Consider the following 273,193-nt stretch of genomic DNA (forward strand, 5'->3'; position numbering starts at 1 on the left):
TACAGTAATGTGCATCAATGAAGTTACGACCATGCTCTCTGTGAAGCGGCTAGGTTATGGCTCCATAGGTAAGTGCTGGCACAGCGTAATCGTTAGTAGCTGTGTGTATATCCACCAAGATTAACACATGGGCTACCAGGCTGGTTCAGAAGGCTGATGTGCACCTTCAGGGATCTGCCAGGTCTGTCTGAGTGCATAAAACACACCAATGGCACAAGTCAGAAGAGCTGACATCCCTCTGCTATGTGGCATCTCCTACTGGCACTGCCCGAGAGGGGCCTCGGAGCCGCGTGGACCATCGCTCTGACCCAGAAGGGCATTTCTCCTGCTCTGAGGAAGCTGCTTCCTAAAAGGTGTTTGATGCACTACTTGTTCATCCCTCCCCACCCCTTCCACTTTTTGCAACTCATCTTTGGTGAAAGCCCAAAATAAATTACTTGAGCTAGAATGAAGTTTAGAGCTGCAGGAGACGGACGTTTTTGCTTTGTGCTGCTTTTTGTCGGGGACGGAGCTAGAGGAAAGCGGCACGCGGTGGCTGCAGCTCTGCACCCAGGTGGTCCCAGGGGCGCCAGCGCCCACCTGCAGCCCCGGAAGCGGCCGGTTTGGCACCGCCAAGCCCGGCGCTTTGCAACCCGGAGCGGTGAGAGCGGTGCGTGTTCCGAGTCACTGACCAAACCGCCGGCTCCAATAAGGGTGGAAATTCGGTGGCGGGTGAGCGAGCAAGGACCGCTCGGAAGGAGGGATTGCTGGAGGAGGAAAGCGAGCAGCTGAAACCTCGCAGAGGGCTACTGAGAGAAAACCCTCTGGAGCAGGGGCTGGGAAAGGCTGCGCCGCTGCAATGGCGGGGGCGGCAGGGATCCTGCTCGCACTGGGGTGTCCGTTTCCATGGTCTGAGCGAACGCTGCGAGTGACGCCGGGGGCACAGATGGGTGAAACCCGCTCCCGAGTGGTTGTAGATACCACAAATGTCTCGGGTTAGTGAACCAGCAACGGCGATACTACCTCATGCGCGTCACCCAGCCCCCCCGCCCCAGCCCTCTCTGCCCACCCCCCCCGCAGACCTGGCCCCCACTCGCGGCGATGGGAGCGGGCGGGGGGGGGGGGGCTGGCGGCCGCCGGGGGCACGGCAGGGTCGGGGTCCCGCTGCCCTCGGGGGGAGCGCTGCCCCGCGGCGCGCCAGTGGGGGGAGGAGGAGGAGATGGAGGAGGAGATGGAGGAGGAGGAGGAGGAGGGACAGGGACAGGCTGTTCCAGCCGGGGCTGGCCGGGGCAGGGCTCCTCGGGGCGGACTGGGGCAGCGCTCCCGCCCGCCGGGACCGCGGCGGCCGCACCTTGACCGCCGCCGGCGCCACCAAGGTCACTGCAGCGGCGCCACCGGGGGGCTGGGGGGGCCTCTCCTCCCGGGGAGGGAGCGGGGGTGGCGGGGCAGCGGCAGGGGTTAGGGGCAGGGGTTAGGGGGGCAGGGGCCGGGCCGGGCGCTGGCTGGGGCTGGCGAGGCACAGGGCGCAGCCCGGCCAGGGGTGGCAGCGCCGCTCGGGGGGAGCCCGGCAGCCCCGGCGGGGGGGGCAGCGGCAGGGACGTGCCGTCGGGGAGGCTCGGACCCCCCGGCACCCTGGGGCGGGAGGGCTGAGGGGAGGGGGGGACCTGCAGCCCGGGGCGTCGGGGCTGAGAGCACGGGGGCAGGCTGGGCAGCGGGCACGGTACCCCGAGGTGCCGTCCTGCAGGGCTGCCCCTAACCCCGGGCTGGTGCTGTAGGGTGGATCTGTGAAGACGGGGAAGATGCCAGAAGGGGAGAAGACAGGGCAATGTAAGCAAGAAGAGGAGCAGGAGCAGAAAGAAGAGGAGCGGGAGGGTCTCATCGAGTTCTACGGGTCCTACCAGGAGCTCTTCCAGTTCTTCTGCAGCAACACAACCATCCACGGGGCTATCCGCCTGGTGTGCTCCAAAAAGAACAAGATGAAGACAGCCTTCTGGTCTGTTCTCTTCTTTCTCACCTTCGGCTTAATGTACTGGCAGTTTGGGATCCTCTACAGGGAGTACTTCAGCTACCCTGTCAACCTCAACCTCAACCTTAACTCCGACAGGCTGACCTTCCCAGCCGTGACGCTGTGCACACTCAATCCATACAGGTACGAAATAGACTCCTGGAGCTGTCAACTGCCTTTACTTTTGCTGTTGTAGGATAAAAGCATGTATTCCTGTTCTCCTCGTGGTCCTTGACCATCCCCTGGTAGCAGTGCGGGTGGGAAGGATGCTCTTTGACAGGCCTTTGCCACTGCGGGGCATGCACAATAAGGCAGGTTTGTTTAGGGAGCTCTGCTGGGTGCCATGTGTCAGCAGGCTGCACCATAAACCCCCGCTGGGCAAAAGCAGATGCCTTTACTTCTCTCCTACAAGGATGGTAGCCTCCAGCAAGGGGTTGGATTTGCAGTGGGGCAGCAGGAATGTCCTGAATCACCCCAGCAAACTTTGCTGAATGTCTAATTCAAGCTAAACCCTCGGGTTCCTCTCCCCCCGCCCCCCCCCCCCCTCCATCCCCGTACAGGTACAGTGCCATCCGGAAGAAGCTGGATGAGCTGGACCAAATCACCCATCAGACGCTGCTAGACCTTTATGACTACAACATGTCTCTGGCACGAAGCGACTGGTCCATGCAGTCCACACGGAAGCGTAGCTCAAGGAGCCTGCTCCACCACGTCCAGCGCCATCCACTGCGAAGGCAGAAGCGGGATAATTTAGTCAACCTGCCAGAGAACAGTCCCTCAGTGGACAAGAATGACTGGAAAATTGGTTTTGTTCTGGTGAGATCCCTAGGTATCCTGTGTCCTACCCACTCCAGTCTCTGCCTAGCCACTTCTGTCTTGTTAGACCCTTGGCCATGCCTTTGCCTACGTAGAAGTCTCATTAACCTGCGCCAGCTTTCACTGATGACAGATAAAAGTAGAGCTGAATCCTTTGCCCAGTGCAATCCTGCTCCACAGGTCCTGTCCCTGCCCACACGGGCCCCAGGAGCCTTGTCCACATCAGTGCCCATCTTTTCCTAAGAAGAGCAGGGAAACTTGTCCTTCCTGAAGGCTACATCAGCCTTGCCATTGCCTTTGGGGAGCCATTTATTAACATCAGGGACAATGTTGCCCGTAATAGCAAAGGGGAAAGTACTGGATGGCTGTGGGCCACCTGAAATGTGGCCATGGCCCCATTTGCTCCTAGGTAGCAGCTGCTTCGCCCCAGGCTATCTGTGCTTGCATTTAAAAAGGCACTGAAGGACTGAAGCTAATTGCTTGCCAGGTAACTGGAGTTCCCACAGGATCACAGGCCTTTTGCTGAACACACCCTGGAGGAAGGGCTCCCCATGCAAGAATTCAAAGCTTCTGGTTTTATACCAGGTAGAATTTCTGCTGCGGCAGATCGTCCTGCACACCTCGCTGTGACTTGTTGCCTCCTGGGTTTTGCTCAGCCTTGCTTGTTCTCCTGGTGTTCCACCAAGGAGCTGCCCTGGGTTCACTTTTTCGCATCCTGCTGGTCACCTGGCTGAGCACATGAAGCCTGTGGAGCATTTCGCCTCCCTCGGGTTCCCCTCCTGCCCGTGCTGAGGGAGCACAGCTAGCCCAGCGGCACAGCCTGGCCTCCTGGCTACTCTGACATGGCTGGTTTTCTCCTTCTCTTCTCAACAGTGCAGTGAAAACAACAAGGACTGCTTCCATCAGGCGTACTCCTCAGGGGTGGACGCTGTGCGGGAATGGTACAGCTTTCACTATATCAATATCCTGGCGCAGATGCCTGATGCAAAAGCCCTGGATGAGTCTGACTTTGAGAATTTCATCTACGCCTGCCGCTTCAACGAAGCAACATGTGACAAGGCGTAAGTGGTGGAAGCATCCCAAGTCCTGCAAACACCCCTGGGTTGTGCCTGGGTCCCAGGGGAGTCAAGAAACCCACATCAGAGAACCTCTTTCCTAAGGCAGGATTGTTCCTTGTCCAGTTCATGTTGTCTCAAGTGATGTTTCTTGAGTCTTTCCCATGGGTCATGCTCACCAGGGTGACCTGGAGCTGTGTACCTTGGAGGATGGTTTCGTCTTGTCCGGAGTTTCCCACAAATGAGAGTTATCCTGGTTACAAACCCCAGAGCAGGGGGAGATGCATAGTGCAGGTCTGTTCTGCTCCCTGCAGCAGGGCAAAGTGGCAATACCGGCCCACAGACTGGAGGAGGAGAAGAGAGTTATTACAAAAAGACAGGAAAAAAAGAATCTATCTTGCTTCTCTCCTGCCATTATTGGTCAAAAAGCCCCAAAGAGGTAGCAGAATGGGACCCCTTAGCAAGGGAGGAAAAGTGACAGGAAGAGTTCAGAGTTTTGACAATATTAGGAAGATCATACAGCAATTGCTGGTACTGCTAAACCCCATTTGGGCTCTCAAGAGTTAGCAGTATGAAAAACCTGGTGTAAAAACTCATCCAGCTCCAGGACATTTGTTACAGCACATTTTAATCGCTGTTCCCGGTTCAGGCAAGTTTACACAACAAATCCTGCCTGCCTGTGTAAGCCCCCTCCCTGCAGGTGACAGACAGAGTTGTTCCTTTGGGAAAGCCCTTCCCCTTGGTCTTGCCACCCTTCTCACCCCCCCTGAACGCTTCTGTTCTCCTCCCAGGAACTACACCCACTTCCACCATCCCTTGTACGGGAACTGCTACACCTTCAACGACAACAGCAGCAGCCTGTGGACATCCTCGCTGCCTGGGATCAGTAACGGTGGGTGAGAAGCACTCTGGTGAGTAAGAACAGCTCAGCTCAGTGCTCCCCAGGAGTTACGGGCATCCTGCTGTGCTTGGCACTGGTGGTGGCAGATCGCAGCCCTGCCCAAGCTCAGTTTTCGCCCCTGTGGAGGTGGCTGCCCCATGGACCTGGCCATCCCTCACTGCTGCCCCACTGAGCTCTCTCTTTCCCACCAGAGCCTGGTCCTTAGGTCGTTGCTCCCTCTAGACCCGTGCTGGCCCTTGCTGAAGTCCCCTGTTGAGCTGTAGTGCTGTGCCTCCGAGAGCCTGGTCTTCACCCCTTCCTTCCCCATTTTGCAGTTGTCAGCAACTGACCCGTTTGTGTTCCCAAACCCCCAAGCCCAACCTTCAGGCATTCCTTCCATCTGGCTCCGAGTCGCTCCATGAAATCTCTCTCAGTTCCCGGTTCTGCTTTTGCTAAGCCACAGTGAAGAACCCCCGTTTTCTCTGGCCTCTCCTGGAGCCTCCAGCCACCCTCCGTTGGTGCCCGGCTTTGGTGCAGCCCTGGGTTGATGTTGGTTGATGTTCCTCTTCCTTTCTCTCTTACGCTCACTTCTAACCATCCTGCTCTCTCCCACTCGATGGCCAGCCATGACCTCCCGTGCTCTCTGGCATTCCCTCAGGTCTCTCTCTGGTGGTGCGCACCGAACAGAATGATTTCATCCCTCTGTTGTCCACGGTGACAGGAGCCAGGGTCATGGTCCATGATCAGAACGAGCCAGCCTTCATGGATGATGGGGGCTTCAACGTGCGCCCAGGTATTGAGACCTCCATCAGCATGAGAAAGGTGAGGGAGCAGCAGGGGTGAAGAGCCACCGACGTGTGGCTGTGGGGGAGGTTGGACTCAGTGGCTGGGTAGAGGTGGGTTGTCATGGACCCAGTGTGCGTTTAAGGGAGGGGATTAATCATGTGAAGGAAGGGAAGAACAGCTTACTGGGCTGGACGAGAAGTGTTGGGCTGCAGTTCATCAGTGAGCAATGAAATGGAGGGAAGCAGGGGGAGCTGCCAGCCCGAGGAAAGCACAGAGATGCTGATAGACAAGCAGTGTGTGGCATGGAAGCATAGGAAGGGAACAGCACCGTGCCAGTCATTCCCTGTGACCACTGTTCGATATTCTAGGAGATGACTGTGCGTCTTGGGGGCAGCTACAGTGACTGCACAGAGGATGGCAGCGACGTGCCAGTGCAAAACCTGTACTCATCCCGCTACACTGAACAGGTAACCCCACCACTGGTCCTGCCCCAGCCTGTTTCTCTACTTGCCTGAAGCGCTGCAGTCCCCTGACAGCCGTGCTGGTCCATGGGCTCTGTTAACAGCACGATGTGATGCAGGCTGCGGTGGGTTTGGTCCCCTCGTTCAGCCTTTCCCACCTCCTGTGCCCCCCAGGTCTGCATTCGCTCCTGCTTTCAGCTCAACATGGTGGAGCGCTGTGGCTGTGCCTATTACTTCTACCCGTTACCTGCCGGAGCAGAGTACTGCGACTACACAAAGCATGTAGCCTGGGGTAAGTGAGCAGGAGGAATCGTAAAGCTCATGCCCACCTGAACCTGTTTGGTCCACCTCACGTCCCAGTACATCTCCACATTGCCTTCAGTGAGCTTCCTGGTGTGGGACAGCCAGAAGACACTCTTGTCTTGGATGAATTTGCAGAAGGAAACCTCCTCTGGATTCCCCTCGCTGTCGCACGTCTCCTTTTGCATGCAGGTAACCGCAAGCTCACTGGGATTTTTACTTTCTCTGCTGCTCAGGCTACTGCTATTACAAACTCCTGGCTGAATTCAAAGCTGACGTGCTGGGCTGCTTCCACAAATGCCGGAAACCTTGCAGGTAAGTTGGATTGTCAGGCAGACTGGAAACTGCTCCTAGAGGAGCTGGAAAGCATTCGCTGGCCATGGCAAAATCCTGAGTCAGTAGCTGAGCCGCAACCCAAAAATTCTGTTTCTCCCATCAGGAAGGCAGAATGGCTGAGGAGCATCGGTGGCAGCTTGGGGCTCAGCACAAGGACTGTGCAGAGGCTTGGTGGGGAGCGGGCAGGACTCAGCACGGGAGGCGGGCCTGGGGCTTGAGGGACCTGTCCCCGTGACTCTGGCAGCGCCAACAGCTAACGCAGCCTCTTGTCTTCCAGAATGACGGAATACCAGCTGTCAGCTGGATACTCCCGCTGGCCTTCTGCTGTCTCAGAGGTAAGAGGGGGTGTCCCAGCCCCCCAGCACAGCTCTAACCTCCCACTTGGTCCTTCCTCCACTGGCACTAAACCTATGGGAGGTGACGGTGGCCATGTAACACAATTGCTTGTGCTTGCATTTCAGGACTGGGTTTTTTACATGCTTTCCCAACAGAACAAATACAATATCACGTCCAAGAGGTGAGACCCCCTAAATGGAAGTTGCGTCCAAACCAGAAACCATCCCAGTGGAGTGGGTGTGTGTTGGGGGTCAGAGTTAAGATTAAATCACTGATGAGAAGTAATTGGTTATGGGACCCGGGGACAATGCCGGTGGATTTGGGTCAGAGTAGAGAGACACTGAGACTTCCGCAAGGATTTGGAACCCAAGTGAAGAATTTGAAAAGGGTCAGATGCTGGTATGAAAAGGGCAAGCCCCAGGTGGCTGCTGTGTTGTCTGGAGTCATGGTCAGGGCTTGTGGACGAGTGGGAAGGAGGACAGCCACACGGGAGTTTGGACTGAGCCAGCGCAGGATGCCCTGAGCATCAGGTTTGACAGTGCAGTCCCAGCAGTGCACTGTAGGTACCAAAGGCTGCGTCTAGCGCAGAATGAGGGAACAGAGATGGGGAATAAGACCTTTGGGTGGTCTGTGCGGAAGGGGGATGGAGGGCAGAAGGGGACAGAGAGGACAATTACTCTTGGTGAAGAAATGTAGGCATTGTGGATTCAGAGTTACTGAGCCCCATCTTTCATTTACAGGAACGGAGTTGCCAAAGTGAATATCTTCTTTGAGGAGTGGAACTACAAGACCAACGGGGAGTCTCCAGCCTTCACGGTACACACTTCTCCACCGTGTCTTCTCTAGCCACCCATTTGCCCAGTGTTCCCCCATATCAGCAGGCGTCTGTTCCAGCAGCATCGCCAGCCATTGAGTATTTTCCTGTGGCAGGGTGGGAGGAAGCCCCCAGCACCACGGGGACACTGCAAGTGGGAGCAAGCAGGGAGGCAAAAGGCTCGGATGCGGGCTGTCCTCACTCCCCCTGCTCCATCCCTTGCAGGTGGTGACTCTGCTGTCCCAGCTTGGGAACCAGTGGAGTCTCTGGTTTGGATCTTCTGTCCTGTCTGTGATGGAGCTTGCAGAGCTGATTCTGGATGTCATTATCATCACCTGTATCTTGGCCGTACGCTGGTTCCGTTCTCGGCAGCAACTTTCTCCACCGGGACCCCCTCCCAACAGCCAGGATAACACTGCTTTCCAAGACGAGGTGCCAGCTCTCGGTGCTCCTCACCGCTTCACTGTTGAGGCCGTAGTGACCAAGCTGCCATCCTACAACAGCCTGGAACCACGCGGGCCAAGCAGGGACGGCGAGCTGGGACATGAGTGAGGCAGTGGCTTGTTTTGCAGTTCAGAGCAGAGGCTGCACGCTTTTTGTCTGTAGGACCTGCAGTTCCTTCTGCTAGGGTGCCCTGTCTGGGCCAGAGCAGAAGACCACACTGTGGTTGCCCTGGGTTTGTTGCTTTCACTGCTGTAGGTGAATTCTTCAGTCTCATAAAAACACTATTGCTCTGGGGGTCACCAGGGGTGAGAGTTGATCTAGTGTCTGTATGGGGGAGATGTCCACTTGGTTTCCTTACACTCCTCATGCGTGCACACCTACACGTGCATGCGTGCTTTCTCTTCCAAGCAATGAGGATGCTGCCACGGTTCTGGTCTGTCGTTAATTAGAAGGATTGGCTGCTGTGACTGGCCACCTCTGTGGTATGGCGGGACAGGAGCATAGTCTCAGCTGGGGTACAAGCCTCTCAGCAGGCTGAGCTTTGTTAAGCTTTCCCTAAGGCTGGAAGCTGGTTGCTCTTCCCTAGTTGTTCACGTCCAGCTCTGACCCCAAGACCAAGCCACCCACCTTCTCCCTGCCAAGGAGAGGCTGCTTGCATTGCCCTGGGCGACGGCACCCACGGGCAGACTCTCAGTCCATGTTGCGCACAATACTCCGGGGATACAGTCGATACTTGTGCCACACTTGGGTTGGGACAAAACACCTGGCAGAACCGGGGCTGCCTTTTCAAGCTGCCTGTATGGTGCCAGTACACCTTGGGCGCACAGCAGCCTCCTCCGTGATACCCTCACAGGGCATGCCCAGCTATTTGGTCGTTTGTCAAAAGATCCGGGATAAACAACTTTCACTTGCTTGGCCCTCCCTGCTTTCAGGAGGGAATTTTGGCAGGACTATGCACACCCTCAAAAACATCCCAAACTAGCTCTGCTGCCATGAGATCCCGCAAAAAGAGGGTCATAATAGCACTGGTCATGCAGCACCTGCTCTGCAGCATTCACCCTGCTCTGGTCACCCACCAAGGCACTGCTGATGGCGAAGCGCAGGGGAAACGCTACAGGTTTAATCCAAAATCCTTCCGGGGAAAGCTTTAGCCGACTGGAATGGACCACATAGGCAATCAAGGCCAGGACCAGGACAGTCCCCTCAGGAGCTAATTTGGGGATCTTTGCATAGGAGCACACACTTCATTTCTTGCAGGAAGCTTGCCATGCTGTTTTATACAAATACTCGAGCCTCCCACTGCAGTGGTGTTTGTACAGCGCTTTATGGGGTATCAAAGAGCAAGGGTGATGTCCTGAACAAACAGGATTATCCACTTGACAGGACACAAACACGGATACCAGAATTGAAGCCTATAGTTTAGGCAAAGATCTGTGGTGCCATGCACCCAATCACATCGCAAAGGGCCTCTTTTGAATTTAAAAACTTTTGTAAATCAAACAAAAGAAAAGCCTCAGATATTTTAAAAATTCAGGTAGATGCACTGCCCTTGGGAAGATGGAGGATTTTACTGCAGGATATAAACTGTTGCCTAATTCTTCCCTCCGAGATGCTAAAACACATCTTGTTGCACTGTTCGTGCCTCGATTACCTACATGCATTTTCCGCTTCCCAGCGGAGAGTGATTTTCTTCCTCCTTGCAGACATGAACACTATATTCTTTATTACCCAAATATTTATGTTTTTTCAGATTTTATCCCAGTGCTCGGCTGATGCCCCTTGTTTGGAACTGAAGATGATGCCTCTCTGCTGGCAGTAGAAGGGAGCGATGGTGCGGGTTTGTGGGGGGTCCTGGGGCAGCCCAGCAGGAGGGAGAGCCCTGCAACCACCAGCACTGAGAGGTGTGGAGGCATGTGTTCCCCCTGGCAGGCCCCCACTGGAAAAAATAAATAATCAGGACTCCTACAAATATGAAAATAAAAAAAATCCACTTTCTGTGCTTATGGGTGATTTTAAATGAAGTAAAAGAGAGTGAGTAACCAAAGAATGAAATCTTAAAGTTGCCTTAATGAAGGGGCTTTGATATTCTGTAAAAATACTGCCCAAGAGGCAGAGTTAAAAGCTAGATTTAAAAAGTAGCCTTGGTCCAAATTAAGAAAAAGGAAGGCAAAGGGAAGAGTTGGGAAGCGGCAGCCCCAGCCCCGTTCTTGGTCCTGACTCCAGCGCTGCAGGTGCCACCTCAGTGGTTTCTAGCACATGAACGAGCAAAAAACTGACACTGGGCACACAAAAGCTGCTTCACAAAACCACCTCTGAGTCAGGAAAGAGCAGGTGCAATGCTTAAACCAGCCTCTGTAGATCATAAACATACGATGATTCATACCGTGAGCGTGATCTTTCCTGAATAACAAGACGCAATTCTTCACATCACGTGGGACCGTGTGATAACCATAAAATTGATGTGACCCACTGCATCACACATCGTTAAGTGGGTAATTAAAGGAAGATTAATCAGAGGCACAGCTACTTAAAACATTAAATTCTCTTCAACATCATAAAGAAATAGCTGTAGAAGGCGATGTATTCTCTTGGGGAAGCTTGCACCGTATCATCCCGCTCTTCTGTAAAAGCATTAAAATGCAAAAAGATGAGCTTTGACTGACAAACTCGGAAACAGCCCCACTCCGGGTAGCTGTAAATCCAGAGTTAACAGCCCCTACAAACACAAAGCTGTTACCCAAAGCTGGTAAATGGATTAGCCCTGCCTGTCCTAAGGATCTGTGCAAAAATTACCATCGTGGGAGAAATGAGGTGACCTCCCAGGAGCATCCTGACACCTCTCGTAGGCTGAGACCAGTTCTCAGGGGTGCACGGTGAGCTCAGTCTAGCTGGAAACAGGAGGCAAGTCCAGCGGTCTGCGGCGAACATCAGAACCTGAGCATCCCCATGCTTGCTGTGCATGTATATACATTGATGTACGTACAGTATTATATTGAACTCCATTTATTTTCATCTTTCTATACCTTAATTCTACATCTACCAAATAGAAGTAATAGTATCTTTTATAGAAATACTAGTATCTTTTAACCTCAAGTGCACCTCTAGTGCTGCAAAGATAAATTCATTATTGGCTATGAAGCCCCCAGATACTTAGATGATATGTATACTGAAAAACCCTATAAGGAAAATAACAACTCAGTATTCACCTCAGGATGTAAGTATTGTGATAAAAATGAAATGAACAGGATAATGAGGATTAAAAGAAATCGAGAATGGCTCCTATCTGGCCTATACACTTCACCAGAGCATTCACGTTCCTTGAAAATATTTTTCTGCTGTAACATGATATATAACTGTAACACTTTTGACTCCAGCATATGGATGCAAACTTTTCTGAGATTTTTTTGTTAAGATTTTTTTTCTTTTAAACGGAGTGTTTCACTGAGAATGTGAACCACTACAGAAAAGGGAAGAACGTGTGCGTTCAGAGGGCTCTGTAGGTCAGCAGAAGGCAAAGCGCAGGTCTGGGCAGGGGTGAGAGCCGAGGGGCGTACGTCCTCCAGAGTCACAGGCACACGAAGGGGCACAGCAAACCTGCAAGGAGCAACTGCAGGTTGCAGGACACCGGAGAAAAGCAGGTTGTGTCCTTTTCGACTGGGAGCATCTGCCGTGCAGGGGGAAGGTGGAGATGCAGGAATACAAGTGCTCTCAGGGAAAAGGGAAGTGCAGGAGGAAAATCATTTTGTGGTGAAGCTGGAGCATTAAAGGGGCTTGTTTTGGGGGACTAAGCAGCACAGAAGCGGGTAGGTTCTACATGCCTAAGGAACAGAAGGAAGATGAGAAAAGGGAAGGTTTCTATGGTGGGGAAATTACAGAGGAAGAAGAGGGATGAGTTTTTAGGAGCTTAAAGAGGATTTGTGGAAGCGTCTGGTACTGCTGAAATACAAGACGAGAGGCGAGCGCTTCTGGGATGGGGAACAACGTGCAGAGATGGGGTGTGAGGGGCCCCAGGGTCTGTGGGGCCACGGTGGTGGCACATGTCTCTGAGTAGGGATAAGAGCACTGGGAAGTCCTACGCCAGCAGAGAAAGGGGTACGGACAGTCCCGGAAACGCAGGGACACCGACATTTGAGGGGTCAGGTGAATTTGGAGGGTCTAAGAACCTCCAAGGAAACGTGGAGTGGGATTGGGGGAATGGAAAGAAGTACTGGAAGAAAAGAAAGAATGGCCAGCCCCTCCAGGGAGGAGGGAAGCTGAGCACAGGAGTGAGAAGGCAGGGACCACGAGGACAGGGAGCCATGGGCAGGCACACCCTGCCGGCTGCCGAAAGCTCGCTCCTTCAGAGCTTAACAGCCACCATTTGACAGATACTAAACCAATTTTTCCCTCCTAAGAATTAGGATAATGAGGAAATGCATGGAAGATGTAAGTGTCTAGAGAAGCTAGACAAATGATAAAACCATCACTTCAGAAAATAAGCAATACATTTAGAAGAAGAAACTGCTCGCTGGAGGGCTTGGAGAAGCCAGGCAGATGGGTGCAAGGTTTGTCTGCACGGACCAAGCCCAAGGAAAGGGTTACGAGGCTTTTGGGACAGGGTCAGGGAAATCTAAGGGGTGGAGATGTGCTGCATCAAGAAATGAGAAGGGCAGCAGTGCCCTTGGAAGGAGGGGAACCACAGAGATCAGGGTGGCCATTTCCCTCTGGCAGTTCTGTACACTTACCAGCGGGCAGTATTTGAAGGTGAGCACAAGAGGGGAAAGCACCTTCAGCTCCCAAGTACATGCTTAAAGGTGATGGACTAAAAAAAAAAGCTGGAGCTTATGGCAAATTTATTTTAAAAAAAAAATAAGAAAAAAAAGTACAAGTTCTCTTCCAAAAAGCAGCCTGGCAGAAGAGAACACGAAAAGAGTCATTTTGGCCTCTGCAAGGGTCATTTAGTGGGTCTGTGCAGCGAAGAAAGGGGTGTTAAGGGGCTGTTCATCCTGGAAACCCTGGGGAGCAGATAAGGGTGTTCTAAGTATCTCCAGCAAAAGCTAGGTCAGAGGTCACCTGAAGGCTGAAGCACACCTTTATTCTGGCCTGTAAGCAGGGCAAGTTTTGTGAAGGGATCCAGTTCTCCCAAGAGGAAGCACTGTAAGCAACGTGGAAGAAACTGGGCTGTACTCACGTATCCAACAAGCACAGCTCAGCTGCCTGTTTTGTAAAACCTGTATCTTTTTCTGTTGCATCTCTCAGAGAGTAATTATTTGCTTAGAGCTCAGAAGAAAGATAAATCCTCTGTACTTCCCCATCACTGCCTCTCTACACCAAGTTAAGGCTCCCAGCCCCAGCAGATCCATCCCAGCACGGAGCCATCACTTCAGAGGGAAGCTGGGTCCATTGAACTAGCACTGATGCCGTGTCCCTGTGCCGCAGGCAAACCTTTCCTCTTCACCCCCACCACTCAGCTACCCTTCTGCTGAAACAAGGCGACACCATGCCCCGCTGGTGAGAGCGGAGCTCACGGCATCCTCCGATCAGGTTTAAGACCTGTCCATTTAAGAACAGTATAGCTGAGGCTTTTCTCCCACCAAAACTGAAGGCATCAGGATGAAGCAGATCCTCTGGGCGCTGCACGTCTAAAGACAGAGCTTGAATTCCTAAGGAGAGGTATGAAGAACTGCTCTGCCACAGTCTTGGTCTTGCTCTTAGTGTGCACATTTAAATCCAGGTTTTGTCCAGGGTAGAAGACTCCGCAGGGGCAGCAGAGATGCCGGTGCTTTAAAGGATGGCACCTCAGAAGGCAAGACCCCAGCAGAGCACGGTAAACGCCTACTGGAGGATCTGTAGCTAGACAGGCAACTCTCCGCAAACAGACCCAGGAGCTGGTTGCAGCCCTGGGGCAACTGCCAGCAGCATGGCCGGCCCAGCCCAGCCCCCTGCCCAGCGCTGGAAAGCCAGCACCAAGCCCCTAGGTCTGGCTCGGGACAGCAGCGAGCTGGAGTCAGCAGGCTGGGAACGCGTCTGTGCAAGGAAGGGCTCTCCCTGCCCCTACACGGACAAGGCTGAGAGCCAACAGGACGTAACCTGGCAGGAACTGCAGCCCAGCAAGTTCATTCTGGTCACGCAGGCCTGAGCCGCGCTGCAGTTCAGGCTATACGTGCCCACTGATCTGCCAGCCACACGGCCACCCGCCGCCCCAGGGAGGCTTCCATCCTTCAGAGAACGAGCCTTGCCGCGCCGCTCGATCCTCCGCTGCCCGTGCTGCCCACTGCCCCGGTGCGGCTTACGGCCGGGCAAAAAGCAGAACCACAAGCCCCAGCGAGTACTTTTACAGCCTGAGGTTTGTAAGAGCAGGGGCAGATAAAGGCACAAGCACCTCGTTTTAAAAGAAGTGCACTGGACAAAGCTCTGTCATTTCTTTTTGATGAGCTCCAAGCGTACAGCGATGCAAAACGAGCGGGCGCTTACCTTCACTCCAGCCATGCGCCAGGACACGCTGCAAGCAGCGCCCTACCCTCGGAGGTCTCCACTTGGATCCTGAACGCTTACCCGACAGCAATGGAGAATTGTTTTCTGGGTTTAAGGCTAGGTTATCGAAAACCAAAGGCAGCACAGCCTGAGGAACCAGAGCTACCAGTAACACTCCCACTGGGGAGACCACCTCCCCGTTCAGCACACGGAGGGTCAACACCTGGTAGCTGGCAGCGGAGCTGCTCGGGCACCCAGTCCCCCAGAGCTGCTGTTCATACAACGCGCTACAGACTTACCAGAGTCAGCCCAGCACACTGTTCCAGTGCAACTGGAACCACCACTGGTACAATGGACACCCAGCCCCTGCTGAGGGCCAGAGCTTCAGGTGGGTGTAACAGTATGGAAGCGACAAAAGAGAATAACCATGTACCAAAGAGTTTGGCATCCCCCACCCCTCCCCACCCACTGACAGACCAGACAGACTCAGTAAGGTGGTGAATCGTGTTTCTTAGAGACCATTTCAAGTACATGAGCCGATTACTACAACATGCCAGAGGAGATTACAGTTTATAGAGGAAGGAAATAAACTGCATGTGCGTGAGTGGCTGTAATGCTGTGGGCAGCAGAGTCCCTTGCTTTTTTACTCGGAGGGCCTTGGTGATATTTCTTTTTTTTTTTTGCCCATGCACAGAGACATAAAGGGAAAGGGAGCAGAAGAGGCAACACACAACATCTAAGAAAAAGAAATGGAAAAGACAGCCTAGGGGGACCTCGGCCCCCAGAAGAACAGGAGGAACAGGGCATCAAAGCTCATTTAGAAGAGTTCAAGAGAACTGCTGGTCTGGGGGCCTCAAGCTCGTATGCCCACCCCCTACAACGATAGCAGCAAGTAGTACAAGCAGGCCCTGGCTCCTCTTCAGTAGATGCACTTCTGACCGTCCATCACATCTCAGTTCCACAGGGAATTAGGGAAGTGCTCAGGGGACGAGGGCTGCTTCACTCCAGATCTTCATCTCTGCCCTCACCCAAGGTGGAGGGGGATGGAATCGCAGGGAGATGAACTCAGCGTAAATGAAATGCTGGGGCATGGAAGTGTGCATGCAAAACCTAGCCCCTTCCCAGGTGCCCTGTGAGGAGGAAGGGGCCTCTACAGCACACCCAATGAAACTAAAAAGCATCCACTCCTCCCGCCTTTTGTACTTCACTCCCATCTGGGATCTCCAGTGATGTTCTCCCCTGCCTCCCCACGTCCCCTTAAGCCTAGACAGATCCCAGTGTATTCTAGAACTGAGGTAGAGCTTTTTAAATTAAAGGAATGCCCTCTTTCCAGTCTAGATTACAGACTACAGCTCAGCTTGTAAAAATAATTTTAAAAAAGGGAGAGACAGGAGGCACATTCCTCAGAAGACTCCACAGAAACCAAGGAACAGGGCAAGTCATTTAACCCCAAGTTTGACAACACATTCAAGAAATTCACAGCTCTTATTTTTGACAGAGGAGAACAAGAGGATTGTGGCTTTCTGTAAGCAGCTTTCCACACTGCAAGTTTACTTCCAGCAGAGGCCACCTTGGATCTAAATTCAAGAGTACCCACAGCGAGTAGGAGGATTTCAGTTGGACAGGCACGATCTCTAGAGATCCAAGCTGCCAAATGGGGACATTTGATGTCACTTTGCAATATCCATGCCCAGAGCAGCATTTCCCTTTCAATCCCTGGCTAACCGCTCCAAGTATTCTCTAACTCCTGCTGAAAGTTAGGGCTTTGTGGTAGCACAAACAGAACAGATATTCTTAACCAGAAAGCTGCATTGCTCCTTCGGTCTGATCAGGCATACCTCCAGCCTCCTCCACCTGCTGCGCAGTGGGCTTCCTTTGACATTCAACCAAGTGACACGAAAGCAACACACCTGTTCCCATTCTGCCACTACCCCAAACTCTTCCAGGAAGCTACAAGGTAGTAGAAAGCCACAGCGTCCCAGCTTGTGTCTGCATAGATGAAAAGAGTATTTGACACACCCCACCAGACTCCTTACTGTTGTTCTTTTGCTCCTTCTGGCAGGAGCCTTTACTCCCACGTGTACAGTTTAGATAGTAACAAACCTCCTTTCACTTAACTCTTTAGTCTGTTGCACTTGACTGAGGTAATCTTGTAGGCTCTCCTTTATAACAACTGAAATGGCTATGTTCAGACAGCAAGTCATCTGAAAATAACGACAGGCAGAATAAATCACTTCAAGTGCTCAGCTCTCCATGGCTAGAGAAGTCTAGATCACTACCTCTAGCTCAGTCAGATGTCTCACAATCACCAACCAACATAAACTAGCCTTTATTTCAGAAGCTCAATGAAAAGCTTAAGTCATGCTACCACTCTTTTTAGGCAGAACACTAAAGCCTCATGTGCTGAAGTCCTTCATCCCCAAAGGCACTGCGTTAAGGCATTCTTATTTTGCTAGAGTCCACACAGGCACTAATTGACAAGCTCACACCCGAAAATAAACCACAAGAATTCCCTGCAGAAGAGTAGGAGCAATAGCTATCCGCTCCTCCTCTACTCCCCCTCTTCCTCTAAATGCAAGATGACCCTCCCTAAAGCTGCAGCAGCTGTTGAAGAGTCTAACCATGTTCAGTAGAGCGCTTCAGAATCCTATACGGAAGACAAATTAAAACCAATAAAGAAATCAATGAAGAAGCTAGGTGGAAGGGAAGGGGAGGAAAGATTCAGGATAAGAAGAAACAGGCAAGGTGACAGGGGACAGTAAGTTGCAGACGGAAGGAGCTACCTTCAAGTAAAAAAGTAGACTGGAGACAAAGCAATAGGAAAAAGAAAAAGGAAAGAACAAAAGGGCAAGTTACACCAAAGGTCCCTCAGAGCCCTCCAAATCCCCCACCAGGGAAGGGACTGGCCAACCCACCCACTCCAGGGTAAATGCCCCTCATACTTACAGGTTTACCTGACCCGGCAGACAAAATTTTCCATTTCTAGAGTGACGACCACCCCCAATTCCTTCTGTTATTATGTAAGGTATACCATTTCCACAGCAAGCTGAGAGTTCCAGCACCACCATTACCTCCCTTCCCCAAGGACTGAAGGTAATGCTTATGCACCTAAGACCCTCCAGATCTCAAACCAAAAAAGGAAGAGTTTTAAGTACTCTAGAGCTGGTGCTTCTTCACCTTTGATCCTGGGCTTTTTGGTACTTACTTACAATCACCACCACCACAATGGCACAAATCACTCCCATCATGATCATCATCTGGAGAGAGAGATTGTCAAAGAGTAAAACTCAGAACAGATGGACAACTTCCCATTTTCCCTGATAGCCACCAAACATAAGCCAGACCCTGCAAGTAGGACAGCGCCATGGCCCCAAATTCTTTCCACAGCAAAAGAATCCTAAGCATTTGAAACCATTAAGTCCCAAGTATCCTCTCAAAGCCCTGCAGGAGACAGCTAGCCCAGTTTCCTTCTGACAAAGGACATGATGGTGCTAGGAAACTCACCTTGCAGTTCTTCCACCAGTACTTCCTTTTGAGTTTTGCTGCGCTACTTTCAAATTGTGAGGCACCAGCCTGAAGTGCATCTGCCCGGTCATCTAGCTCTGACAGCTTCTGGTCTCGTTCCAGCACCTTGTCTACATTTACACACATTATATCAACTACCTGCAGAGGGAAGAATAGAAGCAGCAGTTGTTTTGGTAAAGAGAGGTGAAAAAGAGTAACTTGGCCAGTAACTAACACTGAGATACTAACAAGTAGAAACCCTGAACAAGGTAAAAAGGTCAGGGGATGAAACAGCTTTCAAGTTATTGCCTACTTTGAAGTGGAGGAAAAAAAAAAAAATATCCTAGACCTCCTGTTGAAGTATTGGCTTAAGTACACTTTAAACCGGGTTTTCAGCCCCACATTCTCCTGGTTTTAGAAGCCCTGAAATACAGCAAGCCTAAGCCACAGCCCTCACGAGGGCAACCACCCGCTGCCTCCCCAAGAACTGCAAAAATAATGTGGAGCTACATGCTGGTGTCCCAGCAAGGCACACGGGCACCACTGCACAGCCCCGCTCCACCCAACCCTGGGCACACAGGCCAGCCCCCCCCCCCACAGCAGCCCTGCCAGTGGGCAGGCAGGGACCCGAGCAGCTCGGGGTGCCACACAGCTTTGCACCCACACTTGGCACGACAAAGACGCACCATACCAGCTACCAAAAATCTAACAGGGCTGCTCCTTAGAGGTTGTATCTGGATTTAAGCTGCTTTGGAACAGAAACTGATCTCTCTCACAGCCCTTTTAGAGCTCTGCCATCACACTAGGAGTATTGATGTGTCTGTGGCGTTGGTGTGAGAAGAGCGGCCACTCGCACAGCCACAGACACCTGTCAGGACCATCGCTGCTGCAGAGCGGGAGGTGAGGAGCCCAGGCTGCCTCCGGGCTGCCAGCGCGGCTGGCAGGGCTACCAACCTCCTTCACTTGGGCCTGCGTCTGCTGCAGCCGGCGGTTACTGCTCAGATTGGGGGGGGACTGCGCGGGGGGACCCCCACCAGGGGGACCCCCACCTGGGGCAGCCCCTTCGGGGGCCCCGGGAGCAGGCTGCTGAGCTGGATCAGACCTAGGGAGCCACACACAAAGAGAAAAAAAACAGTCAGGGGGACAGAGGGGACCCCCCAAACTCCCCCACTCCCGTGCCTTCCCCTGCTGGGGCAGTGCCAGCAGCAGCCCCGAGGGCCCGCACGCCCCGGGGCGAGCTCGGGGGGGCCGGCCGGCCGGCCCCGGGGCGGGCGGGGGGGCGCGGGTAGGGCCGTGCCCGCCGCTGCAGCCTCCCGGTGGCCGGAGGTGCCGCAAGGACCAGGGAGAACGGAACGGGACGGGCCGCACCGACGGGAAGACGCGGCAGCCCCCGGGCGCCTGGACACGGCGATGGCAGCCGGCCGGGTGGTGGAGCGACGGCCCCACGGACCACCCGTGGGGCAGAGCCCACGCACCCACAGCACCCCACGCACACGCGGGACCGCCCGGGGCGCGGGGGCGGTGCGAGCAACCTGCCTGCGGCTGCTGCAATGCGCCACTCGGCCCCGCCGGCTGCCAGGCCGCCGGCTCCGCGGGCCCGGTCCCACCACCACCCACCTCACCCACACCGCTCCAGCCGCGACCATGCCGCCCACTCACATCGCCGAGGCAGACCACGACCCCCGGGCACGCCGCAGCGGGCAGGTCCGACCCGCACCCTAACCGCACTCCAGCAACCACACGCCCACCGCCGGGGCCCCTATTTGTAGGAGGTGAGACCCCGCCCCCTAGAGCCAACAGCCAATCAGAAGTAGCCGCACGAAGGGAACGCGCCCGCAGCCCTATACTAGCACCGCCTTTCTGCTCCTCCGCAGCCAATCAGTGCCCCGCGGCCTTGCCGGGGGGAGGAGCCCTGTGAAGCCGAGTCCCACCCCTTCCCTGGCGCCAGACCTCCGAGAGGACAAGCCCTGCCCCGCTGTGACTCACCCTTGGGACCGCCCAATGGGAGCAGGGCCCGCCCAGCCCCGCGCGCAGCACGCTCCCTGCACGCGCCCCGCGCCCGCCCCTACGGAGGATCCCCGGGGCCGCGCCCGCCACCCCGGCGCCGCTCGCGGCTGAGCCCGGCCTTGGGAGCCCCCGGGTGACGACCCTGGACGGGGACGGGGCCGCTCCCCCCAGGGCCCGGCGGTGGTACCTCCGCAGAGACAACCGGGCCCAACGATGGGACACCACCCGCCCCCCGCCCCCCCGGGGGGGCAAAACCTCCCCCGGGGCCCCGCCACGGGACCCCCACGGTCCCCGGCAGCCCCGAGCGAGGCCCTGCCGCCGCACAGGGGCCCAACAACACTTCCCCGCCCCACAGTTTGCTGGTGCGGTTCCGGGGGGGGCTGCGGGAGCGCCTCCAGCCCCCCCCGCAGGGTGGATGTTGGCCCCGGTTAAGCCGCTGTCCCTGCAATTAAGATATGGCACGGCTGGCTCGCTTCCACTGCGGCACAGCGCGGAGGGGAGCCTGAACCAGCTGACTTCGCGATGCCGCTGCCTGCTGGGGGAAAACAGGCTCCAACAGCAGCCCCAGCAGCAGCTACCTGCTTCGGTCTCTCCCCCCGCTGAAGATTCTGAGGAGCCTGCTGGATCAGAAGGGAGGATTCTTCAATTCAGGATGAGAATGGAGGCAGGAGCATGCTGGAACAAGAAGTCTCTGCACAGCGGTCGGTGTGGTAAGTAGGGTGACGAGCAACTGGTTTTCACTTACACTGAACTACCTCTTCCTTTCGTAAGCAATACAGGCTGTTAGTAAAGGCTCTTCACTGTGAGATCCGAGCAATTAGTAGGCACACAAGACGTACATTGTAAGTTACAGCCTGGGAGCCCAAAGACCATACAAGGAAGGTGACGACTTAACACAGGGTTGTGACTGGAGCCAGATCATTTGCAGAGGACTACCGGGGGTTAAGGAGCAATCTAGCACTAGCCTCGGCAGAACCGAAGGTTTTTAAGCTGTGCCCTCTGACAAGCTCTGAAGGGGCAAGTCATGGAAGAAGCTTCCATAGCTTGGCAAGCTTCCCACTGCAGTTTGAGGGCTGTTCCAATAACCACTGCAAATAACAGAACATGGAGCTTATGGAATTACTGCCCGGAGCCCTTGCCAAGTTGGTCCTTAGGGACTAAGGTGACTAAAGGGTACAAGATACTTTTCTCTGATGCTTTTCAAGTTTCTGACATACTTTCAGCCAAGGATTTGCTGCCGCTGTGATTTATGTACGCAGTAACCCCCAGGTGCTCTCTTCCAGGTGCTTGCTCAGCCTCCACTTCGATCTGTGCACATTTCCTGGATCCACAACACCTTCTGACAAGAGTGCCACAGGTCTGCCACCCTGCTCCCAGGAACGTGAACTTCAGCTGCTTGAACAGAGACTTTGGCTTCACCTTCCTAAGGCCCAGACCTAAAGAAAGTTCTTTTCATTCCCTGCCACTTCCAACCAAGTGTTTTTGATGACAGAGTAGCACCGCTGTGTAACAAGATAGATCAGGTCAGCAGATAACTCCCCAATTACCTAGCAGCTGAATTAACAACTACTAAGACAGAGGCAAACACCTGCTCATCATACAGATTCTTCTGAAGTATAGAATGTTCTTTGTGGTGCTGGAGTACAGATGCCAGCTTTGATTCACGGTAACTTCTTTAAATGAACCAATAATGGGTTATGGAAAGCTAGAAGCTAGTTTCTGAAAACAGTTAAGTGCCTGAATTACTTTTTCAAAGCCTGACTAAATTATAAACAAAAGGCCATTTGGTCAGTAAGTGTTGTTAGTATGGTGTTAAGTCAGAGACTTAACAGAGACAAGTTCTCCCCTTAAGACAGGGTTTGGTGCATTTCAATTAACATCTGAATGATTCACGCTTAATCACAGATAAATGGAGGGCAAGGGGGCCAAGCAGCTAGCTGGAAGACATATTAGTAGGCACTCTTAGCACTAACTTGAAAATTCAGCTGAGAAATATCTTAAGTTGGAGCATAATGAAATTGGCAAGTAGAGAACCTAGGGCTCACAGAGACTGAAGGGATGCTAGAAGCCTGGCCAAAAAATAGAGGACTCTCAGGTCAAGTTCAGGGATCCAGACTGGAACAGATGTCTGCAAGAAGTACATCAGAAATGATTGAGGGGGCTAAACTTGCACAGAGGAGAAGCTCAGGCCTGGAGCAGCAGCAGGACCTTGAGACTGGGCCAGAAACACACAGTGAAAGTTGCTGAAAGCACTGGGAACGCCACCGTGTGAAAACTGGCTTTATTCTGACCGTGATGCCGCAAAACCACACTCCATATGCCAAGCCCACAGCTGCTCCTAGCGGTGCTTCCCGGTGCGATTGAAGCGCTTGTACAAGTAGCGGATCCTTTTGTTAAGATTGTGATAGTCGTCTATAAACATCCGATCTCCCACCACCTGCTTCTTGCGGATGCACCTCTGCAGCTCATTACCCCGCCAGCCTCGCAGCCATCTGGGCCCCTGGATGAGGTTCTTCGGGTGGATGTGGAAGCCGCCTGAGGACAGGAAAGTGGAAAGGATGAAGCCGGAGCCCCGGGGGGAGGCTGTTCCCAGAGCGGCCCGCCGCAGCCCCCCCCCTCGCCACTGGAAGAGCCACTCGCCTGCAGATGGGTCCAGCCGCCCTCCCCTCCTGCCCCGGGGCCGCAGCGGGGGGGAGGGCGCGCCTATGCCTTACCCAGTATCCCCACGTTGTCGTAGACCCCGAACAAAGCCCGTTTTTCCGTCCACCGATCCACCTGCTTGGGCTTCGGCGGCTCCTTGATGCGGATGGGCCGGGTGAACCCTGCCAGGGGCGAGGAGATGGGCACGGGGAGACCGGGCCGTACAGGGCCGCAGCGCGCCCCGCCGCTGCCGCTGATCCTGCGCTCGGCGCGGAGCAGGGAGGCGGCCCGGCCCAGCAGGTCTCGCCCGGCAGCCTGCAGCACCGCCGCCATCGCGGTGACCCCGGGGACCGCCTCTTCCGGCCGCTGTGGCTGTCGGGAAGCGGAAGGACGGAAACGAGGCGCTAACGGTCCGAGAGTGAAAAGGGAGCCGGTGATTGGGCAGCGCCCTGGCGCGCGGCAGCGCTGCTGGCCGCTGATAGGCCCAGGCAAGGGGGTGGGGCCAGTGCGGCCGCGCGCGCTATTCGGAGCGGCGGCAGGGCAATGGCGGCGGCAACAGCCCGTGGGGCCGTGCCGGAGGCCGCCTGGGAGTTCCGCCTGCCCCTTAACCTCGCCGACCTGCTGCGGGACAGCGGCCCCGGCTGCTATGTTGTGCAGAGGGTGCTGCCCGCTAGCGAGCTGCCGCCCGCCCTCACAGGTAAGCGCTGCCCCCGGCCCGGCCTGGGCCTACTGGCGGGTCACGGCCGTGACCGCTGCCCCCCACCCCTCTCCGTGTTTCCCCGCAGCTTTCCGGAGCGCCTTCAAGGCGCACGGCGCATTGGCGGTGCTGCAGCACTTCGATTCTCTCTACAGCTTGCTCCGGTGAGTACCGAGCGCGGGGCTGGGGCCGAGGGGAGCGGGTGCAGGGGGGTTGTGGCAAGGCTGGGGCGCCGAGGCACTCGCGCCTCTCCCCGGGGGCGTTTCTTCGCTCCCCTCAACGAACTGTGCTTGCCCTGCAGCTGCTTCCAAGCCGCAGAGACTGCTGTCAAGGAGGATGCCCTGGAGCTGATGATGTGCGGTGGGTATCCACTGTTCCTGGCTGAAGCAGAAGCACTAGAGAAGTCCCTCCCCTTTGGCAGCTCGGTGATGATATAAAGGCTAATGTGACTTGACCAGCTGGGTTGCACTTTCAGCCCATTCCAGTAATATGGGCCTGTAATCTTGGTGGACAATGCTGAGCTGTGCATGTTTGCTGTAAGGGCAGGCCGACAGAAAATCCCCTTCCCTGTGTCCCTGGAAAATACATCCTTGGGATGCATCAGCTCTGAGGGAGTATTTCTGTGAGCTGACATGGGGCTGTGGGGATAGGATGGGGCAGCGCATCCAAGGTTTGGGTTGCAGGGGGCAGCCCTTATTACAGCTGGTAAGATGTGAGCACGTCTTTGGTAATCTGATGGCTGCTTTAAGCCCTCGAAAGAGGGGATGGCTGAGGGGCCTTGAAAGGAGTTCTCATGACTTTTCACCTCTTTTCAGTGGTGTCCCATCATTCCAATGAACTTCCTGCCATCATGCATGATTCTGGGCTGAGCCGTGCGGACTGTGCTGCTCACCTCAATGCTCTAAAGATGAACTGCTATTTGCTGACTGGCCTGGTGGATGCCTTTGAAACGGAAACTTGCAGGAATGCTTTGTTGGAGGTGAATCCTAGTGGGAAGGTAGGTGAGGGGACTGTGAGAAACCACGTTGATAAAAGCAGAAAACATGAAAGCTTGCTATACTCTGTGGTATCTCTCATGTTATAGCTGGGTTTATTTAAACATGATGCCAGCAAGATCAGTGTGTTATGTGGAGTACTGGTTATTTCTGTGAAACTGTATATGGTAAATGGCCAAAGGGACAATATGTGTCTAAACATCAGCAGATACTTGGGTACCCAGGCCTCTCTGGTTCACTCTTCAGTGTCTGGTTAGTACTTTGTGTGCCAGTATTTTCTCACGAGTCCCTTTCTGTGGTCAGAGGTAACGGCAACCGTCATTTGATGCAGATGCGTGAACTTCTCATACATCTTGCAATGGGTCTCTTAGTGCTGTAGAACATGACAGTCATCTGCTTTTTTGAGGGAAACCGGGTGGTGATGGTGTTTTTTCTGCTGTCAAGCTGCTGGTGTATCGTGTTGTGTAATCTGCTTTCTAGAACAAGAAGAACCGTACCAAGACCTCTGGATCCTTCTGGGAAGAGGAGAGGGAGCCGGTTTTACATCTGCTCACACAGCTGCTGCAGCTGGATCTCCGTCAGCTTTGGGGTGGTTCAGCAGTGGATGAAGAATTTGTCAGGTATGGGGTGAAGTGGATGTAGAGGTGGGATGAGTGACTGGTTTTCTGGAGGGGAGGGTTAAATGTTAAATCTGCCAATGATGTGGTATTACAGCCCTCTGCAGAGTGCAGATTGCTGGGTAACTGAGGAAACCATCTTGAGGCAAAAGCGATGTGTTTAAGAACCACTTACTTTTCTCATGTAGGCCTCTCAAATTCAGGTGGTGTTTGCTCAGATTTTTTAAGGATACTGGAGAATCTCTCTGGTTTGAAAGAAATGTTTGCCTGCTGTAGTGTGCTAGAATGATGTTGGTGCAAGTTGTGATAGTGAGGTTCACTCTCTTCTGTGGCTTTAGCTTGATGACAGGAAGCTGTTACCACATCCTGGAGAATCCAAGCATCGGTCTTCAGAAGTACCGGGCCACACGGGAGGCTGTGACACATCTGCTTGCTGCAGTCCTGACTCACTATGATCACATGTTCAGTGAGTTCCTGCTCCTTTGCCTTCTTCCTGAAGCCATTCTCAGTTACTGTCCCTGATCTCTTTCTTCTCACATGTGAAAGGTGCTATTGTGAAGATCACGCAGATGCTGCAGCACTTTGAACATGTAGCCCCAGTGTTTGCACAGGCCGTGAGCCTCTGGGCCACAGAGTATGGTCTGAAAAGCCTGGTGGGTGAATTGCTAAGGTGAGAAAAATACCCTGAGGCTTGTCCTTCCCTCCCTGGCTACTTGGGGCACCCTATTCCTTGTTTCATCTTTCTATGCAGGGAAATCGGACAGAAATTTCCACAGGATCTGGCTCATGATACTTCAGGAGTCAAGGGTTATGCTACCTTTATAACTGAACTGGCTGAACAGATTCCAGCTCTGGTGCTGGCCAACATGAGTGTTCTCCTGCATCTCTTGAATGGAGAGGTACGTTACTGCAATATTGTCTGTCTGGAGAAGTCAGGGGGTGGAGGTGCTGTTAACCAGCTTTTTCTGCCTGAAAAACCCAACCCTCTTTCACAGACATCAAGTAGCCAAAACCTGCTGTTTGGAATAGGTTCTGCCCTTACCTAAAAGATGCAAAGGAAATGGAAACCATGACATCTACTGTCTGGTTGTCACTCTCAGATATCAGAGACTGCTTACTGGTCTAAGATCCCAGCTGTTGTCCGTTGTTCTTCAGTACTTAATGAGTTTGTCATTGTGTTACCTTTTTTTAAGCTGCCCTTTAAAGCTTTAAGTGTTTCTCGTATCAGTTCTTGGCTTCTGTGGACTTAGTTGGATAGCAGGGTTGAATTACTCTGTCTTCCAGGCACAATCATGTTCACCCAAGGTTAATACAAAGTCCATAATGGAGAAATTCACTTAAGGCTGAGAGCCTGGGACTTGGAAGGCCCAAACTTTGGGCTGTCCTTCCTCTGGGCATATCAAATTGTGTCTTTTTGTCTGTTCCTGGTTCAACAGCTTTTCTTTTTGCAGAGTTATATGATGCGAAATGCCATTCTGGCGGCTATGGCAGAAGTGCTGGTGCGGGTGCTGAATGGTGACCAGCTGGAGGAAGCTGCCCGTGGTACTCGGGACAAGTTTCTGAGTATGCTGCGGTCCCATATCTGTGACATCCATGGCTTTGTGCGCAGCCGCGTGCTGCAGCTTTTCACTCGAATCGTTCAGTGCAGGGTAAGTGTGCTAGGGAATTGGCTTCACATCACTCATCCCTTCCCCTGTTGTTTTCTAAAGGTATTTTTGTTATCCTGGTCTTTGTTTGCAGAGACTGAAGTTTAACAGAGAAAGGCATTGTCTCTGTGTGCTGGGGTGTCTGTAGTTCCTTTTTGCCAAGAGACCAAAGACCCTAGGGACAAGGGAACTGGGGAACAGAAATTAAATGCTGGTCTTTGTTACTGGAATAGAACAGAAGGAAGAACACAGTATGCAAGTTCTTTTTGGACATTGATATGGGAAAACATCACCCTTGGTAGATATACTAAGACTCAACAGGACCCTGGATAACCCAAGTCTTTGCTTACAACAGGGCTTGGATCAGAAGATAATCAGAGGTCCCTTCAGACCCAGACTACTTTTCTATAAGTCTAGAATCTCTGCCTTTTAGTACATTAATACATCTGCAGTAAAATAACTTTTTCTGGGCCTCTAGGCCTTCTCAATAACTTTGTCTATGCTCTCACTGTGTGATAGGTCCTGCCTTTGACTCAGTTTCAGTCTGTGGTATCAGTGGCTGTTGGGCGTCTCAAAGACAAATCTGTGATGGTAGTTAAAAATGCAATCCAGCTCCTGGCTGCATTTCTGTCCAACAATCCCTTCTCCTGCAAGGTAATTCCCACCAGTATGATGAGTATGCTAGATATCTGTTTGCAGGCTGAATATCTGCAGTGTGCTATAGCCTTCCTGTGTCTTGTGGGAGGGACAAAATAGCCTTTGACTCTGCACGTGGGAGCTTTCTGGTTTTCCCAGGTTCAGATCTTGCTTCCTCTGGCTCTTCCCTCACTTGGTGTAATGGTGAAGATGTGCTGAAGGCCAGGAGGGATGCCTTTGATTGTGGAAAAACCTGCAGTGGTTTGATTTGAATCCACTGTGGGGTTTCTTTCCTTTTGATCAGAATTAGTCTCTTAGAACATTCTGCACAGAGCTGTAGCTCTTTGTGTTTAGCTGCACCTGCTCCTGAGCCTCAGACTGATGATTTACAGGAGTTCCCATTCTAGGGTGATGTCCAGAGTCTGCTATTCCAGTTTCCAAAACCAGGGTTATCTGAGGGGATTGACAACTTCAAGCGGGCAGTGGATGAGAAAGAGTTCTAGCATTTCAGAAAAAGGAGGGTGAGTAACATACTTCTCTTTCTGGCATCTTCAGCTAAGCTGTACCGACTTGACTGAGGCACTGAAGAAAGAGGTGCAGAAGCTGCAAGAAATGAGGGACCGTGATAGATCCACAGCAGGTAGTTTCCCTTCTTCTTCTTTCCCCTTCCCAGGACATACCAGGGTTTATTTTTGCTCATCTTAAATTTGCTCCCAGGTTCTGGTGACTTTTGTCTCAGATCTTGACTCGCATGAGATGGTGAGGCCGGATAACTGGGATTAATCTCACAGCAGATTTTCAGATTTTCATACAGTAGTATTATAAAAGGACCATGTCAGTGTCCGTATCTAGATCAACAGTCCATTTAGCTAAATATCCTATTTTCAGCATAAGAACTGAACACCCTCTCAGGCTTCCATTTTCAGCTTTCAGTTTTCCATTCAAGTACTGCTTAAGCCATAATTTTGGTTGGGCAGATGTTAATTTTAAATTGATTAGCCTTGGACCTGGTGCTGTCTACAAAATAATAAATATCCAATGACGGTTCTCTCTTACCTTTCATTTTTTTACCCTCAGTGATTGGTTTATTGCTGGGGGGGGCGGTATGCCAAAGAGTTATGGTTTATTCTTACTTCAGTCTGGGTGGGATCAATGAGAATAGTGTCTTCCAGGGCTGGCGGGGGAGAAGAAAAGTGGAATTCCTAACTTTCAGATGAGTTTCTCTTCCCATTTAGGGTGTCATTTGAGTCTCTGGATTCTTCATTCCCTCTTTTGTGTTGGGTTTTTGGTTTTTTTATAACAGCTCCAGTGATCACCTCTGAGGAAGAGTGGGAAGCAATGCTGCCAGAAGTTAGGGCTGCCACACAGCAGCTCTTTCAACCACTGCAGGAAGGGGAAGAGGAGGTGCTGGAAGTTGGGGAAACAGTGGAGAGTACATCAGAGCAAATCACTGGGCTGCTGAGGAAGCTGAATTACAAGTAAGAAGGCTCTGTAGTTTGACAGTGTTCATCCCACAGGCTGTGTTTGTCCCTTGTTCTCTGTTAAAGAAAGGTTTGAGCTCCAGGGTAGAGGGATGATTTCCAGTAACATTACTCTGTAGGAAGAGATTGGCGTGGGCACTCGGCACAAGATGCTGACAGGAGCTGCTTCCCCAGTTGTTCAGGGCAAAGTTGGATGGTTTTCCTTGCGTTCTGCCCTGACGGGTTGCTGATGTTCTTCTCATGGGCGGTGTCGTTGTCCAGGAGTGCAGCCCGCCTTACGCGGAAGGCCCTGTGTCACTTCCAGGGGAAGGAGCCCTTCAGCGGCCCTGCAGAGGAAAGTGAGGAGGCAACAATCCTGAGTGTTCTGAAGAGACTTTACACAGGTAACTGCTTCGGATCAATCTGTCTCTTCCCTAAGTCCAAGCTGATGCCATAGTTAGGCCAAAAGGCTCTGGAATGCCCTGGCCCTCCTTCTGACCTGTGGGGCTCAGTCTGTGTGTACTTGACAGCTCATAGAGCTGTGCATCTCCGGATCATCTACTCATCCAGTGGCCTGGCATTTTTACTGGATTGGATTAGTCCTGTTATTTCATTTCTGGTCAAAAAAGTTCTGTGTTCCCAGTAGAAGTGCATTTCTGATGCTTTAATTCACATAGTATCTGCTGAGAGGAGTGTAGTGTTATCCACACACCCGCTTCTGTCCTGCCTGAATTTGTCAGGAGTTCTGCTTCCTGAACAGGTGGTGGCACATAATGCTTACCCTCTGCAGCTTTGACCAAGTATCAGGTTCAAGCAACCTCTTGCTTATCTCGAAGCCTCTAGGCATATTTTTAGGACTTCACATTCTTTGTCTTTGCTGTTCGTTTCAGGATAAGGTTTCCTAGCCAATCTCCTTGAGCTGATTTCTATCAAAACTGTACCATCTAAAAATATTTATAGCCTTGTCAATTCTCCACACTTCTGCAAACTTTGCTAGGGAGTAGCAGCGTTTGCCTTCTCCCTACTCTGCCCTGATTCCCTTTCAGGGCCTCATCCATCTTTGGGGGGATGCCAAGTTCAGATTAACCCCTTCAGCATTTTAGTGGAGTTTACCCCAGCTGGACCATGCCTTTCTCCACCCCTGTATTAAGTTGGCATTTCTATGGTGCATCACACTGTAGTACTGGAACTTGCTCTACAGCATGCTGAGATTTTGTCTTTGTAGCCAAGTCTGATGGCAGAATTTGGATTTTTGTCTCCTGGCTCTTGGAAGGGGTCACTATGGAGTGGAGGGAGAAGTGTTAAAATGCTCTGAACTGTGCCTGTTTCCCTTATACCTTACATATTGCTCACCAGCGGGTGTTTGTGCTGTGCAGGTTCTTGCCCAGGTGAGAACAGTGAGGATTCTCCACGTGGCAGCAGCTCTCCTCAGGCTGAAGAAGTTGTGCCGGACAAGCAGCCTCAAACAGAGCTGGCCAAACAGGAGATGTTGGTGCAATACCTGCAAGATGCTTACAACTTTTCAGTGAAAATCACAGAAGCCCTGAGCCTGATCAGCAAGATGATGCATGAAAACTGTATCTCAGGTGTGTCAAATAACCATGGGGTCCTTTCTCCCCTGTTCAGCATTTCGAGAGCTTTCCCCTTGCTAGAGGGGAGACACTGCAGTGGTGGAGCTCCAGGGGAAGGGGGCAAGTTTGGAGGAGCTGCTTTTCACTGAGCAGATGTTAGAGGCACTTCCAGGATATCGGAAAAGCAAGCACTGGGGTTGTGTTAGGGCATGGATGGGCTTTTTAGGAATCCATGTCTTAAATATCAAGGTTGAAAATAGTTTTACAAGCCAGGTGACCAAAACTACTTTATTTATGGAAGCTCCCCTGCCGCCCATGGGAGGGGGATGCGTGTTCATCGTCTCAGCTGAGGTTCTCCCAAAGTAAGCATGGCCAGTGAAGCTGTCCTGTTACCTGCTTCGTGTCCTGATGCAGCTTCAGCTGTTATGCTGGCCACAAGAAGGGAACTGAGCAGCCTGTCTTGTCCACCTCACCTTTCCTTAAACTTGATATGCTGTAGCTAAAAGCGATCCTGATCAACAGGTTCTATGGCCTGGTCCTCTTGCGTGCTGTCACGAAAAGTGGTTATGAGTAGGCCTTTGAGTTTAATTCAGCTATTCCTATTTAATATTAGAACTACTGTATTCAGTTAGACTTTTTTGAAGTGCTTATCATAAATCAGCACCTCTGAGGACACAGAGGGGCGCAGCTCTCTCCTCTCCCATTCTCCCTGGTCCATCTGCTTGCCAGACACTTGCATAGCTCTGGGGTACAGACAGGTCTGAGCACTACAGCACCCTAGCTTCATGCACACACTTTGGAGGTTTCACCTGTATTAAGGACTCGTGTGTTAGCTGTGATAAGCATCTGGGCTTTCCCAGCCAGGTTTGGATGTCATTAGCTGTTTGCACACGCAAAAATGAACTTTTGGGTTCAGTGTCTTTACAGGTCATTTGAATTTCAAGGCGGAGTGTGTGCCCCTCACCTGATGCTTAAACACCTGGGGTTTGGTTTATTTTTTTCATGGCTGTGCAGATTTTACTGGCTTTCCACCTCCCTGTTGTCCTGTGCTGTAGTGTAAGGAAGGCACATTGAGTGTCTGAACAGCTGGGACATTTTGAGACATTGTCTCCAGTTGGAGATGGTGTGCTGCTGGGTGAGGGGGTGGTAGTAAGGGATGTGCTCAGATTTAGATTTCTTTTTTAATTAAAGATTTAAGATTCGAAGATTTAATTTTATTTTTTATGTTGAAAATATGTATCTTCTGGTGTGACTAGAGACAGGAGAAGCATACCAGCTTCTCTGATAGGGGGTCTTTATTCAGATCTATAAGTTGAAGGCTTATTCTCGTGTAAGCTCCCACTAAACCAGGGGTCAGACTCTATGAACTGTTCATTGTACAGTCCCTCCGATCATTACAGTGGCTCTCTTGTGAATGCTCTCCAAATTAATGTTTTTTCTTGTCTTATGAGCAGAAGACAAGTATATTTCAGGAGTACTCAAGCTGGAATCAAAAGCATTGTTCATTACCCCATTTACGCATCAAGTAACTTGATTTCTCTGGTTACAGCATTGCACTGGGACTTAGGTTCAGCTGCTCATCTGCTGTGACTATGAGATTTTTTTCTTCCTGTCTCCCAGAAGAGAATTTTATTCTTTCTCAAACGTGGTGTCTGTGCTCTTCTAAATGTGTCAGATTAGATTTGGTTGTAATACTGTTAACCTGTACCTGTTTCCTCCGGGACATCTACATCTTTTTACTAGTAGCCCTGTTCTGACTTGAGCCCTCTGCAGACAGTAGCATTGATCTTAGATGCTTGTAGGGCTTGCTGTGAGAGCAGTATGCCTATGAATTTGTTTTAATGGCTTCTCTGGTAGGCTATAGGAACGAGCCACACTAATGCAACTGTTCTTTTCTCTGCAGTTGTGCAGGAATCCATTGAGTTCCTTGTGACAGCCTCACAGTTTGGTGTGCCCCAGGCAGTGCTTGGAGTCCGCAGGATGCTCCCCCTCATATGGTCAAAAGAGCCTGGTATTAAGGAGGCCGTGCTGGATGCCTACAGACGGCTCTATCTGAGCCCCAGCGGCAAGTCAGAGAGGTATGGCCCTTCCTAATCAGAAGAGGGTTTTTTCTCCACCCACCTCGATTCTTCTTTTGGGGAGCCGTTGGGAATGGGTTATGGGCAGGAAGAGAAATCAAAGTTGCCACCCTTCATGCTGAGCTGAAATGTAAGGTTATGTAGCTGAGTATCCCAGTCTTCCTGTGGCACCTACCACTGAGCTTCCACTCTTGGTTTGTTGTAGTGTCCATGTGTAGGAAATTCATGCAGCAAAACTCTATCTGAGGCCTTACAGAAGGAGAAGCTGAGAATTATTTTAAATTGAACTGTTATCAGGCACTGACACCTAACCATCTCATAAATTCACTCATACAAAGCACTGCACCAAGATATGTGTGCCCAAATGATCTGGGTAGGGTCTCTACAGAGAACAAGGGGTGTCTGTCTTCTCAGCAGGGTTCTTGGTTGGCAACAATTAAGTGAATAGTTTAGATGGCTATTTCAGCCCCTTTGGGAGTCAGCTGTTGTTATGGAGTCATCCCATGTCCAAGAGTCTTGCTCACTTCACCTTCTGTGGGCAAAGTTGTTGCTCAGTGTTCCCCTGGTTTGGGTTTCTTATGGCTGTCATCGCTCCTCCTGTTGGGATAATGAGAGGAATGGCATACAGTATGGGCTGAAGCTGGAGCTGTCTGGCTGACGCCAGGGCTCAGGTCTTTTGCTGACAGGGTATGCGTGCTGTGGCCTTATCTGAGTGTAGGCGTTCTGCTTCTGGTGTACACAACACATTCTTCAGTGTTTACTGGTTTTCTTTCTGTCAGTTTTGTCCTTGATTTTTTTTCAACATACACTGTTTCTTTATCCCTCACACTATACAACGTTAGTAGTTATTATTGTCATCTGGGTGCTTTCACACACATTTCAATTTGTATTTCATTAAGACTGATGTTAAACCTCTTTGTAACAAATCTCTACATGTGGCAGGTGAGAGGATGTTAATGGGGTCTTTGCTGATCCTTATTCAGGATTTGGGGTTGGGAGCTGAGTACTGCTTGAATGCTTTTTTTCTTCCACGCTAGAGAGGAGCTGTGTGTCCTCTTTGTTAGCTCTTCTTTCTTAGCGCCTGTTGGGTACACATGCACTAAGTAAGTGTGATCCCTGGTGAGATGCACCATACTTCACCCTCATATGTACCATCAGGGCAACACAAAGTATCCACTGCTGCTTATTTCTTCTTGATAGTATTGCCTGGAGATGACTCTCCTACAGTTTGAGATCTGGCCTTATTTGTTCACAGAGAGTTTCAGTTTCTTGTGTTCTAGGGAAAACAGTAATTTGACTTGTAGTTGAGAGCAAACTGGGAAGTGGCTGGTGGGTGCCTCTTGTTGAGTCTTTGAGCACAGCTAGGAGCAGCAGTGCACAAGGCAGTGGACTTCTGAGCCCGTGGCGTGCTCATTGGAACTTAAGCTGGGTGACCTGGAGGACTCTAGCTTGTGGAGGGGGAAGTCTCCAGGGATCAGCTCTATTATCTAACAGATGTCCTCGGCTTTCTGAATAGCAGAATAGAAACAGAATAAAAAACCTTTTTCTTTACCTTTACCTTTTTAAATTATTATTTCATTTCATTTTATTTTATTTTATTTTTCCCCCTTCAAAGGGCCAGAGCTCAGAGCCTGGTGCATTCTTTATCTCTCATCATGGTGGATGCATCACTAGGAACGATACAGTGCTTAGAAGAAATAGTGAGTACTTGCCTGGGTTTGGATTATGTTTGTGATCTTAATGTCTGTTACATTAAAATGGTAGGCATTGCAGTTGATGTCTTTGTTGGTTTGAAGTCCATCTTCCTCTGCCTCTCCCTACTTGTTTTATTGCGTTTCTTTTCCAGATTTCAGAGTTTGTGCAGAAAGATGAAATAAAGCCTGCTGTGATCCAGCTGCTTTGGGAACGATTCACAGAAAAATCTCAGTGCTCACCACTAGAACAACGTGCTGCTGTGATCCTGCTGGGGATGATGGCACGGTGAGCCGTGGGCCTGTGGTGTGGGAGGATTATGTGAGTGGGAGGATGTACAGGGAGTCAATTTTTATCGAAGAACTGCAGGTGCTGCATCAGGTGACCCTTTTGTTCTGCAGCTTCAAAAACAGTAGCCCTGTCATGGGGTAACGAGGCCTGGAATTAAACATAGTTGTGCTGGGTCCCACCAGCACAGTCTCTGAATGAGTATGACAACATCACTTTCTCTGTATTCTGAATGTCCACCCCTTCTCAGAGCTCGCCGTGCCACAGCTCTGCAGCTTTGTGTTTGGATAAGAGCAGCAATAAGCTGCTGAGTAGAGATGTCTGGAGCCTTTAGCATGAGGGAGGGAAATGAGTCCGCTTCCCTTTCTGGAGGCAAAAAGAGTGTAATTGCACTGTAAGGTTTTAATTTCTTCAGTAACCCTTTGGTATTTAGCTTACCTGCTGATTTCTTCTTGCTCTTCCTACTTCAGTTCTTAATCAGTCAAAACTAGGCCTGCATAATGATAATCCCAAAGTTCTTGGCTCTAGAGCTGGGAGCTGTTCCTGGGGCTCACAGCCAATTCTGCAATTTGACAATTAGATATTCCTTCCAAGGTATTTCTACCACCCCGTTCCATGTGCTTGTGGCAGAATTGTAGACATCTCAAAATTCAAGTCCTTCCCTAAAATCCTGGGATTGAATTCTTTAGGCTTCTGAGATATCCCGTGAGACCCTATGTTGAGTCCATGGCGGGGGGATGAAATAACAGTATTGCTGCCTTCACAAATCTGCTAAGGGAGGTGATTTTGCTTTTATCCTGAAGGTGCCCCGTTACAAACTTTTTAGATCCTCCTTTTAAATACATTCAATTCTGTTTTTCACTTCTTCACCCAGTTAATTTTATATTCCTCAGATCAAGCCTGGTCTGAGGAATATGCAATTCTACCTTTCATAGGTAGAAAGAAGAGCGGGGATGTGGGCATGGGCTTTGGAGTTGGGGTGTTTTTGTGTTGTTTTGTTTTGCACAGTAGGGGAGGAAGTGGCACATGTCACTGGTCCTGAGCTGCTGGACTCTTTTCTGTTTTGCAACATTTTTCTTTGTCTTGCCCTTTTAAGCTCTTCTTCTTTCTGATAAGAAAAAGGAATCAAGAATCTTATTTCTTTGTAAAGAGACAGTGTGTCCAGTGTTCACTTTGGAGAACTTAATCTCATAGTGGAGTGAGGATTTTACAGGCTTCTGTGGAATATTGCTTGATCTGGGTTTTTTTTTCCTTCCCTCCTCTTACTCAAACCACTGCCTTCTGTAAAGCACAAGGAGTATTTCTCTTGGTTATCCATACTTCTGTAAACTTTCAGCACCAACTCACGTAACACCCCCATTGCTTCCATTCCATAGAGGGAAGCCAGAGATCGTAGGTAGCAACCTGGACGTCTTGGTGACAGTAGGGCTGTCTGAGAAGGTATGTGAAGACTATCGCCTTGCTCAAGAAGTATGCAACGCCATCTCCAAACTTGCCAGTAACCGTAAGGTAAAACTCTTCAGTTTCTTCTTGAGCTCGTCCAGAAAGAGAGTTATCCAGAAACAAAGAAGGGGGGTAAATGGTTTGTATTGAGAAGAGAGAGAAGTGATTAAATTTTTACCAACTGTGAAATTAAGTAGGTTGAGACCATTCATCAGCACTGTCTGGAAAGCTTAGCACACATCAGTGAACATGTAATAAAAGAATTTTCATGAGGCAACAGGCTGAATTCAATTAGTAAAGAGTTCATTGCACAAAAAAATCTGTTTTCCTTTCAATTTTCTTCCTCAGACTCCCAGTTCTAAACTGATTTGTGTTTCCTCAACCATGAAGCCCTTTCCTCTACTGATGTTTTCTGGTGTTGTGATTCTTTTGCTCTTCCCTATTAACTGATATTTGGGAGTTGTCAGCTGTACAGCTGAATATAAAACATGAAGTGTTTTCAAACCTGTCCCTCTTGTACTTAAAACAACATGATGGTCCACAGCATCTTTGTCTGGGGAAAAACTTTATACTTTTTTTTTTTTTTTTGTCTTAAATGCACTTGGGGGTAAAAAAAACCCCACTATGTTTTTTGACTCAAGCATTTAGGGTTTTAGTTCAGGAGTTCCTGCATAAAAGCAGCCCTCTTTCACACAGCACCATCACTGTGTGTTTGCCCCTTCCACTGAGGATGTTACTGCAGGACCTTCATGAATTAATACACATCACAACATTCTTAATTGTTCTAAAGACAGTTGTAATTCAGTTTTAGCTTGGCTTAACTCTGCAGTAAAGTTTGTCTACACTTCAGACCCTTCTCACATACACTTGAATGACTGTGGTAGCTCTTCCTCCCTATCACCCCACACGCACAGAAATTCAGTACAGAGAGTAGGATTGTAGTGAACTGAGAGATTCTGTTTCCGGCTACTGAAAGCTGGTAAATCCTCAGGTAGCGGCTTGTTTTGGTCAAGTGTATCTTGATCAGGCAGATACAGATGTGCTGGGATATCTCAGGCATTGTCATACTTGGTTTAGTAGTTCTCTGGGTTATCTTACTCCCAACCTAAAATGTGGTGGGACTGATACAGAGTCAGCCTAAGTGTGAGGTGATGTTGGGTCCAGAGCTATCCTCTGTCATTTCTGATGATGGTTCGCTTTTAAACAAAACCTGGAGTACCCCTAGGCAAGGGCATCTGATTAATGTACCGTTGGTAACCCTGAAGACGCTCTAAACATTTCCTTCTTTGCTCATGTGGAGAATGAGTAAATAATATCAGCTTTTAAAAGAGTCATTTTGAGATTTCAAGAGTTATTTTGATTTAAGGTGAAATAGTGGAACTGCCTGGGTTGGCCTGGGATTATCATTTGGCCAAGCATTAAATCCACCCAGTGTTTGCCACCGTGCCTTCAAAAGTGACAGTAATGTCCCTTCTGTGTGTTCAGTTGCAGAGCATACGGGCTGTCCCTGCCGTGGGCCTTGCATGGCTTCGATTGGCATTGTGCATGTGGCAAAGTCGAGCACCAGGAAGGGCACGGGGGGATCTCTTATGTGGTAGGAGTAACTCATCTGCTCTCTCTGCAGCCAGCGCTGGAGCAGAGCAATGCACCATTTCGACTGCCACAGGACCACATGCTGTTTGCTTCCCTGAGTGAGACTCTGAGTAAAGGTGAGCCTGAGTCAGCAGTAGGTTTGGAGGGGATGAAGCTGGGCTGTGAGGCAGCCTGTGTTGTCACTGTTACATGTGGTACACTGCTCTCTCTTCTCATCAGGCTTCGCCCAGCCAAGTGGTCACTGGATCCCCTTCATGGAGACAGCAGTAACGCTCATATACAAGCTAGCAGAAGGGGCAGGGGATATATGTGCTCACATCTTGCAGATGTGTAGTCAGCAAGCTCTGGAGAAGCTGGAGGAGGCTGATGGGCAGAAAGCTGGTGAGGAAAAAATCTGGTGAAGGAAACCCGTACCCATGGTTTCTCATGCTGCGATTGGGTGGCCTAGAGTAACTGCAGGAGGAGCTGGGGGACTAGTTGGCGGTGTTGGTGTGGAAGGGTGCCAGTGCATGAAGGAGTCTGTGGAGCATGGAGGTGGGTTATACAGTGAAACTTGACAGTAACCAATGAGAGAAGAGGTCTAGATCACCACTGACCTGTAGTAATTTTTCTCCACTGGATCCAGGGGTTTCTCCCAACAGAGTCTCTGATGGTGCTGGCAGCCTCCCCACATTCATGCTGATGCACCTGCTGTCCCTTGTGGGACAGGTGGCACTGCAGCAGGTACAATATTTGGAAGTGTCAGTGAGCACAGAGCTACGCAGACGACGATGCCTCAGAGAGGAGGAGAAGTCCAAGAAGCATTCTGACAGCAGCATGAAGAAGCAGAGGCCCTTGGTGAGAACTGAGGCGTTTTTTTCCTATGGGCAGCTCTTCTAGTGTCCCAGCTACTGCTATGGCAAACTTCTGGAGAATGCACTCCTGAGGATGCAGGAGGCCTGGGGTAACGTGTGCTTTGGGAATAGAAATGGGCATGATTGACAGGGAGAGCTGAGGCCCTTGAACGATCCCATTCAATAGAACTCTCACATCAGTCTTGGGTTTTGAAGAGGCAAAATAGAGGGAATGAAGGGTGATGTCCTGGCCATGCTTATCTTCCTGCTTCAGGCAAATATTTCCGTCCCCCTCATCACTTCCTTTCTTACCAATGCAATCTTTTGCAATTGCTGCTGGTGGTGAAGAACACCCATTTGTGCCCTGAATTTTGGAAAAGGGCTTCTGGAACCTTGGTCCATAGGGTTTGAAGGTCCTATCCTTTCTCAGGTGGTAATGATGAAAGTTTAATAGTAACCTTCTTAATGGGATATGTATGATAGAAATACCATGTTTGGTTAGGGTTACCTTGCAACATTTTCCAGAGTGTAGTGAGGCTAACTTTCTAGGGTAAGAATAGAGAAAAATGTGCGTCCCTAGGTATCCAGCCTCTGTTAGATGCCTATACTGCTATGTCCAGAGAAATTTGTAGTTAGTTTCCTCATCCACCCTGCTTATCAGTGTCACAACCATTTACCAGACAGGAGGAGGTTACGATGAGATTTTCCAAGAAGCAGCAGTGGGACGCAGAGTTGGTCCTCACGCAACATCCACGTCTCTCTTCTTCCCTTGTGTTGCTTTTGCCTTGCTTTGAGGTTTCCCATAATCTTACTCACAAGACCAGCAATTCAAAGTCTGCTTTGAACTTCGTGCTTTTAGGGTTTGCGTCTCCTTGAAGTTGTGCCAGACTCTGGCATTGATGCCAGGTGTGTCCTAGGTCTGTCTCAACATACTAGCTTCAGGAGCTTCGGCTTTCTCTTTTTGTTGATGTTCTGTGACACATGGCCTGGCAAATCCTGGGGTACGCTGCACAGCTTCATTCAGTTCTCAGGGAAAAGTGGGTTATAGAATTCTCCATCAGTCTATTCTCAACTCTAGTCGTGCTGCTGGTAACCTGCATCCACCTCTCACCTGAGAGAAGAGTACTTTGTGAGGGGAGGGGTTATTGTTGCCTGTCGTCATCTTTACAGTCTTCCCTTCTGCACAGAGCACAGGAAATGAGACCACTATGGAGGAGGAGCTGGGCCTTGTGGGAGCCTCAGCGGATGACACTGAGGCCGAGCTCATCCGCAGTATTTGTGAGACAGAACTTCTAGATGGTGAGTGTGGCTGCCACCGAGGAGCACTGTCTCTGTCTGCCTGTGTGGAAGAACAGGTACAGTGGGTAACAGATCCAGAAAGAGGAAGGCTGTTTCCTTCAGAAGGAAACACTGTGATTTTTTTTGTCTGGTGTCAGTTTCTACACAGGCTGTTTCTTTGCCTTTCTGGAAGTGTTTTTTTCAATGGTGAAAGTGAGTCAACGAATTTCTGTAGTTTTGCAGGAGTTCTGGGATAAACAGAGTAATTGTTCTTAGAGGGATGCACAAACAGCACTCTCATACTTGCTGTCTTTATTCCCACTCTCTAGATAAGCACCTGCTCTCTGCCTTTGTTCCACTGGTGCTCAAAGTCTGCAAAAACCCTGGGCTCTACAGCGATCCGGCGCTCTCGGCTGCTGCAGCCCTGAGTCTTGGCAAAGTCTGCATGATCAGGTAATGGCTGGCTGTTCCGGTGCCTCTTCCCAGCCTTCCTGGTACTAAAGCACAAGCAAACGTTGCAACTCCTTTCCTGTGGAGAGAACAAACACAAAAGAGCGTTCATAGATTTTCTTTTTTTTTTTTGGTGTATGTGTCTCTGTTCTCTGAGAGATGGAATTCTGGTATGAATGCCTTCTTTTCTGTACCCTGTCTCATCAGCTCTGAGTTCTGCAGCTCCCACCTGCGCCTGCTGTTAACAATGATGGAGAAGTCCACTCTGCCTGGTGTGAGATCCAACCTCATTATTGCAGCAGGAGATCTGGCCATCCGTTTCCCCAACGTGGTGGAGCCTTGGACATCGCATCTCTGTGCCAGGTAATGCTACAGTCATTGCTGGAAGAACACAGGTGATGAGAGCTCTGGAAGGGTGACACTGGGCCTCCGGAAGGTGAGAATGACCCAGGAAACCAAATCTGAAGGTGTCAATGTAGAGAGACAAGAGACCTGGGCTGTAGAGTAGGCTGTCATGGGTACCAGTAGCTTAGAGATACTCGGCTGCTTTCTGCAGTAACTGTATGGTTCTGCCAGGTTGCGGGACCCCTGCCCAAGCGTGAGGCACACGGCTGGACTGGTGATGACTCACCTCATCCTCGAAGACATGATAAAGGTGAAGGGCCAAGTGAGCGAAATGGCAACTCTGCTTATAGACCCAGAGGAGGCAATCATGGGACTAGCTCACAACTTTTTCAGTGAACTCTCCAACAAGGCAAGTGGATGCTCACGGACCTTAGCTGACAAGAGTGGGGAGGGGCTGGTGGAAGCTGAGTCAATGATACAAGAGCTGAGTCCTGGAGAAGATGTGTTAGTGGTGCAGAGCAGCTGCCTGTCCCTCTGTGTTGCCTAGATGAGGACAGATAAAGGAAATTGTGCAACACAAGTTTTGTTTCAGCTGTGATGTTGCTGAATTTTACCTCATCCATTCGCATCAGAAGGCAGGTTCCAAACTGGTGCCTCATCCCTTTGCTTTCTTGTGTGTGCCTGGTACAGGGCTGGGAACAGTTCTCTGCAGCTTACCTTGAGGCTTTACAGCAGAGTTCCCTGACCTTAGGGCTCAGGCAGTGCACCATCTCTGAAACCTTTCAAAGTTGTTCTTGGCTGTGTGATGCTGAGACCCCTAAACTGAAGGAATTACAGCCCAGGCAGGTGAGAACAATAGCAGCGGTGCCCCCTGTACACCATCTGTTAAGCGTGAGTGCCGCCGCGGGCCCTTCAGAGTCTGAGATTTGCTGCCTGAGCAGCTGCAGTGGTACAGGGGCTTGCGCCACTAAAAGCAGAGCCAGCCGCCTGACTGCACTAATTCCTGTCTCTGCAGCGCCTGTGACAAACCCTGTCAAAGCAGTGGGAAGGGGGGTCTGGACGGGCCTCTTCAGGCCAGGCGGGAGGCAGTTCCTTGAGCTGAACTGCTGTGTGTTTCCTTTATCAGGAAGCTTTTTTGTTGGGTTGTGACGCGGCTGGAAAGCGAAGAAACTTCATCCAGGTCTGCCAAAGAGCAGAGCTGTCGCAAACCAAGGGTTGCAGTTGTTGTTAGCTTGGCAATTGGTTATTTTCCCCCTTAGCTTCAGCCAAATAGTTCTGGATGGGTTTGGCTGGCTGTGTACAGCTAATTTCAAAAAGCTGATGTTTTTGGTCAGTAGATTTGGGGCGGGGAGAAGGGAGGTAGCTTTAAGTGGGCAGGTTATCTGGCTTGACTTAAGCTGTCCTTTGTAATTCTGTATCTCATGTAGAACCCTGTATTCTGCACAGGATAACGCCATCTATAACCTGCTTCCAGACATCATCAGTCACCTCTCAGATCCTAACTGCGGCATAGAGGAGGAACCCTTCCACACCATTATGAGGTATTCTAGGGTTCGAGAAATCTCTTTTGACTAGGACTATGTTTATGCAAAGGGGGTGTGAGATCCAGGGAAGAGAAACCACAGTGACTTACACAACACACTTTTTCAGTTGTTCTTGATCTGATTTTTTCAGTCTGTATCTGAAATGGAGTCATCCTGAGAGGAATCTGTTCTAAAGCCACCTAGCTGGGGGTGAGGAGAAGCTCCACAGAGTTTCTACTAGCTCGTTCACTCTAGAAAAGGAAAACAGTTGGGTTTATGCGTGGAAACATGGATATGCCACATGGGAGAACACAACAGATTTTAAAGACTCTGCTGCCTTTGTCATTTTGGTGGCCTACTGGATTTTTTTGTAAGCAATTTTAGTAAAGTTGTAGTTAAAGTAACAGGTTTGGGTTTGCTGCTTTGGTTTGGATTTGGGTTTTTTGTTTTGGCCTTTTTTTCCCCATGAAACCTTACTCCATAGTATAGAGACATATTGAAATAGTTCAGTCTGAGGGTATTGGTTGCTCATAGACAGCACAAAAAATGTCTTTAGTGGTAAATTATAGAAATTTTCCTCTTATATCTGAAACTTAAACATATGAGGGTTTTTCTGAGTTGCCTGAATCCCTGTGGATTACAGACGGGACTGCTGGACAAAACAAGAGTATTTCTGTTGCTGAAGAGGAGACCAATAAAATCTCCAGTGACCTTTTTTTTTCCAACTACTCTTTCTGTCCACTGGCTATTTTAGCGGTCACGTTATTTCTGGTTTACGGATAGGGAAGCATTGGTAGTGCTGGTGAGACCTTACCTGGAATGCTGCCATAGTTCTGGTCATATAAGTTAAAGAAAGATGAATTGATGCTGGAACAAATGCAAAGAAAGGACTCCTGAGGATATGGTCTCTGTCCCATATCTTAAGAACGAAGCTTGGTGTAGTGGTTGTAGACATACCAAGGACTGAATGAGGATGCGCCTAGAGCAGCTGCATTGAGTCCAGTGCAGCCTGACTGAGCGTAAGTTAACAGAAGTGTTGGTACAAGAAAAAGGGCAGCCAGCAGGACCTTCTTAATACATAGAAGTTACTCAATGATTTCTGCGAGGACATCATGCAGAATGCAGAAGTACTTAACTGTGTTGAAGACTATGTCTCTATTCCTCAAGAAACTAAGAAAAACATGATCAGGTTAGTGGTTAAGTTTTTTTGTTCCCACTTCAGTGCAAAGTAACACTCACTTTTGCATTGATTCAAAATAGAGCAGCGTATCTTCAGCAAATTAGTAAGAGAAGTCACAAGAACGGTTTTGAAGGGGAAAAAAAGTAGTGCGTGCCACCCCACTCCTCTCAAGGCCTGCTTGTCAGACATGGTAGTCTGCCAGGGCAACGTGTGAAGTGAGGAGGTTGTCTGGAGGTGTTGCACGCTCTTAAAACTGGATGGAAGGAGCAGATCAGAAGTCATTGGTGCAGCCTTTTCAGCATCCCTCCGCCTCAGACCCTGCACAGCCATTAGCACTTCTTACTCCAGACCTTCAAGGGTCTTTGCGTGAGCTGGATTTCTTAGTTTCATCCTAGGCAGGTGCTATTACACAAACATGCAGTTTTAATTGTATGTTTTGTCCTAGCAGCTGTCCCCCAACAGGGTCTGTGATTAGTATTTTAAATATGTACATATGCCTGTAGCTTCTCCTGAACTAAGTCTGAGGCACGCAGAGCTCTCTCATCATCTTTGGATGGCCACCCAGCTGATCACTGGATAGGATAGCTGCAGACATCCCATAGTGTAGGCAGAAATGTGGTTTCCTCTCTGGGCTGTAAACTTTGCCTTTTTTTTTTTTTTTTTCCTTTGCAGACATCTCTTCTCATACATTTCAAAAGACAAACAGAGAGAGAGCTTGGTGGAGAAACTTTGTCAGCGATTCCGGACTGTCAGGTGGGTTGTAATCCTAATTTTCCTGACAAGCAAGTCTGCTTCTTAGGAACTGTTGGAAGAAACTACCTTGTATATGGTGGTTGTAACAGGTTCTCATCATATACTTCATGTGGCAAAGAGACAAATGCTGACATAACCTGGATTAGGTCCCTCTTTCTCCCCCTCCCCATCTTCCTCCTAAAAATACATGAATAAATATGTATAAGGATTCTTCTCTCATTACACCGTGACTGGCCCGTCTCCCTTCCCTCCTTTCTTAGGAAACAGTTTTGTGACAATGTAGATCTGCAGTACAGCTGAGCAAGGAGACATCCCACGTGTGGGTTTTAGGCACCTTTGTGGTCCTTCTCCACAGGCTCTTCCCTTGCATCTCAGCTAAGAAATCAGATCAGTGTGTCCGGCTGAGGCGTTGGGGTCCTCCAGCACCCCTGTCCAGGGTGATCTCAACCATCTAGCTGGTACCGGCCTCTCCTTGCTCTGTGTGCGTGGGCTGCTCAGTACTAATTCTATGCCTGGGACTCTGCTTTCTTATTCAAGGGCTTGTGCTGCCATAGGCTTAGGCCGTGCTTTGTCTGCGAGATGTGCGTGCCTTGCTCATGGTGCTGGTGACAGAGTATACAGTGCAGGACCCACCCCACCACCCTGGGGTATGGTTTTGCTTCCTAGGTTTCAGTGTGTGTGGGGGGGTTGCTGTTGCTTCTTTCCCCCTGCTCCCCAAGCTGTAACTTCTCTGACGTTTTCTTTTTTTAGTCTCCTTTTCTAGGAAGAAAGGCAGTAGAAATTTACCTGCCTCTCTGTCATGTACTTTCAGTGACACCTTCGTTTTACTTTCCACTGAATTTGGTGCACCCTGCCTTCCTCCGTTCCTGTGATTTTTCTTTCTCCATCGTTGTGTCTTTGCCCCTGAGGTTTAAGCTGTGCCTGCTTATCTTGGCCATTTGTACACAGTGCCTGGGCACGTGGCCTGTTCGGCTGCCTCAGGGAGTTGCATATTCCCCAGAAATATTTGGATTTTGCTTTCTGAGCTGGAGTGGAGAGTAGCCCCTCTCCAAAATTGCCTCCCAGGAACACCGGTGAGCTCTTCACATTTGTAAAAAAAAAATGTGCATGTGTAAGCCATGTCTAGCTTTGAATAAAAACGTCCTAATATTTCTCTGCCACAAAGATGGTCAGTTTAATGCATGCTAGTGGTAACGCTAGAGCAAGACTCTCACTCCAGGCTAAAACAGTAGCTTAAAAAAAGACTGTGCAGCCCCCGTCACCTTATTCAGCATTTCTGGAGTTCTAAGCATAGCAACATGGCAGGTGTCGTTCAGACTGTGGATGTGGAACCAGCTGGGTGCTGCAGCCTTGTTCTCCATCTCTCTGTGTTTGGACAGTGCATTTGGAGAGACTGTGCAGGACAGACTTCTGGCCCTCTGCTGTGTGTGTATTAATAAGAGGGGCTTCACCCTGGCTCTTTGTCCTCCCATTCCATCACAGTGGGGTACATTAAGGATGTTAGTCTACTCCCCACTCCCTTTTTTCCCCGCAGTGACTTTTGTTTTAAATTCAGTTGAAATGAGGCCCTTCAAGAGGAGTCCTCACCTCAGTGAGTGTATTTCTTCCTCATAGCCAGCAATAACTTCTGACACTTCTTAAGAGAGTGATTGTGTTCTTTAACAGTGAAGCCTTCTTGGTTTTCTGACGTGTCAGATCAGTGTCTTCGATGGCACACAGTGGTGGCTGTGTGCGGTGTGGCACTGCACTCTGACCTGTAACAGAGCAGCCTGGATCTGATACTCCGCAGGGCTGAAGCACCTGCAGGAAATGCTTTATCCTCGCATGCTGTAGTTCTAGGTAGGACGTGCTCATCCGTACATACCCCTTTCCATCAGAGCTAATGGCAACCTTTGTCTTTCCCAGGACTGACCGTCAGTATCGGGATCTATCCTACTGCCTGACTCTGCTTCCCCTCTCGGAACGGGGCCTTCAGAAGCTGCAGGACAACTTTGACTGCTTTGCAGACAAGCTCCAAGACCCAGCTGTCTACAGTTGTTTCCAAACTCTGCTGGCTCGATTCTCCAGAGCAGGCAGCAAACCTGAGATTAAAGTAAGGATGGGGAGGGGGCAAGTGTCCAGGCCAGGAAAACGATCGCTTTTGACATGCAGTGATTGGAAAGCCTTGCAGTTCTCCATTTTAAGCAGGCTACTCCTCACCCCCAACAATTTATCAGAGAACTTGATGGAAGTTCTGCTATGGATGTAATAATTCTCTGTCCCCACCTCTTTTTTTTTTTTTTTTTTTTTTTTTTTTTTTTTTTTTCTTTTCCCCACTGTGTTCCATCTCCGTCAGGCTCTGGCTGAAGACCTGGAGCAGAAGATGTCTGCCTCCCATAATCGAGGGCTGGATTCAGCAGTGACATGCCAGGAAGGTAGCGCAACTCCAGTGACAGAGGCGACCAAGCAGAAACACACAAGAAGTATGTTCCTTTTGTGAGACTGCAGCCTTCCCCCTCATCCTGCAGTCCAGCAGAGACACCTAGGGACTTTTCCTCACCCTTACAGACGGAGTGGTTGCTACCTTTCTCTCTTATTTTTTTGATTTTTTTGCTGGTTTGTTTTCTTGGCAGGCTCACGCCACCAGCCCCTGAGCACGGCCAACAGTGGTGAAGATTTTGTCACGCCTCACGCCTTCCAAAAACAGAAGTGTGCCCAAAAGCGCCGTCCGTGCAAAAAAGCTGTTATCACCTTCTCCAGTGATGAGGAGAACAACTCTGAGGACGGTAAGCCTTTGTACATTGTGCTCAAAGGCAGAAAGTGGAAAAAGGCTATGGGTTTGGCCCAGTAGGGATGTGCCTTTGGAAGTGGGCAGGTGTGGAACACCGCCTGGGTTGCCTGTAGACTTCTGTGTTCAAGGCAGGTAAGTGCTGGTTATTGACACATTTTATTCCCTTTAGACCTATTGGCAGAATTAAGAGAGGAAGAAACCCCCACCAAAACAACTCCCATCACCAGATCTTCAGCGCGCCAGGCACGCCGAGGCAACCATCTGCCACTGTCTTTTGACTAAAAATATAATTCACTTTATGCCACAGTCGTCTTCTCTTGTCTGAGCTACCCCATAATATGACAGTGCTTTAAATGAGGACAAAAGGGATGTTACACACCAGGCTAAAGCAGTTCCAATCCTGTCTTTTGATATCTCCACAAAGAAAGGCAGTGACGAGTATAGCTGCTGCTTTGGCTGGTTTTGCCCTGCAAGATGAAAGCAAGCTGCTCTGATTAAAAATAAAAATAAAAAGTCTGGGGAAGAAGGTCTTTCTAAGAAGAGTCAAACTAACCACTGAGTATAAAATGCTCATTCCCTTCCTGTTTTGTGTGTAGTTATAAGTACACCATTCAGCTTCTCTGGACACAGGACCCATACGCTTTTGCTGGGTATAGGCCCGTTCATGTTTGAGCTGTTCCGAAGCTCCTGCCCTGCCAGCCCCTGCGGGGCTTTGGGAAGTTACCGGCATCTTTTCCTTGACTTGGGCCTACATTGTTTTCTGGGGTTTTTTATGCCAATACCTGAATGGACATAAACATGATTGATGCTTATACAAACAAGTAGATGAGGGAATGATGGGGTGACAGGTATATTTACTGGGCTGGGACACGTGGACCAAACACCACGCTCGAGTCCTGTGGCTCAATGGAAAGATCTGCCGCTTTGCCACCACTGGTGTAACAGCCAGATACCAGCGTAGATACCGTCCCCAGCTCCAGAGCGCCCCAGTAAGAACGGGACAATCCTGTGAAATACAAAGATCAGAAAGCTACAGTAATATTGCCCCTCTCCTGTCCTCCCTAATAAAATATTCAGTGAAGGCTACAGGAGACCGAGGCAGTAGCTATGGCATTCACAGCAGATGTGACACGGGCATGCGTACTGCCTGGGACTACCGCATGTGCAGTGTTGCTCACAAATGGCAATGAAAGAAAAGGACAGCGGGTACGGATCACTACCCGGGCTCGAGGCTTTACAAGTCCGCGCGTATATATGAGACAGTGTGTTGATGATAGTGTGGTGAGGGAGATATGACCAGGTGGCTGGAAGAAGCAAGGTGGCCATAAAACTGCTGAGCGCTGGCCTCCCTTCAGGCCACTCTCCCACCTCCTCACTGGCCTCTCCCGGCACCGGAGGAACTGGCAATCCTGTGTCCTGGGTGAAGGAAGTCCTGCAGAAAGGTGAAACAAAAACTCGGAGGGTTTAAACAGCTACACAGAGGCTGCTGCCCTTCTCTCTCGCACAAGCAGCTATTTCACTGGCCGCCACAATGCCCGGGGGTAATCCCGCTCCCTTGCTTCCAGGAGTGGGGCTCCTCAGTGCCCAGATTAGTGATGTTTCCATTCCCTGAGGGACTCCTGCCCATGGTGGGCTCCAAACTCCTGCACTAGCAGAATGACATGAATGTCTAAGAGGCTGCAGCAACCATCGGCCCTTCCCAACGCCGTGGGCCAGGGGGTGTTCCCCCAGGGCACTTCACCCCGTTCCCAGTCCTCCCACACTCTCCAGTTGTCCTGCTCCTTATAAGCAACTGTCTGTAAAAGACTGATGGTGACTCAGCAGGAGACCACTTTTCTGGTGGTCTTGCAAGCTCTAGAACCGGTGCCCCAGCATCGCAGGAGGAAGGTTTTTTACAGAGGAAACTTATTAGTGCCAGAGAGGAAAGAAGGACAATAACCTATTTGAATCTGAGAAAACTGGGGCAATCGGGGACTCATCGTCTGCCAAAGCCTTTTCACTTAACACTCGTTGCCGGGACATGTCAGAGCAACTATTTGGTTCTACTGCAGACCCAGCAAGGATCTGGGACACAGAGCAGCTGCAGCTTCACAGCACCTGAGTCACTGAGCACCTGCAATTTACCCAGGCTTTGCTGGATTTGCAAATTTGCAAGGATTTGCAAGAAAATTTGCAAATTTTCTAGAGTCCTAAAAGTTTGTTGCTTGGTATGGGACAGTGATGCCTCCTTCCCTCTTGCCAACCCCAGCTTTTGCTGGACCCAAGGAGAGGACCCATCACTGGAGAGCTCAGAGCCTGTCTGTTCCTGCAGGGCTCAGGCTGTGTGCAATCAGGCTGGAATTCGGAGCAATTGCAAACACATTTCTGGCATTCTTCTTGTGGTATGGGGGCCACCATGTTCAAGGGATGCCGGGTGAAACCACTGCTAATTTCATATCAAAACTAAAGCATTGTTGCTTTTGTACTTACCTTTTGCTGAAGAAAGAGCTGACTCCTGGAACCTGTGCATTCAACCTGAAATACATCTGCCTGCGGCTGTCTTGCCGGGAGCAGGAATGCTCTAGCAGCCTGACTCAGCTGCTTCTGGATGATCAAATGGGACCAGGAAGTACAGAACATCCTCTTGAGACATCTTGCATGTGGGATGAACATGTGCACAATTTCCCATCCTCCTTCCCCTCTTTCCCACCCCTCCGAAATTTTCCCACCCCAGAGCTCCATAGCCCCCCACATCCAGCGTGGGCAGGGGCTGGCTGTGCACACGCACCCCTCCAAACGCCCACTGCAGAGCAGCTGCCCGTGCTTTGCAGTTTAAAAATGCTGGTGTGACAGTAACCTTGTTCCCCACAAGATGTGTCGGGGGGCTGTCAGCCAGGGCTGAGGGAGCCCCTCTGTTTGCTGGCATGCCCTGGATAGCTGGCCCAGGCAAGGGGGGGTGGGGGGTGGCCAGGCAGGTTCACCAGAGCGATGCTCCAGAGCCAGCAGCACCCACGATCACAGGTATCAGGTGGAGTTAACATACTTGGGTGCCCCCGACCTCTGCAAAGCCTCTCCTGCTTCCAGCATCAGCACTCCAGCCTGAAGCCCTAGGTCACTTTTCACAGGCTGGATGCAAAACGGTTCGTAAAACTTTCTGGTTCCTTGGGCAGGGAAGGAGGGCTCACAGAGCTGCATCTGCAAGTGCAAAATGCTGGGAAGGAAGGGAGAGGAGGAGGGAAAGAAAAATGTATGAACTGTGATTTTTCTTATCTCTGCAAAAGACTTTTATTTGAATTATCTTTTTTCCTTTAAAAAAAAAAAAAAAAAAGCAGGCAGGCAGCAGACAGCTACCTGTCAAGTTTTGACCCAACTGCTTTGTGCAACAGTGCTGACAAAAGGGGCTGAAGGTATCATCGAACTCCCCCGGCGCGCCCGCTACTGATCCCGTACCGGGGTACAGTCCCCCCACTCCTCTCCCCTGACAAACTTTCCTGATTAGTTTCTGCTTTCACACCCGGGCTGACTCCTGCACCCTGGTCTCCAAACAGTGACCTCATTGCCTTGTTCAGCTGGTGAGAAACTACAGTAAAATGGGAGAGGTAAACAAAGGCGGGGGGAGCTGATGGCCAGAAGATTTAGGAGGCAGGAATCTGCTCCTTGCCGTCCTGCTTCCATTGTGCGCCTGAGCTTGAGAAAGTGCAAGCTGAGCCTTGGCGAGCTCTTTTCTGTGCTGGTTCCTCTGGAAACTCAGCCCGGCCCTCCAGATGGTGGCTCAGGACAACCAGCCTGCAAGATGTACACCCGCTAGTACTAGACCTGCAGCCGTCACCGCTACCAATCCTGTAGAGTTAACGCTGGAATTCACACAAGCTCTTCATTACCAGACCAACCAGCTCGCCAAGATAAAAATATTAAAAATGGGAGGCTGGGGTGTCACAGAGCTGGTTTGTCTCGGAGCAGTGCAGCCCCAGCGTGCCTGCCCCAGCGAGCCGGGCTGCAGCCGGTGCTCACGCTGCAGAGAGTGCTCGGTACCATGCCACCAGGCAGCCTTCAACACCCTCCTCTGGGATGTGTTTCAAAGTGCCACCCCATTCCTGACCCTGATGGATACCCCCAGGTCCCGGCCAGCAGCAGCTCAACTCACATTTGTCTTCCCAGACACTCAGTAAACACCTTTGTGTCCTTTTTCTTTAGAGGAAGGGGTCTCGCTGAGCTCACCCTGAAATATATCACCCCGGACAAAAGGGCTGAAAGGTTAAGGGGCTCCGGGGGGGTAGCTCAGGAGCGAGCTGGGGGCCAGGCGCCTGCCAGAACCAAGGCTATAAAGGCAAAGAGGGGGCGAGGGGCTGCATCCGACACGGATGCTGCGGGTCCTGCCTCACCTCCTGCAAGCCCTGGGATAAGAAGAAGATGACGGGGTTCCAGTTATGGCCTTGCTCACTTTTCCTCCTCTTAGTTCTGCTCTCTGCCAGCACTCGGGCTGTGTCCTTACCAGGACAGAGGCTACAGGTAGGAGGGATGGGGAAACAGCTGAGGGAGGCTTCAGGAGCGCAGGGAAAAATCTGGGGAGGTTGTGTTTGAGCCTGGGATGAGCAGTGCTCCCAAATTCCTGCTACCAGAGGCTGCTGTCTCTTCCCAGCGCTTCCCCTGCTTCAGCCCAACAGCCTCAGCTCTAGGCTGACTGCATCTTCATAACCCAGCTCCTGGGAAGCCCCAGCGTTACCAGACGGCACAGGCAGACAAAAGCTTTCTAGTGCTCTGCAGGCGGGGGCAGGCTGGCCGTGGGACTCGCCATGATGCCTGCAGAGGCTCGTGATGGACGGAGACTGGTCCTGTCCAACTGCCCTGCACCAGCAGCCACCAGAAATCACAGCCACATCCCTCGTCCTGTTCAACGCCTGGTTCTGATGTTCCAGGGGGAAGGTGCAAACCGTTAGGCTGGGGGTTTCCCTCCTAAGCCCCGTATCACCCCTCGGTAGCCCCTCTTTAAGGCCAAGAGCCACTGTCTGGATGCTGGCTAAGGGCTTCTTCACTTGGGTAAAGTTTTTCTCCTCAGCCATTACAGCAACAATGCTTCTGGCTTTCAAACCTACCCAGCTCCCCTTACCCAAACCTAACCTGAGCCCCGACACCTTCACCTTCACGTCACGCTGGGAAAGCTACAGGGAAGTAGGACATGAACTAACATCACAAGACTCGATCCTGCTATGACTCACTGCTTTCACTCCTCGCTGAAGATGCTTGTGTCTGCTTCAATGAACTCACTACCAAAAAGAGCTGCACAAGGGCATCTTCGCCCTTGGCTCAGCACCCATGTGAGGGATGCATGCGGAACGGCCAGGCCATGCCTCTGCTGCACCTAACGCACCTCCCAGCTCTTGTCTCCCTACAGCCAAGGGCTGCCGGCGGTGCCGGGCGTGTACAGCCAGCACAGGCAACCTGCAGGATTCCTGGCAGATGGGGAGTCCCCCTTCCTCACACCCGCTCTGCTCCTGCCTCCCCCTCATCTTTAGCTGCAGGTATTAGGGGCAGGTCCATCCTCCCCACCAGCCCTCCAGAAAAGAAAAGAAAATAAGAAATGCCTCACAGAGGTGCTCAGCACCAGCAGAAGGAGCAAGAACTGAAGGCTGTTCCCTTCCCAGTGCCGGAGCACACAGCCTGACGAGAGCAGGGCAACCTGTGCGAGGGCAGAGGCTCGCAGCACCTGTGCCTTGGGGCAGGGAAATCATTCCAGACTGCAGGAGCTGCTGCTCTCACCCTTCCCAGTGTCCGGACACAATGGCGCAGGCACGCTGTGTGCTGGCACCATGCCTGAGCCCGAGGCAAGGTGTGGGTGGTGGGCTACAAGGGGGGAAAGGCTCATCCCCAGCTCCCTGCTCACCCACTCTCCTCTCCATTTATCCCAGATGCTCCTTTCCCAGTTGCTGCCCCTGGAGCCTGAGGCCACGCTGGCCGAAGAGGACACAAAGGAGGGGTCCAGTTTTGGCCCCCAGTTGATCTCCTCCACTGTCCCCTTCCTCCCGGCCGGGGCTAGAGCTGCCCGCCCCTCCGTCTGGCGCAAGACCCTTGCCACTCGCAAGCGGGCACTGCCTGGGGACTGGGCCTGGAAGGCCATGCCCAGGGGCTGCTTCGGGCTCAAACTGGACCGGATCGGCACCTTCAGTGGTTTGGGGTGTTAGCCTTGGAGGTGAGGGGGCCGGCGGCGAGGGCTGCAGCCAGCGGGCAGGGAAGATGGGGGGACTTGAGAGCATGGCCAGCCCGGAGGAGCAGGAGCGAGGGGATGGGGGCTGTGGGGCCACCACCTGCCCGCAGCCCGGGCAAAGGCTGGGATGCGGGACCACCTGTGCTACTGGGGCTGTGCTGGGAGTCCAGCTGGTGACACAGGGCTACTGTGCTACCAGGGTTGTGCCAGGGGTCCAGCTGGGGACACAGGACCACCCGAGGTACTGGGGCTGTGCTGGGGGTCCAGCTGGGGTGAAGGCTGGGACATGGGACCCCCCTGTGCCACTGGGGTTGTCCCAGGGGTCCAGCTGGGACAAAGGCTGGGATGCAGGACCACCTGTGCTACTGGGGCTGTGCAGGGGTCCAGCTGGGCACACAGGACCACCTGTGCTCCCACGGCTGCACCAGGGGTCCAGGCAGGGTCATGGGACCACTCATGCTGCCAGGGTTGTGCCGGCCCCACCTGGGACACGGGACCACCTGCGCCACTGTGGCTGTGCCAGGGGTCCAGCTGGGGACACGGGAGCACCCGTGGTGCGGCGGCGAGGGCAGGCAGGCCGCATGGCGCCGGGCGGCTCACCAGCGCTGCTGCTGCTTCTCCACAGCCGGCGGAGCCCCGGGACCAGCGTGGGGAGCAGCGCGGCGTGTCCGTGTCCCCTGCGGCCCCTGCCCGAGCAGAGCGGCGGCGGCGGGGAAGCGGCAGAGGAACGTGCAGCGCTACCGGGGGGGGGCTGCCCAGCTTCTCGGCTACCCCTCGCCCACCGGAGCCCCCTCCCTCCTCTCCACGGCTGAGGACTCGCTTGCTAATTAAAGAGCGCTGTATGAGGTTCTGTCTCCGAGCTCGGCGGATGGCTGCGCCCCGGCTGGAGCGGGGGCCGGGGGCTGGCGGCGCGGCGGGCGGGAGGTGGCGGTGGAGCCCGGGGCCGCCAGGCGCGGGGCCATGCGGGGGCACGCCGCCATGCCGGCTGGGGCGGGCGGCACGCACGGCTGCAGTGCGGTGCTGCCGGGGCCGCTGCGGAGGGCGGGGGGGCAGCGGGTGGGATATCGACCGCAGGCTGGGCAGCAGGGGCAGAAGGGCTCTGTCGGGTCATCCCAGCTGCACTCTGCCCCCCCCGCGCTGCCGTGTTTGCCCAGCAAACACAGGGGCCTCTTGTGTGTGCGGAAGCTGCCCCCCACCCCCCCGCCCCGAGCCCTCCGGCCCCCCAGCGGTCTGGGGCACCAGGAGCCCCTCCAGCCCGCTGTACCTCGCCAGCCATCATCCCCTGGCCTTTAAGAAAAGGTCGTAACCTTGTCCAGGTCTAAACTTAGCCGCCAGCCCCTCGGCGGCACCGGGAATAGCAGCGGTATAAGGAGAGTTGGGTTACGGTCGAGCTGCGTGACCCCATGCTGCCCCCCACCCTCAGTACCTGCGTGACTCCCCCGGCCCACGCCTCCCTCCTCATCCTCAAAGCCCCGCTCAGCCGAGCGGCCAGGGGGACAGACCTGCTCCCCGCCACCCCACCGGCCCGGATCCTCATCGCCAGCCAGTGCCCCGGGACCCCCACCCCACGGACAGAGGCCTTTGGGCACACCGCGGGCACAGCGCCCGCCGCGGGCCGGGCCGGTGGCACCCGGGCTGTGCGAGCCCCGTGCCCGGCCGGGGGTGCAGCGTGTGGGCTGCGAGCTGGGCCGTGCCGGCGGCCATGCAGGGCTGCCGGCCGTGCGCTTCCTCCCGGGCGCCGCCGGTGAAGGCGGGCCGCGGCGCGGGCCAGGATTTCCGCCGTCACGTCCCACGGGCAGCGGCCGTGCCGCAGTGCCTCATTAAGATGGTGCTCACGCTGCGGCGCGTGGGCTGCCGCGGAAGCGGCCGCCATCCGCCAGAGCACGGCTGGCTAAGCCCACCCTGGGGCAGAGGCAGGCGGGGGTCCCCAGCATGGGGCAGACGGGCTGGGGCTCCCCAGCGTGGGGGCAAGAGAGCTCCCGGGCAGCACCCGCTCACTGCCCCGCGGCGCTCCGGGGGGATGCTCGGGGAGCTGCTGCTCCCTCAGGGTGTCCCCAGCATCGCTGCGGCCCCTACCCCTGCCACCACGCCGGGGGCTCCTGCTGCACTCAGGGTGGGGGTGGGGGGTGTCTCTCCTTTGTTCCCCGGTGAAAGCAGCCCAAGCTATTCCCGCTTCCCCGGGGGGCCGGCGGCAGCGAGGCCCGGGTCTGCAGCCCATCACCGTGGCGGGGGGGTTTCTTCCCGCCTCCCCCCATCCGGATCCTCCCCTCCACCGCGGAGCGATGACCTTCCCGGGCTGGGGGTGTGCCTCAGGGGGACGGAGCAGGGCGACCCCCCCCCACCGCGGACCCCCCCCAGCCCCGGTGCGGGGCCTTTGTCGGGGGGAGCGGGGGGGGCCGCGGCCGCACCCGCACCGCGGCGCACGTAGCCCGGGCCGGCCCCCGCGCTGCCATTCGGCGCCGGCCCGGCGGGGCGGGCAGCGGCACGGCCCCCCCCGCGGCTATAAAGGGCGGCGGAGCGGCGCTGCGCCACCTTCTCACTGCGCGCCGGGGCTGCGGGCGGCAGGTAGCGGGCTGGGCTGGGCGGGGGGAGGGGGCGCAGGAGGGAGGTGGGTGGACGGACCCCCCGCCCCGTCATCCCCTACCCCATCCCCCATCTAGGGGGCCGGGCGGAGCGCGGCCGCGGGCACAAAGGCGGTGTGCTACAAGATGGAGGCGGGGGGGGCGGGCAGGCAGACACGTGGAGGGGGGGCAGACTGCCCGGGGGGGTATACACATCGCGCGGGGGGATCGGGGTGGAGGTGGGGGAGCGGGTTCGGAGCGTGTGTGTTCGTCCATCACCCCCCCCCCCCCCCACCCCCCCCGCGCTGATGAGTGCGATGTTGGAGGAGGCGGTGGCTGCTTCCCCCGCCCCCCCCCCATCCCCGCCCCGGCGCCTCACCGCCGCTTTGTGCCCCCCAGGAACATCTCCAAGAGGCGAAGATGGTGAAAGTCGGAGTCAATGGGTAAGAACGGGGGCGGGGGAGGGGGGGGACGACGGTCAGAGGCGCCCCAAGGGCGTTGGGGTGGGGGTGTGTGAGGTGGGGGCAGGTGCGCGCCCCGCCGCGGTCCCCACGCGTGGGGCAGGGCGCGGTGCTGAGTCACTTCCCCGCACGTCGGGGGTGACTCACGGCGGAAGCGCCGCCCGCCCCGCTGCCCCCCGGGGGTCCCCGCCGCCACCGGGGGGTGCAGCCCCTCGCTCAAAGGGCGCCCGGTGGATCGTGTGTCGGTGGCGACCCCGGGAACGTGACCCTTCCCCCGCCCCCCCCGGGTCGAGGAGTAACTGGATCCCCGGGGCCACCAGTAAATTTAGCGCTTGACCTTTGCGGGGGGTGGGGGGTGTCGGTCTTAATCGTTAACCGGCGCGTCTCGGCCTTTGGACGTGGCGGCCGGGCTCCCTCCTGCTGGAGCCGCCGCAGCTCCGGCGGAAGGCAGCGAGCCGTGCGCGGAATTCCCGCTTCCTCTTCCTCACCCATGCCTGTCTCTTCCCCAGATTTGGCCGCATCGGCCGCCTGGTCACCCGGGCTGCCATCCTCTCGGGCAAAGTCCAGGTGGTGGCCATCAATGATCCCTTCATTGATCTGAACTACATGGTGAGTGGCCTTGCAGTGCCCCCCCCGGCCTCTCCGGGTAGGGCTCCTCCCGCTCCTTCTAGTAGCTTCCCGGGAACACCGGGCGCGGGGCGAAGGCACAGCAGCAGTGGGATGGAGTCACAGGGGAGATGTGGGACCAGCGACTGTGCCCTAAGCCCAGCGAGGATGGGGGAGATGGCAGCCGGGGTGACTGACCGTGCCCCCCATCCCCTTGCTAGGTTTACATGTTCAAGTACGACTCGACTCATGGTCACTTCCGGGGCACCGTCAAGGCTGAGAACGGGAAACTCGTGATTAACGGCAATGCTATCACCATCTTCCAGGAGTAAGTGTTCTCCCCCCTTCACCCCTCCGGGGGATGGAAGCCAGAGCCGTGCAGAGCCGCTCTGATGCTTCTGTGTCCCCTCAGGCGTGACCCCAGCAACATCAAGTGGGCAGATGCTGGTGCTGAATACGTTGTGGAGTCCACCGGTGTCTTCACCACCATGGATAAGGCTGGGGTGAGTGCGCCGCCATGGCACAGGGGGGAGGGATGCTGCTGCTCCTGCCCCTGGGCACGTTGCTGTGTACAGACTTGCTCAGGATGGGGCTGGGAGGGAGAAGAGGTTTCTCTGAAGGCGTGAGCTGTTGGAGGGATTCGGGGTTATCTAATGTGGTGTGGTTTTTTTTTTTTTTTTTTTTCCCAGGCTCATCTGAAGGGTGGCGCTAAGCGTGTCATCATCTCCGCCCCCTCAGCTGATGCTCCCATGTTTGTGATGGGTGTCAACCATGAGAAATATGACAAGTCTCTGAAAATTGTCAGGTAAGGAGAGAGGAAGATGCTCTCTGGCCTGGAGCTCTCGCCAGACGTGGGGGGGGTCTCATCTCTGGATGTGTTGCCCCTGGCTGATGTGCCTTCCTCTCTCTCTCTCCCCCTCCCCCCAGCAATGCCTCTTGCACTACTAACTGCTTGGCGCCCTTGGCCAAGGTCATCCATGACAACTTCGGCATCGTGGAGGGTCTTATGGTACGTCTGGAGCTTGGTGCTGCGGGGGGTGCCTTACCCACAGGTCCCCTCACGTGGGAGGGAAAGTGTCTGCTGTGCCCCCTGGGATGCGTTTTCCAGGGAATATTGGCTGTGTTCTTACTTGTGTGCACCCATTTTTTTATATTTTTTTTTCCTCCAGACCACTGTCCATGCCATCACAGCCACACAGAAGACAGTGGATGGGCCCTCTGGGAAGCTGTGGAGGGATGGCAGAGGTGCTGCTCAGAACATTATCCCAGCATCTACTGGGGCTGCTAAGGCTGTGGGAAAAGTCATCCCTGAGCTCAATGGGTGAGGGGCCTTTACTGGCAGCCTGTGCTGGCGCTGACCCCACCCTGGCAGAATGGAGGGGCTGGCAGGGGGGTGCTGGGGGCTGCTCCCTGCTGACTTGCATCTCTCACAGGAAACTTACTGGAATGGCTTTCCGTGTGCCAACCCCCAATGTCTCTGTTGTGGACCTGACTTGCCGTCTGGAAAAACCAGTAAGTGTTGGTAACGAGACAGCATCCACACCTGCCCCTGCTTCCTCTCCGCTCTGCCCTGTGCCCGGGGTTGCCCTCTGCGTCATCCATTTTGTTCCCGAGATGGGATCTTTGAAAATGGCACCTGCCGTGGTGCTCCCCTGTCTCCTCCCCCCTGGCGGACATTTTGTGTGGGTCGGGATCTGACCGTCTGAAATTTGTCTCTTCTCAGGCCAAGTATGATGACATTAAGAGGGTAGTGAAGGCTGCTGCTGATGGGCCACTGAAGGGCATCCTGGCATACACAGAGGACCAGGTAAGGGGCTGTCTGCAGTTGCCTGTTTTGGTTTTTTTTTTTCTTTTTTTTTTTTCCTGATGTTAGCAGCCTTGCTGGGATCCCAGTTTGGGCACTTCTGGTTCCAGGCCATGGGTAAACTTGTATGTGTTCGAATTTCCAGGTTGTTTCCTGTGACTTCAATGGTGACAGCCATTCCTCCACCTTTGATGCGGGTGCTGGCATTGCCCTGAACGACCATTTTGTCAAGCTGGTTTCCTGGTAGGCATAGCCTGGGGGGTGGTGGGGTGGCACAGACAACCTAGACTTCTGTCCTGCTGGTGGTGCACAGACCCCTGCTGAGTAGGGTGGCTCCATGTGACAGTCACTGGAGCTGGCTGTAAGTCACTGTGGATAAGAAGTGTTCCTCCCCTGCTGGATGGAGGGTGGATGGGTTGCTTACGGCTTTCTTTACTGGAAGTGGGTGGGTTGGGCTGTGTGAGATGGGGCAGAGGAGCAGGAATGGCTGAGGAAGGGACCCAAGGAATGGGTCAGTCCTGACAGCACTTGTGTTTCTCTCCCCAGGTATGATAATGAGTACGGATACAGCAACCGTGTTGTGGACTTGATGGTCCACATGGCATCCAAGGAGTGAGCCGAGCACACAGCCCCCCTGCTGCCTAGGGAAGCAGGACTCTCCTTTGTCGGAGCCCCTGCCCTTCTTCACCACCGCTTAGCTCTGCATCCTGCAGTGAGAGGCCAGTTCTGTTCCCTTGTCTCCCCCACTCCTCCAACTTCTCCCCGAACCTGGGGGAGGTGGAGAGGCTGATAGAAACTGATCTGTTTGTGTACCACCTTACATCAATAAAAGTGATCACCATCTGAAACGCCTTGTCTTGTCTGTCAGTGGAAAATGGGGAGAAGGGCTGGGGCAGGAGGGTGAATCAGGTGGCGGCTTCAGGATGGGTCCCTGCCAGCCTGGCTGCGGGTGCTGAGGCAGCTTCCCCGAGAGCGCTGCCTGGGGTGCTGGGCTGTGAACCCAGGTGGCAGAGGTAACCCTGGGCATGAGCTGCAAGTACAGGGTGGTGCAGGGCTGTGCTGGTGGGGCAGGAGGTGGCTCTACAGCTCCAGCCGCCTCCTGGCGCTCTGGATTTGCTTGTCTGATGGGTGCGTGCAGAAAGTGCTGAGCAGGTGAGTTTTAGGGGGTTTTTTACATTTGGTTTGGCAAAGAGGTGCAAGAACCAGGAATTACTTCTTCCCCCTGCTTTAGCAGAAGTGTTACAAGGAGGATTTTTTCATTTGCATTTTACCTCTTCAAATGAAATCGGCTTGTCCTAGAGGAAATGGCTGCCTCCGGACGTGTCGGAGGCTGGTGTTACTATGGTGGTGGCTAGCCTTAATTCTGGCTTAATTCTATGCATGGGAACGGGCAGTTGCAGTTAAGCTCCTGAGCAGCAAATCTCTGCAAGGTGAGTGTCAGCCCTCTGCTAGAGGCTGTGTTCCCTCCGGGAAGCAGGAACGCTGCGGGGCCGGGGCCAAGCCTCCCGCGACCTATGAGCACCAGGGTAGATGAGCAATGCACTGCACAGAATCAGGTGGCTCTCCATTTTTAGCAGCTCAGTTTACTGTCTCAGGGGTGATGTGTTGTTCTCTCCTTTGCAGGCAGGGTTGGAGCTGTTGTCTGGGATCCCCAGCTGCTTTAGAGCCTGATCTGGAGCAAGGACTTAAGCTCCCAGGATCAAGGTATGTTGGACGGAGCTTCTTGGAGCCGCTTATCTCCAGCAGCCGGGCTGCATAGAAATTCAGTGTTTACTGGACTAGAGGGCAATGACTCAAAGTTGCTTTGCAAAGAGAAAAAGGTTGAATAACCAGCCTCTGGATGGGAGCTGGGGCTGCGAGCAGCTTGCCGTCCCTGGGATGGCAGCAGTACCTGGGGTTACCTCACCTGTGGCCCTGCAAACAGCTTCAGGGACCTGGCATTAAATGGGAGCTGCCCGATGCTGGGGCTAACTGGGCAGCCCTCCTGTGGGGCTGGGTGTCTGCTGGGGAGAGGTGTAGCCTGCAGGCTTGTCAGGCTTACAAATGAGCCTCGGGTTGGTCCCATCCTGCCCTTGGGTGCTTTGGATGGCTGTCGTGGGCGTGCTGTGTGCGTGCATGGGGCTTGGCAATCTAGAAGTGCAGCGAGGCTGCTGAAACACCTTGTTGGGGTGGGGGGGGATGTCCATTTCCCCATGTAAAACAAAGATATTTTGAACTGGGTTTAAAGTGGGAACATTTCAACAAGCCACCTTTTTCCTCTAAAAAGCCTCGTGTTTTGTGAGTGCAGTAAGGCTGCCTGAAAATGCACCTGGAGCAAGGAGCCCTTGTTCTTTAGGAGGAGTCCTGTCCAGCCCGAGATCAAACTGCTGTGGGAATGAGCAAATTCATACAACCTTGGGGGTGGGGGTGAGGAAGAGTATGTGCTTTCAGGCTAACCATTGCTGGCAATATCTCAAATAAAGATTGACTGTGTTTTAAAATAGTATTTCAACTGGTTTACAATCCTGCTTGAAATTCTTAGGAAAATTATCCAGCTATCTAGGCGAGGCAAGCCAGGAATCACAGTACTTAGAACACAGTTGCTCTGGTATGGAAACGGGGAGAGCGAGTGTGGCAAACAAGTTGTGCAGCCTTTGGACCGCCTGGAGAGCTTGGTTTCCTCCCTCACATATAATAAGCTCCCAAAAAAGCACAGCTCTTCCCCTAAATCCTCATTTTGTATCCAGACACTGTGCCTGCAGATGGCACCACAGCAAGTCCCCTCCGGACAGATGGAAAAGCTAGCTCAGTGGCCAGCCTGGCCAAGAGCTGCCACCCTGTCCTAAAAATATTTTTTGTTTGGTGGGGGTTGTTTTGCTTTATTTTGGGGTGGGTTTTTTTTTTTTTTTTTCGTTTTTAGGGGTTTTTCTTGTTTTGGTTTGTGTTTTTTTTTCCCAATTTGCAAAATTGACATGACTGTGAGTGGCATTGGGACAAAAATGGGAGATCTGCTGTGGCAGCTGCTTCCCTCCCTGGAGAAGAGTCTTCCCCTAAGTAGGGGAGCTCCGGGTTTGATCTGAAAGCATTTCTAGGGAAAATCAGTAGGAATCCTTGGGAGGGAAGCCAGGCACTTGGATACAGAGAGGCTCTTGTCCAGCAGAGCAGCTCGAAGTGATGGTGCTGCTGGGCCAGGACAGCAGCTCCAAGAGCAGCTGCAGTAAGCTGGAATCCGTCCCAGTGTATGGGTGCCTTGCAACGGGAAGGTGCAGAAAGAGAAAGACACGGCTCGGGCCCGAGGCAGGGCTCTGCCAGGCACCAGGGTTCCCTGCCTGGGCCACGGTGGGACAGGGATGCCCCAGCTACGTCCAGCCCCCTGCAAGGGCTGCGCCAGCGCGAGCTCCCCGGCCAGCCAGGGGACGATGCTGACGGGCGCCTGTCCCTTCCTATGGGTGGTGAGCTGCAACTTTTGCTTGCTTTTTTAAGATAATGTCAAGTGTTGCTGCAGTATGGTAACTAGCAGTGGTGTGGCAGGAAAATTCCCTTTTATGACAACTTTGAGTGTTTTAGAGAAATTATTTCATACTCCATTGGCATTTGCCTGCACTACCACACATGCATTACTCCCCCAGGAAATGGCTAGCTGTCCTCAGGCCACCCACTTCTCAAGACGTCAGCATGAAGCTTGAGCATGAAGGAAGATGCCATGCAGTTAAAATCATCTTGAGCAGATGAGGGAACTCATTAAGCTTGCTTGGGAAAAAAACAAGAAATCGCACCGAAGTGTAATGAAATGGTGACTGCATAATAAGCACAGTAAAAAAAAAAAAAAAGTCTTGGGACATTGAAACCATACTGTCTGCTTCTGAAGGCAATGAGTCTTTGAGCAAAGCAATCAACGGATCTGTGCAAGGCAGAGGAGATACAGCTCTGCTAGGAAAGGCGATGACACAAGGTGCACCGAAGTTGTATAAGACAAGCATTTTAACCCATAATGTTCTAAACTCCTTTGTAACAGATGTCAGTCACAAATCGCAGCCTCTGGGCTGACTGGAGCTCGGTAGGGCAGTACTCACAGAACGAGGGCACTTCATCAAAACCCAAGCTGCCTGCCCTCAGGCAATGGTGCACAGCACTGCTGAAACAAATCCTGTTACTCACTCTTCTGAGCTGAAGGTAATTGCCTACTACAGGGCGGCTAACTTACCTCCGTGTATTATCTTACTATAGGAATGTCATCTTCTGGTGGGAGTTCTTCTCAAACGTTCCTAGAAGGAACGGCAGTACTGGGTTATACTTCACTGCGTAAGATTTGAAAAGGCAGCCATCAAAACCCTGAAGCTGTAGTCAAATGAAAACAGAAGAAAAACTCATAACTAGTAGCAAATTAAATGGAAGAGCCTTAAAAAAAAAAGAAAGAAAAAGGCAGACTGAGACAAGAAGCTGCCCAACGGCAGTAAGACGGTGTGGGAGCCGGCAGGGAGGCTGGGGCTGGGGCAGGGAGGTCAAGCCGATGTTTTGCCATCAGAGGAGCTTTGGGGTATTCCCGGAGATTTTCCTCAGCGGTGACGGGACAGAGCCATGGTTGCGAACTGAAGTGCCGGGACCTGAGATGGCATCTGTGCCGTGAGGAGCAGTGACCCCTTGGTGCTGGGTTCGCTCGGTGCCGGGTTCGCTCGGGTGGGCTCAGCACCAAAAGGTTGAGCAGGTACCTGTGCTGGCAGTAAGGAACCATCACACCTCCCCCCCCCCCAATGAAAAGCAACCAGGTTTAGCCAAAAGCAGACTGGCAAAACTTTTCTAAGCCCCTGAACTGCCCCAGGACAGGGAAGACCACCCTCTCCGGGCTGAAAAACCAGTGGGGAGGCTGGTGGTGGCTGAGAGAGGGTGCAAGCGGCCAAGCGCCGGGGGACATCTGCCCTAGGGTCGTTCCCATCCAGCACCTTGGAGCATGGGGCACAAAGTTTGTTCGTTACGCAAAATGATGATGCGGGATGCTTGGCACTGCATTGGCCTGTGGAAAGGGGCGGGGGGACCTTGTGACCAAGTGGCTGGGTTATTGAAAAGGTGGGTGCAATTCAAGGGTGCTAAATGAGAATTAATGTGTGGGAGGGGACACGCACAACTCTGACATGGCAGAGCTCAAAGCCCCTGGTAATGTTGCCCAGCTCTTCACCAAACAAGTGAGCAACCTTAATTGGCCTTGCTCTGAGTCCTGGGACAATTTTAAAAAAAAAGGTGGCTTGTAATCTCCAGCTTTTTAGCTACCAGGTTAGGCACAGGTTTACGTGCTGGACCTCAAGCAGACACGCGGAACGCTCACTGAATGGCCTCCAGCTTCCCCATCTCCTCAGACCCCTAGTACGCCTCCTCTGACCCCTAGTACACCTTTCTCAGCCTAAAACTGCCATCCAGACCAGCAATACAAAGTGACATTAGGCAATGGCCAAAAATGCTTACTCGCTTTTTTTTTTTTTTTTTTTCCTTAAAAAGGAGTAAACCTACTACACTTTTCACATTCAAAACATTTTTCTCCAGCCTGGAACCACAGTCAGGAGTCTTTGCTCCATCTACTCCAACTTGTGATGCGAAGGAGGACAAAGCACAGCAATGTCACATGGGGATAAAAGACATTTAGGGCTGCCCTCGGTTTCAGCACCCGGCTGGGCACTCACCCAAGGCTGCCTGCGAGCCCTGCTCACCGAGTCTTCCCAGCCCTCCTGCCGTCCCAGAGATGGTTAGTCACTATTTCGTACTCTTAGATGCACCCATTGCTAGCTTAAATATGTATGGCAACAGAACTGACATTTTGACTCTATTTAAAAATATATCTTAATGCCTCCTTGGCATGTTTGGCTGAGGTATTTACTCCTTTTGGGAGCCTCTATCCTTTCTACATATAAAAAGGTTTCATCTGTCCATTTGTCTCGTCCCTCCATAAGTCTGTGCGGATTTTTTCCCGTTGCTCCGTGATTCCCATCCTCCTCCCCTCTCCATGGTTTCTCATTGGTGTCCCTACGTGGCCTGTCAGATTAGTCACTGACGTCACCCGCTCACCCCTCCACCCCATTTTTTTATGTGCCCTCCCCAGCGCATCTGAAAATTGACATCAGCAAACCCTGGATCCCAGCAGCCGACGCTTTTCCAGCACCGCTGAGGCCAGGGAGCTTGGCCGAGCACTGTCTGCGGGCGACTGCGCTGTGCTTTGCCCCCCCAGCATCACTTGCTCTGTCTCCCCAGGCAGCTTCAGGCTTCGTGCGCGCCCCAGCACCTCCCTGCCTCAGCGCGCCCTGGGTCCCCTCGCCTGGAAATGCCAAAGTGTTGATTCTGAAAAGATCCTGTCAAGGATCCTCCTTAATTGCTCGTGGCCTGGACAGTGCTTCGTCACCCCCCTCTGACCACATTCTGCTCTTTCCCGATACAGAACAAGCATATCTGGTGAGTACTTCTCTTTTTTTGCTGCATTTGGATCATTTTTTCCCCCCAATTCCAGTCAAGCAAAAAGGCTTATATTACTGCTAGAATTGATTTTTCTTTAAATAGAACAAGAACAACCTGTTAGTGTCCTCAGCCATCTAGCTATTATTTTTTTCTTGAGGTGGTGTGAGTAGCTGAAGACCATTTTTATACAGCTGAATTTTTCTGTTGTCCTTCTATTCCTTTTCCCTCACCCACAGCTGTTGGAGTTGTTGCAAGGGTTTTTATTAATTAGGGTCAGGCTTTATTATTATTTTTATTAGTTATTCTAAGTACTAGTGTCACATGGCCACTTATTCAAGGAAGCAGTTTACTGAAAGCTATCTTCTCATCCGTACTAAATCACAGCTTTTTGGATGACTGGAAAAACTCTCCTCTTTCCCAAGGTTTCCCACTTTGAATCGTACTTTTTTAACACTTCCCCTGAACAATTTCATGGTGAGAAAAGGCTACATAACACCAAGCTGTTATCTGTTATGGCATCTGTCCTGGGTGGTGTCCTGACGTGTATCTCAGCTGATCCCCCACCTTTAGGCACCCATCCATCCCATCCCAACCTTCGTCTGTTGCAAGGACACAGAAGGCCGTTGCCACCCGTGGACACACCGATGCCACCATTTCTACATGGATCAGAAACTCTCCCGGCACAGCAGATCCTTCGGCACCCTCAGCCAAAGTCTCCCACCACAACATAATTTTCCTTTTTGCACAAAGCACAGAGGTACTTAAAGCAAATCCCTGTGCTTTGTGATTTGGGGATACAAAAGACCCTTGGATGCCTTCATGAAATTGCGCATCAGAGCACGTCGCTTTGCTGTTAGCTCTAGAGGGAACGTGATCTTTAGCGCAGCTTGCAGCCCCCAGTCACAACTGCTCTCGCCTGTCCCACCGCTACCCGAGGGGTTGGACTGGTGAGCTAGTTCTGCGACAAGGCTGCGGGTGTTAAAAATATCCATTAACCACGTTTCTTCCTACCCTGAGGATTTGTACTGGCTCTTGCCCCCTGACCAGGCACAGTCTGCTGTCCAAGCTGATAACGCTGCCCCTTCCCATCCCTCGCCGTACTGCTTCAGCTTGATTGGGGTGCCTTTTGGTGGCCCCTTGAGCTCCTTTTCCTTAGTGTTCCCTTAGCACCTTCCCAGCTCTCACAGCTGCTCCCCAAGCTGTGAAATCCATACCCTTTTTGGGCAGAGGACCGACAGCATCCTCTCCTTGTTCCCATCCCAGCAGAAAGTGGTCCAAGCACGTAGAAGATTCCTAAAACACCTCTCACAGTCTCATACATCCACTGGAAGATTCCCAGTGCTGACTGGGCATCCCTAAAGCTGTCGGCAGCCCATCTAGTCTTGGTGCTGTCTCACAGTCACTCCAGCACTAATCGCCATGTGTAGGGGCTTGGCAGACGTTTCCAGGAGCCTGTCCATGCATCATCCAGGCGCACCTCCAGGGAGGCAGCACTCTGCCATGTCCTGCATTAATTGTGACCTCTCCTCTCAAAGGGTTTCTTACCTGTAACCATAACCAGAGTGTTTGACGCACTTGATCATCATGTGCAAGTTCTGAGACGCTGTGCCGCAGGTACCCGAGAAGCAACAGCCATAACGAGCAATGACCTTCTCAAGAACTAACGAAGCTTTTCTAGCAGAGGTACGAGGCTTAGGAAAGCAAATCCCTCAAATCCAGAAATGAGACCAGCTTCCTACGCAGCTTTGATCTCTCCTACCTCTTGGCTAAGAAACAAGATAAACGGAATAATAAACAGGTTATCAGGGAATCAAAAGTTGCTCCAGCAAAGGCTGTCAGAGTAATGTTTAGGTCCATCTAAGGCCTCCTGGAACGGGGAAGAGCTGACTCACGGAAAGCCATCTGGGACAGGTGCCCCAGCAGAACCTTCCTTCCAGCAGAAGGGTGCTGGGTGGGAATACAGCACCTCAGCTGAACGGGCCGACAAGTTGGGCTCTTTTGGCTCCGAGATACAATCTAAACTGGACAGGATCCAGGAACGAGAGAAGGGAGGGTGCAGGCTTGCTGAACACAGGGAAGATCTGGGCTACGTCGTGGTTACTTCTAGAGCCAGTAAGAGCATCCCACCCCATGCGGCAAGGTGCAAGGAGGGCGATGCTCCCCGGCCTCTCCGTGAGAAGGTCTGGGAGTTTCCATCAAGAACCACAGTGGGCTGGTCTGAGAGCTGCCTTGCCAGACGGGGTCTTGGAGGATGAGGTGACTCCTAGGGAACATCACTAGGGAAGGGGCAGGGGAGCCACTCTGCGTGCCACAGCAGCGTTCAGCAGGGAGCCAGGGCTCGCTCCTGCAAAGCCCCTGGCACTGTCTCTTGTCAGCCCTTGCCCAGAGGCTGATCTCAGCGCTGGGAGCATGGGGCACAGCGGCCACGGCAGGGAACCACATCTCGCAGCACAGCTCAGAGGCTGATCACATCCCTCAGTGCCTCATGGAGTGGGTCTGTCCCACTCAGGGACAGCTCTTGCCTCAAGGGATGGGTTTTGTGCCAGCCCCACTGCTGGTCTAAAAGCTGTGCCTGCCCTCACCTAGACACAACAGCCCAGATGCTGGGCAGGGAGAAGCCAGAGCGATGACCAGCACATTTCCAGACTGCCCAGGTCAGTCTCCAACAACACAGATTGCTGCAGGGTGGGGAGGCTGAACCAGCCCACCTACATATCCCATGGGAGGACCTCACTGCCAAGCCAGAGAGACATGATCCTAAAAGGATGGTCTTGGACAAACGTTTGTGGAGGTCAGCAGACAGCAGCCACAGTCCCGAGATGGATGAGGGACCACCCAGATGCATCCTGCCATGGGACTCCATGCAGTAAGACACATCCGTGCTTGGACCGTACTTGGGTAAGGAACTTTGACATTAATGCACAGACACCAAGTGAGACAGGACTCTCTCCCCTGCCTGCCATGGTTCGCTCTGGCGCACCAAGGACCATACCAGACTTGGCTGCGACACGCTCACGGGTGAGCACGGGCTGCTGGGAAGCACAACTGATCCACTCTGCCAAAGCTCGTTTCACCAACTCATCATCTTGGTCAAGAGTAGAAGGCCCACTCCATCCATGGCCAAGCTGCCCTGAAAGCAAGTCTTTCAGAATGCTTAGGCCAAACAAAGATTTTTTTAAATGGGCTGGGGTCTGAGGGTGATCAGGATACGATTGTTCCCAGTGAGATGAACACAGACCAGCAGATGTGCAGAAAGCTCAAGCAGCCAAGACCTGGGTCTTTGCTAGACAATTTCTTCTGACGTTGCTTCCTGAGCAGACACGGCCAGGAGGTATCCTGGACAGTGAATGGAGCCAGGGGCACGAGAAGCTGCACAGCACCGAGACACCACAGTTCCCAGCAGGGCTCATGGTGGAGAAAAGTGGGCTAGATGCTCCCCAAAGAACGGATGGAAGTGCACAGGGAAGGGTTAAGCAAAGGGAAGGTTCATGCCTCCTCCTATCCAGCATCAAAGACCTGGGGTCACCACTGATGGACAGGCAGGTGCAGGGCAGATGGGCTAACCCTGGGCTGTGCGTCCCACACTGAGGAATTGCTGAGGCAAAGGATCGGCATTGTGTGTCCTGCCAGTGAGACCCTGGGGGCCGTCCCACCGGTGGGGGAACAGAGCCTACTGCTGGTGATGAGGCTCACCAGAGAGCAGCACCTTGCACACGTGGGCAGGGAGACCTCAGTTTCACTGCAAACAACGTCAGCGTGGGACTGGGGTCCCCACGTGTCCTGGCATGTGGGTGTCTGGCAGCACCAGCTGCTGCCGGGGCAGAGCGGTTGGTCCTTCTGTGCTTCACGCTGGAAACCTCTCAGGGCAGATGCTCTGCAGTCCTGTGGGTTTCCAAAGCAGCTCCAAGAGGCCAAGGTACACGTCATGGATTATTCATGGGGGAAGCCGGACTTAGCCAGCCACTCAGAGATCTCTGCAGCAGAGAAAGAGCAGCAAATGCCACAAAGACACGCATGGAAAAGGGGGTTTGCACAAACCAGAGGAGCCTTCAGGCAGGGCAGAAAGTGATCCCTGATCTGCTGGAGTGTGAGGCAACATCACTTGAAAGAAAAAGCCCAGATTAAAATATTTCCTCAGGCTTTAGCTCTTTTAGGAAGAAAACCAAAAAGGCAGGAGGGAAAGAAACTGCAACAGGCACTCCAGGGGAGAGCCCTGTCTCATGGCAGGCACGGAGGCACGCACCGGCCAGGCCGGGAGCACACTCTGCTGTCCCCCTGCTCTGCCCCCCCGGGGGTGCCCCCTGGCTCCCCTCTGCCAAGCAAAGCCCGTGCTCGCCCATTGGAGCCCAGCCACCCAGAGCATCACCCGAGGAGCTGCCATGGCCCAGCAGCCCAGCCCTGGCTGTGCCCCGGCCCTGAGCTTTCCCGGCTGCTTTCTCCTACCGTGCGCACGGCCTCGCCTCCCCCTGCACCAACCGGCCAGCCTGGCCCCCGCCAACACGCCAGTGCACGCTTCTGCAGGCACGGGCGGCACACACCCCCCCCCAAATGCAGACCCTCTGCACCATGGGGCACGGGTGCGCTCGCAGCTCCGGTGCATGGCAGCATTAGCGACCCAAAACAAACCTACCAACACAGATAAGCTGTTGCATCCCCGGCCCCTGTTCTATCTACCTTACCTAATCTTAGAGATGATCCGAAAAACTCTACTGCAATCTACTTTCTCTTCCCTCCAGAATCTTTTGCGAGAAGCATTTTTCTCTGGAGCATCACCTGCTTGGCTGTGCTGCCAGGGTCTGCTGCTCAGCAGCTGCCTCTGCAAACACTGCCCCTGGGCAGGCTTCTCGCCCTGCCAGCCTCCCATCGCTGCAGCAGCACCGGTGACAGCCAGCAGGCAAACGCTGGGACAGGGGGATGGGGGAACCCCCGCTGTGGTTACGGCAAGGTTGGCTGTGGGGCTGAGAGCAGGCGAGAAGATGCTCTGGGATGTCCTGGTGCAGCAGAGGAGACCAGGCGCTGGGAGGGGATGGCCCACAAGTTGCGAGCCACGTCGCTTTGTTTCCGATTCCTCAGCACCAACGATGCTCCAGGTTAAGAACAAGCCAGCCCATGCAGCACCGACACCACACACAGCCTGTCGAGGGCCAGTGGATCCCAGAACAGGGATCTCCCACCATTGTCCCACCCATCACGTCCCCAGGGGACGGGAGTGTCCCATGGGAGGCCCCCATTGTGGGCTTGGGGGTCCGGTGGAGGGCACCCCCTGCCTCAAGCCGTGCGATGCCTGCGGCAGCACAGGGAGAGCCCACACCCAGCAAAGCTGTAGAAAAGGAACCTGTCCCGTTTAATGACCCCTTGGCCCCCACAGCACAGACGCGAGCGCAGTGCCAGCATGCAGCAGAGCAAGGGCACAGTGAGCGGGACTCAGCCCCTGCCCTGGGCAAGGCGGGGGGGGGGGGGGCGGGGGTCAGGCTGCCCCGGTGTGGCATGGGGACCAGCCAGGTGCCGGGCCAGCAGCAAGGACAGAGAGAGCCCAGGGCTCAGTCCAGTTGGCACCAGTGTCAGGTCCAGTTTGCAGGGAGGTACAGCTCTCGGTCGGCTCCGCGTGGCACGGGGAGGGCAGGGGGCAGGCCAAGAGTTCCAGGATGGAGGCTGGAGGAGGTGAGCCTGGGGGGGGCTGGGGGACAGTCCTGGAGAACGCTGCCGTGGCAGGTTTGGAGCCTCCCTGCCCGAACCGCAGTTTAACCAAAGCAGGGGAAGGGAACAGAGAAGGGGCTGGAGGCTGAGCGGCCCAGGCAGGGACCCTCAGCTCTATCTAGCTATTCCCACTTGCAAGGTATCTGGTGGTGTAGGGGGGTGGGATCTGCCAAGCACCCAAAAACGGGAGTGAGCCTGGGTGACAGATGTTTACCAGCAGCTCCACGTCCCCAAGTCTCTCTTAGGTGTGGCTCAGGCAGCCCCGTGCCAGGAAGGGGGTCCAGGGGAGCGGGGCTTCCCCTCATTATCTGATGGAAGCGTCGCTGGGAGGGTCACGGTCAGACTCCTCGCTCTCCTCGTTCAGGGCCGACTCGCTGTTGGAGGCTGGGGTGAAGGCAGGAGACTTTCTGCTGAGAAGAGCAAAGGGCAGCGGTCACAGCACTGCACAGGGTGAGTGGAAGGACCGGGTTCAGCGCGGCAAAGAGGAGAGAAGCTCAAGTGCCCCTCTCGCTGCCCTGGGATCCACGGAAATCCTTGGGGGCTGGGGAGGGTGTCCCAGAGAACACCAGCTGAGAGGTCCAGGGATGGAGCAGCACCAGGGGAGACGCCCAGAGCAGGACCCTGCCCAGGCATGCGGGGCTGAGGATGGGTGGAAGCCCAGCCCAGAGGTCCCCAGCCTGGAGTCCCTACGCAATGGCAGCTCCTCTCTCTGTCAGGGGTGTTGAGCTCCACCAATCAAACCCGCCTCCTCCTGTGTGCGGCGTGGAGGCTGGTCACCAGGAGAGCCCAGCTGCCTCTGGGAACTGCCCCCCCACCCCAGCCAGGCAGGGCAGGGCCATGATCCATCCCACCTTCAGCTCCCGCTCCCTGCGGCTCCGCTCCTTGCCCAGCGCACGCCACCCCGGGCCTCCTGCCGAAGCTCACCTGTCCCCAGACTGGGTGATGAGCCGCCGGCAAGTCTCCATCTGCACGTCCAAGCCTCGCTTCATGCTGCACATTTCCATGTACTCGTGCAAGTGCCGGTTCATGTCGTTCTTGGCTGTGGCCAGCTCCAGCTGCACGAGGGAAATGGTGCAGAGATGGGTACAGAGCACGGCCAGCCCCGAGGCGGCCACCCCCCTGTCACCACCCCCCTGCTCCAGCACGGTGCCTCCCTCCCGCAGGTTCCCCATTTCACCCCCTTCTGTGCCACGTCGGACCCGCTTCCCTCTCCTCCCACCTCTATTTGGTCGATGGTTTCCTGGTACTCCTTCTCACGGCTCTTGAACAGCGACTCCGTGTCCTTAATCACCTTCTCCAGGCTGTCGTCCTGCTGTTGAGAAGAGCAGATGGCATGTTTAGAGGCAGGGAGGCACCAAAGATGAGGAACCAAAGGCACACAATAAGAGAAATTAGAGAAAGAACTGGCAGCACTGGGTAAAAAGAGGAAGAAACAGAAGCTGTGTAGTATAAATAAGGCACAAGTCAGTCCTGCCAACAAGGGCGGAGAGACCCAGGACTGGGCACTGAGCACATCAGCCCAGGACAAGCTCAGCAACACACAGAAGCTTTGACAGGCACAGTCCATCCCCAAGCACGACACATCCCCAGGGAACTGCTGAGGGTCAAAGCTGCAGCTGGCGAGGGCTTTGGCCACAAAGGACACTGTTTGGGCAGTGCTGCTGTGCAGCAGGCAGGTGGGCTGCAGAGCCTGAGCAAGGGACCCCCAGAGACCAGCCCAGCCAGAGGAGGTCTTCTCCATCATCCCAGAGGAGATGTGATGCCCTCAGCACATCTTTCAGGCTACAGGTCCCCAGTCTGTCTAACAAGACCTTCACAAGGATGCAGTAACGTATTCCTGTGGAGAAGATGGAAGCATCTGCACAGGCCTGCAAGGGCTGGAGGTGCTGAAGTCTGGTCTTTGAGGGAGCATCTTCCCAGTGGCAGGCAGGACGGAGTGTCCCAACCCACGGCTGGATCCCAGAGCGGACCTGACACCACCGTTACCTCCCCCTGCACCTCTGCGGCTGCAATGGCGTATCCGGAGAAGTCCTCCCAGAGCAGCAGTGTTTCTTCTGTCTCCTCCCACGTAAGGCTGTCACAGTCATCCTCAAAGTCATATTCCCTCCTGGGGACAAGGGAACAGCGTGTCAGGACAACCCCAGTGGGCAGGGGGCCGCGGCAGCACCAGAAGTCTTGCCCCTGCTCACAGGCAGGGCTGCGGCTCTGGGGGATCTGGCCAGGGTGGGCTCACATGTGCTCAGACCCAGCAGCTGGTGGGGAAGGGGCTGCCTTCATGTTCAGGAGCCCTGGCAAACCCAGGCAGGGACCCCCCAAAAGCAGGAGCAGGGGGCAAGAGGAACGGGCGCTGGACCCACTCCCACCCACGGCACGGGTGGGCTCAGGTCTCCGGGGAGGTCAGTCCCCCCGTGCCGCAGAGCAGGGGGTGTACATACCCCGCAGCTGCACCCCCACCTCACCCTCCCCTGGGAAAGAGGAGCTGCAGCCCCCCCCCCCCACTCCCCATCCCAGGCGCCGGCGGGGAGCCGGGTGCCAGAGCCTGGCTCGACGCCGGCAGCGGCGGTGCGGAGCGGCCGCACTCACAGCTGGTTCAGCATCCTCTGCATTTCCTCATTGATACTCATGGCCGTGGTCTCGTCCTCCTCCTCCTCTTCAGGTTTTCGGGAGGCGTCGCTCTCCGACAGCGAGGTGTCTTCGTCGCTGACCTGCTTGCGCTCCCGCTTCCGCCCCACCGAGGCTGGGACCTTAACGGGAGACAAGTGCAGAGACTACAGAAACAAGGCCGGGTCCGAGGTCAGGAGCAGGTAGTTGGGAGGAGATGGAGGGGAAAGGGATGGCAGAGGGACAGAAAGGCAGGGGGGAGAGAGAGAGAGAGAGACAGAGAGAAAGGAAGGAAAGCGAGAGAGAGGGAGAGAGAGAGAGAGATGGGCTCATTATGGTCAGGTTAAAGATGGTGCAATGGATAAAAAACATGGGTTTAGCATTTTCTAAAATTAAAACTAAGCAACTGAAGATGGTGTCTATGAATCTGATGAGAAAAAACAACGTGGTTTTACTGCAGAAAAACTCAAATCGCCCACCACCCCAGTCCAGAGACAGGGAAACACAGCAGTGACAGAAACAGGAAAAAAGAGACAAGAGTCTGAAAAAAGTGAAATATGTCAATATTTACAGTTTGACCTGATTTACAGAAAGCTTAAAATTTGTACTCTTTCCCAACTGAATGGAACTAACCAATTGCTTCTGTAGGGACAAAGAGAGCGAGACAGAAAGGCAGCGACATCCAGAAAGAGAAAAAGAGACAGAGAAGAGAAGAGAGACAGAGAGAAGATGACGGAGAGGGGAAGGGGAAGGAGAGAGATGGAGTTAGAGACAGACACTCGAGTAACTCATCTCCCTCCTGCAGCTGCTCCCCTACCAACTGCGGGGTCCCAGGGCCCGACACAACAGGTCAGTGAGAGGTTGAGGGGACTCTTGATGCCCAAAGCAACATCTGGAGCTTTCCACCTCCTCTCCATGCCCTTTCACCTGGTCCTCCAGAGAGAGACAGAGAGCGAGGGACTGCACAGAGCAAGGGTGAGGGTGACTAAGCGTCTCCCCTAGCAGGGGGGATGGTGTTGTCTCTTCTACCTCCTTCAGGAACTCTCCTCCCCAGAGCCAGCGGCCAAGTGTGGAGCAGCAGCAGGTGCTCCTCACCTGAAACATCTTGATCATGTCCTCGCAGTTCCGCTGCTGCGCCACATCGCACAGCTTGGCAGTGATGTCGATGCGCCGGCAGATGTCCATGTCCACCTTCATGGCCTTCTCCTGGATCTTGGTGTCCAGCTCCGTGATGTTCTGAACCCACGACGCCACAGGAGGGGGATAAATCAGAGGGGCAATCAGAGCCCCCAGGTTCCCCACCACCCCATGCTGCAGGACTGCATCCACACCCCTGCTCTGCTCACTGCACCCTGGGCCAACCCTGCCCCAGACCGCCATGACATGTCCCACCAAGGAACTGGTTTTCTACGCAGCCCCACTGCTCGGGCAGGACACCGCTGCCAGGTCGGAGAGGGGTCAGGGACTCACATTGCTCATCAGTCCCTTGAAGACAACAAGCTCTGCCTTGAGCTGCTCCACCTTCATGGCCAGCTCCTCCTGGCAGGCTTCAGCCTCCTGGGCTTCCTGCCCCGGGCAGAGGGAGATGCGCAAATCAGCGTCAGCGCAGGGCAGCGGGGCTGCAGGGGAAGGGGGGGATGGTGATGCTCACCTCCTGCAGCTCAGTTACGCGGTCCTGAAGCTGGACACGAACCGTGTACTCCTCTTCCCATCTAGGGAGACAAACACGCCGCTCAGATCCCGCCGGCCTTGCCGGCTGCCAAAGGGAGAGGAGGGAGCAGCAGCTGCTCACCCCAAAGCTATCCAAGAGGGGGTGATGACGGCACCGGGGCGGGAAGGAGAACGTGCCCAGGAATGCATCACTGCTTGCTTCCAGACGCCCAGCAGCTGCCGAGCCTGGCAGCGCCCCCAGCCATGAGCCCTGCCCCACCAGGCTCTCCGCCATCCCTGCTCACCGAGGGGGGAGCTGGGGACACCAGCCACGGGCTCTGCATGGCAGTGGCACTGCATAGCCTGCCACGCTGGGGCTGGTGGCTACGCCCCGATGCAGCCCCCCAGCCCCTCCACCTGCCCCCGAGCCCCTTGCCCTCAGGCCACGCTAGGCTCAGCTCCAAGGCTCAGGACAGGGCTTGCAGATCTCGCAGAGCTGCCCCATCAGCATCGTATTTACGACCACATTTGTGCCTCTGCAGCGCTGCAGTCCGGGCTGTGCAGAAGCACAAAACCTGAAGCGACGCTGAGCCGTGGCGCGAGGGGCCGTGACGTGCGCGGACGCGAAGGGCTGCTCTTCAGCCCGCAGCGGTGCAGAGGCTGCCCTGCGCCCCAGCACGGCGCCCGGCCAGTGGCACGAGCCTCCTTGGCCATACTGCCGCGTAACACATTGGATTAAAGAAGGTTGCTTCACCCTACAAGGAAGCGGGACGGATTCTCCCAGTTACGCCAGGGTGGCTGGTGGGCGCTGTATTAGGCTCCGCAGCTTTGCCAGAGGCTGAGCCGCAAAGGTGCCCAGCCGCGCCACACAAAGGCGCATCGCCGAGCAATTATATTATATTTCACTGCATGAGATCATCATCTTGGGCCATGCTGCGGTGCTGGCCTGGCCCACAGTCTGTCGGGAGGCCAGCCGGCCGTGCTGCGCTTCACTACATGGCCGTCATGTCCAGCAGCCGGGCTGGCACACACCGCGGTGCGGCACGGGGCAGGGCTGCTGCTTCCTCACCCGGCTCTGCTGGGAGAGCCAGATTTCTCTGAGAAAGCGGGATTTCTCCAGGAAAGCAAGCGGAGTGGGCCCTGCCTGGTGCAGCCAGCTCCCGTTTCTGTTTAGCGCTTGCAAACGCAGAGACAGGCACTGCCACCCTGCAGGAGGACCTGAAGAAACATCTCCTCTCCCTTACTCCCACCAAGTTTGAAAAAGAAATCCTAAGGTCTAGGGGACCAGATAGCATGTGAAAAGCCCTCTCAGGGTTATCTCAGGGTATCAGGACAATCTCCCGGCGTGGGAGAGTCCTGGCTTAAGAATTTCTAAGCTCTTAAGGCTGGCAACGCTGCTCCTTACTCAAGCAAGGACAGAGCGTGCAGTGCTCGTGCTGGAGTGAGCTCCACACCGCAGCTACAGGGAGTCAAAGGGGGTTCCCGTCCCTTTGGGAGAAGAGGGAGACAAAGAGAGAGGGAATGAGAAAGTTAAAAGGTAGAATTGCCCTTATACGGGAACTGTTCAACCAAGGCCTCCCTCCCCAGGGAGAAAAACGCCTTCCAACATCAGAAAAATATTTCAGCATCTTCCTCAGCATGGTGCTGCCTCTTTTTTGGTCCCTGCCTCCCTCCGGGTGTCTCTCAAGCCCAGACTCACTGGGGACGTAAGGCACAGCTGCAGACCCCGGGCAGAACCCGCTTCACGCCAAGACTAAGGGAGAGAGCGCAGATCAGATAAAAACCGATTTAAAGGCAGGAGGAACAGCAATTGGCCCTGCGAGTGATGAATCCGCAGGAACCTCTCTCCCGCTCACCTCCTGCCTGGCTCCTTCCCTGCTCCCTCCTGCAATGCACCACTCCTAATAATAACCTGCCTGCGGCGCGGCACCCCCGGCCCTGCACGGCCGGCGGGCGCTGCCAGCTGGACCCATGGCTGCCCCACACCACCGGGGTCCCTCCCGCACCGCCACACGGCAGCAACCTGCCCAACGGCTGGAACAAAGGCAGAACGCCAGGGCAGGAGTGTCCCAGCAGCAGACAGACCCAGCCGCCTCCTTGCCAGCCCTCCCAAAGCTGGGAAGGCAGCAAGATGCAGCGCCATCCCCACCGCCTGCCCCCCCCAGAAGGTTGGTGAGCAAAACAACCAGCCATGCACATCTTTAAAAAACCCTGTTCGCTGCAAGAAGCACCGGGGCGCCGCAGCCAGTGCTGCACGGCCCGCAGATGCTGTGGGGCAGCCTTTGGGCTGCTTGGGGCACGAAGCTGCGCGCGTGCCTCTCTTGCCATCTTCCAACTGTTTTTACAAACATCTACAAACTGTTTTTACCTTAAATGCGAGGGCTCTGCAGCCAGCTGCACCCCCTCGCAGGGCAATCGCAATAACAGACCTTCTTGTGGCCTCTCGATACATAAAGGGGGCTTATAAGAAAGACGGAGAGGCAATTTACTGTGGCCTGTAGTGCCAGGGCAAGGGACAACGGTTTGAAACTGGAAGAGGGTAGGTACACGTAGATCAGAGATAAGGAAGAACTTTTTTATGATGACAGTGGCGAGACACTGGAGCAGGTTGCCCCGAGAAGTTGTGGATGCCCCATCCCTGGAAGTGTCCAAGGTCAGGGCTTTGAGCAACCTGATCTAGTGAAAGCACACAGCGGGGGTTGGACTAGACGGTCCTTAAAGGTCCCTTCCAACCCATTCTGCGATTCTAACGCACACTGTGCCGTAACACTACACATCCCACACCTCTAGCACGTCCTTGCAGCATCCAAGATAAAAACTACTTGGGAATACAGGTACAGCAGACAGCACTAACCTGGTGAGACTCAGTTCCCCCATGCTTGGTGGGTCTGTATGACACCTGCAGGCACCTTCTGCCCCTCTCCAGGCCACCTAGCCTCAGCCTGCTCCTTCAAACGCAGATCTTGCGAGCCCCTCTCCGGCTGCTGTGGCTCCTCTCATCCCTCCCTATTGCCCCCACACCCCTCCTAGATTCCAGACTTGAATTTCAGGCCCTGTATATCCAGAGAGAAGCTCCTGCTGCACCGCTCCGAGTGCCATGGGGTACACGGTGGCAACGCTGCCCTGAAGCAAGCACGAGCTCAAGCCACGGCCAAGGAACCGAGAAGTCCCATGTTAACACGGTCTCTTCCCTTGGCCTCCAGGCAGGTGGCAAATGGATGACACCGTCCCCACAGCAGATCAGAGCCCAGCGCGGCAGGGAGCTCTCTGCGCCCGGGGGATGTCAGCCCTTAGCATGGGGAAGGGTGTGGAAATGGGATCCTCCTGTCCCATTCCCCTGTTTGGGATCCGGCTGTACCCGTCAGAGTTCCCGGTGCTGGAAAGGGTCTGGGGGTGGGGTCTGCTTTCCCCCAGCTCCTGGTAACACAGTCCAAAAATAGATCCCACCACCAACATTGGCCCGCAGTGGCTTGTGGTGCCCCCCCCGCCTCCCCAGCGTCCCTGCTACCTCCATCGCCCCCCAGCCTGCCTCAAAGCCCACTTGCCAGAGCGAGACCACCCCGGAATGCCCTCCTTTCTCCCAAAGTTTCAGCAGCACCGACAAACCCGAGGTGAAAACATGAAGTAAGGAGAGCCGCCCGCCCGCAGAAGGAGCCGGAGCCCAATGCCTGGCTTAATGATAAAAGGCCTTAGGTACGGGCAGCGATAGGTGGGAAAGGAGAGGTGCCAGCTCTTCCTTTCCGCCTGCCTTGCTTGGTGCCTTCGGAGCATCCAACCGGCAAGCGTGCTCAGCCACAGCCTTATAAAGCCAAACCCGTAAGGGTCATCCTGGATCCCCAGCCTCGGATCTCGGCACCAGAGCCCGCAGCTGCAGAGTGCAGGTTAGCGGCACGGCTCCTGTGGGTAGAGCACACTTTTGCTCGTTTGGGCACATAATCACTGACTTTCTAATTCCTTCTAAAGCACCATAAAGTGACTTCTGGGGAAAAAAAAAACCAACAAAAAAAAAGATAAAAATCAGTTGCTTGAGTGGCATCAGTCCCCAGCACTGGCCACACACTGCCCGGCGCCATGACCCAGCGATGCCAGCCCCTGCCTGATCTCATCCTACGTGCGGAGCCGAGAGCGACCTCGGGAACTGGCCTGAACCAAAAGTGCCGCCGGTGCGATGCGGGAGCTGCGGCTGCCCCGCACGGCAAAGAACGGGCCGAGAGATCAGCCCTGTATGCTGCTTCGCCCTTCTCCCAGGCACATGCCAAGCCGCAGCTATTTTGGGTCGGCAGGAAAGCCCCCGAGGAGCAGGGTCCTCCCAAAGCCCCCGAGGAGCAGGGTGCTCCCAAAGCCCCCGAGGAGCAGGGTGCTCCCAAAGCCCCCGAGGAGCAGGGTGCTTCCACACCACTCGCTGCTGGGAAGGCAGTGGGGAGGGAAAGGGCCGGGGCAGCTGGCTGCTCTGCGGAGGGGCTTCTGGGCACCTTCCAACGGACCCAGGGAGCCCTCCTCCTCACCATCCTCCTCCTCCTCCTCCCAGCAGCCTTTCCCAACCCAAACACGCTTGCTGCACATTCACCTTCCTCACCTACTTTCCTGCTGCTCCTCCTTCGCCAAGTGTTTCCAGATCCCCTCCCGTTTAAAGCACCAGCTCCTGGAGTCATGTTATTTCCTTCCCTGCTTAGAAAGGCCTTCCCAGTCTGTCACGCCACGTCGGTAAGACGGAAAAACCCTCAGCGAGCATCCCGGGAGGGTTCAAACACCAGGAGGCCAGCAAGGAGACCCCGGCGCAGCCAAACGCGTTGAGGGGCCCGGGATTTTTGCCTTGTGGGACCCACCCCCCGCCAGCTGGAGCCCCCCCGCTCCCGGGCAGCCAGGCCAGGGCTGCCCCCCCTGCTCAGCGGGCCCCGCAGCCACCCTGGGGGGTCCCTGGGGGGCTGCAGCCCGGACCCCTGCTCCCCCCTGTCCCTCCTCACCTCCGCTTGTACTCGTCGCGCTCCCGCTTCACCTTGGCCAGCACGTTGTAGAGGGCCCGGATCTCGGGGGTGATGGTGTCGATCTGCACGCCCACCCCGTCCGGGTGGACCCAGGAGACCCCCGGGCCCTGCACCAGGGTGGTCTCCGGCCCCGGGCCCAGCCGTCGGGCTTGCGAGAAGGACCAGATGGTGCCGGGCATGAAGCGGGAGGCGGTGGGGAAGGTGGGGGGCGGCTGCCCGGGGGAGCCCAGCGCCCGGGCCGGCCCCAGCCCCAGCCCCAGCCCCAGGGTCCGGATGGGCCCCACGAAGCCGGTCTGCACTGCCTGGTCCCGGCGCGGGGGTCCGCGGCCCCGGCCGCCCCCCTCCTCCAGCGCCTGCTGCAGCTGCTTCTCCAGCTGCCGGTTGCGCCGCTCCAGCTCGTGCACCTTGGCCAGGAAGCAGCGGAACCGCAGGTTCAGCGTCTTGAGGACGCTGATGTTGGAGCCCAGGTCGTTGCGGAGCGCCATGGCGGCGGGCGGCGCGGGGAAGGGGCCGGCGGGCGGCGGCGCGGCCAGCTCGCCCCCGAGGGGCTCGGCGGGGCGGGCGGCGGGGGGCTCGGGGCCCGGCAGCCCCTGCTGCTCCTGCGGCAGCAGGAAGAGGTTGGGGCCGAAGAGCGGGTTCATGGCGGCGGCGGGGGAGATCCCAAGCAGGGCCCCGGCGGGGCGGGCTGAGCCCGGGGGCTGCGCCGGGCCGGCCCCGCGGTGCGGCTTCCGCTGCGGCGGGATGCGGCGGGGCCGGGAGCCGCTCCCCGCCGGGGCCCCGGGCGGAGCGAGCAGGGGAGGGGACGCGGCGGGGACGGGAGGGGACACGGCGGACGCCGCCCTCCTCTGCCCGCCCCCCCGCCGCGGAACGGGGGGGCTCGGGGCCCCGCGCCGGCGGGTTGGGCGCTCCGGAGGGGGTCGCGGCCGCCCCTGTCCTTGTTGCTGTTACCGTTAGCGCAGCCCCCAGCGTCGCCCCACTCAGACCCCCGGAACGCTCCCTCCGCACTCCCGATGCCCCCTCGTTACCCTCACTCGAGCCCCCCCATCACCAGCCCAGGGGGCCTGTGCTTATTATTGTTGTTATTGTTGCTGTTATTGTTATTATTATCGTTAGCACAGCCTTCAGTGCCTTCCCCAGCGCTGCCCCCCTTCGAACCCTCATAACTTTCCCTCTGCACCCCCAAAGCCCCTCGTTACCCTCACTCGAGCCCCCATCACCAGCCCAGGGGGCCTGTGTTTTCTATTATTATTGTTATTGTTGTTGTTTATTCTTATTATTGTTAGCACAGCCTTCAGTGCCTTTCCCAGCACTGCCACCCTTCAAACCCTCGCAACTTTCCCTCTGCACCCCTGAAGCCCCGTTACCCTCACTCGAGCCCCCCATCACCAGCCCAAGGTGCCTGTGCTTTCTATTATTATTGTTATTGTTGTTGTTACTACTGTTATTGTTAGCACAGCCTTCAGTGCCTTCCCCAGTGCTGCCCCCCTCTAGAGCCTCACAACGTTCCCACCGCACCCCCGAAGCCCCCCGTTACCCTCACTCGAGCCCCCCGAAGGCAGCCAGGCCCCTGGGAGCCGCCGGCAGCCAGCGCGAGCCGCAGGTGCAGGAGGTCGCGGGAGGCAGCCAGCCTCAGCCCGGCAACACCCTGCGCTCGGCTCGCTCCGCCGCTGTGTGCCGGGCAGCCTCGGGTCTGCCCTCCCGCTCCCTACCTGCTCCTTCTTCCTACAGTCTGTCCCCCTGGCCCTGCCCTCAGCCCCAGGCCACTGCTGCAAAATGCTCTCCACGCTCCCTTGCCCTGCTGTCCGGCGGGAGGGGACCGCATGGATGGATGCGGATGTGGACACACACCTGTGTCACATGCTGCCATCGTGGCCCATTCCCCAGGGTGTCCACGGCGCAGCTGAGTGCCCTCCGAGATCCCAGCTGAGCGGTCGGCAAAGGGGGAGCAAGCAATGGCTTTGAATTGAAGGAAATGCCCGGCATCCATGGCAGACAGGCGCTGGTGGGGTAGGGTGCTGCAGAGCCCTTCCCGTGGGATCTGACATACGGCTCAGTCCATGCATCCAGAAACTTCCCAGACCCACCGAAGATGGCCAGCTTTGCTAGTCTTGACCAAGAACCTGCCTACTGCATTTTCTCTGCTGCTTCTCCTGCAGGCCTACAGGGCTCCTCCGTCCCTCTCCTGCCTTCCTTGCCTGGGAGCAGACCAAATCAAATTTGTTCCCCTCTCCTGCCATGCTGTGTCCAGCATCACTTCTGCCCTGTGACCTGCCTGTCTCCCCTACCCTGCCCCCAGTGCTGGGCTCCTCGCAGCAGCCCCCATTCGCACTGATAATACCTCCTCTCCCACCAGAAACGGGGCAGCATCCTCCCCGGCACACCCGTGACTGCTGGAAGCTGTAACTGGATTTCAGTCCCTCCCATGTGGGCTTAGGGTAGGAAACGAAGCGAGCTTTCCTTCTTCTGTCACCTCTTAACACTCTTTCTCTGAAGCAGCGGTTCCCTTGCTCTGCTTCTGACCAGAGAGGCTGAGCCATGGCCAGCAGCGCTTTTGCCAAGGGAGAGGCAGGTGGGAAGGTGTTCCTCACTGGCGGGTGCAGGAACATCTCCCAAAAACCCTCGCTGCAACAGCAGCCGGCAGGGAGCCATGCACCCAGCAGCAATACCACCAAATAAACAGCCAGGGAAAAGGGAAGGACAGATGGACGAAAGGGATTCCCAGTCAAGAAGCTTGTTTTGAAGCAGCAGTGGCAGCTCCAGCACGGAGACCTCCCAACACGTGCCCTGGAAGTCATCACTGACTCCCTCCTGCCACGTCCCTTCACCCGCCCCGCATGCTGCTGCAGCCTGCCTGCACACGCGGCAGCCCCCCTTTTCCACCAGCACCCCGTCCCCTCGCACACCCTGGATTTTACCCCCCCGTCCCTGCCAGCCCATCCGCAGTCCCCTCCGGTCACGCGCAGGCGAGTGGTGTTGGGCAGCAGGGAGATCCGCTGCTCCTGCAGCCAGCGGGGAGCATGGCCAAGAGCAACGGCTACAAACGTGGAGCAAGCGCTTTCCCAGGCTCCACTTGGCCTGCTCCTGTCCTGCTGGGGAAACCCGGCACCAGGGCTGATTAATGAAACGCCAGCAGAGGAAGGTGTCGCCATCCATCAGGAAAACCTGTTTTACCGGGAGGCCAGTGCAGCGCTGGAGCAGGTGCAGGAGCTCCATCCTTGGTGGCTCTCAGGGCTCAGCCACAGCGACATGACCTAGTGCCGGGACAGTCCTGCTGACAGCGGGGGGCTGGCCCACAGACCCCCAGAGCCTCTTCCCACCAGCACTCCAGCTGTCTCCTGGAGAGGACAGGGCAGCGTGGAGCCTCCTTATTTTTTTTTCCTGGCTTCTCCTGCTCAAGCTACTTGCTGGGGTAAAGGATTCCTCCTGACACAGAAGATGGCTGGGGCAAAGGGCCAACTTCTAGCTGCTCCTGAGGAAGCCCAGAGACAACCCTGCTGCCCAGGGAAGCACAACGCTCCTCTACCCCAGCACAACAGCTCCTCCTCCTCATCTTCCCTTCTTGGTTCACCAAAACCCCCGGCACTTCTCCTGACCCTCCAACAGCTCCTGCCCTGAGTTTGCCAGCTCAGGCTCAGCAGTGGCGCTGCTGGACCCCACCAGATGACGTGCAGAGCTCCTCACTGCAGCGCTTAAAGTTTGTGCCCTTAGCCAACGTAAAAACAGACACTTATTCACAAACATGATGCTATTTATCTTGCACAGATTTTTAGGCTGAGAAAGCACTATTGCATTTTCTTACCCTGTGCAAAACACACGGTGCAAATTTCTGCAGCTCAAGTCAGATACTCACGTGGGACTGTGTCTCTGCTGACCGCACGGTGAAGGGACTGAGCCTCTGCCATTGCCCTTCATAGACAAATCGAGGCAGATTTGCCAGGTGGCTGATCACCTAATAAAATCCCAGACCTTGCCTTGCCTCCCGCGTGAGTTTGCCCAGCTTTAACATCCATTGCCAGTTTGAGGTGCTTCCCCCTCTCCCAGATCACAGAACCTCTTACTAGCTAATGCATCCTCCTTGCAGCGGTGCTTCGTAGGTGAAACCTGTTCAAATTAGCTCTACAGCTTTCCTCGAGGCTCTGGTTTTTAAGGCATAGGTCACGCTAGCGTGTATATACCCCATCTCCCTGCTCTCCATCCCTCTGAGTGCCCCCCATGCTACCTCCTCCCTTGCACCTCACTGCTGGAGCATTTCACTGTGAACCCTCCGAGTCTTCCAACTTCCAGGATGCTCCACTAAAACCCCAAAACTGGGGAGCAATTGGCACCGAGGAGCAGCTGCCAACAGAAGCTGAGCCATCACCACCCAAACCAATGCCCAGTAATGTCCCTGTCCAACAGCAAAGGAGGGAATGGCTTTGCTTTTTAAAGACCCTGAACACCAGTCCCCAGGAGGGAGTTTTGCAGCCAGGTGGTGCACGTGAAGGCAGTTCTGGGCACTGCAGCGAGCACCAGGGGCCTCACAGACCTTGCTCCACTCAGCATCCCCCACTGACTCCAGCAGCAGGGCAGGGAGCTGCAGACAGCCCCTCCTCAGGGCTCTCCAACCCTCCCTAGCAGGGATGGACAGCTCAGGGGAGCAAAACCTACCGACCTGGGCTCGGTCATTTATGGATTCAGCCCCTACAAAAGCATGTACATCTCTGTAGGGTTACATGCAACAGCGCATGTGCTCCAGGATCTACTTTTCATACCCCAGCCCCTGAAGCACGTGGCGCAGGATTCACTCCCTTCCCCCGGCTGCAGCCTGACACGAGGCCACGCGACCGCAGGCTGCCTACCCAGCACAGAACAGGCGTTCCAGCGCGTGACACCACTGGAATTAGTGACCGACCCACATTGCTGCCGGAGTCTCTTTCCATGATGCACCGTTGTCCCCGGAAGCCTCCGGTTTCCTCCCCCCACACGCCGAGGGCACCTCCCGGGTGGCAGGGGGGAGCTGGTGGCATTCCCGAGGCTGCAGCCAGCATCCTCAGCGTACCCCGGGAGGGCTTCTCCAACAGACTTGCCTCGCCGTGAAGAGGCGTTCGAAGAATCCCCACCAGAATCAAGAACTTACAACGCGCGTGGTGGTTTCTTCCACCGCACTGGCAGCCCTTAGCAGTGAACCTCCCCTCTCCCGCACACCGGCTGCGCCTCACATTGGCCTTCTTTAGCCTAAATAACTTCTACTTAAGTAAGTTGTCAAAATCAATAAGTTCTAATAACAGAACTGCTTACCCATTTTTTTTTTCTCCAAGTCACTAAATGCCACCCCAGTAACATCTGTGTACAGCGCAGCGGAGCAGATATCACGACCCATTACAGTGACTTCTCTCAACCAGCTTTTAATTTATAACAGCATTTTTACTCCTCGGACCTGCTTTCAACCCTTGCTTTGCCTCAGTTCTTCCTTCACTTCGCTCTGCTCAGCTCTCACAAACCACATTACCGGCAGCTCTCAGATAAACTACATTAAAGGTACTGAACAATGACCCAATTGTCACATTTTCCAAAAATCTCAGCTTTCAGGTAACAAAAGATGCCCAGTGCAAGGCGGCAGCTGCAGACACAAGCCCAGTGTGACCAGCAGCCTTGCACCAGAATGCAGAGGGAAGCCACCAACTCGATGGCAGCATTTCACCGCCCCCCTCAACATTCTCTGAGCAGTGCTATGCAGCGGCTGAAATAAAGAGCAGAAGGGGAGCAAGCCACCAAGGAGAGCTGAAAGCCGCCTCCGCCTCTCCCCAGCTGTAACAGCAGGTTTGCAGCAAGCAAAGCGTGCAGAATGACGTACAGCAACAGAGGGAAGTTCTGCTGAGGTGGTTAAAGCAGCATCTATTCCCACCTCTCAGAGGGGACCGACATAATTTGCAGATCCATTAGGAACCAGACAATTACACTGGGATCCCAACCAAGAACATCCTATCCCTGCCGCCGGGGTTATCAAGATAAATGGGTTATCCAGCGCGGTGGGACCCAGTTAGCGTCGCTAACAGGACAGGTTAGCCTCGCTTCCCAAAGGACGGGCTCACGGCTTGCCAGAAGCAAAAGCCCTGCCCGGTGCAAGCCACCCTACAGCTGGAAGATCGCCACACGGCTCCACTTTTGAATTGTACACTACAGTCCTGTATTTCATCCCTCCTAGGGGAACCTCCTAGAACTGGAAAAGAAATGAGGCTGGAGGAGCAGAGGCAGGGCTCAGCCTGCCCAGGAGCCACTGCTGCCACAAGCCATGCGAGCCTTGTGCAGCGAGGACCCAGCTGAGGGAAACGAGGTGCTGGGCAGAGCTCAGGACTAACCTCGCGAGCACCAAGGGGCAGGCGCAGTAGTGGGACCACCTCCCAGCAACACCGGAACCGCTCGGGTCTGCAGGTCACAGCAACGGTCTGTCTATGCCCAGGAACCAGTTTCCAGCACAGGATGAGGACAGAGGGTTCGTGACCCGGGCAAGCGGGCAGTGGTCGCCCCTGGCAGCACTCCCAGCCAGTTCACGCCTTGTGGATCTCCTCAGCCAGCTGTGTTTAGCAGCCCTTACAAGAAATATTTTCCCCTCATGAATACAGCTGGCTTCTCAACCTGCCTAAGCTTCTAGCACCCACTGCGCCCTGCAGAAAGGAGGGTCACAGCTACCCACACCCTTGGTGTGTTTGATGGGCCCCAGGGCTTTTGTTTACTGGAAAAGAGCAAGAAGTTGCTCCCTGTTCATCTTCTCCATGCCATTAACGATGTTACACACTGCTGTAACACTTCTTTCCCAGGCTCCAAGAGGCCTAGGCTCGAGCTGTTCCTCTCACAGAAGCCACCCCCTAACTTCGGGTGTGTTTGTCCTCCCCGATTGCTTCCCAGTGCTACAGCCCTTACTCGGAGAGAGGGCACCAGCAACACGGGGCTGAAGTGCGCATACGGGGAGGCAATTTTACACAGGGAGGGAACAGTTGTCTCCATTCTGTTATCTAGCAACTCCTTTCCGAATGGCACCCAATATTTAATTAATTTTTCTGAAAGACCCCAGAAAACTTCCCTTGGGTCCTGTATGTCAGGCAACCCAGAGACCTCACCACACAAGCGTGGGATGGGACGGTCGCATTCAGAGGCTCCTCCTTGCCCCGCTTCACTGGGAAGTGTGGGGGAAAAGTGATTTTCAACTATAAGGACATTTAATTAATAGCTGTTCAACACAAAAAGACAAAGTCAAAACCAGAGTTATAAAACACACAGATACATAAGCCCTAAAAAGCGGAAGATAAGACAAGCTGTAACAAAGACCAAGGGCTCCCAAGATGGTGACAGATCAGACGATTACAGGAACCACTCAAGTGCAACCTCAAAGAGCTTCAGCTGGAAACTTCACCACCAATATTCTTCAATGGGGAATTCTTCATGGGGAAGAGCAAATCTCTCATGGGATGTTTGAGGGGAATTGTGGCGTAAAGTTTATCATGCAGTGTTTAAGGAAGATTATGGGAGAAAAACTTACTGTGGGATGTTCAGGGGAAGGATCAAATGAGGGGAGAGGGAGGCATTGAGCTACGTCAGAGAGAAGTGAGCACAGGAAACGGAGAGGAGGGATAAACAGAAGGGGCCAGTCACACAGACACTGGCTGCTGGTCAGCGTGCCCGCCTGCCTGAGCCCCGCACCCGATTCCCACCATCTGTCCTGGCCTCGTTATTAAACTAATCCCTGCCGGCTCCTCTGCACGCACGCACGTGTGCGACCTGCCAGCAAGCTGCACGCTGGCCTAGCCCACAAGTAGGGCAAGAGATGCGAGAGCCGGGTACCGGGCAGGGCACAAGCCTGAGGAGCTGCTGCCAGCGAAACACACACACAACAACCCACCAGCATGCTCTCGGTGTGACGGGCCAGGCAGCAAGAGCAGGATTTGGCCTTTTTTGCCATTCCTGTTTGGCGAGTCCCATTTGTGGTTTCCTGGGCACCCGCCACAGCGCTTTTCTTCAGTTTCTGCTTATCGGTCCGTGTCTGGTTGCATCAGCAGCGCGTGTGCGTGTCTCAGGGAGTTCCTGGAGTTCACGCTCAGCCTCACCACTCGCTGAAGCTCATCACATGGGAAAGCAGCAGCCTCATGCGTAGCGGACCAGGACAAAGGATTCCTGAGATCCTACAGTCCACTGCGTTCAGCTGTTCTCAACAACAAACACGGGAATAGCGCATCAAGTTCTCCCACGAACCCAGAGCCTGGCAAGGAAAACAAATCAAGGCAAAGCCTCAGGTGAGCTGAGCTAGCAAGACAATTACAGAAACAAGATTTATGCCTCAGGTCCGTCACACACCCAACTTCACACACACTGTGGTGGAACAGAAGCTGGAGAGGGTGCTTGGTAGAAAGTTTATTAGCGAAGTGTCTCTAGAGATTTATTCACTAGATGGCAGAACCAAAGAAGAGAATAATCAACTCACACTGGCAAAGGAAAGGGACCTGGGCTGACATTTAAACAAAAGCAGCCCAGACCACTGCCCGTTACGTCTTAAGGAGGAGCAACCCCCTCTAGGTGAACAAAAAGGCCGAAGGAAATAGTGACCATAAGCTCCGGTGGCAATCGTCAGTCGTAAGACCAGTGGCAATCCCTGCTGCAGTCTGGGAGGTCAAGAACCAGGAGACTGCTGGGGACCAGCACAAGGCTCAGTCACAGCAGTGGACTGGATTAGCACAGTGACCGCAGGGAACTAGCGACCAGCACAGGCCCACGGGCCCAGGAGGGAGATCCAGCCCTGCCCCAACAAAGCCCTCTGCTCTCCGGCACCACAAACACAGCCCACACCCCCGCAGCCAGGATTTCAGCTCTCACTGCCTCTTCACAAAGAGAAGCACAGCAGGGCACAAGAACCAAAAACGCCAGAGCGTCAGACAGGAGTGGAAGGGGTTTCTGTTGCAGAGGAGTAAGGGGACGTGGCAGAACTCTGTATTCAGTGTTCCAAGGGAAAAGGCCAAGACTTGAGCAAGAGTATAAAACCTTTAATGTGTCAGTGCATCAGTCCTTGATGCAGAGGGAAAGGAGCAAACAGGCCTATAGCTGTCCCAGGCGTGCAGCGCTGCAGAGGTTCTCTGCACAGAGCAGCAAAGACGAGGTGGTACACGCAAAGCTGTGGCAGCCTTTGCACTCAAAGGAGGGGGCCAACACCCGGGAAAGCAGCTCCTCTCACGGTCTGTTCTGTTTCATCCTATGCTTCTTCTTGGCAGGGGCTTGAGGACGCATCATTTTGGGAGAAGGCCGGCCAGCCTTCAAGGGTCTCCTCTGTGCCTGCAATGAATGTCTCTTCTTCAAAGCAGGCTGTGGTGGCTTCTGCTCTTTGTCAGCTTTTGATCCCTCAAGTTTCTTCTTTTTTGGCTGAGGCTCCACAATGGTATCAGGGACAGTGGATGGAGGTGCTGCTTCCACAGCAGGCTCTTCATCTGAAACAACAGAGAAAGGAGCTGTAAGAAGAACCTGCCTGGCTTCCGCAGGGGAAGCAGCCTGCGAGAACAGGCCCAGCAGCTCAGCCGAGCTCCAGCACCGGGTTACCTGTCTGTGCCTGGGGGATGGCGTTAGAGAATTTCTTGAACTTGGCAACGAAGAACCCATCCATATTGTGCGTGTGGGGATAGAAACGCCTCGTAGACTTGAGGGAGGGGTGGAAGCGACGGTCTTTGAACCTGGAGGAGGAAGCAGGGTGAGAAATGATAGAACACCTCTGCTCAAACCTGGCCACCAAGAAGCCTGCGCAGCTTGTGACCTGGCACGCACCTAGTGAAGCCTTCCTTGCCAAAGTCCAGGCCTGTGGCCACCAAACGAACGTTGCGTTTCTTCAGTGCATAATCCACAACCCACTCATTCTCCTCCACCTGCCAGAAATTAAGCATTAGGATCCGAAGCTCAGCAGTCCTCTGAGTAGGAGATGACCACAGCAGAGCGTGGAAAGGACTTACCATGATAGAGCAAGTACAATAGACAATGTAGCCCCCTGTCTCTGAGGCAGCATTGACTGAATCTATAGCGCTAAGAATCAGCTCCTTCTGCAGATGAGCACAGCGCAGGATGTCTTTCTCATCCTGAAAGAGAAAGATAGGTTAGCGTGCCAGAGGGGCACAGGGAAGCACTCCAGGCCTCTGCTGTGGACGGGGGGATGACAGGAGAGGAAAGCACGCATGATATAAAGGTTCCAGAGTCTTCTGCAGAACTAATCTCAAAAAAAACTGGCTCTGGTACAACATGCAAAATAGGAAAGAGAAGGAAAAATATATCAGTGTCTCCACTGCAGGCATCTCTGAGAACAAAGCTGTCCCAAAGTCCTTCCTCTTGTGACTCATACTTAAGTCCCCATCTTGTGTCCCCACTGGCCACTCACCTTGTTGGTTTTGACAGCAGGATCCTTAGAAATGACACCTGTTCCACTACAAGGAGCATCAAGCAAGACACGGTCGAACCCTCCAAGCACCTACAGGAAGACATACGTTTGGAATTACACTCACAGGCAGGGACTCAGAATAAGACTAAGACTAGAAGGGGAACCAGAAGACTAGGAAGGCAGCAAAGATCCCTCGCTCCTCCCTGTCCACCTTCCTGTCTCCCTATCAAGTAACAAACAGACTCCTCAGCAGCTTTGCTCATCCTCTTGTGACAAGTGGCTTTGGAGAACACCCATTTAACTAACGGGACAGCACAGCAGCTCCAGGTAAGCAGGATAAGGACACCCCAGCACAGGCAGGAACGTACCTTGGGGAACTGGCGTCCATCACAGTTACTCACTACAGCATTGGTGACTCCCAGCCGATGCAAGTTCCCTACCACACTATGCAGCCGCTCGGCATTGCTGTCATTGGCCAAGATCATACCCGTGTTCTTCATTAGCTGAGCTGCCAGAGGGCAAAACACATCAGCAAGGGGCGGCAAACCCCCTGCACTTTTGTCCGCAGGGAGAGCCACCCCTCTCCTTTCCCCAAGTTCAGTCCCTGCCTCTGTCACCCCTTTCTGTATAGATGAGTGAACTCGTCGCTTCACAGGGCACCCCTCCCAACCTCCCCACCAGGGGCTGCAGGGCGGTACCTATGTAGCTGGTCTTGCCTCCTGGGGCACAGCACATATCCAGGATGCGTTCGTTCTCCTGTGGAGCCAGAGCCATGACGGGGAGGAGACTGGAGGCTCCTTGCAGCATGTAGTGCCCAGCCAGATACTCAGGGGTGGCACCTAGGCAGGGAAGGCAGAACAAAGTGCGATGACACGCAAAAAAATGGGAGTCAGGAGTGGGTCAATGGAGCCCTACAACACGAAGGGTGATCTCACCAATGGGCACAGAGGAGTCATAAATAACAAGCCCCGTTTTCGACCACTTCCCCAAGGGGTCGAGATTCACACCACGGTTGATTAGAGCCTGCAAGACAAGGAGATGGGACTGAGATGCTGTCCCGTATGACAGGCGGTGCAGGAGACAACCACAGGCTCCTGCTCACCTGTGCCAGGTCCCGTCGCCGCGTCTTGAGTGTGTTGGTGCGAATGGTCACAGGGCGGGGAACCTCATTAGCTTCCAGGAAGTTTACCAGCTGGGTGGAAGACAGGACAGAGAACAGAGATAAAAACGAAGGCCCAGGAAGGCAGCTAAATCCTCATCAGTCAGCAAAGATACAGGCAGGGCAGGATCCTACCTCAGGGAGTGGGAAGATGTCCATAAGCTTCACGAGCAAGAAGTCACTGTAGGAATAATAGGCAGCCATGTCCCGGCGCAGCAATGCAAGGTACTCTTGTCGCGTGTGTCCTTCCTCCCGCTTCGCCCCAAAGTCCTGCAGCACCTCCATGTTGCCCTTGATGCGCTGGTGAATGATGTGCAGGTCAGGCGGCTCAGCAGGTAGAAGGACCATTAAGGAACCATGAACAGCCAACAAACTTGCACACACACAAGCTCTTTGCAAGCACAATCAGTCATGCAGGACTCCTGCATCACAGCACCCGCACCAGAAAGGCTCTGTTGGAACAGACTGTCATCAGACCTCAGCAGAGTGGGGATTCAAAGGATGGGACCGGGCAAAAAAAGTTCACAAGGCAGGAACTACAAGGTATTTACAAGAATTTGTTTAGTTACTTTAGATAAACAGAAAAAACTAGGAAAAAGACAACAACAAAAAACATCTTCTAATGCTGAAAACAATACCTGTGGCAGAAAAGAGACTAGAAGTTCCCCAAGGGCAACTACGGGGTACAGAGGAGAAGGAGAAGAGGCAGGATTAGATGTACTGGGGGGAGGAAATCAAAATCACTAAAGCCCAAGAGCAAGTACTTTGGGTGCTGGAATTGCTGTCATCAGAGGCTCTAGGAACGGGTTAGACAAACACCTACCGGGAAAATCAGGGTACAGAGGAACAAACTACTGATAAGATACCCACATGCACTCAGGGCTAGAAAGGAAACCGGGGCAGGCTCCAAGCTCTGTACAGGGCCCAACAGATTTCCTAACTGTGCTGTACAGAAGCACAGCATTGTATACTATCTATTTGGGCAGCTCATCTAAAAATACCTCATCGCGCACAGAATGCTCTTGCTAAGCAATACTCATGATAAAGTCCAAAGGAAGCCCTTTAGTCGTATCCAGGCCCCGTGCTGCTGCAGGCACATGGCTTATGGATGTCACAAATAAAAAGGATATCCTCTCTCTCAATCTGTTCATTAGTTGGCAGTTTAAACTGCTCATCTATATCCAGGTTGAGCTGCAGATCTGGGCCCTCTTCCTCCTTCTGTCCTGTTTTCTGCCCCCTTGCCGCTTCTGCCATCTCCTCTTCCTCCCCCTCTTCGCTGTCATCTTCACCAAGGCTTCCCCTAAGGACAAAGAACAGGACAGATGTTTTACGGAAGAACAGTATCACACAGGTACTTCACAACTACCATTTCTTAGATGGCAAAAAGGACAGAAGAACAAACAACACATGCTCCTTGTCTAACCAGGAAAGACGCTGCAGGCTGGCAGTATTATCAAATCCTTACCTATCAGAATTCTGCTTCAGGGCAGCTTTTTCAATAGGCAGCAACTAAAGAGAGACAAAAGAATAATGAAGCAATATCCCCGGGTACCCCCTTATTTCCCAGCATCTGTGAAATTTACCTGTTCTGTTTGAAAAAGCAACAAACAAAAGCACCAAATATTATCCTGGGATCAGCTGCTAAACTGGAAATTGTTATTGTGAAGGGAAGAAGGGGAAAGCTCTCTGCCACCTCACTATCCATCCACCCCTTAGTAAAGTCACTCTTGTTTCCCCAGGCCTGACGGGTCTTTTCAGCCAGCAAAGCCAAGTATTTCTTGCATAATTAAGGGTAAAAAGCTCCTACCTCTTCCTCCTCTGATGATGAAGACACACCGTAATCATCCACCATCTCATCACTGCTCCCATCCTCCTCTTCCATCTCCCAGCTGCCTCCTTCCACCTCACCATCGCTGGATAACTCCACATTGCTTCCTTTAGATGGGATTTTCTTGGCTTTGGCTGGAGCCAGCCATTTTGAGTTGCCATCACTGAAGCCAAAGCGGCCACGAGTGGTTTGTCCCGCTGCCTTTACAGCACGTTTCTCCTTCTGCGGGGATATCTGCTCTTCAGCTACAGGCAGACGCAGCGGTTAAAAGTTAGGCGTTATTCTCAGAAGCAGCTGCCCCGTTTTTTCAGTTGTGATACAAGAGACCTTCACTCTAGGGCTGAGCTGCCTGGCCAAGAAAAGGGATTGCTTGCTCTCCGCATCGGTTTTCTCAATCGCAAACAAGGGCACATTACCACCTCTACTCCAACAAAGCTTTAAAGAGAACTAGAGTTACCAAAGAAAAACATGGCCACAAAGTTCTTATAGCGTTTGCCCTGACGTGTTACAGTACCCCCCTTCCCAAATCTATTGTCCATCCTTCCCTCCTCCTGCTGTGACACCTTCCTATGCGCCGTGGGACACAACGCGGCGGCCTGAAAGGCCTCAGCCGCCCAACCTGCCTGCGACAGCAGCGGCGACCCGGGAGCGGCACCATGGACCAGAGCATCCTGCCGGCCTGTCCCGCGGGCAGCACCGCCGCCTGGCACGGCGGGTCCGGCAAGCAGGAAAAATTCGTTTAAAATAATAAAACCCCCACCTGTCTCGTGCCATACAAAAAAAAGGGGGGGGGGGGGGGGTGGTCTGGGGGGCAGCAGGACAGGCTGTCTGCAGGAACGCCCCACCCCGGCCGGTACTCACCTGCTGGCTCCTGGCCCGCTGCTCCTCCTCCTGCTGCCCCCCGGCGCCCCCCGACCGGCGCGGCGCTGCCCGCTCCCAGCCGCCTCTTCGCAGCCCTGCGGCGAGAGGGGAAGCGGCAGTGAGCTCCGCCCCGGCCCCCCCGGCCCCCCCGGCCCCCCCCGGCCTCACCTCCTCCGCCCGTGGCTGGAGAGCTTCTTCCTGCCGGGCTCCGGCTCTGCGGAAAGACACGCGGCCGTCAGGCGGCCCGAACCGGCAGCGCGGCGCCGGGCCGGGCGGGGCCGGACTCACCTGGCGGCAGGAAGCGGGCCAGCTCCACCTCCGCCCCGCGCTGCTTGCGGGCCTTGCGCCCGGGGCCGCGCTTCTCCTTCCTGCTGGGGTCCAGCCTGCGGCCCATGGCGGCGCGGCCCCTCCGGCGGCCCCGGGCCCGCCGCCACACGTGCGGCCCGCCTCTGGCCCCGCGCATGCGCCCGCCGCCGGGCCCGCCTCCGCCGCGCTCCCATTGGCTACCACCGCCTCTTCTGCTCGCTGAGTGGATGCGCCCGGTGACGTCAGCCGCCCGGCGTGCGGAGGCCGCCCCCAGGGCCCGGGCCCGGCCGGCCTGAGCGGGGAGCGAGGGGGGCGCAGCCGGCAGCCCCAGGTGCCCCCCGGGCCGGGGCCTGGGCACCGCCCCCCCCCCCCCCTCCCGGGGCGTCTGACTCCCCGGGGAGGGGCGCAACACACCAAAGCAGGGAGCAGGGAAGGGGCTTAGGGCACGTGCCCGAGTTCAGGGGGGTGCAGGCAAAGGACACGACTGACCCCTCCCTGCTGCAGGGGAGGCACGTGCTCTCTTCTGCTAAACAGAGGTAACAAAATAAAATACAAGGAAACTTTATTTTTCAGTTTTACCAAGGTTTTGCTCTGTTTTTTAACTTTTTTTGTTTTGTTTTATGTCTTCAAGCTGTTTATTAGTGGACAAGTCCGGTCAGTTTTTGTATTAAAAAGGATATTGATGGAGGTAGCTTTGTCTCTGTCCTGGCTTTTGCTTGGTCTTGCCTGCACACTCATCTCAGTAAACAAACTCAAAATAAAATTAAAAACAAAAAACTGGAATTCCAGGTGGAGGCAGCAAGCAATGCAGCCAGGTTCTCCGTGTAACAGACATGGCGCTGTGGCCTCCAGTCACTATATACAGAGTCCATCATACATCCCCCTCTCTCCTAAGCACACTCCTTGCTCCAACGGGCTGGCTGCAGAGGAAGGAGTTTCTTTTCCTCCCAGAGACCTGCACAGCAGCTTCCACGGAGGGAAACAGCACCCAGTCAGGAATGTCAGGCAGAGGGGTAGAGTCTGAACAGGGGAGGGGGGTGGGTGGGGGGTCACTTCAGCTTGGCCAAAAGGTCAACAGCACTGGGCCAGGGACTCACTGCTGCTGGGCCACCTGCAGGGCGAGAGAAGATCATCTGAGACTCAATGGGCTGGTCAATGGTCCCTGGCTCCCCCCAGGGAGCCCCCCCCCGCCCCGAGGTACCAGAGGGGGTACCTACTTGTTGGGGAGGTGGTGGTGGAGGGGGCTCGCTGCTGCGGTTGGCCAGCCGGCTGAGGATGTTGCGTTCTGACATCTGGAGGCGCACTGCTACAGGTGGGATACGGGCAATGGTGGCAGGCAAACGAGTCACATCTGCCTTCATGTCACTCAAAAGCTCCTCCAGCTGCTTCAGAACTGGCAGAGAAAGGGACATCGGTTCTGAGGGGAAATGGATGCCCCGGAGGGCGGAGACCAGAGGGGACAGAGATGCTAAACACCTACCCCACCCCTGTTTAACACACGGCGTTACCTTTGTGCAGCACAGCATTGGCTGGTTTATTCCCAGCCATTGACTCCTTGGATAGGTGCTGGTGGCTCTCAGCCAGGCATTCCACCTCCGCAAAGCGCGTGTTCAGAGCCATAGATGGGTGAGATGGGTCTTCTGACATGTTCAGATAGGCAGCTCGCCGCAGCTGCTCCTCTATCACCAGTGCTTGCTCCAGGAGCTGCAAGATAGGGCAGTAATGAGAGCAAGTCTTTCATCAGTTGCCTGAAAACCAGCCTGTTTGCACCTCCAGTCTCCCCTTGATCCAGTTCTCCACTATCTCATGAGGTGAGATTCTGCAGCTGAACCTCCTTCCACCAGCTTCTGTTTATACTGAGTAAAGCCTAAAGAGCCCAAAACAATTAAGGGCTCAAATTAAGCTAGGCCAGGTACACAAGAAAACCAGGCTACATCTAGTTTAACAGACTACCACAAATCCTCTAGGATTCTCATTCCTCCTCAGGTTCTTTTTAAAGACCAAGCTGTCTGCTATTTTACTCTGCCTGTATGGAGCAAAGCAGGTGGAGTTTTTACTTTGAACCCGAGTGAGAAGTATCCCATGCTACTTATAAGGAAGTCTAAAAACTGTTACGCCTGTCAGGGAAATTTGGAGAAAACAGTCTGAGTGCTGTTAGTGCAGGACTGATCAGCTGAATTGCCCCACTACACTGAACTGCCCCAAGACTGAGAACAACGTGGCTTGTTTTAGGGTTGGTCTTAAATGGCTCCCAGAATTAAGCCCCCAAACAGGCCGAGGCAGAGACTGAAGGCAACGCATTCACCGCTCCTTACAGCATTTCTGACCACGCCAGTGGGGCTGGCGCACACCAAGCAGATATTGCAACAGAAACAGCCACTTGACCCTTAAGCCTCCTGCAAACCAGTTGTTCAATAAACACCTGGAGAAAGCACTGAACCAAGCTCCGCAGCACCATCTCCAGAGCAAAGGGAGCTCCTATCACACAGCTACTGCATGATCCCAGGAAATAAGTGCTCCCCCCACCAAAAAGCACTGCAGAAGCCTTTGCTTTTTTATCAGAAACTCAAGACAGCAAGCTCTTGTTCTCAGAGGTCCAGCTGGCTGAAAGGCACTTATCACACTGAAGAGAAATCCTTACCTTAAATCTCCTTGCCAAGAACTTATTCTTTATTTCCAGGAAGTTACCCCTGTTCATCTCGCCCTTGAAGGGTTCATTGAGGATGGCGTAACGTGGATCATTCTGAATATCCTGCCAACGGGCATAGCCATGACTGAGATGGGATGAGCTCAGGCAAACAAAGGCAGCGAGAACAAGGGAATACACAGCCCAGGCAGATACAGTTCTCAAGAGGGGGTGGGGAAAGGGGGTGCAGAGAGGGGAGGAACAGAAGCCAAGGAAGAGGAATGACAACTATGTCCTGCTAAGTCTTAACTATGCTGGCAGGAAACTCCTCCTCCCACCATCACTTTCACTCTTGTGAAAGGAGATAAAGCACTCTCTCAGTTAATGTACTCCAGTCAGACCCAGGACTGTCACCTTCACCATAAGTTCATGTACAAGGGGGGAGAACTGGTCCGTCAGGGTAAGGATACTTGATAATCCCAGCAAGAAGCCAGTAGTCGTGACGCCGATGCCAGATCTCATAGGTCTTCTTTGTGACAGTTGCAGCCCGCTCTTCATTCTGCCACAGGGAGTGGAGTTCTGGAAAGGCAAGAGACACCGTAACAGTTGAAAGTTATTTCACAAACACAAGCAGGGGCACATAAAGAAGCTCAAACATACAGATTTCTCATACCAGTGAAACCGCCATCTGCTATGTTGAACATGAAGCGCTGCTTTACTGCCTTCTTGTGCCTTTCATCTACTGACTCTTTCAGCATCTCTCCATTCTGCAGCATCACCACATCTCTCTTATCGTCATCCTTTTTCTCATCTGTACACACAGGAAATTTTTAGAAAGAACATGGCAGACACCACAGCAAGCTGACAGACAGCGGTTCCCCATCTCAGCCCAGAAAGCAGGTAGAACAACTTTTGTGGTGCCTTTCAGCTGGCTACCAGGGTACTGTAAAAACTACCAACAGAAATGGGATCCTTGCAGGAGAGGGGTTAAGGAAGAGAATGGAATTATTGTGACTCGCCTTTTTCATCCAGAGTGATTATAGGAGGTTCAGGGGCATTCTCAATAGGTGCTCTGTCTTCCACTTTCTCCAGGTCAGCTGCAGGAGAGAAGGGGAACATGAGACATAGGGGAACATGGCAAATCCAAGGTCTTGTTCTTCAGCCTGTGAAATTTAATACCATTCCCTAACTCCCTGTTCAAAGTCCTGGAAGAGCCCCACTGGTTATCTACATTTACATCTGTTTCTTCAGGATGAATTGCTGAAGCAAAGACAATGCAGCTTTAGGAAAGCTTGAGGGGGAGGGGCACATATCACCGTTTAAGGTGTTAAACAACCTCCCCCAGAGATACCTTTGCTTTCTACTTCCATTGGCTCATCTGGTCTTTCCTTCACTTCTGGCTCCTCTACTTTTTTTTCATCCGCTTCTGCAGGGTTCACCGGGGATTTTGCTTCCTGTGGCGGTGTCTCCACAGGCTGGGTGCACTGCTAAGGACAGAAATCAATGAGAAGCGAGGTAAAGCAGTGCCTGGAAAAAGATGATAGTCACAGCAGTTTGGAAAGCAAAAATGCACAAAACTGTCAGGCCAATTCTGAGAACCAGAGAGTTATCTTTAACTATCATTCCAAGAACTCACCTCTGCCTCAGCTGCTGAACAACACGAAGAGGGGGCAGAAACAGAGACATTTGCATGAGGCAAACAAGCATCCCAACACTCACCTCCATCGGGACCTCTGTTTCAGTAGCAGAGGCACCAAGCTCTTTCTCCGGTTCAGATGACTCTCCTTGCTCCTTAGCACTGGTGCCTTCTTCTACCTTTACTCCTTCTTCTGTGTATTCCCATCCCAGAGCAGCACAGAAGGAAAGAAGAGAAGCTATCAGTAAGGTCTTCCCACACTGTTGCCAAGCACACCTCTCCTCTGCTCCCAGAGATTAAGGCCATCAAAGTATGACCAACATCACTCTCTCAAGATGACCTCCCTTTCCCTGCCCACTACAAATGCTAGGTGCTTCTCAACGATGCCAGCTCATCCGAGGAAAGCTAGTGTCCTCTCTTGCCTTTAAGGGCTTGCACATGTCTTTGGCAGCCCTCCTAACACGAGAGTAAGTTGATCTGCGTCCACCCCCAGACCCCACCACCACAGATCCGGTGAGGGGAACAGCCAGGATGAGGTCAGGACGCAGAACTGTGCAAGAGGGGAGCTCTCACCAGCTGGAGGGACAGGGGCAGGCGTATTGGGCTGCGTGTCCCCTGGTGTTGAAGGAGTTGGAGTTTTCGGAGACGGCGAGCTTGGCTGTGAAAGTTTCTTGTTCTCTTCTATCTCTGCCAGCTCTGGCATACTCCAGCGGCCATTCACATGCTCAAATTCCTGCACCTACACGAGGAGGTGAGAAAGACTTTAACACTGCAGGAGTTGTACAACGCTTGTCCTCAAACCAGAAGAGACAGACCACTTGACATGCAACAAAGGCGTGAAAGGAGAGGTACCTCACTAGTTCAGGACCCTGGTTCAGCTCAGCACTACAAGTTGTACAGAGAGCAAAAGCCACATCGCTCTGCTAGGCACCTACCTTTTTGCGTATAAGTGACATGACCCCAATGCGAGTAAGGACATGCTGTCGAGAAAGACCTTCCCGTGGGACCCCATCTGCAAAGGTCTCTGCACCATCAGCTCCAGGTTCACATAAGTGGCGCATGAACAGCGAGACATAAGCCCTGGAGCAGTTAACAGACAAGCAATTAAACTATAAACTGGCTTAGCTGTAGACATGTTATCAGAGCCCTTCCAGTAACATAAGGGAAGTCACCCCAAGACTCCTAACCCATAGGAACACAAGCCCTGGGGTTCCAGGCTGCATCAAGGGAGTTTCCCAACAGAATTACTAGGTGTATAAAGGACACACAGCTGACTCAGGCTTGAGCCCAAAACAACCATAAGCCCAAGAAGGACTCTGGGAGAGTATTCATAACTTGCTTGCATGGCCATGCTACTCCTCTAACAGCATTTGCTTTTTATGACCAATGGGTCAAGTCCAAGGAAGAACAGCTAGGAACAACACCCTGGTCTCTCCCAGCTTATACATCAGCCCCTCACTAAAAAATTGAACTAATACATTAAGGAAACATAGTCTCTAAGGAAGTGCCAGAAAAAGCCCCATTCTTACTCTTCCCCAAAGAGTCTACATGTTGCCCATCTTCCATCCCTGCCTAACGCAGACTCACTTGAACTCTTTCTCTGACTTGCCACGGAGGTCCCGAACAAGCCACTGAGTGGTGAAGGCATCCTGAGGTGGCATTCCATAGCGCATGATAGCATTGAGGAAGGCTTTCCGCTGGCGGGCATTGAAACCCAAGACCTAGAATGGAGAAGACAGATACGGCAAGAGCCATACAGAAGCAGCTGGGATGCAAACACCTACACTGGTACTACCTACCTCAATGTTCCCTCCCACACGGGCAAGTAAGGGAGGCAGAGGCTTATCCTTATCATTTCTCAGGCCTTTGCGGCTAGGCCGACGAGCTGCTGAAGAGAGAAATGCAGCTAAGGAGGAGAGACAATGCACAGCATATTGTTGTGTGAATATTTCCCTTGCAGAACAGCACCACAAAGTGTATAAATCCCCAAATCAAGCCCCACCTGTTCCCACGCTCAGAGAAAGTGACCCAGGAACTCTGGCTTCACCAGAACTTACCTTCAGACCTCTCATCAAAGTCCTCGTCTCCTTCTTCAGAAGCAACTGAATAGTCTGACTGATTATCTGACTGGTCATCCTGCCAGTCTGAAAGAAAAACAGCACGTGAGCCTGAGACGCTACTCCGTCACTTCCCAGCAACACATACTTACACCTATTTCTCCCTCAGGTTCCTGTGGATTTGTACCTCTATCCTCCTGCGAGCCATCGTTGTAGTTAACTTGCTTGCGAATACGCTTGCCCTTGCCCAGATTCCTGGCCAGATCCTCCTGCTGCTGTTCATAATGGTGACGCAGCAGTTTCTCCCAGTAATCAGGATCCACCGATTCCTCCTGCTTAATGATCTCCCGTTCAACCTCCTCTTCCTCCTGTCAGACAGGTCACAAATTTCAGAGCCCTACGCTCCAAATCCCAACCTGTCTGAGCAGATATATGCCTGCTTGCCCTTAAAAACATCAGAGCTCAGTTTACTTAACTGATCCTACTTTGTTCAGCAGAAGATGCTAGCTGACATCTACCTCATACTCACCCCCATCTCCTCTTCACGAACCACATACTGGGCCACCTTGAAGGAGCTGAGATACTCATTCATGCCCTGAAGTTCTGTATCTTCTGTTTCATCCTGGTTCCGATCCAACAGACGCTCAATTGCTTTGTCATCGTAGTGGATGACACTGCTGTCCTCACCTTCTTTGTTATCCCCTGAGGGAAGAGCACAGGCACAGCTGCTGTGTGGATCTCGAGGGACTAGGGAAGGGAAAGCCACCCTAGACCTCTTCGTAGACCTATAGTTAGCACTGTGCCTACAGCCACTTGCTAAACATGGAGACAGACCTCCCCACCTCCTTCAGTTCTACTCCCAGGCACTCACCCCCCTCAGTAGCCTCATCCTTGAAGAGCTCTTCAGTGCCAAATTTGAGAATGTCATCAAGTTCCTGTTTGGACATGGAGCCTGTCTTGGAGCCCAACCCTGGTCTCACTACCAGATGAGTTAGCATCATTTTCTTCTTGGCCACCTGAGTGATACGCTCCTCCACTGAGGCCCTTGTCACAAAGCGGTATATCATCACTTTCTTGTTCTGTCCAATTCTGTGTGCACGACTGAAGGCCTAAAAGAGAGATGTGCTCTGAACAGTCTAGAGTTACACAAGTAGTAGTCTGATACACTCCACCTACCTCCACAAGCTTCCCAGACACCCTCATGTCGGCTCTTAACATTAGCAAAGGCTGGGCCCTGGAAGAACCCTCCACTACTTCACTTCCCATCTCTACCCATCCTCGCTGCTCTAGTTTTGCGTATTTCTAGAAGGGAAGTCTCACATTCCTTCACTCCTCATGATAGTTTCATTTCCTTTCTTCCTCAGGATTGCTCCATAGTGAGTGGTCTTGTTCAGACTCACCTGGATATCATTGTGGGGGTTCCAGTCTGAATCGTAGATAATCACAGTATCTGCTGTGGCCAAGTTAATGCCAAGACCCCCAGCTCGAGTCGAAAGCAGAAAGCAGAACTGCTGAGCACCAGGAGCTTAGGTAAAAAGGAGAGAATAAAAGTAATCAAGGGAGAGCGCATTACTCAAACGAGGCTTTGTGTCAGACCCACATCACCTGACAGGGAATCACTACTAATTTAAGATTCCAGGACAGCAACAATAGACTTGGGCCACGACAATCCCATGTCAACTGCTAAGCACATACAAGTCAAGTTCTCCATTTTGCAAAGAAAGTAGGAGACTCCATACCATTGAAGCGATCAATAGCCTCCTGACGCATGTTCCCTGTGATTCCTCCATCAATCCGCTCATATTTGTACCCTTCATGTTCCAAAAAATCTTCTAGAAGGTCCAACATTTTAGTCATCTGCGTAACAGAAAAACACCCCACAGAAGAGTGAGGGTCAAGGGGATACCAGATCAACAAGCTCTTCTCAAAAAAGAATGCCTAGTCTCAAGGTTTTCCTCCCATATACCTGAGAGAATATGAGTACCCTGTGACCTCCTTCCTTGAGGTTCTTCAACATCTTCTGGAGCAGCAACAGCTTTCCAGAGGCTCGAATAAGAGCACTACCGTCATACATGCCATTCGGCATTTTTGGAGCTTCCTAAGAAGAGAAAAGAAAAGGTGTAAAAGGGGTGGGGTGGGATGAGAAAACAGCTTGAAGGGATGCAGCTTGGTCTTAGTCCCTAGCTGCATTGATCAGATGCTGACTCACATCTGGTCATTTAGCTTGGTACAACTGTGCAGCACTAGTTACAGGAAAACATCAGTGCTACCCTGTGCCTCTTCTCTTGCAATTTGACTCCTAGACTCCCTCTTCTTTCTCATGACTCAGTCCCTACTCTTACTGTCTTCACCATCTTGCATGAGTCACAAGATAGCTCCTACCTGTCACACAAAGGTACTGGAACAGCCTTCCAGCATGTTGGGTTTACATAAAAAACAGGATGAAAAAAAAAACAGAATAAAAAAAAAAAAACAGAAGCAGAAAGAAAGGGAATCCCTCCATGCTTTGCTAGGGAGCTAACTAGCCCCCTGATAACAGCCAGCAGGGAATTTGTTTGTACAGAGTAAGTGACTGGACATACCATAGCAGCTACAGGGAAGAGGTAGGGGTGGTTACAGCATTTCTTCAGATCCATAACAACATTGAGCAAGGAGACTTGGTTACCACCACCCCGTGCATTCAGTGCCTCAAAATTTCTTGTCAAAATGTATTTATAATATTTCCTGAAAAGAAAAAAAAACAAACAAACAACTCAGACACCCCTCACGAGAACGACTAACATACTCTCTTGCTAAACTCTGCACAGCTCCTGGCACTACCTGCCAGCTACCCAGGCTCTGCCAGTGGCATTCACCATCTCTTCCTCCCTTACACCAAAGCACAGGAATTAGTCCTCCCTCTGCTACAGTGGCAGCAGGAAAACTTCCTCCAACCCACTGTGCAGAAAGCCCTATAGTGAGGATGAGGCTGTTTCAGCATCCCCTTTGAAACAGCAGGACAGAGCAACATCAGTTCAACAGCAGGTGCTCTCTTCAACCTCACACTCACTTCTGCATGGGGCTCAACTCCACTCTGACAATGAGTTCAGTCTTAGATGGCATATTCTTGAAAACATCAGCTTTGAGACGCCTCAGCATGTGTGGGCCTAGCATGTCATGCAGCTTCTTGATCTGATCTTCCTTGGCAATATCTGCAAACTCTTCTAGGAAGCCCTCCAAGTTACTGCAGAGAAACAGACACTCAGCAAAAGCCACAAAGGAAAAAGAGCAAAAACAACACTGAAGGGGGTAGGAGTGACAAGACAGACAGGCTGACTTGCACTGCAAGACATACTGGAATCTCTCTGGCGTCAGGAAGTTCAGCAGGTGGAACAGTTCTTCCAGGTTGTTCTGCAGGGGAGTTCCTGTAAGCAGCAGCTTGTGCTGGAGGGAGTAACCATTCAGCACACGGAAGAACTGGGAAGTAGAAAGCAGGGAAGAAGTGGTGGAGAAAAAAAAAAACAACAATACACAAACATGTCAAAGGCTTATTAAGTCATAGGCCTACAAAAAAAATTAACTTATCCTAGGGGAAAAAAAAGCTGACACCAAGCTAGGGTTCAATTTAGATCACATCAGCTGTTTGGACAAGAGCTCCAAGTATTCACATTCCAGTCAGGGTCACTAGACTGATCTCATTTGGATCATTGCTCTGCATAGCTAAAACACAACTACAGCACATCCTACCAGCACCTGATGATGGCTTGTAGGTTTCCTCTGCTCTTCTAAGTTACAAGCTCTTTCAAGACCACCAATCATTTCCAGTCTGCTATACTATGTATTTTTTCTTGCTAAATTAGCGTTCCACATTCCTACAACTACTCTGCCTTGAGAATTCTAGAAATAGCTAAGTCACTCTTCCTATTCATATCAATCCTGGCAATCTTCCAGAGCTGGGAGCAAGCTGAGGAGAAAGAGAGCTTAGGGTTTGCCAATGTGCCTTTAAGATAATTTGTGCTGGTTTTCACAACAATGAAGTAATTCCAGGCAGAGGGAGTGAACAGTTAAAAGTACTGAATTGAAAGACACGAATGTACCATGTTCACCAGCACAAACTGACAATAAAGCAGTAATTTATTTGTAAGCTCAGCGATATCTTTGCTTATTTTACACTTAACATGACACCAGGTCAAACTTAATGGAAGTAGCTTTTACTATATGACAAACAAGAAAAAACAAACACAAAACATATGAGAAACCCACCATGAGTTATGGCTTGGCTATCACACCAGAAGGATCCTTCTAGTGGCCTGCATGGGGATTTATCTCTACTTTGTTATAGGCAGAAAAACATTCTCAGTTTGAAATCAAATATGGAAGTTAGTAATTATATCTGCAAAACTTTAGTAGATAACCTGAATCTGTCAAGAAGCATCTGACCCTTCTTCCAGCTAAACACCCGAACCTGTCCTTACAAGACAGGAAGCTGCTCTAGAAAAAGGCACATTTAATGGTCTTGGTGGATAACTGATTGTAACTATTAGTCATAGTGTAACCTTCAGCCTTTACATCCTTTTTCAATTAATAGTAAGCATTCATTACTACTTCCAATAATGTCAACACCGAGCATAGAACGGTGTCCAGTCTTAGTGCCTACAATAAGAAGAGATCTGCAAACTGGACTACAAGCACAGCCGTAATGTCATGGAAAGATGCCTCATACAAAGACACAAAAAGCTTTAAAAAAAAGAAATCAAGAGACAATTTTGTCTTGCGCAGTCTCCAAGAACCTATAAAACCAGGATTTCCAGTAACAATTGTTTTTAGTGTACCAACCACTAGAATCCAGCTGAAGACAGACAAATCAATACCTGAATTAAGGCAGCACAAGGGCTTAAGGAGGAGCTGGATTAAGAAAGTACAGTCAACTACTGAATTCAAACAGGCTTAGTTAAGGTGCAGCCTCAATATAAAAGCAGCTAAGTGGCTTTCAGCATCTACCCAGGTGTTTTTGAACACCTCTGCCCACCTCTCCCATTTCTGCGAGTTCTGCTACAGAGCTGGGTGAATACAGAGCAAGCCTACTCTGGAAGCAGGGCAATTTTTGCTCGTGTAGCTTGTTTTATGCTCAGTACGGTAAACCTTTCCAGAACAGAGGTGGTGCAGATATATGATCTGCTTTCAGAGAAGCCAGGTTCTATTTGAGAGCAACAACAACCACCAGGTTTTTCTGTTTTCCAGTGTACACCAATTGCCAATTCACCCAGAGAGAAAGCCGTTTTAACCAGTGACATGTATAAAAGTGAAGTCGTTGCCAGTGATAATCAATCTCCAAGTGAAGGCTGTTTATTTTTTTTTCCCAATAACAAATCAAATTTACTATTGAACAAATGACTAAGAGTTGGCAGACAAACTCATGCGCTTAGGAGCTGCTATCTGAACACTCTCTGTCCATTCCCCCCTGCAACACATGCCACACCTAGAAACCACCGATGCTTCTCTGTACCTTCGACTGATTGTTCTTCAGTCTGTGAGCTTCATCCACAATGAGACAGGCCCAGTCGATAGAGCCTAGTATGGCCATATCAATTGTGATTAGTTCATAGGACGTGAGAAGCACGTGGAACTTCACAGCAGCCTCCTTCTGCAAAGGAAAAGGACGAACAGGGTAACAGGATAGGGGAATGCCACAGGACAAAAGCAGAAGATACATCAAGTTATTCTGACGAGCCCTGGTCAAACAGCACATCAAAAAATTTTCATACCAAGTTTCCCGTCACAAGATTCAAAATGCTATCCAAACCGTTCCAGTCTTTTAATCCCCCACTACTCTCTTAACACATCTAAGTCTCCTCAGCCCCCTCAGTACCCATTACTTCTGAACAGTTGCCAAATATTCTAACAAAGAAGTTTAACAAACAAGCAGCAAATAGAGGCACGTTAGAAAAATGAGATTTGAAGCAGAGTGGCTCATCAAAAAGTCAGCTAAGACTTAAAAAGATAAGCAGTTTATCATGGAACTTTAAATTACTGCTAGTACTTAAGGCAGCTCAATTTCAAGGGAAGCAAAGGATTCTTATCTGTCACCGGAAAAGCTTTGAGCTCCCATCTTGCTTTCACTGGGAAGACTGAAGTTCTACAAGAACTAGCCACCTAGATCAGGCTCTTCCTTCCTGTCAGCCAGTTCCTCAGAAGATTAAAAAGTTCATGCTTTTTTGGTATGTTTGTCCTTTTCATACAGTAGCGATTCTGACATTGACTTAGATCTGTAGAAATGATGCACAACTTCACTGATTAAGTAGAAGAGATAGAGGGACTTGCCTACAGTCATTACCTTAGTTAACTCTTTTTCCAGAGCTAAATTAGTTCAGACTGTTTAAACACCTACTAGTCTAGAGCAGGAGCCTAAACACCCACTAGTCAGCAATTTGCAGTTATTTCCCCCTGGAAACTGCAAGTATAATCAGTTCCTAGGGACATCAGAGTATCTGAACCTCAACTGCCAAAAGCCAGTCTAGTGCATCTGTTCCTTCAGTTCAGGCTTGCATTACAGCAGAGTTCTGTACCTTCATTCTAGATGCTTTTTTGCCTCCACGTATGGCATTATCCTCAAAAGTGAACTCGTTCTCACGGATGATGGCCCGGCTGTCTTTGTCCCCCACATAGGTCACTACATACATATCTGGGGCCCACATCTCAAATTCTCGCTCCCAGTTGATGATTGTGGACAGCGGGGCACTCACCAAGAAGGGACCCTTTGAGTGGCCCTACAAACAGAGTTGGTAAGAGCATCAGACGAATGCAACCACTAACACAGGCAGAATCTCTCTGGGCAGTGATCTCCCAGCTCTCACCTCTTTGTATAAGGAATACAGGAACACAGCTGTCTGCACAGTCTTTCCCAGACCCATTTCATCAGCCAAGATTGTATCTGTGCCCTGAGCCCAAGAGAAGCGCAGCCAGTTCAGTCCTTCCAGTTGGTAGGGATGCAAGGTCCCCCCTGTTACATCGAGGTACTCCGGTTGCCGGTCATATTTCACTGTGGGCTACAGCAGAAAAAGGAAGAGTTGAGATCGTTTACCACAGCTAGACAGCTACCAGACTCCTCTTCCTAGTCACCCATATATTCCCTAGTGCAGATGAAACTTCACGTGACAACCAGACTAGCACCAGACAAAATTCCCAAATGGCCAAAAGGCATCCACCGGAAAGTTTTGTGCATTTTTGTTTGGTTGGTTTGGGTTTTTTTAATAAAACCCTTTTACCAAGAGCCAGTCAGTGTCTGACCTGACAGACAAGGCAGACCTTTGTCTGAAGGCTCCGTAACCCACTGGCTCTTTGGGCCAGGAAGGACCTCTAAATCACACGCTTTTCACTCTTCAGCTTCCTATTCACCTGCTCCCTCCCCAAAATAAGCAGCTGTATCAGATGGCTCCTAAGCAATAAACAGTAACTTACATCTACTGTGGGAGTCTCAGGGGGCCTTTCCAGTTTCCGCATCTTCACTTTCTTTAACTTCTTACCAGGCCTGCCCTCTTCACCTCTCATCAGCTCCCTTTGCAGAGACAGTCCCAAGAATGTGCAAGTTTAGTGGCTTTTGTAACAGATCAAAGAAAAACTATTGCCAAGAGTAGGAGGGCAATCACCCAACCCAAACAGGCTCAACAGAACAGGGCTGGAACCCTCATGAACTGGCAGAGACACACAAGGTCCCTGCCCAAAGGAATAAGGAATCAGCAACAAGATACTGCTTGGCTATCTCCATATATTAATCCAGCCAGTGCTAGGAGCTGATGCACTCCAGTATTTTCTCTTGAGGCAAGGGAAAGGAACACAACCTCTAGACACTCCTCTTACCTGTGATTCCAGTAGGCTTGCTTGTAGAGGTCATAATCTTGGATATCCACATCTTCGCTTTCCCAGGATGCCTGGTCATAGGGTAGGTCTCTCCATTTAATCAAATAGTGGACGTTTCCCTTCTTATCCACACTGTTGAAGAAACCAGTAAGTCTTAAGCACGGTGAAATGACAGTGTTCACCCAATCCCCTCAAATGGGAGGGAAGGAAAAGATCCCTTAATGAAGCAACAGAAACAGAACGTCGTTTGTCATCCCAACAACAGAACTCCCACTGTTTCTCCCAGTCATATTGCACTTGGTTCATCCACTCTCCCTTAACCCTGGACTTCAGATCTTTGTTGAAAATCCTCTTTGCTACTCCCCCTACCTATGATTAAGGATCCTGTGGATCATCATCCACTCAGGCTTGATCCCATATCTATAGAAGCGCTCCTCCATCTCAGCATATTTGGGGTCCTTGTTTTTTCTCTTCCGGCTTTTCTCCTCTTCCCCTCCGAAGTCCCCTGAGGGTGGCTCATCCATATCATTTTTGCGTTGATAGTTACGAAACATGACCTGGCAGTGCAGCTCCAGCTGGAGTCAGGACAGAAGCAGTTAGTAGGTGTTTTCCCCTCAGCTATCCGAAGTATCTCCCCCCACAACTATCCACCCTTATGACACTGTTGAGTCCTCCACTCACCTGCAACTCCGACACCCAAGAGCAGTGCCAGTAGGACATGCCCTGCCATTTGACAAAGAACTGCCTTTCAGGCCGACCCTCCAGCGGCTTAGGGGGAGGAGCATTAGGGTCTGCATCAGGTGGACGTGGTGGCGGGGGGCCAACTGGGGGCTGACCCCATTTCCAGATCAAGATCTTCTGCACCTTTCCTTTTAAAGCTGGGCACTGAAAAGTTATTAACAGAGCCTGTTACATCAGAGGGTACACATTCTAACACACAAGTGCTGAGGAGCAGAAACACACAGTTGCAGCTCTCTTCCTTAGTTATAGCTTTACTGCACAGATGGAATTTGCTTTTTGGACTTGGAAGCCTTCATCCCCTTATCCAGTGTTTCTTGAGATTTCTCCAGTTTGCCTTTTTTTCTAGGACTCACAAACACCAAACTGAATTCAGCAGCTCAATTTAGTTGTCTCCCTAGGGCCACACCAATTCAGGAATTCTACATGAAACAAATTGCTAGGCTTGATGAACCCAGTAATCCGTCCCACCCCAACTCCACTGGAAGTTTGTACAGAAAGTATTTTGCTGTAGAACTATCAGCCCAGTACAGGGATGTATCCTGAAGCAGCCTTTTTACTCATCATCTTAAAAGTCCTTATCACTCAATGAAAGCACCTAACACTGTTTCTAATGCTTCATTTCAAGAACTTCCTGGAAAAGTGTGACATTTTTCAAAACCATCTACTAGGAAAGGGCTTGGTGTTACAGAGCTAGCAGTCCAAAAAAACCTGTTTGGCTCAGCATCAGTTTAAAGTATTTTTTTTAAGCACTGAATTTGATTGCAGTCATTCTCCTGCTACTACATATGTACAGGATCCGAGAAAATTGAGCCTTGGCATCCTGGATCCAAAACTGCCCAACTGCTCTGCACATGGGCAAAACCCATGAGACTCAATGGCTTTAATCCTGTCCCTTTCTGCTGTCTGGAAGAAGCAGCCAACTGACAAGGCGCAATCCAGCTACAAGCCAGGCCTTGACGTTTTATGACAAAAGTGTGAGAGGAGATAGTCTCTGGAGAAGACTGTTTCTGGGAAAAGGTGATGATCCAAAGGGATTACATCTATCATCTCTTGTAGCGACAGGAGAACAGTACTAGCAGAAACTCACAGTGCAGCGAGGACATAGCCACTCTCCATTGGGAATCTCTGGCAATGGGGGATTCAGACAGTGGATGTGATAGGATGAAGGACAGGCATCACAGCACAGCAGCTCTCCTCCATCCTTGCAGACTCTACAGAACTCCATATGGTGGTCATCCTCTTCCTCAGCATCCCCCACAACATCCTCCAGGATTTCCTCACCTTCAGAGTTATCCTCCTTTGCCTCCCACTGAATACCCTCTTTTTCCTATAGTAGAGGGAAATCAGAAAACCAAAGTCACATTATTTTATTACCGCAGAAGAGCAGCCCCAAGTCACTTGACACCCTCCTCCGTGATCTCTTTCTCACACAGTCTGGGTGAACCCAGTACTCACACAGTGCGGGCAGCTCCATTTGCCCTCTGGGGCTTTCTCCATGTCTGGGTCCAGGCAAACCATGTGGTAGGCACGAGGGCAGGTATCACACAGAATAATCTCTCCACCCTGCTGGCATACCTCACAGTAGTCCTGGTGATCAGTCTCATAGCCATCCACAGCCACTGTGGAGTCCTCCTCACCTGCAGAGGGTGGTGAGGAGTTACAGCAGTACAAGCCACAGGTACAGGCTTCCTACAACAAGGGAGGGCACTCTCCCAACAGCCTGCATAGTAATACAGAGATCCAGAATCCAAAACTCTTGCTCTATCTAAGTAAACAAGGCAAGAAGCAAGAGCTGGAACAGGAGTAAAACAAGTCCCGTAAAACTGTGCCTCCTTCCACCCATTAAATTAAAGGTGTAGTTGAGGCCAGGAAAACTCAGTACTGCCTGTTGCCCTACCAAGGTGCAAAAGAACTCCTCAAAACCCTTTCCTTATTACAAGTAGTATCAGGTTCTTCCTCCATGAAGAGTTCCCCTCCCTCAAGTACACTGTTAAATATGCAAATTCTGCACATACATTCCCCTAATCTTTCTACATGCTGTACTTCTGTCTCCAACTGACAGCAAACATCAATACCTTTCTTTTTCTTTTTCCCAGCTTTGAGTTTTTTGCGACTGCGGCTACTACGGCTTGTAGATCCATCTGAAACAGAGTAGCTGTTGATGCTGGCATCATCAAAGTCTGACTCCACATCCAGATCATCATCTTCACTCTGCGATAGGCAAGAAAAAAAAACAGCTATACTACTTCAGGCACATGTGTTGAGGGTGGCAGACACATCCTAGCATCTTTAGCACATCACCAGCTCTTTAGAAGGTCAAGAAAGGAGTTCTTAAAAGATCACTTACTGATGACCTTTTACGCTTGGAACCAAATCCTCCCAGTTTGATCTTCAAAGGTGCCACCTTCTTTGTTTTAGGTTTCTTGATATCAGGAATACGAGGACTGGCCTTTGGCTTCCGCCGGGCATTGGGTCCTGGGAACAGAGAAGCCTGGGAGTCAGAAAGACTACTGCCTTGACACCTTCGCCTTCTGCCATCCCGCCAGATTCTTCATCTCACCTTTGCCCTCCTTTGTCTTGGCTTTCCTGAGCGGCACATCTACAGGGGGCTGCGGCAGGACAGCATCCACATTTGTCACCATGCTTTCCACCACTGCAACAGCTGCAGCTGCAGCAGCTGCCACAGATGCACCTGAACTCCCCTTGAAGGGGTTGTTCGTGCTAAACTCCCTCCATTTGGCTCCCAGTACCATCATCATCTTCGACACTGCTATTTTAGGGTTCTTGGCTGCAATAAGTGGCCTGTGTACAGTTAAGGAAGGAAGAGTTACCCAACCACACTGAAATCTAGATCATTATTCTGCCCCTCCACCACCCTGCTCAGCACCTCTAGCTCAAACTACATTCCTTTCTAATCTTTGATCTCAAGAGCCAATGAATCTCTCCACTCCCATCCCTCACCTTGTGGAGGATGCAAATGCTCAGGGGCTTGGAAAGTGAGACAGAATTTAGCATACTAGGGAAGGGGACTGGGAGTGAGAACTTGCATCATCTCAATCACTGAAAACAAAAGGGATGCGCATCAATTATTTTACCGTTGCTTCAGTTTTTGCTCTAGGTAGGACGCTTGTCTCTAATGTGCCTCGATGTTCCAAAAACAAGGAACCTAGTCTTTGCCTCATGCCATTTTTTTTCCCACTCCAACATCCTTCCAAGTGCAGGCTTGCACTTCACCTGACAAACTGGCTGAAAGCTTTGTAATTGGTGAGAGTGCGGTAATCCTCCTCTGTGAAGACATGATCAATATCCTCCATGCCCCAGTCTTCAAGAAGCTGAGCAGATGACTTCGGCTCCTGTGCAAAGAGAATCACAGCAACTCTGAGAACCAGCTCTAGTTCTGCTCTAGGAAAGAGCAGACCTTCCACACATCTACAAATGACCCAATGAGTCAGGACAGAGGGGCTTTTTTCCCCCCACCATCAACTTATCACTGCCATGAGACATAGTCTTGATATAAGATCAGTGGGGGAGGGAAAAGTCTTTGGATTCAACATATGTGACAGGTGTGTTTAAGGCAGGAGAGGGGAAGGGATGCAAGGTGGGAAAATGGTCAAGTCAAACAGGTCCAGTGGAGGAGAAGGAGACTGAACAGCCCCAACTCCATGTGCTATCACAAATGCAGAGCACAATGATCCCAAAAATCAGATACACGGGAATGAGAACCAGGCAGGCAGGCAGCAGCACAGCTTCTCACCTTTGAGTCATCGTCTTCTTCCTCTTCCTCCTCCTCCTCCTTGCGCTTGGCTTTGTTTTTCTTTTCCTTCTTGGGCCCTAATTTCTTCTTTTTCTTCTTTCCAGGAGTGTAGTCACTGCCCTCACTGTCAGAGCGCAGAACCTCCTCCTCTTCCTCCACAAACTCATTCCCCTCACCAGAGCTGTCCCCCAGCTGGGGAGGGAGGGAGAGAGAAGATCAGGCAGCTGTGAGGAAATACCCTGGATAAGCACTAAACGCCACACTCTTCCCAAGCTCTGGAGGGTTCATACAAAGGATTGCTGCTGTAGGACAACTACAGTAATCACCCTCATGCCCTATATCCATATGTTAAGAGTGTGACCTTAGGCATCCTTTCCCTTACCTCCTTCTTCTGACGCTTGCTGAGTTTGGGCACTTTGGGCTCCTTCAGTTTCTTGGGCTTCTTCTTCTTCTTGATTTTGGGTGTCTCAGCCTCTGACAGAAGCTCTTCTTCTGGCTCTTCTTCAGGCTCTGGTGGGGAAGTGGCAACATGTCTTATTCAAACCCCATCTGTGCACTACAGCATAGCCCACTTCTCACAGAGATTACCCAACTTGTCTACTTCTTGCTACACACAAACACAGAAGCATTTACAACCGCTTACTCTGTTACTGTTCACAACAAATACTAGGAAATCATGTCAGAAGTTATCACTGCACAGGATCTTCCCCCCTGAGCCCCAAACACCACCCATTTCTACAATATTCCTTCTCCAAGCAGAGCTGCGCGCTGATCTTGGGGACCAGAAATTTGCCATAACCAATGACAAGGTGAAAGAGCATGGAATACATGTCCACATCCAAAGATGCAAAATGTTGGATACATTTGAAAACCCGACAAGGATACTGTTTCGGTCCATGAGTCTCCAGGGGAGAGACCACAATTAGGTAACCTCCTCAGCAGTACAGAGCATCCTACAGCCCCGTGCAAAACACAGGCCAGTAAGCCACAGCTTGTCCTCCTCCATAGAAAAGTTGTTACTCAGCAACTCTATTCCCATCCAGATTTGACACAACCTTCCCCAGCCCCTCCCCCCGCACCAGCAGCTAGCAAGCTCACTGCCCAGGCAGAGGAAGGCATGCCAGCTCCCCACCGCCGCCTGCTCCATCTGCGCACCCCCCCTTGCCTGCCTGCCCCCCGGCCCCAGCCAGCCCTCCCCTTTGTGGCACGCTGCGGAGCCTGCCCTCCCCTGCCGCCCCGCCCCCCGCACACAGCCAGAGTCCTCCTTCTCCCTCCAAGGGAAAATGGCCTCCTGACCACAGGAGCTGGGCAGGATGGAGAAAGCCACTGGCCAGAGGAGCTACCGCAGCCAGGGGTGGCGCGGCAGAGGTTGAGCTCTCTGAACCCGGGGTCCTGTGCCTGGCCCCTGCCATATTCCCAACCGACGGATGTCTCTTCACTCCCACAGTCCTGCCACACCGAGTCCTTCAAGGACCCCACCTCTTCTCCTCCCTCAAGGTCTGATATGGAGCCTCTAATGTCCCATCCTTTCCAACACATTACCTAAAGCTCTCCAGTTTGCAGGGATTTAAACATTTTTCTCCACCAAGACTTTTCTTACAAGGCTTACTGACAGTCCCCTTCTGCCTAGTGTTTCAGAGGTGCCAGAAAACCCTGGAGTCAAAGCCTAAGAAAAAATGCCAACCAAACAAAAACACTAAAAGCCCACAACACCATTTTCCCTTTCCAGCTGCAACATTTCTCTTCTACAAGAATACAACACTACAGCATGAGTTAGTAGGAACACTCAAACTTCTCTTACAATCCAGCACATCAGGATAGACATTATTCCTTCCCACAAGGAAGCAGAGAATCCAGATGTAGGTGCAGAACAACTCATCAACAACAGCAGCAGCAACAACAGAAAACCCAAAACAGAAGAGCGTCCAGGGCTCTAAAGTCTCAAGTCGATGATGAGGATGCAAACACGAGGGAAAAGGTAAGGTGCAAAGACTACCACAAAAGCAAAGGTGAGCAAGCAGCAGGGAGAGAGAACCACAAGAAACCTCAGTAATTGGGTGTGGTGATGAAGGAAAGTGGGTCACGCAACAGCCCAGGGCAGTTTGCTCTGGACGTCAGTCGGTCTGAGTTCCCAGACGAAAGCAAGCCAGGCACCCTGCCTTTTCACTTACTACCCCCTTCCCCCTCCCCATTCACGAAATATGAAACTCACAGGCATTTTGGTACCCTGTCAGCCTCGGGCGCTCTGCCTCCACCCCTTACATCTCCTCAAAACACAGGCCCTGACAACCTGCAACGGCTCGGAACAGAGTCAACTCCACCTGACACAAAGTCACAAGCCTTGCGCTTTGAAGTAACCCTAGGACTCAGACATCAAAATAAAAAATGAACATGTGACTCATAGTAAAAATAAATAAATATATCGCATTCCCCAGCACATCGCGCGTTTCCCGCATTGAGCTCGAGAGCGGCACTGCCCTGTGTCACAGGCCTGCCCCGTGGGTTCACTGTACCTGGGTGCTGGGGGATAGCGTTATTCAACAGGATCTCCATCTCATCGTCATCGCTGCCCCCTGAGCATGGGGATGGAGATCCAATGGCCGACGCCATGTCCTCCAATCTGGGGGAGGCCTGGACTTATACAGGGTGTCGTCTTCTTGCCAGCCAAGCCAGTGCTTCAATGAAAAAGAGAAAGTTACAGCAGACCTGAACTCCGTTTTCCCAAGCAATAGTGCTACCCAGAGGATCTATGAGAAAGCTTAGGCAGCAACTTCACTGGATTTGGAGCCTGCGGATCATAGAAAGAGTGGCGGCAAGTATCAGCTTAGAGTTGTGATGAAGCAGGCTCTGAAGACACCAGATATTAAACTGAGTCAGCAGCTCATCCCTGGCGAGGCAGCCAGCACAGCTGTCCTGAGGAAAATCCTCCTGGCCCTGCAGCCGGGCGCCCTCGCTCAGTGCTGCCCACGGCCGGGCCAGGGCAGCGAGGCAGGGCAGGCGGCCGGGCTCGCCAGGGACACCCGCGGCCCGCGGGAGGCTGTCAGCCGGCGCCCGGCGGGGTGGACAGCGGCGGGGCTGGGGGGCACCGGCGGCCCCCAACCCACCCGAACTCGGCGGGCCCACGGCGCCCTGCCACCGCCGCGGCCGGAGCGGGAGGCAGGGAAGCCGGCCGCCGCCTCCTCCGCTGGCAGAGGCCCCACACAAAAGGCAGGGCCGGCTCGGCAGCCCCGCTCGGCTGCCCGCCGCCCCCGCCCGGAGCGGGGCTGCACGGCGCGGGGCGGGGGCGGCGGGGGGGGTACCGGCTCCGAGGCGGGGGCGCGGGGCGGGGCCGGGGAAGTCCGGCTCGCGTGCGGCTGACGGGCCGCCCCCCCCCGGGCCAGGCGGCGGCCGGGGCGGCGGCCGCGGCCGCTCCGCTCCGTGGGGGCGCGGGAAGGTCCTGCAGGGCGGCTGGGCAGGGGCACGGCGAGGCCAGAGCTGCGGCCCCCGGGGGCGGCAGCGCGGCCGGCGGAGAGGGGAGCCGGCCGGCAGGGACCCCCCAAGAGGCGGCGGCAAGGCCCTACCCGCCCTCGTTCCCCTCCCGGCTTCCTCACCCGGTTCCAGACCCTCAGCTCCTCTCTCTCGCTGTCGCTGCTGAAGGGAAAATGGCTCCCGCCCCGGCACCGCCTCTTAAAGGGGAAAAAACCCGGCCAGGCCCCGCCCCGCTCCCGCCTCCATCCCATAATATGCCCCGGGACCCCAGCAACAGACCCTGCCCCCATCTCCCCGGCAACACCCCCCCACCCCCCCCCAACCCGAGACATCCCATAATACTCACCCTCCCCTCAGAACTTCCCACTCACTGCCCAGCCTGGCATCCCATAATAATAACCCCCCCCGCAGGGAACATCCCATAATACGGCCCCCACCGCCGAGAAACATCCCATAATACTCCCCACGCTCGCACCCCTTCGCTCCGGCATCCCATAATACTTCCTCCCCCCCTTCCCGCACCCGGGACCCCGCGCCGGGGCAGGGCGCCCCCTGCGGCGCGGCCCCTCGCCCTGCCATCCCATAATAGGCACGTCCCTCCCGCGGCGGGGAGGGGGGGGGGGGGGGGCGGCACACTGTAGTAACCCCCAGAACATCCCATAATAGTCACACCCGGGACGCACATCCCATAATACTCCTCCCTCCCCCCCCTCCCAGGCAGGCATCCCATAATAGTCGCCGGGAGCCACCGTCCAGGTCCAGCCAGGCATCCCATAATACTCACGGCTGCGCCCCCCCGCCCCGCCACCACTGCCCGCCCCACCGGGGCCCTGCCTGCCGCCCTGCCTGCCCCACTGCGGTCCTGCCCACCCCACCTGCCCGCCACCCTACCTGCAGCTCTGCTGCCTGCCTGGGGCCCTGCCCACCGCCCTGGGGCCCTGCCTGCCCCACCAGGGTCCTGCCCAGAGCCCTGCCTGCCACCCTGGGCCCTGCAGGCTCCCTCGAGGCCCTGGGGGCTGCCACGCCGCACTCTGGCACCACCCTCCGCTGGGCCCCCCAGCCCTGAGGCCGAGTGTCCTGCTCACTCCCCTTCCCTGCCCCGCACCTGGGGCACATTTCCACCTCTGTGCATGCATGGGGGGGCCCCGCAGTGCCCCTTCCCACACGGCTCCCTCCAAGACTCCCTCCGCAGCCCACAACACCCTGCAGCACAGCCGCTGTCACCACCAGCGCGTGCGTGGGGAGCCCGCGGTAACTTCCATCTCCCCCCCACATACTGGCTACACGAGGTCTCCACAGCCAACTGTGCTACCCACAGGACCAGCCGTACCCCAGGGAGGCATAGTGGCTCTGTGTATCCCGTTCCTCCCTCTCGCCCTGCACCTAGCTCCACATGCTGCTCCCTGCTGCAGCCCTCCGGCAGGAAACTCTACATCGCGTTATACAGACGTGAACAGTCCATAGGTATGAACATAACCCAATTATGCACGTGAAACTGTATCATTAGTTTCCCATTAAACAAAATCACATCCCATCATGCCACCTTTCCCCTGTCCTAATCCCCTGTTTAGCATCTTCACAACACTATTAAACTCAACAAAGAGGCACCATCGTGTCCATCTCTCCCAGTAAGAACATGGTGTCAATGACTGCGCTCCTTCCTCTTCAAACAAACGCCTCCACTGTCTCATGCCCGGTGGTGCATGTGCACATTTTGTCCCACCACAGTGAAACATCCCAAAACACGAGTGGAGGATTTACTGCTAGACTGCAACAGCTCGTTATGGATCCTGCAACACAATCCGTGCTTTGTCTGCCAAACCACACCAAAGGCACATCCACACGTACACTGGGCACACAGGTATTCCATTACACCGTCCCATCGCCTCTGCCATGAGCATCTTGGACTGTTGGCAAACTTGCCCCTACCTGCACAAGCAGCCCCCGACTGCCCACCTCCTGTTGCCAGCACCTCAACGCTGAGATATCAAGCTCTGCCACCCTGTCTGCGTGCCTTTCACCACTGCATGCTCCAGCATGGTCCTGCAACACATGTGCAGCCACTGCACGGCACCAACCACTTATCACGTGCATGTCCATCCCGCCTTGCCAGCAAAGACTACACTGTACATCCCAAAATGCTGTTGCATTTCCTTCTTGCATGTATAGAAATCCCACTAACCCTCCAGCTGGCCGTGGTATGCACGTGTGTGCTACCCCTGCCTGTATACCTTTGCTTGAGTGATGATGATGCCATCATTTATCTCAGATCCACGGAGGAAAAGTGGTAGGCAAGAGCCACACTACTATTCCACAGATGCTATCCATCCTCCACACAGATCAAGTGTAGCAGAATATCCAGCACTACAGAAACATCAGGTGGATAGCACACCACCAAACTCCCGCAGACCCCTGCAGGACTTTTCATTCCCCCTTTTGTGTGCTGACAGCCATAATCCTCTCTAATAGGAGCCAGATGGATGGCCATGCCAAATTCCCATGCCAAGCAGCCTGGCCTCAAGCAGTGACCGCCGCACTCTGCGCGTACCTCTTTGGTTGGTTTGGCGAGAGGTGGCGAGAGGTACGAAGCAGGCAAAGACCCTGCAAAGGCAGTTAGTTACTGGGGCTGTCTCTACAGGTGCTCCCTGATGCTCTTGCTGGCAAGGTTGTATCTGCAGAAGGCCGTTTGCTACGTGCAACACGTACCCCGAGCCTCAGCCACTGAAGCATCAAGCTTCCCAACCAGCCACTGCTTCCTTAAATCTGTCTCTGTACAGCACCTGAACACATTTTTATCATGAGTGCCTCCAAGCTTCCCCACCTCACCTCCATCTCCTTTTTCTCTGTAAGTTGAGGTTTCTCAGTCTGCAGAAGCCTTAACTTTCACTCTCAAAAAATCCATGCAGGATGTAAGTGATTATGATTAAGGTGTTTTTAGTGCTTGTCAGGGCCAAGCAGATTAAATGGATTTTTAAAAAATGAGGCTTCTAAATCTTTTCCTTTGATGATCACAATGTGAGATACATTTCCAGCTGTTTGGCTGCTTTAAATGTGGGAGTTGCCTACCTTACTGTGGTTTGCTCGCTTACCTGGTTTAACTGAATTTTCTGAGTTCATAGCTCTTGGCTTCGAAGCAATTACAGCTAGACCCGTGGAATATAATCTTCCCTACCTGCTGATGGGCATCAGTGCCCCAAACAAGCCCACAGCACGCTTCTGTGGGGAAAACGCCTGCAACATCGCTTCGCTTCAGTGCTGTGCCTGCATTAGGGAAATTCAAACTAACCAGACGACCCTCCCCACACCCCTGCCCGGTTCTGCTTCCAAGGACAACTGGGCAAAGCGGTCTCTGTACCCCCCACAGCAATGCTGGCGTGGCCTCTGAATTATTTCTGTAGGTTTGTGTGTGGACTGGGTCACTCAGGGTTCAGGTCCTGCCCCACCTGCCTCCCCTGGCCAGGCTTTTATCAGGCCCGCAGCCCTTTCTCGGTTTCACTTTCGACAGAGACATGTTTCTCCAATGTAACAAGAAGAGCAAAGTGGGACATTGTTTCACCGTGGTACTCAGTCCCTGTTTTCACTCAGACGCAGGTGGAGGTGAGAAACTCTGGTCCGCGCTATTTTGTTGTTGCCAGGTGTGGGAGTCTGGGGCCAGGGGGAAGGGACTCCAGAGCATTTTGGAAATAAGGCAGACTTTCCAGGCCAGCGTGAACTGTGTATGTAGGACACAGATAACAGACTATAATCATGACTTGCTGCTGCTGCAGACAATGTGATCCTAAAGGTCAGTTTATGGTCTCTCTGTTTATTTTTCGTTAGCTCCTTTCATGTCCAACAACAAAGCACAGGTGTTAATGGTTCAGATGCCAGATGTGATGCTTCCACTGCATTGTTTCATTTGGGATCCAGGATACAGACATACTTCTGTTTTACTCTTCATTCTTGCTGTTCTTCTGACTGAGGGTTTGCTCTAGCCTGACTGTAATATTTGTTTTGTCAGGTTACATGCAACTAGCAATGTTAAAAATATCTTTCAGTATCTTTATTAAACTGGTATAATCCAATGTATTCACAAACATGGTGCTGTTCCTCAAAGGCTGCAGGTACACTTCACCTTTTCCTTTAACCTGGTTTTGACATTCCATTTGTAGCTAATGTGAACGGACTTAACCCTCATCTTTTCTATTCAGCAGCCCTGTAGGCTCTCCTGATCATACTGGTGCTTGCCATGACTCTGAGTCAAGGTCTTACAGCTTCTGCCAGGTAACCTTGAAGATCTCAGGATTTCTGAGAAGCCTTGCCTTTTGATTTTCTTTAGCGAGGCAGAGAATTTTGCCTTAGACCATTCTGAGTGTGGAGGGGTACCAAACTCCCAGATAAGTAACTTTTACTTTGAAATTAGTAAGAGACTGGTCCCAACTTTCACTCGGTGTCCGGTTATTGTCCCAGAGTCTGTCCCTTCAACCCTCCTCCCTCCCATTTTAAATTGTCTTGTGAGAATCCTGTCCCCTCAACACCAGCCAAAGCAATTGTCCTGAATTCTGCAAGTTTTCCTCAACACCACAAAGCTCTTTCCTCTGCCTGAGGTACTCTTCTGCACTTCCAGACTTCTGCAAAATCTCCGTGGCAAGCTAAGTGAATCTAATCCATTTTCATTGTTGCTTTCTTCATCCTGCCCCCACCCCTTTTTTTGCTTGTTTGTTTTTTGTTTGTTTGTTTTTCTAACAGAGAAGTGTGAGCTTATTTGTTTAGCACAACGGCAGTGTCTTTGCTTTGGTGTCAGACATGGAAGAAAACAACACGAGAAATAGTCTCCTCCTCTTGTGGACAAGAGACCAGAGCCTCTCCTGTCATGTCCAAAAAGCTGCTCCTGCAGCAAACAAATGCCACTGCAACGAGAGGCAGAGAGACTTGCACACAGAGAATTTGGGAGTATACAACCAGAATGAGATAAAGAACCACTGAACAGACCACGTGATGCTTCTTTTTTGAGAACAACATTCCAGCGTCAATGGAGGATCCAGTCTCTCTAATGGGCACCTAGGTGAGGACTTCCCATATGCCAGCATGACTCTGCATCTACTTCCCGTCAGAAGAACGGCAGTTCAGGCTTCGCTCGGCACTCATCATGAGCCTCATCTCCTGTTCTGCCAGGAGGAGGGGGCAGGGTGAATGGTGCGGCCGTGCAGCCAGAGCCACACCGCACAGGCACAGTGCATGAGGCAGTGCTAGTGGCAGAGCACTGAGGCAGGGGGAGAGATAGAGCAGATTGGGGATTGCTCATCCCCCTGTAAATCTGAACAGCCGATCTCCATCTCTGTATGCTTTGCTAGTTTGCTTGCTTTAAAAACATCATGTACTTGGTACTGATGCCTATAGCTAAGATTACTTGATATTTTCCATCACAAGTCCGTTTTCAGTTTCTCAGAACTTTGCCAGACCTCAGACATTCAGACCTGAATTTTCCATGTTTACCTTCACCTTTTTTTTTCTGAAGATGGAGGCACTTACTAAGATGTAAGAAACAAATACTATTTTGCAATTGTAAAAATACTACTTTGCAACATTATCAGTCTTTTAACACAGAATTTTGTATATCATGAATAACGAAAGCTGGAAGAAATACTCAGAAGTTAAGGATGCTTATTAGTTAGCAGTTTCAGGTTCCCACTTCCCTGAAGTGCCTCAGAGATGCCCTGCTCCCCTGCTCACGAAACAAACAGTTGGATCCAGCCAGAGAAGCAGCAAGTGGTCTCAGAGGGACCGTAATAACAGCCTGGTGGTTCGAGCTGCCCCGACTGCAATCCTGTGATACCTATTTTTGCATCCTGTATTAACGCTTGTGCATGCTGGCAAGAATCACTAACACTGAAACACATCTCTTGAGCTCAGTAAGCAGAGATACTGAAAAAACAGGCTGGGACAGAATTCTCCTTCATCTCCTACCTCCAGCTGGATCTGGGAGAGGCGTTTCCAGCACTGCACCCAGCAACAGCTGTGCTACAGGGAACAGCACAAATTAGCCTGGAGGCTGTATGTCCCATTCAAGGGGGTTCAAACCCCACTGCTGCTGAGCAGAGCTGATGGACTTGGATTTGCTCAAGAGAAGGATGTACAAGACTCAAATCTCATTAAGTCACCTTGGGCTCCAAAGCAGCCAGAGGTTTGCAAAGCATCGAGAGCCCTGAGTGCCTGGAGGCAGTTTTCTCTTGCCTGTAACAGGGAACAACCAGCTGGGTAACTTTGGGGCTGTGCTGTAACCAAGTCACACACTGGGTCCTGCTCAGAGGTGAAGTGCTCCGGGAGGGGTCTTGCTTTGTGCCACACATGTCCATGTTTCACCAAGTTGCTGGCTCCTAGCTTTGTGACACCGGGACTCGCATGGCAAGCTCCTATTTAAAAAAATAAATAATTGGGGCCAATGTTTAAGCACCTTTCTTACTGCAGGTCAGCAGGATGCTCTGGAGCCGTGGTTGGAGGGGCCGTGGGGTTTTTCCCTTCCTCCACCATGTAGGCAACAGAATCTGCTTTGAGAGCGAGGGGAGCCCGCAGGCGCCTGGTGGCAGAAGCGGCCACCACGGCGAGGGTCTGCGTAAAGCCCACCTGGAGCCGCAGCCATGGCCCCCCTGCCCGCTGTGCCCCTGCCCCCCCTCCCCAAGGCCTGCAGGGCCCGGGCCCCGGGCAGCCGCACCCCACCGAGCTGCCCGCATCCCATAATAGTTCACAAAGGCAAGTCCATCCCATAATAGCCACCCACGGGAAATGCTCCATAGCAACCACCCCCCCCACACCACAACCACCCCACCCCCATCTCCTCACCGTGGAGCAGCCATCCCATAATACCCTGCCGGATTTATTGGTTGGGGCTGTGTGGGGGTGGGGGGCACCGGGCTGGGGGTGTCCCCCGGGGCACGAGCAGGAAGGCCGGGCTGAGGGCTGTGGCCCCTGCCACTGCCATCCCATAATAACCCCCCACCCCCGCTCTGTCTGCTGCATCCCATAATATTTCCCAGGGCGGCAGCCCCGCCGTCGGTACAGACACATCCCATAATAGTCGCCCGGTCACACACGCGGTGGGAATGGTGCCATCCCATAATACTCGCTCCCCTCACGCCGGCTGCGGCAGGCCCTGCCATCCCATAATACCCCCACCCTCCACCCCCTCCCCCGATGGGGCATCCTCATCCCATAATACTCTCCCGGCGGCAGGAGGGCCTGCCATCCCATAATACTCCCCGCCACCCACCTGCCCCCCTCCGGTCGCGGGAGGCCTCGCCATCCCATAATAGTCGCGGCTCACCCTCCCCCGCTGTAAATGCCTCGCCATCCCATAATACCCACCGCTTGCCACCTCCCCCCCCGCCCTCCCTCGGGCCTCGCCATCCCATAATAGCCGCGGCTGAGGCCTGACCCTGCGGGCCAGAGCTCGGCAGCCGGCTGGGCGCCCCGCGCCGTCTCCCGCCGCCACCGGCCCACCTCGCCCGGGCCCCCGTGCCCCGCTGGGCTCCCGAGCCTGCCGCCATCCCGGGGCCTGCTGCCTGCCCCGGGCCCTGCTGCCTGCCCCGGGCCCTGCCAGCATCCCTGGCCTCGCCGCCTGCCCCTGGGTCAGCCTCGCCTCCGGGCATTGCTGCCTGCCCCAGGCCCACCCCCTCGCAGCCATCCTGGGCCTCCTGTGGTCCCTGGGCTCTGCTGCCAGCCCCGGCCCTCCCAGGCCACCCACCTCAGCCCCGCGCCCTCCCGGAGCCTCACCGGGGGTCCCACAGCCCACGCTGGGCCCTGCTCAGCCCTCGCACCCACTGCCCCAGCCCTGCGCTGCCAGCCCTTGGCCTCCCTCAAGTCAGCAGAAAAGCACAAAGCTGGAGCGAGTGCCATGCTGTGCCACGGCCATGTGCCTGCGCCAGGTCTGGATGGAGACCCTGGGGCACAGCGGGGACCCGGCTTACCATACTGCTGTTGGGAAGGCCTCTTGCCACCGCGGGCCGTGTTTCAGTGAGCTCGTGGAAAGCTTTGCTATCCACTTGCAGCTCCCTTGCCACATGGCTGCTGCTGTGGAAGATAACTCGTCTTGCCCTCCACTGATGCGAGTGTATTTTACTTCTGAAAACGAGTTTTTACCGTTGTCTTTGGGTTTTGTTTTCAGCCTCAGCACTTCTCTTGTGCCCCTGTTGTACTTAATGTTTATTATGGGCTTATGGGAGTTTTTCCCAGCTGCTTGGTGGTTTTACTGGACATGCTTGCCACCCACCCTTCCTGGTGCGGCTCAGCACTTGAATCGTTTACTTCATATTAAAGCCGGCCAAAGTGCCCCGATACCTAAGGGAGGAACAGAACGTGTAAACTCCCAAAGCTGAAATAACAGCACATAAAAGGATTGTATGTGGAAAAGAACCAAGAAAACATAATTTCCCACCCTGAACGGCAGCTCCAAAATATCTAGGCAAGCTGGGAAAAGGTAACATGCGGTGGTGGCACAGTGGAGTGTTTCCTTGGCGCTAAGCAGGGTGGGACGCAGCGAAGGTGCCTGCATCCATTCACTCGGATCCCGGCAGAACATGCACAGGGCTGAGGTTTTTCAAGCAGGAGCAGCAGCAGCAAGTTTGGGTGCTGGTGCAAGGAAAGGCAGGAAGGGCTCTGTTTTCCCAGTGAGAAATCCGCTGCAGCTGTGTCAGGGGGAAGGCTCTCTCCATCAGGCCTCATCCCAGTGAAACCAGACAGGGTCTGCTGGCAGTGGGCCCGCAGCCGTGTGCCCAGAGGCAACCCCAGTGCCAGTCACCATCACTGGCAGTGCTGGCAAGGTGTGGTCCCTTTGTCTGGTGGCTTTCTGGCGGCGGATGCAGGAGCCCCCTTTGCAAACGCCGTGTTTTACAGGGAGTCCCCCTGTGGCCGATCTGTTAACAGGGAAAGCAACTGCAGGGCAGCGCAAGGCGACGGAGGATGCAGCCGGCAAAGTGCCGCGTGTTTTCTTCTGCCTGTCATGCATTTTGTTCACAGACAGTCTTCTGGCATCGGCTAGAAACAAGCAAGTGAACGCATGTGGCACTCCACGGTCTTGGAGAAGGAGCTCTGGACTCAGAGCCTGGAAGCACTGAGTCCTTTTGACAGTCCTTCCCAGTCACTGTTTTTCACGTTTCTGTGCACTTGGGCACCCACTAAGTAGGTCTCCAGTCTGCGTCCTTGGGAAGATAGCTGTCTTTCGCTGCTTTTGCATAGAGTGATGGAAGGGCCAAGTGAGGTCTGCTGGGCTGAGCCAACACAGAGCTTTAGTCTGCAGCGTATGGTCCGTACTACACCATCTGCATGTGACATGTTTAGATCAATGTTACATCTGTTTAGTAAAACACTGAGAACGCCTAATGCAGAGTAGGAACTTAAAACTGCTCCAAGCCTGGCTTTAATTGGGTAGATCTGTGGTCTGCGCATGCGCTGGCTTTGTGGAAATCTGCCACAGTCTGTCCCCTGGCTGTCCACTACTGGCCTACTGCAGTAGAAGTTGCTCCTCTCTCGTCTCCGGTGTCAGAGCAGAAGATGTGCATGCTCGGTGCCTGCTCCAGTGTGAAGTCCAGCACTTCACGACACAACAGTTGCAGGAGGAGGTCTGAGCTAAGGAAGCTGGTCCGACCTCAGTGGCTGTGCTTGATGCCCCCACCGGGGCATCCCACTTCTCAGGGCCTGCCTGCCCTGCCAACAGCTGTTTCCTCCTCTTCTCTGCATGCCCTCTTTCCTCTCCTCCTGTCCTCCTCAGCTCCCACAGCAGGTCCTGCACCATGCAGCCTTCCTGCTCTTGCACCTGTGATGGAGAAACAGGGCAACTGCTACAACTGCACTGCTGCCCCAGGGAGCAGGAGCTGTATTTCTGCAGGGGCAATAGCTGCTGCTCAGCGCTTGCATGCTGCATGCGGGCACAGGAGGGGCGTTAGCATCCTGGGCAGCGAGCCACACTGGCCTGCAGGCTCTCAGTTTGATTGCAATAAGTGAACAGGTACCTCATCCTTTACTTTTAAGAAGTCACCAAATTTAATTACACCACTCCAAAATGTTCCATCTTAGGTGAGGCTCAAACATGTCCACCTTAGCTGTTTTTAGAGGTGTAACAAGACTGGTTTTAAATGGGTTGATTTACACTGGTGACACTGCTAACAGACCAACCACATTATGAAAAGCCTCAGGTTTGTCCTTCTCCCTTTCCAAAGAAATATTGCAGGCTTTGTGTGTGAAGTAGCTGTTTCCAGCTATCAGGCCTCGTTTCTCCATCTGCCTCGCAATTCACACAAAGCTTCAGAGAAGGCACAATCTATGGCAAAGCAAGTGCTGTATTCCTGCCTTATTCTGAAGTTGCTAGGACAGTGATGTGACTGATCCCAGAGTGACAAGTTCAAACTGCAAATTTTTGCAAGGAGAAAGTTACCAGCAGAGTATGGAATTAGACTGTCTGGGCATTCCTGCTGTAAACTGTTCAGTTGCTTATAACTTCTACAATTGGAGCTGAAATTTTCTTTTCTGGCTGTCTGCCTACATCTGATTTTTTATATTTTTTCCCCTCTTCTTAAATATGGCTTCAGCCTGAACATTTAATCTACTCAGGGAGAAAAAAAAGTAGAGAAAAACATTCTGCTTCAGACCGTTAAAGTGTACGTTAAAAAGAACAGCCCTTTACTATGAACAACTCCCAACTGCGTCGGAAGAGGAAGCTGAAGCCTATGAAGGAGAGCTGTCCTCACATCAGAGCTATGCTACTCACTATACCTTGAAACATTCATGTGAATTTTTTACAAATTATTAGCCTTTAAAAAAAACCCCACAACAAACCAAACGCAAAGCCGGTTCACACAGGCTCTGTAGGCACACTTCAGATTTTCCCTGTGCAGTTCTTCAAAGATCCACCATCCCTGACCACTTTCTCACAAAGGTGGGGTAAGCGTGCATACGTGCATGTCGTAGGGCTGGGGGAAAAGATCCCTGTCTTCTGCAACCACTGCTCTGCCTGAGCTGCCAGCGCAAGCACCCGGCCGACTGCTCTGGGCCAGCCAGGGTGAAGGAGGAGCAGGTACTCGAGTGCAAGGAAGACAAGTCCCTTGGGGAAGGGAAGCATGGAGGATAGATGAGGGTGAGGTGCCTAATGACATTAGGACTGGTGCAGGGATTAAGACAGAAGGAGTTACTGGAAACTGAAGGGGTGGAAATGGGAGAAAAGAACCTTGACTGGCTGAGTAACACAACTAGATTGAAAATCAGAGTATGTGGGGTTAAAAATAATCAAGATTGATAGCTGTAGTGGGAAACAGGGCCTAGAGAAAGGGAAGACTAAGACAAGTTGAACAAGCAAGATATTCTTGGGAGCTGTGGAAAAAGCAGGAGCAAGGAGCCAGTGAAACGAGGAGAAAAGGGGGAGCTAAATGCAGTGGGAAGGGTGTAACAACACTGGACTTGGTGGTAGGAAAGAACAAACTGTGATAGGCTCATTAAGGAACCAAAGAGCAGGAAGAGCACTCAGATAACAGAGCAAAGAGATTTGTGGCGGAAGGATGGGCAGGGAGCTAGTCAAGCAGACACCAGTATCTATCCTGTTCTAGTGGCATAAGCAAACCCTCAGGTTCCTGCATCTCATCCCTGAGTCATGATTCAGGAATGCTGAGGCTGGCGGCACTGCTACCATGAAGCACTAAAGGAGAGAAGGAAAATGAAGAAAGAGTAAGATGGAGTGGATTCTACAACAGCTTCTGAGCTGCCATTCTCCACGTGGAAGAACACAAATGAGTTACTCCAGAAAAAGGTCTGCTCCTTCGCCAGCTGATAAATGACATCCTGAGACTGTCTTATGGGCAAAAGAGCATCCCGCCTGGTCCCCATATACTCATCCACTCCCTCGCCAGACTCCTTGGTAATGTCACAGAGACTGAACTGAATGAATGGAAGACTCATCTGTCTCAAAGTCTTTGGTTAACAAATTCTAGACTCCCTCCCACCCCCTGGGCAGGGGGACACTAGCAGACCAGAGAGAAAGCTCTTTATGTAGAAAAGGGGTAAGGTGCTCCCACGGTCTGTGCTGTACCTCTTCTCAATTCATACAGGCTCTGCCCTCTTCCCCTTCCAATTACCGTACCTGCCCTCCACCCTGGCTTACTGCCTAGGCTGTAAGGGGGTTTCACCAGAACTGCTGATGGGGCAGGTGACTGGAATGCCAGAGCTGGATGGGGTCTATCCAAAATCTGTTGAAGGCTGTGATTCTTCTTTACCCATCCTCTTCAAAAACTGTGATGCCATGGAGGACAAAGTGGGACAGGCTGAGAGTGACAGAGCCCTACAAGGTGTGCTGTTCCCAGGTGCGTTTCTCTCTCTGCAACACCACCTGGTATGTTTGTTGACAGATGCAGTCACCTAGACTTGAAGTAGAAACAAGGATGGTATTAAGGAAACCCCAGAGCTGCACATAGGAACAACGTTAGGTGTTAAAGCTTGTCTTCAAGTCTTTGTGTTCCTGTCTTCTTTAAAACAATTCTTTCATCAACAGCCAAATAAACTCCACCAGCCAGCAAAAGGACATCACACCTTACCAACAAAGTTTCCAGTTTACCCTTAATTAGTTGCACGTACAGCCAAGTGGAATCTCTGTAGTTTGTCCCCTTTTATGAACGCTAAGGCTTTTTTTTTTTTTTTTTTTCCTTTTCTTTCTCTCTGCCCCACCTCCTCCTCCCTGGAGAAGCTGCAGCAGCAACAAAATATAAGAAAGCCATGCTGACTTTCCTCGACCAGCTTTCTCTTCAGAATTACAACCTGGGAATCACTTGCTAAGCTATTTGGGGAAGGAACTTGAGATGGATTTGATGCAGGTTTGGTGCAGAACAAGGAGTATCAACTGGCACTCATGAGCTACATGAGATCGGGAAACTGTAAGCGCCAAGTGACTGCAGGTTTGGACACAAGCAAAGCCCCATCTCAGATTCCAAAAGCATCCATCACTGTGGCATGAGTCCAAAGAGCTGACACAAAAGGCTGCTCTGGACATTTTCCCTGGCATCCAAGCACAGAGACAGTGCTACGAAGATCCCATGTTATTGGTAGGGTCACTGCGCTGTCAGCATCTCAAAATGTCCCTCTGGTGCTCTTGCATGAGCATCTTCTCCAGCAGGTCTCAGAGCCTTTCCTGTTCATTTCTGGCTTCATTGTAGTGCAGTATCTGATGTCTCACAGGCAACCCTGGCAAACCGTAAGGCAAGACAGCTACCTGCCACAGCACTCAGCTGCTGCCAGAAGGTCTGCACGGGAAAGAGCAAGAGCTGTCTGTCAGACCCTGGGATCCCCACCCACCACCCTGCTCGGCCTGACAGGGAGGAAAAGCGGTACAAAACTGAGGCAAATCAAACCATCAGTGCTGAGGAGGTTATTTCTCAAGACTAACCACTAACACCGTCTCTGCACTAAACCCAAACTAGCAGGTAACATTTTTTAATTTTATTTTTTTTAAATTGGGGAAGGCTACTTCCTATAGAGGGCTACAGAAGTCAACCCAAGGTCAGAAACAGAAGTGGTGGAAAAGGCAGGCACAATCAGCTTCATCCCATGTTTTGGTGTCTCTGGGAAGTTGCTCTCTCAGCTGAATTATATTCTTGCTGCAAAGTGCTTCAGGTTTTTGGAGAAGAGTGGGGTTTTTTAGTACTTTCAGACTACATGTCTGGAAAATGAGACACGAGGAAGGACAGCATGGAGGGAACAGAGTAGCACAGGGTCAGGTCTGAAGAAAACAAAATGTTCAATTAATTGTATGTATGACAGGGCCCTCCCAAGCTTCAAAACCAGCTCAAGCGATGAGCGTGACCATTTCCCTTTGAAGCATTGATGTCGCCCTGCCTGTGGCAATGATCTACTTATCTGATTGATGATATATTGCTACTGGCAGCTACTCTGAAACAGCTATAGTCAATAAATACCATTTCTACACTAAGTAGCCAGAGCATTTTCGTATTGCTTCTCCTGTAGTTAATTCTTCCTTGTTGAGTAAGTCACAGTGCCTCACCCACCGGCTTTCCTTTCCCTCACTATTAGAAAGTACAAAGTGCAGAATGACAGAACCCGTGTTGCCATTTTGTTGCTCTTACCCTTTTACTTTCTAAATTTCTCATTCGTATTACCTCTGACCTAAGGTGGCATTCTCCCGTTGATTACAGTCGTGGGCTCTTTGGCTAGGTAATAAACTTTGTGCCACCAACCACCAGATCTTACTGGTATTTTTCTGTCACTGTGTTTCTTCCTGACCAATTCCTCATGTCGCTTCCCTCCTCTGGAGGCAGGTCCTTTTGGAGCACCGAGCGTGCGTGTTGGCCATTCAGGTTACGCTCCAGATGCGCAATAAGGCAATCAGGTCAAGGAGAAAACCGCAGATTCCCAGGCCAACAATGAATGCCTTGCCACCTGTTGCAACGCACCCCAAAACCGAGCCAGCCTGTGGCAGCGCTGATCCTTCCCCTGCTTAGAAATTGTCACCAATAATTTCGGCAAGTACTAACAGGGCATCCTTAGGATGGCCGCACATTGCCTGGATTCAGGTCTCCCACAGCATCCCCCTCCCTCGCCGCGCGCCCTCCCCCCCCCCCCCCCGGCTCCACAGCTTGCTGGGCACGCTGCAATGCTTTCAGCAGCTGTACAGCAGCAACTGCTGTCCCTAAGCCATAGCAGCATGTTTCCCCAACACTTCTGGTTGTTTTTTTTTTTTGTAACCTCCCTGTCCCCTCTGAATAGGCTGTAACTGGGGATTTGAGCGCTGCAATTATGCAAATCGTCCCACCGGGTTTTTTGTAATGCTAATTATATCAAATGCATGCTCATCAATGAGAACGCTAATTCCCCTTGCTCATTATCTAGATGTCGCACACTGATATAGAAGCATTTGAAAAAATTAATCTCCTTGCAACACAGTGTTTGTGAACCACTTTCCACTACCTTTGCAGTCCTGCCTCTGCCCCAGAGCCCGCAGATGATGCTGGCCATCAGCACGGGCACCAAATTGTCCCCAAAAGTCACTGCTCCTTTGCTTTGTCCCTTCTTATAAAGGCTCTCGGCAAGACTTTGGTGTTTGATTTGTGGGATTGCTGAGGTCTTGTATTTCTGACTGAAATCAGTAGGAGTGACACAAAGAATGTATACATGCTCTATAGCACTCCGAAAAGTGACATCTGAAGGAATTCAGAACATACATTTTAGCTACCAAGTTTCCTGCCTATAAAATAGTAATAATACCATATCGGCTTATGGGCCTCTTGTGAAAGAAGTTAATTCAAATTTATGAAGCCGTTGGATGCGGGAATGATAAATACTACAGAAAAGCACGAGATGCTCAGTAGCCCTTTTGCAGGATGGAGTTCGGGTACGTGCAGTAAATAGCTGATGGATTTGTATACTAAATGGGGGGGGGGGGGAAGAAGAAAAATGGCAAATAGCTACTTTTTTTCTCTTTCTGTGAGCAGTGTTCTTCCTACACGGCAAACAAAGAAGGGACTTGGTGGGGAAAACAATCTGTCACTGCGTAACCAAGGACAACCGTGACACCTATGCAGAAGGAGCCCACAAGGAGACAGCTCAGCCTGGCACTGCCGAACCCCCGGGCAGGGCTGCGGAGCCCCCTTGGGTGCGTCCTGCCACTGAGTGCCATGCTCCCCGCGGGTGCCAGTTCAGTGTTCGCCGGGCTCTGGCCAGGTAAAGCCCTCACAGAAGGCCCGGGTAGTGCCGGGCAAGGTGACTGTCCCTGCTTCTATGGCTGCCCCTGCTTCTACGGCTGCCCCTGCTTCTACGGCTCTACCCCCCCCAGTCTGCATTTTGCACTGGGGTGCTGCTGTCCTGGTCACAATGTTGGCTCCCCTTCTCTCCCCGCTCCCGGGGAAGAAGTCTCACACCTTTAATTCCTTCCCTTTTACAGATTCTCGCTTTTATTACCATTTTTTAAATAGATGGCCGTTGCCCAGAGGCGGGGAGGACCAGAGCGGGGAGGCAGCGCCGTGCCTTGCTGCGTGACAGCGCCGGGCAATTAACCCTTGAGGGCTGCGGCGCCGGGAACCAGCCCCCCGCCCCCTCGGTCCCTGCCCCCTTGGTCCCCGCTGCCCCCTCCCGGTACTCGTTCCCTCCGCCCCACCCGGTACCCGCTGTCCCCGGCCCGCCCGATACCCACTGCCCCCTCCCGGTACCTGTTCCTTCCGGCCCGCCCGGTACACTCGTCTCCCCGGTACACGCTGCCCCCGCCCGGTACCCGCTGCCCCCTCCCGATACTCGTTCCCCCCGCCCCACCCGGTATCCGCTGCCCCCGGCCCGCCTGGTACCCGCTGCCCCGGTACCCGCTGCCCCCGCCCGGTACCCGCTCCCCCAGCCGCACCCGGTACCCGCTTACCCCGGTACCCGCTCCCTCGGCCCGCCCAGTACTCGCTTCCCCGGTACCCGCTCCCCCAGCCCGCTCCGTACCCGCTCCCCCCGCCCGGTACCCGCTGCTTTGCCCTGCCCCGGCGGCAGCGGCTGCGGGGCCGCCCCGCTGAGCCCTCCCCGGTGCTTCCCCGAGGCGCTGGTGGCGGCGGTCCCTGCGGCGCGGTCCCGCATCGGGCCGGGAGCCCCCCCGGCGGGGGGAGCCGCCGGTGCGGCCCGAGGAGCGCAGCCGCCGCCGGGGGCCGCTGTTGGCCGCGGAGAACGCGAGGCGGGAGCGGCGGGGCCGGGGGCAGGCGCCCGGCTCGGAGTCGAACCCCCGCCGGTAACGGCCCCGGGGCGGGGGGCAGCCGCCTGCGCCACCCGACGTGCAGCCGCTTCCCACCTTGGACCCGCCACCAAGCGCCCCACGTGTGTCCGTGCTGGTGTGCGTGGCCGCTGCGGGACGTGTAGCTGCAGGCGGGTCTCGGGGGGGGGGGGGGGGCTGGGTTTGCAAATTCTTTTTCGTTCGGAATTAAAAAAAAAACCAGCCGCCTGAGAAGAAAGAGAAGGGTGACGGGGGTCCCAGCAGGACCAGCAGCGGCTGCGAGCTGCAGCTGGCCCCCGGCGAGGCCTGCATCAGCGTGTTTTGCCCACCAGGCACGGGGGGCTCCTCGGGGGGCACAGAAGGGGCCGACCCCTGAGGTGTCCCCCTGAAGCTAAGCCAGGCTGTTCCTGCTGTCACACCGTGCTGAGGGTCTGTCATCCGTGTCCATCCCCGATGTGGTGACAGGCTGCTTTATAGCCCAGGGATGTCTGTGCGACTTTTCTCCTTTTTATTTTTCCCCTTTCTTTATTTTTTTTCTTTTCTTTTTTCCACCCAGGGTCAGAAAAGGTCTTTCATCATCACTTTATGGTGAAAAGTTTGATCATTTCCTTTCACCCTGCGTCCTCCTGGAGGAAAGTACTTTCTTGTTCCCTTGTATTTCAGGAACCAAAGTGCAGAGCGACTGCCTGCGCTTGGGAGGGGGCTTGCAGGGCAGGAAGGTGCTACAGCTGGCACGGAAGACTGGGTCACCGCTGCCTTGTCACTCTTACTTAGTGAAATAGGTTAAAGCAGTGATTACTGCATCTGGCTTTAACACATCCAGGCTCCCAAACATCATCAAGCAACATCAGCAGCATGGCAGGTCCTTCGGTGCTGCTGCACTATTTCTTCTTCTTTAGTTTGGGAGCCCTTCGAGACGGCTGTCTCTCTGTGCAAGGTGCTATGCGAGCCCAATTAAAAATGATGATGTGTGCCCCAAGATCTCTTAGAGTGTAACAGCAGAGGCAGTAGGTGAGATGGAAATGTGGGAAGCTGCAAAGAAACCCTGTGATGATTTTGGTCAGCAGAACCTGTGGCGGTACCAGCGCAGCGGCAGCCTGGCCTCTGCTGAGATTCTGTTAGCACTGCAGAAGGCAAGAGTTTGAAGGAAAAGCTTCCAAGAACTCCTGAAATACAGAGCTTTGGCTGCCCGTGCTCAGCACTGGCGCAGCTGGAAGGCAGGCGGGAGTGCCAAGTGTCTTCCAAGCACCAGCAACACCCAGAGGAAACCATAACGAAGAGGCTGAAAACCCGCTTGGGCTATCAGAGCAGCATCTAAAACACAAGGTCAGAGTTTCACACAATTATTTAGGTTGGAAGGACCTCTGGAGGACATCTGTTTCAACTTCCGGCGACTGGGGGGAGCGGCGGGGGGGGGTTAACCTCCCAGGCTCAAAGCGTGAAGAGCTCCACTTGCTCAGGATGTCCGTAACACAAAATTGGAGGGATACATCAAGCGGTGGGAGGCACGCAGCCAGTACGTGGTGGAAGGAATATAACCAGTAAGAAAAACAATTTGAAGGTTAAGTCTGGCTTGTTCTGGGACTTCTGAAACATCTTTTCAATCTGATTTAGAGCACCCAGAGCGTCAGTGGGTTTCTGGAAAGTATAAAATACATTTAAGATCACAATTAATAGCGATAACAATATGTTTCTATACCCTCCAAGTAAGGAACTCTTTCCAGAAGTGGCTGGTGTGTCTGTTGCAGAACAAAATGGGCTTGAAATCCCAACGTAGTGCTGCGTTTTTGCAAATACCCTGTCTGATCCATGCAGAATACACGTCTGTACTCCTTTGCCATCTCTCTGACCTTCACTGGTTTAGTCTTACTTGATAAGAAGATGTTTTTGAATGACACAAAGTGCAGGGAAGCAGCGAATGGCATCTTTTACCCCTGACATACTTAGCAGGAATACTAATACAAGAATTACCACAGTAGGATGTAGAGGGTCAATTATACAGGTTGAAAAGGCTTTGATGAGCTCATATTCCCACCTAACTTTCCTGTCTTGAATACCATTGCTTCACATAGTTCATTCCTGTTGCTTTAAACACATGCTTTAGGGTGGTTCTGTTTTGTAGCAATCGCTGTTGTTGGACACCATCTTACCCTAGGACTTCCCAATTTGTTTGTTTGGCTTTTTTTATATATACTCATTAAACAGAAGCTATAAAGCAAGGTGGTGTGAGTGACTCATTCCACTGAGAGACAATACATGCATATTCTCTATCATTGCGTGATGGGATAAAAAAATCAGGCTAGCAAAGGCAAAAAAACGCAGAAGCAGAAGACTGAGCTCACACTGATTCTCGGTGGCAGACATGATAAATATCCAAAATCCTCTCTAGAATCCAAAGTGGTTAAACCCAGCTAGAATCCTCAAAAATGAAACAAAACCAATTCAAGCTGAAAAAGTTCGAAAACCCAAAGGACAAAACACAACAGCCTGCACTGGGCACACCATTGCCTATATATAACAGTTAAGGAAAGCCTTCAGAAACCCAAAGTCAGGAACTTTTCTGCTGCGTGTAGCATGACCAGCAGCCCCCTTTATTGTTAATCTGGTTGAAGAGATTAATTAAGAGATCAGCTTTTCAGTTATTTATAATTTTGTCAAAATATTTAAGCAAAAATTTCCTCTGCTGGAGGTGGAATATTTATAAAATGTTCCAGGTAAAAATAGTTCTGCTATTTTCAGGAGTGAAACTGTAAGAAAAGATTATGTTTTCTGATGTTCTTTTTGAGAAGTTCTGTGTTGTGTTTTTTGGGGGGATATTGTAACGTTGGCAGAGGAGTAGCCTCTTCCCAAGGAGTGGCGTCTGCCACCTGACATTCTATTCATCCTTGGCACGCTTGCCAAGAGGAGATGGAGCTGGACTCTGCTCGCTGCGGCCCGAGAAACCAGAGGAGTCAACAGCCGTGACTCAAAACAGGGGAGATTCCTGCTGAGCGTTAGGAAAAGCCTCTCCCTGGGGCACGTTCCAGCACTGGAGCGGGCTCCTGGAGAGGTGGAAGAATCTCCATCCTTGGAGGAGCTCAGAAGACACCTGGGCAAGGTGCTGGGCAACCTGAACTGGCTCAGGGTCCCAAGTGCATCCCCCCTGCTCCTGAGCTGTGGCTGTGGGAGCTCGGTGCCAGGTCAGAGACGACGCAGCTGGGGGCTGCCCTTTCCTTCTGCTGACCTTGGGGAGAGTTTCCAGAAAGCTCTGCTGGAGTCTCAGCCAGGGCTGGCCCCCTGCCCCCAGGAGCTGCTCTTAAGCTGGTGCTCTTGCCCTCAGCTCCTGCCTGCACAGTCTTGCCTGTGCCTGACCGTGCGCTGTGTTGATCTGGACCCACGGACGGGCTTCCTGGCTTGACCTGAGACCTGCCATGTTGCGACAGACTCACTGGCAATCGCTGGACTGCAGCTTACCCCGGTTACTGCCCCAGACCCGATCCTGATGATGCTGACTTGACTTCTTAGTTTGACCTTGGACCTGCCTTGTCATCACAGGCTTGTCTGACAGTCTGGATCTTCAGCTGAACCTGCCTATCATCCCCGTACCTGCCTTGCTCGCCTTGCTCACCTTGCCCCTTCCTCTGCCACCTCGTTACCATGCCTGGCTCTCAGCCGCCATTCCCTTGGGAGCAGCCAGCCCTCAGTGCTCCCAACAGCCTGCAGTGAGCAGGGAGTAGAGACCTCCACAGGTCCCTTCCCACACCAATATTTCTGTGAATTTACGACAGTGCTCTAGCCAAGTTAAAAGGGAAGAAAAAACCCAGCTTCTCTGAGCAGGGAAGAAAGCATAGCAGTGAAGGCATTGCGTTGATGCTTAGGTGTGTGGTGTGTTAGGTCTGGGGAAGGGAGAAAGGAGCAGAGGAACTGAGACAAGGAAAGCAGTCTAGGAAAGAGGAAGGTGGAGAAAGATGTGGAAACGAGCAGCAGTGCAGCTGCTGTAATGTCACTCCACTGCCCCATAAATCCCGAACAAAAGAGTAACATCAGACCCCAGCAGAAGATCAGTGTACGGCTCCATTCCCTCTCCAGCTGCACGATATCACAAATGATTCACGCTGACATGGAAGTCCAGAATTTTCAAAATAGAAATACCGGCTGCCCTGCAAGCCCTCCTCCAGCTCTCTCATGGCATCTCTTGGACACCATTAGATGTCCTTCATCTGCAGATATATTTCAAGGCTGGTCTGCTGGGGATGCACAGGCTGAGGAAGGGGTTGGAGCTGGCCTTCCTCAGGTGTACTTTTATTCCCACAGTAATCATGAGGCAGGGCCTTGAAATAAGATTCATTGCTAATTTACAAGTCTAAGCACCAGGACTTTACTCTGAACTGCATTTCTTGTCACTTTCCTTTACTTTTCCTTTAACATTTTCCAAAAAAATTAAAATATACCATAATGGACCCACTCCGGGATAGCCTAAGTCCTGCTGGAAGCCACAGAGAAGCTGTTTTACGGTGTGAGTGGAAAGGGCACCCTTGGTCACTGGCAGGAGTGAGTAACTGGGGCTTCTGGCACTGCCTCTGCAGCTGGATCTCTCACTGCTGGGGAGATTTATGGGGCTCTCGCATACAGTGCAGGCTGAAAAAGCATGTACAAACAGTGCAAGCAAATATATTTCACTGCAGCCTCGTTCTGTGACATCATTTTTTTTTAACAGCAAAAATCACCCAGAGCTAAAATCAATCACCGTATAGCTGAGCGACAGGGGAGTGCAAAGCACTGGTGTCAATGTCAGCTTCAGAAATGACCACAGTATTGGTGTCTTCTCTTTTTTCTGGGGCCATTATGGATGCTGGGTGTGTTTTTAAGTATGCCAGCATTTCCCAAGCCATTTTGCTTTAGGTAAATGTATAGCCATTGTGCTGCATGTGTGTGTGTACAGCTGCACCAGCACGTTTGACATGCCTCCTAAAGCTTGTTTTGCTGAGGTCTGTGGCTTGCTATACAATTAGGAACCTATTTTCTCCAAGAACACTAAACACTCAGCTATTCTCCTTGACCCCAGCAAGGGTTGCTAAATGCTTCGACTCTTTTGGAAAATTAACGTGCTTATTTAGGTGCCCTGAGCTGGACTGAAGACTCAGACTGAAGCATCAAGCATCTAGTTGAAAAACCAAGAATTTCCCTCAGTCATTACTACTAAATCCACTCTGTCAGCAGTGAGTACCGTATCTGTGTTCTGATTATCCCCAGAACTGCTTCAGGCTACAGTGCAGCTGGGAGGTGTCCGGCGGGATGGATGTGGTATAGGAATTTGTGCTGACCTGTCCTAGACACACCAGGATCATTTCAAGTCCTTCTTCCCCTGCTATGTTTCCTGTATCAAAGGAGTCAGGTGGGACCATGTCACCAAGGCATCTCTGTTTATTCCAAACAGCCTTTCATCCTTCAGCTTCGCATCATCACGCTCACCCACATGCAGTCTGCTGCGTTCCCTCAAAGGGTTTGCTATGTTATCCTGAGCTTTCCCGCAGTCCTGCTGTAATTATCAAATGGGTGATAATTATGACGGTATGACCTGTCTATGGTTATATTTCCGAGTCTTCAAGAGGGCCATTCAAAAATATGGCAGTAGGAAGCGATGGCAAAGATTCATTGGGACGGATAAAGCTTTTAGTGGGGAACTGTTTTACTTTTGAAAGAGCGTGGTCTCGATTTGACTTGTTATCCACAACCTGACTCTTAAGCGTCCCTATATCCGAGTCCCAGGCTTGTCCCCGCCGCAGCTTCTTAAAGGTGTTACGGAAACCCTCAGTACTAAAGTAGTAGATCAAGGGGTCCAGCATGCAGTTCATGCTGGCCAACAGCATTGCCATAATTAACACTTGGCGTATGGAGGCCTGTGTTTCTTTCTCAACCTTAATCACCCGGGCTTTTATCATCCCATAAACTGCCAGGGTAGTGTTGTAGGGCACAAAGCAGATGATGAAGATGACCAGATTGACCAAGAGGAGACGGAGAGTCTTCTGCTGGCGCAGGGTCTTTGTTTGGCCGTCCTGGCAGAGCTCCTGAAAGATCCGAATTGAGCAGTACATCACAGAACTGAGAGGCAGGAGAAACCCCAAGATTTCAGCCAGGATGACTAGGGGGAAGAGGTTATTCTGCCACATGTTGTCACTAAAGTTTTCAAAGCACAGATAAATGGTCTGGTTCTGTACCTTACAGTGGGTTTGCTTGTGGACTATGGCTGTGGGGATGGAGCCCATGAAGATCACAACCCAGACAACCAGGCAAAGGAGCCTGGCTACCTTGCGGCGCCGCAGATGTCGCCAGCGAAGTGGGTGGACAATGGCAACATAGCGATCCAGGTTGATGCACATGAGGAAAAGGCAGCTACCATACATGTTGATCTGGAAGACAGAGCCAGAGACCTGGCATAGGGTGTTACCAAAGGGCCAGTGGTGGTTGGAATAGTAGTAGAGTCGCAGAGGCAGTGGGAGCGTGAAGGTGAGGTCGCTCACGGCCAGGTTGAACATGTAGATCATCACTACAGACTTCAGGCGCAGGTAGCGGATGAATATCCATAGGGCCATCACGTTCAGCATCAAACCTGTAATGAATATCAGGATGTAGCCAGGCAGGAGGAGGTGGTGGTTGAAGCTGTAATCCTTGCATGTCTGAGACTCATTGGGAGCTGACATGCCCAGCACGGATCAGGGAAGGATCTCGCTGAGATGGCTGAGCCTGCCAGTGGGCTACAGAGGCACAAAGAAAAGCACTGAGAGAAGTCATTCCCCTCTAAGAAGCTGTAGGTGGGTCATTCCCCTCATCTGCAGTTGGAGTGTGGATGGACTCATCTCTCTCCTGACTGGTGCTGGTCCGTGGTCATCTGGCAGGGATGGTAATGTGGTCACCTGGAGTCAGCTTCTGCCTCTAGTTCAGCAGTTCTGCCCAGTCGTCATGGGGACAGCGATGCGGTGGAAGAACATTGCCAGTTGTCAGCACAATTCCTGGTCAGAGCGGAAGACCAAGGCAAAAGAGTTTAAGTTAGAGGAGGAAATCTCTTGAAATGTTAAAATCCCACCATGGTGGCTTCTGCAGCAAGAACTCACAAAGAAACCAAAAGACTGAGAAAAATGGCCAGTAGAAAAGTGAGCAATTACATGGCAGAAGCAGCCAGAGCACAACAAAGGTAATTGTGCAGAATTTTGTGTCACTTAGCCCCAGAAAATGCACGTGGCTTTGATGGCTTCTGGGAGCACATGTGTCCCGGAAAGGGTGAGCGCAGGAGCACACAGGGAAAGTAGGCAAGGCAGCTCCAGAAAAAGAGAGAGAGAAAGAAAGAAAAAGGAGAGCGCAAGCATTTTGAGGGGAAAATGCTGACTGCAAGGAACTTAAAATAAAAACTGCATAGTATTGTTTTATATCAGAGAAACTGGACTCTGTACATCCATTGCAGATAAAAAGAATTACACTACAGTTAGACTCAGCTCCACCCAAGCTCCTTCCCTGGCTCAAACAACCCACAGAACCCTGAGCCCCAGCTAGCTGGGGTTCCTTACAGTCACTCTGGGGTTCTCGCTTGTGTGGGACCAGCGGTGCTTACTTGGATTTCATCTCCTCACATCATTTCCCGGCTTACAACACCATGAGGCATGAAACAGCCCGTGTCCTACAGACACGGAGCAGCACAGCCAGGTCAGGGAGCACGCAGGAGAGGAAGGGTCATGGGATTCACGCGGGCAAACATACCTGGGACTTCAGCGTAGCGTGAGGCTGGTAACCACAGCAATGGTAACACTGTCCTGCCAAACACTGACCAGCTGGCTGAGCCCAGTGGAAGGCCATCAGAATGGTCTGGGGGCTGGAGAACTGGCCCGTGAGGAGATGCTGGGGGAACTGGTCTTGTTCAGCTGGAGAAGAGGAGGCTCCAGGGGATACAGTGGTAGCCTCCCTGTACTGGGTTTGTGTGGCAAGGGTTTGGTAGTGGGGGGGCTGCAGTGGGGGCTTCAGTGAGGAGCTGCCAGAAGGTTCCCCGGTGTCCGACAGAGCCCACACCAGCCGGCTCCCAGCCGGACCCGCCGCTGGCCAAGGCTGAGCCCAGCGGTGACAGCGGCAGCACCTCAGGGGTGACGGATTTAAGAATAAGGGGGAAAACCTGCAGCGGGAGAGAGGAGTGAGGCTGTGTGAGAGCAGCAGCCCTGCAGCCCCCCGGGCCGGGGCAGGAGGAGGCAGGAGGGGCTCCAGGTGCTGCAGCAGATCCCCCCCGGCAGCCCGTGATGAAGCCCACGGTGAGGCAGGTGTGCCCCCAGCCCATGGAGCCCACGGGGAGCAGATCCCCCCCCCCAGCCCATGCAGGACCCCACGCTGGGGCAGGGCAGGGTGTGAGGACCCTCCCCATGAGGGGGAAGCAGCAGCAGTGACAGCGTGTGAGGGACTGGCCGCAGCCCCAGCCCCGTCCTGCGCTGCCCAGGGCGTGGGGGGAGAGACATCGGGAGTAAAGTTGAGCCTGGGATGATGAGAGGAGTGGGGGAAAGTGTTTGAAGATTTTGTTTTATTTTCTCATCATCCTCCTGTGATTTGATTGATAATAAGTTAAATTAATTTTGCCCCAAATTGAGTCAGTTTTGCCTGCGATGGTAATTGCTGAGCAATCTCCCTGTCCTTACCTCAACCCAGGAGCCTTTTGTTGTATTCGTCTCCCCTGTCCAGCTGAGGAGGGGGGTGATGGAGCATCCTGGTGGGCACCTGGTGCCCAGCCAGGGCCACCCCACTGCACTCCCCGTACCTGCAAGGTGGCTGCTGGAAGAGGACAGCGTTAGCTGTTTGCAGCGAGGCATGGCAGGGCTACAACAGGCATGAACTGAACCAACAGATATTCAGGCTGGATTTCACCGTGAGGACAGTCAGGAGTTGCAACAAGTTTCCTAGAGAGGTTGTGGAGCCGCCATCCTTGGCAGCTTCCAAGACCAGACTCTGGGTAGTCCAGAGTAACCCCATCTGATCTGACCGCTGACCCTGCCCTGAGTAGGGGGCTGGGCTAGGGGCTGCCTTAGTTGTTCCAGCATCCCCAAACCAGATGTCTGCCCTCAAAGCTGTTGCAGTGGAGTAGGGGTTGGGAAGGGGGACGTGGTTCCCCACAGCTGTTTGCAGGGTTACATAGGGACTCCCTTGCAGAGCCCACAAAGACCTTGATTTCCTTCAAAAGGAAAGCAGAATTTTCTGCCTGGAGAAAATCTTTATATAAGGTTGATATTGCTGTAAGAGGCAGCTACTCAGCAGTTGGACAGGCACAACAAGAGTGTCAGACCTTCTGGGTGGCATGTGGGGCAACGCACAGATCTCGGGGGAGGATCTGTTAAAGCCAGAAGCGTGTGCTGGCCTCACAGGTAGGAAAAGATTCATTCCGGTAATGATATGTTAAACGATGGAAGTGGACGTCTGATACGGGAGAGCAGAGAACTACCACTTTGCCCGTCCTTTTGTGTTGTTGGGCAGGTCCACCACCAAGATGGGGTTCTTAGAGGGACTTCTGCTTGTCAAGCTATATCTGAGCCGCCTTCACCCTTCCTGGTGGATGAAAACTTTGTGTGAAGACTTGAATAAGTTTGAAACATGAGATAATCCAGCAAGGCAAATGGCAAGAATGCTGGTGGTTTCAAGTGAAATGATTTAGTGCCTCAAAAAAATCTCAAGGAGGATATGCCAGCTTTTCTAGAGCCAAAGCCCTGCAGTGACTGCAGACTGACCAGACTGGTGAGACCTTCACCTTGACCAAGACAAAGCAAGTGAGACTGAGACTGTGAGAGACCATCACCTGCTCTACCACGTGTGCCCAGACCTGCCAGGTGTCAGGTGAAGGTGACTTGTCTCCACCAACAAGCTGTTTTTATCAAGGGATATTCCATAAACACCTCTAGACAAATAACATGTGGGCACTGACCACCTGTGCGAGGTCAGCGGTCTACCTACAGCTGGCATTCTACCTCAAACTGCTGGTGGTGCAGGGATAACATGAGAGCAGTGCAATCACGTTGTTATGCTCCTCCAAGTTCCCCTCCCGCTCCCAGCGTACCGTGGCACAGGGATTCCCTGAGCCAGAGGTGACCTGTTTGTATTCAGTCCTCAGGGAACTTTTCTTTCCTGATTTTTTCCAGCTGCCTTTTGAGTCGATGTAAAATTTACTATCTACAACATCCAGTGCCAGGGGTGCCAAGGAGTTCCACAGCTTAATCGCACCTGAGGAGAAGAACCACTTTCTTGTACTGATTTTTGAATCGCCACCTTTTAGCTTCAGTTCCTAGTTTTAGTGCTGGAAAAGACAGTGAAAACCCCATGCCTGCTCACCTTCACCTTATCACTGATGATTTTATAAACATCTACCACATTCCCCCTCAGTAACCTTTTCCTTTTTTTTTCAGGCTAAGGGGTCCATGCCTTCAGAGCTGCTCCTCGCAGAGGAGCCGTTCGGTACTTTTGGACGTCCTCTTTGCCCTTCTCAGCACCTTCCCACGTCTGCTGCAGCCTTTATGAGCCTGTGGTGGGCTGCACAAAATGTACACCATGTTGATGATGTGGATGCACTGAGCTGAGTAGGCGCAGACCTCATTTGCAAGGGCTAATGGTCAGTTCAGATTGTTTTCTCTCATCACTTTGCTAGATGAAATTTCAGCTGCTATTTTAAGGCCAGTCACTCATACTTCTCCTAATCTCTGCAGTTCTTTGCGGCCAGCCCTCATCTTTTCTAACTTGAATAATTTTATGTCACCAACAGATTTATTATTTTATTATTCATCCCTCATGAATAAGTCAGACAGTCCAAGACCCAGCACTGGCATTTTATAACTCCACCCAGAAAACCAGCAATTTCCCCTCATTCTCTGGCCTGCCATTTAGGTGTTTTTTGTCCAGGTAGGAACACTTCCTCTGAATTTCTTTCAGCCCCATTGGTGAGAGCCCTTTTGAAAGCCTTTTGGAAATCCACACGGGCCCCTGTTCACGTACTTATTGACTGCTTCAAAGAAGGACCGTGAGACGCAGCATCCCTTTATAAAAGCCATGATGACTTTTCCTCAGTAATTAGAAGTGACTGCACGCCAATTGATTTTTTCCTTTATAATAGCTTCCACTAATTTGTTCTGCACGGACATCAAGGTCCCTGGTCTGAAATCCCCCAAGAACCTTTTCTCAAATTGTGCCTGCTAGTGAGCCTTTACAAGCAATTTTGAGCAAATGTTTCTACACCCCAGTTACCAGGTCTTCCACCCTTCAGTGGCTTTCGGACCTCTGGGGTAGGAGCCATGTGGTTTCAGCCGCTGCTTAGTTCATCATGCTGCTCTGTAGCCGTTCCCACTAGCGCTTTGATCAGAGACAGCCCTGTGAGGAATTTCCCTGTCTAAAGAGTTTCTGCTGTGGAAATCTCCCAGGCTTTCCTGGGCACCACCAGTGCAAGAAAGGCATCTAGGGTTTTGTCCACCATCACCTTTCCTTTTTTTCCCAGAGTTGTCTTTCCTGATGTACTAGTCCCTGTAGCCTTCGAGACACCTAACAGCGGAGCTCTAAAGTGGCATCACAGATCACTGAGAGTGGAAAATAGCCTGAAGATTTTAGAGTGGATTTTTTTTTTTTTTGGTGGGCAGATGGAAACACAGAAGCAAGACTCCCACTGTGGTGGTTATTGAAGCTAAGCTGACAGTCTCAAATTTGACCTAGCAGATACTGCAATCAAGATCTCAGAGACCTGCAATGAGATGTGTACATGCATGGTCTTTGGAAAGACAGAGCTGTAGGAATGGAGCATTTCTCCACAGAGCTCTGGAGGTACTGCTTCAACTGTCCCCTGCTGAAAAGGAAAGTTACGGGTAAAGCAGGCTGGCAGCAGGGAGACAGAAAAGCTGAAACTGGCTTATCCTTGCTGGATATATCCTTGTTGTATCCTAGTTGATGTCTGAGAGCCCCAGGCCACATTCTTTGTGGTTGCCTCTAGAAGAACCTCAAGTACTCATTGCTCTACAGAAAGCTGCTGAGCGACCTTGTCACCAGCTCTTTAAGGAGGCAACAGAACCACAGCTTAATCCTCTTCCTCCTGATGATGAGGTGCTGCCTTGAAAACCTGAAGGAACTTTGCATTTGGTGACTGACCCTTACGTGGCCCAGGGGGTGGAGGAAGCATCCTTTTACCTCTGAAACCATCTGCCGAGAACGTGGCCTTTTCCCCAGCAGGGACAGAAAAGAGCAATTCAAACCCCAGATGAGACCGAGGCAGATGCTTCTTTCTGTTTTCAGGTGGAAAACGGATTCGTTGTGAGTATTGGTGCCCTGGGAGGGGAGGATGGGGGAATGACGTGCCGTGTGTGCGCACACACACAGACAGTCTGAGCAAGTGCTGTGGAGGAGGAGAAGCTGCAGAAACTAGAAGGAAGGAGAAACACAAGTGAGGGAGGAAGACGTGTAGGTGTGAGACGGAAGCACCGTTGACTGCTGTTGCTGTGTGATGGGAAAGGAGAACGTGATGCTGGAGGATGGGTGGACAGTGTCAGAAAACAGTTGAAAAGGATGTCCTCTCTTCCCCCCCCCCCCCCCCCCCCCCCCCCCCCGTGACCACCCCACTGGAGTGACAGCCACATGCCTCCCCCACATGCCCAGGAGCTGCCTGGAGCCCTGCCTGGCATGGGGTGCTGGGCTGAGACGAGCAGAAGTCGGGTCCGAGGTGGGCATGTCTCCCTAGAGGCAGAAAACCAGCTGCTGGGCAGGGAGGCCCCACAGGACACACAAAACCCGTGGGGATTTTGAGTTTTTTCTTTGTGGGGGTGGGACACCCTAGCTGTGCTTGCATACAGCAGCCGAAATGGGCAGGGCGTGCCCTGGGATGGTGGGATGCGTGCCTGGCATCCCGCTGCCTGGTTCTGGCATCTTCTCCCCTGATGCTGCCTCACCGGTAGCTGCTGCTGCCCAGCACCACAGAAATGATGGAGCACAGTGTGGTGGGACACAGCTTTATGCATGGGGCTGGGAAATGAGGTGGGAAAAGACAGCTGGAAAATACTTTGCCAAGCATGCTGTGGGGCCAGCATGTCCGAGAGCAACTTGTCATTTAAACCCTGGCATGCTTGGGGGCTGCCCTGGGTGGGGGGCAGAAGGGATGCCCCTGGGCATGCAGGCTGGGGTGCAGAGCGGTGCAGCTGGAAATGCCAACAGCACGAGCTCACTTAGTAAATCTGAAACCAAAAGGAAATACCAAAGAGCGCCCCAAATCTCAAAAAAACACCCAAGTTTGCTTTAGAAATTTGAGTTATATTTTTTCATAAACGTGGATGCTTTTTACCTGCTGTAGGTGATATTTAAGCCCCACTTTTCACCTTTTTTAAAAAAACTGAGGAATTAGATTATTGTCAGATTAGAACTGTGAAGACATTCAAGACTTACAATGGCTTGTTTTTCATGAGATACGTGACATCAAAGCCAAGAACTCTGTATTTAACTCATGAGGGCTGGTCACACTGCTACTGCCTGCTCCCTGGATCTGTCACCCCCCCTTCGCCTCCTGAGGGTCCTGTGGAAGAGGGCTTCCATCGTGGGCACCGTGGCCGGCAAGCTCTGCAGGCTGCCCATGCTCTTAGTGTCGCAGGATCCCAAAGAAAGCTGCCATTTGAATACATTTGCCTTGCGCCTCCTCTAGGTTCACCAGGCAGCTGAGGAGGCATAGAGGGTTCCCCAGTGTCCCGTGCTCAGGACCAGCAGCATCTGCACAGCAGCTCATGGGGACCAGTGCCCCCAGCCCGTCCTACTCTCCAGATGTTTCCATCTCACTCACCTCTGCCAGTGAAGAGCCGAGGGTGCGGCAGGCTTGCTAGTTAGCAATCTGCAGGGGTCGGAGAGCTAGTTGTCGCTGCAGGGGTCTTGATCCAGGCACCAGAACTGCGGGTGGCTCAAATCAAAGTGGAAGCAGGCAGGCTCTTTGGAGACTTGGTCATCTAAATCACAGCCACCACCTGCCCCGCCGTGGCTGGCTCTGGGCTGTCGTGCTGCAGTTCATCCCCCCCGTCCTTCGCACTTCCTGGCGCACTTGTGGTTAGCCACAAAGCACGAACTTTGCTATCAAAAGCTGATAAGCTAAATGCATCTTATGAAAGCAAATATAATTGTGAAAGAAGTGATACCCAGGTGTCCTTGCAACTGAGGAGACCTGCCCTGGGTCATAGTGCTAAATACTTGCTCCTTTTCATTCCCATGCTCGTGCAGCCACCCCCAGAACTGACAGGGGAAAATGAAAATATCCCATTTCCCAAAACATCGCTAAACATGAGGTAAAAGTGAAATAAGGGAAGTGAGAGCAAAGCTGAGTCAACCCGTAGCCAGCATGAAGGCTCAGAGCCCTGCCAGCCCCATGGCCTCCGGCACTGGGGGGCTGAGCTCCTGCCCAGGGCCAGCTGTGCGCCGCTGCCATGTGGCACCCAGAAAGAACTGGGATCTGAAGAGGTACCAGTGCCTGTGGCAGGCAAAGGCACGTTTGCCACAGACCTCAGCGGGTGTTTGAGGCTGCAGGAGGCACGGTGCTGAGAAGGTGCAAGGGTTGATTTAGTGAGAGGTGTGCACCCCAGTGCCGCCACGGGTAGCTGGGAAGGGCTCTGTCCTCCCCAGAACCCAGTGCATGCTCTGTTCTTTCAAGTCCTATTTCTGCTTTGCCAGTCCCAGCCACAGCTGGAAGAAGACACAGGTCATGAGGGTACTCCTACTCCGGCCATCGTCCTTCCCCAGGAGCTGCTGCCCCGTGCCTGCGGGCTCCCTCCTTCCCTGCAGTCCCCCACCGGCTCCTCTGGCTGCTGCTGCGGGTGTTTGACTTTCTCACTCCTGCCTCCTTGTTCTGCCATCACTGTCTCCTCATTCAGGGAGTGATGCGCCAAGGGATCTATGTTCCTGCCCCTCATAAATCCTTGGAAGGTACAAAAGCACCCGACCCATCGATCTCACCCTGCTCCTTTTTAGTGCCTCTCTGTTTTTTAACCAGCCCCCCTTTCTCACTTCCTAGTTGCTGGGATCTTTGTTCTTGCAGCCTTTTGTGTCTCTTCAGCTCCCATCAAGGCTCTGGTACCGATAAGGATTGCGAATATACCGGGGAATGTGTGTGTGTCCTTCTCCCTTTGCAAAAGGAGTCTTGGACACCCTCTGTGGGAACTTCCCCCTCCCCTGTGGCCCTCGCCCCCTGCACACATGTGCACACATCTGGCTGAGCTGGGTAGTCCTGGCTTTACCATGTGTATCAGAAGAGGAGGACACTGACATTTCACCTAGCCCGCGAGCCCCGCAGCATCCCTCACCCAGCCAGGGTCACTCACCTCACCGTGACTCGGTGCCTCAGCCCATGAGTTCCATCTCCCCCCGGGTGGGCTCATACCTCCGCCCCTTGCTGTCCGCGAGGGGCTCAGCTGGTGGGGAAGAGCAGCGCAACCCCTGGCATGTCCTCACCGCTGTGAGTCGACAGCAGGTAAGACCAGATTACTGGGGTGTGTGTCGGAGGCTACACCCCGACGCTGCAGATCCCAACACGCCTGCCACCCCGGAGCGCTGGCTCCAGAAAGCAGGAGCAAGGACCCGGCAGAGTGAGGGGCACTGGGAAGGCAAGGAGAGAGGTGGGAAGCGTTCTGCAGCAGGGGGGCTGCTCAGGGTGGAAGGGATGGCTGATGAAGCCCAGTGCTACTCAGACCCCTTTGTGCAGGGAGATGTGGAAAAGCACAGGGAAGGGGTGAATCCCCGTGCAGGGCCACACTGGGAGAACCACGGCCGGGTCGAGCAGCCATGTTTCACTTTCTGCATGATTTGGGCAGGGAAAGCAGAAGCCCCGGGGCTGCAGGAGGAGTGTCACCTGCCAGGGTGGTGGGGACAGCTGGCACTTCCCAGGCTCACTTAGGGAATGGCAGGCTTTTCCCCCAGGACGTTTCAGCTCCCTGGGCACAGAGCTGACATTTCCCTGGACTCCCAGGGGCTCTTAGGAAAGGGCCACGCGCTGAGGCGGGCAGCCACCCCAGTGTGCCTACTTAGGAGAAGGGCAAGGGCTGTCCTTCTTGCCATGGGGAAGAAAACGGGGGGCACAAAGGGGGACCTGCCAGGGAAAGAGTTAAGAGAGCCAGGGAGCAGCTGGGCTGTGTTTGTTTGCTGTAGCTATGTGTGCTGCAGGGTAGAAAAGAAGAATCTCCAGCCTGGAGGAGGCAGATGAGGGAGGGTCCTCAAGGATGGTGGCTGGGGATGAGTGGGGCAGCAGGTCTTCCCCTCTCTGCTCCCACGAGCTGTCACTGCAGGGAAACCCTCTGGCTCCCCGAAAGGGCTGGGTGACGAAGTGGGGACGAGCTGGACTAGCAGCAGCTGCTTGGAGCTGCCAGGTTTGTCTGGCGTGGAGGTTCTGTTTGCTGCCGACCGGGTCTCGGGCTGCTTCCTGCTGATGAAGTGACTTGACTGTGGAGGAAGACCACCAGATCGTCTGCTGACAGGACAGCAGAGACCAGGGCTGTAATGCTGACACTGTTCCCAGCCATCTGAGCTGCCTCTGACGGGTGCCTACCCCAGAGCCCTAGCTCAGAGCTCTCCCACCACGCTGCCCGAGCTGTAGGTAGGGGACAGCACCGGCGTGGACGCCCACACAGGACCATCCCAGCAGTTTTCTGTGGGCTACCGGGTCTCCAATGCTGGCACACCATGGCAGCCCATGGTCATTGCCCAGGGCAGAGGCTACCCATGCTTTGCAGTGCTGGGCCAGAGCTGCTGTGAGAGAGACTCCCAGGCAGAGGCAGTGGGAGGTCCAGGAGGGGATTCAGGCGGCTGCTGCACCGTGGCTGAAGGTGGAGTTTTGCCGGGGAGAGGATGGAGATGGTGAGGCTGTACGTGGTGCTGATCCCCATGCAACACGTCCTTGCCATGACCTGGCTGTAAGTACGCTTTGCACTTGTACTGTCTGGGTTGGAAAGTCATCTGGGGACATGCTGTCTCCCAAGAAAACAGGCAGATCTCTGAGAAAAGGGTGGAAGAAGGAACTTGGGCAATCCAAAGGCAGCACATGTGAGGAGGGACATCCCTGGGAGCATGAAGGGAGAGGGATGGTGAAGCTCAAGAGGTGCAGACCAGGGTGGGGAGCAGGAATGTCCAATTTGGCACAGACAAGAGATGGCACATCTTCCCTGCCCCTTTTCTGCGCTAAAATAAGGCTACAGGGGGCGAGTCCAGCACAGACATGGCCCTGGCTCTAGTCCACCTGCAACTGAATCTCTCCCTTGCCCTACAGGTACCTGGCCGAGGACACTTCCCTGCAGGTGGCCCTCCAGGGCCCCGGGGGCTGTAAGGGTCTGACAGGGCTGGCAGAAGAGCAGGTCCGCATTTGCCAGCGCCAGGTAGAAGCCATGGATGCGGTGAAGCAAGGAGCAGAGCTGGCTGTCAAGGAGTGCCAGCACCAGTTCTGCTCTCGCCGCTGGAACTGCTCCACTCTGCAGGGGCTGCAGGTCTTTGGCAAGGTCACCGTCCAAGGTCGGGGGGGGGGGGCGGGCAATGCAGGCAGACTGGGTACGGGGTCCCTTCAGTAAGCCTACACGGTCCCCTTGACACATCAGCCTTTCCTGGGGTAGTGTGCAAGTGTCACACTGGGCCCAGCCCCAGAATGGCCAGTGCCTTCCTCCGCATGCTGTATTAATAGTTGTCAACACAGAGCAAACTGAACCAAATGCATATGCTATTACAAATATTACTATTCTGCCTAAACTTCTTTCTCATTTGGTCAGGTTTGGCTTTTTGGTTCCACCTGGCCCATTCCGGGTACCAGCTCTGCAGACTGGTAGACCTTCTCTCCCTGCCTGCCGCCAGCCCAGCCCCTGGGAGCAGCAGCAGCTCATATCAGACGCTTTGCTCTGCAGCTGCAGTCCCTCTTTGCTGCAGCCAGGGAAAAAGGCTCTGCCTGTGCCCCCAAACCAGCACAGAACAGATTTTGCATGTGTTTGGCCGGGAGGAGCCATACGGGGAGCTGTGAGCAGGGTCTCTGGCTCCTGGAGACATGGTGGCAGGGTCCTCCCTAACAAACCCCTCTGTGCGGGAGGCTCAGACCCTGATGCACCCCCCCACCACTCCCCTTTCTCTTCCCTCGGGGGCTGCTGACTTCTCTCCCTTAATGGGATGCCTGGCCCAGGAACTCAATTGTGCCAAAGGCGAGGGCGCTGAGCCCAAAGGACCCCCCAGAGCCATCGCCCTGCCGGCTCCGGGTCTCAGCAACAGCAGCACTGGGTGAACATCCCGACAGCAGTTTCTCCCCAGCAGTCTCCTTCTGGAAGCATTCCTCCCGCATGCCTTCGCAGCTTTTTCCCCAGTGCCGTGTCCCATCAGTGCCTTCCCCCTCTGCAGACTGGGGCCATTTCTCACCCCGCTGCAGGCACGCGGGAGTCTGCTTTCATCCACGCCATCTCCGCTGCCGGCATTGCCTTTGCGGTGACTCGTGCCTGCAGCCGCGGGGAGCTGGAGAAGTGTGGCTGCGACCGCAAGATCCGAGGAGTCAGCCCCGAAGGTGAAGGAGGGTGGTGGCGGCAGGGATGGGGTGACAGAGGGGAAGATCCATGGGGGAGACCCGCCCCAAGGGAGAAGGTTTCTCACAGCCCTCAGCAATCTGGGAGCTCCTCTCAGGGCTTCTACTTCCTCATCTCATGGCCGCTTTCCCTCTGCAGGTTTCCAATGGTCGGGCTGCTCTGATAACCTGTCACACGGGGTTGCCTTCTCTCAAGCCTTTGCAGACAACCCCGAGAGGAGCCGCGGTGTCTCCTCCAGCCGGGCCAACGAGGCTGGGAGGAAGGTAAGGGCAGGAGCAAGGGCTGGGAAGCAAGCCCGGCTGCAGGGGTTTCTCCCTGGCTAGGCGGAGCTGGGTCGGGCCCCCTTACCCCGAGCGGCTGGGGGCACCCATGGGAGCCCAGGGCCGGGCTGCATCCTGCTGCCTCTCCTCAGCCCAGCCCAGCACCGCTCACACCGAGCTGGCTCCTGGCCGCTGTGGAGCGGGGTCCCAGCCTCCCCCCGCCTCGGCACAGAGTCTCCTTTTCCTCACAGAGCCCAGCTGCCATTTACCTTCCTTGGCCTTTTCTGCAAAGGAAATTAGTTCCTCCATTCTGCTCTGAAGGGCTTCCCTGCCCCTCCTGAGCAAAGACACCTTCTGCAGGGGCTGCTGTGACATCTGGTCCCTTGAGTGTCCTCTGGCTCTGGGCAGATCTGTCCACCCCCCCAGAGCAAGTCCCTGTCTCTTCCCCTCTCTCAGGGATTTTTCTTACAGACCTAAGCCAGGCTGTTTTCCACAGAGTGGATCCCCTTCTGCTTCATAGTGATCTGGCATAAAAGACTATTTTGTTCTCGCTTCCCTCTTCCCTCCCCTCTAGCCTTGCCTTCCCTCCCCTCTCGCCTCTCCTCCCATTTTCCCTTCCCTTCTCCTCAGCTGCCCTCCGGCCCCAGGGCAGGTGGGCTGGGGGAACAGCAGCTGGGGGCCCGCAGGCAGGGCAGGTGAGGGCAGTGTCCCAGCTCTGCCTGGCAGCTGCCTCCCGCCCCACAGGCTCTCCTGGCCCACATGAAGGTGGAGTGCAAGTGCCACGGCGTGTCAGGCTCCTGCGAGGTGCGCGCGTGCTGGAAGGTCATGCCTCCCTTCCGCAAGGTGGGCAACGTCCTCAAGGAAAAGTTTGAGGGGGCCACAGAGGTTTACCCCAAGCGGGTTGGTTCCCGCAAGCTCCTGGTGCCCATGAACTCTAGCTTCAAGCCATACACGGCTCATGACCTGATCTACCTGCTCGCCAGCCCAGATTTCTGCGACCGGGACCCCGGGCATGGGGTCTTTGGCACCTCTGGCCGCCAGTGCAACCGGACATCCCCAGCCATGGATGGCTGCGAGCTGCTGTGCAGCGGCAGGGGCTTCCGCACAGCCCAGGCGGAGGTGGTGGAGCGGTGCAGCTGCAAGTTTCACTGGTGCTGCTCTGTCAAGTGCAAACAGTGCCGGCACCTCGTGGAGGTGCAGAGCTGCCGCTGACAGGGAGCACGCCAGGGCGGCGGGGGCCAGGCCACAGGCAGAAGGCAGCTGGGGGAAGAGAGGCGGAGAAGCAGGGAAAGGTGTAGGGGAGACACAGCCCGAGGGGGAGCAGAGGAGCTGTGGGGTTTTCCTGCCCTGCTGGATGGCTCCGGGGGTCCCCGCACAGCAGCCTCTCGCCAGCCTCACTGGGCTTTTTGTGGTTTGAATTATTTTTCCTGATGGAGGGCTGGAGGACACAGGCCCAATAAATCCTTAAACTTTAGAAATAAACCAGCTGCAGTGGAAAGCAAATAGTGCGTCAGCTCCTTCTTCGCATGCTGTGTTTGGGACCTGGTGGGTGCCTGTCTCTGCTCCCTGCCACGGGCTGGGAGAGGACAAGGCCACGCTGGGGTCATCGTGCTCAGGGGACATGGGCTGCAGTGAGCAAAAAACAGCCGAGTGCAGAGCAGGGGGGCATGGGGAGCCTGGAGGGGGTCACCGAAGGGTATAATAGAGCAGCAGCATCAGAGAGAAGGAAGCAAATTAAGTTTGTAGGGTGAACAGGCTCTTTATACAATAAGACTCATCTGTGGGAGAACTATCGCCTGGTGTAATCCTGCAGGGAGAGGGAGGCAAGGGATGGCTGGGGATTTCAGACAAGGACGCTTGGGCCAGTGGCTCTTAATCTAGGTGGCCAGGGCTGATGCCTTCTCCAATGCTCAGCTGCTCCTTTGTTTGGAGAAAATATTTTCAGGAGGAGTTCCAGCAGGTCCCACAGCGAGATGCTGTTTTGTGAGGCTCCCCTCATGGTGTGCCGCTGGCGCCGGCACAGAGCAGGTGCTCAGAGGGTGAGATCAGGCCATGATGAGCTGGCTGGCCAGCAAGAGGTCTGGGAAGAGCTGTCCAAGTCTATCCAGGCTCTCTGCCCCACTACAGCTCCAGATAGCCTGCTGTGGAGTCCTGTCCTTGCCAGACATCCCCCTGGTATCAGGCATCACCCCTTGGCAAGGCTGAGGAACCTCTGGTGCCACAGCTGCACCTGCTCCTCTCCCTCCTTCTTACTCAGCACCCGGTATGTCTCGTTTCTGAGGCAGCTGCGACGAGTCACCTGCAAGGAGAGCCTGAGTTCATAAGGCTGCTACCACTGCCCATCCTTCCCCCCAAGGAAAGGGGACCCCGATGATGGATGGCAACTGGAGGCTGGGGTGATGGGGGCACCAGAAGGAAGAGGGGAGAACCACCTGGAAAGTGGGAGGGGGAGGATGACAGCTGAACTGTGTGTTTCCTAAGGTATGGGCTAGTCCTCTGTCCTGCTCTGGTGGGTTTGGGTTTTGTACCACCTAGGAGGCACACAGCAGATGGGGGAGAATCCCCCCCTGCAGGGACATGCAGGGAAACCCTGATGGGTGGGATGCTTCCTACAGCTCCTCTGTCTCAACATTAGTGGTCGTCTCCACTCTTACAGCGTCTGTGCAAATCCCACTGCCTCAATTACTCACCAGCTGCACTTGCATCACTGTCACACCCCCAAACACACCCAACTCTGTCCTACTGGAGGGAAAAGCAGTGGGCTGGTGAGTCTTGCAGGGACTCGGTGCTGTTGTGGAGGGGTCAGCCACAGAGAAGGCTGTGTGAAGGGCGGTGCAGCCTGCTTCTCACCCGCTGGTTGTAGAGGCTCTGCTGGAGGCATTGGTGGCTCTTGAACACGCAGTAGTTGGGGTGCTGAAGTCCATCTGAGTCGCAGATCTGGGAAGGTGGGAATGAAGGCCAGAGAAAGAGGAAGAGGAGAAGGAGGGGTGGGAGCATCCACGGGGCACCTACCTGGCTCTGGGCATCTCCATCTTGGAAGGCGGCGTACTCTGCCTTCAGCCAGAGGCTCACACGAGGGTCCTCACAGCCATGGGTGGCTATCCGGCTGCACCAGTACTCTGCCCTCAGCCCTCTGAAAACCTCCATGCCATGGTACTCTGAGGTCTCTGGGGAGCTGGTCTGCAGAGGAGGGGGATAAAGAGAGCGATGTTTCTTCCTCCCCTTCCCCACCACCCAGCCTAGGCTGCTCCTCAGAGGCCAGCAGGACATGCAGCATACCCAGTACCTTGTTGCCTGCAGCCTGATGCTGGGCTGAGATCTGAGGGTTGATGTAGGTGCTGAAGTTGCCTGTCTTGCAGTGAACACGGTTCAGGTTTTTCATATTCTGACACTGTTCCCTCTTCAGTGAGCAGAAAGCACAGTCAGGGCACAGGTCGATGTGACGCCGCCCAAGGCTGTCACACACCTAGGGTGGATGTAGTGGGGAGGTCAGGGGGGGAAAAGGAGACCGAGGACCTCCCATGTCCTTGCTCTGGCTTGGATCTTGCTGCTGGTCACCCAGGTCAGCTTCTCCCAGGAGGTGGCACCTGAAGGGACAGTGCTGACGAGCTCTGGCCACCAGAGCATTGTGGTCAGCACTGCAGAGAGGCCTGCACACAGTGGGGGTCAAATGGGGACATCAGCATCTTTACCAAATCTCCAAACCCGAGGACTCTCTCTTCCATCTCCTTCCAGATCTGGGTGACGGCTGATGAGACACAGTTTCCCTCCAGCACCGCATAGCACAGGATCATCACTGCCTCATCATTCTTCAGGGCTAAAAGGCTGACAGAGAAAGGGATGAAGTCAAGTCTCATCTCTTGTCACAAGCTGAAGAGGTAGACCTCTGGTTAAAAAATGAAAGGGGAGAAAACACACCCTTCCCAAAGTAGCAAAAAAACCCTTCCCAAAGAAACCTTGGCTAACCTGCATGGAGGAATGGGGGTACATGCAGAGTCTGTATCTGCGTGTGTAACGTGGAGGCTCCGGGGGGTGTGTGTGTACATTTGGGAGCACGTGAGAGGGACAGGCTGAGGAGCACAGCTTGAGGAACTTCCCCAGGGATCCTGCAGCAGCCCCTGCCTGGTTTTGTCCACCTGAGTGCACAGCAGGGAGATGTTTGTAAGAGGTCTGCTGAGTGTTGACCGTGGGGCAGCCCCATTTGGGTCTGGAGTAGGTAACTTCCAAAGTCTCCCTCCTGCTTGAGCCAATGTATTTGACAGAAAGGGGAAAAAATCGGTAACAACAAATTAACTGTTCATCCAAACTGACATGGGAAGGAAGCTAAAGGTAGAAAATTTAATGACAGTGTGATAAGGACAATAAGAATATTTTGCCTCTCTTAGGAACAGTAGAAATTGTAGACATGGTACAGAAATGTTATTAGACAGGAATGGTGTCAGTTATCAGCAACAGTGCAGAAGAGGTAAAAATGCTCATTAGACATTTGTCTCCTGTGCCTACAAACAAAACCAGTGATAAATAAACAAGCTTTGATCTGGCAGAAAGTAAGAAGATAAGAGCAACAATTGCTTATGTTAAAATGCTTTTAAAATCCATGCATGGGCTAACCTCTATGGAGAAGTTTTCCTAAGTGCAGCTGAAACTTCTTGGAGACCTTTAGATTAGCATTAAAAAAATAAAAATGATCTGGAGAACCTGGAGGGAGGTCATGAAGATGACATTTCCTAAGGCCTGGAAAACACTCAGAGCGAGAAGCTTAGCTGAGCAAAGACACTTGTGGGTGGCCCCTCAGTCTGTCAGTGCTGGCACCAAGGTGGGGATCAGCTGGAAGGCTCTCTCCATCAGCAGATGGAAAAGCAATGACTTTTGGTGACTGGAACTTGGGGTGAGACCCATTCAAAGCAGAAGTTAGCTACACGTTCCTGACACAAAGAGTATTTGGTGTGGGAGTAGCTGATGGGGTGGTTTCTCCACAGCTTGGAGACATCAAAAAGATATCCTAAATTTCTCTTAGCAGAAAGGTCTGTACCTCGGCCACACAATGTTTCTCCTTCAGGGCTTGCCAGGCATGGCTCCATGCCCTGTGCTGAGCAAGAAGGCCAGGGTGAGTGATAGCAATTTAGCCTCAAGGCTAAAAGAGGTCACTCTCTCTGCTGTTAGGCTCTTAGGATTGTGCAGTGTGTGAAGAAGTCAAGTTGTAAGGAATGACTGGTGTTCACAGATCTATGGACATGTGAGAGGTACACACCATAAGCACAGGAACACACAGATGCTTGTCATTTGCACGGGGTTTGGCTGTGCGTCCATGTAGGAGAACACGGGTGAGCATTAGGGCTAACAGGCAGAAGCTTTGTACAGCTCCTTCACAGATGCCTGGGCACTGCCACACACCGTGGGGAAAGGAGCTCACAGCACGTGTCATGCACTGGCAGCGGGTCAGAAACGAGTGATCCTGTACCCAAACTGTTCACACTAACAAGCAGCAAATGAGCATGTCAGTATCTCTGAAGTTCTCTCTCACTCTACAAGAGAATCTGGAAAATCTTAAGTCACAGAAAATACAATGAGTGCTATATTTTTTTAAAAACATTACAGTCAAGTTTGTTTTATCATAAAGCAGATGCTGCTCTAGCCTGCAACAAGGTGAGTGAAGATGTTCCTTTAACACACCATCCTGTACGGTGTACCATTCTGTACGGGCTGCAAAAGGTATGCTGTGGGGACAGACATGAAAAAATTACTGTGGTGCCAACCCACAGCACATTAACCACATCCCCTGAAAAAACAAGAACGGATGAAGATCTGGAAATCTGCATATTGCAAGCCTGTGCATCTTACTGCAATGCACCACAGTGTGACCAACCTGGTCAGAGGTTTGTGGAGGGAAAGGCTGAGTTCCAAGAGGACAGAAGAGTGCAAACTGAGGACAGCGGTGACAGATACCAACTGTTTCAGGCAAAGTTGGAAAGAATTACAATGTGCTGGTAAAAAAAAGAAAGAAACCCCACCTATCCTGCAGAGAATACTTCCAGAACCTGTGAGATCCTTTATGTCCACTCCTCCATCCTATGGCTCCACATGATCCTTTTTATTTTTGGTTTTTCTTTGTTTCCTCTATAAACATTCAGACCATTTAGGATACTAAGAAGAAAAGGAAATCTGAAATTTAGAGCAAAAAGTCAGTGCTCATCCCACTTGAAAATCTTGTCTAGAGTTGTTCAATTCAACCTTCTCAGCTTTTTTCTGTGACTGGGAGCTAGACATCTCTGAGAGAAGAACCAGTGACAGCCCCCAAGGCACACCTAGCATTTCTCTTTTGTAAAGGATTGCTGTCTGCATGGGGATTACCTGACACTGACAATTTTCTCTTAAGCAGTTGTAGCCCTGGAGAACAAGTGTTCAGTCCACATTTCGCTGATAAATCTGTGACAGCCAAAGGGAGTCCTTGCCACCTCTCAGATGCTTGACTGCTTAGGTGCAGCTGGATCTTTGCCTTCAAGATTTGGTAAACCATCTGGGTCATCTTGATGGGACTCACAAATTTCAATTAAGGACCCCGATCTTACTCTCCAAACTTATCTGAAAGAATTTAGCCACAAATATTGGCTATTGTTCCACTACTTGCTTGTTATTCCAGTGGCACGTGATTTGATTGCTTCTTCATCACACCAGGATGATCAAACCAGTAAAGTCAGAGGCACATTAATAGCCATTAAAAATTATATGAATAGCTCTGCTGTTTTCATCACCAAGGTAGAAAAAAGAAGAAAACTGTCCACCTTGCTGGACCTTTTTAAGAACAGCAAATAAATAACAACCTGAGGCTTTGAAAGCAACTGTTAATAAATGGGTTTTAACAGGCTTTGTTTTCTCCAACACATGTACTGGTCCAACAAGTGCAGCCTAAACAAGATGCAAATAGATGATTACAGGCAAAACAGGCAGTAAAAGGGAACTTTTCTAAAAAGAGTGCTTCCATAAGTAGCTTATAAGTAGCAGTAAAACATCTGCTGCGTGTTGATGACCTACTTGTTCAGAACAAACACAAAATCAGATGTGGGTAGGAGCCTCTGCTGCACAGCAAACTTTAGATTTACAGATCATGTTCGATATGATCAGCTCATGCAGGTCAGAAAGCCTCATACCAGTATGCACCACCTACTGACACTTTGCCTTTGGCCACATATGCAGCTGCACATGAACTGTGTCCATAACATCCGCTGACCCACCCAGGAAACTGAGTCGCACCATCAGCCTGAGGTTACCAAGAAATTCTGTTGCTCTGTCACATTCATTTCCTCCTCTGTCTCTGTTCTCCATTTCTGCTGTGAGCCTTTCTGACCTCACGGTTGCAAATTTATGAGTTGGTTTACCACCTTGGGGTGAGTGAAGGTACTTTTACATCATCCCCAAATAACAGCTAGTATCTTGAAAGCCACTGGGATACGTCAGGGGAATGGGTCTTACCCTGCATCACCAGACCCAGGGACGGGTCCTGAGCTCCTTGCTCGCTGGTGGGCATCTGCAATCCACCACGCCGTGGCACTAGGTGCAGCCAGGGCTTGTCCCTGGTTCCTCTCCTGGTGACGCCCAGCGCCCTGGCACCGCTCTTCAGTGCATCCAGCCACTCTCTCACTGCTGCTGCCTTATGGCAGTGCTGGGGCTTTGTGTCCCATCACAGAGGCATTACAGGCAAGCGGTACGGACCTGGCAGAGCATAACAGCACTGCTGCTGGTCCCCTACACTTGTTGACATGCTGCTGAGCTGTTTGTGGATGTGCAGAAGTTTCACCATACTTCAGGGAAAGCTATAGGTCTGTCTAAGGTGATTTCGAAATGCAAATCCCTTCCCAGCTTAGTACCTCTGCGCCTTAATGTCCTAACCACTGCTCTAGGAAAAGCCTAACAGGTACTGGGAGGCAGTGTTTCAAGGGGAATGGGAAAAAATATAATTAAGTAGAATCTGTGGGCTGAGATCAGTAATTGCTTGAAGGCAAAAGGAGAAAACTTCAGATAAAAGCCTATCTTGCTTAAGCATCTTGAGACATGGAGTGACACACATAGACCATACTTCAGCGATATCTCAAGAATACTGGTTGACAACGTTCACCTCTCCCTCAGCGTAATGACAAGGATTTGGACCATTAACTTTCAGCTGCTGAACCTCCTTGATATTGGATGGCTGTGTGAGGTGGAGTGAATACCTGAGGCAAGCAGAAAAGAGGATAAAGAGCAAACAGCAGCTTTCCAGCACTTTGTAACTTCTGATTTTTTTTTTTTTTTGGGGGGTGGGGGTGATTGCTGCAGGAAACTAAAACCACCAAGGAAAAAGCCATTCTTAGCAGCTTCAGGATAAAAAAAAGAGAACTTGGCCTGCAGGCAAGAAGGCAGGCAGGCTGGCTAGGTACCTGACAGATCAAACCCAGCAGGTAACCTAATGCAGGAGCTGTTGGGAAAACGGGAAAATAATGCCTGCCCAAGGGCTCAGGACGCACAGACAAGGGAAAAACTGTATTTTGTAAACACCTCTGTCCTGTTGACCTGCACAATATTGCAGCCTTTTACCTCTGCCCCCGGGACACTGAGAGACCCCTGCTTTGAGAGTCCCAAAAGCCTACAAGCATTTGAATTTCTTCTAGCTTGCTGGCGAGAAGACTACCTGCCATGTTACGGCTCCCCTTTCACAGCTAGCTGCACACAGTAACAATACGGAGGCACTAAATTGGGCCCTGGCCTCACTGAATGTCCAAAAGGTACCACTACGTAATCCTCAAGTGACAGCTAGTTTCTGAAAGAGGTGTCAGGGGAACGGGCCCCATCCCGCACTGTCAGACCCAGGGTGGAAAAACAATAATTGTGAAAGAATGAGGATAATTCAAAAAGAGGTTTGTTTTTTTTTTCCTGGAGATAGTATTTTTAATAAAGGATCTAGTGATAAAATTAAAGCTGTTGGGGATGAAGTACATAAGCACCACAAGGACTGTTTGGAGGGGTAAAGCAGGAGGAGGAGGATGTAGCCCCTGGGAGGGCTTGGCTCGTCCTTGCTGTGGAAGCAGGGCTCACATGAACCAGGAGCATCCACACGCAAATACCAACAGGATGAGGTCTGCATCCCGGACAGCCATGATGCTGAAAGGAGTGTAGGGGTCATAGCGGATGAACAACACAACAGTGGGAAGCCCTGGGAAAAAGGGCAAATGCAATTCTTGTGCAAACAGAAGAGCAGGGAAGAGAAGGGAGGTTGACCTCCTCCTGTGTACCCAACTGCTGAAACCCATCACTGAATGGTGCATGCAGAGCTGAAGTGTGTGGATGTTTTAAAGGGACACTAAAAATTGCCGCAGAGAGTGAGAGTTATGCGAGCTTTATAATGTAGAAGCTACAGAGCTCTTTTTAGCTTATTGCAGGATTGAATCATGGTATACAGGTAACTTTGAGGAAAGGCAATAATGAGAAATAAATAGCTCTTTAATCACAGGGCAGAAAGCATAGTAAGAACTAAAAATTGAGAATAAGTGCAATAAGGGACAAATTTCCCCCCCCCCCCCATGATGATTCACTGCTAGCAGAAAGGCCACAAAAGTATGCTCCAAATTCTTCACCTTGTTATGTTACTACCTTTGCCCTGTCTGTCTCTAAAGGTCACAGCTAGCTTCATCAGGTACCATCAAAGCTGGTAGAGCTACCAGAGCAGCTGCCACAAGCAGGGCTGAGTGAGCAAGGATGGATGTCCTACTAGACATCAGACCCTAGGGAAGACACACAGCCCTGGGCTCAGTGCCCTCACAACCCCGCGCCCCTTGTGTTAAACCAGACGTCGAATGGCACCTGTGCATGCTGAATGGTCCCACCCAGCACTGCTCCTCTTGCTGGAATGGAAAAGCCTCAAAGCATTTACCCCTTTTTTAGGTCATACTTTGAAGTCCCTTTGAGAGGAGGTGGGATGTGGTGAGCAGCAAAGCTGACAGGCGTGGTCTATCTTGCCTTTTTATCCTCACTTGAATTTAAGCTTTGCTTAGTATGATTGATGGGGCTCGGCTGCCAGGTTACAGACACAGTCAGCATTAGTGTCTTTGAGAAACTCTGCAGCAGAATAGCGAGTGTCATCTGCAATCACAGCAGTCCCTCAATAATCCCAATATAACTAAATCAGAGCAAGGCTCAATTTCAGAGGCAGGAAAAATGAACATATCCTCAATGAAACACAGTTTTGCCTCAGAGTACGTACCCCAGTAAAAATTTGCCAGGCAGTAAAAGCCTCATACAGTATTAGGAAGGAGGATGACATAAGTTACAACCTTGCAACAGAACAGTTACAGCTTTAACAATGCAATGCAATTCATTTTTACATGCAGAAGTGGGATCTCTGGCTCAACTGTAGTAGTATGCAGTGTGTTTAATAGAAACCACAGACTGCAATCATGCACAAAACCTGTGTGGTAACAGGAACATCAGTAGCCGGCAACAGAGCCAAAGCAAAACGACTTCTCTGTGAAAACCACATCTAGACAGCATTCTGTCTGCTGTTGGCAAGCAAAACAACCCTTGCATCTCAGTCAAGGCAAGTGATCCTCAGCCACAAAGTACTAAAGGTACAGCAAGTAAGTTGAGTGAAAACACAGGATCCTTTGGCAGCTCGCGAGCCCCAGCTGCCTGAGGATCAAGGCAAATGGATCCTGGCAGATCAGCTGGGAAGAGCTCAAGATGTTCGACAAGCTCCTACAGCATCCCAAGGCTGGGGGAGCCAAGAAGGTGTGTAAAAGGACTGCAGCAAGCTGGACTGTCGCAGGGCCCTGTGCTGAACTGGCATGCAGCTGCTTTCAAAGCCAGACCAGGCAACCAGGGCAATGCACAGCTCCAGAGTGCAGAGGTGTGCATGTGCTCGGGCAGAAGCAGTGGTCCTGCACAGCCAGGAGCAAGGCTCTGTGCTCCCGGCTCTGTCTCCTAGCCCAGGACTGCTTTTGCTCTACCTGGGCAAGGATGGAGCGCTCCTCAGGCCAGACTGTTTTTAAGAAACATCTGCCTCATGTTGAATGCAGAGAGGCAAGGAACACAGAGAGACACAAGCTTACTCCAGCAGCCCAAGGACCCATGTTGGCAAGGAAGCTATTTCTGCAGGTCATCCGTACTCCTCAGAGACGTGAGCTGGGGGAAGATGAGTGCAGATGTGGTTGCACGCTGCAGATGGCCACGGTGTGAGGACACACATGCATGGGAAAAAGCCCTGCCTGCATCTAAGGCCCAGCTTAAATGCACTTTGCTCATGACATGAGGACAGTAACGTTGTCAGGCGCTAGCAGCACTGTGTCACCCTCTCCCTGCTTTACTCTGTGCTGGAGCAGGGGTCCCTGAGGGGCTCCCCAAGTACATTTCTGCTCTGTATGGGACAGCTTGCTCCAGAAAACCTTCCTGTGCTCACCAGCTGCTCAGGGCAGGGGCACAAATGCCATAGGATTACCACGTGAGGACAGCCCTGCATGGGTGGTGTGTGGTACCCTGCCCAGAGGGGAGACAGGTCTTCCACTTACCTGCCACGGGGGGCTGTTTCCTGCACCCTCTCTGCAGTGCTGCCTGACATGCTCTCTGGGTGTGACTTGGAGTCTGGAGAAGGGCCCTCAGTGCCCAGGGATGTCTCCAAGGAGAGGGCTGAGTGGATCAGCTGCCAGACGTTGTTCTGTAGGCGTTGCTCCCAGGCTTGCTCTGTGCGGTCAGGGGATCTCAGCCTGGGAGGCAAGGAGGCTGGGACCAGCAGGGTTGGTGGGAGCGCAGGCAGCCCCCTGTCCTGTGGGGGTCTCAGCACCCCTGGCGTGGCTGTGGAAACATTCCTCAGCAGTGGTTTCTGACTTGACAGTGCATAGGAGTACTTCAGGAGACTGTCCACATTGGCACGCAGCAGGGCATCGACGTGCAAGAGAGAAGCCTGCTCTGGAGCTGGGGAGAGAGTGGGATGGGGGGGCTGAGGGCACCTTCCTGAGGCCAGCCAGAAAGCTGCTGGGGGGAGCGGGGGAAGAGTAGCTACAGGAGATATGCAGGCAAGCAGGGGCACACAGCACAGCTTGGTGTAGCCATACCTTCTTCTGTAGGGGAGCTTTTGCCCCTTGCCCAGGAGCCCACAGCATGGGGTTGCTCTGTCATGAGGAGTTTTTTTTGAGGAGACAAACTGGAACATGGGATTCGCTGGGTGGAGGAGAGAGGGAGAAACATGAATCTCACTGTGTTATCTTCCCTTCCTCCTCACCCCTTCCATCTCCCAAGATATATTCCCCCTTGCCCTGTATCCTGTGCACCACCTTGGTATAGAACTGGCGTTTGAAGCAGCGGTACTGGGTGAACTGGCAGAAGGTCTGAAACCACGGAGCCTCAGGGAAGTCACAGCAGACTGGCCCTGGAGAGGGGAGAGAGAGAGAGATGTGGGATGGGGGCAGGCCACAGGTTTTGGCATCTGCCCCCTTGACCTGGGCAGAGCAAGAGCTGGGGACCTCTTGGATGGCTGCTTTCAGAGTGCTAGTGGCTGAAGGGAAAGTCAAAGCTGTCTGACCCCACGTGGAGATCACAGCCTTGTGCTATTATGGCTTCCAATCCCAGGTGCCACATGCACTTTCCCTCCAAACTACCCACGGTTTCAGTTAGTCCTTCTGCCCTTTTTCACATGGTTATCTTCCCTTTTACAAAGACCCAAACCTCCTGTTTCCAGGATCTAATAAGGACTCTGTTATTAGTCCTTCAAGGGTTTAAAAAAAACAACCAAACAACAACAAAAGGCAAGCAGGTGTGTGATGGCTTAAAAAGATGACCAGACTGTGACTGGGAACACCACAGGAGACCACCTCTTCAGGGAAAAAAAAAAAAAAAAAAAAAAGAGTTTGACATTGATTCCAGCCATGCAGGGGATGGAGGAAAGTCCACAGGGCCAAGATGCTGCTGGCAAGTCCTGTGCCTGTACACACGTGCACCATAATCCTGCCCAGTGCTGCCAACACTACTGCCTCAAAAGCTACAGCTCCTCCTGCAGCGATTGTGGGAGAGCTGAGGTCATGCAGGAGAGCAAAAAACTCTGGGACATTTGGGGAGGGGGGTAGCCTTGTGCTCCCTCTGCTCTGCGAGTGCATGGCCCAGCTAGCAGAGCCAGCCCTTTGTGCATGTTGAATGGGTCAAGTGCCAGCTGAGACGAAGGAGGCTGGCAGTAGAGTTGCAGTGCTCTCCTGTTGGTTATTTGTGCAGCATCTTTTATGCTGTATGTACTCCTTCACTTGTGCTGAGCACATGGATTCACCAGCAATAGTAGAATTTCAGGTATTCACTAGGATCCCAGCCCAGAAAATTACCCAAGCTGGAGGTAACATGCCAGATCCCCACCCTGTCCCTTGGTGATGCCTTACGCAATCTCTCCAGGACACAGGCGACAGGGACTCACTGAGAGCAATGCCCGTGCACATGTACTGGGAGCTGCAGAGCTCCAGTTCATCACATAGCCGCTACTTACAAAGGAGCATTGCTACCTCTGAGCAGTGGAGGATGCCCAGCCCTTTGCTATCCCCAGCATTAGCCTGGCTCTCCTGGGCCAGGACCGCATCCCCAGCAAAGCGTGCCAGACCAGGCATATTGGAGCTTGGAGTATTACAGCCTGCTGTGTCCTGTTACAAACCATTCCCACAATGATACAGAAACTTTCCATTTTGGGGTGAGGGGAGAAGAAAAGTACATCTTCATTCCAGTACCTGGGAAGTGAAGGAAAACTTGACACAGTTAAAATTTCCTGTGGGCTCTCTTTGCTGTCTCTAGATTTTCATTGTGGCTCAGCTCTCCCACAGCCTGTCGAACGCTGGTGGCATTGCCTGACGAGCAGCTCACCTCCTTCAGCACTGATCCCCATCTCCTCATTTCTCTCAGCTCATCTCCCCTGCAGAGATACTAGTCTACCTCTGAGTCCTCTGACCTTCCTGCCAAAGGGAGACATTCCCAGCACCAACTGCTTAATCAATATGATCTTCTGCCTCTTTCCTCTGCTCGTCCTGCCCATGTGTTTGCTGCAAACAGCACAGCTTCTGCTGAGCGTCAGGAAGCCACCCCCTTGGGCTTTGTGGCCAACTCCACCTGCATGAGATCCCAGCATGGGGGTGGGGAGGTGGGTGGGCAATTAATTAACAATTGCATCATCACTAAAAGGTGGAACCAGCTGAAGTATTTGCATACTCTCATCAGGAAACATCCTCCTGACTCTCATCTTCCACAGCAGTGTTGAAAGGCTCTGTGTAGGCTTCCCCTGTCTAAAACACAGCGTAGCTGCTCTCCTCAGCACCACGCCTAAAGAGGCACAATTAATGCTCACGAATATTTGACTGCAGACAGCATGGCCATTTATCTGTGGGGACAGTGGAGACAAAATATGTGAGGGCACATGCACTGCCACGTCCACTCAGCCTCTCAGCTGGTTTGTAACACATGCTAAAATAGCCCCAAAACTGGGGAAAAGGGAACACAGAGGGGAATAAAGTTTGCCAGATGGGCCTGTTGGGCTGAGGGCTGGAGGAAAAAGTAGCAAAGAGGGCATCCTGCAAAATTGTCCCATCTTCTGGCATTCCCAGATGCTCCTGCTGCTGGCAGCTGAGCCTCCGAAAGCAGCAGGAGTGGAAGCATGGCTGGATATGCCAAAAAGCGGTGCCAGTGTGCTGGGCATCACCAGGAGAGGAACCAGGGACAGGCCCTAGGTACACATAACACCATGGCATCATGGATTGCAGGTGTCCTCAAGCGAGGGAGGAGCCCAGGACCCATCCCTGGGTCTGGTGATGCAGGGTGGGACCTGTTCCCCTGACACAGCTGCAGAAACAAGCAAGAAATAGTTGCCCTCATGCTGCAGTCCAAATAAGCACAGTTGGCTGATCGTTCAGTTCATTGACGTTCATAGCTAAATATAAAGACATATTTTTTATGACAAAAATTGTTCCTATTTTTTTTCCTCTGAAGAAAAATACAACAGAAGTAGTCCCAAGTTTTTCAGCTGCACAGATATAATTATGCCACTTAAATTCTCTGATGCAGGGGTGCAGAGAAAGTATGACTGCAGAGATTTAAAGGGTGCTGTTGCTATGGTGTTTTCTGAACTGGGATGTTTCTTGGCTCCTGAAATGTTAAACACTTAAAAAAGCAGCTTATCAGCTCATGCTTTCTTAAAGGCCCACAGAAGCCCATGAGCCAAGCTTCTGTGCTAAACCCTAGCTGAAGCTGGAAGGAGCCGATCAGGTTGTAAGGTGTACTGTTGGCAGGAGACGATGAGCTTCAGTGAGTTTCAGAAAACTGCAGCCAGTTTTTTTCCCCTGCCACCCCACCGACAGACATGTGGAGGAACTGAAGAGCTCAGCAAAGGGCCACTGAAGTGGTCGTGGCTTTCAGCCCGTGACCTGTGAAGAGAAGCTGTACTTGTTCCGCTGGATGGAGAAGAGAGGCAGCCCACGAGGACCCAAAGGAAGGCTACACGATGACAAAGTCAGACTCTTCTTGGTGGTGCCAGATGACACAAGAGGGAAAAAACTGCAGATTCCTGCTTAGGAGGTTAGGACTGGCCATCAGGAAAAGACTTTTTCTTCAGGAAAGGTGTGCAGACTGGAAGGGCTACCCAGAGAGGCCACAAAACCAAACTCCCTTGCACAAATCCAGGGTGCCCTAGTGCTGGGAGTATCCTGCTTTGAGCTGTCTAGACACCCCAAAACTGAGCCATCCCACCACCATTCCCACAAGCCCGTGGCATTTTGGGGCAGAGAAACAGCTGGCGCTGCCCCAGCTGGGGCAATGCCCACATCTCCCCGTGGAGGTGGGCTGATACCTTCAGGGACGTGGCCGTGGTTCTCCTCCTGGTCCAGCTGCAGGATGGTGGAGCTGAGGCAGCCTTGTGCCTGGCGCAGCTGGCAGAGCATGGCTGCCTTCCAGGGGGGCCCCAGGCTGGCGAAGAAGAGCTGGTACTCGCTGTCCGACAGCGGGCTGCCTGGAGCAGGAGGCACCGGTGGAGCTGCAGAGAACGTCAGCACGGTCAGCAGCCCTGGGGGAGAAGCAGGCTGCGGTGAGCCCTCCCTGACGGGGCGAGCAGCGGGTGGGAATGGGAGAGCAGCTGGCAGGGTGGCCTGATCCTGTCTGCTAGCGCTGAGTGGGGCACTGGGCTGAGCTGGCCTGGACTGCCACCACCACACCTGCTTGTGGGGCCCCAGGGGAACCAGAAGCCCTGGGGAAAAAGGGGGGAGAAAGAATGGAGAAGAAGGGAAAAAAGAGAAAAAGGAAAAAAAAAAGTAAAAGAAAAAAAAGAAAAAAGAGAAAAAAGAATGACCTGCAAATAAAAAAAAGAAAAAGAAGAAAAAAGAACTAAGTACAAATAGAAGAAAGTAAAAACGGGAAGAGAAGAATGAAAAAACAATGAAGAAAAAAAGAAAAAATAAAGAAAAAAGAAATAAAAAAGAATGAAGGAAAAAGAAAAAAGAATTAAGAAAAAGAATGAAGAAAAATAAAAAAGAAAAAGGAGAAGAAAAAAATTAAAAAGAAAGAAGAAAAAGAAAACTTTTTAAAAGAATTTAAGTCAGGGGTTTTTGAGTTTGGTTTGGTTTGCACTGGGGGGAGGTGTTTTGATCTTTGGATTTGTTTCATTTTTTGGGTTTTTTTTGGTCACCCCCCCCCCCGGAGCCCCTGCCCAGCTCCCCGCTGCCCCGGGGGCACCCACCATGGCGCAGCCCTGCCGTGAGCCGCCCCGCCGCCATGCCCGGCCCGCGCCCCTCGGCGGGCACCGTGTCCCCTTCCCCCGCCCCCGACAGCCGCCTCCGCTCCTGCCCCGGCCCCCCCGCCCGGGGGCTCCAGCCTCCGGCCCCGGCCCTGGGCTGCCCGCCCGGCCGCGCAGGCCTCGCTCACCCGCCAGGCAGCGCCACCCCGGCATGGCCGCCGCAGGCCTCGCCGCTCGGTGGCCCTGGTGACGGTGCAGGGGGCAGGGACAGTGTAACGGCTGTGCGCCCGTGCCTGTGGGGGTGCGGGAGACAGGCGCCCCCGGGAGGAAGGGGGAAGCCGGGCGTGGGGAGAGGCAAGGGGCCGGCGCCCCCGCTGCTAGGCAACATGGCGCTGGCAGCTTGGCAACGGCAGCTGAGGCCTGGCCAGGCTCCCCGGCGGGCCTGCGCCCCAGAGCGCTCTGTGCCCTCCTGCAGCAGAAGGAAAACAAAAACCTGTTCCACTTGCAGGGGACTGAGACTCACCTCGTGCCCCCCCAGGAGCGTCCCCACACTGGCCTGCTTCAGGACGTGGGGGGAAGCCAGCCTGATCTCCCCCAGGCAGCCATGTCCTCCGGTGAACCCCCAGCAAGTCCCAGGAGCACCAGCCAGCCTTCCTCTGCCCCCCGCCGCTGCCCTGCGCACCGCTCTGCACGGGAAAGCCTTCTCAGGCCAAAGCAGGAATGGTGCCAGCCAAAGGGGCTCTGGGGTGGCCAGTGCGGAGGTGCCCAGAGCCCCACACGGCTGGTTTTGGGGGACACCAAACCCACGTGCCTGTGCCCAGTTCTTACGACAGAGACCAAAGCGTGAGGCACAGATGCAGTGACCCACGTGTGCACCCCACGAATTGCAGCCGACACGGCGCTTCCCACGGCTGGGCACTTTCTGATGTGAGAGGGAAAGACATGACCATAACCATCCTGGGCAAGCAGCTGTCAGGGTGCTTGGAAAGAAAATGCTTGGCACAGCAGCAACAAGAACTGCAGCTGTAAGCAAGATGCAGGGTGGCACAGCGGCTTTGTGTGTCCCCTGAATCACCCCACAGCCCCAGCTCGGCTGCAAAGTGACACCCTTGCAGAACAGAAGAGGAGCTGCAGGCAGAGCAGAGAAGTCTGCTGCTTCCCAGCGTGGCACGATGCTGCTGAAGAAGTCGCTTCTGTCTCAAATTGTGGGAGACTGGAGCAGCGCTGCTGGATGCAGCAGCTGCAGGGAGTGCTGTGGGTGCGCCGGCTGCGACTGCAGGGCTGACATGTCGCCTGCCACTACCCGGGGTGGCCATGAAGGCTGTCAAGGCAAAAGCTGAAATCACTCCAGCCACGCGGTCCATTAAAAAGGTGTCTGGCAACTGCATGTAGCTCTGTGAGTCCTTGCAGGAGACAGGCTGTAGTTTGTTATGAGATGTCTTGTTGGATGCCAGTGTTTCTGAGAAGCTTGAAGCTTGACCATTTAACGACAGCACTGAGTTTTAGGATGTTTTTCCAGCTTCTTAGAAAGACAGTGAGCTGGGGACATTTTCCAGCTAGCTCTTGCCGCTCACATTAAAACAGGCAACGCTGCTGGGGCTTACAAATTTTAGCATGTCCCTGGTCTTCCATTGCTTAGCTTGAGACATCCTGCTAATTAGCTGATTTTAGAGAACTCCAGGGCCTTCAGCTCCCCAATTCTGTTAATCCCCACTGCTCCCCCATGACAACAGAGCCCAGGCTGAGTTCTGTTGTCCTGACTTGAGTGGCTTCCCAGGGGAGCTCAGTGCTGACCTTGGTGGCTGAAGGAAATGCATGACCTAGGAAAACATACTGGTACAGCATGTTATGCAGTGTTACTAACGTCTGGCAGGTGCTGGCTACACAGCCTGGGTCTACATGTGCCAGCAAGAGATTTATGGTGTATGAAAACAGGAAACAAGAATGAACGGACCAGAGCCCCCAGACGTACACTGAGAACTCAAACACAAGGCAGAAGATGAAAGAGCTGTCAAAGAAGTCATCCTTGGTTGATGCTCTAGTAGCAATGCCTGTGGGAGCTACTGTATATTTGGAAAGGGGGAGGTTAGTGATGTGAGGGCAGGTTGGCTACTTAGCACTTGTCATGCACTGTGGCATACCCTGGATTGGGTTCAGGTTGTCAAAATCCTTCAGGGAACGCCTACAGTCCACAAGTGTGTTGAGAAGCTAGCTAGTCTGCAACGTGCACCCACAAGGTGGGGAGACTGCTTGTGCAGGAGGCACCGCTGTGCTGTTCGGATAGGTTTGTGCCAGCTGGGCACTTGTGTTTTAAGGTTCTGCAAAAAAGAAGTCATCCTTGGGGGAGGGGTGAGGGCAGGAGGAAGAGCAGTTTGGACAGGACGCATCAGTGCTGCAAGCTGTGGGGAGGTCTACTCCCTACTGCTGCATCAAGCAATTATACTGGTCAGTACTGCATGGTACAGGGGTGAGGCTGATTCCGGTGTTTTCTGGTTTCTGAGGGCTAACTTGGCACCTTTAAGGCTCTACCCCTGATGATGCATTACAGGCTGTATAATTTTTGCACTGAAGCAAATTTACAACCTCGTTTTCAGAGCCACCACAAAATGGAGTTTTCTGCAGATGGTGTTAGTGTGCTGGCCTGAGCTCTGTGACCTGATGATGCAGCTGCAACCCTCAGGCCTATGGAGTGCCTGATGCCACGCGGGGATGGTAGCAGCAGGGTAACAGCTCACTGGAGTTGGATTTTCCATGTTGCTATCAGATTGCTGTGCTGATTCTGAGCTTTGGAAGAGCCTGTCTGGTTTGTGAGGGACCATCCTTCCGCAGACAAGCTCCTCTTCCAAGTTAGTCTTCTTGTCTTAAATACTTTGGCTATTTCGCAGCATTTTCTGCTCTGCATGTTCCACCACAAACACCAGTAATGTCTGAAAACCTCTTGAAAACCACAGGACTGTGGCTCACAGACCCTTCTTCCTCTGCTACAAGGGTTATATTGCTCCTTCCTTCATCCGATGATAGAAAACATCAGACAATCAAGGTGAGCACCCAAAAATACCACCATCCTGGACACAAGGTGCTGAAACAATTGCCCATCCCTTTTTTCCCTCGCTACCTCGTGCAGGTACGTGGTATATTGTGCACTGTTCCTTAGGCCAGGACAGCTGAGGGCTGTGACCAGTGGGGGTGCGTAGCATGGCTCCTCAACACGCACGCTGGCCTAACTTGCCAAGAAAAAAGCATGCTCAGGCACACAGAGCGCTTAACCAAAGAAGTAACGATGGCTATATGGCTATATTAGGCTGTGTCAGCTCTGTGAGTTAAATTGAGGGTGTTGGCAGGGAAAGAGTGCCTGATCAGCTCAAAAACTCATAAAGATGCAGGCTACAAAGATTAGGTGTGAATTCCAGACTCAGTGCCTTGTCAGGCAGCATCCCTAGAAAGCATGTGTCTTAAATAATTTGAAATGTAAGCAGAGATGATAGAAAAATGCTTCCTAAAACACCTGTTGGGGGAGGGGGGGGAGTGATTTCAGAAAGGAAATTCTGGTAAAAATACCTAAATCTGTTCTTTCATGTTAGCTGGAGTGAAAAAATCAGAGTATTAGTACAGCCATAACAGTGCTGTTAACTGCAATATGTATATCGATATGTTGCCAGGAAATAAACACCAGGCTCTTTGCTTATGGAGGAGGCCATGAGCAATTCTACGCGTGTAGTTGTTCTGATGGGCTGAGGAAGGGGCCAGCAGAGCCCCTGAGACACACCAGGTTACGTGTTTGTTACAGAGCATCAAAGGAAAGGGAAAACTGTGATACCTTCATCTATTAAAACATATACCCAAGAGAGCAGGCAGAGAAGGAGGTCCGAAGCCCATCGTGGTCCCTCAGCAGCATGTTATCCCTTCCCCTCCACAGGTGACAACATTCAACAGCAATGGCTCCGGCTCTCCTCGGGGTCCCCTCCCTCTCCTTGCCCACCAGGCTCACCTTCTTGCCAGCTCCCAGTTCCCAGGGCATCCCCCCTCCTCAGCAATTGTTTGGCAGCTCCCGGGACCTCGGGCTTGCACAGGCGCCCTTGCTCCATGGGGGCTGTGGCTCTGTTGGTGACATTGCTGGGTCTCACTCGAGGCTGCAGCAGCTTCAAGCAAGAGCACGTTTGCTCTGTCCACATAAGGAGTTGGACGGTACAGGGGACCCTCCCTGCTAAATCGATGCCGGTGTCTGCAGCGTGCTGATCTCCCACCCCCCCGCACCCCTCGGCACAGGCCCTACCAGTGACTATAAAGCCACGAGCAAAACCAGCTGCAGAGCCAGAGTTCAGCCGTCTGCCCACAAACCAAACATCCCGGCGGGGGAACCTCAAGGGGGGGTGGAAGATGGGAATAGTGTTGGCCTGCGCTGTGGGACAACAAAGCCGCTGGCTGAGACAGCAGTCCCTGCCCCAGCGCCTACAGGACACGGATTTAGATGTCCTCCAGTGCTGCATCTGGAGGCTGTGGAGCTGCATCTCAGGAGTGTGCCTGGGCTTCTAAGGCCAGCTGCCATCTGGCACCAATGGAGGAGTGGACGGCCCAGCCAAGGCCACCAGAGCCATTGCACAGCAGCCAGGTGAAGGTCCTCTTCCAGTCCAGCTCTAGGTCTTCTGTGCAGCAGAAACTACTTCAAGAGCCCAATGCTGAGCACCTTCATCCTGGCAGCTATGGCCCTGTGGGGAGGGACGTGGGTACCAGCCCCCTCAGAGCAGGACTGGGGTCTCCATCTCCACAGACAAAAGCATTAGAGTGTTCTGGTTTAAACCAAAATGATACGAATTGCTGACTTTAATCACAGGTTAAATAATCTTCATTCCACATTTGTACTTTATTTTGGTAGGTTTACTGTCACTGGCTGAGAGCTATGTGAATATGCTGATAAATATAGACTTTACATAAAAATTGGCACTCATTTTAACTTGGTGGATATGTTAATCTATTCACATTTATACAAGCACTGTACAGTTATAACATGCATTAATTCAGATACTTAATTTACATTTTATTTTGTTAGGAAATAGTGAATGAAGCATTTTTTACTTGTCATTTAGAAAATGGAATATTTAATTGATTGCAAAACCAGCATTTAAAAATGGTTTCTTGCATTAATAATACAACCTAAAATGGAGTAGATTCAATAAAAGCATGCTTGAATGAACTGCTCTAGCCTTTTCAGGCAGGTTTTTTTAGTGCAAGAACAACCTGATCCAACCACAAAGTTACCTGTAGTATGAGCAGGCGCTTGGGCTACAGAGCCCTGGAGACATCTTTTCCCACGGAGATCTTTCTGTGGTTACTACATGGCTTCTTCCAATGACTGGATCCCTCGGGCTTTCAGAACAAGGAAATCTCATGGTCTCACACTTTTTTTTCTTGCTTGTTGTCAATGTATAAAAAATAATTCCAGCCCTTTCTCCTCCCAGCCTGGTTTTCAGCTTTGAACGAATTATTCCTTCAGTGGAGCAACCTAAACCACTGAAATTAAGTTGTACATCTGCAAAACCAGACCAAAGTGGGCAACCTGCTGAACATTTTTTTTGCACTAGGCTTTAGGAGCTTAGCGTTTGTCACAGGTTTACCTGTCCTTAAGACTTGGGCAAAAATGTCTTTTTAAAACTAACACTTAAATTTCTTTTATGTATTCAGAAGAATAAACATAAATTAGCATAAATTAATCAAGATGTTTGACTATTTTTATAAATGAAATGCATTTTATTTGATAAAAAAGCAGCTATGCTTCTGATACGGTAATTACTAGGCAAAGGAGTTGGAGAAACTTTCTTCAGTAGTCTTTGGAAAGAGAGAGGACATTTTGTTTCATTCTATTAGTCTTTAACTCTTTTAATGCTGCCGTTTTCCTTGCCTACTGCCACTGCTTTAGAGCAGTCAGGCACCGCACACTCCTCAGATGTTGCCGCTCGGCTTGCCAATGTCTCCGTGGTTCGCTCTCCCGGCTCACATGGCCGCGACCAAGCAGCGCCGTGGCCGGTTGTACGGAGGGCGACGGGGTCAGGCACAGCCAAACCAGCCGGGTCTGCTTCGCCCCTCGGGCGAAGCTCATTCGGAAGTTGGGATAATCCCGCTGCGTTAAACGTTCTATGACAAGTGCTTGGTACGTGACCAGCGTGCCTCGCCCTGCTCCAGGAGACAGGAAACCTTTGCCTTGCTGCTGCCAGTCCACACGGGAGCGCTCACTGGGGTTGCATCGTGGCCCGGGCTCAGTCACCTCAACACCCTGCTCCGCTTTAGCTAAAGCTTTGCTTAGCCAAGCGAATGACGAGGCAGGCTTCGTATCCCTCCTTTCTGGGGCTTGGAGGAAGCATCACCCATTTCTCTGTGGACGTCAGAGGGGAACAATCCTGCTGTCACCTGTAACCACCACTTCTCAGCAACACATATCTGCAATGAGAAACATCCGGGGAGGACCTGGTCTTATTTTCAGCCAGTATAAGCAAACTATCTCTTGGGAATGCTTTTCTCCTCTGCTGCCAAGTGGAGATCTCAGGACTGATTTGGCCAGCATGTGAACCAAGCCTTAAAATCCTCAGCAACGTGACCTTTCACCTGGAGCCACACAACTGCTGCTTCTTATCCTGGCTTGCTCTGCTACAAAGCATCTTGCTACCCAGCATGTATCTGCCCTGATTTAGGACCGACAGCAGCCCTACTTCGAAGGGGAAGTTGAACCAGATGACCACCAGCGGTACGGTACCTTCCAATCAGCGTTTCCACTTCTAAGATATTTATATCCAGTAATCGTCTCGTAAGAATTGATCCCCGATAATCTGAGTATCACCAAAACACTCTACAGCTGAGCCTCAGTCTGCTTAAGCGTGGGAGCCTTATACAACCTGTTTAACAGAGAGTAAGAGGCTGCCTGCCACATGGCTCTGAGTGTGTAATTAGGTAAATGATACCTTAAGAGCACTTAATGAAAAGCTGAATGTTGCCCAGCTATGGGGGCTAGTTTAATCGCTTGCTATGTCTGTAGCAGCTGAAGAAGGTGGTCCCGCTGGTGGAAGGTGACAGTCATGGCTGGGATGGTTTGTGTCCATCACGCAGCAGGCACGGTGGTGGCAGAGCCCAGGGACAAGAGCTCGCTGGGAATGCGAACACTTTGCTGAACAGCCTCATCGGCCACGCTCACCCAGCTACCCAGGAGCAATGCCCACGGATGGGGCAATCACAGCTGGACAAGATAAACCAGTTGTCTGCGTGCATGATCAATTATTATTAAGAAATGGGCTTAACAAGGCTGACAGAAGTCTTCCCTGTTGTCGTGCTGTACGGCACCAGCTTCCTGAAACTCAGGCTTGACTGTACTCATCAGCTAGGTTATTTCCAATGACTCCAAAAGGGCAATTTCTCCAGCTCCATTTTAGAAAGTGTTTATGTTGCACTGACAGCTGTTCCAGGAAATCTGCAAGCTAGCCAGTTCTTTAAAGGAGTTCATGATTACTTTAACTTAGTGTATCCCTTCTTTAAGCGCTTCAATTCTAGAAGTAAACTTCAGCTTCCATTACCGCTGCAGTGATACAGGTAACTATTAACGGTGATCTATTTAAAAAAATAATAAAAAAAAGAAAAAATCAACAAATTTTTGACTGACCTTTTTCTGCTACTTCCAGCCAAACTGATTTTATTTTGTTGACCTGGATTTCTTGCTTGTTCTAGGGAGAAGCAATTTACTTCTCTGCTGTTTCAGTATTTCACATCTGGACTGCCAGAGCAGCCTTCCCGACATTGTTAAGGACCAGGCTTTCCCTGGCAGTCCAGAGCCCGGCAGAGCGCAGACCATGGAGGTGCCTTCAGGTGGCTTTCACAGGATGACAAACACCGTTTACTGAAGACTGCCGGTCAAAAAAAGCCCTTGTCCCAGTAGATGCTATTTTAAATCCTCCTTACTGTTTGCCTAGGAAGTACATCATCCCCATATGACACCAGCACCAACAAAGAATAAATATTTACAGAACACTTCCCCCTCCCCTCATTACAAACAATTCTGCTATCTGCAGTTGGTAATGGACATGTGCCATGTTCAATTATATCAAAAACAAAAGGCATTCTAAAAAAAGCTGCTTATGTTTCTAGCTTTGTCGCTCACAGGCTTTGTTCCCACTGGCTTCATTTTTGTGCTTTGTAATTTCTAGCTTCTACTGACTCTTTTATTTTCCTCCTTTGGTGATTAAATATTGCACAGTTACTGCCCTTACTCCCTCTCTTCCAAGGTTAGCTTTTAATGTCTTTTCATTTGCATTTATACTTGGCCATTTAAAAATTCTCGGTTGTTGCCATATTTTTGTGCAAGTCCCCTCTCCCCGTAAGTCAGAGCATTCCCTCAGCTGCAGCAACATCCCCCGAATGCTCCACGCCGCCGGCTGAAGCAGCCCCTCGTTGGGCAGCAGCAGGACGCAGTGGCAGGACAGCGGGTGGGTGAGCAGAGCTGCCCACCTTGCACTCCACGCCGCCTCCTGCCACCGAACCAGAGCCCGGCCGAAGTGTTTCTCACATGTTTTGCACGAAATTGTCAGAACATTCCCATTCTCAGCCTGCCAAGAAGCACAACAGTAACCCTGTGGCCAAGCCTGAGCCTGAAATCTGGAGTATTCTGGTCTGCCTCCCTTCCCCAGTGTCCTGCGCTGACTGCCAAAGCCCCAAGCCTCGTTTCCCAAACCAGAGCCCCTCTGCGCAGTCGGCAGCACGGAACAGGCCACCTTGTCCCCTGCTTTGGTGTGTGATGCAGCCCAGCCTGCTCATGCTGCGTTCACATTCCACCACATCCATTTAGAAGCTACTTATTATCCTCCACCAGCAGTGGCTTTGTTATAGGGCCACTGCTTCAAACACCTCTCTAGCCCGCAGCTCCTAGACAGCTTGCTATTGTAGTAGACAGTGGCCGCTACAATCCAGCGCCCTAGCCCACCAAAACCAATCTACCCCAACTTACCCCACAAAAACCAAACCACTCAGAGGAGCCTTCACATCCTTTGTCACCCTTGCACTTTTCCCATTTTCAAGTTCAGACCAGATCCTCCATTTGTCCTCTTAGCTGAGCACCCAGCTGGTACCCAGACAAACCCCAGCTGAAGAGTTCGTTCTCCTGCCACAGCCTTCTCACCCGCCGGATGATGGCACCACGTCTCCTGCCACAAAAACTGTACCAGACACACAACCAACATGCAGAATTCAATTCCTCTCTGTTTAAGGAGGGAAGCCCTGGGAAATGGTCAAAGACAATCCGGGGACTGAGATCCAGACTGTGGCAGTGGTACCACAAACAGTCTGAGCCAGTCTGGGTAAGAACTTACCTCGCTTCTTTCCTGAGCAGGACAAGAACCTGAGCACCCGTTCTCCAAGCAAAAGCCAAGACTGACTCAATGCTAACTCACCCCAACAGCGGACTCAGTGCCAGCTTCTGAGCCGGTGGCTTTGACAGGGTCCCCGTACAATTACAAGGTGAGAGTAGCACCACCCTTCATCTGCACGGTCCTCTGAACTAACCCAGTGACAGACCCCTGGAAGAACTTTGGCTGCACAACCACAAGAACAAAACTGCTCCAGTGATCCTCGTGCGAGTTATCTATGCGAGGAAAACACTTCATGTTCCAGGTGAAAAGCTTAAACCCTCCTGAACAGCAGAGAACAAGCAGGAAGAAGAGACTCAAGCTCATCCATCTCCAGGCCATGCCAATGGAATTGATAAAGGGCAGCTTCAGCATGGATCATCTCCTCTCAGTTACCTGCAGACACGGCCGAGAGAGACACATCTTCAGCAACTGTTTCGGAGCCTAACATTACCTTAGTAACAGCAGCTGGAGTTTCTGACAACAAGGTGATCCAAGGTGAAGGTGACCGGGGAGCAGGTTATCAGGGTATCTGCAAAACCTGTCCACATTCTTGGACACCTCTGGTTTGCCCTGAGGGCTGATTTTCTCAGCTGTGCTGCCCAACAGCCAGTGAGGGCTGGCCTTCTGGAGCTCCCACCTCTCATTTAAAAGACAACAACTCATGAAGTAAATGATGCAAAAATCTCATGAATAAATGTCCACCCTCTTGTGAGGGCATGATGGAAGGGGCAGATATTTTTCCCAGCTACTAGAAGGCTTAGCACCCTTTTGCAAGGGCATTAAGTACATTTTCAAGCCTGACTTGGGTGGAATGTCACTTATTAACACTGTTCAGGACTGTTACAACAAAAAGTTGTACCACATTCATCATTTAACATGAAAGCAGAGCTGACTAAAGAAACCAGGTGCCGCAGTTTATTTTGGAGGTGACAGCAAGGCAAACAGAGTATCTGTTTCAATGAACTTTATTTACTTCCATATTATACAAGTGGGATCTGAATCCCCAAACTTCCCATCATCAACATAATGGAGAAGCACCATCACACAAAAGGCAGGCAGAATTTTGGAGCCAGAGGACAGGCTAGATCCAGCCATTTCTCCCCATGTGGTCAGAAATTCTTCCTCCTTCACACAGCGTACTTCCCCGACCGGCAGGTTTACCCCAGGAATAAGAGAGACAAAGCTAGCTCTAAATACTCCCTCCTCCTCTCCCCAACAAAACAGGCTGCTCAGCACCAGCAGTGGAATGGTTAAAAGACAGGGAGTACATTAGGTTTTCAGTCTCTCTACCAGCCCACTAGATTAAGAACTGGCCGGGTTACTCCCTCTTCTCCTGAAAAAGATCCAGGAAAATCGAAGACCTAAAATGCTGAAGACTTACCTCCTTTCCTTCCCCCATCCCATAGCCTTGCTCTCTAAGCAGAGAGTAGGCAATGAACTCTGAGGAGGCTGAAGGAAAGCCAAGGCAAATCAGGGGCTACCTGAATCCCTGGGAACCTGGTGGCCACCCCGGTGCCCTCATTCATTCCCTTTGAGGTTCAGAGACCTGTTTGGAACAGCACACAGAGAGGGCCTCCCTTAGGGATTCGGAAGCAACCAGGGATACAGAACACACAGGAACCGCTGTGAGGGTACACACCATTCCAGGGATGGCCCAAACCACAAACAGGGCAAGGCTCCCCCCAGCCAAGGCCCCAGGGGCTGGGGGAGCTGCGACGAGGCCCTGGCAGGGGGAAGAATGCTCCTGCAGCAGTACTGAGGGCTCACGGGACTTTACTTCTTCTTCCTCTCCTGGGAACAGCGAGGGCAGAACCTGGTAGACAGGGAAGTAAAAAGCCGGCGTTTAGGGCATGACATGAACCCCCAACACAGAGTCCCAAAGGACCTTTTCCAAGGTCCCTGACAAAGCCTTAATTAAAATTTTCCTTTTTAAGACGTCTTTAAGCATGTATGTACAGTACTCTCCCTTCTGCCACCCAGGACCTCCCCTTTCCAAAGGTCAGTGGGCCCCTCCAGGTTGCTTGTTCACTCACCATTTTCCTCTCGGTTTTGTCGTCAGACCCACACAGGCAAAATGAAACCATTCAATGGAACACTGTGGGGACAGAGAACAGTCCGTTAATGAGCAGTTTTCTTTTGAAATCATTGCTTCTGGGGTACCAGTTTCCCAGTCTTTGATCACAAACTCCTAAATCCCTAGCAGCAACCAGGGAATGACAACTCACACCCAACCTATACCTTGTTAGCAAGGAGAACTTGCTTTTCTCCCTTGCTAAGTGTGGGGGCAAGAAGCTTGACATTTTAAGGAAAACCCTGAAGAGGCACTTGACAGGTCATGGCAAGCCACCCCTCTGCCCTTCCAAACCGCCTGAGGGAAGCCCTCTTCTTGTCCCTGCTTGCTGTATCAGGCCCCACCCAAGCAGGACAAGACTTTCTGTGCAAGACTCTCTCCACAACCTTCCACCCCAGTTCCATCAAGTGCGGGCTCTTACATCTGGGTTGTCGCAGCCAATCATCTCCCCATAGGAGACCTGGTGGCAGAGGCAGTAAGTAGGCTCATTGGGGTCCACGGGCATATCCAATACATCCGAAGGGTGCACATTTCCAAAGGTGACGGAAGGCATCCCATACTCTGTGCTACTGCAGATAGGAATAAAAGAAAATCAGCAAAATAACTGTCTTCGAGTCCCTTCATGTCTCTCAAGGCAATGCCCTTGTTTGCCACTTCTCTTTTTTAAGCACATACATCCAACTCCACCAAAGTGACCTGCTTTCCCCTTCGTGCCACGCTTCCCTGAAAGAATTTAAAGGTCTCCTTCCTCCTGTTTCCCAAGAAGGGACAGGGGACACCACCTAGTCTGGGAGTGGGGATCAGATCCTTTGCCGGGGGAGTCTGGCTAGGCCTCCCTTGCTCTGACTTGTAGTGCTGCTTCTCATTCCTGCAATCCTCTTAAACACTTACGTGCGGACAAGCTTCAGTTTCTTTTGGGCAGTTTTTGGCGCTTCCTCATCAGAGTTCTTCCCTTTAGAGCGAGCACGGGCAGCTTTCTTCTCTTTTTGGGCTCGGCCCTCTGGTAAGAAGAGAAAAAGGTGTTGCATCTGCCACCCCATCAAAATAGGCACCTGACAGTAACAACCTCTCCAGCACTAAAATACACTCTTGCTTTGGAGTGCATATTGGCTTTGGGCCATGCACCCCATCTTAATTTTATCTAGCAGCCTTGAATATGCTCACACAAGAAGAGCCCAGGTCACCATCTTTTTACCTGTCCTTCAGATTCCAGCGTAACAGTCTTTGATCTGTACCACTCCAGTGCCTGCCTTCATCCCCACCACTTCCATAGTCACTTGGCTGCCTCCTGTATCAATCTGCAGCCCAGTGGTGGTACTCACTCTTCTTGCCCTTGCTGGAGGAACTGTCATAGTCACTCGACTCTATCTGCTTCTCCTTCAGGTCTGCTTCAAAGCGAGCGAGGTCTGTGTCCAGCCGCCGGATGTGCTTATCAACCTGCAAAGACGACAGCGACCAGGAAATACCACAGAACAGAGCCCAAGAGGGCAAAGAGGAGAGGGCACAGGGCTTGCGCTAATTGCTGAGAAGCAAGAGTAGGTAGGGCCTAAAAGAGAGATCAGGGCCTTCAGTACATCCTTTCACATACAATAAGCACCAGACACTTCCCTTCATACCATCTCGTAGGTCTGCATAGCCAGCTGAACCTTGTCGTCCCCAAACTCCTTGCATTTCCCATAGGCCTCCTGGATTTGCTTGAGAAGCCCCAGTTTTTCCTCTGAAGACAAAGTCCGTGCATTGCTGATATACTCCGTGGCCAACTTATCGATCTCTGACTTGAGGTCTGAAACAAGTTTACCGTTCAACACGTAAATACACATACACAACGCACACACTACAGTGCCCTGCGCTGAGAGAGACTGAAGGGTCAGAGCAGCTGGTGGCTTCCTCCCCTGCCCTGCGATCCCTGGGATAAAGGCAAAGGAAAGTGAACAAAACCATCGCTAATCCTCACCTTCCGTCCTCTGATCCAGATCTCGCATGAGCTGGAAGTTTCTCTGCAGTTCAAACGGCAGGTTCTCAATACCTGCAGGGAAAGGAGGATACATGGAGAAGTCAGGCTCCTGTCCCCCGTGCCAAGGCACGAACAAAGCTAAACTGATAACACCACGCCACACCACTCTGTTGATTCCCAATGCCCTTTCCTGGTGCACATTAGTGTGCTCCACTTGTTGTCAACATCAAATGAGACAGGCTATAAAAATGTGATATATTTAATCGAGGAGCATAGTTCTATAATACATATTAGTTAACAGAACTGCTGCCAGGCAGAAAGACCTACATTAAGAAAGCAGAAAACCAGAATTTGTAATGAAGTCACTCATTACAATACAACGTATCCACCCAAGAACTCCATTCAGTAATGAAAAAAAATAGTACAACAGCTGGTAAATAATGCCATTTAGTTATTTCTATAGAAGGAAGTAAAAATTGATCAAACGCTAATTCACTGAAAAGCGAGTCCGTTTTAGTGCATCTATTTTACATATAGGGACAGGAGACACTGTGCAGAGCCAAAGAGCAAATCTGAGACAGGACGGGGAGCAGTGAACAGCAGCCTTAACCCCCAACACGTGTGCCTTGTTCTGCCTTCTGCACTGTAATGACAGGGTGGTCTGTCCAACACCTGAAAGGATGCTACGCATCATGAATAATAAATGTTTGCAGGGCTCTGAATGAGCAATGTGAAGTAGGTAGTCAATTAATTTTCAATGCACTATGCTACTCGCCCCCCAGGCATCACCAGATGCTCAACTGACAAAGCTGATAAAAAACAATTCTCATTTTTCCACGCCTGTCTAATCAAACTGAGATCTAGTGTCACTGCATTAACCTGAAGTCCAAGCTTGATTATTGTCACCTTTGTATCTAATAAAATCAAAAAACCCTCTCTTGCAGGTTAAAAAACCCCAAAGGCGGGGTGAAAAGCTCTTCAGAAACACAACATAAGCATGTCTGCTTCCTGAACCCACTCTCCAATACACAGGCAGTGTAAATGAAGGTGTGTCTATCCATCATCAAAACTGTCTAATACATCAGTCCCAGCAGCAGTCTCTATTTTCACTGCCACATGTTTCGACAGCAGAGACATCTCCCTGAAAAGCAATCAGCTGGCAGGGAAGCTCTGTATGCAACAGGCAGGTTTTAACAAGTACTACACACGGGCCATGAAATTAATTCCTGTAAGAGGTAAAACAACTGTGGGCCTCGCTGTGCTCAGAAGCTGCTCTTTTAACTTTTTTTTCTTTCTTCTCACAAACAGACTATAGTAAGTTACATACAGATTCCTTGTAAGTAATCAAGCTGTTGTTTCAATAGATTTCTGTTGCCATTTCCAATTTAAGTATCTCAGAAATGTTCAGGCGGTATGTGTCCGTAAGTGCCCAGATACATAATCACACAGCACATACACATCACCCCCTGCATCTAAGGACAGTTAACAGTGCAAAATCAATTTCTCAAAAAATTAGGAAGTGGCAAAATTAAGGCTGCCTGCACATTCCTAAATTTGATTACCTCTGTGTTTGCTCAGCGTGACAGACTTCACACAAGGTTCGGGAGCTGACTACCAGATTACATCCCTATGGCTCAGCAAAGCATCTCAGAAGGCAGCAGGAACAGAATGCTGAAAATTATCATTGCTTACAAAGGGAGCTTAGGGCAGGGATGAAATCCAGCTTGGAAATCTCAAGACTATGCCGCCTTCTTTCCTGCGATCCCCAGCCTCGTCAACTCCAAACCTTTCAATTTATACAGCAAATCAAACACGGGTTATACTGCAGCACACTACTTTTCATTCCTCCCTAAAGCATCCTCTGCAGAAGACAAGACAGGTATCCTCTAGAGGAAAACAGTGTCTGTTCTTGCACTGCACACAGTATGTCAAACTTACACAGAGTCTCTTAATCCTGGAAGATTACAACTTCTAAACTCTTAACTTTGTATGTTTTTAAAAAAAAAAATTAAAGTAATTTCTTTTTCTCTTTTAAAAAGGAAAGTTGGTAGAAGCACAAATTCCACTGGGTACAGTCAGTTTTCCCTCAGCAGAGCTAGAAAGACAGACAGAGCGAGCACCTGAGCTAGCACAAAACCCGGTAGGATGCTGTTCGTGGGGCAGAACAACCCCCTCAAGGTTTTGGCCACATTTCACAGCGATGTTCTCGCAGCAGGAGGAACTCTGGCAGGAGTTTGCTTCTGCTACAGAACCTGAAAGGGACTGTGCTTTAGCTTTTCACAGCCGTTACTGTAAAAATCTGCCACCACCACTAATGCCAGCACACAGCCTCATCTGGAAAGCCCATCTGCCCTTTGCGTTTGTGGGCCTGGTGTGACCTTTCCAGCCCGTGCCATCTATCCTCCAGTGACCTCCAGGCCCTTCCCAGCCAGCCCTGCGCCCCTGCACCGCTGCCTCGGCGCGCAGGGCTCCCGGCAGCACAGGGAGAGGCCTCATCCAGCCCAGCTCTGGCCTAGCAGACACCCAGCACAGACACCATTTACCAGTCAAGCAGGTGCCAGCAATGATCTTCCAGAGGCTCATTAGCTGGGCAGGTTTCCATGGGGACTGACGAGACAAACCCCTGTCATTTGAATTCCTTCCCTGCTCAAACCAGCAAAACGATTTCCTAAAACCTCAGGACAATGCTTCACTCTGCAAATCTATTATTGGGCCACTGTTCTGCAACTGCTTTGTCAATAAACTGGGAGAAAATGAAACAAGTGACAGTACAGTGACTTTATTTTCAGAATTGTTACAAAGATGCTTTATCTATTCACTTCAAAGTGGGAAGAAGCTGAGCATACCATTACAAATTATGATCCAGAGAAAGTCTCACAAGAACAGAAAGCGTAACAAAATAAAGCTGCAGCTAAGCAAGTTTTAACTGAGCAAGAAAATATTTGCATGGTATACAGTTCAATCAAACTATGGGTAAGTTTTCTGCTATCTGCAGCTTAATTCAAAAGTTCTTGCATAACCTTAAACAAAATGATGCTCTGCGTCACAGAATTTATCACAGTGGTCAGAACACTTGCTGAAATTGCTTGGCCTGTGCTGTGCCGGCTATCCAACATCACCACCCTAACAGCCCCATTAAAAAATACAATAAAAATCTAAGATTTAAGTTTCCATTTCTTCATTCCTACCAATGCAACATGCTTTCTCTCAGTCTTTCTAAAAACATTCATGTTATTTATGCAATTTCATTTCCTCCTGAATTTCTCCTTTTTCCTTTACAATTCATTTGTGCTTTCTTATTTTTAGATGCACCTAAGCTTTTCATGACTAAATACTACCTATTGTAAAATACCCAAATAATTCTCAGATTCTTAAATGGATCATAGTAAAGAAAAACACCCTAGAGGCATCCTTGATCACTAGGGAAGAGCACAGTGAAGGGCCATCACTCTGTCCCAGATAGGCAACAATCCGATAGAAAAATAAAGGGCTTCTTGCAACACAAATGGCACAGCAGCAAGAGAGGAAGAGGACAGTGAAGGTGTACAGTGAGGAAGGTGCTAGCAAGGCCAGCAGCTTGGCCCAAAGTGTGGGCCCGCATGAATGCAACTGTGTCCACCTGCACAGAGCCACAGACAGCCCCACTGTGCCCCACTCATTCCTAGCACAGCAGGATTACCCTGAAAATCATCGGTGCAAGTCTCCCATGAAGGATTTTCCCACCTCTTCCTTTCCTTCCCTTCCCTTATTTTCATGTCTTCTCACAAGCTAAAATCCCTCTATCTACTTTCATCTTTCCTCAGTTCTTATCCCTTCACTACCCCGTTCCTTCCTTCATCTTTTTTTCTCCTCTTTCCTTGTCATTCCTTCCCCTGTTCATTCTTCTGCAGACTACCACAACAACGTGCTCTCATTCCCCAAAAGTCAGAGTCCATCACCACGCTCCTTCCCCTCCAATTATTATTTATTTATTTTTAGAAACACATGCAGGGTGGCAAGTGTAGGCATCTGGTATTTAAACTTCAGCTGCTTAACTCGGACACACAGAGAGCAAGCCTACGCGACCTGGGAACCTGCACTCCACTTCAGCCCTCCACCGCACACCTGCCAGCTGTGCTCAACGGGGCTGTTCGGTGCTGCCTGTTGGTACTGTCCCAGTTCCTAAAGAGACCCCTTGCACCGAGTGCTACGTAAACACACCGGGACTCTCCCAAGCCATCTGGTCACTCACCATGTTCAGATGCATGTTTAAATTTATTAAAACATGTGAAAATGCATTTGGAAACATAACCACAGTTGCTTTATTGAACAGTACAGATTTCAGCAAACACTTTAAACAGCACATTGCTGAAGGTTAATTTAGAAAGTCCTGCTTGTGCCAGGGGCTACCACAATGAGAGGGGGAATTCTTTGCCCTCTGAGACAGGAAACTGGCTGGGACCTTGTTGGGGAAGCACCCAGGACTTCTCCTACAAGTACTCTGCAATTCTCATCATTTTGTAGCATGTGCCGTATACTGCAGGACAAGCGCCTTACTGCAATCTTCAGGAGCTTCCTTGCTTCCTCCTTAGGGGGAAGGATGTCTTTTATATCGCTCCATCCCTCCTTTTTTGAGGGTGTAACCCTTTTAAAACCGCTGCTTCTACTGTCCTGTGCTCTCAGCTAATTATTATCTTCCTACACAGTTTACTGAAGTTGGTGAATGAGCACAATATATACCTTTCTCGCTATTCATATATGGCTCAGCCCTACTGCAACACGCGCATCCTGAGCTGCAACATTATCCTGACACCACCTCCATAAGGGATAATACTACCTACATTTTTATAAATGGAGTACTCTGATGCATGGTGGACCGATGTAGCCACAGGCACCCGGGAATTCTGTGGCCATGTCACACACCCCAGGGCACTGCACACTAGTCCACCCAGGCACATCTGCTTCAGGCACCATGCAAAGAAATGGTATCACTCAGCAACAACAGTCAATGCAACAGCCACAGAAATGTAGTACTCCCCAGAGAGTGGGACCCTCTTCCCAGGGAGGGCTCTCCTTGTCTTATTACACGAGTTCAATGCTACAGCACCCACAGCCAGCAGATAGCAGGCAATGTTGTTAAGTCTCAGAAAAGGGATCTTTATTGCTGTGTTAAAGATCAATCTTGATTTCAGAAGCTTGGAGGAGGGAGTGGAAGACTGACATGTCAAATGAGACTTGCACCACTCCAGGCGTTTCCAGCCTGTCACAGACCTCCAAAGGCAGGGACCACCACCAAAGAGATCACAGGGCCGATTGCCAAAATGGCCACATCAGATTTGCTGTTGAGTAAGTGAAGCCATGCAGAGAAAATGCAGTATGCTTTGTCTGGTAAAGCCATCTTGTATCAGCTCCGAGAAAAAATACCAGTCAACAACAAAATCAACTCTAAATGAACTGGTCATTAACAATAATAGATGATGTATTAGCCTAGTGTGGGCTGTGCCAGTAGCTTTCACACAGAAACAAATGATGCCTATGAATCACCAAATTCTCTCCCCTGCATGAGATCTTTTGTAATTTTCCACAGATTGTGTGTGCTGCATCACAGATGCAACTAATCCAAAGTCTCAGTAAGGTGAAAGGCATCTTTAACTACACTAAAATAGTGCTGAATATAGAAACGATTTATTGAGCAATTTGCATATCTGAAGTAGGATGTGAGAAACTTTAGAGGCAAGAACAGGAGGGTATGGCTGCATGCTACACTGGGGATGGGATAAGAGTCATGATTGCAGGTAAAGTGACAGATAAAAGAACTGCTGGGGAATTCAGAACGCCGTCAGGACTGGGAAGGAATCAAGGGCTAGCCTAGAGCAAGTTCTGACATCACACCCATGCCCTCTAAGAGTACCAAGATGACAATACACATCATAGCCTTATTTGATGAAGCTATACAGAGGAAAATCCAGATGTAGCTATTGCAAAAGAACAACCCTATTTCACCAGGTTAGCCAGTGTTATTAAGGAATGAAAGGACATTCCCATGTCAGTTGTAGGAGAAAGAAGATGACTTTCAAGAGGGTGTATGCTGCTCCTGTTGCTCTCTGCTTATGCTGACGTAAGGTTTCCAGTACTGATGAGCCCCAAATGGGTGCAACTCTATGTGCCTACTGACATATGCAAACAGAAGGAGCAAAGGAAACTTGATGCCTCCCTAATCGGTATAAAAAAGGGGAAAAACCCAAAAGAAAATGACTACACAGTAACATGTTAACTTACCAGCTGAGGACTCCTCATCTAAGTCTGCTGTCTCCATCATCCTCTTCAATGAGGCAGATATGTCCTAGTGTCTGCTCCTGGAACAGGTCCTGACTGGTGGCCTCCAAGACAACGGAATTAATATCAAGCAGCCATCCAACTAGACAGGCCAGCGACATCTTTCTACCTCTCAAGCTCACCGAGGTTACTAGCTGTCTGCTGATGATTCTCTCAAGCGTTTAGGTCTAATTTAGCCCAAACGCTGGCAGAATCTAGTATCTCAGAGGTTTGGGGTAGGGGAAGATGGAAACACTTTTTATGGTTTTGTTACCATTCCTTACCAACATTTTATGCTGACATTTATTCAGTAACAGACCAATTCAATCATATGGAAATCTGAACTTCCTTCCAGTCTGGCACATACTTCCCAACCTGAACAAAGTGTGCTCCCCATTCAGCAAGGCAAATAAAGCAACAGCCTCATTAGTCCAGGCAGGAACATAGGTAGTGGACAGTACAGCTGGAACCAGCGGGGAAGGTGCTGTTTGACTACTTCAGACAGCACACTCACAGACACGACCCTGTTGTTCACCTCAGCGACCTGAGCAACTGGGCAGACATGTCCTCAGCAGCAGAGCACAGGTATGTGAGCAGAGAGGTCATTTAATAACAAATTCAGGCACCAGACAGTTGAGGAGAGGTATACGCCTTGGTTCTGTTGCTATAAAAAGATAAATTTGTGTGTTTTCACTACGTGTACTACTTACTTTATTCTGACACCCGCTAGGTGGGTAAACAGGGAAGCACTGATAGTAGAAAATAACTACATGTGGTTGCACAGCAGTTCCCTCTACTATAAAGACAATCCCTACCCTCATGGCACACTCACCTATAGACAGAGACTTGTAGAAAACTATTTGGGACTGTTTTCTAAATAGGTGTACTTCAACAATGTCTATTACAAACCAGCCCTGCAATCCTCTTGAAAATCCCAAAACAAAGAAAACTCAGTCTCTGCATCTCATCTTCAGGAAAAACTGTATTAGTCGCCCTTCCTTTCTCCCCCTCAAAGGCTCCACTACAGTATTTCTAACCCAGTATGAGAGCAAATACTGAGCCAAGCACAGTAACTCAAGTTTGAACAAGCACAAGCTCCTCTAATGAGTCTTCATGCACATTCAATCCTCTCATCACAAAACGCTCTTTTCTTCCTTCATTCCTTTCTACATCTCTAACTCCTTTGCACCCACAGTCTTTCCCCTACTAAAGCTGCACTGCTTTCTTGGCATGAGCAAAAGCACTTCAGTATCTTGCTTTCTCCCCTGAGAAGCAGGCATAAAATGGACCAGGAGGACGACAATATTTGATGAGATGGAAATCTCTTCATGCTTAACTTCAGCCACAGAAGAGAACTAAGGAAAGAGCCATGCCCCCCAAAAAAACCCACTTGGGAAGAGAGAAATGGAACAAGAAACATTCCTCCTCCTCCCCTTCCCTGAATCCTTTGGCTCAATATAGTCATTGAAGGGGCAACTTCAGTAAGATGAAAGATGATGATCAGACAAGAGACTGAGTTCCTCTGTCAGGATGTTCGGTACAGAAGGAATGTGCATATCTTTCTGCTGCAAAAACATCTGCTAGGAGCATAACATATCTCAGATATGCTTTGTAATTAGCAGCTTAGAGCAAAGGCAAGGGCACGTCTAATCCTAGGTCTAAACTCAGTTTCAAATTACAGCAAGGACTTGAAAGCTACCGAAATACCAGACCTAAGAAGCTGCCAGACACCTTTTACTAAAGGAACTGTTGGTATCTTGGCTATTCCACAAAAATCTCCTGGAAAAGAGCTTTAGATGCCCAGAGTGGAGGACTCAAAATTTATGAACTGAAACAACTAAGGCTGTATGCACAGCTTTGTCAGACTGCTCATACCTTTCAATGTATAGTTTTTAATTACCTAACTGCACAAGATTTTCATACGAGGTGTTTCTCATTCCCAGTGACTGAGTGGTGATTCAAAGTTTTATTTTATTCTTTTTGCTCAATATAGTCACACATACACACCCCAAAACCCAATCTGAAAAAACTGACTTGGTAACCACCTTTTCAAGGTGTTCATTACTGTGACACTAAAATGCTTTTTCACAAAACTGCTGTGGAGTAGCCCACTTCCCTTATCAATAAACCAAAGGTCAATAGATTTACTGAGGCAAAGAGATTAAAGGCAAGAAGGCCAGCTAACTACAAACACACCTCTTGAAATGTCTAAGAATGCTACCTAGCCTGACTTCTCAGAATTACCTGTACAAACCAAACTGCAGTTGCAGCCATAAGCATACCTGCTCCTCTGACTACAAATTTTCACTCACTACTAATTTTTGAGAGAAGCACAATCCATGCAAGGAGAACCTGTAAAAAGTGTGACCCCCAAAATAAGCAAAAACATCACACTCACTTTGTCAGAGTGGTATTCAACTGCCTCAAACATGAGGCCACTTTTTTTCTTCCTACAATCTTCACTTAATTCATTATACACCTTCCTTTCTTCAAGGATATGAAGAGGTCCTACAAACAAATGCCCTCTTTCATCACACATTCCTCATTCACTCCCTGAGCAGATCCAGCCAGTAAACCATATGAAAGAGAATCTCTGTGGGAGGAAAAAAAAACTCAACTGAAAACTCTGTCTGCATCAGCACTATAATACTAAAAAAATTCAATTTCAATAAGTAAATGTAAATATTAGACATTTTGAGAAGAGTTGACCAAAAGTCAATTGTATCAATTTTCAGGAAGTTTTTTGAACATCAGTGAACTACTTTAAAACTGAACTGAATGTTTTTAAATTACTGGACTACTGGAGAAAAAAAAGGAGCGGGGAGAGGGTTTGGAAGGAGCAACGGGGAAACTGAATGCTGTCAGGCAGGCATAAAAAGAAATGGAATAGCTGACTTGACACCATCTCAAAGAATTAGTCAAGGGTGAAAATATAGATTAAGTGTTAATCTTGCCTGACTGGACCTTTTTTGGTAAGAATGTACGTTTCATTAGTGAAAACAATTTTTTGTAGTTATTACAAAACTTGCATTAAAAACTTGATGTAGTTTGATGTCTTAATATGAGAAGTAGTACATATGCAAGAAAGTATCTTGCACAACAAGCTAGAATAAGAGAAAAACAAACATAAGATATATTAAAAGTACTTTAAACGGCTACATAAGGCTTTAGAATGCATTATAGAGAACTATCAGCAGTGGCTGCACCACTCATGCAAATCACACAAAAGCAATTCTTGATCCACCAAAAGTTAGTCATTAGGAAGTGAGATGCAGACTGGAAGAATGGGCATGGAAGGAACAGACCACTGAGACAGCAAGAGACAGCCCGACTGCAAACAGATACTTTCCATCAAGTCTTACAGACAGTAATACATTTAGGAACAAACAATATAAGTGATGGATAACGGATGCTGGATCATATTTCTAAGAAACAGGAAGACTGTATCATATCAATATCATAGTAGATAGTTACCTGAATATGAGCTCCCAGCTGAAACGCAATGGTGAAGAGGGAAAAGGGCATAGCCAATAGAAGAGCAATAACCTGACTTCTTTAGGTAGTACCATGAAGACTAGTTACTAAAAGACCGTATGCATTTTCAGAGTCAGAAGTTCAAGCAGGATGTCAAAAGATCAGAGCAGGCTTGAAGAACAATATAAGTAATTAGAAAATGGAAAAATATATTATCACCGGCAATTATTATATTTTTTAAGTTTCCAGAAAGACGGTTAAGATTTGATCAATTACAATCTACACAGGGAAGAAACGTTTAATAAGGGGACATGTCAACATGACAAGTAAAAGGTGTTATTGGTGCAATGACTGAATATTGGAACCATGAAAATTAACTACAGGTAAAAGTCACAAAACCATGACTGAAAAGCCTATCAAAAACTAACTTACTCAAGACTGAAATGGATGCTCTTTGCCTGTAAGTATTACAATTCATACAATGTGCTTTTCTGAAAGAAACTCCAAATTAAGCACAGCAGCTGCCTTATAATTAGCTAACAAAGGGAAGTGATGTTGCATATACTACACAGAACACCAGACAAAATTGAAAAAGGCCTTAAGAGCTCCAATAGTTTGCAAAAAAGCCTAAACCATCACACCAAAGTTTGCTTTGTTCTTCCTAACAAATCTGAGGTTGGATTTTTTTAAAGTACTTTTAGACTGTGCACATTATTTTTTGGATTTTTTTAAGCAAGATACCTTAAAAATAATAGCCTACACCACCATGTTAATATACATCCTCAACAGGACGAAGATCTTTAATTCAATTGCAGGACAACACATCTCAGCTGAGAGAAGAAGTAAGAACTTGTAATTTTTCTCTGTATGCTTGTAGTAGAGGGGAACAGTAGAGTTTCCAGGGGGTTCATTGACTTTAGCTGACTGTGACAACGAGACCCGGAAGTGTTTGACTCTGGTGGGAGCACTCTCTGGCCACCAAGCTCATCTACAGCTTCCTTTCTCTTCAACCTGATATCTACCGTACCCCTCCACACTCAGTGCTGCACCTTTCTCATCTCCACCTACCATCTGCAAACCCCAGTCTTTTGCTCCTTTATCTCTGCACTGCAGCACTTACTCAAAATACAGGTGCTCTCCCAGCAGGAAAACCCTGCATCCTCCCCATGCGCTCGCTCCTTATCCAGTTGCCTCTTTCTTCTCTTGTCCAGCCCCTGTCCTCCCCAACTCCTGGCCACCTTTGCTGAGGAGCCTCAGTCAAGTGGTCTTCCACAACAGAATGAGAAGTGCAGAATTACATACATCTTTGCTCAGCAATCCCTGCTCCTCTCTAACAACTTGCCTCCCCTTCCAGCTCTTCTTCCTGGCTTTTTGCACCCTCCCCTCCTTGCAGCTCCCAGATCCTTAAGGGCCTGTTCACTTCCAGCTTCTTTTCAGCTTTAACTGAAATTTATTATGGCTCTTGAACTTTCTTATTTTAATTCACAAGGCTTCCTCTCCTAATGACAAAAGGAGCACTGCAGAAACAATGAATGAACCCCCTTGTCTCCATATCAACACCAGAGAGCTCTGTGCTGGAGGAAACTTAGTGTAGCAAAATTTCCGAAGCACCAAGCTCCAATGTTTCCAAACGTATGCAGACAGATAGCAAGAGATTTGACTTGGCCAAGTACAGTGAATTACCAGAGCTATCACACTTTAAACACACCACCCCATCAACATGCTCCCCTGTCTCTAGTACTGACACCAGATCAGAAAGAAAACATAAACCGAGCATTAATCAAAGAACAAGTTACTAAATCTTAACCACCTGGTAGGTTCCTTCAAAAATAACTCCTCTGATTAGCCTACATGGCTATTTTAAGAACACAGGGTAAAAGACGCATTGAAAGTCTTAGCCCCAAAGATCAGAGTTTGAAAGTTACGAGCACCTTCAGGCAGGATGGTATCACAGGAGGGCTCTGATAATGTTACCAACTCCACCAGTATTTATTTACAGAGCTCTCTTCAACCAGCCAAACGGGGCTGCATTTGTAAAACGACATCAGAGGAAGCTACCGAAACTGCCTCCCTACAGACACAAAAGTCATCTTTGCCTGGGTTTCACCAGCCCTACAGCCTGTCCCGGGAACGCCACTAACAGCCAAGTTGCCGGCTGGAGCAGCACCGGGCTCCTCCCTCCGGGGACACACCGGTCGCTCGCAGCCGCTGCCAGCGCCACCGACCCGGGCTCCCCAGGAGCCCCAGCCGAGCCCTGCCCCACGGCAGAGGGGCAGCCCGTACCGGCACCCCAGGCGGAGCCGCTGCCGCCGTTTCCAGGAGGCCCCGAGGCGACCTCTACGCGGCGGGCCGGGCCTCTCAGGACGGCGCCAGGAGTGGGCGGCAGCAGGGCCGCCACGGCCGGGCCGGGGACAGCCGGACAAGGCTGCCGCCCGAGCGGTCCGGAGCAGGCCGCGGGCGGCCCCAGGGACCGGTCAGCACCCGGGCAGAGCTGGGCCCCCGGCCCGAGCCGCACTCCGTCCTTGTCTGTGCAGGTCCCCGCCAGGACGGCCCCAGCCACGGCCCCTCGTCCCCGTCCCGGTCGATTCTTACTATCCAGGTAGTGCTCCAGGTACATCCCCGCCGCCATCTTGGGCCCCGCACACACGGGAGCTTCCGGCGGGAGCCGCACGCCGGCACCTCCCACCGGAAGTGACACTGCCCGGCTGCCCGAGCCACTTCCGCCCGCCTTGCCAGGCGCTTCCGCTTCTGCCGCCATTTTGGGCTGTGTGGGGCTGCCCCCGCTCTGAGCCCGCCACTTCAGGGTTCTGCTGGCAGCTCCCCCCCCCCCCCCCCCCCCCCCCCCCCGCCCCCCAGCCCCAGCAGCACAGGCCGCGGGAGGCCACCCGGCGGGGCCCACTGCTGACTGCGGGGGGGAGAGGGATGGGGAGCGGGGCGGGCCCGGCCCGACCGCAGGCGCCGCGCGGGGAGCAGGCCCGGAGCCCACCGCCCTCGGCGGCCCCAGGGTGAATACCTGCTGCCTTCATATCCGCGCTAAAGGAACCGGGCTTCGTTTTTTGGAGGCTACGGGTCTCTCCTGGCTTCAAATAATTTTCGACAGCCTGGCTAGGCGCTCCCGCTGGGTAATGTGGGTTAGGAAGCACTGATAGTCTGTTGCAGCACTCTCTGTTCAACATATAATTTGCCAGCGACTAGTAGTTGCAGCTATATTATAAACAGAGACTGCTTTTGCAGTAAAACGATTGTGATACAAATTGGACGTAACTAACAAAGCAAGGAAATTAAGTTAAACATGTGACCATGCTCTCTTTTTCTCCATCTTGCCAGACACACTTTGGTGACCACATCCCACAGGACGCATCTGGGACGCATCTGGGTTAGCGATCCCCTGGCTGCGTCCCCCCCCACTGCCCTTTGCTAGTGATCGCACATGCACGGTATATATAGTACTGGGCTAGGACAGCAGCGTGAGGTGACACACGCAGTTAGGGAGAAACTGAGACAAAATTACGTTACTTCTGGTCCTTCAGGCCTAGAATATTCAGGATCATTGTTTCAAGAGGCCAGCGTTAATTTAGCATCCTATCCAGTTCAGGAGGCACAGGGTTCTTTTGGCAAATGTTACGTTTCATCTGCCTTTCTCCTGCCTGCTCACCTTATGCTGCTCAATTTTCCTGATAGGCTGTGTAATGACAGTCATGCCCAAGACTGCACGCAGCTGGATTCTGGCCATGAGGAGAACTGACCGGGCTTGTTTCTTCTCTTTCCTCTCAGAGATCTTCCAATGCCTTTATTTATATGGATATACTGGGATTCAGTGTTGCAGCAGGCTGCAATGCAAGACTGAGGGGGGTTATAAAAATGAACTGCAGCTGTTTGCGCTATCAACCATCTTGCTTTTAAAATATTTGGTTAATTCAGAGATCCTCTGTGTTCTGAAGATGCAGTGTTTCCCAGTCCTATTCCCACAGTCAATTTTTATGACATATCTTTAATTATTCAAAACACATTTCTTACTCTTTTCAGGTCCTGTGTGAAGCAGCAGGCTTCAGTTAGCTGAACATTATTGTTAAGCCCCACTTTGTTTTTAAAGTACTTCAAAATTCTTGTATAAATTTCCCTCCACTCTAATTAAGGTGAAGGATGTGGCTGTTACATACAAAAAAAATCTGCTCCATGTACCCTGTCGCAGTATTAAACCAGAATCCCCCAAACGCATCCTGCTTGGAGCTACCAGGCAGTACAGAGCTGATACTAAGATCCATGGCTATGGAGCCAATACTAAGAAACAGGTACTCTTACACGACCAATTTTGTTAAGGGACCACCTTATCTTATCCACCCATCTTAGCCTCCAAGCCAAGGCTAGGGAGATGTCAAAATACTAGACCACTGCAATGGAAAGACAAGCTCCTTCTGGACTTGTTGCCACTGTCAATACAAAAGACTGGGAAGAAAGGAGATACTTGCTTAAAATCTAGATGGTAAACCTTAGTAAAGTGTACAAATGTATCTTTTCACTTCATTAATTGCCACTGTAAAGTTGGAAAACAAAGCAGAGGTAGTTTTGCGTACCTGTGTGGTCTCATCGCAGTAGAAACTCTCCCAGTCCAGCAAAACCTAGTTTCTGAATCTGTACATTTGCTGTCTTTTTTTTTACCACGGCAGTTATTTGGTGAAAGTTGTTAGGAGTAAACACTTGCGCAAGTGAAAGTCCTAGCATGGGTGCATATGATTGTACAGGAAGATGCTTCCCCAGCTGGCACATACTTTAGAGTTACATGATGACTATTTAGGTCTCCCCTCTCCCCCAGCCTCATATATTGATACTTGGGTAACTACTGTAGTAACAAAGCCACATACGCTAACCCCAACGGTTGTCACATGCCACCCCCCACCCCGGAGTTTGCTACTTCCATTACATCCTATTGTTAAACCAGTAAATACCTCCTAGTTAGATGAAGGACCCGACTGATGAGTGGGCGCACTGCCCAGAAGGTCTACACATCTCACAAAGGGAAGCAGAACAGCCTACTGAAGCAGTCTAACGTGCTGGTTTTGCCTGGGGTAGTTCGTTTTCTTCGCCATAGCCGGTATGGGGCTGTGGTTTGTATTTGTGCTGGAAACGGCGCTGGTAACACAGGGATGTCTGTCACTGCTGAGCAGCGCTTACGCAGGGCCAAGGCCCCTTCTGCTCCTCAGGCTGCCCCGCCAGCAAGTAGGCTGAGGGGCACAAGAAACTGGGAGGGGGCACAGTGGGGACAGCTGACCACAGGGGTAATTCCTCCCCATATGGCATCATCCGCAGCATATAAGGCTGGGGGAAGAAGCAGGAGGGGGGGGACAATCAGTGATGGCGTGACCTGCCTGCGGTGGGAAGTGGTGAATGAATTCCTTGTTTTGCTTTGCTTTTGTTTTACCTATTAAACCTGTCTTTATCTCAACCCACGAGTTAGCTCCATTTTACCCTGCTGATCCTCTCCCCCATCTCACTGCGGGGGGAGTGAGCGAATGGTTGTGTGGGGCTCTTGCCGGCTGGGGTTAAACCACAACATCTAGAGTAGTGGTTCTCAACCTTTATTGATCTACAGATGCCTGTGTATTTTCCCTTGTAAATGTAAACATCTGCATACCAAATTTAAGCCTCCAGCTTTTCAGTTACCTTACAGACCTCTTAAAAATGTTGTCAAGGACCACAAGGTAAAGGCCAGCGCTTTTGGAGGGATCCTTATACGTACACCAGCAGGAGGCTTACAACTTCAGAGTCCTGTTGGTTCCCTTTTTACTGTAGAGGTACAAATTCAGCTCTTCCCACCCTTTAACATTCTCTGTTCAGAGGTGCCTGCTCTGTATTTCCTTCTCTTCAGGAAAGACTAGATGTACCCACACTTCATTCTTACAAACATCAAGCAACTGATCTGCAGCACTTGCCCCCAGGATGGTTAATCAGCTTTATAAATGAAAAAGGATGCCAAAGGCCCCAAATTATAGCTGTGTCCACGTTCCAACAACATACCCTAATTCAGGAGCAAAACTAGGCATAGACTCTAGTTCTTTGGTGTCATGATTTCTTTTCTTGCAGTTTTTTTTTTCCATTCATTACACAGACACTACATGAAATCGAAATGTTTGTTGGACCAAGTTACTACATCTCTCTAGTACTTTGGTGTTCTACTATACAGAAACAAGAAACCATGCACACAAATTTAATCTGTTGTACCTGAAATGACGATTGAACAGGTACCTATCTTGTAGTTAAGGAAGCGTACAGAGCAATTTCATTCTATGTTCTGAAACTGCACTAGTAAACTTCGGCAGCTTTTGGGTACATTACCTGCAAAGTATTAGAAGAAAATCCTAAACATGATATATATCCTTTAGTTGATATAAAGATGATAAAATAATCAATAAAAATATAGAAGACAGGCAGAATCTCATAATTATATTCTATATTAGGAAGAAAGTTGGATGATGTAGACAAATCTGTGAAATAATGAAATATTACCTATTGCCAATGAGATTTAGGAAGAAGTTTAGTTCCACCCATTCAATAAAACATCCTAGGAGTTGCATAGCTAGAAACTGACAATCATTAATTTTAAAAGAATTATCTGGCAAGCAGATGGAAGCGATGGGCTTTCTTTTCCAAACAACTTTGGAGCTCTGAACGTGTTCCAGAAGACCAGAAAATACTTTAAAAAAAGTATTTGAAAAGTAAATGGGATCATCCAGGTTGCTGTAAGCCAGTTAACCTAACACTGGTTTGATAAAATCACAGTGTAATTGATCGGGGTTGCACTCAGCTAAGAAGAGAAACATAATGCTATTTGGTTTAATTTAAAGAAAAAGATCTCATTAGAAGAACTACATACCCTTTTATGGCAATGTAAGTTTGGAGGCTCAAGATAACCGTCTAGGCCTGATGCAGCGAGACTCCCAGCTGAGCACTACACAGCCTGGCCTGGCCGTTCATAAGGGAAAAAGAAAGGCAACAGGTAAGGACTACACGATGCAGCCAAGCCTTATTGTGAGACACCTAAACCAGCTGAATTTAATTTTAGCTGTTTGGAAAGATGAATACAGTGACTTGATCATGGCCTGTAATTCATTACAAAAGAGAAAAAAAGAGTTCTTATAGCAGAAGACTTTAATGTACTGAACAAAGCTATAACAAGACCCTATGGATTTAAAACAACAACAAAAAAAAGGAGTAAAATAGAATGGCAGTTTTCATGGCAGTGATAACCAACAAAAAAAAACTCTTAAAAAGGGACATGGCTGATTAACCATAAGGCTTTAAATTATCAAAGTCTTAAATCTTTCTTCAAGATTTAACTGAATTATAGACCAGCAATACTATCATTAGTCACGGCTGAGATTCAGTTCTGTTTGCGGGCGACTTTTCTAAATGATTTCCAGCCTACGTGATGTTTCCTTTTAAAGCAACAACAATTTGCAAAATCCAGCTAAGAACAGACAACCAATTTGGTAAAGGACAAGAAGAAAAAGCGCTACCACCTTCCAGCAAAGATACAAGATGCAACCTAATACAAAACTCCAAAGTTGCTGTCAAGTCTCCTTGGGTACAGACATACGGAAAGAAATGGACAGGCATCACAAAGAAAATGCAGGGTCAAAGAATTCAGGGAGCTGAAAAGGAAGGACCATGGGATCTCGTTAGAGGATCTTCCACTCTTGTGAGTGGGAGTTCAATAATTAAACCATTGTTGCCTTGAGTGCACAAAGCTGAAAAGCTGCAGGCTGTGGAACCTGGGGCTTCATCTCAACAGGGAAGAATTCTGTACAGATACAACACTTTGCATCCCGCAGGTAGCAACTATACTTTTTAAACCACCTGAAGCATTCTGAATATGTTAAACAGCCTTGGGAATCCAAACAGAAGACCTAATCCAAACTCAAATAAGTGTCAAAGATAATGAGAGCAAGGTATCTTCAATTACTTCTACACCAGCAACAGCACTCTGGGTGAACAGAGAAATAAGAAATTCTCATTGATTATGAGAAAAAAAAGCCTGGAACAAAGTGGCATTTCTGAAACTCGATGGGAAAGTCCCTTAGTGAAAAAACATCAATTTCTTCCTGGGCAACAGTAAAAGCTATAGGAGCAGCAGCAAACTGCACAAACACAAGCAGTAATACCTTTGAAATAACTGGTAACACAAGAATTGTAGAGCCTGAAAATACATGTGGATCCCCATGCTAGGCAGTAGATTCCAAGAAGGGGAAGGATAGCAGCCATTAGAAAACACCACGTCAAACCCGGGATGAGGAAAGGTGATTTCAAGCACCTTTAACATACAAAATGAAAAACCACTGCAAGGAATTTTAACTTGTGAGCCATTCCCCAGGGAATTTAACCAGTCGGCAAAACATCTTTCCAACTTTTAAAACTGTAGCTTTCTTAATACAAGACACTGCACCTAAAACAAGTCAACTTTTCACACTTCAAGGTGATAGATACAAGACAAGATAATAACTTGAGTGAAACTGGCAATTTTGTGCTGTCCATATAGAATATGGACACGCAGAGGAGAGCCACGGGCAGTAATAAACCTGTGCTGAGTCTGTGCTAATTTCCAAGGTGAGCAAAACTATTAAGCAGGTTGTCCATGAGAAAAAAGAAGTAAGGCAGAAAAGTGTGAATTAAAGTCTTCTGTAACAAAAACTTACTATGTGGCCAAAAAAGCCCAAATTCCACAATCAAGAAAGAGGAAAACTTTTGGTAAAAGCTCATCCTGGGTTCAGTGAGAAAGTGTGAGCAAGAAACAATTAAAACACCACACACACACACCCAACCCTGAAACTTAACACGTGGAAAAGGGGAAGGCCAAACAGCAACTGACATAAATTAGACATTATAAAATAGAGAAAACTGTTAAGGAAATCTTTGTGGCTAGCAGAACTACTGGTAATAGGAAAGGGGTTTTGGATCGTCCTTTCTTTAAATAAAAAATAAACAAAGTAATCTTACTCATAGTACTGATCACTAGACACAAATGGTGAAAATGCTAGTGACACAGAACAGGAAAATCAGTCAACACATACTTCCAATTCCATATTCAGAAAGAAACGGGATGTGGCAGTCAGACGAAAATAGCAACTTCTATCCAGTACCTTAGTATCAAAGCAGGAGAACAGACAGTCTACTAGGGATGTATATTTTTAAGCCAGCAAAGAAACAGGAATCCTAAAAGAGTTCACTAACAAGCTCTCTAGCCCATTGATTCCAATTTTAATTAAACTTGGGATATTAGAGAAATACCTTAAGACATTCATGACAGTATTCCCAAAAGGCAAATAAAATGACTCGATGCCAAAATTATGGAAAAGCTGTCGAGATGAAGAATTAGTGAATGAAAAATAAAACCTCTAACCCAAAGATTTTATGAAATAGAGGTTTTGTAGAAAAAAAGGAAAGAAAAACCCCAAACCTTAATTTCATTCTTAGATGACATCATTATACATTTGGTTTAACAAAGGGGACTGCATAGGTGCAACATACTTAAATTTTTGTAAGGCATTGACCTAGCACCATAAGTCAAAAAGATTTACTGTACATAATCACATACTAAGAGGATTAAGAAATGCCTAGCCTGCAAGTCTCAAAAAGAAGCTAATAAAAAGTTGCACTGAATGATCCTTTTCAAGTTAGTGTAGGTCAGATGCAATATAGCATTTTCAACTTGGACCTCAAAGTAAAAAATAACAACTGATACAGTTTGTGGGCGACAAAACTGGGAAAGCGTTGTGACCTGGTCCATCAGGAAGCCAGGTCCATTCACACAAACTGGACTTCAAACAGCCTCACATTAAGTATCTAGGAAGCAAGAACTCAGACCACACCTGTAGAAAGGGGGAACTACTATCACGGAAAGCTGAGACGTCGGATGATCCAGGGGCCACACCAGACAAGAAGCTAATGCGAGCTCCTGTATAATGCTGCGAGAAAAGGACGAACGCAATCCTCTGCAGACTTAAGGCAAAGGGCAGGGGGACCTTGTCCATGGCACTGGGGTTTGAACACTCAATTCTGAAAGGAACATTTTTACAAGATACTGAAAAATTGTACAAGATGCAGAAAGAAAAGACAAGAATAATTCATGGGCTGGAGGAAATCCCTTACAATGGAAGATTTAAGCAGTTCCATCCATTTAGCTTGTCAAAAAGTGGACTGAGAAGTGACATTACAGTGTTTAAATACCAGTCCAGGGGAAAAAGCCCCACTGTGCTCTAAGGCTGTCTTTATCAGCGGGATGGACATATCCAGAACTAGAAACTGGAAGCCAAAGCCAAACAGATCCAAAGGAGAAATCAGGTTTCAATATTTAAACAGCGAGAACACGAAGCCCTTGCAGCAGGCTACCAATGGAAGGGATTGTCTGTGTCCCAGTGCCTCAAAATCAAGCCAATGCATTTTGTCAACACATACATCAAACACATGTTAATTCTTGGGGCTCAATATAGGATAAATGGGTTGAAATGTCACCTGTGAATAGCAGGAGTCAGATCAGACAGCTTCTTCTAACCTAACCTATGGATCTACAGAACACTCCAACCATTTGCAGCCAACCCTGGTGACTAAACGCAGAAGAAAAGAAAGTTTCTGCCACAGGCTCCGCAAGGGCAGAGCACAGAGGGCAGAGCTCCTCGCTTCCCTTGCACAGACCGTAAGTCTGCCCCGGGGCAGCAATGTGCTACCCTCGATGTGCTACCCTCGTGTCCGCCCGCACAGCTGCTCGGGACCCACAGCAGCACGATGCTCGTGCCGTGGTCAGGTGCAGGGGGAAGGAACACACATCACAGGGGCAGGGTGCTTGCAGCAGCACCTTCAGGGAGCCTTTTACACCAATTTATTTCTATACAAGGTGGTTAAAAAAAAAAAAAAAAAAAAAAGCAGCCCCTATTGGTTGTTCATACAGAAGTCTGGGAGATTCTATAGGCTTTGGGTGGGTGAGTGATTTTAAATCCCAACAACACATGCTTTTTCCCTTGCCTTCTCATTCTCTTCCGAGTCAGCCTCCATGATCCAAAGAAACTAACAAGTGACACACAAGACTGGTAGTCATGTGGACCAATAAAATAAAAAGGGAAGGAGAATTGAAGACGAAGAGAAAGGGAAAAACAAACAGATTGAAAATAAAAATTCGCCAGGATAATGCGTTTTATAAACACAGAGATAGAAACAGTTACAGCAAGGACAGAGCGGGCCGGGGTGGGGAATAGATATTTATATATATATATATATATATATAAATTCAAGGGGCCTTCAGTTTATTCTTGTTGGCTCCCTCTTCTCATTAGATTGGTCTCTCTGTGGGGATCTTCATCCCCTTCTCTCCACTGTCCACCTTTTGGGGATTCTCTCCCATGACCAGGGTCCAGAAGAGGCCACCACTGCCATGTGAGTCCAGCCCGTCTTGGCAAGAGGGAGCCTGGGAGAGCGCTCTGCTGGGAGGTGAGCAGGAGAAGCTAGCCTTTCCCTGCCTCCTGCCGGCTCCTTGAAAAGACTGGTCTATTCCTCCTCCTCCTTCCCTTTGGGAAACTGGGGGCAGGACAGGTGTGTGAGAGTCAGAACTGCTGTCGTTCCGCCTTTCAGGAAAGGGAGTAGAGAGAAAGGTGATGATTATTTTGGCAGTCTCTTACCCTCCCTCCAGTTGCTTTTTGGTTTGTTGTTGATGCCTGCAGGCTTTTCTGAGGAGGTGGGGGGGGAAGCAGGAGGGAGAGAAGGAGGAGTACAAGCTGCTAGGACATCATCCACAACAGGCAGGAAGAGCAATGAGCAGGAACCCACATTCCTACGGGGCCTTGGCCATCGTGCTGCTCAGACAGCTGGGAGAGAGAGGCAGCAGCCAGTTCAGACAGACTCCTCTCTATTGCTCTCCACCAGGGGAGGAGAAAGAGTGCAATACTCCACAGCCCTCGGGCAGTGCAAGCACCTGTCCGGCCCAGAGAACATGCCTCACCTCTCCCCCCTCACTGGTCTCACCTTCCACTGGGGAGAAGGTTTCTCCCATCCAGTCCTTGGGGCAGGACGAGCGACCCCTCCTCCCTTTCACAAGCAGGAGGGACAGGAATGGATATTTCTCCCTTAGACACTCAAGAAAATCCTCAAAGAATCCCATCCAGCTGTGAACCCTGCCACTTTCTTCTGTGGCCTGCTGAAAACATGTGTCCGAGCCCCTGTACGTACAAGGACCGTCTCTCCATCCCATCCACCATGCGTGGCTCGACATGCACCCCCCCCTTCATACACATCCTACAGTGAGAGAAGGCAAAACCGGGGCCTTTCTTTGGGTTTGAAAGGGGGGCTCTTGCATGAGGAAGTGATCCCAGCACAGGAAAGGGGCTCTTGCACAAGGAAGCATCCTCCTACCAGGCAGGCTGTTGCACAGAAGGAGCACCCCCTTGAGACAGGCTGTTGTTCAAGGGGCTGCCATGAACAGGGTTACACGGCCAGAAGAGGCTGTTGCAGGAGGAGAGGCCGGAGACTGTTGCACGAGGAGAGCCGCTGCGCAAGCGGTGCCCCTGGGCGCAGGCTATGCACAAGAGGCTTTCTGCTCCCTGGGTTGAGGTCTCTCTAGGAGCTGGAGAGGTGCTCCACTTGGATGGCGCTGGTGCTGACAGTGAGGCAGATGTCCTTGTGATGCTCTGAAGTCTTGTAAGGAGTCAGGTCAAAGGAGCACTGGGGGGGAGGGTTGGGTTGGTTAGTGTCTCCAGAAGGGCCCCCTGCCGCCCCTCCACCCTGTGGCTGGAAGTGCTGCTGCTGCTGAGAGGCCTGGGCTTGCGCCTGAACCACCTGCTGCTGTGGGTCAGGGATGTTGTGTTTCCGCATGTGCTTCATCAGATACGTCTCCTGCAACGGGAAGAACGGCGTGAGAGGAGGGGATGGCGTTCGCAAGAGCCAAAACCAACAGGGAGGGACACAACAGCTCAGGGGGCTGCTCCTGTTGGATCTGGAGGAGCTACTCCCGTGGAAGCACGTTGGCTTCTGCTACCCCCCAGCGCAGCAAACACTCACCGAGGTGTAGGCCCGGCTGCAGATGGAGCAGGTGTAGACCTTGGCGTGTTTCACTGTATGTGTAGCCAGGTGTACCTCCAACGAGGCAGCATCCGTGTACGCACGGTGGCAGTTGTGGCACTTGAAAGGTTTGTCTTTGTTGTGCTGCCGTCTGTGGGACTGAGGGACAGCAGGGGGGTGGAGAAAAAGCAAGTGCAGGGAAGGGAGCGAGTATTAGTACTGGCGAAGGCTTTACCTCCGACACCCCCTTCCAGCCCGGCTCCAAGCTCCCTGTGCCCCTGCCTGCTGAGAGGTATGCCTGGCTCCTGGTGTAGGGGACAGAGCTTCTCCCTCCAGCCCACCGCGTCTTCCCCACAGATGCCTTTCTGTCTGAGGCATACCAGGCACATAAAGAGCAGAGTCTCCTAACGCTCCACAGCCTCCATCTTCTCAGTCTCCACACAATCCTTTCTCAGTCTTTTCCTCTTCTCTCTTCTGCCTCACCACGTGCTTGCTCCCCCCATCTGCCACTGCCCTTCAGGGCAGGATCTGCTTTAACTGCTCACAGCCATTTACAGCTCTCTGCCGTTTGGTGCACCCTCCTCCAGGACACTGCAACAGGGCACACCACCTCTGCTTCCCTAAATCCCTACTCTTATGCCCTCCATTTCATTGTAAAACAAACAAAACCCGCAATCAGATATCTAGGTTTCACTCTGCATGATCTTTAGCAAAAGCCTGGCCCCAGCTAAGCTAAAAAACTCTGCGGCACAGATGGGAGGAACTTTACCAAGGTCTCACCGCTTTCAAGCCAAGTTTACAATTTTACAGGATGTGACTGTTTACACGACTTCTTTGGATCACTAGTGCCACAAAAGCCAGCAATCTCACTTCTTCCCAGGGCTCCAACAGCTTCTCTGTATTCCTTCACTCTCCTCCCAGCTGCCCCAATTTCTCCATCTCCTCCACCACAGGGCAAGTAGCCTCTCCCCTCACTTGACAGCCACCCTTGCCACCCTCACCAGCGAGCAGAACAAGTCCAGGCTCTTACCTGCAAGTTGGAGAGCTGGGTGAAAGCCTTTTCACACCCAGGGTGAGCGCACTTGTAGGGTCGGTCCCCGGTGTGGATACTGTTGAGGAGGAAGAGCACAAACGAGAGGCAGTGAGCAGGCAGGCAGGGCAGACTGCCAGGGCCTGATGCTGTGATCAAATCTCACAGCCACTCAGGAGAGCAGGGAAGGGGATGATGTTGCCTCCAGATGCTGTTCTATCTGGACAAAGAGAGCTCTGCCCAGCTCCTGTGTCCAGCTACAAAAGTCAGAGAAGACAGGCAGTCAAGCAGATTTCAGAGAGTGACTAGGACTGAGGAGCAAGAGCTTATGAACGCCTGGCCAGCTTGGCACACGGGCCACCTGAAAATGGGCTGGGAAGGGGTCTGGAGGTCCACGCTCCCCGCTCCAAGCCCAGGAGTCCCATATGACCAAGAAGAGTCTGTTCTCTTGCTCCTGCAGTACCAAGCAAGCAGGTTCCTTCTCAGGATAGACACACCAATGCTTTTCCCTTTACATCATCAGGCTGAGATCACCTACAGTGTTCATCTGTCCCTGTCCCCCTGCAATGCCAGGAGAAGCTTCCACACACTCAGTCCAACCCCCGTGGTGCCAGGCTGTGATCCCCTACGGCCAATGCCTCTCTCTCTATCGCTCTCTCTCTCTGTGCCCCCCGCGGTGCAAGACCAAGGATCCCCAGGGACAGCATGTGCCCACCTCAGCCCTGACGTGGTCAGTGTCTCCTGCGCAGCCTCCACTCCGTCCACTCTGGTGGGTCACCTCCTTCTGAGGGTGCAGCCGGCCGCATTCCCCGCCCGCCCCCCGCATGCTTGGCGCGCGTGCTCCACAGGTGCATGCCGGCAGCGCGGGGGGGCCAGGGCCAGGCCCCCAGCCTCCTCTGGCCCTTACCGTGTGTGCTGCTGCAGGTGGGAGAGCTGGCGGAAGGCCTTCTGGCAGTAGCGGCAGGTGTAGGGCTTGGCCCCCGAGTGGATGCGGAGGTGCTGGGCCAGGTAGGATGTGTTGGCGAAGCTCTTGGAGCAGTGAGGACACTTGTGCGGCTTGACAATCGCCGTGTGGAGCTTGGAGTGGATCCTGCCGAAGAGGAGGAGGAGCAGCAGCAGTTGGACATGACCGCCATCTGGCTAGTGCTGATGGAATGAGGGCACAAAGGGGGTGGGACAGCACCACGCTATCTGCTACATGGAGGAACTCCAGACACGGCACGAGCTCGCTCGGTCTCAAACCATGCTCCCCTTGGATTCAAGAGACCATGGTCTGTCTGCACCGGGGGAGGATCCAGAGAGAGGAACTATAGAGTCTGGACTGAGGGGCATTGGCGGAGCTGTGTGTGGGAAGCCTACGGCTGAAACAGCAGTGGGGCTGCAAGCCTGGACTGAGACGTTTGGCAGAACTATGCTGGGGTGACAGGGAACAGTCCTCCTACACCCACTCTACTCTCACACTGACACAACCAGCCCTACCTTCCGTCAGAAAGCGTCACTCCATTGCGGACGCCCCTTAGGGTGAGCAGTGCTAACCTCTGCGCATACCCAGCCCCTCACAGCAAGTGACAAGTCTCACACGTCGGATACCACCACTGCCGGTTCGTCGTGTACGAGACCTGACCAGCCTGCGGAAAAAAGTCCCCAGGCAGCCGCCCACGGAGGGTGCTCACAGCATGCTGGGACGACAGCAACATGCAGTGCGGAGGGCCCCCAGCCTCCTCCGGCCCTTACCGTGTATGCTGCTGCAGGTGGGAGAGCTGGCGGAAGGCCTTCTGGCAGTAGCTGCACGTGTAGGGCTTGGCCCCTGAGTGGATGCGAATGTGCTGGGCCAGGTAGGAGCTGTTGGCGAAGCTCTTGGAGCAGTGAGGACACTTGTGTGGCTTTGTCTCCGTATGGGACTTGGAGTGGATCTGCATCTCCGACTTGGAGTAGAAGGTCAGCGAACACATCCGGCACCTGGGACCGGGGCGAGGGGAAGAGACAGTGTCACACGGGGGCAAGCCCCAACAGGTACCAACTAACTGGATGGGGTCTGCCACACTGAGTGAAGAAGGGATGTTTCCTCACTGTATGGTTCTGGGGAGGTTTCACCCAGGACACTGTGCTTGGCTGCAAGTACTCCAGTCCCGGGGGGAGAAACTTAAGCTAGGAACTGGCAGAGACCAAACGATACCTTGCAGCCAGACAAGTAAAGGTTTTGGAAGAACCAAAGATGTTGATTTATTAGGCTTACAAGGGAGACAGGGCAGCGCTCTGGAAATTTTCCAACAGTGATCCGAAGGGGACAGGAATAATAATTCCCAGACAAAAAACACTTTGTTCATCCGTGATTTATTTCAGTCAAAAAAAAAGGTTGGAAGACCTGGAAGTTCCAGGTTAAGGTTCATCTTCATAATAAAAGTTAATTCCGTGTACTGCAAAGTCTGCAAAAGCAGTTATGACCAAACCCACTTAACTCTGCTCCCATTTCTGGAGGAGACACTCGAGTATTTAGAATACAAAATGCCAAGAATAACAGCAGTGCTGCTTTCCTAGTGGGTCTCACAAAGACACTCTGGATATTAAATGTGGTATTTCACTGGTCTAATGGGCTTTCATCATTTCAACCTTACTGATGTGATGCAAAATGTTTTGTCTAGGAGTTTGGATCCATCTGTTCCCATAATGATCAGAAACGTATTTGGTAACACAGACTCTTTGAACAGGAAGAAGCAGTTGGCATCTATCTGCTATGGATGCTGCTGTTAAAAACCGTTCCTCCATCATGACACCAGGCTGTTAAGAGAAGCTTGCACTGTTTCACAATTCAAGATGGTAAAAGCTTTTGTGGTTGATAATTTGACAGAGAGACAGAAGCTGCATCCAAGTTACCGGACTGTTTTGCTGGTTTGTTTTTGGTCCGTCCGTCCCCTCCCCCCCCCCCGATGTGTGCCAACCAAGGGGCAGAGTTAAGGTTTCTCTGAACTTAGTTCTTCCATTTGCAGACTTTTTGATTAAACAAGACCAAACTGAACCTGCACTTGGAACTTCCAAGGCCACATTTGAACAAAAGAATGCCACCCAGAAGTCTGGCTGATATGAATTTAGCCTTCACAGCAGGCTGACTTATGTTTTTGTCTGGGAATTTCCTCAAGTTTTACAAGTGTTTACAAAACTGCTCAGTGACAAAAGCCTCTGCAGGTATTACAAGCCACAAAGAATGGATCCTGGTCTTCAGGAAGATACTTCATTGCATCTACTGTTGTGATTATTTACGCTGGAGCCAGAAGCTTTATGAAGTGTGCAGTCCGATTAGCGTATGTCATGTAGGTAATATTTACCCAGCACCTACCTTAACTTCCACAGGCCCTTCCAAGCCACAGCCTGATTTTAAAGCATTTAACTGGAAGCCATGCCTCCCGAGCCAGCACTCTACCACACACCTGTCACTACATTCTTTCCTCTCCATCACTGTTCTTTTACAATCATTATCGTCTCTAACAGTTGCTCCCATGTTTCCTATCTTCATCTTTCTCTTAATCCACTTTAATCGCAAACCTTAACAGAACAAGCACACTAGATACAGCCTTACATGAAGTCCCTGCACACGCACAACGATCCCTTCTGGAATCAACACACAGAAGCAATTTGGCTGTTTATCCCTAGGTCTGTTAGGGATGCAAGGAGTCAAAAGGAACATCAGAATCATCTTTTTTAAAAGTCACTCTTTGTTTATAAACCCAACTATCTCCAAACGCCTGTACAGTTTGTCCCAGACTTTCCAAAATGTTTAAAGCTAGACCTGAATACAGCGTATGCATTTTGCAGTTAACGAGTCACACTTACGGGATAAGGATTGTATCCTTGAAAGCAGCAACGTTAGAAAAAACTTTGAGGTGAATATGAACTGAAAAATACCTCTGAGTCGCCAAGTCCAGTCCCCTGCTAATGCACACCATTAGGGCACACTCCCACGCATGACTCTTATCAAGCTCTTTCTCAGCAGACGCTTCCTTCCATTACACTCAATTGAACTCTGTTCCAGTTGTCCAAGGACACCGTCGGTCCTCCGATAATGAACTACTCAACTGAGAACAAGCACCCAGTGCGATGCTGTGCTAATACGGCTAACCATATTAGCTAACCCCCCATCAAGGGAAAAGCAGGTATCATTTTTGTAAACTGGAATGGTGCGACTATTCTTGCAGCAGCATGTCTAATTGTAAAGTCCACATAGGCAGCAATTATTGAAAAACTCAGACAAGTTCAGCAAACTTGAAGAATGATGGCATGTGGAAAATCGGCTTTGCAGTAAAGATTCACTGAGCCCAGTCTAGGTTTGGAGACAGGCTTAAAAGATAGCTTGGTCAATACCCATATAAATCTATGCAGGGAGAAAAATATCAATTACTAGGGGCCTGTTTTATGAGCAAAGAAAGGTATATGATGAGAAACAATAACTGACTGTAGAAGTTAAAAAATCCAAGGGGAAACAGGATCTTTCCAACCATGAGAATAATGCATCTTTGGAACAACACTCGGAGGCTATAGTATGGTCTCAATCACTTGGCCCCTACAATCAATATTCTGAGAATCCAGCTACCTTTCTGAGAGAAGTACCTTTCCAAAAGTCTTGCTCTCATTTAAATACGATGCTGGGCACTAATCTCTTCTGTGCTGTACACATGACAATATATTTTAAACAGTTTAGTCTGTTCTGAAGAATTCATGTACTTTACTATGTCATCAAATCTAAGCAGTCCCATGCATTAGATCTGCAGTGCCATAAAGCCATCTACTTTCCATAACTTCTGTGCAACCATTCCTGTATTTATTTGCTTTGTCAGGTATCTGCTTTCAGGTCAGAAATTCCCAAAAACAAACTTTAATGAAGAGAAACAGACTGAGCGTCCTTTTCCAGTTTTGGATTAAAATTACAAAGAACGTATTTCAAAACCTTTCTGACACTTGCATAAAAATGGAAGATAAATCTGACAGTTAGCAAACCCCCCAACTCACCCACCCCTAAAAACAAACCCCTCTTGTCTGAATTTAGCAGCTATAAACGTTCCAGTATTGTTTTTCAAACAACATTTAAAAAAAAAAAAGTCTTGTAAGGACTCATTTTCCAATCATCTAATTAGCATCAGCCCTGAGAGGGCAGGAATGCTATGTAGCATTAAGAAATTCATGAGCCTTATGAGTTAAAAACAGCCCTGGAATATAGCAGAAAGCTGCATTTCAGAGAGTTTTGTATTATGTGGTCTCAGGCATTTTCAAGGGAACAAACGATCCATTTAATTAAGGGCTTCACATTCTGTCTCAGACAACATCAAGTATTAAAGGGGAAGAAGCAATCAGCCCTCTAGTGGGCAAATATGGATTCAAAAAAATGTTAAATCTATATGGATAATGAGATCACCGCATCTGACAGTAGCAGCATTTTACTGTTCTACTTCAGTGAAATTCTTCTGGCTAGGGAGAAGAAAAGTTGGGAGTGCTCCTTGCCAACCATGAAGAAAACCTGCTATATGAAATAATTGATTTTTTTCCCCCTGTTTAATATCCATTTTTAATCTTTTCTCCCCACTGTGCTTCTAAACTACCACTACTTTCACTGTATTCTTTCTGAGAGCAAGTTATAGGAAATGACTGCAGCATTCCCATTGACAGTGTGACACAACATCCCTACAGCTGCTTGTTATGGCACTGCAAATTTAGACAGCCTAGGAGAACATATTCGTAATAACACAGAGGTTCATATAAATAGTTAATTTAGTACCCAGCCATATGCCAGAAATCAAAAGTAACCCCTTCCAATGTTTGTAATCCTTTCTTTTCATAGGGAATCCGCAGGAAAATAAAGACGTTCAGAGAATGCTCGTGTTAGAAGACAGAGACACCCTCAAAAATCATGAAATGCCAGTAAAAGGTGGATGTACAATTCTAATTCTGCTCCCATATGAAAGTCATCATGATGAGTCATAAACAAAATGATGCTTATAGCAACGAGACTACAGCTCTGTGGCACACAGTGCCATATTTTTTTCCACTTTTCATGGAATGTTCCGCCTCATTCATCAGATGATGTTATGAGATAAAATACCATCTGAAATACCAACTCATAGTAAAATTTGCCTAACGTGGATTAGCAGCATTTTTCAGTCAAGTGCTTAATTAATCACTATCAGTTGTGAAAACTATGTAAGCTTTTACACGGCTACGAGAATTCAAATTCCTAGTATCTACTGATATTAGTTTTAGAAGTTAATTGAGCCCTTGCTCCTTCTGTTAGGCTACAAATACAAGTTAGACCACAATTTTTTTTTTTTTAAAAAATTCAAATCAGGAAGGTCTGAAGTTAAACTCGATGATAAGAATAAGTTTAGGTTGTCAGAGTCAGCAGTTCATTTAGCAAGGAAAGAAATGTACTGCCTTTGCAATGCAGAGTTAATGAAGTAACTAATGCAAGCATAGCATAATAATGGATGCACAGTTCATGATAAATGCTAATTTAACCCTCGTATTCCCCGAATTTTTTTTAATGGCAAAGTTAAACATTTTCTGGCTAGGATTTTGGTAAAGGCAGAAAGCGACAGAACTAACATCCAAGATACACAGCTAGAAAACTCAGGTAAGACCTAAATAAAGCCAGCAAGTATGAAGATGCCAAATGAAAGCATATGCATTGTACCTCTGCTTCCACACCCAGCATCAACTCCGATTCAAAAGTTACCATCATGCTTCCATTTACCAATTTACACTACTGGCATGTATGCTATCAAGTCTATCAGCTATGCTCAGAGATCTCAGTCATCTTATTTCCACACGCCTTCAGTCATTTTGGTGGCTTGATGAGGCTGCACAAAAGCATACTGCCCTGGCAAGGCAGCAAGTGTTTTTAAACACTCTCACCATAAAGCACTTTTCCAGTTTTCAGATTTGAGAGTATTCCTGCATTTTGTCCGTTTTTCTGAATGATCTTAAAAATACCAGACCCAGAATTTTGTGGTATTTCAGCATGCTACACAAGTTGTCCGTCCTCTTTTAACGACTGCAGCATTTAGGCTTTCAACAGTCGCCTTTACCCCCTTCTGTCACAGCCCTGCACCAGGAGCTCACATAATGTCACTTAATTCCTAAAAGTCTTTTTCAGAGTTATTGCTTTCCAGGATACTGTTTCTTCATATTCCTTATCTTTAGATCAAAACCATTCAATGGTATCCAACAGGACACTTCTGTCTGACAGCGTTTCCCACTGTGTCCCAACACCTAGGCCTCAGTCCCTGGCTGCTGGAGAAGTCACACAGTACAACCCAAAAGGCTAAGTCTTCCATTGGGCTGTATTAAAATAATTTTGCTTGAATAGCTTCAGTTTAGCAACAACATAAAGCTTCTATATACATATATATGGTTTGGGTTTGGTTTTTTTTGTTTTAGCTATCCAACAATATTGCTTCTATATGTAAATTATCAGCTGTGACTTTCTGTTGACCTCCAAATCATTGAACATCAGGCCTAAACCCCTGCCTGCTGATTTTTGAAATCAGTCACCATTAGCAAAAAAGACCAACAAAACAATGAAACACAGTAAGGTGTTTCCTAGTATAGTGATAACATGCAAAAGCTAAATTCAAAATGATACAAAAGGTCTGTGAGAAAGCATTAGCAAATTTGGAAATGCCAGAATTAAGGTTGTCAATGTCACCATAATTTGGCTCCGCAATGCAGGTGCGCTCTATTACAGCCTTATTGACTGCTCCCACAGAACCGCAGCCTTATTATGTTGCACAGACAGACACTTAACAAGCAAGTGTTCCGTTATTTTCACCACCACTCTGTGTACAGCCTCAAAGCCCATCGACCACGTGCAATTCCAACCTCATGAAGCAGAATCACTCGTCTGTTGTGCCCACCACCAAAGTGTCAGCGTCCCGTAAGCGCTCAGCTAGCCCCACCATGTCCCTGGGTTATTTTTTCTAAGGGAAGGGAGTGATAAAAGACAGAGGAGCAGAACACGGTAAGACAAGACATACCCACCAATTCTGGGTGCCCAAACTGATACCTATTGCCTTTAAAGGAAAACTCATATAATATACATTCAAATCACAGCTCCTATAGATTTCTACGCTACAGCTATGAGATGCAATGCTTTTCTACAAAGCAAAACAGGATCTCACATGTAACAGAGGACTGTTCAACGATACTTAAGAAGACATTACAGTTTTGGGAACACCAAATGTTAATTATTTCAGGATAACTGCCTGTGGTCATTTTAAGCCTGCGGCAAATGCAAATCCACTGAAGACTAGATCTAACTCGCATTTGCACACGCTTCGAGGCAAGATTATCTGCAGACCTGTACCACACGGCTGCAGGATATCACAGCAAATCTGTGGCAGAGGCAACACAATCCACTGTTCCTCAGATTAGCAGTCAAATGCATTCCCCAAATAGGCCTTCTCAATTCTGCAACCCCATGTCAATGCATTTGGTTTTGGTTGTTGTTTGTGGTTTTGTTTAAATAGAATACTCCTTTCAGGTTCTTTGAGTAAACATGCAGGACCCTGACAGGCCATCCTGTACATGATAACCATAATCACATAATCAAGGATAGTATCAAAGTGCATTGACTCAATGGGGCCAAATTAAGGCAGGATCAGATAAGAGGTGCAACAGAATAGTTTCGAAGCTCTCTCTCTCCAGCTGAAACTGTAACTGCTTCCCTCATTCTCTTGCACACACTCATTCCATTGACATGCAAGTAACATGTGCTAAAATTAAAACTCATGACTAGAGAACTCCACCGTTAATTCCTCCTGCTTGGCACTATGATGAGCTGAGAGTGCACACGCACACATACACAGTTACAACATCTCAGCAGAAGGGAGAGAACTTACCATAATGCAAGTTTTTACCTTATTATATCCTGAGGCACGTGGTCAGTCTTAATTCTGACATTTGCTAACCTCCAAGCACAGCATTCATATACAAAAGCAAAGCTTATGTGTACAAACTGCGTGTGCATGTGGATGTGCATGTGCACCTGTCCGCCTTAAGAGTTTTGAGATTATAAGCCAATTTCAACCAAATCTGGAAAACGGTAAGGATCTTAACATCATCACAAGTCTCATAAAAATACGCAGGTGGGGAAAGAAGAGAGACCCTCTTGGAGCCCCCTGCTGAGGGAAAGGCTAGTAAGCTCACCCTTGATTAGACATCAGAGAATCCACACAGGAGAGAGCCGCTGGAAACCAGGCTTCATTAGTTCCGCTGCTCACGGAACTACTTGTTAAAAAAAGCAAACAGAAATTCCAACATGTGGCATCATACTGACACCCACATTGGTCATCAGCAATCTTAAGATCCACTGCACAGACCTCTGCCACTGCAGCTAGGATGATAAATGACAGCAACAGTAGTGTGTCACCTTCCTCTGGCCTTAGAGGGGGTGAGGTTCTTTGCCAGATATGGTCACATTCTTGTGCTGACATCAGACACACAGCAAAATTTAGAAGTACTGGCTTTAATATTTCTAGGCTTTGGAGGGAATGTGGTGACACTTTCTGCCTGACACTTCAAGCTTCATTCCCCTTTTGCCTTTATCCTTCTGGCCTGTTACAATCCCCTCTCTCCTGCACCAAGACCCAGCCCCAAGCTCTTTACCCACATGCCCCAGCCCCTTTATCCTCTGTTGCAGTGGCTGTGCACTGTTTCATTCCCTCAACTACATAACATTCATCTCCTCTCCTCCACGCTTCTATCTGTCCACATCCCATGCTCTTGTCCCCATCTGTTCTGCTAATTCTAGGTATATCTCCTCAATTCCCAGCCCCTAGCAGATCTGGTTCTTTCCTCCTCCCCCCAGTCTTGGCCCTTCGTGTCTTTTCTCTGTGCCATCTCTCCCTTGCAAATAGGCTCCCCATCACATCCTTTGCCACATTCCCTAGTTTGTAGGCAATTTTGTCTCTCCTCCTTTCCGATTTCCATCTCTGCTCTACCAAGTTTCCAGACTCCCTGGACACAACCAGCTCCAGGCGCTGCCCGTATCTCATTCTCATGCCTACTACATTTTCTCACACCTTGCCTTTGCGCCCATCAGAGAGGAGAGGTCACTGTCAATGCTAGGCACAAAAGACTCCCTTCTGAAGCAGAAGGAGGAGCAGTTGTGACTGAAGGAAAAGCATGTTTGGCCCTTCAGCACCAGCCTAGAAGATGCTCATCGCTGCAGAGAGGGTACACGTGTAGTCCAGCCTCAAAAAGAAACTGAGAGAAGTTACGAGTGTATTCACCTCTTCTGTGGCAAGTCTGGTCAGTGCCCACAGTCATGCAAAGCCTCAAGAAACACCAGAGAGGATATAATATTTGCAACTACCAAACTATAAAGCAACTCAGAGAAAGAGAAAACAGATTTTTTCCAAGCTTACAAGTTGGCCAAATTTGACCATATTTTCACAGATATACGTGGCTTACAAAAAGCTGCCACCAGATCTCAAATCTATTCAAAACCATGGGAAATTCACCGAACAGCAATGCTAAACCCAGCACAGGGCAGAAAAAAAGGCTTAAAATGAGACATGGCCAAGGAACATGCCCACCTGCTGTGTTCAGACTACTGGCTCCCCTTGTGTACCTAATCTCACTAAATGGGGCCCTCCATCTAGCTTCTTCACTTTCTACAGCTCAGCCATGCTTCTTGATAAGCCTTCAATGGCTTCTGTATATTTTTGCACCCTGGACTCACCTCAGAAGCTTCCCACGTCCCTCTGCTGCTTACTGTCTCCCAAACCGCCTGCTGCTCCCACAAGCTAGTGAAAGGAGGGAACCTCAGAATTAGTGGTGGGGAAGAGAGAGCTTGTTGGTTACAGTATGATGGCAAGGCCCTTCTCAAGCCTACAGCCCTTCTGCTGGTATCCTAGGCTCCAAAGCACAGCTTGCAAAACCATTCCAGACTGTAAACTGGTATGTGGCCTAGCCCTGACAAACTTAATATTGGAACCAAGCAACGCCTACAGAGAGCTCTCTTCCTCTTGCAAAGAAGAAACTGCTTAGACAGCTGTTTGTCGGAGACAGAACTGATGATCTGTCCCAGAGAGGTTGAACCACTTCATCAGTCTTGTCCACTGATCGTATCACACCATGAACTTCCAAAAGTACAGGTACAGGCACCAAAACAGCACTAAGAAACAATACTACCGTCTCCAGGACCTGTGCTTGCTCTCTCTTCCTCAGCACCTTTTAAAGTACTGAAAGGAAGCTACGTGCTTCACACTGCCAGCATCTTACTAGAAGGACTCTTGATGCCGATCTCATTTTCTACAAAGTAAATTCTATGAAGATGTCAGGGAAGATTAACAAAGAGCTGACAATGAATCCAGACAAGACTGAAGTGACATTACTCAGGAAGGAAGATGCTTCACAGGACTGGGTCAGATGCTGTCCCCTGCAGCTGCAAGCATTCTTCTAACAGCACAAAGCAAAGCACCAACGACTCTGCCAGACTAATCCGAAGGCTAGATGTCAAAGTTCTGCAAGCAACATGATCATTAGCAAAAGCCTCACACCTTTTCTTACAAAGAAAAAGCTAGTCACAAAGATTCTTCCACCACTTTCACAGCAGACTACTAATTCACTTCCAGAGATGACACAGCAGCAAAACAGCTGCCATTTGCTGGAGCAGGAATCTCTACATTCAGTAGAGAATGGGATAAGCTGCAATATGCGTATCACATTTGTGCTCCAATTCCTTCCAAGTCTGCCTTGCTGTGCTGCCCATTCAAGGCCTTACTCCATCTTCACTAACACGCTAGGAGTCTGGAATTATGGAAATTAGCCACCTGCCCAGGCACTTAGCACAGAGCGCAAAAAGAAACTTAAACCCAAAAAATAATTAAATGTGACAAAATAATCCCAGGCTTTAGGAACTGAGTATTAAAAAAAATATTAAAAAGTCATATTGATCAATACAGTACAACTCCTTCCAGACATCTGACTAGATTGTCCTTGGTGTATCATCACAAGAATGAGTGAAATCATACAAATGTAGACATACAAATACCACAAGCAATTGCTCCTCCAATCTGAGAAGGGAGCAGGAGTAGAGGAACCTCACCCACAGTCTTAATTTAGCTAGGGTATGTCTACATACTGTAGCAATGGGAACTACACAAATCATCCTCTAGAATACAGAAGGAACACAGGATTCCTCAAAGTTTTAACTTGTAAGTCTATTCATATGTATATTTTGGAGAAACAGTTTTAACCGTATTTCACGGAGGTTTTCTCTCCCACGGCTCCAAGAGAAGATACCATCCCCCTTTATTTTTTCAACAATCATTTTCCATTCCAAACTTGCACATAGAAAGCATCAGCCAAAGGAGAGACTCCCAAGGAGGGCAGAAGTACTCCTTGGTGGTCTTCAATAAACCTCAGTTTAGCTACCCTGCACCTTAGCACTGCTCAGAGGAAGGCCTGCTCGGGATGGGGGCTGAAGGAAGAGGCAGAGGGTACCACCCTCAGACTAAATGTGAAGACAGGAAATCTTCCTGATCACATGTTCCTACATATAAACTCATTTGGGTTTTCCCTGCAAAGTCTTTTGCATGAGCTGCTACACAGACTATGCGTGTTCATAAAGTTTCTGCTGAGTCACTCCACCTGGTCTTGGGCATTTTTTTTCAAACTTACAAGTAAACAAGGAGCTATAATTAAAGCCTTGGTTCAGCTTTAATTCTAGCGTTCACTGCCAATTGTGTCCCCTGTAAATACATATTTAACAACCTAATTAGCAACCCAGACTGTAAGCAGCTTGAGTAGTGTGGAATTGTGGCTATGGCCCAAAATAAATGGTGGGATTACAAATAGCAAGCCACCTAACACTCCCACCACTCTTCGCCATACGCTGATTATATTTTCAAAGTGGAAGAACTGGGACATTGGATAAGAGAATAAAAAGGCCAATCCAAGATCTGGTTTTGCACCCATTCAACTGTATTGACTTAAAAATGTAAACACTTGAAAAATGCTATAGTTAAAAATGAAACAGTGCCTGGGGTAGATGCACTGATTCTGTGTAGATGCCTTTGTATTGTTATGACCAAATTCCAGAAACAGAACTAAACCTGTACCAAAAAAAACCAACCCAAAACAAGGGTCTAGGATGGTAAAAGGGAAACGGAGACACGATCGTGGCCACACAGTAGGGAACTAAGAAGAACAAGGGACCATCTTCTATTTCTGTTTCCGTCTGGCTACTGCTTTGCCCCAATTGGTCTTAATCATCCCCCCAAAACACCTATCGTTAAATCACTCACACGTGCTCCTGCTTCTCAACCAAGACAGACCACCACATTTCCTCCCTAGCACTTGCCAGCTCTGTCCGGTTCCCACCCTCTCGAAAAGACCCACACTCCTTGTCCTCTGGTTTAAGTATTCCCTCCTAGTTAATCTCTCCCTTTCCCACCACTCACATGTAAACTCAAACCACATCCCTCCAAGCTCAGAAAACCAATCTCAGGGCTCAGAACTCTCCCCCCTCTTCTGTGATACCCTTAGGGCTCGGGAACACCTTTACACATAATTCAGAAACACTTATTTTTTTCCTGGTCTGTTGGGAATGCTGAAATAGCAGATCACAAGGGGCAATGCACACAGGAGCAGACACTATCACCACAGTTCACTTCCTGCCCTGTGTGCCTCCAGTCTGTAGTCTTTACCCCGGACAGACTGGAGTCCTAGCTCGGGAGCACCCAGGTACACTAGGGCTCTCAGCTACACCAAAAGTGCTCCAGCTGCACCAGACCACTGCATTCTGCAGTACAGCAGCCATACTACCTGGCTGTGGCATCAAGGATACGGTTTAGCCGCCAAAACATCCTTGTCATTAACTAAACTAGTAACGTTAACATTTGTAAATTCAGAAAATCAATTCGTTCACTACGAAGGAGATCCTTAGTTTTGGGCCAGCCCACCAGCTTGTAAACACTCCTGATTAGAGAGAAAACTCAACTCTTTCTGCAGCTGAAAGATTCTCTACTCAGGGACTCTACAGGGAAAAGGCAGAGATCTCTTCTTCCCTATGTAATCCTTTGAAGGATTAAATAGACCCCCATCCCCATGCAACATTACAGTCAAGGTTTAACTCCGCTCCCCACCTGTATGTCTTGCCATCCTTGTGCTGGTCCTCATCATCCTCGTTTGACAACACAAAGGGGTCACTCATCTCTGGCAGCCCCGACTCCTGCAATCGTTTCTTCTTCCGGCCCCGGGGCGGTTTGGGAGCAACTCCCCCACCCCCGCCACCCCCACCACCTTCAGAAAGGGTGGTTGTCCCTTTCTTGGACAGGTCAGGAACCACCTGGAGGGCTGCCTGGGAGCCAGGGGGTAGCGCAGAGACAATCATGGGAGCAGAGATGGGAAAGGTTTGGGCAGAGGCGGCTGTGGTCACCAGGGAACCTGATGGGGAAGTTATCACCAGACCAGGACCTGCAAATGAAGAAAGATGGAGAAAGTCAGTTATTACATCTCTAATTATGTCCAACCTCCTTATCTCACAGACACATGCTCTATACACCTAATTTTTAACTACAACACACATAGAAGAGTAGCTCACCCTCCCCAACACATTCCTAGTCTCCACCACTGGAAGTCAAATCTCCACAGAGGGTGGATGTATGGAGTGCCTAGAGATTCATGGTGAAAGCATGCCATGGCAGTCCACACCATCAATAAGGCTAGGAATAATCTACAGCCCGAAAGGATGCTCCAGGATCCCCCTGTCCTCCCCACCCTCGAGTCTCCTTCACAAGCTGCTGAAGTGTTTGGAGTCCCCTACCTGCTGTCATGAGCCCAGCAGACTGCACTGGTACCACAGTGATATTCTGAGTCACAGGGGCTTGGCTGTGCGGCGTCAGCTGCTCTGGCTTGGTGTCTGAGTCCATGGAGATACCAGTGGGTAGGGCCACAGAGGTGGGGACTGTCAGCAAGGCAGGGTAGTGGGGGGGAGCCAGGCTGCAGCCCTTCTCTGTGGGCAACAGCTGCTCCTTCATCTTGTTAATAAACATGGTGTTCTCAATCTGAATGGATGGAAAGAACAGCTTTTAGAATACCCCAGCACAGCTTCTCCCAGCAGTTGGCTGGGCAAGAAGCGCAACAGAAACATGCATGAACTTCTAAAAAGAAGCAAGACCAGCGTAATAGGTTGGAAAAAACGTCTTACCTGTCCCGAGACGGTGGGCACTGCCGGCCAGAAGTACGGGGAGGAGTTGAAATGAGATTCTTCCATCCTAGCTGGGCACAGGGGGGAAGAGGAAGGGGGAAGGGAAGAGGAATGGAGGAGAAGGAAGACAGACAGACAGACACACACACAAAAAGAACATTAAACCCAAGGAGACTCCAACATGGAACTGACTCAGTCTAATGCTGTGACAGTTCCTTAATCTGCCCCATCTTACTTGAGCCGTTAACTTCTCCCCACTTTTGAGCTCTGCCCAAATCCAAAAATTATTTTCAGGGGAAAAAGGTGTCTGACATTCCCACAGGTTTGGGTCAGTCTCAAACGCCTCTTGCCCAATAGTCCTCCATGCAAAAACCAGGACTAACTACAAACCCAGAACACCTCCAGAATTCCCCGATTATCATCCACCCAAATGCATGGCATAAATGATGAAGTCTGCGCCATCTGCAACCAGGCAAATACTGCTGCAAGCCATTTTTCACTGTCTCAGACAGTCTGACCCCACAAGCATTGAAAATTTTGGACCTTGCCTGTCCCTTCACCCCAGCTCAACATGAAGGACCCAGATGCAGCAAGGGGACATTAGCATTATGTTACACAGGAAGAAAGACAGGCAGAGAGAGGGAAAAAAACTTGCCCAAGATAACAGACAGCCACAGCAGACCAAGAAGTCAACATTAATGCTCCTAACTTCCTGCTGCCCACCGCGCTGACCACCTCAGCCCCACTCTCGAAAGCAACCCGGAAGAATCACTCAGTATTCCTGACAGACAAGATCCTCTGCTCTCGTCCAATGAGACCAGGCAGCGGGAAAATAACCTGACCGCCTGCTCCTGGGATACCCTATCTCCAAGTGAGATCATGTCACAGCTCTCTACTGCCCATCTCATTCCAGTCTTTGGGACAAGATTCTGTAGGGCTCTGTCCCAAGTCAAGTGCCCACCACTCCGTCTCAAGTCCCCGTGCACCAGTTAGACACCAAAAGGCAGCCCCCTGAAGACAGAAGCATAACCTCTTTAGGAACACCTGGCTGAAGCAGCCCCTTCTCTTTCTAACCCTTACACTCCTCTGTGTAACAGCATTAGCGGACAAAGTTTGTCACACTTGTGAAAATACTATTCAAAACCTAAAGAAATTAATAAAAGAGTATTTCCTGAAGCAGAAGATACACCTATTCCAGAACAAATATGGCAAAAACAGTATGTAAAATACACGTGATAAAAACTATGCTCGGAGATCATCTGGCAGAGAGAGCTGCTTGCAGAAGGCAAGCACTGTATGTTTCTCATGCAGCTACCTGCAAACTGTCCCGCTCCTATTCCTGTTATGATGCCGCAGTACTCTAATTAATGAGTAAATATTATTTCTGAAGGACCCCGAGTAGCACAAAACACTTACTTTCCGGAACTGTATTAGGGCAGAATAAATACATGTGGAATTGCTGCATGTGAGCCAAAATGCAAAGATAATTTTCCTCTATGTAGAGAAGCAGTACAAATGAACCAAATTACCTGATAATTTTGTTTTTATGAATCGCTCATGCAACAGCAAACCCAAGTATTCTTGCCTCACTCACTCACTACAAATCAACCAATAAACACACTTAAGGACGAATTATTTACCTTGCATCAATGGCATGCAGTCAGACTGCTAGCTGCCTGACTGAATTACTCTGGATTTACATTGCTGTGATTCAATCAGAATCTGATAGGGCAAGACTCTTACCTTCCTTCCTCTGCTTTCCTTTCTGAGCCAAATGAATTATTAAGTACACTGCCCACAGCAAGGCCCTATGTATGTAACGTTTAATTACGTGACTTTTTTCTTCCACAGGATGGGCACACATGCAGAGATAATGCATTCCCGGCAATTAAGCACCACCAGGATCAAGAAGGGCTTTTTGTTTGGAATGTCGACTTTGGGTTTGGTGGTTTTGGGGGTTTTGTTTGTTTGTTTTTTTTATTTTAAAATAAGTAAGCCCTTATTTGCTTAGCTTCCACATCAAAAACATCAAAGCGAACCTAATTCTGTAAAAACATGAAGTCTCATATAATAATCAGATGCATTTTCCAAATAAACTTTGTAATTGTCCAAGACTCCCTTGGATTCAACTGCAAACTTCAGGAGTTCAAACAGAATGATGCCAGTTTAAACAAAAAATCTCACAAAAGCTTTCTTATTTAAAGAGTACAAGGAACAAAAGTCAAATCCATTTCCAGACTCCAAAATCCAGACTAGCACAGGCCAGGTAATTCAGCGGCTGCCTGTCTCCATCTAGTTCCCTACGTGAACTTCACAGAGCACCTAACTTTTGTTTGCACGCTTTTTGTAAACTGAGCAATTCAAAATAAGACTTACTGATTCCCAAAAGATGACTACACAGGTTTTGTTAAACCCTTTTAGTACACACCTCCCCATCCAAAAATCTCCATGCTTGAATGGTATCAGGTCTCAAAACTTTTGGCTTGAAAGACTGAAGTGTGATGAAGTTGTAAGAATGTGGAGGAAAAGGAGAAATGGTTTAAAAGCTGAAGCTTTCATGCAATCTCACTAGCAAGCCAGTCTTCCAAAGGGAGAAAACAAAGGTGAGATTCTTCCACCAAACTACTGCCCTGATGCCCACAGCTGTCCCTCCCCTACCCCACTTTTAGGCTAAAGGATATTTTGAAAACATGCACCCCTATTCACAGCCCCCACTTTAATGCTGCTCACACTTACTTTACCAGAACTCTGCACGTAACCCTTCCAATTGTTCTATAACTACCAGACATGGGCTGGAGCTTCAACCCTGTACCACAGCATGTTCCCACTGCAGTGCCTTCATCATCCCAGCTTCCACAAACAGGCCAGAGATGGGACCTTCTTCCTATTCACCAGTCTAGTATCAGACAGATGTCAACGTACCCTCCTGATATAAACCAAAAACACCTTCTATGTACAGACCACAAATGTACATACACCAAATAAACAACCAAGTGAACCAGAGGAACCCACAAGGGACAAGGAATCTGGAGTTTAGATCTCAGAGAACTTCATAGAATCACATACTTAACGTGCTGGACTTAATACTTCTTTGCAGGTCTTGACTTTAATCATAAACAGATAAAAGAACGTGCAATTATACAGTGAGGTTGAGGCTGTATTTCTGGAAGGCACAATCAAGGTTGGACACACAGGTATTTAGAGGCTGAATTTTAATATGGCTTTCTTTATTCTCCAGATACCTAGCTTTTATTTTCTATTTGGTATAGAGTTTTCACCTGACAAAGGGCCCCCCAGTACGACACTCAGGAACAATTTACAATGTTGTGTTATGTCTGCCCAAGATCTTTGTTCAGTAACAAGGAGCTTTTAAGCTTAATTGCTGCAAAATACAAAGGATGCTGAAGGCCACACAGGCTGTTAGATCGAATGCAAAAATGCTTCCAGGAAGCTCTTAAGCACTGAAAAGTTCAAGCGCTGCTGCATCTTTAGAACTGGCACATCTGGATGCACATCAAGAATACCCCCAAAACATGCTAGACAAAGTGTCGAACCCCAAACCCGCACATCAGAGCTCCACCAACTTCAGTGCCGTTCCCGGACACACGCACAGCCCCCACCCCCACCGACCGAGCCTCTGTGGGAGCAGGTGCCTGGCAGGGGGGTACTCTGCGCCTCGGCTCCTTCCAGGCGCGCGATCCCCTCGCCCGCACCCCCGGGCTCAAGCGACTCCAAGCCCCCAGCGCCAGAACACGTGGCCCACCCGTCCCGCGCCCCCGGCGGCGGGGGTCACTCACGCAGCTCCGGGAGCTCCTTACCCCTCTCACTCTCCCTCCTCTTGCATTTCTCCTCCTTCCAGGGCCGTCTCTGCAAACAAACCGCCAGGGTTACGGGGGTACCCGGGGCCCTGTATGACAGCGGGCGGCGCTGCGCAGGGCCCCCAGACCCGCCGGCCGCCTCCAGCCCCCGCGGGCGCGGCCATGGGCGGGGGAGGGCGCTCCCCGCGGCAACCGGCCGGGACGGGAGGGGTGGCCCGCACCCGCCTCCCCGCGCGGGGCCCCGCGCACACACGGCGGCGGCCGAGGCCGGGACGCGCCCCCGGTGCCCCCCCCCGCAGCGCGGGGCCGGCCCGCAGCGCGCTTCCCTCGCGGCGGCGCCCCCGGGACGGCTCCGCGCCCGCCAGCGGGCCGGCGGGCCGGCGGGCGGACAGACAGACAGCCCCGCTCCGCTTCCGCTTCCGGATCGCCTCGGGCCCGGTCGCCCCGCGGGCCCGGGTCCCCCCGCCCGCACAGCCGCCCCCCCCCAGCAGATTACCGGGCACCACCCCCCAGCGGCGACCCCGACCCCGACTCCAGCGGCGGCAGCGGCCTCCTCACCGGAAAGAGGAGCGGCGAGTCGCTTCCGGGTCAGGAGGAGGAGCGCGCCTCAGCTCTTCCGGGGCGCGGAGCGGAACCGCGTCATGAGCCGGCTTCTCTCGGGGGAAGAAAAAAAAAAAAAAAAAAAAAAAAAAAAGAGGCGGAGCGGCGGAGGCCGCCGGCCCCGGGCAGGTTTTCCTCAGCACAAGGCGGGGGGAGGGGGGTACTAGCGCGCGGCGGCGGGGGACAGGGCGGGCGGCGGCGGGCGCGCGCTTACCGGAAGTGTGGGCAGCCCGGCTGCGCGGAAGTGGCGGTGGCGGCGGCGGGCGCGCGGCGGACCCCAGCCCGGCCTCAGCGCCGCTTCCGGCCCAGCCGCCCGCCCGGCGTGACGTGCGCGGTGCGGGCCCGCCGCGCCATTGAATATTCATGAGCCGCCACGGGAATACTCGGCCGCCGATTGCCCTCAGCCCCCCGCCCACCCGCGGCCGGGCGCCCCGGGGCCTGGCTCCCGCCTGAGGCGGCCTATGCTGGGTGCGAGGGGGGGCCTGGCCCATTCCGTTCCTCCCGGTCCCCGCCTCAGGGCTGCCCGCAGCCTTCCGGGGCCTGCGGCCTGCCAGCGGGCGGGGGCGGCACCGCGACTCGGACCGGTGCCCCGGGTGGCCCCGCCGAGGGCCCGGCTGGAGCGGCAGCGCGGGAGGTAGCGCTGGGGCGGCCGTGCCTCGGCTGCGGCGGCTGCGGCGGGCGAGCCGGCCCGAAGGCTGGTGGCCAGCGGCGGGGCCTGCCCCGCCGCCTGGCCTGGCTTTGGCGCTTCCCTGGCCAAATGCTACGCGCGTCTGCCACACCAGCCGGACAGAAAGGGCTGTCGTTCTGCGGGGCGGCAAACCGGGCCACCTCAGGTGCTGTAGGGGACAAGAGAGCAAGGCTGGGTGCAGAGAGGAGCTGGGCAACCCTCTTTCCACACTTGCAAGCCAGTGGCTCAATGCAACACCCAAATACTAATTATTATTTGCAACCATTCACAACTTGACCCCAGAGGGGGCCACAACTCACCCTCCTTCTCACTCATTGAGAATTCAGTTTCACAGATTCAGCCCACCTAAGTGTTGGCTGGCGGTTCCTGCTGCCTCCCGTGCACAGGCACCACCAGGCGTGTTGCTGTGCAGTGTGACTTACTGCGCCCGGAGCAGCAGGCAGTCCCCTGAGCCTTGCTGATAGCACAGGAGAATGCAAGAGGCTGTTCTGGAGAAGGCAATGCAGAGGCACTCCACGAGGTCGCTAAGCCAGGCTGGCTGATCACCCCACACTGAACTGGATACACCCCACAAGACCACTGAGCCAAGCTGGCTGTTGCAGCTCTGTTCTGCCTTGGACTCTTAAAACTGAGGTGAAAAGAGACTTTAGGTGTCATCTGCTTAATTCTGCCACTTGTAGCAGGGCTAAATTTGGCACTGGACTGACCTCCCAAGTCAGGTTAGGATACCTTATCTGTGTTGCTCACTGGGCATTTGGCAGAGCTGTTTTGGGAGAATTTTTTTTTTTAATTGTTGTATGAGTTTTCTGCCAGCTTGGCATGCTGGAACAGCTTTTCAGAGCCAGCATGAGTAAGAGGGTGGGACCAGGGAGAGCACAACTATAGCAGCCAGCGGTTAGATTGGCTCAGGCGATCATGAAACCACAACATCCGGAGCAGCGGGCAAAGGGGAATCTCCCAGCGGCTCAGAGGCAGGCGGCTGGAGCCGCAGCACCCGTCGGTCCCCAGAAGGAGTTGGGGTACTGGTCATCCCAGGCAGTACAAAACTGCCTCCTGGGAGGAGCCAGGATTAGCTCTGCGTTCTTCAGCAGGAGTCACATGAAGGCAATTGTTGATTTATTTAAATAAAAGGAGTTGGCAGCCTAATCAGTTTGGAAATTAATTTGCTTGTTAATTTGGGGGTTTTGACTTGCTCATGAATATTCACAAATGCTCACCTTTTCTCCCCCCTTCCACTGTGTAATTTATTTTTATGATTGTCAGATCGCCTCTGAAGGTGACATTTCTCTCCTTGTTCTGCAACGCGGCAAATATATTCAATCTTATGCCTTGGAAGAGGCACTGTGGCCTGGCACTGGTGTCTTTTTTGCCTCCTCTTTGCCCCAGAGTCCCTTGCAGCCTCTCGGCTCTCCTCCTTCCTCTGTGTATGCTGCCTAGAAAGAAATAAGACCTAGAGTCTCCTCCAAGAAGAGGGCTGGCCTGGCCTTGGTAGCTGGGAGAGCTTGTCAAAACACTCTACCGGACAAGGAAAAGTGGTAATTGCCAGCCGAGGAGTGGGACAAAGTGGTTAAATTTTTCTTACTGTGCCTAGAGTTTTCTGCTCCCCCTCCCGCCCTGCACTGCCAAGCACCCTTCAATAGCACGTGAGGCAGCGTGACTAACATCTGTCACAGACACTTGATTTCTCTTATCTCCTTTCCTTAGCAGTAGGCAAAATCAGAGAACCACCGGTGTGCGTCTCTGGAGGGTACAGCTGATCTGTTCACCTTCTTTCCCAGCTCTCGGTTGCTCCCCTTTACTTATCTTGCCTGCCCTTGCTCTTCCACACCAGGGAAGAGCATCCAGGCCACTGCCACTGGTTTCTCCCCAGGGAGGCATGCCCGTGTCCCACATGCACGTGTTTAGGGCTTCTGGCACTTCGCAACATCTACTGGGTGGGCTCAACGGAGGGCTGCAGCAGTTAAAAACCTGGGTATAATTGCTGGTGCTGGGAGTGGGAGGAGCAGTGCAGGCAGCAGGGGGATGAAGAGGTGCCCTCCTTACCCCATTATGCTCATGCACAGGGGCCAGCTTGGCCAGGAGCCAGCCCCGGGGCGAGTAGCATGATGCACATAGTGGAGACCCCCAGGCCCAGTGGCTGCTTCCACACCAGCTCATTTCTTTAGAAAAGTCAGTTTTGGTACAGTCTCTGTCTGTAATGAAGTTGTTTTTCAGAGAGTGCCGTCTCGGGGCTCGGAGCTGTGCAAGGAGGGGCGGCCACGCTGCACCAGCCGTGAGGTTCACCTGGCAGCCCTGCCAGCCCGGGCTGGTGGCTGGAAAGGGGGTGACTGAGCGAGGCTTACAATTGTGCAGCAAGAAAATAAACCAGCAGCACGTAAAGTGACTGCAGGAGGTAACTGAGCCCTGGAGGGGGTGGTAGGTGGAGGTTAGTGGGGCCCCCCTCCTGGGAGCAAAACTGTGCGAATAGCGCAGCTGGGTGCCCACCTCCCGCTGAGGGCACCGGCTCCTGACAAGCTCAGAAAAGAAAATTTGTGGAGAAAGCCAGCTGAGCTCAAAGTTACCGCAGCAGTTGCTCTTACAACCTTTGTAACAAGCTCTTCTTGCAACAGCTTTGACCCAGGAGGGTGGCAAACACACACCTCCATGCTGGCTGCCTGTTCCATCTCCCATCCTTGTTACCTCCTCCACACTCACATCTGACTGTCACGTTGCCACCTCAGCTCTTCCCTTCTTTTTCTGCTCGCCTGATTTCTTCATCTCTCTCCTTCCTCACCACCCCAACAAGGCATCCACCTCTGGACCTTCAATAATGATTGCGGACCGCCTGCTCATGGAGCCCCACTGTACGCTCAGTGCTTGAACCCCTTTTGCCTGCTGTCTGCATGTGAACTGCACTGCTCATGGTGACCATCCCAAAATGCAGGTGGTGCTCTGTGCCATGGTATCCTGCTTGGCTGGCTTCTAGGGCTGCTAACCCTGGCCTGACATGTTCGGTGAGCTGCCTCTAGTGGTACCTGAATTTGTTGGGGGTACCTGGCAGAGAGGCACAGATGGGCTTGGAAGGTGTGCTGATGTAGTGACACACTTTGTAAGGACGGAGGCTGTTCATTCTTGCCCAAATTTTCACCTGCTTGTGGGACAATATTAGGTTTATCCTGAAGCTGGTATTTTAATCTTGTGAGTACATTTCTCAGCAAGGCGTGTTGTCCTCACTTTTTCAGGGAACTGACATCTCTTTGGCAATCGGCTGATTAAATCCCCTGGCAGCTCACAGCAGAGAGCATTTCAGCACGTCATTCCTACCTTTTTTTCCGCTGCATGGAAATAGATTGCATCTTCCCCTGCTTGGTAACTTCTCTGCTTAGTGTTGTTGTTTAAGGTTGGAGAAACACATGGTAATGGAGAAATATAGTGTGCATTATCCTGCATATGCTTGCTTGCCTGAATCATTGCATTAGAATGGCATCGGCTCGCTTAAGGGCAAGGAGCAGAAAGCACACACCTGGGATACGCTTTGGGATTTGAAGTATACGCAACAATGATCTGATGCTTTTTCACTGAGAGAAGTAGGTTGCTCTGGAACTGGGGATGTGGGGGTCCCTGTTGGGCAGGAACATGGTAACCCAGGATTGATCAGCCTTAGCTACAGGCCGAGTTCATTTGGTTGCCGTAGTAAGGGCTATTAGTTGCTAAATCTGCTGGCCAATGGGCCACGAATACAAATGCCATAATTTGGAAGGAGGAAAAATTATTGCTGCATGTGCCAAGACGGCCAGAGGGGCTGTCCCTGCGGACCCTCAGTGCAGGGCAAAGATCACAGGCACATCAGAAGTGCCTGAGAGGGATCTCTCTTGCATGGTGGTCACAGCCAAAGCACACTGCGCGTGCACAGGCAATGCCTGTTCCACTGGGATGATAGCTTCTCTGTGGAATAACCCCAACAGGCTCAAACCAAAGTGCATTTTATTAGATCACCACAAAAAGCCTCAAGAAGCACTTTGGACATGATGCAGCGGTGAGCCCTTCAAGCAATGAAGGATCCCTGCAGCCTGGGCTGCATTAGCAGAAGCATCAGCAGCAGCTCAAGGGAAATTATTATTCCCATCCACTTGAGAGGTGTGAGGCTCCACCTGGAAGTCTGTGCCCGGGGCTGGCTGCTTAGTACAAGGTGGCCCTTGACAGACTGCAGCACAGCCAGCAAGAGGGCCCCATGGCAGAGGGCTGGGGCGCACAGTGCACAAGTAGAAGGCTGGGGGAGCCGGGTTGCTTGAAGAGAAAAGGCCAAGGGGATGTCTGATTGCTGTCTGCTACTACCCAGAGGCAAGTTGTAGAGAAGATGGAGGCAGCCTCTGAGAAAACAGCACAGTGAATGCAGAAGAATCAGTGGACACAAGTGGCAGCAAGGGAAATTCTGAACATGTAAGGGAAAATTTCCTCCCCTTGAGGGCAGTTCAGCAGCAGGACAGGTGCCTAGAAAGGCTGGAGAATCCCCATCCTTGGAGATGTTCAGAAGTTGTGTGAGCAAGGCCCCAGGCAACCTGGTCTAGCTTTGGAGGAACCCTGCTGTGGGCAGGGAACTGGACTAGAGACTTCTGGAGGTCCCTTCCCACCTGATTTTTTCTGCGGGTCAGTGTTTCTATGCTGCTGATCTCCCATGAGCCGATGTTCAGTGTCTTCATAGTGCTGGAAGCCCAAAGGGTGGGTAATGCTTGCTTGGCCCTCTGGAAATGGGTCCGTGTTGATGGCAGTGTTGGCACCTGTAAAGCCCTTCTGCACGGACACCCCTGCTCCAGCTGGTTTGCCACCCTCTGACCCATCCTACTCTGTTCCAAGCACGGATGAATCTCCTGACAGCAGGACCTTGTTGGTTTGGGGGTGACTCCTTAAGCTGTGACATCCATGTGCAGCAGCAGTCACCCAAGTGTCATTTAAAACCATATATATTTATATTTATATATATATATATAAAACTTTAAACTGCAGCATTTAAGAGTTTCTCCCCGCCTCCCTTCACCTTTTCAGAAGCAGAGAAGCTTTAACTAAACTCCTTTACATTCTTGGCTTCGGTGTCTGCATGTTTCTGGGCAGTCAGAGGATCTGTGAGGAGTTTCAGGGGGTCCCTGCTCCCGTCGGGATGCTGTACAGTCACTTCGCGAGTTCCCCCTCTCTGGGAAACGCGCCTCTCGGCAGCCCAGACCGGGGCGTGCCGTCCACCGAGAGAGCGAGGGGGTGGGTGCGTGGCTGCTGCACCCCTCGCCCCACCTTCAGTGCCCACCACAGTGCTGCTGAAGCGCCTCTGGGTCTTCACAGGTGCCTCGTATCATTTCTCAGCAAGAAGGATGATGCTGAAAAAGGTGGGAGAAGAGGACAGAAGAAAGGGTGAACAGTAAATTATTGTATTAAGGCACAAGCAAAACTTGAGAAGCCTTATCGCAGCAAGACTGGAGCTCGCCAGCTCACCTCCATATTTTTGTTTTTTACAAAACTGGCTGAGGAAATTGCAGTTTTGGGAGCAAAGATTTGCAGCATATCCATCAAATTCAGGGTAAGCATGCCAGGGCTGGAAAAAAGGAGCTATATTTCAGGAAGAGAGAAAACAAAGTACTCTGGGCAGCTGCAAACCCATTAGTCTAGTCTCAATAGAGCATAAGGTTAAGAACAAATTACAGAAGGAAAACAAAATTAAAGCTACAGCAGTAAGTGGAAAATGGTATCAAATAGAGAATGGGTTTATCAACAAAAGCACTGTGTGCCCTTAACTCGATCCTTTTCTTTACCTTTTTTTTCTTTTACCTGGATGAAAAAAAACCAGAAATCGGTAAATCTAACCTAGCTGGATTTCAGTAGAGCATTTGATACAGTAGAGGCTGGAAGGCAGCTAGATAAGCTGAAGTGAAGGGAATTAGTAGGAGAATTTTAGGTGGGTGAAATGCTGGGGAAAGGCAGGTGACATGTGGAGTCAAAAGGGAGCTGCCACCACGGAGGAATGTTACTGGCCTTGGGAATAATTCTGCTTGCAGTAATGGCTCTAGCTCAGCAAAAAGCATCATGAAAAGGAAGTTTGCTGATTAAATGCATTTAGAAGAATTACTCATAGTCTGGAGCGGGGAAGTGTGAGGTCCTGTTCTTCACTGCTGCTAACAGGAATGTCTTTTACACACACAGATTCACTGGTTAGAAATGACAGAGGAAAAGACAGATCTGGGTGCATTCATCATTCACAAGATGATTATGAAGCTCCGATGTGATGTGATCACAAAGACAACAGCCTTAAAGAGATCATTACGTTAATCTTATTTAGGACGCTATATACAATTTATCACCTCTGTTTGGAAAGGGGCTCAGGGCTGGCAGCAGCGTGGGGGAGCCAGAATAACCGAGCCTGTCCTCCTGCCTCCCCCTGCTCTTCCTGCGAGCAGACGAGGAGAGGGGTTGGCTTCCTTAGCTCAGCAAGGGGCTGAGATGGGTGAACTTCTCTCTAGAAATCCATTTCATACATGGGGATGTGCCCAGCAAGGTGAGCCATTACAGAAGGGAAGGAGCTCGGCCATGACAAGGTTGGGCAGTCCCTTCCTCCTCAGAGTTTGGCTCTTTCCAAGGCTGCACAGATTTACCTCTCCCTGCGGTGTGCTGAGCTTCCTTGGCAGGCAGAGCAGGTTAGCACCACGAGTGCAGCATTGTAAGAAAAGAGGTGCCGAACACAGGCCCGCAAGCCCACGTTCTCCTGCTCCATCACCCAAAGAGCTTTTCCTTAAAGGCTGAGAGGTCAGTCCAGAGCCTTGCACTCTCTGAACAGGGGACAGTGTGGTGCTTCTCCCACCCCGTGCCCGCTCCCATAAGCCCTCCAAGGAAGGACATTTAAAACCCGGTGTCTCAGAAAAAGCTGGGTTCTTTGGAGCAATGCACAAAAGCCCATCAGAACTAAAGGTACCACCATCCCCCGTGCAGACAGCAGTGCTGACAGGGTTTCATCGTGCTGATCTTCAGCATCAGGGGGATGAGTGATGGGTCCTGAATCTGGTTTCCACCTCAATGGGGTTTGAGCTGATCCAACGCCTGACTTGGGGGTGGATGCAGTGAGTACACGTGGCTGTGATTTGCCTCTGCCAATGATTTCTGGGGTTTATTTAATTTAATTGGGGGAAATGAAATTGGGACGGGACCCTGGGCAGTCATCTAATTCATCCTCCTGACCCGGCGACAGGATTAAGTAAGCGCAACTCATCCCTAGCAGATATTTGTCAAACCTGCTTTCAGCAGCCTCCAGTGACAGGGCTCCCCTGGCCAGTCTGGTCCAGCGTTTTATTGCTCGAGTCTCAAAAAGCTGATCTCCACAGCCCCGCTGGAAAGTGCCTTTCCTCTCTGACACTGCAAACTGTCTCCCCAAACCAGCTGCATCTACTTTTTGGCAATTGCATGCATCTTTTGGCAATTCTGACTGTAGTTTTTTTCCATAGTTTGTTTATGAGACCTTCATGCTTTTCGCTCCATCAAAAGCCTTGAAGTCAAGATGTATCACATCCACTGCATCCCCCCAGCCCGCTAGGGCAGTTAGCCTGTCAGGCAGCGAGGTTAGATGGGCTTAACATGATCTTCCTGATGAATTGACATGGGAGGCAGGTTTTTTTAGGTTTGAAGCACACATTGGAGGAGAAGCTAGCTCATACGTACAGCTGCCTGACAGCGATGAGAAAGGGTCTGGGGGAGAAGGGCTTGGGGCTGTGGCAAGCTGAAGGGACAGGGGGCAAATCCAGCTGGGATAAAATGCAGTTCCAGACAAGTATTCTGCTGTTGGGGTTCTGGGGATAACAAGAGCCCCTTGGGTAAGCGCCAAGAGCGTGGAAGGACAGTCTGCTACAAGTGTTTTAATAGCCTGTAACATCAGGGATGCATGAAGCCTGTGCACCGTGAACCCCTCTGGAATTCATTACGGACTCAGACACACTGAGAGGTTTTCAGAGTAGCAGACTTGGGCTGCATGACTCTGGGCAGGCTGTCAGCTCTCAGCAGCTCTTGCCCCTTTATTGTATCCCAGAGCTTTCTCAGCACCTGGAGCAGATCCCATTGGGCAGGGCTCCCAAGTTTCAGGTAAGCATAATGTTTAGGGAAGTAATTTTTCAGATGTGTTTACAACATCATCGGGGAAAACTCACCAGCTGCCTTGCTTCCTCCCACTGTACCACAGACGGCTTATCTCCCAGGATTACTTCATTGTCCTCCTCATGCTGTTGTTCCCGAAGAGCTAAGCTCAGCAGCAGTGGTGTTACCTAGTCACAGCACATCTTGCAAGCTTTCTACAGTTTCTCAACCCACATCACATACCTGGGCACTTCTTTTTCCCCAGCAGGCAAGGCGTGTAGCCATATGGCAGGAGGTGACAGCTCCTGATGAGAAGCAGAGCGAGTTACAGACACTTTCCCCACCACCATGTCCTTCTTCCCCATACCAGCTCCATCCTTCCCTCATCCCATCTCTGCCTGGGATGGGAAGCCACCCTGCCCTTGTTGCACGAAGACAGAACTGCGACAGCCCCAGCCTGCCATCTCCTGGGGTGCTCTCCCAGCAGCCGTGGCTGCATTTGTGCTACAGAGCGCAGAGGGCACAGGGCTGCACGGGGACCTGCAGCCACCCATCCCTCACCCATTCCATCACCCATCCCGTCACCCATTCCATCACACTGCTGGGGTGGCTTTAGCCCAACCCAGCTACCGCCCGAGGCAAAGCCCAGGCACGGCTAGGGGTGGCACACCGCAGAGACCGTTCCCAGTAAGTGGCTTCTTGGAATCACAGGGTGGCTGGGATTGAAAGGGAGCCCTAGAGCTCATCCGGTCCAGCCTCCCTCTACTCAAGTGGGGCCACCTAGAGCCAGTTGTCCAGGACCGCATCCAGGCAGCTTTTGAGCATCTCCATGGAGGGAGACTGCACAACCTCTCTGGGCAACCTGTGCCAGTGCTCTGCCACCATCGCCCTCCCAGTGAAAAGGGGCTCAGGCGGAGCCCCTGTGTGTCTGTGTGCCCACCGCCTCTGGGCCTCTCGCTGGGACCGCTGAGCAAAGCCTGGCGCCCTCCCCCTCGCACCCCCCTTCAGGTGTCTGTATGCAGTGATAAGATCCCCCTGAGCTCTCTCATAGGAGAGATGCTCCAGTACCTTAATCACCTTACCATGTCTGCCTTGCACTGAGGAGCCCAGAACTGGACACAGGACTCCAGGTCTGGCCTCACCAGAGCTGAGCAGAGGGGAAGCACCCCCTCCCTTGACCTGCTGGCAATACTTTGTCTAATTTATCCCAGGATACCATTTGTCTTCTTTGTGGCAAGGGCACACTGCTGGCTTCCATTCAACTAGGTGGCCACCAGCACCCCCAGGTCCTTCTCTGCCAGGCTGCCTCCCAGCTGGTGGCCCCCAGCCTGTACTGGTGTGGGGGGTCACTCCTCCCCAGGTGCAGGGCTCTGCACTTCTTAAGCTTCATGGGTACCCTGTCAGCTCAGTTCTTCAGCCTGTTGATGTTCCTCTGGATGGCAGCACAACCCTCTGGTGTATCCGCCAGTCCTCCCAGTATGGTATCATCAGCAAATTATTGAGGGTACACTCTGCCCCATCACCTGTATGTGGTGGGGCAGAGATGAAGGCGTTGAACAGGACTAGACCCAGTATTGACACCTGGGTTACAGGGGCTCAGTACTAGGTACTGGCCTCCAACTAGACTTTGCAGCGCTGCTCACCATCCCCTGGGCCCAGCCGTTCAGCCAGGTCTCAGCCCACCTCACGGCCTGCTCATCCAGCCCCTCCATCAACAGCTTGTCAGCGAGGATCTTATGGGAGACGGTGTCAAAGGTCCTGCTGAAGTCGAGGTAAGCAATATCCACAGTTCACCCCTTGTCTACCAGGCCAGTCACTTCATCGTAGGAGGTTATCAGGCTGGTCCAGCATGACTTCCCCTTGGTGGATCTGTGCTGACCATTCCTGATGATTTCCTTGTTGTCCATGTGCCTGCAGATGGTTTCCAGGACGAGCTGCTCCATCACCTTCCCAGGAATCAAGCAGAGGCTCACTGGTCTGTAGTTCCTGGGTCTTCCTTCTTCCCCTTCTGGAAGGTAGGAGTGATGTTTGCTTTCCTCCAGTCTTCAGGTACTTCTCCCAGGTGCTGTGATCAATTACAGATTATCCAGAGTGGCCTTACAATGACATCTGCCATCTCCCTCGGCACCTGTGGGTGCACCCCATCACGATCTGATGTGGTTGGTGGTTCTGTTCCGGAGGCAAGCGGGTCCAGCTGCCTGTATCTGTGTGTTCTGTCTATTTGACAGAGCACTGTCCTCTTCTCATTTTGTACACTCCACCTTTGTGTTCCTCACACTCCACAGTGCCATCGGGTTTCTGGGTTTTCCACTATTCAAGCTGAGTACACAAGAGTTGCAAATTTGTTCCTGGGGCCACTTGACAGACTCAAAAGCTGAGCTCCTAGATTATTAACCATTTCCCCAGGTGGAGGCACCTCTAACTTTTAAATATGTCTTGAAGGAATTCAGAAGTTGCCAGCTATTCCACCTGGAGGGGTGTGGGACCCAGGGACACACATTTCCCGTCCAGTTCCTTGCCAGGAGCAGTGAGCCCACGGTCAGGGCAGACGAGCCCCAGACGAGCCCCGAGTTGCAGCAGGCAGCACACTGCAAGTTCAAGTGCCTCCCTCCTGCTCGGCTGCCTGAACTCCTCCTCCCAGGCAGGTTGGCGTGATGATCTCCACATCCTCCAGGCAGTTCTCAGTCTCACTTAGATGCTCAAGAGTTCCTAGAAAATCTTTTGCATCGTCACTGGGCCTCATTTTAGCAAGGATGCTTGTGTTTTCCAGGGAGTCCCTCAGCACCGCAGTCACCTGGGGCTTTTTTTCCTCCAGCCTTGCAGGCAGAGCGAGCATCTGTCACAGAAGCTTTGGCTCTGTCTGGGGAGCAGCTGCCACCTGAGAAATTGCTCCGTGTTTATTCCCTCTCTCCTTTTTCTGGAGTGGAGCCCTTCAGGCTTGCCAGCTGCCTGCACTAGCCTCCCCCGGATCAGCTCCCATTCTGTGCACATCCTTGCCATGGCAGGCACGGCCAGCAGCCCTTCTGGGTCAGCAAGGGGACATTCTAGGCAGGGGGAGGTCCTGTGCACAATCCACATGTAAAAAACTACAGCAAAGAGGCAAAAAAATTAAGAAATGCTGCTTGACACCCCAAAATTGCTGGAGATCAGGAGCCCAGCACAATGCCTGGCTGGACAGAAGGATGCTGAGCAACCTGTCTAGTGCAGGACCAGATTTGTGGCTCCACTTTGCGCTGAACTCCTGTAAGGCACTGCTCAGCAAACATACCCCACAGCAAAGACTGTAAGAAACTTTTTTAAACCTTAGGAGTTTCTAAAGCACTAACAGCTTAATGCAGCGAGGAAGGTGAGCTGGAAATGGCAGCAGCATGGATAATTGGGGGGGTGGTGGGGCGAGGGAGTCCCTCTGGCCATTCTTTGCTTCTGTGCTTGAAGCTGCTGCAATCACTGCATGTTAAAACTGCTGAAGTTTTCAGCCCTGTGCGCTGTGCATCTCTGTGGCCCTGCCGGCAATCCTGGCCTGGATTCCCTGCTCTTAGCACGGAGAGCCCAGGATGGGGCTGAAGCTCATGGCAACCTCCAAGCATCCTTTGCCTTAGCCACAGCAGCCTCTGTGGTGGAAGCAACACGACTGCAGCTGCACATAAGGGCAAAGAGCTTGCTGCTGCCAGGAATTGCGTGAGTGCCTGGCTGTGGCAGAGCCAAATCTGCTAAACTCGCTGCTGGGGATGGCCCTCCCTCCCTCCCTCCCTCGCCCCAGTGACTCTGCAGTGCAGGTGGAGCCGTGCTTTCGAGGTGACCGCCAGTGGTGGCCTCCCCAGAGTGCTGATGCCACACGGCAGCATTTTTGAGCTGACACCTGCCAGAAAGTTTTTCCTTTTGGTATTGCAGAACAGAGTGCCTGGTGAAATCTTTACCCCAGGACACCCTGACCAACAATCGTCTCCTTCTGTCCTTGAAAGTGCTGCACTGAAAGCGCCGGGGTGCCCCATGGGCAGAAACACTTGGCCTTTCGTCACAGCGGGAGGAGCCCGGCATGCCCCCCCGCCTGCCCCAGGGGACTGGCTCACCCCCTCACGCTCCAGCAATGTCCAGGTAATGCTCCCTCCGCTCATCGCTCATTGCAGAACACTTTATACTTGATGCAGTTAATGCAGACAGAGAGCTGGCAGTCCCTCTGGCAGCTGCCAGCTCAGAAGGAGCAGAAGTGAGGTTGCCTGGACATGTACTTTAACTCTAAATGTCCTGTTTTTCCACAAGTTTGCATTTTGACGAACATAATGTTCTGAGAAGGAATGAGCTCACACCAAGCAACATTAACTCTGTGTTAACAAAGGGGTTTGACATTGAGTTGAAGCCTGAGGACAATGCTGGCACGAGAATGAATTATCACAAGCTGGGCCGTGGGTACGCTGAGGTTGGAAATTAGAAGGAGCTTCCTACCTGCCAGTGCAAGGATCTGGAACAGCCTTTCAACAGCAGCTGTGAGGCCAGGAGACACGACTTGTTTGGGGACTGGAAGTCTCTGAGTAAGAGTATGCGATGGGGCGGCCAGCCACGGGCCAGGGATCGCTGCCAGCCTGCTCTGCTTGGGGTGCAGGACATTCTCACGGCGACTTTGCTCTTAGAGCAGCACAAGCCCCACCGGGTGCCTGGGGTTTACCAGGACACAGTGTGCGCTGTTTGGGGCTATGGGGACAGTGTCCTGGGGACAGTGCTGCCAGTGCTGTAGGGCTGCGGTTCCCCAGGGAGCACAGGATGTGCATCCCAGCCGCCTCCAACGCACCAGGAGCAGGCACGGGAATCGGAGGGGACAGCATGTGACAGGCAGACCCAGGACAAATTGCCTTCAGGTAGTGGCTGGGTGTCTTGCAGATCTGAGGGGATTTCTGATGAGCAGAAGAGGGCTCCTCCACGCCACAGCCCAGGGGAGTGTGCACTCTGGCGAGCCGGGTACTTGGGGGCTGGAGGGAGCAGCTCCTCTGCCATCTTCGCTCATCTTCCCGTCTTCACTCATCTTCATTAATGGGGGCTGAGTACCCAGCCAGGGCCCACTGGTCAGCCCTTTCCCAGAGAGGGCAGTCAGCTGGATGTGACCAGCTTGACACAGGATGGCAAAAGGGATGAGGGAAGGGGATGCCCCAGGAGCAGCTGTCATGGGGAGAGATGGCAGCAGCTCTCCCCGGGCTGGGCACTACAGTGAACCAGCTGCAGCTGCCTTGGAGCATCTCCTGGCTCGCTCCCTCCGGCCACCAGCCCTGGACACCAGCAGCCCCAGACACCAGCAGCCCTGGGAGCAGGCACGCAGCCCCAGCCCCCCCTGCTCCCCCGGCATCCATCCGTGCTTGCCTGCCCAGAGCAGAAATCCTGCGGGAAATACTTCACTGCCAGGTCCTGGTGGATTGTACGAGCTGGGGATAGAATGGGAGTTACAGCAAACTCAGTTTTGGGTTTTTTAGTAGAAGATCAAGGCGTTGCCGGCGCGATGCCTGCACCCTGCTCAGTGATGGAGGTTAGGGGCTTCCAGCCCAGCTGTTGACTCACAACCAGGCAGAAGAGAGAAGGGAAAATTAGCATGAAGAATGTTGCTGAAATGGCTTGTGCGTGTGTGTGTTCAGAGATCAGTGTAGATATTGTATTGCTGCCTGTGTTATGGCTGCTGTGTTTAATAGATGTTTTTAATGGAATCTGATCTTTCTAAGAACACGGGCACCTCTGGGTAGAGCATTTGCCTGTATCTACAGCTCCACTGCCAGACAGGGCAGATCTTTAAGAAACAAGCTCCTCCAGAAAGCAACTTTAATTCCTGACTTCGTAACACCAGGGCTTTTTTTCTGAGCCTAGATGCCTTTGGACGTCCCAGACAGCTATTGAACCACTGGATGGCACGTCACTGTACAGAGCCCAGCTGGGCCCAGCAGGGATACAGAGCGCTCCCATGAGCACACGTCTGTGGGCCATTCTGGGGCACAAATTTGGGATTCCAGCTTCCCCATCAAGTCCTCACTCTCTGACTGCTCTTAACTGACTGGCAGTCAGCAGAGGCCTGGAATGTGACCTTCATCTAAGCCACGTCACCTCCAGAGCAGGTTGCCTCTGGATCAAGGCTGAGGCAGGCAGGGGAGGCTCAGGCTGCTGCTCCTGAGGTAACTGGAAGGATCAGGGGAGCTGGGTGAGTGCTGAGCCTAAACAATGGCTTCAGAGTCAGAGTTGTGATCGTACTCAAATTAATTTCAAATATGCGCAGTAACACAAGAAGCAATTTGCATAAGACGTCACATGGAGTTGCATACAATTTCGCATATTTAAACAAAATACAATAAAGCACAGCTCGGGTGGGTACGTGAAATCATTTGTGCAGCGAACCGTGCAGAGAAACGATGTACAATTATCACAGAAGAAGGAAACAAATGGCAGCAACCACCCAGGATGCAAAGTCAGCTCAGAAGTTGTGAAACACCAGCCTCTTCCTTCATCCACCATCCTGATAGATGCTTGGATGCACATTATTATTGCATGAGGATGCACTGCTTTTCCACCAGACCTTTCTGGTGCAGAGGATGGTGCTTGCTGGATATATGCTGCTACTCGCTCCTTCACGTTTGCATCCTTCGCTTCATCTTTGTAAAACGCTTTTCTCATGCGTCATTCTCCCTGGGCTTCCTAGTGCATTCATCTCCCAGTCCGAGGGACGACTCTGTCACCACGCGCCGCTGCAGGTGGCAATGTCCTTGCCCTTCAGTGGCAGGGGCCAGAGGCCACAACACTGGCTCTGGGTACCCAAGGGCAGACACTGGCAGCCTCATTTTTTGGTGGTTATCAGTGCTGCGCACGTTCAGAGTGCAGTCCCTGTGCCGTAGTTCTTGTTGCCTCTGTAGAACATAGACTCAATCACAGAATGGTTTGGGTTGGAAGGGACCTTAGAGATCATAGATCAGATGATGTGGCCTCCATCTCAGCTCCTGGAAAATTATGACCCAACAATTAATGTTAGAAAAGGAAGCTGGCAAGAAAAGGGAGCAACATCCCTTAAGTGGGAATGCATCATCCTTCAGAGTGAACACCAGGAGGGCTGGCTGAGACCTTCAAACCTGCACAAGGGACTTTCACCCCCTGACCTACATTTTATGACAATCCTGCATCTCTGACACGTGGGCTGGGTCCGCACTGCAGCAGTGAGGCTGAGCTCTGAGGGCTGAGCCATGAGCATGTACAGTCGCATCTGCTTCCCCTTCCCTCCCCAGGAGGCAGGTGGGGAGGATCCGGCTGCTGCTCCTGAGACAGCTGGAAGGATCAGGGGAGCTGGGTGAGGGCTCAGGCTAAGCCAGGGCTTCAGCATCAGCAGCACCCTGGTACCCGTGAGCTCCCAGACCTCCACTTCACCCACTTGTCTTTGGCCAGTTGTTTCCAAGCCCCCCATCTCTAAATTTCCATCCTGGTCCCTTCCTCTGACACTACTTCCCTCATCTTTTAATCCTAGCTGCAATTTCTGGCTCTGCCTGTTCTCTTCTCACCCTGCCTTTTCCTGCCCTCCTTCGTGCTCGTAACTCTCTTTAGGCCTTTGCTCAGCAGCTTTAGCTCCTCATATTTGGGTGAGGTGAGTTGTTTCTCTGCCTGAGCATCGGCAAACAACTGCCACCAAACCTCTGAAAGAGGCAGTGCTGAGTCACCATTTCATCCCAGCCCTCCTCTAATCTGCAGGTACCCGGGGAAGATCTGTCCCTTCCTCACATGCTGCGCTCGGCATCACTGCACCGTGCAGCCAGCTACAAGTAAGCTGGCCGACCGGGGTAGCTACAGGGACCCCCTGTTTGGCCAGGGCAGCCTTTTCGGTCTTGTCGTGGAGGCCCTGATGCTTGGTACGAGAGAAATATCATCACAAAGGAGGGAACGACCCCTCTGTACCATCCCTTACAACTCCCGCTGCGTGCCCAGCCAATGCAGGGTAAGGCTAAGCAGCGCCTCGGACTTCACTGGCGTGACGCTCACTCACATGCAGTATGTCACACGGGAAAGGAATTTGCAAAGCAGAAAAAAGGCATCAGAGAGAAACCATTTCAGGCTTCAATAACTCATCCAGGTGTCGCCAGACGGGTCTGTGTCAATGTAACGAGACTGGCACAAACCTCCACTGTAGCTGTATTTAAGCATCGCGCTCCTGTTTCGGCCGATGGACACGTTCAGCTGAAGCTGCGTGCGTTCGCAGTGCGCCAGGCTGGATTCCCTGGTGCTTGGGGACAGCCACCACTGAGTGCCCCCTGGTTTGGGAAGGGCTCAGGAAGCTCCTGCTTTCTGGGTCACTTCACCAAGGCTCAGCTGGTACCTGGGAGAAGCACAACGCCTGCCCAAGCATCCTGCCTTAGGCAAAGCACCCAGGAAGCCAGCCACCCCTCAGCAGGCCAGGCTGTGCAGCAGAACTGACCAGTGCATGCTGGAGGCATCAAACGATGTTCCTCTGACATTCAGAAAATGAGTCACCCCAGGCTTGTTTGCCTGCTTGTTTGCTGAACCCTCGCGGTATGTCCAGCTGTTGACAGAGTCTGGACTTCAAACTAGACTGGCTGCCCTAGAGCTCTCCTGCCACTGGAGCTCTAACTGGGAGCCACGGGGATGCAGGACAGGTCCCCAGAGCAGAGGCTGGCATTTGTTTCGCTGCCAGATCCCTTGTGGGGATTGATCTGAAGTTGAAGATGGTTTTGCTTGTATTCTGGTCACTCCCAGAGAAAGCTGGGCTTTGGATCAATGTGGAATGCGTCACTGAATGGTCTATTATTCACCAAGTGCAATGTGCACTCGGAGACACAGCAGCCCTCAATAAAGATTCAATTCTGCCTCCAAGGATCAAAGCAGGAACGAACCAAGGGAACTACTCAACTCCTTTACGTGATGCTGAAATGAGCGGTTGCTTGTTTCAGGGTGATTCTTCGTGGTGGTTTCCAGTCGTGCATTGCTCCTAATTAAAGGGCCATCTGCAGAGCCACATCCCTTTAGCAGGGCGCGGAGGTACCTCTAACTTAAGCTGCCTGTGCCCTCCGCACCGAGGCTTACACCGAGGTAGCCCAGCTGGCCCATGCTGCTGTGCCCAGCCCTGAGGAGCAGGTGATGCCCACGGCTCCGTGGGTGCTCTCCCACCACGGCCCTCACGCCCTCAGCATCGCGCTGGCTCTCTCGCAGGGTGTGCTGCGGAGGCACACAGAGTGGTGGCAACCAACAGGGCAGGCATGGGGAGCGGGGCAGAGCTGGACTGTGTGGACTCCTGACTTCCAGCCCCAGCCCTGGAGAAGCTCCTTGAGCAGGGAAGGCAAGCAAGAGCTCTAGCTCGCTGCCAGATCCCCGTACTGACAGGCGCTTCCAGCTGACAGTTGCCTGATTTTTTTTTTTTTTTTCATAATGGGATAATTTATTGCAGGTTATAGAAGGCACTCAGCTGGAGGGAATCCCAGCTTTGGGAGATGTTTTCATAATGTTTTTCTAAAGTACTCCCTTTCCTGGGAAATCACAGCGGTCAGCAATACCTCATGCTTGTTTCTGACCACTTGTTGGGGTGATTTGCATGTGTCTTCATGTGGTTGTACAGTTTTTAGGTGTTTTTCTTTGATTTAAATGGTTGCATCCACTCCTTCTGTCTCTCCCGTCCTCCTTCTGCATGCAGCTTGCCATTCCAGCTCCCTGTCGGAGAGCAAGATGCTAGGGAGATGCTGGGGAAAGAGGCAAGGCTGGAGACTGGAAGGGTGGGAGATGCTGGTGAAGGAGGCAAAGCTGGAGACTGGGAAGGGAGGGAGATGCTGGGGAAGGAAGCAAGGCTGGACACTGGGAAGGAGGCAAAGCTGGAGACTGCGAAGGGAGGGAGATGCTGGTGAAGGAGGCAAGGCTGGAGACCTGGAAGGCTGAGAGATGCTGGTGAAGGAGGCAAGGCTGGAGACCTGGAAGGTAGGGAGATGCTGGGGAAGCAGGCAAAGATGAAGACCTGGAAGGGAGGGAGATGCTGGGGAAGGATGTAGGGCTGGGACCAGATTGGAAGGGTGGGAAGTCAACACGAGTGGGTGGGCAAGAGTGATGTAGTGGGGAGTGGTGATGGGAAGGGACTAGAACAGCTTTTCAGGAATCCATAAGAAAATGGGGCAGCTCATGGAGCTCCTCCTGTGAGGCAGAGGGCGAGTCCTGGTGAGGAAAGGGACCGTTTGACTGAGTGCCTGCAGCCTCAGCCTGTGCCGAGAGGGCACCGGAGGGAAAGCACCTGATGACAGAGGAGTCAGCAAGAAAGGCTGAAGCTCTGGCTGGAAGCAGATGAGGTTTGTGCAAGACGTTCCACTGTGCTGATGAGTACATGAGGCTGTGATTTCAGCACAGTGAGAATCTCTCGCCTCCTCAGTCAAGTCTCTCCAGCTGCCCAGCCCCAGAGCCGCTCCATGTGGTTGACTAGACAGAATCAGCAGGGGGGGGCAGGGAGCTGGTGACCAGCCACCTAAAGCAACAAGGGTGAGGGGCTTCGTCCTGCCACACTTGGCACAGGGGCAGCAGAGGTGCTGCCCAGCCTCCCATGTGTGCTTTCCCTGGGACAGCCACTGCAGGCACCTCTGCCCTCCGATGGGCCCGGGGCCACCTCCAGCCCACAGAGATGCTGTCCAGGGGACAGGGTGTCATGTGGAGGGGTCTGGCCCTGTGGCGGGACGTGGTCCTGGGTCCTTCCAGTGGGCAGAGACCCCAGGACGGAGTCCAAGGTCAGGGCTGGGGAGCCTGCTCCTTCCTCAGACAGTAATGCAGCAGGTCAGGGACATCTCCGATGCCCGAAGGACCCGGACAGTGAGCGGGCAAAGGGAGGGGGGGGCGGGGACTGTCCCCAGCGTCCAGAAATCCTCCTACCATTGCTGGGGAGCAGCCCTTCAGAGCAGCCACCATGCCCGGTACTGGTCTCGAGGACCCTCTCCGTGCCCACCCCAGCACCCAGCACAGTCGGGACTTGTGAAGTGGGGGAGCTGCAGGAGACAAGGATGCTTAATTACAGAGCAGCCCTGGAAACCAGCAACAGCAGCGGCACTGTGGCCAGGAGGGGAGGCAGCAGGGCTGTAAATAGAAATTGCGGAGGCAGCCGCGGGGAACAGCGAGGGAGGCTTCTGCGCCAGCATCACTCCATCTCCCTCCCTTCCCCTCAGCTTCTCTCACCTCTCCTGGCCATCCTGGCTCCCAGCACAGGCTGGTGTGGGACCAGCAGCCCCAAAGCGTGGCTGGGAGGCAGTAGCTCCGGAGGTAGAACAGTCACCCTTGGTGGAGAAGGGGATGTGCAAGGCCTCCTCCATCAGGTGCCACCTCCCGTGGAAATGCAGGAAGAGGGTCAAAGAGCCTCCTTGGCCAGCAAGGAGACCAAGGCGAGATGGATGTGGGGCCAAACTGGCCCATCTACCCCCCGCCAGGAGAGACTGTGAAATGCCAGATGCCTGAGTCCCTGCCCACTGCGGTCTGCCCAGGACGAAGACCCCCTCATCCCACCCTGACATCTCCGTCACAGCCTCTGCCACAGCAGCAAGTGCTCTGCTTCCAGTATTTTGCAAAGGTTTATTTAAAAATGTTGAAACTAACATCCCACAAGAATTGAATATTTCACCACAAGGAGAAGAGAATTCCTACAAAAATATATATCACAGCGCACAAGGGCAGGGGAGGAGGAAGAGCGAGACTGAGCAGGGAAGCAGGAGGGAGGACGGAGGGGAGGATGGGAGCTGCAGCAGAACGAGACCAAGTGGCAAAGGTAGAACAAGAAAGGAGCGGGGAGAGTGAAACAGTAGGAGAGGAGAAATAACTGGGAGGGAGACTGTGGTGCAGGACAGGAATGGGAAATGGGGAAACAGTGGGAGAGGGAAAACAACAGGAAAAAAGGAGTAGAGAGCTGGCAGTCGGTGAAGGAAGGGGGTCGCCCTCTATGGTCTTCCCAAGGTAGGGGCAGGACTATGGGGAGACATCAGCAGGGGTGCAGCTGGGGGCTGGAATTTGGCCCGGGGCTTTTGTGCTGCAGGACTTGGCTCTAAGGCTGTGCCATCGACATGGTTTGTCAGAGTGAAAAACCAAAACCGCACTTTAATTCAGAACAGTGTGAAGGTGATTGTGTTTGAGAACTTGTGGGGAATGAACAAACCGCTCCTTTCCAAACGTTTTTCCTTATTGGGAAAGGGAGTGGGGAATGAAGGGGCCAGATTTGGAAGGGCACTTAGGTGCCGTTGAGGAAGAGGTAGATAACCCTCTCTGAAGCCGTGGGATGCTCAGCTGGATGCGAGTCCCTGGGAAGTGGACCGGAGGAGCGATGTGGAAGCAGTGCCTTCTGTTGCCTACCAGTTGCCACCAACCAGATGGGAAAGCCCAAGCAGGATTTGGCCTTGTGGTCATACGCTCTGGTGGGTAAACAGCGGGAGACTCCAGTGTCTGCTCCAAACCAGTACAGGGCAGAGGAGAGAGATCCTTCCCCAGACCTTCCCACTGCACTCATGGAAAGACCACCTTTGCACTAACGAAGCCAGGACCCTCAAGGAGCTGAGCAGAGACATGGTTCCTCCAGCTCACCCACCCACCTGGATGTTCCCTTTTAATTGTGCAGAAAGGTTAGGCAGGCTCAGCCCAAGGCTGTGAACATTTTCCATTGGTTTCCCCACCCACTTTTCTCTCTGTGAAATTGCCACTGGAAAAAATGAATCCAAACCTTTCTCTTCCAGTCACCTAGAAGGCAGGGAAACCTGATAAGCTGTGACTGGGAAGGTGCTGGCCTCTGCCCTGGATTGGAACTTGGTGCCGTCAGCCCGTCCATGTGCGCATCTCGCAGTGTCAGCCTGGCCCAGGGCGAGGGGCTGCAGGCACGCTCTGCCTCCAGTCCGTGGTGGGGAAGATGGTTTCTAAGGCTCCAGCCATGGAGAAAACAGATCCAGTGAGATTATTTATTGACTGGAAGAATGTTTGTGTGCCCACATGTGTTTTGAACATTTTGTTCCAGGGACAAAATGTAGCAGGGCAGGACAATGAAGTTGTTTCCCGTATCTAACCTGTTTCACGTGAGAGAGTGGATGACTGTTCTAAAAACATGTTTGGCTAGAAAAATTGGTCTTGGAAAAGATGTTCAGCTTATCCAAGCTCCTGTCATTTGAATAGTTTTCTCTACTGCATTCTCCAGTTTCCCCCTTACCACAGTATCCGTGAAAAGCTTTTCTCCCTGGAGGTACTTTGACCAAAACCAGAGGCACGTTAAAAGCGGAGGAAAAAACCCAAACCACCAAAATCTGATTTGTTTGCAGAGTTTACAAAAGCCTGGCCAGCTGAGCGCAGGGCTTCCCCACGTCAAGTGTTGGAAAATATTTCCACTGCATCTCCTGCAGCACCCTGCCGCTTTCTTACAGACCTGCTCTCCACGCCACGCGTGGGAAGGGAAAGTCCAGGGACAGCCCTTGAAGTGGTAGAGTCTAAACTCTGGCCTTATTTCAACAAGCCCTATTGATCAAAGAGCAATCTAATTAATCTGGTCTGGAAGATTATTTAAACCAGTTCAAGGCATTGTATTGTAAACTGCCAGCGCTGAGCAGCGCAGCCCCTTGCAGCCCATGTGTGGCTGCGCCAGCCGGAGGGGCAACAGCCCCGAGCTGCTCCCGGTTGGCAGGGGCAGCGGGCTGAACATCCGCCAGAGCCCTGAATGGAGCCTGAGTAAGGAAAAGGCTCGGTAATAGATTGATCCAAGGTAAAGCAATAATATACCCTGCTATAAGCGGAGACTCAAACTGCACTTAGACTGGAGACCTCCAGAGTCCTTTTCCGCCTACATCTTTCAGCCATTTGCTGCTTTTAATAAGCCAGTAATTTTATTTGACCTGTCATTTTCTCCAAATCTCTACTGTTTTTTGTGAAGCTTATGGCAATTTACACTCTCATTTAAATGTCCTTCACGGTGAGTCAGATGGGACCCATGATCACCCAATAGTTCAGCTGGGTAAATGGGCAGAACCAGGACTCTTATGAAATTCCCTGCGCTTTGTCCTATAAAGAATAGGCTTTTACTGAAGAGATAAGGGATGAAAGGGCCATTTTCTCCTCTCCAAGATGACTTTTGTCAGAGACTTTGAATGGTGCATTTGGGCCTTCAAATTGTGGGTGATTCTCCTGACTCTGGGCACATGAGCCCAGCAGCTGCAGGTGTTGCACGGTGCAGGGACAACCTGCCCTAAGCCTGCATCGCTGCCGCTCAGTGCCTCGTGGTGTGGCATCTGTGAATTGCTTCAAGGGTGCCCACAAAAGCTGATGGAGAGCAATGACTGTCACGAAGCTCAAATTTGCCATTTCACAGTTCCTCAAAGGGACGCCCAGGGGTCCACATGTAGGAAGAGGTTGAGATGGGCTGATCTGGCTCACCCACACAGCTGACAGCGCGGCCACCTGCCCTACGGACCACTGCAGCCCCAAAGTACACGCTCAGGCAACTGGTGTGCACCCGTACCTGTGCCATTGGTTTTGGTCCCCAGCCATCTGGAGCAAGACACTCACGAAAGTTGGCACCCCCCATATACCCTCTCTCATGCCCTTGGCAAGTGCTGCTTCAGGGGTCTCCAGTCACCTTCCAGGAGAGACCTGTCAGCAGTACGGGGCAGCCTTCCAAACGTTCCCAAGGTCAACTCAAAATTGCTCTTTGTCATCCCAGGCACAGTCACATCTGCTGCTTGTTGCCTGCGGCATGAGCGTCTGAAAGCAATTCCCTACCTCAGCCCGGCCAAAACTCGAGTTCATCATGCCCAGCTGTGTCTGCATGCCATGCTTTAGCTGCTTTGGCAGCATCCCGATGCACAGGACGCTTGGTGAGTAACGTGATGGGCGGAGGGTCCACCTCGAATGTTCTGAAGGACATCACCATAGAATGATGTTCTCCAGAAAAACCTTGCTGAAGTGGGCTGGCGGGGTGGAGGGGGACAGCAAGGAGGCTTCCAAGAGATCAAGACATTTGGAAAGCTAAAGGAACGTTTTCCAACTTTAACTGGCAAGAGAAGTGGCGGAGGGGAGTAACTGAAAGAAAAAAAACTGGGGACAGAGAGATGAAGAAAGATACAAGCTGAAGAGAAAAAACAGAAGAGCGTTAGGCAGAAAGAAAATGGAAAGCAGTTAATATCTTCTGTCTAGGGGGGAGGTCACATTTCCTTCAAGGAAATGGCTTGCTGGGGGGGGGGGGGCGGGTGCTGTGCAGGCCTCTTCTGCCCAAGCCTCACCCCCACTTGGGACCCTTGGGAGGGCCAGCGCCTTGGGAGCAGAAGAACCTGCCATCACCCAAGTCCCGGCTCAGGGGAGCCCCAGCCCCGGCAGGCAATCCTACAGCACCCAACTCCAACGCTCACTTCAAAGCACATGACATGGGAAGGGACACAGAGGGGGTTGGGGCCCACGGGGACAGGGGTACACCTTTCCACCTTGCCTACCCCCGATGTCAGGCATGCACTGGTGGGAGAGTCACGGAGATCCAAGTGTGTGTGTCTGCGTGTGTGCTAGGAGAGGGGCCAGGGGGGCAAGATGTCACACCACCACCAGCCACCTCCCCTCCCACCATCCTGCTCTCTCATCACCCTGTTCTGCATGGGCCGGGGTGGGGGTGGGGGGAAGTCCCCAACCTTCCCCCAGCAGGTTGGAGGACCAGCCCATCCATTTGCCCAGGCACGTCCTGGTGGAGTGAGTTAGTAATGGTGGTGGTGGGCCGTGGCACAAGGAGGTCTTTTTTTTCCTGGGGTAGCAGAGGCGGCGGGAGTCTGTGCTCGCTGGCTGTGACGGGAGGCTGGGGGGAGCCAGCTCTGCTTCTCCCGTGAGCATCACAGGTTCACCAGTGGGATTCTGGGGGGGAAAGGGAATTGGAAATCAATTAGCAACGGGTGCTCACACTGCCACACTGCCCCCGTTAACCGGCTGGCTCCTCTGGCCTGCCCCAGCCTGCCCGTCCCCACCGCCCCGGCTCACCAGCCACTCACCGGTTGAGCTGGAAAGCCGTGCTCTTCCCATGGCCCCCCAGTTTCTCCTGGCCCTGCCTGGACTCCTCCTGCTCAGGTGTGGGGGCCAGGGAGTCTCCGTAGGGTCCCAGGATGCTGACAGTGGTGGGGGAGAGGTCCGTGAGGGGCTGCTGGCTCTCCTGCTGCCTCCCACCGCTCTGCTGCCCCGAGTGACGCCGGCGCTTCTGGTTACGGTCCCAGCTTTGGAGAGAGACCAGGGGTGATGCAGAGTGCCCACTTGGGCAAGCAGCAGTCCCCGCAGCAGAGAGGTTTGTGGGATCCCGCTATGCTTGGCCCGAGAGCCCAGCTCGCCATGTGCCAAACTTCGCAAGGGTTGGTGGCACCAGACCTGCATCCCTGGGGCAAATGGCTCCCAAACCCACTGGCCTTCCTGCCCAGCCACATGCAGGCACTGGCATGGTGACACCCTCCACCGGGCCAGCCCCCACTCACCAGAATTTGAATATAATCCCGGTGGCAACTAGGACAATGATGATGGAGATGGTGATGGTGACGTACAGCTGGGGGTCCACACCTGTGAGACAGAGGAGGAGAGGGGGGTGTGACGGCCACCCCCACCAGTCCCCGGAGAGCAGCAGTGCAAGGGGAGGTTGCTGCCAGGGCTCTTGTGAATTTCTGCAGGAGCTGCTCCTGCGGGGACTGGGGGCAAAAGGAGCAAAGGGCAGATATACCTTCCCCCCGGGGCCCAAACAAGAAGGGCCGTAGGGTGGCCGGGGTCTCCCGCAGGTTGAGTCCCGCATTGTGCAGGAGCGAGTGGGAGTTGGGCTGCGCCGTTGCCATCCCGTGTGGCGACACAAAGGTGTATCCCAGCGGTGGGAAGCCTGGGTTGGCCGAATTGGTGTCCCCTCCATCCTCATCCGACACTGTGGGACCCCAGACGATGGCCCAGGGGTACTGGGAGGAGGGCATGCCGTCCTCAAAGCCAGAGGGGGTGGCAGGGCGGACTCCTGCTGCCTGGCGCCTCAGCCGCACGACGTGCCGCAGCTCTCCCCCCCGGGGGGGCAGGGACCGCTGGCGTGGCAGGGCGAAGCGAGCATCCCTCTCCGGCAGCGAGGTCCTGTCCCAAATGCAAATGGACCGTGGGGCTGAGGGGCTCCGACGGGTGCACAGAGGCCGAGTGGCTGCTGGACCCCGAGAACGAAGAGACCAGACACCAGGAGGAGGGACGGCCAGGACCAGGAGGAGGAGATGCCAAAGCTGCAGGGAGTGGATGCAGGAGAGGAGTGGAGGCATCCTGCTGCAGGGTGGGGAGGAGGAAGAGGAGAGCCTTACATGAGACATCCCTCCCATCAAAAAGCCAAGCCCGGAGCAGCCGGGAGCAGCCCACCACCCACGCTCCCGTCATCTTCCCGCATCACCAGTGAATGTGGGAAGCCGTGAACCTACCAAGCACTGGGCTCCATCTCAGATGCAACAGCGTCTTTGCTCAGCGAGGATCCCGTCTCATCTTCTTCACTGGGAACCAAAAGGGGGAGGTGTCAGCGTCGCCTCACCCGGCTGTGACCGCTGTCTCCCTGGAGGAGGCCACCTCCAAAAAAAGGGCAAGCTCCTGGCCCCAGTGGGAGGAGCAGCTGGGCACCCATGCACCCGCACGTGCCCCCGTCGTGCCCCCCATCACCCACGCGCTCTGCCATGCAGAGGTGCATCGTCCCCCAACCCCGGCACCATGCAGCAGCACGCGCATCAGCGTGTGCACATGGAAGCGAGGAGCAATCTCTGGAGCACACGTGTGGAGGCACATGCGCAGCTTCCGTGGGGACTCGCCCGTCTGAGGGCCGAGAGGGGGATTCGGCATCTTTGTTTGCTTATTGCTGGACCAAGTTGGAATCTTAATTCCTGTGTTTATTTATAGTGTAAAGCGTGTAATCCGTTTATTTAAAAAAGAGCCTCTTCATTGTGTGCCGGTGAGGGAGCGAGAGGGGAAGCACGAGAGTGATAAACCAAGGCAACTGAGAGAGTGAATCAGCGAGAAAAGTCCAGCCTTACTAAAGAATTTAAGAGCAAAAATACGCCTATCAAATATTTAGTATTTACTTTCCTCTTAGCTAACATGGAATTACCTTCCCACACTCCTTGTCCTAGTGTCCTCCGCACTCTCCTGTCCCACCCTTCCTCTGCTGTTCCTCCCCCTTCTCTCCCACCTTCCCAGGGCGAGCAGCACTAGGCAGCAGTGGGGACAGGGAGTGAGGGCTGGTCCCCCCCGGCCGGATTTCTGCACCGGCACCCTTTGGCATCGGTCCGGCAGTGGCACAGCTGCCCTTCATGCTGCCTGCCCCTTCCCTTGGCCGGGCACAGCGCAGTGCCAGCGCTTCCCTGCAAGCCATTGTGTGCCTGACCTGGGATCCTCTCTGCAACAAAGGCTGCATGCACACACGCACACAGAAATCATTCACGATATTCAGCTCGCTCCCTCCTCGTGAAGGGGAAAGCACGAATGCCGACAGCCCATGGTCATGCTCTTCCATGGCTGCTGGGCTGCAGAAACGGGGATGCTCGGCCGAGGCAGCCAATGTGGAGGGCAAGCCCGCACCTCGCACCTCCCTGCGGGTTCCTGCCGTCCCCTCCTGCCCAGCTCATGCCCTGATCCAAAACCCCAGCCCCTCCCCAACGGGGGGCTTCCCCTTGCTGTGGGAAGAGCCCGGGTGCTGTAGTAAGGGGACTCATGCCCCTGCTGTCCACCTGAGGATAGGGGCTGGGAGGAACAGCACCCAAGAGCGAGTGGCTGTCTAGCTCCTGCTGCATTAACTGGGGATATTTTTAGTTTCTTTCTGTTAAATATTTAAACAAAGTTCACAGGGAAAAAAAGGAATTGTCAGCTAATGTGCCCTGCCCTTCCCTCCAGGGCAAGATCAGTCTCTGGAGGGATCCTGAGATGAAGATGAGGAGAAAAGAGCAGCTATTCTCAGCATTTCTTTGTACTTTGCTCCTGAACCTCTTTAGCCTTGGAGGGGGCTCAGTATTAAAATGCAGCTCTGCAGAGAAGCAGCAGAATGGAGCAAGTTTCTTCCCAGGCCAGAGGCTGGCGAGGTCTTGGCCACCTGGATTATGGTCACGATGCCATGGAAGATCATGACTGGCAACACAGATTCGTGACAGAATTCCTTTAGGACTTTGGAAAAGGAGGGAATTCCAAGCATCAGGGACCTCCTCAAGCGAGTCCCCAGGTTAGAGGGCACCCAAACGCCACAAATGATCTCAAGGTGGCCTGGGGCCATGCCTGGGACTCACCGTGGGACAGCAGCTCCCTGGGGTGAAAAGCCTGCTCTGCTCGTGGCATGGCACTCTCTGTTACAGCTCCGGTCCTGGGGGCCTGGGGGCTGTTTTGCATCAGGCAAGAGGAGACGTGGCTCTCAGCAGTGCCAGCCTTGGAGCGGAGATCTGCTCTGGGTGCAGGCAGACCCCTGTGCGTGCCAGCCCCGTGGAGGAGCGCAGTACGTCAGGGGTGTACTCCTTCTAACGCAGATGGCTCCACCAGCGCCTGGGTGTAGGGGCAAGGCGTGTTGGGTCACCTAGCTCACTGCCCCCTCCCTCCTGCCTGTTGGGATGTTTTATGATGAAGACCTCGCTGTAGCTCTCGGCTGAGGTTGCGAGACCCAGCAGCAGCACCCCAGGCCATGGATTCCGAGGGTCCAAAAGCCTCGGAATGAGCAACCCTACAGAGCCAAATCCTGAATTGCTTTCACACCCAGTAGTCTGAATTTCTGCCCTATCGAGCACGTAATGGCCCTAACGGGAGCTGAGGGGAAGGAGCGAGCCCCAGTGCCAGCCTCCTCGCGTACATGTAATGCTGTGGCAGTGACAGCTGGGCACCCTCAGACCCCAGGCATCGCTGTGCATGGGTCCTTCTGCTGACGGTGAGGGGCAGGTGAGCTCCACATGCCCCGACCCCAACGGTGGCTCCAGCTGAGTGCCCCAACGAGGCCACGTCAGTCAGTCTCAGTCAACGCACCCCGGGTTGCTGATCATCTCGTGGCCGGAGAGCAGCTGGGGGAAGCACAGAGGTGTCTCCCCTAGCATGAACGCCGTGCGAGCAAAGGAAGGTGTCAGGTGGAGATGCCGGCCAGCGCGGGCTGGACTCCACGGCACATGTAGCATGGATGTCCCGGCGGCTTGTTGACAAAGCAGCAGCCAAGGCGCGTCTGCGGCAGCCTGCAGTGAGCCGCCGGCAGTGGGCATTGCGCCCCGGGCACGGACCCTGCTGTGCTGGAGGGCAAGCGGGTCAGCTCGGTGTGCAGCTCCCGGTACGGATGCTGAGTAAACCCGTAGCTCCTCAGAGAGAAGAAGCCAATGCTTCCACTACCTGGATGTATAAACCCCAGTATCCACACAACCCTCAAGGGTTCAAGGGGCCTTTGTGTGCCAGAGCAGAGAGACTGGATTCCTGCACCAGTACCACATGGCATGGCTCTTGTTTTCAGATCTGTTTCCCAAGTCTAATTGTGATGAAAATGGACAAGGCTACGCCCAGGGTCCAGAGACAGACCTGGGTATTTTCACTCTAGGTACAGAGCCTTCATTGCAGCGTTCCAGTCCTGTGATGCACAGATGACAGAGTGTGAATGACAAAGCTATTTCCCCAGGGCACTTCATTGAGCTCAGTTTGTGAATCTTGGTGCTTGAAAGCCGTGAGTAAGAATTACACTGCTCTTTGCTTCTGCATATGGATCCCACTACCGGTCCAGACCAGAGATCCCTGGGGCTAATCTATTAGGAGCCGCTCTTGTTGCATTTGCAGGATGGAAGCACGAATCCTGCTGCTGTTCCCCAGCGTCAGGGACCCAGCTGTGCTTCCTCCCTCTTTGTAAGCCTCCTGCAGCACGGACCCGCCGCTGCTGGGAGGTGAGAAAGCAGATCGCAGCAGCCATGCCCCAAAGCGTGTTACCCAGTTCACCAAGGGGGCTGGGAACTGACAAGCTAAGTGATGGCTAGGAGCAAAACCTGCTGCGCCCCTGCTCTGGGCAGGGAGCACAGACTAAACCCCGAAAGTGACACCCTGAGCTCCAGAGTTCAGGGGCTACCACGCCCAGGGAAGCCCTAGGACTTGCTGCCCATAACTCCTCTGTGGCCAGGACTCTTGCATACTGTGGTCCCAAAGATAAATCCTCTCCAAACATAAAAGCCGTCACAGGAATAACAGAGCTGAGGTGCCGGCCGTGTGCAAGCAATACCCACGCCGTAGATCCCTTGCATCAAATGCCATCTGTAACCTTCTGCTACAAAATGCTGAAGTTTGACAAATTCAAATGAGGAACAATACTATTAATAAAGAGGGTCATACACTAGCACAAATGCGCCCAGGCAGGCGGTGTGTCCCCTACCGCCTGGAGCCTTCGCGTGGCTGTATTTCTAAAAGAGATGCTACAGTTCGATCAGAAGTTATGGGCTTGATGCAGAAAATGAAATTGGTGAAATTCTCTGGCCTGTGCTCTGCTGTAGGTCAGGCTCGATGATCAAAATGGTCCCTCCGGCCTTAAAATCTGAGAATCTCCCAGCTTTCTGGCTGCCTAGGCAAGATCAGCCCTGACTGGAGAGCAATTGGATGAAGCCGAGCATACACAAGCCGTGTTAGCCAGGAGCGGGTAGAGTCTCCTTCCATCCGGGGATGGGAAACGAGTTGCACCCGATTCTGTCTGACTCGGCTGGCAGATGATGATCTATCTGTATTTTTGTAACATCTCGAGCTTGACTGCTGTGATACTGTGCCTCTAGGAATGAAGCTGCCTGCTCTCTGAGCGCTCCAGCTAGTTCAGAATGCAGCAGTCTGTTTGCTCGGTGACTCGAGCTGCCGGGAACGCATCACCATGCCTCTCTGCACCCCACATCGCATCACCTTCGGGCACAGAGTCTGGTCCAAGGTCTCCAAGCCAGCATTCAAAGCCCAGCATGGGACAGGCCCCAGTGACCTAAGCAATCAATCACCTCTCCTTATGCAGCGATGACCTCACATGACGGATATATTCCACTGGAACAATGAAATTGCCAACCGGTTTGGGGAGAGGGGTAAGGGATGGAAGAAGGGGAAAGAGGCTTATGACCCTGAGGAACAGAACATTCACAAGAGCTGGGCCAAGATTATGAAACTTACTGCCGGCTGAAATAACGCTCGCCATTAGCAACCCCACAGCACCGAGAGCTTCATGCAAATCCTTCCTTCACCCAGCTCCCCCCCCCCCCCCCCCCCCAAGCAATGATCCCACTCAAAATAGTGATAAAAAATCAAAACAAACCTGAGGAGGACTCAGCCTTCCTCGCAGAGAAAGAACGCTAGGTTGGTTGTCATTTTTTAACTCCCAGCCAGCATTAAGGGCTATGGTGACAGCTACCGATACTAGGCTGTGCTCTGGGACCGTAGAACCTAGCAGCTATCTCCAAGCACCCAGCAGAGCAAGTTTAGGCACAGTGAGCCCCCACCACCACACTGCCCAGTGCCCCAGGCACCCCACGCCTATATTCTTCTCAGTGGCCATGAACATCCCAGAGCTGGTGGTCCAAGAGGCAGAGATGCAGGCATTTCTGGTTTGGTAGCTGGAAGCGTGAACCCCGGTGCTGGCGAGAAGGGGTTATATATATGTCCTGCTGTATTTGGCTGGGTGGGGACGGGGAAAGGGAGGAATCCCAGAACAGCTACCCCAGGGAGGTAATTCTGCTGCCCTTGGAGGAGTTTTGGCAGCTGGGAGCGGGAATCCGAATGCTGGTGCCCTGGGCTGGGAGATGCCGAGGCCACCCAAGGAAGGAGTTCCCGCTGCGTGGGGTTCAGGGGGCGACAGCACCGAGTGGGCTGGGGCTGGGGGATAGCAGCCTGAATGCAGTGGCTCACGTCAGGAGGCTCTACCTGGCATCTGAGGCTCAGAGGGTTGGTGGCAGCGCCCAGGAGGATCCGGCAGGACCGCGGAGGGGCTGACACCGCTTGCCCTGTGTCAGTGCAGGTCCTGCAGCGTTCGGTGACCGCCGGTGGGAATTGCTGTGCCAGGGCACCAGGCGAGCACTTACGGGCTGGGTCTGGAAATCCGGGTCTGGGGCAGAACCGGGGCTGGAAGGGCGGTGGTGCATTTGGACGTCTGAGGGAATGAGCGTGTGAAGCCCATGAATGGTCCTCTGAGCTCAAGTCTCCTGCATTTGGGAACTGTGAGTGTGGCCCCTTTCCAAGCAGCACTCTAGGATGCCGGTCCCCTGCCATCTAGTGCCTGCCTGCAATACATGTCATGAGTCTGCCAATCTCCTGCCTCCCAGTTTCCTACTGTTCCCGGGCATCCGAGTGCTTCAGGTGCTGAGTCTCCACGGCTGAGCGGCTCCCGCTGGCACGGTGCACCCCCGGCCAGCCGCGGGAGGGACTGACCCCTCCGGTTCCTTCCTCCAGCTGCGCCAATTTGGCTGAAGTCGCCTTCCTCAGCGCAGGCTCCAGTGCTCCAGCACAACAGGTTTTGTGATGGAGCCCAGAGCTGGAGGGCGAGAGGCAGCGATGCCTCGGCTGTGCCCCCTCCCTCCCCGCCCCTCGGGCACCCCCTGCCCCAGACTGAGCGGGGGTGGGGGGTGGGGGGTGGTTAGGAAGGAGATAGCCGGCTAGAAGGAGACAGAGCACCTAGATGGGGAGAGGGAAAAGAAAAACGGGGGAGAAAGGACACAGGGAAGGAGACGGGGAAAGATGACTTGGAGCCGGGCGTGCATCCCTCCCTGCCCCTCGCCCCCGCAGCCCCATCGCCGCCCCGTCCCCAAGCCCGGGCTGGGAGGATGAACTTACCTTGCGGGGAGCCGAGTGGGGCGCAGCCGGGGCGGCGGAACAGGGGGCTGGGGGAGCACAGCTGCTGCTGCCGGTGCCTCTCATGGCCAGGACGAAGGAAGGAGAGGAGGAGGAGGAGGAGGAGGAGGAAGGTTTGATGAGGCTGAGCCCTGGCTGAGGGAGAGGGAGCGAGAGATGCCTTGAAATAAACAGCTGCCGAGGACTGGTCCAGCCCCTCTTTCTCTCTCTCCGTCTCTGTCTCTCTCGCTCGCTGCCTGCCGTTAACCCCATGGCTGCTGGCACGGGCGCGTCCGGCACCGTGCCCCCCGCTGCAGCCCGGGGAGCCGGGCGGGGGAGCCGGGCGGGGGGCACCGCGTGTCCCCCCCCGGCCCGGGAGCCCCCTGCCCCGCCTGTGACGGCTCCTGCCGCTGCCGCCCGCGCTGCGCTCCCGCCACCCCGCGCCCGCCGCCCGCCGGACCTGCCCCCCGCCGCCTCCCGCCGCTGCCCGCTCAGCCCGGCTCGGCTCGGCACAGCACGGCACGGCACGGCACGGCACGGCTCGGCTCGGCCCGGCCCCGCTCCCCCAGCTCGTCGGTTATTTCGGGATCTTCACAGGAAGCGATTAGGTTGCCATGGAGAGAGGTGTCTCCAAGGGACCCGTCGCTCCAGCTCGCTCCAGCGAATGCCACCCCCGGACGGGTCCGTCCTTGGGGGCGGAGGCCCCCCGCCCCGGGATCCCCCTCCCCCGGGCCGCCCCCCGGGCTCACCCCCCCGCCGCCCCCTCCCCGCCCCGCAGCAGCCCCCTCGGGGAGATGCCACCCCCCGGCCGCCGGTCCCGTCCCCCCGTCGCCCCCGTCCCCGCGTCCATCATCCCCGGGTTTGGCGCCGCCGTACCGGGGCGGCTTCCCGGCGGGTGGGCGGCGGGGGCTGGCCGAGGCTCACGGGCAGCGCCCAGAGCCGCCCACGCGTGGGCCGGGTGGGACACATGGGTGCTGTGGGGAGCAATGGGGGTGTGTCTGTCCAAGGTGGGTTTCCCCGTTGAGGGATCACCCAGGTCGTTTGAACGTGTCCCCAAGCGCGTTTTATGCCGGGGATGGATGGGATGTGTCTGGAAATGGCAGGGATGTGACAGCGAAAGTAAAGAAGCTGATTTGCCTTTGAGGGGCCGGGTATTTCATGGGGAAAATCTCCCTCCACCATCAAGTACCAGACAGAGAGCACAGTCCAAATCAGAAGGGAGCAGCTCAGCAGCCAACAGGCGAGAGAAGAAAGTCAATGACAGAAAGACAGTTTCCACTCCAGGGTCTGAAATATGAGGAAGCAAAAAAGTAATTTCCTCAGATCCTCAGAAACAATCAAACTTTTCATCATAAAGCAATGAGGAAAGACTGCGACTGACCCTGGGAAAAAACAGAAAGAAATAGTAGAGACAGCACCGAGCTGTAAACCAACCTGCGTTGCCTCGGGAGCGGGCACTGTGACAAATGGACACAGCACCAGTCCTGAGCACAGCAGGATGCCTGCGGCAGGTCATGGCAACTTCGGACAGAGTCCATTGTTCTCCATCAGGCCTCCCGGAGCTCCTGTGCTAACAAACCAGGCTGATCCAAGATTTCCCATGTTGGGATGTTCCGAGTTTTGCACGTGTTTGGGAGAGTCAACAGGTTTTTCACGTGTTTGAGAGCAACGCTGGGGTGTGTTTGGGCGCATCGGCAGGGGGATGCAGTTGTGTTAAGGCATATGGTCGCTGGGAGGTTGGGGCCTGGGAGGACGGTGCTGGCGGGGTGGGGGAATGTCATGTCACGTCGCTATCTGGGTCTGTGTGAGACACGGTGCCATGGTGTGTCAACAGGCACGCACATGGCTGAGCCCCCCAGCTTTTGTCCTCTTCATGTACACGAGGCTTTATGTCAGAGATTATCCAGGCTTCTGTCACATTCTAGAGCCTTTTCATCTCCAGCCCTCCTGGGACTTGTACAAATGATGTGCGCAGAGCTCGCTCAGCAAGCTCTCGCACATGCATCCCAAGAAACCACCTGTACAGACACGGCCGGGGATGTGGCAGTGCGGCATGAGGCGGCATTCCTCTTGCCTTGCCTTCTGTGCTTCTCCTCCTGCTTTCTCACCTGGGAGTAGCAGAGGGTAGAAGGCTCTGGAAGGGGCTACATCAGCCATGCGGGCTCTTTCTGACCTTTTCAAGTCCTGACAAATGTGTTTAGTATAATTGGGAAGCACAAAACAGATGAGAAATTTCAACCAGGGAAAGGTCAGTTAAAGGGTGAAAATCCAAATGATGCAAACACTGAAAATCCCCTGACGAGCAAAACTACAGAAGGAAGTCAAAGAAGCCAGAGCGATGAGAGAGAACGAGGATGCAGGGACCAAGGAAACCCTGGGAGATGGTGGGAGGGGGTCAGGAAAGCCATCGAGGTGACAGAACAGGGGGCACAAGGGCTGATGGCACTCATATCCCTTGTACGTGCTACAAAGGGAATGGCTTGCTTGTTTCGGAGCATAGGTTTAGAGAAGCAGGGTGGCAACAGGAGATACTCCGGATGGGCTGGGCACAGAGTGATGTAAATGTAAAATTGCAGGGAAACTTGAGGGGAGAGGTGGAACCAGGTGGGCTGACAGGGGAGCAGTTGGGTAGCTGCGGAAGGAGGATATGAGCGTGACGTCTAGTATAAAGTATTACACTGAAAATGTTAACGTGAGAGTGATGTGGTGGTGGAAAAAAGATGGAGATGTAAAAATTTTCTCTGGCCAGGATTCAAATGAGGAGTCAGCATATGAGGACCATGAAGTACCTCCCTGCCCAGCCACACCTGGGAAGGATATGAGGCTGCTATTTCTGTCTGGTGGAGTCACTTCTAAATCACCACATGCAGATCACCTACACCCAAGAGTCCTGGGGCCAAGTGGCCCGCTCCAGCTGCTCTTAGCATTGGTTCTGAAGGGCAGAGAGACCCATGTGGTTGCCCTGCTATCTGCAGAACTTGGTCTCTGTTAGTCGCCACGGGTTGGACACAAGAACCAGCGTCTAAAAAGGTAAATAAGCACCAAGAAGTTGTATGAAAACTGTCAGCCTGACAGAGGAGAGAGACGCTATCGGTGCCTGCACTGGAAGAGAATCCATAGCCATGTTGCCAGGCAGCACCCCACAGGTCGGAGCAGCGCAGCCAGCAAGCCAAAATAATTCAGCAGAAAATACTGGGAAAGCTGCGTATGTTAGAGATCGGTGGAGGAGAAGCCTAGCAACACAGGCTGTAGACCAAGAGGAAAGAACTCAGATGTGGCCAACAGTGGAAAAGGTGTCATTGAGATACCCCAGTTGAAGGTGTGGTAGTGGGAAGTATAGAATATATAGGAAACAAGTCCATCGAGAACCCAGTTTCCTCGGCCCCGCTGCTCACCAAGCAACTGGTTAATAAGCTCTGGCGTATCAGAGACATCCCAGAAGACTGGCAGAGAGCTGTGCCCTGCCAATATTTGAAGAGAGCGAACAGAAGACCTGAAACTTTCTAGGCAAAGCAGAAAAGAGCTGATATGAGATTCTCCAGTTAATGCCAATCAGCCTGATTTGGAGGAAACCAATCCTGCTGCATAAACTTGTTTTGTTCTTGCCGGTCTTTGATGTGACTACAGATTTGTTTGGAAAAGATGATGGCTTAGATCTATCCAGGCTTCTGGTAGCATTAATATCTGAAAGCATGCTGATGAGAAAAAAGTAGCGTTATGCAATGCAGGAGGTTAAGTGGGCTGGTTAACTCCATTTAATGGCCTGCAGACGCCAAGGAGCTCATCCCTGAAAAGCCACCATGGAGCAGCAGTGTTCCTTACATGGATGCCCAGGAACGAGTCCTGGGTCAGGTATGACTCACCATTTTATTCAGTGCTTGGTGAGCAGGTACAGTTCATTCTGACACGATTTACTGAGGACACAAATATTGCTGGAGTGTTAAAAATAATGAGGATAGGACCAGCACAGAATGACCTACTGCACTCGGTAAGGTGGTCATTCTCATAAAACGTCTCCTCAGATAGTCGAGAGCAAATTGTACAGCCGTGAGCAGAAAAAATGTCCGTATCTACAGCGAACAATTTCCCACCCTGAAAAGAGGTGATCTGAAAAGGATTTAGTGATCCTAACTGGCAGAAAAGCCCACCTGAGGCCAGGCTGCAGCAATGGATCTAAGTGATCCCTGGCTGTGCAAAGACAGAAGGAAGGAAGAGCAGTGCGGGGATGATCAAGCCTCTCCCTGTATCTGGGTAAGTCCCATGCTGGAAAACTGCACCGCTTCATGCTCCATATTTTAAAAATAACTTTGAATCAAAGGTGATCCGAAGGCTGGATATCTCAGTAATTTAAAGAGGTCAACCTGTTTAATGTATCAAAAAGCAGAACGAGACATGACTTGCTTGCAGTATCGCTTCCTTCCTGGGGAAAAGTCTACCAGGTATTTTGGCAGAGAATAACAAGAGCCAGCCACTGGAGAGTGATTAATCACGGAAACAAGCTGCCAAGTGAAGTGCAAGATCCTCTCTCTCTTCTGGAGTCTTTGAATCACAACTGGAGGCCTGTCTGGAAGCTGATTCCTGGTCTGCAAAATCCTGTGGGCTGCGAGCGCGGGTCGGAGGGAGAGTTACCGTCCAGTTACCCTCTTTTAAACTCCTGTAAGCAGCTGCTGTCAGGTGCCTTTAGGTGCACCAAGGTAGAGGTCTTATGACCCTGTGTGCATTAGGGCAGCACACGTTACAGGGTTAAAAACCTTCTGGATCATGTTGGTACCTGAGCGATGCACCCCAGCCTCCTTTGTCCTTACAGTGTTTTTTGTCTCGGAGTCTGTGCTACACACAGTTATGAAAAATAGTCTCAGAAGATGTGACCCTAGCTATGTTTGGAAGAGGACTGGGGAAAAAATATCATCAGTGTTTTGACAAGTTATTTGGATTCTGCGGTGGTGAAGAGAGAAACAACCTAGAATGAGCCAGTACGGCTCTACGGGCTTTAAAGTGGGACAGTGAGCGCATAGGGAAGAAGGTGGATCTACAGCGCAAAGAGCATGGAGGTTTCTTTCTGGGAAGATCAGAGTGAGATCAGAAGAGAAGGATGATGCGAGGGGTGGTTACAGCAAGGATTAGAAATTGCAGACATTCAGAAATAACAACGCAGAACCTCCCCGTGTCATGAGATTTATCTTAATATTATGGAATGTTGTAAAGACTTGCTTTTGCCTGCACTCTTCGCCTCCTACTTGAGACTCTTTAGGTTACATGAAAATCACATTTCACAGTTTCCCTGTGACCGTAAAGATAGGCGTTTGCTTTGTGAACGAAGTGGAAGCACGAGAGCTAATGACTCTGGGAGCCTGGAATTTAATCTCAACAGCCAGCAGCTTGACCTAGGGACGAGGCAAAGGCTTTGCTAGGTTGCAGGGATGTTCCCACGACGCGCTCTCACGAGAGTTTGCCTATTTTGGGAAGATGACGATCTTCTCGTTTGGAGAGCTCAGGATCCCATTCATTCAAAGGACTTTCTGGTCTTTGCCCTTGTTTTAGCTCCATGTGGGATGAAGAAGGAGCAGACAAACAGCGGGGAGCCAGCACAGGGCGCGGGACCCAGGAGTCGGAGCAGAGGAGGAGGACAGAGAGCACCACGTAGCTGGGATGCTCGGGCTGCCTGGCTTTATCTGACTAATAATGAAAGGCAGCAAGCATGTCAGGGAGTGTGAGAGAAGCAGATCGATAGGGAGATAAAACCAAGATGGAAGAAGCTGGTGAGGGGGTGGGGAAGAGAGTAATAAAACACTACAAATCAGCAGGGTTACGTTTGAACCTGATTTGAATGCACTGGGCGGCGGTGTAAGTGAATAGAGCAGGTGTAAGGCTATGGTGGATGAGACTTAAATACAGAAACAGAGAGGGAAAAGTAGGAAGGAGATAGTCCTCGTGTTAATACCTCCCTGTAACCTGCCTTCACAGCTCTGACCCAACCTTACAAGCCCTGCTTCTCCCTTAATCCTGATATATGGAGAAGCCCAGATGTTGCCAGCTCGAGAACACAGGCTGATAACCTTTCCCCGCTTCCCTGGGCCACCATGATCTTCAGCCTGTCCTGAAGATGCATCTGTTGGGTAAAACGTGTCTCGGTGACATTTTGCCCGACAGAGTGCAGGAGATGCTCTTACCGCCGTGCTCCCGAGGAGCTGGGGCAGGACAGCTGCTGGCGATGCCCTGAGCAGGTGCGTTCGGGTACATGGGTACATACCAACGGCAGCTGACCAGAGAAGCCTCTTGGTTCTGCTCCAGATTTTTGAGGCAAATGAACCTGAGACATCCCAAAGCTCAGGGGGCATCAGAGCACACAAACAAAACCATGCTCTGCCAGAACAAGGCTGGGTACCTTCCCCTGCTAGGGCCCTTCTTTGCCTCCCTGGCCCAGGCACTGAGCTGCTTTGCTCCTTCTGTCTGGAATTACTTCTGAGTGATGCCCACCTAATTCCCGTGGCACGACCATCAATGTTAGAAGTTCAGTTTTCCACACTGACCATCGCTTGCCACACCACTCCCTTCTGTCAGTAGCTTCAGTGCAGAGACCAAGCGCTGAAGGGGCCTCAGGGACTGAAGGGACCCCGAGAAGGGGTAGGATGGTACATATGGCCATTTGAATGAGCTTGGAGCAACTTCTCACAGGGAGACACAATGATCTAACTCCCCAAGGCAGCCACAGGTTGTATTTTCTAGCTCTAAAATTGTGTTTGGAGCAGTACAGTACCCCAAAGGAGCCTTGTCCATGACTCAGCACCAGCAGCTGTGTGAGAAGAACTAGAGTCAAAGCAAGTGATGAGGGAAGGGTCGTTGATACTGGCAAGTAAAACCTTAACAAACTTAGACTTTACCCAGATGAAGAGTTCAAGATATTACGCTTACAGAAGTCCATCAAAGCACAATCAGCTGCCTTTAATATGTGCTGAACTGATCAAGCTGAAGACAGGTTCTCTTGCTGGCAATCACGTGTCGGAGCACAAACTTGCCCTGGCAGCACCAAGATTTTAATATGCTAAAACCATGTTGCCTGCACAGACTATACTGGGCTCCCACCATTTTGTTGCCTCCTTTGCTTTCACAGAAAATCATCGCTGATTTCTAAAGGAGCCAGCCATGAGGACATTGGTGCTGGACTGGAAATTCTTGGCCAAACAGCTTAATACTGGTCACTGAAATTAGCGTTTGCTGACTGCTGTCCTTCCCATCCCCCTCACAGCTCACCTCTGCCTACCACACGATTTACACAAGACAAGAAGAGCTATGAAGAGTTGGGGGTTTTTTTTCCAAAATGACCCTCACTTTTTATTCCAATCATTGCAAAAACAGCTCTTTCACCTAGCACAGGGAAGCGTGCCCTCAGTGATGCCTCCTGATCGCATTACACTAACTCATTTGCCCATGAAAAGATACTTAAAGCACACCATAAACATTTCTATCCTTGTAGAGTGTTTAAACTATCTTTTTATGGCCATACCCTGCCTGCATCAGGGATGCATTTCTTGACAAGTGTGATGGTTAATGATTCAGCAGATAGTAAAGCGTTTTTTTTGGTAAAAATTGATGCAGTAGAGGAGGGGGTGCATGCAGGGATTTAAGAAATGCACAGTTTAAATACATAAGTACAGTGCTTTGCAACATAAGATGTTTTACATTTACATATCCCCAAACCACTGCCCCAAATAGTGAGATCTTAATGGTGTGAAAGCAGAGCAAAGATGAGAGTGATGTGTAGGCACGCACACGGTAGGCTATGCATCTCTTTTAATTCGGGCGTGGTACTTATAGAATATTATCATTGAAATATGAAAAATACTGTGCATATAGCAGTGTATCTGTTTCCTCATCAGTTATTTTAATGTACTTATTGTAGTGATGAAGAGCAGATTTTCACCAAAATGTACAGGAAGACCCATAAATACATGTACATTCAGGTGGCGCTGTGGCCGTTACGCCAGCTGCAGCCTGTTGGGACACATTTTGGTACAACTGGGCGGCTCAGGGGAGGTTTTGACAGGCGATGGGTGGCGAGGAACAGGAAAGCCGCGAGCAGGCAGGGAATGAAGCGTGGTGGAGAGCAAGAGATAATGGCTGGCTGGTGCCTGTGGCCACCGCAGGCCAGGTGGAGGCTGCACTCCAGGGAACACCTGCACCCCTGGAACCCCCTGCACCCCTGGAACCCCCTGCACCCCCGGGAACCCCCTGCACCCCCGGGAACAACACGCACCCCAGCCCCTGCACCACAGGCAGCCCCCCGCACCCCATATAACCCCCCCGCAGCCCAGTCCCTGCACGGCCCAGGCCCAGCCCGGACGGGCCCTGCTGCCCCTTGAGGCCCCGGGCCCCGAGCTCCACCATGCCAGGGCCGCGGCTCCGTGGGCAGCGGCGCTGTCAGGGCCCCGCGGGAGCGCGGTGCGACGCCCCCAGCCGCGCCTCGGCAGACGGGCCCCCTGCCCGGGCCTCTCCTGCCGCCTCAGGCCGGGCCGCGCCTCGGGCCCCACGGGGCGGGGCGGCAGCGGGCACCCGGCGTGGGCCTGTGCCCGCCGGACCCCGGGGCCGGGAGGGGCCGGGAGGGGCCGGGAGGGGCCGGAGGGGCCAGGGCCAGCCCGGGCGGCGGCCCGGTGAGCCCGACAGACGCGGCTCCGGCAGGCGGCGCCCCTCCGAGCCGGCGGGGGGCGCACTTGCGGCGGGAGCGACCCGCAGCTCGGCTCTGTGGCCGGCCAATGGGAAAGCGGCGGGGGCGGGCTTTGCGGCGGCCTCCCCCAGTAGGAGGCGGGCGCAGGGCGGCAGGGCGGGGTGGCGCGGCACCCGGAAGTGGCCGTTCTATGCCGGCGGTACCACAGAGGAGCCGTGGCGGGGCGAGGAGGCGGCTGAGCCGGCCTCCGGTGGCTGCCGGCGGCGAGGCCGGGGCCTACGGGAGGGGCGGCGCGGCGCGGCGGGGCGCGGAGCCCCGCGGGGGACGGCGGCAGCGCCATGGCGGCTGAGGGGAAGGTGACGGGGCAGAGCCAGGAGCAGTTCCTGCTGCTGGCCAAGGCGGCCCGCGGCGCCGCCCTCGCCAGCCTCATCCACCAGGTGCTGGAGGCCCCGGGCATCTACGTGTTCGGGGAGCTGCTGGACATGCCCGCCGTGCGGGAGGTGAGCGCGGCCCGCCCGGCCCCGCGGCGCCCCCCGGCCGGGAGGCCTGGCGGAGGGCAGCGGGGCCTGACGCTGTGTCCCCGCAGCTGGCCGACAGCGAGTTCTCCCCCGTGTTCCGCCTCCTGACCATCTTCGCCTACGGCACCTACGCGGACTACCTGGGTGAGGCGGGGCCCGGGCCCTTCCCCCCGCACGACGCGGCCCCGCCGGTGCCCCCGCTGCGGGCCGGGCCTGGGGCCGCGGGCGGTGGCGGGCTGCCCCCGTGCCAGCCGCGGCAGCGCCGAGAGCCCGTGGCATAGGCGGGCGAGGGGCCGGGTGCGGACGGCCGCTGTGGCCGGCCGGGCTGCAGAAATGAGGCAGGAGACAGCCCAAGGGTGGGTTGAGGCCGGGGGGGAGGCTGCTCTGAAAGGGACGTTTGAGCAGAGGATAGCTTGGCGAGATAAGCATCGCTTGGGGATTGGCGTGCAGATGCTTTAAGGAACAGGGATGGTGTAGGCGCACCGGTGCGGGGCTGGGAAATGGAAAATGAGGCATAAATTCTTACAGCCTGTTCTTTCCCCTGACAACAGCTGAAGCAGCAAACCTCCCTCCCTTGACAGAGGCTCAGAAGAACAAATTGAGGCACCTGTCGGTCGTCACTCTGGCTGCCAAGATCAAGGTAGTGCCCCTGTTTTCCTCCCCGGCATACTCCTTTCGCTGGGGTTGCCTCATGCTAGTTACCCTCCTGTTTCCACAGTGCATCCCCTACTCCGTGCTGCTGGAGCAGTTACAGCTGAAGAACGTTCGGCAACTGGAGGACCTCGTGATTGAGGCGGTGTACGCAGATGTGCTGCGAGGGAGCTTGGATCAGCGGAACCAGCGCCTGGAGGTGGATTACAGCATTGGGAGGGACATCCGGAGGGAGGAGCTAAGCACCATCACCCGCACATTGCAGGAGTGGTGAGGAGGAAGCCCCCGATACTAACACCCAAAAAAGGTTGCAGGAGTGGCTGGTGGCTTCCCCAGATCCTCTGTGTGTCGCTGGGGGTAGTGTTGTGAGGTGGCTTTCTTGATCCCCTTTCCCATACTCCAACGGAAAGTAATTTTCCAAAAATAGTTTTCCAAATTCTCCTGTTTGTTGCTGGAGCAGGGATGAGACTGCAGCAACCTTTGCACAGTCCTGGCTGCTGGCTGGAGGCTTCCTGAGCATATATCTGTAGTTCCTAACCTAATGTCACTGTATTTGTCCCCCTCCCAGGTAATAACATTGCTGCGTTATTACATTGAACTGCTCCTGTGTCTTTCCTGCCTTGTGTAGCTGTCGCCTTCTGGTCCTCCTGGCCTCTAGAGTTGAAATCTGTCATCGTTCACATTTCATTCTGTGCTCTGTAAATTACCTGGCCTTCAGTTCTGTGTCTTCTCTCCAGGTGCCACGGCTGCGAGGTTGTCTTGTCAGGCATTGAAGAACAGGTTAGCCGGGCCAACCAACATAAAGAGCAACAGCTTGCACTTAAGCAGCAGATAGAGAGCGAGGTGAGTGGGCCAAGGAGGAAGCAGCCAGTGCCCCTTACTTTAAAGCGACTAGAAACAGTACCCCACAGTTGGTACGGTCTTTGCTCGAGTGAGGCATTACCTTTTTCCTAGGCCAGACCCCGCAGGGGGTTGTGCCTGCAGAAGAGCCCTAAATCAGCTTAATGCTGCTCTGTAGTGCTGGGGTCTGGACAGCTGTTGGCTCTCTTGTTTGACCTGAGCTTGCAGCTCTTAACTCCAAGGCTTGCTTTAAAAAAAACCAACGAAGCAATGAAACAAACTTAAAAATCCAACCAAACCAAGCTAAAAACCTCGGGAAATTCCTTGCTTCTTGCTTTTCCGCTGTTGCAGGTGGCAAACCTGAAGAAGACAATAAAAGTGACGACAGCAGCCGCTGCAGCAGCCACATCCCAAGACCCAGAACAGCACCTAACAGAGCTCAGGGAGCCGGCCCCTGGCACCAACCAGCGCCAGGCGAGCAAGAAAACTTCCAAAGCCAAGGGGTGAGGAATGGGGGCAAACGGACAGAGCCGTGCTGTGGGTGTGTGCAGGAGGTGCACTGAGGGGAGCTCTCTGTTTCGGAGCGGTGAGGTTGCTGACCCTGCACAAGGGTTGGTCAGAGATGCAGCCCCGCCTGAGCTTTTTTCCTGCTGTGTTGAGGGGAAATCTTTGTGGCCCTTGATCTGAAGCAGAGTTCATAAGCCTTCCTTCTGTTCTCTAGCAAAGAACAGCTGCTCTTCCTTGTGTGAATTTAGAAAAAGAAAGTTGGAGATCAGCTTGAGTTTCCACTCTAATTTTTTCTTCCTTTTTGTTTTTTTTTTTTTTTCTTCCCCTTCACCTCTCTCTACAGGCTCCGGGGCAGCGCGAAGATTTGGTCTAAATCAAACTAGTTGGATCTCCCTTCACATCTGGGAGGGTGAGAGAAGGAGATTTAGGGGATGGAGGGGTAGCAAGGGTCCCAAGTGTGATGCTTCTGAGCTCTTCTCTGAGATCCATCTTGCCAACTAATTCTCCTGCATGTTTCTTCTCTTTCCTACCTTTCTTACTAACTTTCCAGACAGTGTCTCCCTCCTTTCCTTCCCAGCATTTCACACTCTTAAGCGTACAGCTGTATGTGTTGCTGCTTCCCCTACCATTCAAGCCCCCATCGCCACGGCCGTGTGTTTTTCTCTCTCTCTCTGTCCCTGTCTTTTTGACAGGTCAATTTAAAGAGCCATAAAACTGTGTCCATCACCTCTGCGCCCACAGGGCGTCACAGAACCTTGGGAAGAGTGTGCTCAGCAATCATTTTGGCTCTATGTGACCCCTGGGATACTTTGCTCCAGGATGCAGCTGCCATCTTTGATTGTTTAATCTTTGTTTTGCTAGGTGGGAGGGTAGATTTTGAAGGGATTATTTTAAAAATATATAAATATATTATAAATATATATAAAACAATAAAAATACAGATCTATGGACATATCTATACAAACTGGTGCTCCTGTGGTGGTGTCTCTTTTTCTCATATACAAATTCTGGATGTTCCAAAATAAGTCTTGATATTGAGAGCCTCTGTCCCATTTCTGGGTGGAATATCCTCAAAATACTCACTTTCCTTTCCAGAGGGTAGTGCCACAGTAGCTCTATGGGGACAAGAGTCCGCAAAGCAGGAATGAATCATAAATCTTATTTAAAGAGTTTCTTGTGTGATTGATTTTCATCTGGAACGTTCAAAAGAGGTTTTTTTCAGGTAATCTCAGAGGAAGGCACAGAGACTGAGGAAGAGGTGTGTGTCAGTACTACGTGCCCAGTGATTCTGGACAAAATGGAATGTGATGTGGGGACTTGTCTGACAGAGTTGAAAGTAACACAGTTGACGCCCGTCTGTGTGAGTTTTTGTAGTGTAGGTGCTGCTGAAGCCATTCTTGGGTGATGAGGCAGAGTTGGCAGATGAGTCTGGTTGAAAAAAAGAAAAAAACCAAACTTTTAATGAAATAGACTCCTGTTTGATGCCCAGAAAAAAACCCCATCAGATGCTGCAGGGGATGTATCCTCGAGATGGGCTTGAAGCAGAGTCAGAGGGATGCAAGAGTCGCACTGCTGTTCCACACGCGACAGTGTCCGCTGATGTAAATGTAAGTTGATGCTGTGACTCCTACCCTGGCTCGGTTCTGCCCCTCTGTGCCAATGCTGAAATGGGATTCCCTGAGCCTGGGTTTCTGTGCCTGAGCAAACCGCTGAAAAACTAATCCAACAAGGGAAAGCCGCGCTCTTTGTCTGTGTGGAGGCTGTTCCGATTCACTGGCCTGAGTGAGTGTTCTGCTGGGTCAGCTCCTCGTGCAGGCAGGTGAGAGCTGGAGCTGAGGCGCGTAGGTGGGAGCAAGCCTCGTTCAGGGGTGGGGAAGGGAGGGGAGAGCGTGCGTGTTATGGTGGTAGCAATGTGTGATGCCACCTCAGTACTCAAACACCACAAAGTGCTGGTTTGTGCAGTATTGCTGTTGCACTAATTCTGGGCTGCGGTAACACAGCACTACCTTTCAGTGGGAGCCCTGTTGCCCAGACCTGTGAACGCATAAAAATTCCCAGCAGCTTCCTTCCCTGTGTGTAAGGTGACAGGGCAGGGCACACCAGCTGGCTGTCCTGGGGGGCTGCTGTCACCAGCTGGGGTCTCCAAGAGCTGGGGCAGCCCCATACCTTTCCCCCATTCTGTGCCCTGAGGCGTAAAGCCCCTTGGCTGTGGTCACCGGGCACAGAAGTGCCAAGTAGGAGAGGCAGGACAAGCCCAGAGATGCAAATCTGGCTGCAGGGGCGCGTGGTGGGGCAGCTGCACCAGGGTTGTCCCAGCCCACCCGGAGGGCTCCGACTAATTCGCAGCACTAAGGAGACTAATTGACGAGTCCTGTTTTCCATAAGTTGCAGGGAGGGGTTGTGACAACGCTTCCAGCTTTTCTTTGACATGCCTTGAGTCTTCCTCGGCATCATGTCACCACCTTCTGTTCCTCCCAGTGAGGAAAGTCGATGTGCTCCGCTCACTGCGTTTGCGACTGGGGGAAGCAAGAACGTCCATGTGCACCAGATTCCCGCTCCCTGGGGAGGGCAGCCCGGGACCCAGGTGCCAGCAGGGGAGGTGGGACCTGCTGAACGTCTGGCACCCCACACCCTTTGAAAGAGACGCTGTGTGTGATGCGAAGGAGCGAGAAGAACGAGCTGGGGATGGAGCTGAGCAGCTGTACGAGGTGTGTGCCCGAGTGACTGGCCGAGGTCCAGCAGGAGCGGGGCTGGAGCGGTGGCACCTGCAGGGAGAGCTGAAGTTAGCGGCAGTGGAGGAGGAGCTCCGTGCCCCGCAGGGGTCTCGCTGAGCAGCCCAAACCAGCTCCTTGTCCCAAGTGTCTCCTCTCCAACCTCTTGGGCTTTGCTCTCTTTAACTGTGCTGTGGTTATTAGGTATGAAGGGTCTTTTTAAACACCCTGAATCCACAGTTTAAATCCAGGGTGCAGATCCCAGGAGCGGAACTGGAAGCATCCCTGAGCCAGCACCGGGAGTCTGCGCTGGCCACATCTCACGCTCCCATGTGCGCGGCACTCGGCAAGGAGCGTCGCCTGCGCTCCCTATGCACGCTGCCATCAGCCTCGTGAGCACAACCACCCACGCACGGGTAACAGCAGCCGGAGCGTGGACCAGTGTGGGGTCCGGGGGGCCTCGCCACGCTGACCCAAGGCTGTACTGGAGCCCCAGGCTTGGCCCCTCATGGCTAAATCGCAGCTGGTGCCTGTCTGCCTGCGCCCTTGTGCCGTGACTTCCCTCTGGCCCCGGGCTGGTCCCCGCGCCGGGGCTCGGCTCCGCTCCCCAGTAGTGGCGCTTGCCAAGCGCAGCCGCAGCCCTGGCTCCCCCCGCCCGTTTCCCTACGTGCCCCTCTCAAGGCTGGTGGTGGTGTGGGTTTCAGAAGAGTTTGGGATTCAATGTATTTGATTGAGGCATCTGCACAGCCCTGAAAGTCTTCCATTTTGTTTCCTTTTCAAAGGGAACACCTTTGCAGACCTCCATTAAGAAAAAGGAAGCAGAAGGCAGCGTACAAAATTACTCCAGACCTTTGAAATGACTGAAAAATAAATGAGAGGTGTGCAGTGCAGAATGGAAATATTGCTGCAAATTGCCTTTCTGGCTGGCAAACAAAGGGCAGGAGTGTAAGTTTCCCTTTGCCCTTCACCTGAAAATGGCGCTTTTTATTTTCCTGCTCACTTCAGCCGTGACTCAGAATTTCAGCCAGAGAGGATGTGAAGGCTAATTAATTGGTTAACATTTGTAAATCGCTTTGAAGGTGGCAAAAGTGAGATAAGTACTGAACATTATTATTGTAAGTTTTCATTTTAATTTTAAATGTCTTTGTGTTTGAACCCCATTTTTTTCCCAAAGAAAAGACTGAGAAAACAGACCCTGAGTGGAGCAGGACAGAAGTTCCTGGACATGCGACACCCTAAGCCCTGGCAAGGGAGTGAGGTTTAGGGGATTGTAAGAGAGAGGATGTGGAGAGGCGTTAGTCCCAGCTTTAGGAGCAGGAGATCTGCCAGCCCTAGCGCGGGAAGTGTAACGGCTCTTGTGCAATGATTCGTTGCAATCCCCTCTCTGGGTATTATACGAAGGCTTTCATGTCTGGATTCAGAAAAGGGAGGAGGCAGGATGGGACCTGAAT

The 273,193-nt window shown here is 52.0% G+C and overlaps 16 protein-coding genes, 3 long non-coding RNA genes and 2 other non-coding genes across 63 annotated transcripts; 9 read left to right on the plus strand and 12 right to left on the minus strand.

Annotated features, from left to right (window-relative positions):
• The first annotated feature begins 1,248 nt into the window (after window positions 1-1,248).
• On the plus strand, window positions 1,249-15,122 carry SCNN1A (sodium channel epithelial 1 subunit alpha). Of its 2 annotated transcripts, XM_055809256.1 has the most exons (14): window positions 1,249-1,355; window positions 1,755-1,972; window positions 2,084-2,128; window positions 2,545-2,800; window positions 3,674-3,861; window positions 4,647-4,747; window positions 5,394-5,557; window positions 5,890-5,988; window positions 6,157-6,274; window positions 6,519-6,597; window positions 6,896-6,953; window positions 7,080-7,135; window positions 7,695-7,770; window positions 7,994-15,122. In XM_055809256.1, exons 2-14 carry the CDS (start codon window positions 1,779-1,781, stop codon window positions 8,318-8,320), a joined length of 1,761 nt encoding a protein of 586 aa, XP_055665231.1. In that variant the 5' UTR covers window positions 1,249-1,355; window positions 1,755-1,778; the 3' UTR covers window positions 8,321-15,122. The 2 variants fall into 2 exon arrangements, with proteins under 2 accessions (XP_055665231.1, XP_055665230.1); XM_055809255.1 differs by having other exon boundaries at window positions 1,755-2,128.
• Window positions 15,123-15,157: 35 nt separating this feature from the next.
• On the minus strand, window positions 15,158-20,108 carry VAMP1 (vesicle associated membrane protein 1). Of its 2 annotated transcripts, XM_027783774.2 has the most exons (5): window positions 19,829-20,108; window positions 19,124-19,271; window positions 18,170-18,328; window positions 17,871-17,922; window positions 15,158-17,467 (listed from the first exon to the last, which is right to left on the minus strand). In XM_027783774.2, coding segments are annotated over exons 1-5 (378 nt in total). In that variant the 5' UTR covers window positions 19,831-20,108; the 3' UTR covers window positions 15,158-17,450. The 2 variants fall into 2 exon arrangements, with proteins under 2 accessions (XP_027639575.2, XP_027639574.2); XM_027783773.2 differs by having other exon boundaries at window positions 15,158-17,922; window positions 19,829-20,104.
• A 642-nt stretch (window positions 20,109-20,750) lies between these two features.
• On the plus strand, window positions 20,751-22,038 carry LOC129784827 (uncharacterized). The gene is made up of 2 exons (XR_008747951.1): window positions 20,751-20,886; window positions 21,460-22,038. It is a non-coding gene; the product is annotated as an uncharacterized LOC129784827 (long non-coding RNA).
• Window positions 22,039-22,440: 402 nt separating this feature from the next.
• MRPL51 (mitochondrial ribosomal protein L51) lies at window positions 22,441-23,188 on the minus strand. The gene is made up of 2 exons (XM_055809257.1): window positions 22,891-23,188; window positions 22,441-22,711 (listed from the first exon to the last, which is right to left on the minus strand). Exons 1-2 carry the CDS (start codon window positions 23,147-23,149, stop codon window positions 22,515-22,517), a joined length of 456 nt encoding a protein of 151 aa, XP_055665232.1. The 5' UTR covers window positions 23,150-23,188; the 3' UTR covers window positions 22,441-22,514.
• Window positions 23,189-23,309: 121 nt separating this feature from the next.
• On the plus strand, window positions 23,310-46,970 carry NCAPD2 (non-SMC condensin I complex subunit D2). Its single transcript, XM_055809254.1, has 31 exons — window positions 23,310-23,513; window positions 23,602-23,677; window positions 23,815-23,873; window positions 24,329-24,510; window positions 24,989-25,128; window positions 25,464-25,591; window positions 25,672-25,795; window positions 25,877-26,024; window positions 26,577-26,774; window positions 27,291-27,425; window positions 27,963-28,047; window positions 28,711-28,885; window positions 29,150-29,271; window positions 30,244-30,453; window positions 32,342-32,516; window positions 34,132-34,216; window positions 34,363-34,496; window positions 35,873-36,005; window positions 37,564-37,648; window positions 37,752-37,913; window positions 38,158-38,369; window positions 39,553-39,664; window positions 39,973-40,096; window positions 40,301-40,456; window positions 40,670-40,847; window positions 41,885-41,979; window positions 43,814-43,894; window positions 45,800-45,986; window positions 46,230-46,356; window positions 46,507-46,659; window positions 46,834-46,970. The coding sequence occupies exons 1-31, from the start codon at window positions 23,360-23,362 to the stop codon at window positions 46,944-46,946; spliced, it is 4,248 nt and encodes a 1,415-aa protein (XP_055665229.1). The 5' UTR covers window positions 23,310-23,359; the 3' UTR covers window positions 46,947-46,970.
• On the plus strand, window positions 23,934-24,254 carry LOC114011571 (small nucleolar RNA U85). The gene has a single exon (XR_003553517.1). It is a non-coding gene; the product is annotated as a small nucleolar RNA U85 (small nucleolar RNA).
• A 3,052-nt stretch (window positions 46,971-50,022) lies between the features above and the next one.
• LOC106112381 (C-type natriuretic peptide-like) lies at window positions 50,023-53,690 on the plus strand. The gene is made up of 2 exons (XM_013297612.3): window positions 50,023-51,152; window positions 52,550-53,690. Exons 1-2 carry the CDS (start codon window positions 51,054-51,056, stop codon window positions 52,820-52,822), a joined length of 372 nt encoding a protein of 123 aa, XP_013153066.1. The 5' UTR covers window positions 50,023-51,053; the 3' UTR covers window positions 52,823-53,690.
• Window positions 53,691-55,274: 1,584 nt separating this feature from the next.
• Window positions 55,275-59,125, plus strand: GAPDH (glyceraldehyde-3-phosphate dehydrogenase). Its single transcript, XM_055809265.1, has 12 exons — window positions 55,275-55,410; window positions 55,806-55,849; window positions 56,377-56,476; window positions 56,695-56,801; window positions 56,886-56,976; window positions 57,163-57,278; window positions 57,401-57,482; window positions 57,643-57,794; window positions 57,907-57,985; window positions 58,197-58,280; window positions 58,423-58,520; window positions 58,824-59,125. The coding sequence occupies exons 2-12, from the start codon at window positions 55,827-55,829 to the stop codon at window positions 58,891-58,893; spliced, it is 1,002 nt and encodes a 333-aa protein (XP_055665240.1). The 5' UTR covers window positions 55,275-55,410; window positions 55,806-55,826; the 3' UTR covers window positions 58,894-59,125.
• A 10,890-nt stretch (window positions 59,126-70,015) lies between these two features.
• On the minus strand, window positions 70,016-80,428 carry IFFO1 (intermediate filament family orphan 1). Of its 8 annotated transcripts, none has more exons than XM_027783788.2 (9): window positions 79,607-80,428; window positions 74,644-74,704; window positions 74,463-74,558; window positions 74,088-74,228; window positions 72,975-73,135; window positions 72,378-72,498; window positions 71,611-71,700; window positions 71,316-71,446; window positions 70,016-70,801 (listed from the first exon to the last, which is right to left on the minus strand). In XM_027783788.2, exons 1-9 carry the CDS (start codon window positions 80,266-80,268, stop codon window positions 70,696-70,698), a joined length of 1,569 nt encoding a protein of 522 aa, XP_027639589.2. In that variant the 5' UTR covers window positions 80,269-80,428; the 3' UTR covers window positions 70,016-70,695. The 8 variants fall into 8 exon arrangements, with proteins under 8 accessions (XP_027639589.2, XP_027639588.2, XP_055665239.1 ...); XM_027783787.2 differs by having other exon boundaries at window positions 71,611-71,703; XM_055809264.1 differs by having other exon boundaries at window positions 72,390-72,498; window positions 72,975-73,159.
• An 8,189-nt stretch (window positions 80,429-88,617) lies between these two features.
• On the minus strand, window positions 88,618-94,321 carry NOP2 (NOP2 nucleolar protein). Its single transcript, XM_055809221.1, has 16 exons — window positions 94,145-94,321; window positions 94,025-94,070; window positions 93,857-93,951; window positions 92,975-93,240; window positions 92,633-92,676; window positions 92,298-92,467; window positions 91,303-91,502; window positions 91,111-91,200; window positions 90,944-91,031; window positions 90,707-90,847; window positions 90,377-90,516; window positions 90,009-90,098; window positions 89,590-89,712; window positions 89,408-89,505; window positions 89,186-89,316; window positions 88,618-89,076 (listed from the first exon to the last, which is right to left on the minus strand). Exons 1-16 carry the CDS (start codon window positions 94,317-94,319, stop codon window positions 88,823-88,825), a joined length of 2,151 nt encoding a protein of 716 aa, XP_055665196.1. The 5' UTR covers window positions 94,320-94,321; the 3' UTR covers window positions 88,618-88,822.
• Window positions 94,322-94,707: 386 nt separating this feature from the next.
• Window positions 94,708-116,646, minus strand: CHD4 (chromodomain helicase DNA binding protein 4). 12 transcript variants are annotated; one of them, XM_055809208.1, is made up of 40 exons: window positions 116,627-116,646; window positions 115,326-115,487; window positions 113,195-113,322; window positions 112,813-113,004; window positions 112,293-112,411; window positions 111,619-111,860; window positions 111,406-111,533; window positions 111,134-111,269; window positions 110,514-110,695; window positions 110,146-110,385; window positions 108,999-109,202; window positions 108,687-108,892; window positions 108,318-108,449; window positions 107,919-108,015; window positions 107,315-107,506; window positions 107,027-107,227; window positions 105,967-106,104; window positions 103,816-103,937; window positions 103,531-103,704; window positions 103,064-103,205; window positions 102,448-102,579; window positions 102,221-102,338; window positions 101,882-102,006; window positions 101,353-101,590; window positions 101,011-101,183; window positions 100,669-100,849; window positions 100,482-100,592; window positions 100,224-100,330; window positions 100,012-100,145; window positions 99,360-99,504; window positions 98,998-99,163; window positions 98,508-98,617; window positions 98,140-98,275; window positions 97,808-97,885; window positions 97,462-97,599; window positions 97,259-97,367; window positions 96,804-96,936; window positions 95,671-95,866; window positions 95,380-95,555; window positions 94,708-95,273 (listed from the first exon to the last, which is right to left on the minus strand). In XM_055809208.1, the coding sequence occupies exons 2-40, from the start codon at window positions 115,420-115,422 to the stop codon at window positions 95,256-95,258; spliced, it is 5,796 nt and encodes a 1,931-aa protein (XP_055665183.1). In that variant the 5' UTR covers window positions 115,423-115,487; window positions 116,627-116,646; the 3' UTR covers window positions 94,708-95,255. The 12 variants fall into 12 exon arrangements, with proteins under 12 accessions (XP_055665183.1, XP_055665194.1, XP_055665193.1 ...); XM_055809219.1 differs by lacking the exon at window positions 116,627-116,646 and adding an exon at window positions 116,403-116,558 and having other exon boundaries at window positions 98,140-98,272; window positions 100,224-100,309; window positions 100,482-100,568; XM_055809218.1 differs by lacking the exon at window positions 116,627-116,646 and adding an exon at window positions 116,403-116,558 and having other exon boundaries at window positions 100,224-100,309; window positions 100,482-100,568.
• LOC114011570 (small Cajal body-specific RNA 11) lies at window positions 98,832-98,970 on the minus strand. The gene has a single exon (XR_003553516.1). It is a non-coding gene; the product is annotated as a small Cajal body-specific RNA 11 (non-coding RNA).
• Window positions 116,647-117,282: 636 nt separating the features above from the next.
• On the plus strand, window positions 117,283-122,703 carry LOC114011568 (uncharacterized). The gene is made up of 2 exons (XR_003553513.2): window positions 117,283-119,877; window positions 120,100-122,703. It is a non-coding gene; the product is annotated as an uncharacterized LOC114011568 (long non-coding RNA).
• LOC129784823 (uncharacterized) lies at window positions 121,738-123,787 on the minus strand. Of its 2 annotated transcripts, none has more exons than XR_008747946.1 (2): window positions 123,527-123,787; window positions 121,738-122,672 (listed from the first exon to the last, which is right to left on the minus strand). It is a non-coding gene; the product is annotated as an uncharacterized LOC129784823 (long non-coding RNA). The 2 variants fall into 2 exon arrangements; XR_008747947.1 differs by lacking the exon at window positions 123,527-123,787 and adding an exon at window positions 123,100-123,362.
• Window positions 123,788-137,654: 13,867 nt separating this feature from the next.
• LPAR5 (lysophosphatidic acid receptor 5) lies at window positions 137,655-146,922 on the minus strand. Its single transcript, XM_005235385.4, has 2 exons — window positions 146,778-146,922; window positions 137,655-139,974 (listed from the first exon to the last, which is right to left on the minus strand). Exon 2 carries the CDS (start codon window positions 139,663-139,665, stop codon window positions 138,553-138,555), a length of 1,113 nt encoding a protein of 370 aa, XP_005235442.1. The 5' UTR covers window positions 139,666-139,974; window positions 146,778-146,922; the 3' UTR covers window positions 137,655-138,552.
• Window positions 146,923-147,341: 419 nt separating this feature from the next.
• On the plus strand, window positions 147,342-153,281 carry LOC101918156 (protein Wnt-4-like). The gene is made up of 5 exons (XM_055809250.1): window positions 147,342-149,883; window positions 150,237-150,475; window positions 151,368-151,499; window positions 151,657-151,781; window positions 152,523-153,281. Exons 1-5 carry the CDS (start codon window positions 149,819-149,821, stop codon window positions 152,988-152,990), a joined length of 1,029 nt encoding a protein of 342 aa, XP_055665225.1. The 5' UTR covers window positions 147,342-149,818; the 3' UTR covers window positions 152,991-153,281.
• A 236-nt stretch (window positions 153,282-153,517) lies between these two features.
• On the minus strand, window positions 153,518-168,783 carry ACRBP (acrosin binding protein). Of its 2 annotated transcripts, none has more exons than XM_055809233.1 (10): window positions 168,672-168,783; window positions 167,605-167,817; window positions 164,072-164,166; window positions 163,853-163,958; window positions 163,310-163,712; window positions 155,471-155,603; window positions 155,065-155,244; window positions 154,791-154,958; window positions 154,629-154,715; window positions 153,518-154,077 (listed from the first exon to the last, which is right to left on the minus strand). In XM_055809233.1, exons 1-10 carry the CDS (start codon window positions 168,694-168,696, stop codon window positions 153,964-153,966), a joined length of 1,524 nt encoding a protein of 507 aa, XP_055665208.1. In that variant the 5' UTR covers window positions 168,697-168,783; the 3' UTR covers window positions 153,518-153,963. The 2 variants fall into 2 exon arrangements, with proteins under 2 accessions (XP_055665208.1, XP_055665209.1); XM_055809234.1 differs by having other exon boundaries at window positions 167,605-167,787; window positions 168,672-168,759.
• Window positions 168,784-178,812: 10,029 nt separating this feature from the next.
• ING4 (inhibitor of growth family member 4) lies at window positions 178,813-194,352 on the minus strand. 6 transcript variants are annotated; one of them, XR_008747945.1, is made up of 11 exons: window positions 194,249-194,304; window positions 190,581-191,827; window positions 188,147-188,247; window positions 181,889-181,960; window positions 181,551-181,717; window positions 181,257-181,371; window positions 180,826-180,934; window positions 180,356-180,503; window positions 179,897-179,958; window positions 179,503-179,676; window positions 178,813-179,409 (listed from the first exon to the last, which is right to left on the minus strand). XR_008747945.1 is itself a non-coding variant. In XM_055809246.1 (11 exons), the coding sequence occupies exons 4-11, from the start codon at window positions 188,184-188,186 to the stop codon at window positions 179,637-179,639; spliced, it is 753 nt and encodes a 250-aa protein (XP_055665221.1). In that variant the 5' UTR covers window positions 188,187-188,247; window positions 190,581-190,775; window positions 191,657-191,827; window positions 194,249-194,304; the 3' UTR covers window positions 178,813-179,636. The 6 variants fall into 6 exon arrangements, 5 of the variants coding, with proteins under 5 accessions (XP_055665221.1, XP_055665219.1, XP_055665220.1 ...); XM_055809246.1 differs by having other exon boundaries at window positions 178,813-179,676; window positions 190,581-190,775; window positions 191,657-191,827; XM_055809244.1 differs by having other exon boundaries at window positions 178,813-179,676.
• A 2,864-nt stretch (window positions 194,353-197,216) lies between these two features.
• On the minus strand, window positions 197,217-225,432 carry ZNF384 (zinc finger protein 384). 11 transcript variants are annotated; one of them, XM_055809223.1, is made up of 12 exons: window positions 225,300-225,432; window positions 224,742-224,790; window positions 223,660-223,849; window positions 220,924-220,990; window positions 220,540-220,780; window positions 219,860-220,190; window positions 214,914-214,991; window positions 207,459-207,683; window positions 206,632-206,814; window positions 205,725-205,803; window positions 204,695-204,853; window positions 197,217-204,529 (listed from the first exon to the last, which is right to left on the minus strand). In XM_055809223.1, the coding sequence occupies exons 3-12, from the start codon at window positions 223,710-223,712 to the stop codon at window positions 204,254-204,256; spliced, it is 1,692 nt and encodes a 563-aa protein (XP_055665198.1). In that variant the 5' UTR covers window positions 223,713-223,849; window positions 224,742-224,790; window positions 225,300-225,432; the 3' UTR covers window positions 197,217-204,253. The 11 variants fall into 11 exon arrangements, with proteins under 11 accessions (XP_055665198.1, XP_055665197.1, XP_055665203.1 ...); XM_055809222.1 differs by having other exon boundaries at window positions 225,238-225,342; XM_055809228.1 differs by having other exon boundaries at window positions 220,924-220,994; window positions 225,238-225,342.
• A 20,195-nt stretch (window positions 225,433-245,627) lies between these two features.
• On the minus strand, window positions 245,628-258,247 carry PIANP (PILR alpha associated neural protein). 3 transcript variants are annotated; one of them, XM_027783809.2, is made up of 6 exons: window positions 257,857-258,247; window positions 251,505-251,573; window positions 250,790-251,352; window positions 250,551-250,632; window positions 250,080-250,298; window positions 245,628-249,945 (listed from the first exon to the last, which is right to left on the minus strand). In XM_027783809.2, the coding sequence occupies exons 2-6, from the start codon at window positions 251,519-251,521 to the stop codon at window positions 249,924-249,926; spliced, it is 903 nt and encodes a 300-aa protein (XP_027639610.1). In that variant the 5' UTR covers window positions 251,522-251,573; window positions 257,857-258,247; the 3' UTR covers window positions 245,628-249,923. The 3 variants fall into 3 exon arrangements, with proteins under 3 accessions (XP_027639610.1, XP_005235412.1, XP_027639609.1); XM_005235355.3 differs by having other exon boundaries at window positions 250,790-251,355; window positions 257,857-258,246; XM_027783808.2 differs by lacking the exon at window positions 257,857-258,247 and adding an exon at window positions 256,951-257,280 and having other exon boundaries at window positions 250,790-251,355.
• Window positions 258,248-266,690: 8,443 nt separating this feature from the next.
• On the plus strand, window positions 266,691-270,387 carry COPS7A (COP9 signalosome subunit 7A). Of its 4 annotated transcripts, none has more exons than XM_055809238.1 (7): window positions 266,691-267,015; window positions 267,102-267,177; window positions 267,585-267,954; window positions 268,422-268,527; window positions 268,876-269,027; window positions 269,375-269,440; window positions 270,254-270,387. In XM_055809238.1, exons 1-6 carry the CDS (start codon window positions 266,854-266,856, stop codon window positions 269,412-269,414), a joined length of 906 nt encoding a protein of 301 aa, XP_055665213.1. In that variant the 5' UTR covers window positions 266,691-266,853; the 3' UTR covers window positions 269,415-269,440; window positions 270,254-270,387. The 4 variants fall into 4 exon arrangements, with proteins under 4 accessions (XP_055665213.1, XP_055665212.1, XP_055665211.1 ...); XM_055809237.1 differs by lacking the exon at window positions 270,254-270,387 and adding an exon at window positions 269,773-269,995; XM_055809239.1 differs by lacking the exon at window positions 270,254-270,387 and having other exon boundaries at window positions 266,695-267,015; window positions 267,585-267,673; window positions 267,752-267,954; window positions 269,375-269,995.
• Window positions 270,388-273,193: the final 2,806 nt, after the last annotated feature.

Source organism: Falco peregrinus, chromosome 6 (assembly GCF_023634155.1).
Source record: "Falco peregrinus isolate bFalPer1 chromosome 6, bFalPer1.pri, whole genome shotgun sequence".
Lineage (NCBI taxonomy): Eukaryota > Metazoa > Chordata > Aves > Falconiformes > Falconidae > Falco > Falco peregrinus.

Excerpts from the sequence above, each read along its gene's own strand:
- SCNN1A (XM_055809255.1), top strand. The coding sequence starts at position 1,779 with ATGCCAGAAGGGGAGAAGACAGGGCAATGTAAGCAAGAAGAGGAGCAG. Across the intron at positions 2,129-2,544 it reads TGCACACTCAATCCATACAG|GTACAGTGCCATCCGGAAGA; the intron begins GTACGAAATAGA and ends ATCCCCGTACAG. Across the intron at positions 4,748-5,393 it reads GCTGCCTGGGATCAGTAACG|GTCTCTCTCTGGTGGTGCGC; the intron begins GTGGGTGAGAAG and ends GCATTCCCTCAG.
- VAMP1 (XM_027783773.2), bottom strand. Across the intron at positions 18,329-19,123 it reads CGCAGGCCCAAGTGAAGGAG|GTAGTTGATATAATGTGTGT; the intron begins GTTGGTAGCCCT and ends TTCCCTCTGCAG. Across the intron at positions 17,923-18,169 it reads ACTGGTGGAAGAACTGCAAG|ATGATGATCATGATGGGAGT; the intron begins GTGAGTTTCCTA and ends CTCTCTCTCCAG.
- MRPL51 (XM_055809257.1), bottom strand. The coding sequence starts at position 23,149 with ATGGCGGCGGTGCTGCAGGCTGCCGGGCGAGACCTGCTGGGCCGGGCC. Across the intron at positions 22,712-22,890 it reads CGACAACGTGGGGATACTGG|GCGGCTTCCACATCCACCCG; the intron begins GTAAGGCATAGG and ends TCCTGTCCTCAG.
- NCAPD2 (XM_055809254.1), top strand. The coding sequence starts at position 23,360 with ATGGCGGCGGCAACAGCCCGTGGGGCCGTGCCGGAGGCCGCCTGGGAG. Across the intron at positions 23,874-24,328 it reads CCTGGAGCTGATGATGTGCG|TGGTGTCCCATCATTCCAAT; the intron begins GTGGGTATCCAC and ends ACCTCTTTTCAG. Across the intron at positions 30,454-32,341 it reads GCATGAAAACTGTATCTCAG|TTGTGCAGGAATCCATTGAG; the intron begins GTGTGTCAAATA and ends TTTTCTCTGCAG.
- LOC106112381 (XM_013297612.3), top strand. The coding sequence starts at position 51,054 with ATGACGGGGTTCCAGTTATGGCCTTGCTCACTTTTCCTCCTCTTAGTT. Across the intron at positions 51,153-52,549 it reads TACCAGGACAGAGGCTACAG|ATGCTCCTTTCCCAGTTGCT; the intron begins GTAGGAGGGATG and ends CATTTATCCCAG.
- GAPDH (XM_055809265.1), top strand. The coding sequence starts at position 55,827 with ATGGTGAAAGTCGGAGTCAATGG. Across the intron at positions 56,977-57,162 it reads CCACCATGGATAAGGCTGGG|GCTCATCTGAAGGGTGGCGC; the intron begins GTGAGTGCGCCG and ends TTTTTTTCCCAG. Across the intron at positions 57,986-58,196 it reads CTTGCCGTCTGGAAAAACCA|GCCAAGTATGATGACATTAA; the intron begins GTAAGTGTTGGT and ends GTCTCTTCTCAG.
- IFFO1 (XM_055809260.1), bottom strand. The coding sequence starts at position 80,268 with ATGAACCCGCTCTTCGGCCCCAACCTCTTCCTGCTGCCGCAGGAGCAG. Across the intron at positions 73,160-74,087 it reads ACATGATCAAGATGTTTCAG|TCTCTGCACTTGTCTCCCGT; the intron begins GTGAGGAGCACC and ends TTGTTTCTGTAG. Across the intron at positions 72,499-72,974 it reads CAGAGGATGCTGAACCAGCT|GAGGGAATATGACTTTGAGG; the intron begins GTGAGTGCGGCC and ends CCTTGTCCCCAG.
- NOP2 (XM_055809221.1), bottom strand. The coding sequence starts at position 94,319 with ATGCGCGGGGCCAGAGGCGGGCCGCACGTGTGGCGGCGGGCCCGGGGC. Across the intron at positions 94,071-94,144 it reads GGCCCGCTTCCTGCCGCCAG|AGCCGGAGCCCGGCAGGAAG; the intron begins GTGAGTCCGGCC and ends GTCTTTCCGCAG. Across the intron at positions 90,517-90,706 it reads AGGCAAGACCAGCTACATAG|CTCAGCTAATGAAGAACACG; the intron begins GTACCGCCCTGC and ends GCCCTCTGGCAG.
- CHD4 (XM_055809208.1), bottom strand. The coding sequence starts at position 115,422 with ATGGCGTCGGCCATTGGATCTCCATCCCCATGCTCAGGGGGCAGCGAT. Across the intron at positions 108,450-108,686 it reads CACAGGATCCTTAATCATAG|TGTGGATAAGAAGGGAAACG; the intron begins GTAGGGGGAGTA and ends TTTCTTCAACAG. Across the intron at positions 102,339-102,447 it reads GGGTACTCATATTCTCTCAG|ATGACTAAAATGTTGGACCT; the intron begins GTATATGGGAGG and ends TCTGTTACGCAG.
- LPAR5 (XM_005235385.4), bottom strand. The coding sequence starts at position 139,665 with ATGTCAGCTCCCAATGAGTCTCAGACATGCAAGGATTACAGCTTCAAC.
- LOC101918156 (XM_055809250.1), top strand. The coding sequence starts at position 149,819 with ATGGAGATGGTGAGGCTGTACGTGGTGCTGATCCCCATGCAACACGTC. Across the intron at positions 150,476-151,367 it reads TGGCAAGGTCACCGTCCAAG|GCACGCGGGAGTCTGCTTTC; the intron begins GTCGGGGGGGGG and ends ACCCCGCTGCAG. Across the intron at positions 151,782-152,522 it reads CCAACGAGGCTGGGAGGAAG|GCTCTCCTGGCCCACATGAA; the intron begins GTAAGGGCAGGA and ends CCCGCCCCACAG.
- ACRBP (XM_055809233.1), bottom strand. The coding sequence starts at position 168,696 with ATGCCGGGGTGGCGCTGCCTGGCGG. Across the intron at positions 164,167-167,604 it reads CCACGGCCACGTCCCTGAAG|GGCCAGTCTGCTGTGACTTC; the intron begins GTATCAGCCCAC and ends TCCCCTCTCCAG. Across the intron at positions 163,713-163,852 it reads AAGCTCCCCTACAGAAGAAG|CTCCAGAGCAGGCTTCTCTC; the intron begins GTATGGCTACAC and ends CTCTCTCCCCAG.
- ING4 (XM_055809245.1), bottom strand. The coding sequence starts at position 188,186 with ATGATGGAGACAGCAGACTTAGATGAGGAGTCCTCAGCTG. Across the intron at positions 181,961-188,146 it reads AGATGAGGAGTCCTCAGCTG|GTATTGAGAACCTGCCGTTT; the intron begins GTAAGTTAACAT and ends CTTTCCCTGCAG. Across the intron at positions 179,959-180,355 it reads TTGGCTGCGACAACCCAGAT|TGTTCCATTGAATGGTTTCA; the intron begins GTAAGAGCCCGC and ends CTGTCCCCACAG.
- ZNF384 (XM_055809223.1), bottom strand. The coding sequence starts at position 223,712 with ATGTCTGGTAGTTATAGAACAATTGGAAGGGTTACGTGCAGAGTTCTG. Across the intron at positions 220,991-223,659 it reads ACGTGCAGAGTTCTGGTAAA|GATGGAAGAATCTCATTTCA; the intron begins GTAAGTGTGAGC and ends GTGCCCAGCTAG. Across the intron at positions 205,804-206,631 it reads CACCTGCAGCAGCACACACG|TATCCACACCGGGGACCGAC; the intron begins GTAAGGGCCAGA and ends CCTCCTCAACAG.
- PIANP (XM_005235355.3), bottom strand. Across the intron at positions 250,299-250,550 it reads GGGATTATATTCAAATTCTG|CTGGGACCGTAACCAGAAGC; the intron begins GTGAGTGGGGGC and ends CTCTCTCCAAAG. Across the intron at positions 249,946-250,079 it reads ACGGCTTTCCAGCTCAACCG|AATCCCACTGGTGAACCTGT; the intron begins GTGAGTGGCTGG and ends TTTCCCCCCCAG.
- COPS7A (XM_055809238.1), top strand. The coding sequence starts at position 266,854 with ATGGCGGCTGAGGGGAAGGTGACGGGGCAGAGCCAGGAGCAGTTCCTG. Across the intron at positions 267,016-267,101 it reads ACATGCCCGCCGTGCGGGAG|CTGGCCGACAGCGAGTTCTC; the intron begins GTGAGCGCGGCC and ends GTGTCCCCGCAG. Across the intron at positions 267,178-267,584 it reads CACCTACGCGGACTACCTGG|CTGAAGCAGCAAACCTCCCT; the intron begins GTGAGGCGGGGC and ends CCCTGACAACAG.